The 243,793-nt window shown below is 40.4% G+C and overlaps 3 protein-coding genes and 2 long non-coding RNA genes across 7 annotated transcripts; 4 read left to right on the top strand and 1 right to left on the bottom strand.

Moving 5' to 3' along the window:
* Window positions 1-2,659: 2,659 nt before the first annotated feature.
* On the top strand, window positions 2,660-45,976 carry clmn (calmin). 3 transcript variants are annotated; one of them, XM_035994986.1, is made up of 14 exons: window positions 2,660-3,054; window positions 28,417-28,478; window positions 32,833-32,928; window positions 34,510-34,593; window positions 34,684-34,776; window positions 38,096-38,292; window positions 38,511-38,704; window positions 39,103-39,185; window positions 39,299-41,555; window positions 42,950-43,133; window positions 44,351-44,441; window positions 44,544-44,605; window positions 45,386-45,555; window positions 45,647-45,976. In XM_035994986.1, the coding sequence occupies exons 1-13, from the start codon at window positions 2,970-2,972 to the stop codon at window positions 45,507-45,509; spliced, it is 3,612 nt and encodes a 1,203-aa protein (XP_035850879.1). In that variant the 5' UTR covers window positions 2,660-2,969; the 3' UTR covers window positions 45,510-45,555; window positions 45,647-45,976. The 3 variants fall into 3 exon arrangements, with proteins under 3 accessions (XP_035850879.1, XP_031177305.1, XP_031177304.1); XM_031321445.2 differs by having other exon boundaries at window positions 39,299-41,552; window positions 42,947-43,133; window positions 45,386-45,976; XM_031321444.2 differs by having other exon boundaries at window positions 45,386-45,976.
* A 7,505-nt stretch (window positions 45,977-53,481) lies between these two features.
* On the top strand, window positions 53,482-103,870 carry dicer1 (dicer 1, ribonuclease type III). The gene is made up of 30 exons (XM_031321440.2): window positions 53,482-53,649; window positions 59,059-59,105; window positions 59,719-59,829; window positions 62,620-62,821; window positions 64,477-64,639; window positions 64,774-64,904; window positions 65,709-65,843; window positions 66,003-66,163; window positions 66,759-66,927; window positions 67,463-67,935; window positions 68,825-68,957; window positions 70,807-71,049; window positions 71,587-71,741; window positions 71,849-71,981; window positions 72,990-73,065; window positions 73,183-73,322; window positions 75,219-75,398; window positions 76,959-77,172; window positions 77,943-78,096; window positions 79,331-79,513; window positions 80,500-80,605; window positions 80,872-81,047; window positions 81,874-82,642; window positions 83,991-84,143; window positions 88,532-89,167; window positions 90,027-90,282; window positions 92,627-92,895; window positions 96,629-96,791; window positions 97,109-97,184; window positions 99,856-103,870. Exons 4-30 carry the CDS (start codon window positions 62,708-62,710, stop codon window positions 100,019-100,021), a joined length of 5,727 nt encoding a protein of 1,908 aa, XP_031177300.1. The 5' UTR covers window positions 53,482-53,649; window positions 59,059-59,105; window positions 59,719-59,829; window positions 62,620-62,707; the 3' UTR covers window positions 100,022-103,870.
* Window positions 103,871-105,797: 1,927 nt separating this feature from the next.
* Window positions 105,798-121,529, bottom strand: LOC116065824. The gene is made up of 3 exons (XR_004108826.2): window positions 121,519-121,529; window positions 110,331-110,335; window positions 105,798-106,016 (listed from the first exon to the last, which is right to left on the bottom strand). It is a non-coding gene; the product is annotated as an uncharacterized LOC116065824 (long non-coding RNA).
* Window positions 121,530-145,901: 24,372 nt separating this feature from the next.
* On the top strand, window positions 145,902-151,712 carry LOC118493791. The gene is made up of 3 exons (XR_004895801.1): window positions 145,902-145,913; window positions 146,613-146,620; window positions 151,662-151,712. It is a non-coding gene; the product is annotated as an uncharacterized LOC118493791 (long non-coding RNA).
* A 43,582-nt stretch (window positions 151,713-195,294) lies between these two features.
* gsc (goosecoid) lies at window positions 195,295-201,054 on the top strand. The gene is made up of 3 exons (XM_031321462.2): window positions 195,295-195,883; window positions 197,697-197,956; window positions 200,771-201,054. Exons 1-3 carry the CDS (start codon window positions 195,568-195,570, stop codon window positions 200,918-200,920), a joined length of 726 nt encoding a protein of 241 aa, XP_031177322.1. The 5' UTR covers window positions 195,295-195,567; the 3' UTR covers window positions 200,921-201,054.
* The last annotated feature ends 42,739 nt before the right edge of the window (window positions 201,055-243,793 follow it).

The following is a 243,793-nucleotide window of genomic DNA, read 5'->3' as shown; positions in this document are numbered from 1 at the left end:
TAAAAGGCTGACGGCTTTTATTTTGTGCTGGTGTTTTTACATTTTTATGTCAAAAGAAAATTTAGACTATGCTTACAAGTGTTAAGTGACATATATTATGACATTAAAGGTATAATATGTAGGATTTTCCTAAAAAAGAAAACAATGTATGGACCAGGTTTTTTTTTAAACACATCACTCAAAGGTCGGCATCTGATTTTTTTAGTCCAGGTCTATGGTCCGGAACAATTGGCAATAACAAAAAAACATTTGATTTGTTTTTGTCGATTTTTTCGTGTATAGTCAACATTACTAACAATGTATTGATCAATAAAAATGTATTTCAAAAACGTTACACTTCATAAGGCATTGAAGTCATAACACAAGGTACGGGCCAGGTCCGGATTGACGTGCCGTTTGGTCCGGATGCGGACCGTGGTCCGGACTTTGAGAAGCCCTGGTATACCCCTCCCACCCCGGCAACAAACTCTTTGAGCCACTCCCCTCTGACAGGAGGCTGAGGTCCATCAGGACCAAAACCTCGCGTCACAAGGACAGTTTTTTCCCCTCCGCCACTAGCCTTATCAACAAGGCCTGGAAACCACCCTGACTCTCTCCACACCCCACCTCTGGCTCTACATGCCACTGTACTTAATCTGCTCTTTTTATCTTAATTCTTAACATTCTGTGTATGTATATATATATATATACATACATATATATATATATATATATATTTATACTTATATTGTTTGTTCTGTTTAACCTATTTGTTTAACTTCTTTTAGAGAATGTGTGACATGCACCTACAACACCAAAACAAATTCCTTGTATGTGTAAAAAACGTACTTGGCAATAAAGCTTTTCTGATTCTGATACACTACTACAAAAGTAATCCCTCTCAATCATCACTTATGAGCCATTACACGTGTGTGGTGCTTTGTATAACCACCTATAAGAATGTGACCTGGACATGCTTCATAACAAAGCCCTCACCTACAGAGAGACGGTACACTGTAAAACATTTCACTGTAAATTTACAGTAATATACTGGCAGCAGCTTGGCCAGTAAACTACTGTTTATGTACTGTTTTAAAATTGTAATCTATTTTACTGTAAATAGACATAGTTTCTTACTGTATTATTTGAATTAGGTAATAAAGTAATATACTGTCGATAGGTTAACAAACCCTCCAGTACCAGTAGAATCTGAACTTTTATCCACCAAAGCCTGCAATGACTTCGCCATCTTCTTCAGTGAAAAAATTCAGAAAATTAGACAGTCAGTGCCTCCAAGTGTCCAAGCAAAACAAGTTCCCATATGACACAATTTCAAACGATTAACCAAGATAACCTGGAGAATATCATACATAATCTGAAAACCTCTTCCTGTTACCTTGATAGGCTATTTTACCAACTGGCTTTGGACCCCCCTGTATCTGCATGAAATGGTTTGGTCCTGCCTTAGTTGCAGTCAGTAGATGCGCCAGAACTACAGTGACCACAGTGTTGCCAAGTAACGTTAAATCAAAATCTGGTTTTCACAAAAGGAAAGAGAAAAGAGAAAGAGGAAAGACAAAGGAAAGGGTGTCAAACTGTAACCCAGTTTTTCACCAAGAAAGGTGGGTAGCCTATAGTCTGTGAGTGGTATTAACCTGTTGGCTTAATGTCCATAGTGAAATAAGCTAGCTAGTTACAGACTAGTGTTAGCCTACATTTAATCACCATTTAATCAGTGCAGGGAAACGTTTAGCAAGAAATTCATACTTGTATGGGTTACTATTGTGTATCCAGTTCATTCATGCTATGCCAACTCATTCATTCCCTCTGCTATAAGACTGTTAAATGAATAACATACAAGACTGTCAAATGAAAACACATAACTATAACAAAACTTGTTCTTGCACTCGTTACTCTGTTCCGTCACTGGCAGGTGTGTGTGTGTGTGTGTGTGTGGGTGAGTGTGTAATGATTGGGTCATGTGTAAACGTGAGGATGTTACGGGAGAGAGATATATATGGATTGCATGCTAAAGCATTTTTTAATGCACTTTTTAAGTGAGTTTAACCCTTAATGGATGGGTTGGCTGTAAAACTGAATTGCCCCTTGGGGACTAATAAAGTTATCTGAATCTGAATCTGAATCTGAATCCAGTTCATTCATTTAGTAATAACTGAATGGGTTTTAAGTGTCCCACTTTGCCAATAAAGGTGTCACAGTTTGACAGAAGTGCCTGGAAAAATGTGGTGATGGGTCAGTGTGTGTTTGAGGAAGAGTCATCCATCCTGTGTTTTATGTTTCTTTATTTTTCTCTTCTGTGAAGTAGCCTACAGTGAAGCTCTTAAGCTATTTAGAATAGTAGCCTATCATATGAGGGGCTACGACATTTGGATCATAATTAAAAATGACGCAGAAGGTACATTTTCAGAAAGTGTCCCACCTTACCATTATTCGCCCTACTGCATATAATTAGCTTAATGTAAATCCATCCTAATATTATGTTCATATAACTGTTTATTGCGTTCTGTCCGAATATTTGGACAAATTGTATGTTGATGCTTTGGCAACAGTGTTATTTAAACTTCAGAGAGAGAGAGAAAGAAAGAGATAGAGAGAGAGAAAGAGAGAGAGAGAGAGAGAGAGAGAGAGAGAGAGAGAGAGAGAGAGAGGCGGGCACACACTGGATCAGCTCCATCCCACCTCGGAAATACCAACCAGGTGCTGCAGCTCCTTCCTGCCCTGGCTGCCCGGAGCTCCAGCGGTCTCCCACCGTGTTGTGTTGTGATGTGACGGGGAAGAAACCCGCAGTAAACACCAGGCAGCCAGTGAGTGAAACCCTCCCCCCCTTCAGCCTGTGTGTACCCGGGCTTGCATGGCTCTCGGTCGGTCGGCCGGCCGGACAATAGACAGCCCTCCTGCCCGTTTGTAGTAGCAGCAGCAGCAGCAGCAGCAGCTTCTCCCGGTCCCTGCAGCACTCTCCGCGGCTCCAAATGGCTGGACACGAGTGGGAAGACTGGTTCGAGCGGGAGGAATTTATCGGACAGATCAGCGACATCCGAGTGCAGAATCTGCAAGGTAGGAATATCCCGACGGGCTCTCACTGTGGTATTATTGCGGTTTAATAACACACACACACACACACACACACACACACACACACACACACACACACACACACAGAGCTGTGGGAGCGCGGCCACGCATGCACAACCTCAGTGCAAAGTGTGTGTGTGTGTGTGTGTGTGTGTTTGCTGCGAGCGACTTTCAGGATCGCTTGCTTTCGGATTTGGGGAACTTGAGTGTTTCGGCTGCTTTTCAGCACGCGCAGCAGTCCCAAACTTTCCATATCGAGCTGTTGAACAGGTCCTCATTCTACCACCGAGCTCTACCGAATAACTGGTGCTAGGCTACAAAGAGACTTTACACACAATCAGCACACAAAGTGCCTGCAGTGTTGTGTGTTCTGTGCAGGTATTTCATTCATAAAGTGCACGTTGTGTGTAAAGAGCAAAGAATGTAAACAGTGTTTTGGGCCCTGGAAGGCCCTCTCTGACCCAGTGCCTTTTGAAAATAGTAGCTCAAAGTTAATTTAGAAGCATCATACAGGCATACAAACTTTGACTATGTAAAGGAGACATTAGTTTTACGGCTGAAAAAATTGACAGACAGACAGACAGACAGATAGATTTTTATTGATTCCAAAAAATGGGAAATAACGGTGTTGCAGCAGCAAAATATCAGACACACAGCACACATACAGAGTAAACATTAAATAATAGGAAACAATATACATGAAATAATAGAATACTACACAAGCAATAATTAGTGGTTTCATCGACTAGTTGACAGAAAAATAGCCCAATAGTTTTGATCATTTTTGACAATTTTGGTAATCGATTTATCATTTAAGTCCTCATGTCTATGGGTCAGTGGCAGTTGGTCGGACAGAAGGAGCAATTTGAACACCATATGCCTTGCTGTCCATCATACAGCTCCTCTGTTACATCCAAAGATTCTCATTACATGCATCACATATCAGCCTGTGTAAAGAAGCATGAATTGCCTCTTGTTTTTAGTCTTCATATTTGACAGATTATGGAATTTTTAACAATTAAAGATGGCTACACATTTTTTTCAAAGGGTGGCATGAAAAAAAATGTGACAGGATGTTTCACAAAATCTTCTGAGTTGTGCGGACTTCACTCACTTTCTTTGAGCATTCCTGTTTTGCCCTGCACAAGAAACTACATGGTTGTGCACAACATCGTCTTTTTATAACTAGATTATGGAATTGGCATTGTGTGTGTATGTTTTATGGGTAAATATCTGTGAATACAACTGTCAAATCAGCAGCAGAGTGAAAGTATCTTGGTCATTGCATTGCATTCATTTGGCAAACCATTTTGGTCAAAGCAACTTAAGGCGCCAGTGACTTAAGTAGGCTACTGGCGCCTTACGCCAGCAACACACCGCCCGCGAAGTCGGTCTCTCTCTCTCTGTGTGTGTGCCCGATCGCCTGTCTCGCTCTAGACACCGCTGAGAAGTCAAGACAGCCAATTCACCATAAACCTGGGTGTTTTATTTTGAAATTTTGTTTTATTTTGTAAAGTATCCTCCTTTCCTGGCCCCGGTAAGTTTGAAGAAGGAAACATGGAGGACCACACGTATTCAAAATCCAAGTTTATTATTTTAATTTGTAATGGTTTCTATCTTTGCATGAACTTCAAGGTTTTTTTTCCTGAATTTCCTATAGGAAAATTGGTCTGTTGGAAATTTGAAAGATTAATAATATTTTTTATTTTATTTAGAAATGCATTACTGCAAATGCACCATAGACGGATAGAGTCCAATGACGGCAGTATGCTGTAGTTAAAAACCTTTTGGTACAAAAGAATTGTACACATTGCAGAGCACACTGGAATACAGGCCAATGTTTAAATAATGAGCAACAAGTTTGAGACATGACTTGCCCTGCTGTTTGAACTGGCGTATACTGTAAGTGCTGCATGTTTGCCAAACAGGGCTTTACAGAGATTAGAGGAGCAGACTAACAACAATTGCTCTTTAAAGTGGAAGTAATTGATTTAATGAGTGGGATGAGAATGAAAGCTTTGTTCAGCTCTAACCCAGTTTATCCCAAAGCCTCTAACAGGCAAGAACTAGAAATCTCCCAATACAAAAACCATCACTTAATACAGTATTATATGCTAAAAGTAAGAATAGTGTAACAGCATGCGATGATGGAGTATTAAAGTGCTCATATTTTGCTTTTTGGCTTTTTCCCTTCCCTTTATTGTGCTATATATCTTTTTTGTGCATGTTATAGGTTTACAAAGTGAAAAAGCCCAAAGTCCACCCCAAAGGGACTTACCATCTCCAACAGAAAACACTGTTCACAAACTGCTCCAAACAGCTCTATTGTAGTCCAGCCTTTACTTCAGAGACAAATGTGGTCACTTTGGAACACACGTTATAATGCTCGCCTAGCTGCTAGCGTGGCGCGCCCTCATACTCTGCTTCTGACTGGCTAATAGTCCTTACCTAGGTACTGTCAGGGCACACCCTCATACTCTGCTTCTGACTGGCTAGTAGTCCTTACCTAGGTACTGTCAGGGCACGCCCTCATACTCTGTTTCTGACTGGCTAGTAGTCCTTACTTAGGTACTGTCAGGGCACGCCCTCATACTCTGTTTCTGACTGGCTAGTAGTCCTTACCTAGGTACTGTCAGGGCACGCCCTCATACTCTGCTTCTGACTGGCTAGTAGTCCTTACCTAGCTACTGAACATGTGTGACTCCCAACAAAGATGGAACAGAAGTGAGATGTCTCACTCTGTAGCTAAAACAGAGAGCTCAACACACAGGGTGAAAAGAGGAGCTGCAGAAATGTGCAGTACAACAAAAATATGGTGTTTTTTGAAAATGAAACTATGTAAACCTATTCTGGTACAACCTCTAAATACAATTATGAACCTGAAAATCAATCAAAGCATAACATGAGCACTTTAAATACAAATACAATATAATTTTTGAAACTATTTCAAATTGGAACCGATTCTCAATGCCCAATCCTAGTCATTGGTCCGGTTATATCGGAGGTTTAGGAACCGGTGCTATATTTATTTATAGATTTACAACACTGACTGTGAATATTCACATATCGTATGAGCCTCAAATCTCAGTCTCAATTAACCTGCTACGCAACAGCTTTTCAGCATTTTCCTGTTTCTCTCCTGATGTGTTGTGACAGGGCGTTTCTTTCCCCCAAAACGGAGCCTCGGCGATGCCGGTCTGGTCTATAGCCTGGAGCCAAAGCCCATCATGATTGTTTTTAGGACGTGGCAGGGGAACAAATCAGAGGTCAGGGTTTTTGGATGAATTGTTGGTGCAGCCAAATACACAGCAACCCTTTGGCATAGCGTTTTTTTTGTGCTAACATTGCTAAGAGACATATTTACCGTTATAAAATGTAGTTATCTGTAGTGCCAGATTTCGCAAGAATTTTGTTCTTGAGACACAAACAACGTCAATTTTCTCGCGATGTGTCCGTCTGAAAAATTACATTTTACTGTCAGAATGTTCTGGAGATATGTGGCTTGTGAAACATGGGTTCAATATTTACTTTGGTGACTATGGGGCAAAAATAATCTGTGTTTACGTTCACTTCTCCCATTGGAATCAATACACTCAGGACCGGCAGCTACTCAGGAAATTACTCTGAGTTGGGGCGTCTTGCTTCTAAAACATCTCTAATGACGCATTGCCAGTTTGATGAATTGCACCTGGTGAGCAACTGTTGCCCTGGAAACCCACAACTTTGCAACACAATCTTGGCTTATAAGTCAGGGACAACACAGAGAGAGAAGATAAAAATGTATTGGAATGTGTACAAACAACAAATAATATTAGTTATATTTCTTGTCATATATATGTGTAACAGTTCAGGTAAAATGTCAGGTTTGTTTTTTTCTGTTCGAGTCCAGTGTTTGATTAGGTAGGATTGATTGGTTTTAAAGTCAGAATCAATCCAAAAGACGGGGTAATTCTGGTTTATTACAACTTGGGTCTTATTTTGTAGTTTTTCCATTATTCCGAGTGGTACTTGGATTGGACAGAGGCAGTATGAGCCTATAAGGATGTCATACACTTACTACCGTAGATCCACAACATGTGGTCTCTCTGCTGTAAGATGTTTTAGTTAAGTTTAGTGCGTTTGTGTCCATAATCTCTGCAACACTGACGGATGAGCCTGAGCCATCTGATGATGAGTGGCTGCGATTCTCTGCATGAAAGCTGGAAGAGCAGCCAGTGCTTTAAAACAATGGCCTGGAGGCCGTTACATAACACATGATGAGACGAGGAGAGAGGGAGAGCAGTTCCCTTTCAGCATTACAGTGCTGGTCCCTGAGCTTAAACATTCACACACACACACACACACACACACACACACACACACTGCCTCCCACCTCATTGAGATCCAGGTTTCTCTCTCGGAGAACAGTAACATTACTGTGGAGAGCTCAAGCACTTGGCTGCCAATTTATATAGGCCTAGCGGTTATATCATAGTATAAAATTTGATTCTGAGTTCTGCCGGAGAATGTGCATTATTTTTAGATGACTGTTTGACTCCGATGATGTCATCAGGGTTCTCTTGGCCTGGGCTTCGACACGTCACAAATTTAATGGGTCAAATGCTGGGTGTGGCGTTTGAAAGACGTAGGCGAATGTCTCATGTGAGTCCAACAACTTTATGACAGCGCAATACCAACTCGCTCGTCTGCCACTTTAAAGCTTTAGCGCGCAACTATTTTATATTAATGAACGTCCGTTACATTCATGCCATTGCCAAAAGAGTTGCTACAAAGCTTAAGTAAGCCTATGAGCGACAACAACACTCTCAGGACGGCTATGTTCACAAAATGGTGTAGTCGGGCGACATTTGCGTGCAGCAGCTCGAGTGACGCGTTTTACGTCACCGCTGAGAACAGGTGGAGGCATGGCTGAAAACCCGAAGAAGCTACCACGAAATGTTTCAGTCAGTGATTGTACTGTGAAGAAAACACCTACACATTCAGCAGAAAGACTAAAATCCAAAAAAAGAAAGTGACAGACGGGCCGACCGCATTTCTGTTGCATAAAAATCTCAAGATAATGACCTCTTCTGAAGAGTCCATCATGTTCTTTTAATCCTCCGTGTCCTCTTTGGCTACTAGCAACGGAGGAGGTGGAGGAGCGATCACCGAAAGCTTGCGTCAAGTGGATGCGCCGACAGAAAACGAATTAAGAATTCTCATAAAAGTACATTTGATAGAAGAGGAACTGACCGAAGTAAAACAGGACAAACTTAAACCTTACAGGGCGTGATTCTGTTGGGAAAGGGTGAGAAAGACAGTGGCAGTTAAAGGACACCAGAAACTTTTCATCTCTGGAAAGTAGCGTGTTTGTTTTTGATAACAGCGTGGCTCGTGGTGTACTGTCCTGTACTTGACCCTTTGCTTCAAATGCCTCCAGTGAACATGGTGTACACATCATCGAAAGTGCACATTCAGGGGGTTTTCCTGCTCGCCATCTCTGCCCTCTGTCTCCCTCTCTGATCTGTCTTGTTTTCAGCCATTGTAAAATTGTAAAATAACCCATAAAGCAGAGGCATTATTTTTTTGTTAACCTGGTTACACAATGACCACTTGCTATCAATCAATGTAAAGTATTGCTTTTTTGTATTTTGGGGCAGTGAGCTTTCTAAATGTAAACTGTCTTGGCCCTATTTTTGTCAACCTTGGAATATAAGTGTCACTCCAGTACTTTAACAGCTGTACTGGGCGTGTGCCTATGTTCCCACAGCCCTATGTTCCCACATTTCTAAGATTTTTTTTTCAAAATTAGGCCCTATGTTCCCACATTTCCTTTTTCATAAATTTGTATCAGATTTTAATCCCCTTTCTTCCAATTTGGTAGCCAATTACACCCAACCTATTATCCAGTAGCAATGGACTACTGATGGAATGTAACCCTAACGCTATAGGGCCTAATTTTAAGAAAAATCTTAGAAATGTGGGAACATAGGACTGTGGGACCATAGGGCTGTGGGACCATTGGGCATTAATACATAAAACACTACAGGTCATACACAACAACAGTGAAGTCTGGCCAATTGATTGGGCTTTGGATACATTTTAACAGATACTGTATATTCAAACTAATTGCCATCGGGGACAAAATAAAGTTTAAAGATATTAATATAGTAGCATACATGTTGGCTGAGAACTGTGAAATGAAGCTACATAGTAACCACCAGAGAGCCCATAAGTATATTTAAACTTTAAATATCCTGTTCACTACACAGCTTGGTTATCACAGCTGGATTCTCGTAATATCACAAGATCATGCGAGAATCGCTGAATCACATATCACACGAAAATTCATCTTGTCAAGCTTCAGCTTGTGTTCGAACAGCAGCAGACCGAACCAATCAGCATCTGGTTCAGAGCTACATGACAGCTACTAGGTGTGTGTGACGCCCGCGATTGTTGGTTCAAAACAACAGTGGCGGACGTGATAGACTGATGGTTCATCCATTCACCTGCCAGGTACTGTATTTTTTTTTCGAAAGTACCTGCATGTAACAAACCATCTGGCGTGTCAGATTACAGTTACAACCGTCTTTTCTAGGAAGATGGGAAATTTAATTCCCTCTCTTTGTGGCGTAATATTTGAGTCTCAAATTCTGAGCATGTGATAGGAGATTTATATTTAATAGATATTTTGATCACAAAGAAATTATTGTATTTAAGCAAACAAAAATCTATCCTGTGCTCAATAAATACATTTTTGTGTTTGCTATTTGTAGCATAAGTGCTTGAGACGCTCTTCAAAACTGTGTGAAGGTGTGTTAAGCCATCTGCCAGTGTGTATGTACAACACATGTAAAAGGATTCCCCATAAACCAGCATGCTGAACAGCAAACTGCTGCGTGTCAGGGGGAGTTCAGACAAGCCAAACACAGAGGCTTCTCCCACTGTTCTCTGTTGACTCTCCACTGTCAGAGCGAGACTGTCTGCAAACAGCGGTGACAGCCCAGCCTCTGCTGCTCTCATTGGGCTGAATGTGGCGTTCCTGAATTTGTGCCCAGTCCCCCTACACCTAGAACTGGGTGTATGGCAAAGAGCCTCAGCCTTCACAAACTCTTCTGCTATGGTTTTCCTGGAGGTTAGAGGGGGAGGTGACAACAAAGATCCCTTCTCTTTAGTTCATCCCCCTTCATTCTTTTTGAATTTCTTCTTCCAGTCGTTCCTGCGGCAAAGCTTTTGTAAACTGTTTCAGGTGTCCACTTGATTCACAGCAAATAAGCTTTCTCTGCACAAACCTTCAGGCTAATATTTACTGAGTAACTGCAGAATTTGTGATGAGGCAGCACATGTTACACACACACACACACACACACACACACACACACACACACACCAAGACAGTAGACTGCACTCTAAAAGACTGCAGTGAAGCTACAAATGAAATAGCATTGTGCATGCTCCTAGATGGCTTTCAAATACAGCAACTCTAGTCCAGGGCTATATTCACAAAACAAGCTCCTAATTGGCCCAGTAAGGGGCGTGTCAGTCCCAGCTTGTATTAGTCTTAACTTAGTCCTCCTCCACAGCGCTGCGGAGGAAGGTCTGGCTAGTCCACACAGCATTCTGGGATGGGAGAGAAACGTGCTCTGGTTTATTGGCATTTCTTTAAACCAATCACAATCGTCGGATGGAGCAACGGTGCCTCTGCAAAATAGCCTCGGGAAGGAACTTGTTTTGGTGGAACGTGTACGTTCAAAAGTAGTTTTAGTCGTGCAACAGAAAACTCAGATTGGACAGATAGTCTAGCTAGCTGTCTGGATTTACCCTGCAGAGATCTGAGGAGCAGTTAACCATAGTCCTCAGAAATCCACCAGAGGTTAGAATGACGACACAAAGAAAGCGGAAGGTGACGGACATCCGGCGGAACCTCTGGCGGCACCGGAGCAATCCCGTAAATTAAACGTCGTCGATATAGACTAGACGTAGCTAAACAGTCCTAGCTCCTTAGTTTTCCTCTAAGAGTAATTGAAAAAGCATTTTAGTGCTCAAACTAGCTTAAAATGTAGCCTAAATTCTACCAGGAGTGTCTGTGCTCCGTTCCGGCGATGCCTCAGCCAGTCAAGACAATGCTTGTGATTCCATTGGTCGCGATCCAGCGCATCCCAGAAGCATCCCACAAGCACCCCAGAAGCCACAGGCCGGGCAGTAGGTGGAACGGCTAGAGCATCCAAGTCGATCAAACTAAAACACAGCAACAAATCTTTGATCCGTGTCGTTTATAACTGGACTGAACGGCAGAAAGCATTTAACTATGTAGACTACATATTTTATGGTAGAAGCACCTCCAAATGTGGTCTGAGCGGATCTCAATGTGTCCTCGATGCATCTTTGATGCATTCACGCGCAAGACGCATGTTAATGCCAGGTCTGAACAGGACCTCTGCTCCTCCTCCCTTTCAGGCTAATTAGCGAGGATTACCTCCAGAGAGCTCCATGGTCTAATTTCATAACAGGGTATCGTTAGGAAACTCTTAGTAATAGGTCAATGACAGTTTTTGATTCATTAGGCCTCTATGATTACAAATATCCCTCTTTGTGTTTCTTGTAATGCCTGAAAGTGTCAGGACAATCCTGTGAAGTTGTTTTTAAAATTTATGACTATGACTTTTGACAATGAGGCAGATCTATTGAATTCAGTTATTCATTGTCATTCATTCAAAAAATAGATAACAATTCAGTAAATTTATATCTGTGTATTTATTTGTTACATTTTGTTTTACAAAGTTAGGAAAGCAATGTTTAAGTCAAGCAAGTTTTTGCCTTACACATCAAATAATAATCCCAGTCTCTTCCACACAGTGAGGCATTCATCTTATTAAACACTGGCATCAGATCGGTATGGTCAGTATGGGCCAATACCCAAAACCAACATCGGTATCGGTAGGGCTGCACGATATTAGGAAAATATCTAATTGCGATTATTTTGACTGATATTGCGATTGCGATATGATTCACGATATTGGAGGGAATGATCATTTTTGTATCATTTTCATTTTCATTGACATGTGTGTGTATATATATATATATATATATATATATACACAAAAAAATTATTGTAGTGTGATTTCTGCGAGGATCTGTACCAAAGAAAGATTTTTTTCTTTAGTCTGTAGGATATGATTTGTAGGCCGGGATGTCTCTGCAGCACCACAATACTTTATTTTAGAATGGTTTGACACATATTTTGCCTTTAACAAATATTGCCCCCCCCCCCCCCCCCCTGCGATTTGGATATTGCACTAGTTCATGTTGCGATTTTGATAAAATTGCTATTAATTGTGCAGCCCTAGTATCGGGTCTGAATGTGCTCCAGCACAATCAAGCGTCGGAAACACAGGGTTAAATGAAGGGAAACCAATAGCTGCAATAGCAGCAAAACACTACACATTAAACGATCTGCAATTGTATGTTTTGGGAAACATAGACACTATATTCAGATTGTATAACATCCCTTTTTCTTACTGCAAGTGATAAACTGAAACTGAAGATAGAATCTCTGTGTGGGTGTGTTGAAGTGTGGGCTGACAGGCCACATGATGAGCAAGCAGATGATGAATAAACACCTGGTTTCTGCGGAGGAGGTGATGAAAGCACTGGAGGGGATATGCTACAGAGATTTTGTTGAAGGTATCCTTATAAAGCAGTTTCTTCACTTCGAGAAACATGTAGAAAAGGGAGCGAGAGGCCAATTCAGTATTCCAAAGGTATACTGGCTCTAAAGTATTGCTAAGCTAGGAGCAGATCTGTCCGTTTATAACTTTGATAAAACAACTGCAAGCTCTTACCTGCTTTCATCTAAGTTGATGTTCTATGTTTGTATTTGATTCACGTCTTAGTTGGATTCAAGGATTCAGGGATTGACATTTGATCATCTTTATTTTAGCTGATTCCGATTTGTTTTTAAACTTGCCAAGATCAGCTATGTTTCTGATCACTAGGATCGAACACCACATACAATAGTAAATTAAGTTAACTGTTTAAACAATACAGTAAAGAGAGATTTAAATTAGCTGCTACATGGTTAAACCTCATTTGCTCTTACCAGTGTATCGCCGTGTGTACTTCGTCCACAGTAATCCCACCAATCGGTCCCAAAACGTCCCAGTTAGAGAGGAAATGCCGTAAAACATATAGCCTGACAAGCCAGACCCACATCAAGCTGTTGGGTCTGGGAACTCACCATTGGCAGGGCTCAATCCGAGGGGCGGGATAAACAGTTGTCTTTCAAATTCCCTCTGCACACAATAGGATAGCACTACAACCAACCAGAGCAACGAAGAAGGTAGCAGAGATAGTTGATAGATTAAACTTTTGCCGTATCCGGTCAGCAAAACTCCGAACACATCTTCCTTTTTTAAGAATGACTTCAGTGCCGTTCTTTGTTCCTCCAAGTCTTCCAGAGTCGCGGCCAAAGCCAATTCCAAAGACCGCTGTTCGCCAGCAGCAGCAGCCATTTTCTTTGTTTTCAAGTAGCAGGGAATTCACGCACAACCGTTGCAACTCTGCTGTCATTATGTTAAGCCCGCCCACCGACTTTATACACGATGTGACTGGCCCGACCAGTTTGGTTTTTCCAGCTCGCAAGCCAAGGGAGAGTTGCTAGACCCCTTGGCTGCAAATTACATTTGCTGCCGCTAGGGTGCGTCTAGATTTCTAGGCTAGTAAACATATTCTATGTAAATCTTTACAATCATTCCCCGAAAGAACCAAGCAGGCCTGCCTTGTTGCATGATCCAAAATGTCTTTAAAACGTGACATTTTCAGCGTGTAGCTTGCTAGCTCGAAGCTCGTTGTTGTTTCCCGAAGCGAACGGAGTTTGAGGACGGCAACACACAGAGAGCCAACAGCGCAGAGACATGTCAGGCAGTTATCCTGGAAATGTACTTCCGTTGATCCAGACTATGATGTCACCAACTGTTCTTTTGATTGCCTTGTGATCTAATCAAGACAATTGCAAGGCACTCTGAAGGTACTTGGGAGAACACCATGTTTGGGTCTTCTCTCCATGAAGTAAAGAGATTTGAGTTGTAATATTTTGTAAGAATTTCTACATTTTTTTCCATTAATGTGGGAAAATAGTCAACTCATTTAAATAGAATGTATTTTTTTCTGTTGTTGCCCAACTGTTTAAGTGCATTCTGACATCAATTCCTCTTGCCTAAAGCAGCTTTAACTCACTCCCACTGTCTTTACTGTTCCATAGCAAGTACTCAGAAACAAGCCTGAAAAGTGCTCCTTTTAGAAAGCCATGCATTCCCCCCCCTTCTAAAAATACCTTGCCTCTTTTGAAAAAGGTCAGTGGTTATATTGTGAGATAAACCTCCACCGGTTGGTGATGTAAGATCACTCTTTGTCTCCAGTCTATGATTGGTCTGGAAGGCTGGTTTTTATGAGATGCAGGTGGTTCCGCAGCTGGGCCCTGGAGAAATGGCACAGCACACTACACTTAGAGCACAGCTGCCTTCAAAGGGTTAACAGCAATGATGACAGAGAGCTGTGTGCCTCACCACGCAGTGTTTCTAAGAGACAAAGCTCTCAGGTTGACCTGCGGCCGCCGGGGGTGTTCACTGAGGTATAAGCACTACACAAAAACATCCACCCACCATGGATTGCTTCTCAATTTTCCACCTGAGCTGCTGTTGCTCTTTCTCCTGATGTTTCACTTTGTTTTACCCTCCCAGTCAGAAAAGCTTTTATGCCATCATTGCGTTTGTTTTACTGTTATTGAAAGGAAATGGAGCAGTTTAAAAGTGCACAGGTAATGCCCAGTTTACCTTCAAGCTCCTGGTAAAAACTGTATTTGTTTTTCCTTATTCCTTATCCTCAGGTGCTTATCGGTTCAAGCGTACCCATGAACTTTTAGAAGCGGCTGGTTTGTGTAATCTGCTGGAATGTGGATAATATTAGATGCAGGATGACATCAGCTAATGTGTATTGTGTGAAGCTCTCAGTTCAGTCAGTTAAACAAATTCAGACAGGAGCTTTCTCAAAGGCGAAATCTCTCTGGATGGATCTGATGGATGGATCAAAACCCCATGATCACTTTGTGTTGTCTGTTAAGTATGCCGTGACTGCAGGCAGGAAGAAGAAGAAGCGCAGGAGGTCTTTTGTATTCTACCCTCACTTTGAACACACGCCGTCATCCTTCTGAGAATACAATCACACTTAGTTTATTTTCTTTGCCCTGAATCATAGGCTGTAGAAACGCATGCATGTAGAGTCGATGACATCATCCACGGGTACGATAAATCCATATTTTGGTAGGGGAGGGGTGGGCCTGGGTGCAGCTGAGGAGAGACAAACAAGATACCTTAACTGACTGTTGGCTGACTGCTGGCAAACGACACATTATTTCACCAAACTGACTGAGAGATCGCTCTGATGTAACAGAAGCTTTTACCTAATGTTGAACCCTTTGCTTATTAGTGCAAACCTCATTCATTATATAGTCTTCTTGTTTCTGCGGATCTTCTAAACAGTAGTGGTAATGTTTCTGTGTGCAAAGCAAGTTTAAAATCTTAAATGTAGGTATTTATCATCCTGCTCAAGGACTGTTGAACAGGGTTTATAGTAGGGATGTCCCGATCAGGTTTTTTTGCCTCCGAGTCCAAGTCATTTGATTTTGAGTATCTACCGATACCGAGTCCCGATCCAATACTTCTATAATAATTCAACTTTGTAATACCTCCAGACCGCAGACATACTCGCGCTTTCCGCTTCAAGCTGCTTCCGTGTTCTACTTTGCCGGCATTTAACCAATAGCGTCTCTGCAACAAAGTGATGTCATGCCGCACGCGTTGCTGTTTCTGTGTGGAGTCAAAAGGGTCTAACTCTGTGCCACCGCATAACTATAGATGTGTTAAAAAATAATGAGAATATATATACATATATATCCCAGTCCTGATCGGGAGGTAACGTCCGATTCCGATCGAGTCTGAAACCACGTGATCGGGCCCGATTTCCGATCACGTGATCAGATCTGGACATCCCTAGTTTATAGTGCTGCTGTCAGTAGACGCTCATACATTTAAATGCTTTTGAAATGGTGATTTCAGAAAACAAGGCACATTCAGTTTCAGTTGCTAACAGTGTGCTAACAGTGTGTGGTCCAGGGACAATGACACCAGGACAAGTACTTACCTCTGGCATTTGACTTGTGGTTATACAAACATGCTGACTGGATTATAGGGAATACCATGTTTCTGTTGTGCCACTATAAAGAGATGATTCAGAAGAAATAAGATTAGGATTACTCTGTATGTACAGCTGTGTTCTATCTTTGTTGTAGAACAATGTTTTAACTTCTTGTCCATCTCAGTCAAGCTTCCGAATTGTTCTTTCAGGACACTTACCGGGCGTTCCGACTAAATACAGCCCTGAATTAAAGAAACACAAGGGGCTGCGTTGATGTTGGCGTGTTGTTTTAGGTTCTGTACCAGTAGATGATGAAATAAGATCCATGAGTTGGAAGGTTTATCAGACACCAAAACACTGCAGAGTGGTGTAATACTAAGAGACAGGATAGTACAGGGAACAGCAGAAATACAGTGTTCACATTGCAACGTCATCTACCATGAATATGAGCTTGTATGTATTTAATTTGCAGCTCCCAAGCGTTGCTGAATTACATTGCTTTGCGTTACGGTGCTTTGCGTTACGGTGCTTTGCGTTACTCTGCTTTGCGTTAGGCTGCTTTGCTATACATTGCTTTGCGTTACTCTGCTTTGTGTTTCTTGGCTTTGCGCTAACCTGCTTTGCGTCACGTTACTTTGCGTCACGTTTAGGGTTGGGTACCGAAACGCGGTGCCAATAGGGCACCGGTTCCGACGTAAACGGTAGTAACGAGGCCGAATAAGAACACAAATTTTGGTTCCTCGTTTCGGTGCCTGACTTCTTCTTTTTTTCAGAAGCAATCCTGCACGGGACGCCACGTTATCGTTAGCTAGTAGCTGGATTAAACACAATGGTTTAAATGCTGACAGTTTACGTTAAGCCGTGTAAAGTGTGACTGTATTTCTCTGTAGAGGATTCCAACAGCGGGACGTAACCGTCCGCAGCTGCCATTGTCGGAAAAACAACACTTGAAACTCGCCTCACCAGCCTCGTGGTGCATTCAAAGTTATTGTAAAATACCATTTTTCCATCTGGTGGTTGTTTTTGTAGCAATTTACTGCTGAAATAAGTCATTGTTATAAGTTATTGTTATTACATTATTAATCAATCATTTCATTTTGACCAAATGGCACGTTACTTTGCGTCCCGTTACTTTGCGTCCCGTTACTTTGCGTCACGTTACTTTGTGTTTCCTTGCCTTGTCTGATCGGGTGAGAAACGTTTGGATAATCTAACAACAACGCAAATTTGGTTTGTTAATAACCTGTCAGAATTTGTGTAGCGAGCACACTCCATCACTGGGACAGTTTGGAAGATATATCTGCTCATTATCCAAGAACATTTAGAGCTGGTCCTTGAAATTTCTAAAACCTCATTCTGTGTTTAAAACGTAGCCTTTTGTTTAGTTTCCTCCTCTTATCTCATGACATATTAACCCTTTCCAACAGATAAGTTTGATGAGTAACATCAGCTGCACAGATGGTGATTGGCCATCCTCTTATCTTTCAGTTTTCATCCAATCAGTTGTAGACATTTAACACTAAAATGGTTTCTTTATAGCTTTATAGACATCTTTAACAGGTGATCGTGATGTTAGTCATGTGTCAACATCATTGACCACACACAAGAAATTACCCAAGGTGAACTATTTCTTTGTCTGAAGTCGAGGTTGTTTAAAGACAACAGTCAAGTTTAAAATTATAGTAATTTGTAGTAAAACACAATTTCCAATGGAGTTTAACATGTTATGTGATGGCAGGTTTAGTTAACAAACATCTTAGTTCAACATTAAGATAATGGGTTGATAATGGTAACTGCAAACATGCATTTGCATTTCCTTACATCCTTAGACACATTTGAAATAGTGATAAACCGGTAAGATGATGATTTAGCCCAAAAGGCAAGAGGAGAAAGAGCCTTTCTGTGATCTCTGCTGTTATGTAATACCTCTGGATGATGCAGCACTGCAGTCTGAAGGGAATATATCAATAAAAGAGCTCTCCTCTATTTTTCATATTCTGTTACTTTGGGCTACATTCAGGCAAATTTACAGTCATATTCCCAGTCTGATTATGATGTGCAGTGGCACAAAGGTCTAGTCAATCAAGAGAACATCTATCACTTGGTGTCTGTTCATCTCCTGAGTCTGTGTTCAAAGTGAGATTGGGATTTGCGTGGGTGGTTCCAGAATATCTGCAGGCGTTCCTTTTTACTGTTTTATCAGAGTGAAAGAAGTTGTCCTGGTTAGACAGAACCCAAAGCTAGGTTACTTTCAGATTATCACAACAGAAAGACTGTCCTCTTCTTCCTATGTAATTTCATTCAGACACGATTAAAGTAAAGAATCCAACTGTTATCGTGGATTTCAGGCAGTGGCTATGTTATGGATTTAAGAAACTGTTCTCATCATTTCTCAATATATTACATTGTATTGTAATAAAGCATTATTTCCCAAATAAAGTTGCAAGAAAATTGCTTGACCTGAAAATAAACTTTTTAATATGCAAGTATAGGTCCATTTACGTCAAGCTCATTTTTTAAGAAGTTAGAGAAGATAAAAATAGTTTGCTTAAAGCACACATGTTGTGCATGTCTTGTTATTAATGATTTTCTAGATGACCGTTGAAACCGTCGACTCACTCAATAAATACACTCTGGGTGAATTATTATATTACGGAATTGGTAAGGATTTGGATTTTAGTAGTAAGTAGATTTTATAGATTTTATACTGGATTAAAATGGTATCCAACCCATCGACACACTTAATACAGATTCGCACAAGGGAGTGCTTGCAACAGTTAACTATAAGTTTTGATCCATTCTTGCTTCAAACCGAAACTCCTTATCAGTGTCAACTTGTTGGGTTTTAGAACTCTACTGTAGACTAAAATGTCTCTCACAAAAACTCTTTATTAAAATCCCTGTCTGTTAGTTTCCAGTAGCAACGGAATGGCTACTATAAATAGCTGTGGTGGTGGAAATGGGATCCTGTGCCAAAAAAGTTTGGGCACCTCTGTCTTAAAGTCTGGCACAGTGGCTGGTAACTCTGGCAGACACCTGTTGTAGTTTTTATTTGGTGTGGAGTGGTTGCCATAGTTGCCATTGTGTTTGCCATGCATTTGCCTGGCTTTGCTTCACTCTGAATGTTTCTGATCCTGCTTCTTTATCAGGTGGAGAAGTGGCTCCTTTACCTGCTCGTTATCTGACCACAGATTTATAAGTCTAGACCTGCAGTCTTTTGGTCTAGATGATGTTGCAATCAACTAGTTTCATCCCTCTCTAACATGGAGAACTCAGACTATTGTGGTGCTGAGTTGAGCCCACTAACCATGAGTAATTGGGCGCCACAGCAACTATTATCGATCCATTATGAAGCGATGGTGACTGTATTTTACATTTGCTCAGAGAACTCTGATCTCTGGGGCAGGAACAGCCTGCAAAGGCTCAATGAGGACAGGACACTAATAGACAACTGGCCAATTTATGGTACCAACCCTTTTTAGGGCCAATTTCCCAAACATTTGAGGATGGGATGGCTAAAGTTTTGCGCTATTTGATGTCCGCCCTGCACCCCCTGGACAGTAGACCTCTTCTCTTCTTTCAGGTCCTACCACTTGAACGCTCCACTTTTCTCATCCTCTTCTTATCCTTGCTTTTGTTGCTCTTATTGCTCTTCCGCTGCCCAGATGAATTCTTGGCCCGTCCGGAACTAGGCTGGATTTCTGAGCCGCGGTGTGTCTCTGATATCCATTAATCTTCCTTCTGAGGGAATACAAGACATTAACATGTGTGCTTTGGTTGGAATTCACAAAGCAAAGAGACATTGACGCCACTAAACCACACAAGGGAGTCACACATTGCCTGTCTAGTGTTTTTTTTTGTTTTTTTATAGATGTGTGTTCATTTATAGCCTCCAGAGCTAATTGCCCCTTGATTATATTTGCTTGCTCCCTTTGTGCCCTTGCCTCCACCCAGACATGTAATAAAAGAGTTGTCATGCTGTCGATGTGGATTTGGTTGCCTCAGCTGAGCCTCCTTTGTTTGCATGGCAAGCAAATAAGACCAACCAAAGCACTCATCTTAGACCACGGTAACTCGGACATGAAGGACAAGTCAATTATTTGACGGCAGCGTTTTAGTGAGAGAACCCGACAGAACACCACTGTGAATTTCATTTCGTTTAAAGATATATAGTTAAACACGGAGGTCCGACCTATCTGACATTTCTGTTCTTCTGTTATCAAAATAGTTGGCGATTAATTTAATATCTGACAACTAATCGAGTAATCTTTGCAGCTGTAAACAGAATATACTGTATGTTTAGGTTTGGGTTAGTTGGGGAAAACAAGCAATGTGATGATGACGAGTGCATTTTTTTTTAACTTTGGACAGATCCAGGCTAGCTGTTTCCCCTTGGTTCTTGTCTCTCTCTTACTCTAACTCCAAGAAACCGAATGAACATATTTCCCAAAATGTGTGTTACGGTATTTACGTCCCTGCCTGCTGGGCCCCAGGCTGTGTATCAAGAGTCCATACAGGGTCAGGCCTGTGCATCAAGTTACAACCTGAAAAAAATGCTTTGGCATCACAGCCACCAGATCTGATCCAGTTAAACACATTTGGAAGATTTTTGAATGTAATGTTACACTGTGTTTACACAGGAGGCATAGCATGAGCAGCACTTTAGCAGAGCAGCACAGCTTCAGTGCTTCATCTGGGTCTACACAGGATGTGTTCAGGCACAGTATTGCGTGTAGGTCACCCTCATTTTGGCAGCACTCAGAGCCAAACACAATCACTGCAGTTACGCTTGGAAAACAGAGTAAAAATATGTTTGAGGTTTCGCGTATACAGTAGTGCGGGCTGAAAGGCCTCCTGTGTAGAGACGCCGTTGGATGTTATCACTCCCCACCACTAACATCATCTAACATCTCCCACTGTCCTGAACGTGAACATGATAACTCAGGAATGCCGGGAGGGAATTTCTTCAAATTTGGCACAAACGTCCACTTGGACTCAAGGATGAACTGATTAGAATAAGGTGGTCAGTGGTCACTGAGACCTCACATAACACATTTTTTACCACAGCTCACAAACTCGTAATTAATAATTAATTGAACATTCTGACATTTCACACAAATAGTAGGGTAAAATGATGAAGTGATGACATGTTATACCCAAAAGGTCAAAGGTCAATTTCACTGCAACATCATAATGTTCTGCAAAAACACTTTTCTGGTCGTTATTCAATGCCGACGTGGTGATTGTACATATATCCTATGCTGCCGGGTTGAAGATGTGTGTGAAGCATCCACTTCTCGCCAAACAAATACACTTAATACCTTTTTATTAAATTGCTTCAAAGACTTCACTACATATATTTTACGAGTCTGGACAGGCATGATGTAAACTGCAACGGTGTTTGGTGTTTTAAGCCCCCAACGTCGCCCTCCAGGCAGCGCTGCCTGGGAGGCACTAGGATTAGCAATGGTTATGGTTAGGTTTGGGTTAAGGTTAGGGTTAGGTACCTTGAAGTCAACGGTCGCAGCGCTGCCTTGAAGTCTACATTGGGGGCTTAAAACACCATCGAGAAACTGCAACTTGACCGGTTGGCAAGGCATTCAACTGCAGAGCAGTAATTCTACAGTACCGACACTACATTCAGTAGTTTAGTTAAACAGTTCCCAACCACAGGCTCGGGCCCCTCCAAAGGGTCTATGTGGACTGATGCTGTTTCCTTTCATATAAGAATGTGTAGAGTAATTATCCCTTAGCTGGACATTCGAACAGTAGGCTAATGCCTACCACACACTAGAAGACTTTGAACAGACTTTGCGAAGACTACAGTCTGACACCATCTCACATCTAAAGACAACCATCTCACATCTTACGTCAAAGACTGTCAATATGTAAAGACTGGGGATCTTGCAGTGTCACACATTGCAAGATGTGTGACCATACAGCTAGATTTGTTCAGAAATTTTAACTAAGCTAGCTAGCAACCACTAGCTTCAGCGGGTAACTTTAAGGAAAAGATTGCCGATTTTCTGCCATTTCTGATGAATGGTGGCAGTACCCGGAGGTCCCCGTTTATCCGTCGGTAAAACTCCAGTTGGATGACGCTTCAGAAGAGTTGAAAATCGGCAACTTTCCCTCTTTAGCGTTTAGCTTAACGCAGCGCCATAGAACCATAAACAACACTGGCTCTAGCCGTTTGCTGCCTACTGTTTGGTGCTCGAGGGAGCGCACCCATTGGTTGTTGACAATGTTCACATGATTTAACTTTACTACCAAGACTTAAAACTTACAATAATATCAAAATACGTTTGATTTTGTTGCAACGTCAAGAAGGGCAAATGACTGACTCGGACTGAGTTTTATGACCACCTTACTAGGGTTGCAAAGGGGCGGAAATTTTCCGGTAAATTTCCGGAAACTTTCCAAGGAAAGTTTAGCTGGGGAATTTTGGAACCGTTCCAATCTGGAAACTTTCATGGGAATTACCGGGAATTAATGGGAATAAACAGGAATTCATGGGAATTAATGGAAATTATGGGAATTTGGATGGGATGTAGTCCTTGGGCTCAAATGCTGTCTTCAATCAGCTTCAATCTGCTGTGGAATGTTGGATTCTAGAAATGATCTGTGCAGTGGGTGTGGCATCAATAGCCCTGCAGTAGGCTAAGTAGTAGCCCAAACCATTGACCTTTAGCGTAACATATGAAGGTAGCTAGCATGCTGCCTTTGATTTACTATGGTTATGGTTATGGCTATATGTGTGCTAAGCTAACCATCAGCGCTGTCTATTGTTTCCAGCCTATCAAGAACAAGTGGGCTATACAATTAACACACATAGGTTAATAGCAATGGGTTATGTATTAACTTTGCAATTTTGCAACCCTACACCTTACACCAAACGATTAAGACGACGGGAGCGCGCCCACCTCTAGCAAGACTCTAAGGATTTCATTCCCACATTGGAAATTTGTCTGCGACTGCGGAATCGCTTGAAAAGTCGTTCGGTTTTAAGGTCGGCATAATGTGTATAAAACTATAAAATCCAGGAAAAGTGATGAATGTTAGAATTTCACTTAGCATAAATAATACATCTCAGTTAGTATACAGTGGCACATACCGTAGGGCTGGGCAATATGGCGATATAAATTGTCAAAACGATATAGAAATGTCGATCGTATATATTTTTTGATATTGTTCTATCGCAATGTCGAAAAAAAACTGTGTTACAGCAATATTTACGTCACTTGGACGATGCTTTACCTTCTGATCCTTGCACGTGGGAGCAAAGCTGGAGCAAACCATGGAGGTGCTGTTTTGTTAACATGAGTTTTGAATATACAAATATAGGCTTTACCATGTGGTTGTATCATATAGACAATTTATTTATAGGATTAGCATAAAACATGCTACATCGTGATATATCATTATCGAGATATTCAATTACTTATATCAGGATCGAAGATTTTGGCCATGTGGCACATACATGCTTACACACACATTTGTACAAGGACCAAACTAAAAAGGCAGTACAAACAGAGGGATCATCATGTTGCTGGGCCTCAGAATAAATCATCAAACAGTAAAGCTAACACCCCCTTTTACAGGCTTTTTTTCTATATGTCTAGCTTAACAAATGAGGATCACAGATCCACTGCAGCACATTAAAAGTGCTTTATTTGATTTTTTGCAGAGCTGCCATTTTCCATATTACGTTAACAACGTAATATGGTTTTGTGAGTAATTGCGTAATTAGTCAGCGCGGGGAAACACACTTAGTCAGACTTGTAAAATAAAACTGTTCATAACTTTAAAAGAGGCCTATTATGTGCCTAGTAAAAGTAATGTCATTGATGCCAGCTGATGTCATTTTTCTAGGTATATTAACCAAAGCGGAGCTCTGGTTTCTGTTAGGGAAGGACTGCAGAGTCTTATGTGGCGTCAGAGTGTTTGACATTTTTATGAAAGATAAGGTCACCGTATCCGGACTCGCTCGGAAAAGCTCGAAGTGTATCCTTACGAATGAGCCATATTGTAAGCTCTGGTGATTTATTTTATGCAAGTGGCCAAGAGAATAGTCATTTCACGTAGTAACTTCACTGTTGGTTACCTATTCGGGTCTGATAGAGGGTATGCTGTTCTAGCCAGTCATACCTCAATTTCTACCAACCTATAGTATTGGCTTTTTGTTGAGTTAGAAAAAAAACAAGATACCTCCCCGCCCCAGAATGCAGCATACGGTATGTAAACTCAGGTGCGTTTGCATTAATACATTTCCAATGATACCTAATCGTACAGAGGATAGTCCCTGATGATTCTGATGACTCGTTGACCTTTCGTCGTGCACCACCATCAGCTCAAACTTTCCCATTGACCAATACTTTGGTTGATAAACATGTCTGAATTTCCTTTAAAATGGGCTGTGAACAGGGGCGGAGCGAGGCGGCGGCTTCTGGGGCTCCAGCCCAGAATGTTTTTTTTCAAAAGCCCCGAATCTTTGAGGGTTTTTAAAATAACTTCAACTCTGTGTCATTTCCCCTAAGTCTCTCTAAAAACCCTACCCTACCTACTGTACATTATTAACAGTGACAATTAATTTGTGCCTCTTTTTAAGTTGACAGGAATGAAAATAGGTCATCATCAACATGTGTTGTGTTCTAGTTTCAGAACGATGAAGACAGTTGGAGAACAATTAGATACAAAACAGGATGTAGTCTCTACAGGATGATTCCTTTCCTTGGCAACTATCATGTTTTTCCCAAATGATGTACAGATTGTTAGGCATTCTTTAATCAAGTGGCTTGAAAAATAGTGCATATAGCTACCGTAAATGGAGCATGCCCTGGACACCCCCTTAGATTTGGGCTGACGTCTGGCTGTGAACATTCATGATTCAAGGTGCTGCCACCCTGAGGCAAAGAGAGAAATCGCAACTTGAACTATGATTTATTAATTCTGTTTGAGACTGCTGGCGGACCATAAATACATTTTAAGGAGGAAGCTACTGCCGGACATTGGCCGTGTCTGTTCTAAAGCCTGTAGCAGGGCTGTAGAGGTATTTGTACCTCTTTTAACAGCTATTTATGTATCATAATGTGTGAATGGGAACAGTTTTTCTTTTATGAGAGACAGGAAAATGTCCTTGTATGTGAACATGCAATGACAATAAAGGCATTCTAATTCTAATTACACTTTTATGGTTTCTTTGTGATAGTGTGGTATTTTTAGTTTGTGTTGTGCACACTGACTTTCCATTTTAAATGGTGGTGAACTCGTTGCCATTAGTCAAAGATGGATTCATTTTCAGATACGTATGATTGAAAGTTCAAGGCTGCTCCATTATGGGGAAAAAAATCATAATATTAACATTAATTTTGGTAATTTTTTGGTCAATAAAAATCACAATTTTTTTAACACAATTACTCACTGACTTTTGGAAGGATGTTTCTTTTTTTTTTTTTATTCATTGAACTTAAAAAAGCAGTGAAACAGTGAAATCACCTTGAACTGTAAACAATTATCTTAACACTTTCCCCTTTTGAACTTTTTGAATTCCCCTTCAGAACACACAAGACTTTACTGTCAAAATGTAATGTGCAAAATAATAATAAAATAATTTCTCGATTATATTGTTTTTTTTGGTGATAGTTCGGAGCCGAAATCTAAATCACGATCAAAATTCCATTAATTGTGCAGCCCTACTTGAAAGCTTGATCAATTGGCATGGGTTAAACAATAACTGTGTATGATTGAAGCCATGCCATTTAATCATTTGGCTGTATCACACTCTGGACACTGGACGATTAGAGCTTGCATCAATGGATACCTAATGCCAACAATTGGTTATACTGTAGTTCCTTTAGTTTGTAGCGATGGTTGTTTGAATATTGTTGTTGAACATGCTCTTCATTTCATCTCTCATCTTGTTCAATCTGCCTTCAGGCTCTGTCTCGCACTTCTTCCCCGTCGTCTCCTCGTCTTGTCATCCTCTTTCTCTTCTGTCACCTCCCACCTTCCCTTCCTCCTCCACCCCCTCCCTGTGTCTTCTCTGAAAAAAAAGATCCCCGCATTAAAGACTCAGCTACGCCTCTTGAATACCAACCCAGCTCTAGCATTGTCTGTGAACAGTGGGGGGAATTCTCTGCATTTGAGGCGTTCCCCTGAGAGTAAGCACTACGCAGAACAGACTGCTCTTCCATTGATGGGGCACATTAACAAATAAGTGGCTGGGTCCTCCACATGCCACTGCTCTACAGCTAAAAGGCCAATATGGACTGCAGCCTGAACCCCAATAATGAAGAGCAGTGTTTTCTTCTCCACTATCTGTGTTTTCTGCTGTCTTCCCCTCCATCAGGCCTCAGTGAAGCAGTCATGATTCCTCTGGAGGGAGAAACAATCAATATCATTACAGCTGCCAAAGCTCTCGTTACCCTTGGTGTGCATAATGCAGAGTTAGCCCCACTGCCTCCAGTGAGCCATACTGGACATAAAGATAAATAATGGCTGACTTTGCTACCATGGTAACCTTTCCAGATTTCCTCCCACCCTCTCTAGTTGCCCTTCCCCCCCCCCATATGTCTGCTTTCTGTACTCTGGTGCTGCAGAGTCAGTGTGGACTGAGCAGACGAAAAACGTGTTTCATGCTTCTTGCGTTCAGCGAGGTCGCCACGTTGACGACGGCGATATGACGCAACGCGCCCCGGGCAGCTGTGCGCGGAGGGTCTAATCGCCGAGCACACGCACCTCCAAGATTTTGTAACAATGCAGTGCAATGATTGGCTACAGGAGAGAAAGACGGTTCGCAGCGACCATGCACGCCGTCCGCAGCGCCCCAACCACGCTGAATGCAAAAAGCATGAAACCGAAGCGCGAACACTCTGGCCGTTCATACTTATTTCAGTCAAAGCAGTCTGAGCAGCAGTCAGAGCAGCTCCAAGATCGGATTTCTATCCATAAAATGTCTTTCATGGTTCTTGCGGTCAGTAATGTCAAGGCACTGCAGACAGTGATATGACGCAAACATGGCCTGGGCGACTGTGTGCGAGGGTCTGAGCGCCGACCTGTGCACCTCCAAGATTTTGTAACAACATGGACGCAGTCGCATAGACTATGTTACAATGATTGGCAAAAGTCCGATATTTGAGCGCTCTGACCGCTGCTCAGACCGCTGCTCAGACCGCTTTGACCGCTGCTCAGACCGCTTTGACAGCAATCTATATGAACGACCAGACGGTTCACGGCGAACATGCGCGCCGTCCGCACCTCGCCGTCTGCAACCGCGCCGTCCGCAACCGCGCCGTCCGCAACCGCCCTGGCCACGCTAAACGCAAGAAGCATCAAACCGAACCGCGAACCGTCTGGTCGTTCATTCTGATTTCAGTCAAAGCAGTCTGAGCAGCAGTCAGTGCGGCTCCAAGATCGGACTTCTTCTCTTCTTCTTCTTCAAATTAACTTCTCTCACTCCTATCACGCTCACCGGTGGGTCCATCATCAATAATAAGGATGTCTTATGCTGGGGCGCCCTGGTGGCCCACCTGGTTGAGCCTGAGCCCCATGTACAGAGGCTTAGTCCTTACCGCAGCGGCCGCAGTTCAATTGCAGCCTTTTGCCAAATGTCCTAACCCTCTCTCTCTCTCCCCTTTCTCGTTTTCAGCTGTCCTGTAAATTAAAGGCCTAAAATGCTCAAAAAATAATCGTAATACGTGATGCTATCAAGCACTGACACTACACACCAAACCGACTTCAAAGAACAAAAGATCCATGATTGTGACAGCCCTAGTTGCATGTAGAGGTCCAACCAGCCAGAATAAGCGGAAACACTATTGTGGATGTACAGGGCCTTAAATGTTTAAAGTCAGATATGTCAAATACAGTGTTGAGTAGTCTCAATTCTTTAGTTGTCCTCCAAATCATCACTCATCATGTCTGAAACTGGAATTTTCTGTCAGGATATTTTAATCTGTGAGTGTGAAACATGGTGTTAGATAACAGAGTGAGTGTGTGTGTGTGTGTGTGTGTGTGTGTGTGTGTGTCTGTGTGTGTGTCTGTGTGTGTCTGTGTGTGTCTGTGTGTGTCTGTGTCTGATGATATGCCTTTGGCGAGCGGGGGCTTCTTCAGACTGTCTCTGTGTGTTTGGCTTCAGTTTCCTGATGACTGAAATCTTCTCTTTCTGTGTTGCAGTTGAAAGAGAGCTGGTTCAGAAGAGGACCTTCACCCGATGGATCAACCTACATTTAGAAAAGGTTTGTTGATAGCTTCATGAAATGGTGGCTGCAGAAAATACACAAAGCGGAGACACCGTAATCATGGATTCCACACTCAGTTATTACAGAGCTGCTCCCTGAGCTTTTGTTTACAACCTGGGTGGAACAAGCCTAGCCACTCCACCTCAAATCCCAGGCCAGCTCCATCTTCCCCACAGACTGTATCACGAAACTGAGATTGTATGGAGGTAAATATGGTGCAAAATGCAAGAGCTTGTAGAATACAGGGGCAGTGGTGGCCTAAAGGTTAGAGAAGCGAGCTTGTGACCGGGAGGTCGCAGTTCAATGTCCAGACCGACAGGATAAAATCTGGCTGGGGAAAGTGAAAGAGCAGCACTTAACCTCAACCGCTCCAGTGGAGCTGCTCAGACTGTGGTTGTACTGGGCAGCTTCCAGGTATGAATGTGATCAGGGTGTTGCTGCAAAAGAGAGGCTTCCTCTAAGTGAACCTAACCCTGAATAAATAAAGGTAAAAACAATACGAAGAATACTTCGCCCAAAACGAAACGCCCATTTTTGGAATAACAATACGACTTAAAATGTATTCTTTTTACATTTCAACTTAGGTTACAGTATTGGTGAACCCTCTTGCTTTATGAATTAGTGGTGTAAACATTATTGCATTTAAAATGGGAGAGAAATATCTTTTTAAACTCAAAACATGCTCTCTTTTAAATCAATTATATAACCAACAGCCTGACTTTGGTCGACGACCGACCGTCTGCCGGGTGTGTCTGGGCCTTTGTACTGGAAAATGAAGAAAAAACAAACAAAATGAGTAAATGTTGCATTACAAGTTTGCCTGGTATTTATGTGATTATCAATCTACACTCTATTTGTGAATATGTTTTCTGTGACTTCACATTCAGGTGTGTGAATATTTTATACAAGTAAAACCTGTCACATACAAGTTCAGATTTTTGTTGTCACATCGTATTCTACAAGTGCTCACATCAAGTCTACAAGCATTTATTTGCACCATATTTACCTTCATAAGACTGACCCCACCATGCCCACTGTATGTGTTTTACACTGTGGCTGAGACACTACATAAAACAACAGATGCAGTCTCTCCATCTCACTCTATGAATTATACATGTGGTTGTGTCGAACCGCCTGTGTGCTACATTAAAGTTTCATTAGACTGTACAGTGTTCATCTGCTAGAACAGTGGTGATGTTACAGGTCGCGCTTCCCCAAGGTGGTCGTTTTCCTCCCCAAACCACACAGCTGCTGTATGTAACTATTGCTGGGGTGGATGAGGGGCCCCTCCTCTGCTGCTGGGAGCTTTAGGCCAAATACAGGAGCAATGCTCCGAAGACACCAATGAGAATCCTGTCAATGAAGGGGGCAAGAAACTAGGGCGGTATGGAGGCCCAAAGGGGACAAAAAAGTAAATACACAAATGTGATTGATAACTTAGAAGTAAATAAATGACCATCATATGAACTAGAGGTGTGACGAGATCTCGCGAGATTAAAATGCGACCAGACTTCTCGTCGAGGTAAAAATTGTCTCGCGATATCGGTCACAAGTGCAGAGCAGCAGCCAGTAGACGGAGTCTGACCTGGTTGGTCTTATAATACATCTGGCTTTGAAGATGAGTCTGGCTTGGACCTCTAAAATTAGCAGAGAATATCCCCTGCCCGTTCGCCAAAGTTGACTCACTTTTGCAGAGCGGTAGTGGAGTTGCAATTGTAAAAAGCTCTCTGTAAAACCCAGTGTTAGAAATGAATGAAAATATTAAGCGTTTCTGTTTCTGGCTCCACCTTGTTGTGCCCTCTAAGGTCTAAAGGGCATTTTTACATATATGTAAAAATACATATATAAATGTCTAAAATTACATTTTGTAATATCACTTTTTGAGTAGACACAAATGTCTTTGCAAGTTTAAGGTCGACGAGGTTGTCAATTTCCCGTCCAGCGCCTGCGTCGTTTAAATAGCAAATGCACCTGCGCCCATGGGCGTGCTGGTCTTACAGGGAGGTGTGTTCAGGTGAATTCTTGGCCGTATTGCTATCTTGAGGCAGCGGGAAGTGATCGTGCCATTGACCAATAAAAACCTGGTCTAAAGTCAATAGCGCAGATTTTCATTGTTATTTTAACAGCGAATTAGTAAAATGTGCCTAGGCTCGTGCACAGCGCGTGCACACTATGCTTGTTACACACACACACACACACACACACACACACACACACACACACACACACAGGGGAGCGCAACAGCACACACACATGCAAAAGATTACAAATAAAAATATTACGGTGCTAATCTGCCATCATAACAGCAATGCTCCAAGGTCCAAACGCGCCTGGCTTTTAAAGGGAATGGGAGCTGACACTCTGATTGGTTTATTGCATGTTACGCCCAAAACACACCTATGAATTAATGAAGACACTAAGTACAAACCTTTTGAACCATGCGCCTGGCGCACGGACCGTTTTTTCCGCCGTCAAACTAGCAAAAGTGGATTTGGACACGCCCTAAACACACCTGCACCATGCGCTTAACGCCGTGCTCATAGATCGTTAAAATATGGCCCTTAATGTTAAACACACACCTGTACATCAATAGGCACTCATACCAAATGACTGCAATATGAAATGTAAGTAATGGTTTGCCTGCCTGCCATAGTTCCAGTACACCTGTACATTTAGACACAGCCAACTCCAGCAGAGGCTTACATCGCTGTGTTTACACTGGCACGCTGTTTTTCTATGGAAACTCTGTGCTTTCACTCCTGAGCCTGTCTTTCCCGTCTGTCCTCAGTCTGAGTGTCTGATCACATCTTTTGTTTTCTCTCACACAATGAGCCTCTCTTCTCTTACTCACTGTTTGGCCCCGCATCAATTCCCTGACCCACTAATTAACAATCATACATTTGTCTTCTGTCATCTTGGAAAGTTCCAGTCACTTCACCCCATCCCCCATCCTGCTAGTTCACCCATTCACTGTGTTCAGACAAGTTGACAAATGCCTCAGTTAGAAATGACTTGTTTGTTGTGGGAACAGGGATAAATGTTGGCTCAGGCAGTGTATGCTGTGGGTTACTGACTGATTTTAGATAGAAGATAATTCTGCATAGTTTAGTTCACTGTCAAGATTTCACCCACATTTCACAGTGTGTTGGAATTAAAGCTTTAGTGCTTAACTTTTTGATATTAATGAACTATCAGCTCCACACAACTCTATCTGTATTTCTCAGTATGACTATGTTCAGAAGATTGTGTCGTCCGGCGACTTTCGCGCGCAGAAACTCGAGTGAAGATAATGACCTCTTCTAAAGAGTCCATGTTTTTTTAATCCTCCGTGTCCTCCTTGGCTACTAGCAACTGCGTGGAGGAGGGGTGGGGATGCTGCGCGATCACGTAAGGCTTGTATCATGTGGACGCGCCGACAGTGTTGTTGTCATTACTTAGAATTCCTCATGGGGGCGACAGAAACTACGCTCTATAGCTTTAAAGCTCTGGTGTGTTTGCGAAATTTGAACACTGATTGTGCCTAGGGGTGTAAATCACACATTTTATCACAATATGATATTATATCGATTCTTTGAACAATGATACAATTACTGATATCAAGGCTGCCAAGATACATTTTGATTTGATTCAGTTTAGGGGCCTGCGATCGATACGAGATGATACATGAGCCCATTTAACACAACTTATATTTACAAAAAGCAACTAAAGGATATCATTTCATTACTAAGCTATTCCATTTCAATTTAAAAACAAACTACTCTTTTGAATAAAAACAACAAATATAAAGTGGGAATTTCAAAATAAAGGCGCATCTTAAAGATGCCGATCGATATTTTCACTCCGACTTTCGATAAATTGGATCATTGAGGATTGAATTGATATATCGATCAAGATAGATGTATCGTTACACCCCTAAGTGTGCCGTTTATCTTGAACACCTCTTGGTTGCATTCACAGTTTTTTGGGGGTTGCATCTTTTGATGTCGAAGACATAAAGTGTAAATGGGGTCAAAAACATTTTTTTTTAAATACACCCCTGACATGGTATCTTTTTCTCTGAAATACCTTATATTCTCACTAGGGCTGCAATCATTAATTCATCATTTATGCAGGAAAAAAAGCATCTCAAATCCTCACATTAAAGAAGCTAGAAATCGCCAATATTGGACATTTTTGCTTAAACAAATCAGTTAAACCATTATTCAATTATCAAAATAGTTGTTTTTGTTAATCATTAATAATTAATACTAATCGATTAATTGACAAATTGTTGCAGTTCTAATTCTCCTCTCTCTCTCTCTCTCTCTCTCTCTCTCTCTCTCTTCCATCTTCCCTTCCTTCTTATTTTCAGTGTGACCCGCCCATTGAGGTGCATGACCTCTTCCAGGACATACAGGATGGACACATCCTCATGGCCCTGCTGGAGGAGCTCTCCGGCTCCAAGCTGGTCAGACTCTCACACTTTGTTTTTAGTGCCGGTTAATTTCACACGTGTAACTGTACAGTGTTGTGTGTCGATGTTCAAAAAACATATTGTGTTTCTGATAATGCTCATTGCTGCAGCTCCTCTGTCTGAAACACTCTAGCTGTGTTCGAAACTGCTCCCTCATTCGCTCACTCACTATTCTCTATGTAGTGTTTATTAAATAGTGAACTATATAAGGAACGACCAAACGAGATTTCAGACACTACTAGGTTTGGGTACCGTTTGGATTTTTACGATTCAAATGCCGAACCGTTTTTTTTTTTTAAAAGATTCCGATTCTTGTAAGTGTAATATGTTTACTAGCGATCACGTGCAGTGAATGGTTAATATGCTTTTACGTCCGTTTTGGTGAGCCCAGAGGAAAAATATGGCATTTTAAAAGTAGCCTACATTTACGGTAGCTAGCTAACAGTAGACTACAGAGAAAGTGTGATATTTTTACATCCGTTTCGGAGCTACAGAGGGAAAATATTTCAGTCGATACATGGAAGTGGAAACAAAATGAGGAACCGTAATTTGCGTTCTAATTCGGTCTGATTCCTACCGATTGCGTACCCAACCCTAGACACTACACTGAAAACACATTGTGCGTGACTTGCGTCGGGAGATGTGCCCGTTGGTTGTGTGACGGAGGCGGGCGCACCCAGCATCATGTAAACAAACTGGAACAAAAATATTTCTAATATGTCCCTGAAACAAAGCGAGCACCCAGGAGGAGAGTAAAATGCTATATACCTGTATGTTGCATGTTAAATTTCCATTGTTTAGAAACGAAAGTCTGCTTCATTTTTTCTTTTCAGTTTTCGCGGTGACTTCTGTTTCTTCTTCTCCTCCGGGAAAATGCGGCCGTGTTGCATTGTGGTGTACGGGAGTAAAATGTAGGGTACATCGTATGTACACTCAAATTAGCATTGCATTGTGGGTATTTTATAGTGGACTGTATAGTGAATGAAATTAACCGCGGAGAATTCAAACACCACTACAAAATGGCAAACACACTATATAGTGCACTGTTTCCATGATAGGGAACGGTTTCGATCACAGCTTCTGTCTGAGCTCTTGGCCCGCCTTCCTGAAAAGCCCAGTCTGCTCTGATTGGTCAGCTGGCCCACCCTGCTGTGATTGGTCAACTAAATTCAAACAAGACCACTGGGCGACTGTGCTTTCTCAGGCAGCAGCACAGAGTAAAAAAAAATGGGCTGGCTTTCTCACTCAGTGACATCACTAATTGAAGAATTTCAAACAGGAATGTGGGCGAGACGTTTCAGGCAGTTGAGAAAAAGTGCTGTCTGTGGGAGAGAAAGCTCCATTTGGAGTAAAATGTTTGTGTACTTTATATATTGTCTATCTATTACATTCACAAAAAAACTATACATTTATAAATATACCCTTTTTGTTGCCGTTTTTGTAGCTTTTTTTATCACCTTTTTTGGCGCTTATCTATATCAATCAAGCACAATAGGGGCTCTTTAAGAGTAGTTGTGTCGTTGGCAGTTTGTATACTATTCAATAACACTTTTCTCATTCTGAATAATTATCCAGCTCCATCGTTTCAAGAAGTCCTCCCATCGTATTTTCAGACTCAACAACATCGCCAAGGTCCTGTCTTTCCTGGAGGAGAGAAACGTGAGTACCACAACAGGTAGCATGAAGACATGTCTACCTCCTGATTACTGTATTGATTGACTGGTAGCACATACGTACGTCTGTCCCCAGGTAAAGCTGGTCAGTATCGATGCAGCCGACGTCGCAGATGGAAATTCGTCCATCATCTTGGGACTCATCTGGAATATCATCCTCTTCTTCCAGGTAATCTCATTTTCTCTGCCTGTTATGGCGACTCCTTCACTCAGTTTCTTTTTCCGTTGACTCCTTTCAGAGGAGAGTTGTGACTCGTTTGTACGGGGAAAAAAGGCACTCGTAGAGATCACCACGTTTTGCTCAAATATACAAGATTTATTACGTCAAAAAATGAATTCTCCGTGGGTTGACATTGCACCGTGGGTCGGCGAGAAATGTATTTTCAATTGCTCTGTATGTTTCTGGCACATATTGCAGAATTGACAATAACGTTGACTTGATTTGACTTTCAACAGAACATAAAATAAATTTAGGATTTTCAACTAATAACTGCTCACAATGTCTCCAATCTGTTCCAGTCCTTACTCAAACGCCAAAAAGCACTAACCAACTCATTATACCTGAGAATGACCTAATTAGTAGGAGGAAGGGAGGTTACCATTTTCCAGGATTATTTTAACAGTTATTTTATACATTTCCAAATTTGAAGTCCAAAAATCAGTTATCATAATTTCAAAATTACATTTTTTTTTTTTATTATACAAATCATCTTGTTTTTACCATGAATTGATGAACTAATATTAATCAGTGTTTATGGCTACAACACTGCCAATATTTTTGTTCTATCCTTCCATTTAAAAACCGCTTCGTCCACTCTCATCTGTGCCTTGAGTTTCCATTTCCCAACCTTTCCTTTGCCTCTCTTTTCTCTCAAAATTAGGTCAAGCGTAAGAATAAAGTGTCTACTTCACTGTCTTTGGACTTTCCATTCACAAAAGTCCATCGAAGTGCGGCTTTCTGGGTAGTTTATGTAATCCAGACTGCGGTTCAATGCCTTGGACAGACACCATGAGGAAACAATTATCTCTACAGTTCACACAGACTGTCTGCTCATTCTGGTGGCATTCAACTCAATAAAGCTGTCTACACTGCCGGGTCCGAGCTGGGATGAATGGTATTAATGTACAAGATACACATCTTCTTTAATGGCCTTTTACAGAAGTTTGGTCTTTGGTCTGCACAGAAGAACTGTTGGTTACATTTAGAGTGTCCTGATAAAATCATCCCAGTTAGAACTAACACAAAAGTAAAATAGCTGTAAGCCTTGCCTTTATCACTTAAAGCTATAGTGTGTAGTTTCTGTCGGCCCCATGAGGAATTCTAAGTAATGACAACAACACTGTCGGCACATCCACATGATACAAGCCTTCCATGATCACGCACCACCCCCACCCCTCCTCCACGCAGTTGCTAGTAGCCAAGGAGGACACGGAGGATTAAAAAAACATGATGGACTCTTCAGAAGAGGTCATTATCTTCACTTGATTTTCTGAACGCAAAAATTGCCGGACGACACAGTCTTCTGAACATAGTCATACTGAGAAATCCAGAGAGAGTTGTGTGGAGCTGATAGTCTTAATTAGCTTTGTAGCAACTCATTTGGCGATGGCTTGAATGTAACGGATGTTCATTAACATCAAAAAGTTACGCACTAAAGCTTTAACCCCAACAATTCAGCAGTTCCCTAAGTTTAACTTCAGCTCCGCCATTTACTCTTTCACTTACAGTCAAGGCAGGATTCCCAGCTCATCGGCAACAACGTCTGCACTTTGTCAATTGTACGCCGAGGTTTTGTGGGATGCCATTTTTTTTAAAACCTTGGGCGGGTGAAAAAAAGAAATTGCAGTTGCTAATGACAGTAGCTTGGCTTTTTAAAAATGGCGGGTTTGTGCAAGATGTCCCGTGCTGCGCTAGTGACGGTTCTCTCTGACCAATTAGTTTTCTGCAGTGTTTTAACTCCACCTTCTGGCATCGGCTCAGGTTGCTTGGAACCTCGACCGAGGTTAAATAGAGCCGTGCAGTACCATGCAGTGGAAATGTGACATTATAAGACGCTGGCATCTGTTCAGGTTTCTGGTTACATGGAGGCATCTGTATAACTTTTTTATATTCATTTATTTTCATTGATTTTCAATTATCAATCACGGGAAAAGTGTTTGCTTCCAGTAAATGTGTAAATGTGCTTTTAGGTTTCAAGTTTTTTTGTCATTTCCACATAAGTATTTGGAAACAAAATGTTGTTTCCCACGGACCAAGGCAAAAATATAAATACACACCTACACAAAAATGCAACAAAGACACAAAAATACACGAAGGAGTAAAGCGGTGACATCATCTCCCAATGTGGGGGCTTTTGGCAGTCAACACTATGAGCATTGTAACAGTTGTGAATATATGGCAACATGGATATAAATATAAATAATGCTGTACAACTAAATTATAAAACTATGAGAATGTTGACAGTATAAATAATGCCTAACTATTTAGTGTTGGAGGATAAAAAAGTGCACTGGAACAACGAGCAGATATGAGCAGTGTAACTATTTTTAGACTTGATGTGCAAATATATATAAAGATCTTGCATGATAACACGCCCGAGAAACTACATAAGTTTGGCCAACTGGTTTGCCACACACGTTTGTTATGCAGGCTTTCAGTTATAAATTTGTAGTCTTCATCACGGTTATTTTTTCAGACTTTAGAAAGCTCCTCCAGAGCCACAGAAAACATCACAAGACTGTTTTCACAGGCTGAGTAGGACTAACCATGACCAGTAACTGATCTTTGAATTCCATAAGATCCAACAACAGATTCAGCATTGAACAGATCATCTGAGTGTTTTAAGGGCTTTGATTCTGACGTAACACTCTTGGTCATATGCAGAACATGGCAAACGTGTCATAGTTGTCATGGTAATCCTGTTACTGAATGGGCCTTTTACCTCTTTGTGGTCTTTCCACAGAATCTTAAACCAGAACAGACTCTACTTTATACCTGGGATAGTTTCATAAACACCTTACAATCCCACACGTTCAGTAGAAAGTTTCAGCATAAAACACTTAAGAAAATAACCTGCCGGAGAGACATGGATGAATTTTATACTCAACAGCTGTTTGGCCGATGAAACAGTTGACTAAAGGGGAATATCCAATCCAAATGTATTTCTAAAAACAGTTGACCAAAGAGCTGTACAATCAAAGGTAACAAACACATAGAAAGACACAGTAAAAACACAAAGACCAGTTTAAAGACAAAATGACAATTATGTAGAAAGGCAACTATCATAGTGTGTTAAAAGCCTGAGAATAAATGTGTGTTTTAAGACAGGATTTTAAAAAACATGCAGTTTAGGGGCCAGCCTAACATTTAGAGGCAACTCATTCCAGAATTTGGGGACCACAACTGTAAAAGTTGGCTCTTCCCAGTCCTTCAAGCCTGAGTAACCTCAGGGGGACGTAATATACTCCAACTCTCTGTCTCCTACCAGATTAAGGAGCTCACTGGGAACATCAGGAGCCAGTTCCCCTCCTCTTCCAGCCTATCGTCCATCCCCACCAGCTCTGACTCTGACACGTCCTACTGCAGCACACCATCAGACGAGAGACCATCAGCATCCACAGCCATGCGAGAACACAGCAAGGCCATCAAGAAACTGCTGCAGTGGGTTCAGAAGCGAACACGCAAGTGAGTGTGGTCTGCCACTATCAATAACGATTATTATTGTTAAATCTTAGATGTCCGAAAAAAATTAACAATTTCTTAGCAGCTGTGCCTAACCGAATCAGTAAGAAGGGACAAGCAATGATTTACTGGCTCCATTGGTGTTATCTTTCAGTCCGCCTCAGAGTTTGTTTGGTGGTCCTTCATGACTGACGCTGACCAATGGATATGTTCTGTCATAGGTATAGTGTGGCAGTGCAGGACTTTGGGAAGAGTTGGACAAGTGGTCTGGCCTTCCTGGCTGTCATTAAGTCCATTGACCCCAGCCTGGTCGACATGAGGAAGGCACTGCTGAGGACCGCCAAGGAGAATCTGGAGGACAGCTTCAGGATAGCCCACTTCAGCCTGGGTATCCCACGCCTACTGGAGCCCGAGGGTAACAAGTTAACACTGTATTTCCCATTATCAAGTAGGCTACTTGCTTGAGGGTAAAACCCAAAAGAGAAAGAGATTCCCATGCCACAGTGACCTATTTAACATAGCCATAAGCAACACCTCTTCAGCAGTTTTCTTATAATTAGAATATTAGCTTAACCAGGCATTCTAGCCCGGTTATAAGGTTTTCATTGGTGCAACAAAAACCATGTTACAGAGTAAGCAGCCAAGAATATTACAGAAGAGACACTTATGGTTTTAGTCAGACGTGTCCATATAAACATGCCAGCACTTTTATGCTATAAAGTATTAGTCTTAACTGTTAGAAAGCCTAATTAACATGCAAGACTTTATGTAAATTGCAACTGTGGTAATTGTTCTTTATCTGCCCATGCCCAGATGTGACTATCAATCCACCAGATGAGCAATCCATCATGACCTATGTGTCACAGTTCCTGGAGCACTTCCCTGGCATAGAGGAGGTAAGAATCCCTTCTTACAGAGAATGGGTGATATGTGTCAGATTTTGCCAAGACACTAATCTCTGAATGTGAGCAAGGATAGATTTTTGCCAACTTCTTTGTTTCTCTCTCAGCCGGAGGAACCCTGCCAGCTGATTGAACGAAGTGTCTCTATGGGCCGACTCAACTTCCGCAACAGTGACTCCAACCACCTAAGGAATAGCACTCAACAAAGCCGAGTGAAGGAGAGGTCCTACATGTTCCAGAGGGCATGTTCCCAACCCCCACCCAAAATCTTAATTTCCTCTGTGTCAGAGGACAGGAGCAGCATGTCACCCCCCTTCAGGCCGGCTGCACCTCGCTCGTGGTCCAGTGAAGACTTCTTAGCAGATTCCCCCCACATGGAAGACATCTCCAGCAGTGTGGTTGAAGAGCCCAAGGAATCCACCAGTGAGGTCTTAACCAACTTAACCTCTAACTCCCCACAACTGTCTGACACTCAGTCGCCCACAGGCTCATCACTGCTTGAGTCTGTAAACACTGAGTCAGTAATTGGCGACTCAGCAATCAGCTCGCCAGACTCCTGGGTGGAGAGCGAGTTTGGGGTGATATCAGAGAAGTTTTGTGAAAGCCGAAGTGACAGTTCTTTGTGTGACAGTGGAACAGCCTGGGATGTGTATCGTGCCACCCCCGTGGAGGTCACTACTCTTGATGAAGAATTTGTCCTATCCTTAGAGGATCAAGCACCCGATGAGTCATCGATTACTGAGTCGTATATTGATGAAGGGATTTATTCACTGAGCTCATTGGAGAGCACCCAGGAGAGAATTCAAAGGCATTCTGAGAAAAAGCAAGTGGAAGGAGTGAAAGAGACAAACCTTGAGAAGTACAACCAGGACATGGCACTAGGACAGGTTCCTGATCATAGCAAAGCTCACATTACGAAAGAAGTAGACTCTAAACAGATAGATACAAGTCAGAGCAGAGCGCAAGAACCTTCTTTTGGACTGTGTAATGCAGAAGAACTGACCAACTCTGGTGTTGGAAATCCATTTGAAACTGGTAAATCTAACCAGTCCCCACTCAAGCAAACCAGTGTTGAAGAGAGCACTTACAAAGAACCGGAATGTTTAAAGAAAGCTGTGGACTTTATTGGGGATGGACAAGACCATGAAGGACAAATTAATGGTCAAACTGAAAGTCAGAATGAGAGTAATAACTCTGAGGAGTTTGAAGTGGGAACTGAATGTCAGAAAAAAGACTCTTTGTCAGAGCAGACAAGAGGGGATTCAAGAGGGGAGTCAGGGGTTTTAAATGAAAGGGGTGAAGTGGTTGTAGAAACACAAGATGGTGCAAGTGAAGAAGTTCTAAGAGACTACCCAGATGCTCAAGAAAGATTTAGCTCAGAGACTTTAGCAAACATGCATCCAACCAACCAAGACACAGCTTCAAAGACAAGTCTGGACACAAGCATGGGCATAAATATTCCTCTGATCTCTATTTCCAGTGAGCCAGAAGAGCACGACGAAGAGGAGACATGTGACCCAGATGGACGAGATCATGCAAGGGATGATGAGGTACATCAGGCAGAGGGAACTGACACAGATGTCAACAGCCTTGAAAATCCACAAGAATTGGGCTGTGACTCCAATTACAATGTTGACAAAAACTCGGTTGAGATTGCTTCCTGCCTGGTTTCAGAAAATGTTAAACCAACAGCTTCAGAACAAATAAAGGACATAGAAAGTGGGCATTCGGTTGAACGTGACATCAGCAGATCATCAAATGCATATGACATAAGTGGGCCAGACACAGGAGATAACATGGCAATAAGTGAAGCCAAACAGGAATGTGAGTCGCCTCACCACGACTTTGAGACAGGTAACACTGAGAAGGACCTGATTTCCCAGACTTCTTCTACGGATGCTAAATCTCAACCTGTGAATACTGAACAGGAAATTGATTCAACCGATCAACCTGATGGACACAAGGACAAACTGGGGGACACCTTTTCTGACAATGAAACAGCTGCCACACAGCAGAACACATTAGAGTCAGTCAACTCGAAACCGAACGGTACGACAGGGATTTCGTGTTATGAACCAGGTAGTGTATCCAGAGTAATGGACTTGTTTTATACAGACTTTGATCAAAATTCTCCCACAGAGGACGTAGTTGGTGATGCTATCGAACCCATGGATCTGTTCTACCCTGACAAAGAGGAGCCCATGTTTACAGAGCCACCTGATACTGAAATGCAGAGCTGGCCTTCAGTTTTGAGTGTATCTGCTCTCCAGCCAGCACCAGCTTCAGAGACTCAACCTGACCAACCACTCGACCTGCTGGGTGAGGACGACTTCAGGAATGGAGTGGATTCGATACAAGAGAAGGTAAATTTAAGGTTATTCAGCAGGGCCTCTGTACCATCAGACCATTTCAGTTTCAAATGAGCTTGCCCTTTTAGACCTAAGTATTTTAGTCAGTTGGTCAGTCGGACCAGAGAGTAAAATTTCCTAACAAATATAGGATGGATTGCCATGGAATTTGATACAGATATTCTTGATCCTCAGAGGATGACTCTTTTTTTAGCGACACCATTAAACAAATAAAGAATTTTCAACAAATAAATGATCAGTCATTGAAGATGTCAGACTGTGATTGACTGGTAGAAATGTAACTTTTTGACATGTGAATTACAAAAAAACCAACCTAGAATGAGGATTTTGTCGCAATACGATTAAAGGCAAATATGATAAGTAAAAATATTGAATTCTCACCCAGCCATAATTGTGGGGTTTTGTAAATTAATTGTATTTATATAGCGCTTTTCTAGTCTTAACGACTACTCAAAGCGCTTTTACATAGTACAGGAACCAATCACCATTCACAAACATTCATACACTGGTAGCAGGGCTGTCGTACAAGGTGCCACCTGCTCATCAAATAAACATTCACACACATTCACACACCGATGGCGCAGCATTGGGAGCAATTTGGGGTTCAGTGTCTTGCCCAAGGACACTTCAACATGGGACTGCAGGGCCAGGGATCGAACCACCAACCTTCAGATTGGTACGCGACCGCTCTACCACCTGTGCCACAACCGCCTCCATTTTGTCTACAGAGCACTGGAAGAATAGATGAACAGGTGCCTCAGAGCAACTTAGCTACACTGTTATACATCACCTGTTTGCAGTTAACAAGACTATATCTTTGTTGATATGAACGTGTTGGACGCAATGATAATACACTGCTTATTTTGCTATTCTTAGACCTTTATCCATAGAAGGGATACAAATGTCACATTTGTCCCAAGGATGATGTCAGAGGAAATGTTAAGAGGTTGTTATAATGGTTCATCATTTGGGTAGCATGAATGCGGCCAGTAAAAATTCTATGGTAATCTATCGCACTGACATTTTAGCTTGAGGGTGCCACCACAAGAAAGCTCATAGAGTGCCCAAAATGGAAAAGGTTTATCCTCTTCAGAGCATGAATGTTCTCAGTAACTTTCATGGCAATCAAAATTGAAATGAAGTTTTTCCTTTTAAAAGACTTAGAAGTTTTGGCCTGAAGGTGGTGCTAGAGAAAAGGTCCACCAAAACCATAGGATTCATCCTCTGGAGACCATGAATACCATGAAATTTCATCAACATTACAAAATGTGTTTTAGAGATATATTGTTGTGGACTTCTGGCAATTTGGCCAGTAGATGTTGAAATGTCTTTCCCTCCTGTACGTTACTAAGCTGCTGAAAGATTTGTCTCCCTTTGTGTCTTGTTATTATAAGGTGATCATCAAGACCAACCAGGAGACTGACAAAGCATCTATATCACAGGAACACTGTTTGTCATCCGGGGAGAAGATAGGAGGATTCTGGGGTGCTGATGTTCCAGGAGACAGCAGTGATCTCAGTGAGGCTGAGCAGCATAGTTTAGGCTCTGCCAGGGAAAACACAGAGCTCGTGAGGTAGGCTTTCTATTCTTAGTCAGCTCCCTGGTACAGTGAGAAACACAGTGGACCCTGGGGGAAACCAGTGTTATGGCAATGGATGGGGCTGGTCTGACCTGGTCTCTCTCCCTTTGCTCAGATATTTCCTTAAATGTACTGAACAAAGTTATCTATGTAGGCTGGTGATGGGAATGGAGACAGGCCTTATGAGGGTTGAGAGACTGTGGTATGGAGAACGGGGATGAGGGTTACACACATTAATGTGGTAGAATGAATTAATACAAGAGAGCTTAATTATGTTCATGTTCAGCAGTATAATCCTTCAGACTTTCATATATCAAACCTCATTGCTGATAATATGCATGGTCATCATTTCTTTTCAGTAATAACGATTTACCTTCTGTAATTTCCTCTCTATATATACTATAGTAGTTTTCATCGCTAGTCCTTTTCCATATGGGAGTCAAATTGTGTACCTACAAACAAGGGATTCGGAATAAATGATGCATGCATGAGGATCAGGGTTGCCAGGTCTGTATGACTTAACAAGCCCAATGGCCAATCAAAACCAGCAAACTCAGATCACGGTTTACCTAGTCTCGCTTTGCCAGACCCTCCTCCAAAGCGCACTGAAGGAGGGTCTGGCTACTCCACATAGCATTCGTGGGATGGGAGGAAAACATGCTCTGGTTTATTGGCATTTCTTTCAACCAATCAGAATCTTCATAGTCGGCGCTAAGCTCCGCACAGAGCCCCTGCAAAATAGCCGTGCGAGAGAAAACTCAGATTGAACAGATAGTCTAGCTAGCTGTCTGGATTTACCCTGCAGAGATCTAAGGAGCAGTTAACCATAGTCCTCAGAAATCCACCGAATTTAAAATGGACGAAAAAATTCCTGCGGCAACACTTTAAAAGTAGCCCAAATGGACCTGGCAACCCTGATGCAGGCATTTCACGTAAAGAGAAAAAACTAAATTTGTGCGTTACTTCAGGATTGTTTTCCTACTTTAGTGTAATCAGTTTACTCATGTCATTGATGAGTTTAAAACACAGGACTCATCACATTTCTGTGGCCAGAAAAATGCAAAAGTAGCTTCTTAGTTTTGGTTTCATACTCATTATTATTTGGAAAAGGTCCAAAAATCTCAAAGTATTTTATAATGCCTTGTACCACTGTATTTCCTGGGCCTGCTCTCTCTTGTTGAGACCTAAACTGATGGATTTTGTCTTTTCAGGAGTGACAGTAAAAGTTTCAACAGACAGGATGAAAGCGAGATCCCGCCAGTTCTCCGTCAGAGAAAGGGGGCTCGCATCACTCAGTCCATGGTTGGTTTCCTTCTCTATGGAGACATTGCTATCCTTTGATAAATGTTCTCTCTGATGCTGTATACTGAGAGTGTTTGCCTTGTATTTGTTCACCACCCATAGGACAATCAGACGGCCGTGACTGCAGCGACCAGAGAAGCTGACAACGGCGACTCTGATTTTTGGTAAGAGCTTTGCCCTCCCTGCTTTAGTTTTGCATACTACATCAGACTTTGAATGGTGCCTGTAGTGTGTAAAGTGCTTTGAGTGGTCACTAAGACTAGTAAAAGCACTATGTAAATGCAGTCCATTTTAGGGCTTTGCAATTAATTAAAATTTAATCGTAGATTACAATTTCGGCTCCTACCGATTACAAAAACAATGCAATCTAGAAAAACTGTTATTTTGCACATTACAGTTTGCAAGTAAACTCTTAATTTATCTAAAAATAATAAAGTTCAAACGGGAAAAGTATTAAGTTAAAGGTGTTTTCACAGTTTATATATATATATATATATATATATATATATATATATATATATATAAAGGTGTTTACACTGTGGATTGGTTTAACTGTTGCACTGTTTTTTTAAGTTCAATAAATGCAACATCTTTCCAAAAGTCAATGAGTAATCATATTAAATCACCGATTTCAGTATTGATTGATTGATGATTTCTTTCCACGATCGAGCAGCCCTAGTCCATTTACATGAGAACGTGTGAATGTATCATGAATATTTAACTTTTATTGTAACGAACATGAGAATTGACTTCTGTCCTCTATGACTATTGACTAAAACCTGGTTGCTGCAGTGCTGCACGCTGTATTCTTTTGTCTCTGCTGACCTTATTCTGACCTCTCTTCTCTCCTTCTCCCTGTGTGTGTATGTGTGTGTGTGTGTGTGTGTGTGTGTGTGTGTGTGTGTGTGTGTGTCTGTGTGTGCGTGTGTTGTGTGTGCGTGTAGGCGGAGTGAGAGCTGGGAGCTCTATCTGCTGCTGCTGCTGTGGCTGCTCCTATATTGTTTCTTGCTGCTGCCACAGATGGACCTTAAGACACTGCCCAGCCTGCTTCTGAACCTTAACCACTGAACACACACACACACACACACACACACACACACACACACACACACACATATCTACATAGTTACAGGGAAAAATAATTTTATCAAATGTTATGTAACTTTAATGCACCATCACCAAAACAAACATATAGACAGACAAACACACACACACACACACACACACACACACACACACTTACAGCTCAACTGCCACTCCTCCTTTTCATTACAAGGACTGTACTCCAGATCAAGTGAAGGCATTTAAAAGATATGTGTTTCAAACTACTAGAGCTTTTTTTTAGGTTTTTGCTTTTTAGCTTTTGATGTGGCTTGAAGTAATTAATGTTTTAGGGCCACTGTGTGGGGAAAATGAAGTTGCAATATTTTGAGAAAAACTCATAATGTTATGAGGATAAAATTATAATTTAACAAGATAAAGAGTCATCATCTGTAAATGATAAGGTTGTAAGATTTGAGTTGAGTTTTACATTTTTTTAAAAGTCACATTAAAAAGAAAAACTCCAATAATTGCACATTTGATTGTAATTAGATGAGGAAAAGTTCTAAGATTTTAAGTCAGTGCTATGAAAATAAATGTGCAATTCTGCGTAACTGTCATAAGAAATAAGTCATAACTTCCTTGTAAAATCAAGACGGATTCTATTCTCACAATATGATTTATTACTTATTATTATTACAATGTATCTATTATTACTTATTATTACTACTATACTTATCTTATTTTCTTAATATTAAGACTTTTTTTTTTGTAAAGTTGTGACTTTATTCTAGCCTGGAAATCCAGATCCAAATCCGAAAGATTAAGGGTCTGGCATCGAGTAATGAAAATGGCCCAACTCGAGGGGTGGCACTAAGCATGCATTTGAAAATCTCACTGCACGCAATTGGATAACACTACGACCAATCACAACAATACAGGGTGACGTATCCAGGGCCCCATACGCTTAGCTACCAGCAGAGCTAACTGGTAGATTAAACTGATGTCATCTGTTTAGCTCGCCTCTGGCGCGCCTACATCAGATACACCGATGTGATTGGTGCAGCTCAGCTACAAGGGCATAGTTAATGAGCATCATTACTCGATGCCAGAGTGACTCACTGAGCAAATTCAAATTGTGCTCTCGTGAACTCTGGATTTCCAGGGCAAACTTTATTCTCCAAATATTGACAATTTACTCATCAAATTATGGCTTTATTTGTATAACATTATAACTTTTTCTCAAAATTACAACTTCCATCTCATAACATTGCCATGTTTCTCCTAACTGTGGCCCTGATATTGTGTTTTAAAGACACTACTGTATAGAAGTTAGTGGTTTATTGCTGTGCAAAGCCGACAGAGCTGACATGACTGTATAGCACGCTATGATTTGTAGATATACTATGTACTATGGATATATGGATGCAGAGCTGCCTCTCTGAATAGCCATTTAAGAAGATGTTGAAAGTAAAACTACTTTAAGCTGATCATATAAACTGGAGATAGTGGAGCTGAAGCAGGAAACTGAAGAAAAAAAAGAATAACGTGATACAGCCAAGATGTTTGAGCTTTTGTGCCTGTACCATTGTAACGATAACTAATGAAGGGGAATTTTGATCCGTTGCACTTTTGAAAAAGTAATACAAACTGCCAAAGATAGTGGTGAAAGTGCTCATACACAAAGTATAAAACTCACCAGTAATGGAAATCTTGTTTTTAACACGTAGTAAAGTCTAGTTTAACTCTTGTACTAAAGCATCTCCCCCAGCTCTATATTGTATAATAGTTGAGGCAGAATATGTATTTGTAATATTTTATGGCTCATATTGGATTTTTAAGAAGTTTTATGACAAAGAAATGTTTTATGTGATTGAGCTATGCTTGAGCTTGTCCAAGCCTGTCAATGGAAAGAGAATGCTTTACAATGAAATGTTATTTTTAAATATTATCTGGAATGAAGCACTATGACTAGGTGAAGATCCTTGTTTGTTCATCCACACCAGTCGACCTGTGAAGTCTCTGTTTACTCTGGATATTAATACAGCTCCTCCATCTAATGACTGATGGCCATTCATTCCAACAATCCTCCAACAATCATCCCACAGTGCATCCATAGACTGTTAATATTAATGGACAACGCATCCGGTTTGGCGAAGTGCTGCAAATGCGGAAGTACCTTAAACCTGCATTCTATCTGAATTCCAGCAGGGGGCGACACGTGCGGTTGCAAAAGGAGGTGGGTTTCTGTAGAAGTCTATGAGAAAGTGACCCACTTCTCACTTAGCATATGGTCTCAATCGCCAGTTTTAAGTCTTCTGCAACACAGAATGATGTTCATTTTTTGAATTATTACTTTGTTGATTTTAAAATCGACGATAAAGCAGGGGGTGTTTTAGGGCGTGGCTATGATGTGATTGACAGTCCGCGGCCTGTCTTATATGTAATATAACTATGGGACAAAGATATATTTAAAACCTAGCGAAGCTAAATCTTACCTTGAATTATGTAGGCTAGCTTTCAGCAGCAGTTGCATCCAGATTGCCAGTGAAAGTGTGTAACGTAACGTGTAAGCAGCGTTGCCAACTCTCAGCTAACGTCACAGTCAGATACCGCCCAACAGTCTGTGGCTCCTCCCTCACTCCTCCCTCTCGTCTAAAATCGTCACATCCGCAACCAGGATGGCTGCGCCCGTAACGGCAAACTCGACGACTCCTAGCAGATCTCCACAAACCAATGGGTGACGTCACATATGCTCTGTCCATTAATATTTACATTCAATGAGTGCATCACAGTCACATCTCAAGTGTGTGTGCGGATGTGTTTTTGTACTTCTATCCTTGTGAGAACTAGAGCTGTGTCCCAATTCCATACTATTTACTAAGTGCATAAAGCAGCACTTCTCAAAGCCTGGAGCCAAGGTCCACATCCATACCCAGCCCATAAACCTTGTGTTATGAATACAATTTCTATTGATCAATGCTCAGTGTGCAAGGTTTCTGTGCGTGACGAATGTTTAGGTTGACAGATACGAAGAAACGCATACGAAAATTTCAGACAAGGTGTGCAAGGACCTTTTATAGTAAAAATAAATGATTCCCCTTCTTGCTGGGGACCCCCTGGAAACCCCTCAAGGATCCCTGGGGGACCTCGAACCCCACTTTGGGAACCACCGGTATAAACTATATGCCAAATGTTTTACCAGCTACCTTACAGGAAATCTTTTTACGTTTGTACTGTAAGAAATGATGCAATATGTGCACCAACGGATGTCCATCAATCTTTGGAATACCAAGTAAAGTACCTCAAAATTGTACATAAGTACAGTACTTCAGTAAATGAATTTAGGAGTAAAACTAATTAAACACACTGATAGATTTGCTAATTTAGCAACTTTTCAGATCTGTTCATGAACAACAACAAAAAGGTAATTCATTTACAATTACATTTCAATTTGCTTTTGTATATTAGTGTAGAGGCTAAACATCAAGTGTGTTTAGTCTGCACATTGACTTATTTGAATATACTACATACTCAAAACCTTAGAATTACTGTTTAGTATGGAAATGGGACAGACATTTAGCCTTTAGTCTTCACTTCAACCAAGGGCTAGTTAGTTTTTGGGTTGTTCCTGCGGTTACCTGCTAATGTCTATTGTGAGTAAGGTTGGGCATTGTTTTAATTATTAACAATTCTGATTCCAATTTCAATTCTTCCTTTCAATTACGGTTCTATTCTGATTCTTTGAGGGGTGGAGTTGTAATGGGTCACATGCTTATTTCATAGATAAGAGGAAAGTTTTTATTGAATGGTGATTTACAGTTTTTATCGGGCTTTTTCAACGTAAAATGAAGCCACACTTAAGAGCGCCGCTTACTGTGCTCTGTGGCTGCAACACAACAAGCGCCCGGAAGTACGGCGGACGCTACGGAAACCAATACTTGCGTGTGTTAAATTTGGAAACTGGATAATCAGATTCAAAACACTTCCAAACTATTCCAATAAAGAAACGATTCCATTGGAATCTTAATTTTTGAAACAATTCCAAGTCGGAATCAGTTCTTGATGCCCAATCCTAATCCTAAATGGTGAATTAAAATCTCAGAATTATGTTTATGTTCAAATTCAAACACAACCATTTTGATGGTGACAAAACAAAGCTGGAGATCATAGAATATGTTACTCTATCCAACCTTATGTCGAGGTCAACACAATTATTTCATCATGATGACATAATCATCTTGTAATCCCAGCAAACAAAGCAGATAAATAAGGAAAGACATGGTTGTTACCACCTGATTTAGAGTTCAGATTAGAATTAGCATGCATTAGGTAAGCATCAAATGTGAAGATCCAGGACTTAGCCAAAAAATTGGAACATCGACAACTTCTCAGTCCCTCCCCCCTTTCCGCTAAAGCCCAAAATGGTCTCCTAAGCCCCTCCCCCCACAAGGGAGAATGAATGTGTGTGCATGAGCAGTAATTGACATGCAGTTAGACACCCCCCCCGGCCCTGATTGGTGCATCTGAACAGGGAGCGGTGGATTTTTGCAGATCGCACTACAGGCTGTAGGTGGTGCCAGAGGAGCTGGATTTTTTTTTAATGACCTGCTTCATGTAGTTCTACTGGAACATAGGGTCAGTTTCAGCAAATATGACAGAAAGTTAGTTTTATAAGTCTTACCTTCTGCACCTTTAACATTTCCTGTTACAGATTTCCCACCGTGGTCAGAAAGCACAGGGGAGGCACTTTGTTTCTCTCACTATGACTCTAGCCACACTTGCCGTCACTCTCTCACTCGCTCTACCACACACTCCCCACGCGCGCGCACACACATGCCTGCCCTGATATTCTCCTAAAGAGATCGACGCACACACCAATGCACAAGTACAAACTTCAGACTTCTTACGTGGGCTACGGCGGGAGCTCTGCGTGGAGCCTCCGCACAATCATAAATCAAGTTTTAAGTTTGGAACTGTTTTCACCTAATTGGATTACGACTCTCTGCGTGTTGGTGCCATTTTCATTTTTTAGGCCCCGGCCCCCTCAGACAGCCTGAGTGCTACTGCTGGGTAAAGTCCCCAAATACTGCGGTAGTCCCTCAGAGTCTGGAGTAGTACCTTAGGAAAGAGGGAAGGCAGTTAAAGGTCTTTACAAGGATACAGTATGTGTGACTGTGTGTGTTTGTGTCTGCAGTGACCATGGCCACAGGACCATACCACCCCCCCCCACCAAAACACTAAAGGAACTGACCTAGTAAAGAACCTCAATCGTTCTAATTGTTTCAACAGCACCAGTCAAGTGCAATAAATGACATGTTTTAAACCCTTTGTCTCTTGTGTGTGTTTTCTTTTCACTTCTTATTATTCATGTTAAATAAGCTCACTCAGTTTACATTATTAAATCTATATTGAAAACCCATCTCTACTCTACTATACTACAGCCCACCAGAAAACCCCATCCTTTCTGCGACCTTTTTCCACTTATTGTCTTATGTTGCTGGCTTATTATTACTGATTTAATTGCTGTTCAATTGTTTTGTTGCTGTATGTTATTTCTGTGTTCCTTTAAGGCTCTGACACACCAACCCGATAATCGGCCGTGGGACAGTCTGGCGAGGTCGGTGACTCGAGTCTGTTCGGTGTGTTCCATACCGTCGTCCGTCGGAGGGGCCCCCGGCCTTCATTTTGGCCGACCTGACTTGCTGGGTCGGAGGGCGGGCAGTCAGACTCAGTGACCAATCTGATTGGTGGAGTGCTAACCCGGAAATGTCGAGCGGGATAAGTGACGAACAGCCTCTCAAAATCTGACGAAAATCTTTTAAACTGACCTTTGTTGATCTGAAATGAAGACAGATTCAGCAACTGCACGGCCTATTTCTCGCTTAAAATGTTTTCAGACACACGTTTAAATGAACTATTTTCGTAAAATACAAGATTGTATTTCGAACAAGCCGCCATTATCGGTCAGCTGGAGAAGCCAGACCCACACGACGCGTTCATCATTTCCAGTTTTCATTTTTTGTATTACGTCTCGTGCAGAATGTACGCTCAAATCAGCGTCACTTCAGTGTGTTCCGAGGCACTTTTTGGACCTCGGAGAGCCAAGTGATCAGTCTGACTGCCTTTTCTGCACCAAGACCATGTTTAATGGTGATCTTACCCTTGAAATAAAATGTGATTGATTGATTGATTATTGGCAGATCCTGGAGATCTGCAGTGAATAGTTTAAAGACATGTAAATACCAGGCTAAAAATGAATGAATACATAACACATATTTACCATGTTATTCAGATTACTTTAAAAAAAGGTTTAAAGCATTATCACCCGACTCTGCTGTTCTCCTTAGCTCTACTGAGCTTTTTTATGCTCTTTCAGTTTACTGTTTTGGTTTCACAACCCAAAAGAAAAGTAACTTTTTGGCTAAGTCTCATAAACTCTCAACTGGTTTCCAACAGCAGCTGTTTTCAGTGGAAAGACTGTGATGGACCTGCACTACCTGCTCAGCAGCAAACAGCAGACAGACCCATTGTTGTTGTTCTTATATTTGCTTTATGAACAAAGATGGAGCTTATAAGATAAGACTTCTGTCCACATTTTCTGGCATAAACGTCTGTATGGTCACCCGACAAACATCTGACACACACACACACACACACACACACACACACACACACACACACACACACACACACACACACACACACACACGCGCACACACACATGTGGCTCCAAATCATTCTTTTCCAGACAATAATCTCAAGTTTGTCAATTCTTTGTTACTGTAATGTTAAATTGGCACTTAAATCCAGTTCCAGGTATTGTTAACTAGATCTGGGAGTATTGAGTTTGCCTCTCTGAAACCTGCAGGGCTTTGTAGGGAAGAAAACAATACATATTTCACACGTGTTCAAGGCACTTGGTAGGCCTACTAACAGAACAGCAATGTGGAGTAATGCTGCCACCTAGAGGACATCATGTAACACAGTCAACAACTTCAGGAGGGCTGAATAGATAGATAGATAGACAGACAGACAGACAGACAGACAGACAGACAGACAGACAGACAGACAGATAGATAGATAGATAGATAGACTTTATTAATCCCAAATTGGAAAATTTCTCTGTTACAGCAGCAAGTTACAAGGACATACACACATACTCACTCACTCACATACACAAAATACAAGAAATATACTATAAATAATGAATAAGATAAAAAAAAAAATTAAGATAGCAAAGATAAAAATGTCAGAACAACTACTGAAAAAAAACAGTTTACTTAAAATAAATATACTTAGAGTAATGAAAAGAATGTACATGTATATACAAGTGTAGAATACAATTTACAACCTATACACAGTATATATAACATATGTGTAGTATATATAAAATATGTGTAATATTAAATGTGAAGTAACCAGTCTGCAAGTATACAAACAAATATAGGATGAGAACTGGTTGGGTATGAAAATATAAGCACCTAAAACTATATAACTAAATATTAGACACCCCTCTGAAATAATGCAGTCCACAACACACAGACTACAACCTCATGCTAAAAGTTATCATTTAATCAACACCTCCATGACAGTGGCAAAAGCACTGAACTCTCGTCTATTATGTGTATAGATCTGCTGTCATGCGTGGTTTACCCTCTGGGAATAAATAAATATTTATAATGCAAAAAGTAATGTGTATAAGTTTGTATTCGCTCTGTTCTATTTATATTATTTATTTATGTACTTGGTGTGCACTTTAATGTTTTGTGATTGATGGGATTTTGTTTAATTAAAGAATAGGAATTTAGGTAATGTCAATACAATACAATACAATACAATGCAATGGGTTTCTTCATCTTCCCTGAAATGAGGCCAGTGACAGCAGAGGAACCATAGAGACCTCCACACTTTTAGCACATTACGAACATTCGAAGCGCAGGGATTCTCCTTCACTTTAGTAGAATAACGTACAAGATACGCGGCTGGCAGTTACGGAGTTTACGTTAACGTTTCGTCGTAGCAGAGGCCCGGGTGAAAGGAAGTGGTCCCACCGTGAACGAGTAGCCACCAAATCGGGACAGCAAGAGTGAATGGCAGTGGGGGTATCCAACGAACGATTTCAAGTCTTTATAGCCCATTATATAAATTGAAAAACATACATCAGGTGAGATTATGAACCGAATTATATGTTTTTTTCTTTCTGGAATAACGTTAACGTTACTCTTGTGCATGTGTTGGCCTTGCTAGCTAACAGCTAGCTAACTAGCAAACTGGCTGGCTGACATGGTGATGGTGCATGGTGGATGTAGTCACTGTCCGGACGTTGTGTTGCGTTACACGCTGTACATTTTGGGTGAAGCCATGTTTCAGTTTGGCTCGTTACACTGTTGGGGCCAGGCACACACATTCAGACATAACGCCACATGCCTTTGGCCATTAAAATAGTCAGGTCAATAACTGGTTGCCGACAGGATCGATCTGTTTGATGTAGCTAGCATTCGCTAGCCATGCTAGGTTAACGTTAAGTTAACCGTTAACTTACCCTGCTGAAAGCTGCTAAAAGGGTTTTCAATGCAGTTATGTGAGTCTTTGCCAACTGGTAACGCTATGCGAAAGGCTAATAGTCTATCTGAGACATTATTTGTACCGAACTATTCTTTACGACATGATATCAGCTAAGATAACGTAACGTAAATAAGCTAATACGTTAGCATCCAGTTGTTTATAAATGTAACGTTAAGCTAGCGTCCCCGGTTAATACTTTGCCACCAATAATGAGGCCAAGGATCTCGAGAGGCTTTGTTGCTCTTTGTAATCATGAAATCTCAGGGAAGCATCTCCAAAAATGTCATCAAATTGCTTTGACGTCATGGTTATGTTCATTAACTCGGCTAGTTATCTAACATTATAACGTTTATGCTTGGCAGAAAATGAGCTGCTTAGTTGCTAACTAGCTAGCTAATGTTACTCAGCATGGTCTCTGCCAGTAACTTAATGGTCAAGTGTCCAGCTAATGGCTTTTAATTGCCTTACATGGGTTCTTGCTTACGTTTTGAGAGAGGAAGCTGCTAACAACGTGTAAACATGATGGTTTAATACTTGCTACCGAGAACGGAGAATTGTAGAAATAAATGTCATACTGGCACTGGTTTATATATTTAATGACAGCCGCTGGATATGGTGCAGTGAAAATAAATGAATCTGGCTAATGTTTCCGACGTTGTGTTCTGCATGTATGTTTAGCTTGATATAGGCTAGCTGCCAGCTACACTTGTACAAAACTGTGGGGCTATGGCAGATATGTTGCGTGTTAATAGAAGACTACAGGTGTGAAAGAGTCAGTAATTTAAACTGACGTTTCTTAAGGCCCTTTCAGACCAATACCTTTTTATAAATGTCCTTGCAATTTGATATGTCGTTGTCATGTTTGTAAAAGATTTGGTAAGTCTTTTTTTTTTCCTTCATTTTGTTGCCCTGTCAGTCTGTCTGCGTTGCACCTAGCATTCCTGTTAATGTGACTGTAAGCAGTACAGTCACATTAACAGGTACAATATGCACATTGTTAAGGTACATTATGTGAACATAGAAAGTACGGCTTAAGCTTCTTAAAACGTACATACCGTACATTTCACACATAGGCATGGAGTGACACGGAGATCAGAAAGGTGCTGGTGGTGTTACACTCTTGTTCAAGTGGCATATGCTGAGTCCGAATGGTGTTGATTCTTTTTATGCTGCTGCACTGCTACTGTCTTATGGAGAGGAAGCATCATTTGTATAGCACATCTCAGCAACAAGGCAATTTAAAGTGCTTTACAGAAATAATAAAGAGCAGTTAAAAACATTCATAATGGCACTTATAAACAGTTTCACTCTCACTGGCATAAACTGATTCTTATTGACATATGCCATATACTGCATATATAATATACAATACAGCTTCTTAAATGTGAATGTTTAATAGTTTCCTCTCGTCTGTGACAGTAAACTGAATATCTTTGAGTTGTGGACAAAACAAGACATTTGAGGACGTCATCTTGGGCATTGGGCAACACTGATCCACGTTTCACCATTTTAGAGACCAAACGAGCAATCGAGAAAATAATCGGCAGTGAAAATAATGGTTAGTTGCGGCCCCGTAGTCGGGATGTGGCTATCTGGGGCAAATGTTAACACTTGGAAATAGGACCGTGGTGTATCTCGACGTGGTGCTGCACATCAAGCTGCGGTGACACCTGTCGATGCCGCCTGCTGTGGGGGGCTTACAGTGTTGCCACGGGCTACATACCAGTCGTCAGTGTTGCATCATTGGTCCAGACTTGATAGTCATGTATCTTTGACCAGGCGCCCTTTATTTCTAGAACAGTTTTTGGTGGCCGCAACAACAAAATCAATCTTTCTGGTGTCAAAGAAATGATGTAAAACACACCGATTCTTATGATGTCTACAACCAAATAAAACGGTCTCCACAGAGTAGTATGAAGCAGTATTGGTTAATATAAGTCTAGTTATTACTTTCTATATTACATTCATTTTGACAACTGACTTTCAAGTTTCCATACAAGGACCAACCACGATCCAGTCCTAAGTCTACATGTTCTGAGACTTGGGCCTGTAACAATATTACATTTTTATTTAACCTTTATTTATACAGGTACTCCCATTGAGACATGGGGTCTCATTCTCAAGAGAGACCTGTTAAGGACAACATCAGTTACAGACAGACAGACTATATACAATACATAATTGTCTAATCGCGACGGTTTTTTATAATTGCCGTGTCTTTGTTTAACCACAATTTAATTGCTAACATTAGCTAAGGTCCTGAGGGGTATGACTGTTGATGGTTTTGTCAGTTTTATGTCATTTAACCCTCCTGTTGTCCGCGGGTCAAATTCGACCCGTTTTCAAAGTTTCTATATCAAAAACATGGGTCTCTTTAACCAAATTGCCCAAACATAACATGGATGATTCCCTACATGAAACAGGCTGTGATTATCCATCAACATACGCTTCTCTGATCTAAACTATTAGTCAAAATAATTCATCATTTCCGTTTTTTTTTTTTAACTCAAAATAGGTGTATTTTCATATACAGTGGCACTCATGAGTTTATGAACCCATGCTAAAGTTGACTAAAAAGAGGAATAAAAAAAAAAATCATCTTTTGGAAATTAATCTTAATGCCTTAATTAAAAATCCGACCTTTAAGGACACCAATTTTCTTTGTGAATGAATAATGTATCATAAATAAATAAATGTTCTTCCTTAAAATACAGGGGGGATAAGTAGGTACTAGAGGTCGACCGATTCATCGGTTTTGCCGATTAATCGGCACCGATAGTTGATTGGTGGAACTATCGTTATCGGCAAAAATCCATACCGATGGTTGCGTCCGTTGCTGGAGCGGCTGAGAAGCGCGCGTTGTCATTCATTACACAGTACGCGAGAGCTAAACGTAGAGACTTACAACATTAACACACTGACAACATTGTATTCAGAATATAAAATATTTTTATAGCACTTTTTAATGTGCGATTGTGTAAAGGTGTTCACGAGATAGATACCTACCAACCTGAATTTCGCCAGCTGAGCGTGTTTTAAATAGCGTTTAAAAAAAATTAATAACTAAACGCAATGTGCGGCGGCTGGTGTTGATAGTGCGGCGCACCGTCACACATTAGTCTATGTGTGGGGAAACCCTGTTTTTGAACACACAACATACAGAACAAACTATTACAATCGAACAGGAACCAAAACCACCCCCCACCCTCTGCGGTCTCGAGGAAAACAGAACAAACCAAAACACAAGAAAACAGAAATCACACCGCGCCTAGTCTAGTCTTTCAGATATAGATTTGTTTTACCATTTCATTTTCCCTTTCAGCTGTATAATAGTCGTTTCAAGTTACTGCTGAGTTTAGTTACATTTGCTGATTTTGCTGCTTCATAATAAAAGCTTTTAAGTAACAAAATAATGGAGGATGTTGTGACAAATTTATACAAAATGAAAGGTTTTTATCAATCGTTTTTATTAGCAAAAGCACCGACACTTCACCGACAGACTGTGTCCGAAATTCACTTTTTGACTCACCGGCCAACTTGGCGGCTAGATGAAAAAATCCACCGGCCAAGCATATTTTTTACCGGCCAAAATAACAATTTCTTTGTAACTTAGGCCTACATAACAAAACGTTATGGTTGAGGTTGCAAGTCCTGCTGGTAGGGATGTTAATGATTAACCGTTAACTGACAATAGGATTTTTGACCGATTAGCCTAATATTATCAGTTAAACCAATATTAATAAAAAATAAATAAATATATATATATATATATATATATATATATATATATATATATATATATATATATACTATAAAGTTTTAACCCTCATGTTGTCCTCGGGTCAAATTTGACCTGTTTTTAAAGATCTATATCAGAAATGTGGGTTTCTTTCAACCAAATTGCCCAAAAATAACCTGGATGGTTCCATACAACACTCTTCACAAGTAAAATTACAGATCAGTTCACTACTTTTATTGAATTGTGGGTATTTAATATTGTAGCATATTTCTGCGTTTTAAACTCTCAAATGTGGTATGATTTTATTTAAATGAAGTTTATTGACCATGAATTCCAAGAATACGTGTAAAACTAGTCATTATAATTTGATTATTAATTGGTGTGTATATACTGGTGGTAGTGGGGGAAAAGCGTCAAACGTCAAAGTGACAAAAATGTCAAAAAAGCTACATGAATATCAAAAAAGCGGGAAAAGAACAAGAAAAACATCCGACAAAAAACGTCTACAAAAGTGCCTGAAGCCTGGGGGAAAAATGCAGAAAAAAAGTCAAAACAATTTTAGGCGGGAAGACAACACAAGGGTTAAAAAAAACGTCTTTTGTATGTTAAAAATGTATGTAGGTTATACAATCTATTTCTTAACCGCAAATGAACTTGTTAGTCCTGTCGGCTACAGTATGATTATAACATCCGAAATAGAAGACTCCCTCTTAGCCGTAGCCCCGAAAAGTCCCACCATACCTCTAAAGACACACCGTCAAACAGGTAGCCCTGTTCTAATGGAAATGCAAATCGCTGCTGTGCTGACGCAGAGGCAAACCGAGTTGAGCCAAGCCAGCACGTGTCGTGTATGGGCTTTGTCAGAGCACTCACTTCAGAGCGGTTGCACTCTGTTCTTGGCTCAGACCGACAAATCAAGAGGAGCGATTTGATTTAAACTGCTTGATTAAAGCTCCATAGATGAGCATCAGGTTGCGTTATGTTTTTAATCACCAACAAATGTGAGCCACTCCATTGAAGACCTGTTTTTGCTTCACAAAGCTGACTGCTGGGATTGGTTACAGCTGCGGGGCTTAGCAGTACTCAGAATCGGGTCGCGTGTGCCGTGGTGGCCTTTTTATTTATTTATTTTTTTGGGCTGTGTCGAAAAGCTCGTCCTAGTCTGCCGATGGATCCTTCCTCCCCCTTGCTCAGTGTACCTTCGTCAGCATCTGGCACCCTGCAGTACCATACCGTTCTCATTTTTGCTCTCTGCTTTTGTCTTTGCAGAGCGGAGGACCCAGCCACAATCCCTGACACTTACCATCTGTGTCGAGGTGAGATGTTTTACTTTTGAGTGTAACAGTGCTGTCACGGTATCAGCACACGAGTAACCGTAGCAGCACATGCGCAACACATGCATCTGTGTCGATATTGTTACATCTTGACTTTTGGTGCTTTCACGAAAAATGTACACAATGAGATTTTAGATACAAAAATCACCAATAATGTGGATATAATGACTAAGTGGGTAAAGGCAAATAACAGAACAGCTGAAACTGTCTGGTAAGTTCAGAAAATGACATCACTTTACTGCAATGCAGCCTGTAAAACCACGAAAAGACAACACTTGTTAAATATCACGATATTCCGATATCCAAAATTGAAGACGATATCTAGTCTCATATATCGATGTCGATATGATATCGATATTTTGCCCAGCTCTAACTTGGCTGCTTCCTCCACATTTCATATTTCTTGTGAATGAAGAGATTCTGGTGTAATTCAGAAGTCTACATGAATTTTTATTACTGCTTTCTACAGCCAAAATAACTTTTTGATTGTCATTCATTACACGGTTATATAGACGCCTTATCTTATCGCCTGTACGTCTGTGCCATGTCTGAAAGGAATGATTATTAGCAGTGTTCTCTGTTTTTGCTTTTCTAGGTCCGTTTCCCACTAAATGTGGGGGAGCATCAGGAGTTGATTAAGAGATATTTTATCATGAAGCCCAGATTAAGTGTTGTCTGCTCATCCAGAAAGTCTCAGTTATTGCCTGTAAGTATATTTCCTAAGACACTATTCCAGCACGCTACTCTCAAGTTCTAAACAAACTAGAGCTGCATAATATGTCGTTTTTTTTATCGTCATCGCGATATCAACTGGCGCGATATCGGTTTGGGAACCGGAGGGTTGCTGGATCAAGTCCCCGTCCGGACCAAAGTATGTTGGTGGACTGGTAGCTGGAGAGGTGCCAGTTCACCTTCTGGGCGAACCTTAGGGTGGCACGGGCAATCTGACAGGCGAATCGACCAGTAGGCGCAATCCCGCGAAAATGTCGCGGTTGTTTTTGTGATATGCTCGCCCGCTGCAAGCGTTAAATTGTGTCTAACATTTTCCAACGGGAGCGACGCATGGTGCAAAGTAATGAACAAGAGACTGATTCTTGCTGTTTGTGAGTTTCCCTAAAATATATAACAGTTATCAGGACATAAACAGTATGGCTTTTGCATGCAAAGCATTGGCACAAGACTGGACGTATTGGGTAGCGTTGTAGTTTGAACTTAAATTAGACTATAGAATTACGTCTGTGCTAATTAGACTAACTTTAGCTATTTGTTTACACTTATATGATTAGGGATACATGATACCTCAGTCTAGGGCTGGGCGATATGGAGAAAATCAAATATCACGATATTTTTGACCAAATACCTCAATATCGATACAGCAGCGATATTGTAGTGTTGACTATTGGTGCTTTCACTAAATATTTACACAATGAGATTTTTGATAAATAATCATCAGTAATGTGGATATAATGACTAAGTGGGTAAAGGCAAATAATAGAACAGCTAGAACAGTCTCTTAAGTTCAGAAAATGACATCACTTTACTGTAATGCAGCCTTTAAAACCAGGAAAAGACAATGTCATATTACGATATTACAATATCCAAAATCTAAGACGATATCTAGTCTCATATCACGATATCGATATAATATCGATATATTGCCCAGCTCTATCTCAGTCAACTAATGTCATTCAGTTGTACCAGCAGGGAAACGGTAGTGCACAGAAGCTCGCAAAGTGCTCGTCTGTCTGTCTATTCACATGAGGAGCGCAGTGAGACCCCGCGGATCCAAGCAAGTACACAGGCGAAGTGTCACTGACCGTCTGAAAAGACCTTTTCAGTGTGTCATAGACAGGCATAATAACGGCACATTAGTGATGTAGGAGTTAAGGGCACGAACGGTCTCTAGGTAAGTGCTGTTGCACAACCTGTCTGTCTTAGTTCTGATACATTTCTGTCTTTTAAAAGTAGGGATGAATTTAAAAAAGAGAGTTAGCAGGGAGACATGAGTCCAGAAGAATCTTTTTTTTTTTTTTTTCCGTAGTCTAATGGTGTAGATTTTAGCCAGGGACAGAAGACTCCCGGTCTGTGATTTGACGCAGTGCGTACCTTTTTGTCCAGAAGTTTCCTGTCTCTCCTCTACAAATCTAAAAGTTAAAATAGAGGCAATCCCATGTGCACAAGATTTCAGGGTCAGTTTCTACTGTTTGGCCTACGCAGGAGTAGCCTGACGTGGTCGAACGAAAATGCGTCTGCACTCAATTGGATAGAGCTCCAACCAATCAGAGCAACAGAGACAGACGTCACAGAAGCTGCCAGTCAAAGGCAGGCTTCGACAGAGCAAAGGCAGAGGCAGCAGTTTCCGTGTCGTGCGGACGGGTGTGGCAGTGTGTATACATACGTGATTGCGGTTCTCTGTTCCTCTTAAAATTACGCGATGGCGGAATCTACACATCTCAATTCTCCAGCGGCAGCCATCTTTGTTGTAAACGAATTCAACCCAAGCGCTCTTTGTTGACGTGGTTGATTACGTCACCGTTGATCATCTGTCCATCGTATAAAGCCCGCCCCCGACAGCTCTGGTTCGAGCGTAGTTGCTCCACAACGGATCAAGTCCAGACCGAACTTCCCGACCTCAAATGTTGTGGGCGGGGCTAAGTTTGGCTTAGGAGGTTACCGACCTAATGTTCACTAATTAAAAATGGAGGCACACAAGATCTGATGGGAAAGGAGAATGAGGCAGTGGGACAAAGCTGGTATCAAACCTGCAGTCCAATGTGTTTACTTAATCAGCCAGGTTAGGATTAGAAACTAGGATGACCGTGGTTTGATACTGCAGCTAATCTAGATGGAATACATGGAGCTTCAACACATTTCATATAAGAGATGACAACATGTATGTGTTTATAAGGACAGTGCACAATAATTAACAATTCTGTAAATGCGCCAGCTGGCTATTTTCAACTGTAGGTCCTAGTTACCTAGCATGCATGTCTTTATGGTGGGAGGAAACCGACTTTTACATCAGTAAAAGAGTCCAGATCTTCATGTGCCTCCTTAATTACCCCCCAGTTAGTTCACAGAAGACAATCATTAAACCTGTCTGTGTATTGAGGGGACCATTGCCTGGCTATAGTCTTCCTGGGTTTCACAGTGCATGGTAATGAGACTTGTTGTGGTCCGACTCGCCAAAGGAGCTCTCACCACCGCGTGAAAAGCCGATGGAATAACACAGAGACATTTGATTTGCGTTTTCACGCCTTGTGGCAGCAAAGATTTGCTCCTTGTAACTTGGAAGTACTTTTCTCAAGCTTACGTGGTTAAAATCACCCAAAAACCAAAACTACCAAGTCTGGGTTTGAGTTTTCTGCATCCATGATGTGGGTCGATAGCTGTCAAGTAGGTTTTTTCAGCTTTCTTAAGGAAGAGTAAGAAAAAGTGTCCACTGTATCTGCCGTATACAGTACATTAACACGGTATCCTCATCGCCCCCTGCCAGTGAACTTCTGAAAAGAAGAAGGACGATGAAATGAGATAAAGTGGACGACTGGAGGAGCCCAGCCCCCTCACCTCCACCTCTTTGAAGCATGGCAGGCCTACAGCTTGTCACCCCTGCCACTTCACCCATGGGGCCTTTCTTTGGTCTGCCATGGCAGCAGGAGGCTATCCATGATAACATCTACACACCTAGGAAATATCAGGTAAGAAGGCTGTGCTTACTAGCTGCTTGATGTACTGCATAAGCACGTACAGGCTAAGTCCTGATTTATAGTTCTGTGTTAAATCTACGCCGTGGGTACGTACGCAGGTACGCGTAGATACGGACACTTATGGGCACCTCTCCAGAAATGTACAGTGCTAAGCATAAGTGAATACACCCATGCTAAAGTTGACTAAGAAGAGGAATAAAAAATAATCTTTTGGAAATTGATCTTAATGCCTTAATTAAAAAAATGAGGAAAAATCCAACCTTTTAAGGACACCAATTTTCTTTGTGAATGAATAATGTATTGTAAATAAATGTTCTTCCTTAAAATACAGGGGGCATAAGTCAGTACACTCCTATGTTAAATTCCCATAGAGGCAGGCAGATTTTTATTTTTAAAGGCCAGTTATTTCATGGATCCAGGATACTATGCATCCTGATAAAGTTCCCTTGGCCTTTGGAATTAAAATAGCCCCACATCATCACATACCCTTCACCCTTCCTAGAGATTGGCATGGGGTACTTTCCATAAAATCATCTCTCAATGCAAATCAAACCAGCTATTAGGCTAACTGAAATAAAACCATGCCAATCTCTAGGTATGGTGAAGGGGATGTGATGATGGAAAACCAAAAAAGGCGAGTAGAGCGGAGGTGAGTCGAGCAGGTACCATGTAATGGAAAACCGTTATTTGTTTCTCCATCTCCACCACCGGAGTCGGGACTCGCTCCGAAACTCACCGTCACTCTCTCACTCGCTCTACCACATTCTCCCGCTCTGCTATTCTCTTAAAGTGCTCATATTATGCTCATTTTCAGGTTCATAGTTGTATTTAGAGTTTATATCGGAATAGGTTTATGTGGTTTAATTTTCCAAAAACACCATATTTTTGTCGTACTGCACATTGCTGCAGCTCCTCTTTTCACCCTGTGTGTTGAGCTCTCTGTTTTAGCTACAGAGTGAGACCTCTCACTTCTGTTCCATCTTTGTTGGGAGTCGCACATGCTCAGTAGCTAGGTAAGGACTACTAGCCAGTCAGAAGCAGAGTATGAGGGCGTGTCCTGACAGTACCTAGGTAAGGACTACTAGCCAGTCAGAAGCAGAGTATGAGGGCGTGCCCTGACAGCACCTAGGTAAGGACTACTAGCCAGTCAGAAGCGGAGTATGAGGGCGCGCCACGCTAGCAGCTAGGCGAGCATTATAACGTGTGTTCCAAAGTGACCACGTTTGTCTCTGAAGTAAAGGCTGGACTACAATAGAGCTGTTTGGAGCAGTTTGTGAACAGTCTCTTTGGGGTGGACTTTTGGCTTTTTCACTCCTATAACGTGCACAAAAAAGATATATAACACAATAAAGTAAAGGAAAAAAGCCAAAAAGCATAATATGAGCACTTTAAGAGATACGCTACAACGACATAGACTCCAGCACAAGTATAAAACCTCACAACGTCGTAGGCCACTTACGTAGGCTCTGCGTAGAGCCCCGCACAACCATAAATCCACCTTAGGGCATTAATGTCACTGAATTTTTTTCAAATTTAGAGCTATTCATGGCTGTTCTTTTATTTTTATTGAGTGGTATTGTATTTATTTTAGTTGACTATTTTCCTTCATCAGCTCACTGTCTGCGAATCTGTACCTCTGTCCACAGGTAGAACTTCTTGAAGCAGCTCTTGAACATAATACTATCGTCTGCTTGAATACTGGCTCAGGGAAGACCTTTATTGCAGTACTTCTAACGAAAGAGCTCTCCCACCAAATCCGTGGACATTACCAAGAAAATGCGAAGAGGACTGTTTTTCTGGTGAACACAGGTACCTGCACACTTCTGTCACGGAAGTGTCATCAGTGTTTTACTTTTGTAAAACATAAAATACATTTTGAAAAACGGCATTGTTCGTTCTCAAGAATCCCCCTCAAATGTAATTCTCTGGTCTGCGTTGTCCAGCAGTGTCTGTAGTTCAGCAAGCAGCTGCAGTCAGGACTCACTCGGACCTCCAAGTGGGAGAGTACACAGATCTGGAGGAGACCTCAGCGTGGACAGACCAGCGGTGGAGTCGAGAGATCATCGAGAATCAGGTGTGCTGATCATTCTCATTGGCTTCTACAATAACACTAGCATCATACTAGTTTCATGCTTATAGTTTCATGCTGTCTTCTCAGGTTTAAGAATAGGCCGAGGTGGTTGTTTTCTGTTTCAAATATTTTTACTTTGAAGCTTAATTTCAAAAATCAAGTTACAGAGTTGTGTAGGATAATCCTATGCAGGATTTTAAACTGTATATAACAATGACGTGTGTTTATGGAGCACTTGTGGATATATGCTAAACTCTCGTCCCATAGGTCATTTTGTATGTTCGTACCCAACTCCTTTTCCCAGTCCGCTTTAACAGTGGCAGTAGAATAGTAGTAAAAATAGTTTGTGTTGTAATCAGGGTTCAAAATGATCACCATATACCAGCCAAATGATGGTAAAATATGCAAGTGACTGGTAGATTAGCTTCACTCACCAGCCAAAATAACAATGGTCATCTATTGAGTGGCTGGTAACATTTGAACATTCACTAGCCGTTTGGAGTGTGGACGAAAAAGTTCATTTTAAACCCTGGTTCTAATCCTTGTTCACTAATAAAAATACCAGTGCACTGTATTTAAAAAAAAAAAAATAAAGATCATCTGGTCATGGGTCTGTCCTCCACACACGCGTCTCTGTCCTCCGCACACGCGTCTCGGAGCTGTATCGCACGTGTGCTACTGCGGTCATTTCATTCATCGGACAGATCGATTGTTTCGTAGCGTGTACAACATCTGACTGAATAACACCGTGCTCACTGTCGATAATGTTTTCTCTCTTCCTGTCATTCTTAACTTTCTCTTATGCAGGTGCTGGTCATGACTTGCCACATATTCCTGCACGTTCTGAGGAAGAAAATCTTACCGTTGTCTAAAATCAACTTGGTGGTTTTTGACGATTGTCACCTGGCCATCACAGACCACCCTTACTGTGAGATAATGAAGGTGAGATTGTGTTTTGCAAAGTAGAACTTGTGTGTGTTTTTTTTTTTTTGTCTTTGCAGGACTGGCAAACAGTCGTCCAAGAGAACTGTGAATGACCTGGCACTCTTCTCTCTCTCTCTCTCTCTCTCTCTCTCTCTCTCTCTCTCTCTCTCTGTGCAGCTGTTTGAGGGCTGCTCATGCAGTCCTCGTATCCTGGGTCTCACAGCCTCCATTCTGAATGGAAAGTGTGACCCGTCAGAACTGGAGCACAAGATCCAGAATCTGGAGAGCATCCTGAAGAGCAATGCTGAAACTGCCACCGACCTTGTGGTCCTGGACAGGTACGACAAGCACGTATATACAACCTAAACCAAGGGGGTGGACAACTAGGTCTATGGCTAAATGCGTCCAGATTCTGAATAGGACTTGGCACCCGTCAAGATCAACAAAAGCTGGGAGGGAGTGTCACTTAAATGGCTCGTTTGTGTGACGTCCTGTTGTGTTATTTAACCCCCCCCAATGCAGCACTAGTAAACTTTCTATTTGACAATTATAGTTTTCTGTCAGATCGTTCATAGACCTCGACATTTCCCACCACACTCGAAGGTAACTTCGTTCATTCTCCCCGGATGCTGCATGTTGAATCTGTCTCAAAGAAAGACAAAACCAAAAACGGAAGTCAAAGTCCAAAATTAAAAATAGAATACCTACCCAACAAACGGTTATCCGAAAAGTCGAATATTCAGATCCAGCCCTAGTTACCACTAAACATTGCAACAAATGATTTCACTGATTACAGTTCGTTCAAACAGAGAAGGAACACCTAGTTTGTCAAATCGCCTCGATGAATGATTCTCAACGACAGCAGTAGATGCCAGTAACGAGGACTCACGGGTGCATGCTGAAGTCTAACCCGTGCACTGTGTTATATTTCAGATACGCCTCTCAGCCAAGGGAAGTGGTGCTGGACTGCGGCCCCTACGTGGACAAGAGTGGCCTCTCTTCCTCTCTGCAGGTAGAGCTGGATGAAGCTCTCCACTTCCTGAATGACTGCAACGTGTCTTTTGCCAGAGAGGACCGTGATCCCACGTACATCTCCAAACAGGTCAGAGCTAGCAAGATAAAGATTTAGTGGATTTTATGTTTTTGTATTAGTTTCATTTAAGCACATGATGATCAAATAATGCGATGAAATCAACAGCTTATGCGGGTAATAATATGCCAATGTTGTGGTTACAACCTTTCTGAGGCTCCCAAGTGACGGAAAGATCTGCTAAGCCAGCTTAAACTTGATTTTGTTGGCCCACCCTTTCTCTAATTTTTATTTTTTTTTACTCGTCGTCCTAATCTTGATACTACTGGCAACCACTGCCTGCTTACAGTGTCGATAAACCCTGTAGAGGAGACCAGTCAGCAATGCCATGATTGTCCACTGGCCCTGGAGCACTCACCTTTTGGCGGAGAGGGACTATGGCTCATTTGCTAAATTTAGATCTAGTTTCCTCTGGGGGGATGGCTTACCGCACCTTCATAAGTTCATGAGTTCATACAAAGGTTGCCAGAAAGGTTCTTGAGGCTAAAAGTGAGGGGGAAAAAACCCCAAATCAAACTGCTCTTCACACGGTCTCTGTCCCATCCAGGTCCTGAGTGACTGCCGGGCCGTGCTGCAGGTCCTGGGACCCTGGTGTGCGGACAAGGCCGCCGGCATCATGGTGCGGGAACTCCAGAAGTACATCAAACACGAGCAGGAGGAGCTCAACCGCAAGTTTCTGCTCTTCACCGACACCATCCTGCGCAAAGTGCACGCCCTGTGCGAGGAGCACTTCTCGCCCGCCGCGCTGGACCTCAAGTTCGTCACCCCCAAGGTCCTGCGTCTGCTCGAGATCCTGCACGAGTACAAGCCCTTTGAGCGCCAGCAGTTTGAAAGCGTGGAGTGGTACAACAACCGCAACCAGGACAACTACGTGTCCTGGAGCGACTCCGAGGACGAGGACGAGGACGAGGAGGTGGAGGCCAAAGAGAGGCCCGAAGCCAACTTTCCCTCACCGTTCACCAACATCCTGTGTGGGATCATCTTTGTGGAGAGGCGTTACACAGCCGTCGTCCTCAATCGGTAGGGCTCCGACATCCTCGTGGTTGTTTGCCCTGTGGCGCGAGAGCTGTACTTCATACGGAGTTATGTAAACTACAGATAAACACATTTTGGTAACACTTTACTTGAAGGTATCTACATAAGAGTGTCATGACACTGTCACGAACACATGACACAGTCAGGACACAGTCATGACACATGAACCCTAACTCTAACCCTAACCCTAACTTGTCATGACAAAAACCGAATGACACTTAATCACAGAAGCGTTATGTCATAAACGTTTATGACTTGTTTATAATGTTTATGACACGTTCATGACAGTGTCATGTCACTCTTATGTAGATAGCTTCAAGTAAAGTGTAACCCATTTTTCATGTGTGGTTGTAGGGCTGCACGATATAAGTAAAATATCTTATTGCGATTATTTTGACAGATAGGAGGGAATGATCATTTTTTTTATCATTGTTCTCATTTTCATTGAAAAATATAATTTTTTTTGCGAGGATCTGTACCAAACAAAGATTTTTTTCTTTACTCTGTAGGATAGAATTTTTATGCCGGGACATCTCTGCAGCACCACAATACTTAATTCAGTATTAAGTATTAATACTTAATACGATTTGGATATGGCACTAGTTCAAATTGCGATTTCGATAAAATTGCGTTTAATTGTGCAGCCCTATGTGGTTGTTGGTGGCTTTTTAATGTGAAGTAAATGACTCTTGTCTTTTGACTTGAACCTTGGACCCTGTTGAATACACTTTATATCAAAGAACTCAGAGGTCCCCTGTAAAGCGTCATACATGCAGAATAATTCACTTATTGTTTTGAGAATAATGACGATCTCTACCAGATTGTGCCACTTGTGTTCTGTCAGTGACACTTGCTGTCCGTATTTCTTCCTCAGTCTGATCAAAGAGGCGGGGAAGCAGGACCCAGAGCTGGCTTACATCAGCAGCAACTTCATCACCGGCCACAGCATCGGCAAGAACCAGCCGCGGAACAAGCAGATGGAGGTGGAGTTCAGGAAACAAGAAGAGGTAAACCGCGGCAGACAGAAATCCCGTGGATATGTTCGACTTTGAACAGCTGGCCCCTCGTTTTTATAAATGAATGTACGCGTTAAAACTCGCCACTCGTAATGTTTTGATATAATATTGGGGGGACATCAGGGGAGATTGATTGAAGTGTCTGTACCACCAATACGATGCCAGTGCATTAAAGAAATTGCATACACTACCGGTCAAAAGGGGTCACTTAGAAATTTCCATTCCATTCCAGACAGAATACCAGCTGAGATCAGTTGCATTGTTTTTTTTAATCAGGGCAGCAGTTTTCAGATTACATTATGTGCTTACATAATTGCAAAAGGGTTCTCGACTGTTGTAGAAAGAAGTGGCAGATCTTTAATGCAATATCTACATTGCCCATTATCAGCAACCATTCATCCAATGTTCCAATGTTTACTAATCTGATATCATTTTAAAAGGCTAACTGAGGAAACATTGGAGAACCCTTTTGCAATGATGTAAGCACATAATGTAATCTGAAAACTGCTGCCCTGGTTAAAAAAACAATGCAACTGATCTCAGCTGGTATTCTGTCTGGAATGGAGTGGAATGGACTTTTCTAAGTGACCCCAAACTTTTGACCGGTAGTGTATATTGTTATTGTTTAGGAGCTGTACACTACCTACCCTGTATGGATGTGAAAATATTGCTATCATTGTTGAACTTCCTTTTATTATCTAGTTTGACGGTCAATCGTAACAGAAAAAGAACATGAATAAACTTCTTTAAAGTAGATTTTTTTTTTTTTCGATCGGATCGGTGCATAGACTCACATGCCTGTACCGACACCAGCGTTTTAGGCGGTATCAGAGACTTTTTTGATATCGGTATTGAACAACTCTAGTAACAGACACCTGGAGGAATTCCCTCGGGAGATAAAAAGGCCTAACCGTCAGTGACAAGAGCTCTATGTCTGACAAGCACAACTGCTCCCACACATTTAACACACGGAAAACATTTCTGTGTTACCTCACTGTCCCGATCCAGCCGGGAGCCCAGAAGCCGCTTACTAGCAAGGAAGCTAGTCATTCAACCACGTCTCTGTGAACGCCACGAGACAAGTATCCCTGTATTCACGTAGATGACTGATATTTCCGTGTAATTTGTTTATTAGAAGTTGTCCAGGATTATAAAAGGCAGGGGAATGTGGTTCAATCACGGCAAATAGTTAAAGTGCCCATATTATGAAAAATACAAACTTCGAAAAAAAACTCATCCGTGCTGTTTTGAGTGAGATTCGGTTTCTGAATGTGTCCTGTCTTCAGTCTCCGGGTGAGCTGTTCAAAATCTGCACGGCTTTCTACGTCACTAGCCTAGGGGGCTAACCGCTAGCATGCTAGCTCGTTCTCAATGGCAAAACACTGCTACAACGCAAACAAATTCACCCTAATCTACAAAATAAATTGTATAGAACTACTTCCATGTCCCTGTTCTGCAGGTGTTCCACGCAGAGTTGGAAGTGCGCCCTCGTTTAGAAGAAGTCTCCCAGCTAATCCTGCCTTGTACAGGCCGAAGTTGGAGAAACAGCTAGCTAGCTCATGTAATCCTTACCTAGCTACTGAGCATTAGCGACTGCCAACAAAGACGTTACAGAAGTTGAGAGGTCTCACTCTGTAGCTAAAACAGAGACCTGAACACAGGGTGAAAAGAGGAGCTGCAGCAATGTGCAGTACAACAAAAATATAGTGTTTTTTGAAAATTAAACCATGTAAACCTATTTTGATATAACCTCTAAATACAATAATGAACCTGAAAATGAGCTTAATATGACCACTTTAAGAAAAGCAAATATCAAAACTCGATTCTCTTTCTCTCACAGGTTCTCCGCAAATTCCGGGCTCATGAAACCAACCTGCTGATCGCCACCAGCATCGTGGAGGAAGGCGTGGATATCCCAAAGTGTAACCTGGTGGTGCGGTTTGACCTGCCCACGGAGTACAGGTCCTACGTCCAGTCCAAAGGCAGGGCGCGAGCTCCTGTCTCCAACTACATCATGCTAGCCGACAGCGAGAGGACCAAAACCTTCGAAGAAGATCTCACTACCTACAAGGCCATTGAGAAGGTAACCTTTTCTCTTTGTCTTGTTTGATTTAGTCAATAGTTGATTATTTAAATGATATAAGGAAAAATGTAACAAAAAGCCAATGTTAAATATGTTTCTGATCTGTCTGATCTAGGAGGTATGTTAGTAGAAATAGACAATATGTAACGGTCGCAAGTGACGTTTCTGATGTCATCAGGTTGTTTTGGTTGGTTGGATGTTGGTTGTTTTTAAATTTATTTTTTCTGTGCTTTTTCTGTTCTTGTCGCTTTTTTCAACGTTTTGTTGCTGTTTTTGTCGCCCTTTTCGGTGTTTTGTCTGGGTTTTTTTGACAGTTTTTTTTTTTTTTACGTTTTTGTAATTTTTTCCATAGTTTTTTTTGCTGTTTTTGTCACCCTTTTTTTTGGCGTTTTGGTGCTTCTTTCCAACGCTTTGATCACTTTTTTTTCCCGACCCTTTTGTCATTTTTTTGTTCTATTATTTTGTTTTCCCCAATGTTTTTGTCCAAAGTGAAGCAGAATGAGGTAGTGATGATGGTCCCAATGTACTTTTGAGCAGATCTTAAGGAACAAGTGCTCCAAGTCGGTGGAGGTGAGTGAGTTTGAAGTGGAGCAGGTCCTGGACGATGACAACGTCCTCCCACCCTACGTGCTTCGATCTGAGGACGGAGGTCCCCGGGTCACCATCAACACAGCCATCGGACACATTAACAGGTATGGTCATGTCTTTAAATCCTCAATTCTTTAAGAAAATAACACGTACGCACATGAATCCGCTTTAGAGTAGCGTTTCTTAATGTCTTATTTGCTCTGGTGCTCAGGTATTGTGCCCGGCTGCCCAGTGACCCGTTCACCCACCTAGCACCCAAGTGTAAAACTGCAGAGAGGCAGGATGACCGCTTCCAGTCAACGCTCTACTTGCCCATCAACTCCCCTCTGCGAGTTCCTATTAAGGTGAGAAGGAACATGTGCATTTTAAGAACTTTGGTAATGGTTACACCAAGGGCGGGGCGATATGGACCAAACATCATATCTCTGTATTTTTTCAGCTGAATGGCGACACACAATACACATCTAGGTATTTTCTACAAAGTAGGTTAAATGTTCAGTTGATAGTCAAAGCCACACGTGAGATGCCACGAGCACTTTTAATAAAACAGACTGTGATCAAAATAAATGCAAGGACAGGGAAGAACCCTGTTTTTGTCTTTTTAGGATTGCGCGTCATTTCATCTATGATGATATATGATGATATGATATATAAGTAAACAAGCCTGCCTGTGTCTGTCTTTGCGCTGTCAGAGGGAAGTCTCAGAGCAGACACACACCGCTTGCCTGCTCACTTTTTTTAGCACTGGCCCAATCAGGAACTGGCTGGTTGTATTTACTGGTGTGATTTAACTTTTTACAGGCTCCGGGGGGGTCCCGGCAATCCTTATTGTTGTTTTTCCAGCTTCCCTCCTAGGGATGTAACGGTATGAAAATTTAACGTCACGGTTATAGCGACCAAAATTATCACGGTTTCGGGATTATCGTGGTATTTTTAAAAGTGTGTTCAATATTTTCAGAAAGCATTGATAGGCCTACACAAGCTGAAATAGTTTCAAAAAAGTGTAACAGTGTTTATTATATTACAAAAATGTCCTGAGCGCTGTCATCTCCCCCCTCCTGCCATGATTCCAACTTCAAGAAACGCACGTTGTAGGCTACGCAGTGCGCCTGCGCGGTAACTTCAGGAGACTCGGATGAAGCTGGGAAGGATTAAACACACGGTTTCCACACCGTGGTAATCCACCTTAATGATAATGATATTTTAAATGAAAACGGTAACATTGTAATCGGGGTTTACCGTTACACCGGTAATCGTTACATCCCTACTCCCTCCTCTGATTTAGTAAGAACGAATCGTATTACAACTTCTCCAGGTTCATTCATTGTATTGATGTGTCACTGTCTTTACAGGGTCCTATGATGAACTGTGCCAGACTGGCAGAGAAAGCTGTTGCACTAGTATGCTGTGAGAAACTCCACAAGATAGGTAAAACCAGAACTGCGATTAAGCAGATGCATGATTTGGACAAATCTTCACTGCCAGCCTCTCTACAACTTGTTTGCATCTATTTGAGCTCGTTTATCTGGCTGTCTTGCCACCCAGGTGAGCTGGACGATCACCTGATGCCGGTGGGAAAGGAGACGGTGAAGTATGAGGAGGAGCTGGACCTTCACGATGAGGAGGAGACCAGCGTGCCAGGCCGGCCCGGCTCTACCAAACGGAGGCAATGCTACCCTAAAGCCGTAAGAAAGTCATTCTGCTTAAGCCTCGTCCATTACATCTAGAGTTAACTATCATCGGCAAAAGCAAAAGCAGTATTAATACAATTTATTTCTCTGGTTTCATGGGACGGATTGAATGCATGTTATGTGAAGAATGCTAACTTTTATTGATGATATACTCTCATTAAAACAACTTCAGAGATCATAATGTTTAGTAATAATACAGTGAATCCTGTCAGTTCTGTCATTCCTCTGTCAGCGGTCAAACAGTTAACCATTTTTATATAAAAATCTATTTCTATCTATCTATAACTGTCGCTAATTCCCTGAGCTGGCTACTATGCTACTAACTTAAGCTTGACAGCTCTAACTTGTATCTTTTTAGTAACTGCACTCCAGTCCAGTATTTATTAATGTTCAACCAAAGGGGGTTTCCTCAAGTAAAAAAACACCACTTGGTTTTTTTGTACATTGATACCGATGATCAGTGGGCCAAAAAGTTTTTTTTCTCAAATGTGTTCTTAAGAAAGGTCCTGAGAAAAGTCTACATCAGATTCCTGAAGATGTTCTTAAACCACAAATTACTTCTCTCTTTTGACATTTATTGAGCAGTAATGTCTAGTATGAACTAATGTATAGGCGTGTAACGGTTCACACAATTCACGATTCGGTTCGATACGAGACAGTGGCGTCATGGTTCGCTACGTTTTCGATACAGCAAAAAGAAAGAAATGCCAGAGAAATTTACTTGATTTTTAAAAAAAAAAAAAAATGTATTTATTAAAACTAACATCATAAAGTATGATCTTTTTTTTTTACTTTGAACAATGACAGAGCTATACTTAGCCCAGCATAAGTGAATACACCCATGCTAAAGTTGACTAAAAAGAGGAATAAAACAGTCATCTTTTGGAAATTGATCTTAATGCCTTAATTAAAAAATGAGGAGAAATCCAATCTTTAAGGACACCAATTTTCTTTGTGAATGAATAATGTTTTGTAAATAAATAAATGTTCTTCCTTAAATACAGAGGCAATGAGTAAGTACACCCCTATGTTAAATTCCCATAGAGGCAGGCAGACTTTTATTTTTAAAGGCCAGTTATTTCATGGATCCAGGATACTATGCATCCTGATAAAGTTCCCTTGGCCTTTGGAACTAAAATAGCCCCACATCATCACATCCCCTTCACCATACCTAGAGATTGGCATGGGGTACTTTCCATAAGATCATCTCTCAATGCAAATCAAACCAGCTATTAGGCTAACTGAAATAAAACCACTGGTGTATTCAGTTATGCTTAGCACTGTAAAACAAAAACAGCTCCTTATAAAAAAAATATACACGTTACAGTCGGGTAGCTTTGTGTAGCCCTTGACGTCCAGCCGTCTGCTGTCAGAGCAACAGCTGGTGCTTCGGACAATTGGTTCTCTATTTGGGCTTTTAGTTTTTTTGTACAAAGCCGGAATTACGGTCTGGCTGGAATAGGCTCATGAAGGAATAGTGTAATAGCTCAATTACTTTAACCATGTTCGTAAAAACCTGCGTTTTCCACTACAGAGTAGGGTCTCATATCCACGGCTATAAATGTACCAATCACCCAGTGATGTCTATTGCCCTGTTTGAATTAGTTGGAAATTGCTGCTTAAATGCTGCAGAGAGAGTTTGCAGCGTGCGTGTCGCTTCTTGTTTTCGTCTAGTTCCAGTTATTGACACACTGAGATTACATCCCTATTCCACTTTAAAATGATATAAATGTCAAATAGAAATAATCCAAAAGGTCAGTTTACAGTTATTTCTTCAAGGATGTCTGATTATCTATGTCTCGCTTTCCATTGTGTCAGGAACAGTGAGCTTTTGAAATGCTCCTGGATAATTTAGTAAATGGTCTCTCACTTGTCTTTTCTCCTCTCCAGATACCAGAGTGTCTGCGGGACAGTTACGCTGTGCCGGAGCAGACGTACTACCTATATGTGGTTGGGATGGTCCTCACCACCCCTCTCCCTGATGAACTCAACTTCCGCAGAAGGAAGCTCTACCCACCGGAGGACACCACCAGGTGCTTCGGCATCCTGACTGCCAAACCCATACCTCGAGTACGTCACCTGGTTAAAAACCTTCCTTTATTCTCTCAGATCGGATTGACATGTTTTCACTTCGAGGAATTATGAAAAGAAAAAGTTGCTCTCATTCATTGGTTATGACGGGTTATAACGTACGCGGAGCAGATGTTCCAACACTGCGCTTCCACTATAATCAATGAAACTGGCTTTGATCCGCTCTAGGACTTCTAGGTCTTCTATTTATATTTTTAACGTGAGGTGTGTGCCCTTTTACAAAGAGATGGATGACAAAGGGTCTATATTTCTTTTAAATTAAACTACCGACATACAGAAAACGCCTTAATGACCGTCAATTAGCGTATTATTTTTATTTCTTAATTCCCTCACCTGCGTCCTCTGATAACAGCTGACTGTAGATTGACGTTTTCACAGCGCTGTGCCATAGAGCCGTAATCAGGCCTTAAAAGCTAGGCCGTCAAGGCCCGAGCCCGACAGAATTTGTCCCGAGCCCAAAGTACATTTTGATTGACAGCTTTTTAAAAGCCCGAACCCGTTTACAGCCCGATGTTATTCAAATGTGCACACTCGCACAGCTCTTTTGCCTTTTGTCAAGAATGAGTCATTTATACATTTTTTAACCTCATTTATTCATGACTAACGGAGGCTATCGGCCACTTGGAAGTTGGAACAAAGAAAAAGAAAAGAAAAAGAAATAAAAAGTCCTCCAGATGCCAGCCTCCGTTTCACCTCCTCAGCATCCATTTTCGCGCTAATCGAAACACATCACCTGACCTGAAGCTCGAGCCTGGCTCGAATTTAAGTTCTGTCCTCCCGTCGGGTTCGGCAAAGATCTTCAGCTCTACTGTGCTGGCTCCAAAACACTGAAGAAACAACAACAATCCCAGAGGGAAAGCTCAGCGTGTCGTCTGTGACTCACACAATCCTACGCAGCATGCGCTGCAGGTGTAGCCGGTTAAAAGAAACACTCCACGGCACATCCGGTCCACGAACGCTCCGCATACGTTAAGCGTTCAGTGTAGCTAAAGCGTTAGGGCTGGATCTATATGCTTTTGTCCCCATTTGATTATTTTTACGATACATGGGTGCCGGTTCAATTTGTATTGCGATTCTAAGTATTGCGATTCGATGCTATTGAGTATTGTGATTTATTTCTTTTTTTCCCCTTCTTAAACAAAGTGTTTTCTGTTGGAAATGGTGACTCCCTTTGGGGTGGACTTTTCCGACGTCCATGTAACGCTACCTCTAATGCTCATTGAAATGTTTTTTATTAATTCTGTGGGGTTGTAGTTTCTTTCGCTAGTCCAAATATAATTTGCTGTATATGTACAGATCATTATTACCATGTGTCGCTTTTATTCAATTTAAATATATTTATTTACTTTGCAAGTACTTTTGTGACTCTGCATTTCGTTGTACTTTTATGTCGTGATATTGGTCTTAAATTCCATTCACAATGGTCTTAAGAAGGTCTTAAGTTTGACTTGTCGAAACCTGCAGAAACCCTCACGAGTGAATCGTTTTTCCCAACCCATATTGGTTATGGGCGGTGGCTGATGCTTTCCTTCTGTCCAGATTCCCCATTTCCCGGTGTACACTCGCTCGGGTGAGGTGACCATCTCCATCGAGCTGCAGAAGTCGGGCTTCGCGCTCACCACCGCCCAGCTGGACCTCATCACCCGCCTGCACCAGTACATCTTCTCCCACATCCTCCGCCTGGAGAAACCTGCACTGGAGTTCAAGCCCACGCTGGCTGACTCGGCTTACTGCGTTCTACCTCTGAATGTTGGTGAGTAGATTACTTTCCCAGGTGCGTGGAGATTAGGGCTGCACGATATGAGGAAAATATGCGATCACGTTGTTGAATATTGCGATAAAGATATTACTTGCGACAAATAAACAGATATTGAAGTGTACTGAGTTCTGCATTTCTGCTGCTTTTAGTATTCTGCTAAAAACAACACATTGCTTGTCGAATTTAGAACAAATGAAAGGAAATCCTTTCCAACATTCTTCTATCGCACCAATTGAACAGTGAATTTAATATAAAGGCACCACTAAAAAAAGAATGAGTTACATTTTAAAGCTTTAGTGCATAACTTTTTGATATTAATGAACGTCCGTTACATTCAAGCCATCGCCAAATGACAAAATAATTAAGACTATCAGCTCCACACAACTCTCTCTGGATTTCTCAGTATGACTATGTTCAGAAGATTGTGGCGTCCGGCGAGTGAAGATAAGACCTCTTCTGAAGAGTCCATCATGTTGGGCTGTGCGCAATCACGGAAAGGCTTGTATCATGTGGACGCGCCCACAGTGTTGTTGTCATTACTTAGAATTCCTCATGGGGGCGACAGAAACTATGCACTATACATTTGAAGTGCAGTTTTCTACTGATATTTACTTTCAAGTAACACACAAAATCGGAGTGTCTTTCACGATATGTCGCAGCCTTTCGCCATGTATAGAGAAATCTATATATTGTGCAGCCCTAGTGGAGTGGCTTATTAGATTTCCTTCCATTATCCCCTCTCTGGTGCTTCTTGGCTCAATCAGTTGGGGACTCCAGCACGCTAGATATGGACTTTGGGTTCATGGAGGACATTGAGAAGTCTGAGGCCCGCACTGGCATTCCTACCACTCAGTACACCAAGCAGAACCCCTTCACCTTCAAGCTGGAGGACTACCAGGACGCTGTCATCATTCCAAGGTACCACTGTACCACATATGTACTGTAGTTTTACTGCGTAGAAATTAGAGATGTTCCGATACCGGTATCGCCTCCGATTCTGCCTAAAATGCTGGCATCTGAATTCGGAAGTACTGGAGTTTATGCACTGATCTGATACCACGCAATTTAGACCTGAAGAAAATCTACTTTTAAATTAGTTTATTTATGTTCTTTCTCCGTTTTGACTCACTGTCAAACAGGATAATAAAATATAGAAATCAGATCACATCCATACAGGGATAGTAGTATGCAGCTGTTAAAACATAATAAAATATATGACACGCTGGTACAGTGCTAAGCTAACTTAAATATAAGTGAATACACCCATGCTAAAGTTGACTGAAAAGAGGAATAAAAAATCATCTTTTGGAAAAATGAGGAAAATCCAACCTTTAAGGACACCAATTTTCTTTGTGAATGAATAATGTATCATAAATAAAAAAAATAAAAATCTTCCTTAAAATACAGGGGACATAAGTAAGTACACCCCTATGTTAAATTCCCATAGAGGCAGGCAGATTTTTATTTTTAAAGGCCAGTTATTTCATGGATCCAGGATACTATGCATCCTGATAAAGTTCCCTTGGCCTTTGGAATTAAAATAGCCCCACATCATCACATACCCTTCACCCTTCCTAGAGATTGGCATGGGGTACTTTCCATAAAATCATCTCTCAATGCAAATCAAACCAGCTATTAGGCTAACTGAACTAAAACCATGTCAATCTCTAGGTATGGTGAAGGGGATGTGATGATGTGGGGCTATTTTAATTCCAAAGACCAAGGGAACTTTATCAGGATGCATAGTATCCTGGATCCATGAAATAACTGGCCTTTTAAAAATAAAAATCTGCCTGCCTCTATGTAGAGTTTTTCCTGCGTGTCTCTACGACGTGTAACGTTAGACAGCCAATCACAGACATTATCATCATTAGATCTTGGTCGAAGCATGCTGATTGGCTCACTGACGCAGATGACATTTACTCCTTAGGTATTGAAAATGGGTATTGAATGACGATGCATTTTTCGATACTCCATACAGTAGAGGTAATTTGGTCGGTGCCTAAAAAGTATTGAATTCGGTACCCAGCCCTAGTTGTCTATCTGTATCGAGGCAGACTTCAAACCATCTGCCATGGTAGGAAAGCACTTTGGGTCAACTTATGTTGTTTTAAATATGTAAATGTTGATCTACCCACTGCTCCTCTCCCAGGTATCGCAACTTTGACCAGCCTCATCGCTTCTACGTTGCCGATGTGTACACAGACCTGACCCCGCTTAGTAAGTTTCCTTCACCAGAGTACGAGACATTTGCCGAGTACTACAAAACCAAGTACAACCTGGACCTGTCCAACCTGAACCAACCGCTTCTGGACGTAGACCACACCTCCTCCAGGTCAGCAGCACGGGGATCATGACAAGTTAAATATAGCTCAGGCTTAACTCTTGTATTTTGTGTGATTTATTTTTATTTTTCCCTGAGTTTGTGCAACAGAACAGGTTTTACACAATGTTTTAGAGGGGAACTCCACCAATTTTACACATCAAAGTATGTCTCCACCTGTTGGGAGTTCAACACCATATGTGAAAGAAAGAAAAACTTAAGTGGCTCCATAGGAGCTGTGTGAAGTCTGATACATCTCCTCAAGTAATGTCACTTGAGTCAGCGTTGGTTGGGGATGAAGAATACAAGTTTGAAAATGGAAAACATCTGGGGGTGTGGAGTTAGAAAGAAGACTGTAGTCTCGTCTCTGCTGCAGACAGAATGCTCCAGGCTACATTAGCCGCTACTAGCATAACACACCTGAGTCTCCGACAGAACTGATCCATCCGCTTGCATTGTGGGTGATTAAGGCGCCGGGTTTTCACAAATGAAAAAAGACGATATCTCTGGTTCTGCGATGTTTATTTTTTGTTTTTTTTAAATGTCCATTGTGAGTCTGACAATGTTACAGGAGTGCAAAGCTAAATCAGATTCGGATTCAGAAAACGTTTGTCTGTCGTGACAGAAAATCGTCTTAGACATGGCTCAACATACAGTGGAAAAACAAACTGTACAGTAAACATACAAAAACTTAAAATAATGTACACAGGATAAAAATTACAATATATTTTTTTGCATAGGGTTAGTGTGGGTCATTACTTTTGATTTACGATGTTTATGGCAGGGGGAATGAAGGAGTGTTTGTAAGTGTTTTTCTTGGCCAGAGGGACTTTACGGGTGGAATACTCTGGAGACTGTGGTCTTGTCTTATAATGTGACGAGCAAAAGCCAAACTTTAAAGCACAGTGTCATAAAGTCACAGTGCAATGACTGCTCTTTGTACACGAATTTATGTGGACAGCTATAAAGTCGAGTCTCTTGTTTTCCTGTGCCCTCAGACTCAACCTGTTGACCCCGCGGCACCTGAACCAGAAGGGCAAAGCCCTGCCGCTCAGCAGCGCAGAGAAGAGGAAGGCCAAGTGGGAGAGTCTGCAGAACAAGCAGGTAATGGCTGCTTCTGTGGTCACACCGATGGCAGCACTGTCCTAAAAAACACAGCCCCCTCGTTAGGGCCACACAATTAATCGCAATTGCATCGAAATTTGTTAATGGCAAAATATGTGTCAAACCATTCTGAATGAAGTATTGTGGTGCTGCAGAGATGTCCCGGCCTACAAATCCAATCCTACAGACAAATTTGCCACTACATACACCTGTCATACATGCTGTACTGCGATAGTCCCAGTCTAAAATTGTGCTGTGTTTGTCAGATCCTGGTTCCAGAGCTGTGTGCCATCCACCCCATCCCTGCTTCCCTGTGGAGGAAAGCGGTGTGCCTGCCCAGCATCCTCTACCGCCTCCACTGCCTTCTGACCGCCGAGGAGCTCAGAGCCCAGACAGCCACTGAAGCTGGAGTGGGAGCCCAGACCCTTCCCCCTGACTTCAGGTCCCTGTTACATACACTACACATACTACATATGAGTTCAGTCTTTTATAAAAGTGAGTCCCTTTCAGTTATTCCATTTGCTGAATCAGAACTTTCCTTAAAGAATGGAACGATGGCCTCACGCCATTATACCCTACTGTAACACAACACTACAATTGCACACAGGTAATTCAGGCGTAATCTCCCACAGTGTGAGAATGAAACCTATGAAGTATGCTGGTATGAGAGCTGGCGTGCTATTGATTTTTTTCCTTACGGCACAAATTAGCCAAGCCATTCCAACCATCGGCTCCCACCGTGAGTTCAAAGCACGTCCGAACCCGACCCAGGCTCACGTAAATGCAGATGAAGGCGCCCTCCCTCCCTCCATGCTGCCAGTGTCTATTTTTTAATGAATTTTTTTTAGAGTGAGTGATTTGCGTGGAGCTGGGTGAAATCAGAGTTTAGCACGTAGCCAAATTGAGCAGAGCAGCGTTGAACAGGGTAGCGGGGGGAATAAACTATAACGGTAAATATGGTGCAAAACGTGAGAGCTTGTAGAATACGTTGTGAGAGCTTGCAGAACTAAAATCTGAACTTGTATGTTAAAATTTGCAATATTCACACACGTGATCTGAATTTGAAGTCACACAAAGAAAAAAAAATGTGAGAGCTTGTTAAAAAAAAATCTGAACTTGTAAGTTGCAATGTTCACACGCTGCATTCTGAATGTGAAGTCACAGAAAAAAATTGTTACAAAAAAACAGATTTTTGCCGTCCTTTAGATTTTCGTGATCGATGTGTAAACCTCCAGCATTTTAACGTATCGATGGTCTGTATGTTGCAGGTATCCGAACCTGGACTTTGGCTGGAAGAGATCCATCGACAGCAAAACGTTCATCTCCTGTCCCGACTCGTGCAGTGAGGACGGCGAGGGCGACTGCGAGCGCCAAGAGACTCTCACCCCTGACTCCGATTCCCTCACGCATCCCAGTAGTCACCACTCTTCCCTGCCCGAGCGGGGGGCCCTCGTGGCCCTCGAGCCCGGAGAAGCCACATGCACGGGGAACCTAACCAACGGCACTGCCCTCGTCACCGACTGTGACGACGACGGCCCCCAAGACGAGCACCTTCACCGACGTGACAATTGCCAACGCTCCCAGCCCAGCTCCCCTGGGCTGCCGAGTCCCGAATCAATACAAACCACTACCTCAGTTCCTGCGCAGCCCTCTCACAGCTCCAAGAAGCCCAGCTCCAGTCCTCCACAGCCTAGCGATGAATGTACACCAGGGAGGCCCTCAGACCATGCAAATAAAGCTACCTCAGTCTGCAGCCGGGCAGCCACGGCTCCCAATGCTCCCACAGCACCTTCTCCTCCCGATCTGGACGCTGTCCCCCAGCACAGAGCCCAGACGGGAGACTCCCCCAAAAGCCTAGGGCCCAACCCGGGCCTCATCCTGCAGGCCTTGACCCTATCCAACGCCAGCGACGGTTTCAACCTGGAGCGGCTGGAGATGCTCGGAGACTCTTTCCTTAAGCATGCCATCACCACATACCTGTTCTGTACCTACCCCGACGCTCACGAGGGACGACTTAGCTACATGCGCAGCAAGAAGGTGAGACAGTTCATGACTTATCATAAGGACGATGGGGCGTCATAGGTGAAATGACTGTGAATGAGTTGTGGTCACAGCAGATTTGATTGCTTCTATGAATGCTGAAAGTTGTAGAACTATCTCTTAAAATATTACGATGTTGGCTCTTTTAAAGTGTTGCAGCAGATGATTACAATAGGGGTAGAAAACATTCACACAGAGATGCAATATAAGACAGCGCTGTGCAATTAATCGAAACTTTAATCGCGATTACGATTTCGGCTCCTAATGATCACAAAAACAAAGTTATCGAGAAAAAAGATTATTTTTGCACACACTTATTTTGTCTTGTGTAATAAATGAAGAAAGTAAAGTATAAAGTGAAATTTCACAGTTCAAGATGTTTTCACTGTTGATTTATTTAACTGTTTCACTGTTTTTTTTTAAATTCAATAAATGCAACATCTTTCCAAAAAAAAACAACAATGCGTAACTGTGTTAAATAATCGTGATTTCAATATTGACCAAAATAATTGTGATTAGGATTTTTTCCTTAATCGAGCAGTCCTAATATAAGACACCATTAAATAAATGAAAATGTAAAAATATATTCCATTTCAGGTGGCTATTTTCAAGATCATTCTGTCATGGTTTTTCAGGAGCTTTCATCCTTATTTTGTGGCCTTCATCAGCGGATGGAGTTTGCTCATCTGTCATCGAGATTCCATACTTGGCTTACATGATAACACTGAAACTGCAGCAAACTCCTTCCGCTCATGAATGCTCCAGAAAAAAAAATATTTAAATCAATTAATGACTGAAAAACTGAGAGATTTTCAATTTACTATCTATCTACAATTGTTTTTTATCCACATGCTGAAGGACAAGCTTGACATTTGGTGCATGTTCAGCTGACCTGCTGTGCTCTGACTAGAAGACTCAGCTCACCTACACTTAAATTAGTTGAATTAGGAAAATACCAATTCAACGTTGTTGCCGTTATTAGTAACTAATGACATAATTCTTTCCAGGAGCCTTCTTAAGAAATTACAGATTGACGCATATCAGTTTCTTTCTAGGAATTCCTTGTAAACAAAATAAAATACTAGTAAAGACATTGCTGTGGTACTGAATGTTGCTGCACAGATCCACAAACACTCAGATGGTTATTCAGCAAGGTGTATGCTGTTGTAACCAGATATGTAGCCACAGATTGGTTGCCACTCAGTTTTCATTAGTCTCAGTTAGTATCCAAAAAACAATCGCACTTGACCGTTGAATTAAAGCGGACTTTTCTCATGTAACTGATGTGGGTGTTTGAAGGTTTCGTGTCTTTCGACTCATCCCTCTTTGGTCTGCCCGTGTCCAGGTGAGCAACTGTAACCTGTACCGGCTCGGGAAGAAGAAAGGACTCCCCAGCAGGATGGTGGTGTCCATCTTCGACCCCCCTGTTAACTGGCTGCCCCCTGGCTACGTGGTCAACCAGGACAAGAGCAGCACAGACAAACTGGATTCAGAGGAGGTCAGTGGGCTTCACTTAATGCAGAGCCGACACTTTAAACTCGCAGAGTGAGGACACGTTTCTTACTTCTTCAAAGGGCTGGATTAGGGTCTGGGGTTAAAATAAGAATTAGCAGAGGTGTGTGTAAGGGTCTGACCTAAATTGAGCTGCAAAGATTAATCGATTAGTTGTCAACTATTAAATCATTCGCCAACTATTTTTAAAATTGGTTTGAATCATTTTTTATGAAAGATGGCAATTCTGGAAAATTCTCTTTCCAGCTTTACATTTACATTTAAGAAAGTGAATGTGAATACTTACTTGTTTTGTTTTTTTCTCTCTTCTCTGTGACATTAAACTGAAAATCTTTGAGTTGTGGACAAAACAAGACATTTGAGGATGTCATCTTGGGCTTCTGGGAAACACCGATTGCCATTTTTCACCATTTTCTGACATTTTATAGACCAGACAGCTAATTGATTAATTGAGAAAATAATCGACAGAGTAATTGACAGTGAAAATAGTTGTTAATTGCAGCCCTATACCTTAGATTTCAAAATGCTTGCACTTAGTGATAGTATATAAGTAGACAATGTAGTAATTTATATTCTTGTTAGTTCATTCATGCCTTCATTTCTGTCATGGATGTTGTCAGTGTTATGATGTTGTCAGGCCACTAGAGGGCAGGCTTCCACCTTGTCTGGCAACACACCATTTACAGTAGCCTTTGACTCTAGACTCTACTCCTACATATAATATAACGAATGTATGTGAAAATAAAACGATATGGAATGCTACTACACTAAAATAATGATAATAGCTCTATGTAGCACTTAGGGCTGGACAATTCATCGTAATTTTATTGAAATCGCAATATGGTCTAGTGCAGTGTTTCTCAAATGGGGGTACGTGTACCCTAAGGGGTACGTTGGAGGACTGCAGTGGATACATGAACAAGTTTTTGTCGCTGTTTTTGAAGTTTGTCACTCTTTTTTTTAAGTTTTTGTCGCTTTTTGTCACTATTTTCGACCTGTTCTTGCCTTCCTTCCTCCTTTCCTTTTTTCTACTGTCTTCTTTTTTTCTCCAAGTTTGTCGAAGTTTTTGTAGCTTTTTTCAAAAAACAATTCCACCTTTTTCAAGGTTTTTGTCACTTTTTACGAAGTTTGTCTTCCTTCTTTCTACTATGTAAGTCTGTTGCTTTTTACCAAGTTTTTGTCAATGTTTTCTAAGTTTTTGATACTATTTCCACCTATTCTTGCCTTACTTCCTTCTTTCTACCGACTTTTTCCAAGTTTTTAAGTTTTTTTTTTTTTTTTTTAAGTTTTTGTTGCCTTTTTTCATCAGCATTTAAATGTTTGTCAGTGACATGGCTGTTGTTTGGTAAATCTATTGCTGGTCAGGGGGTACTTAGCTTAAAAACACAATTCAAATGGGGTACGTTATTGAAAAAAGTTTGAGAAACACTGGTCTAGTGCAATATCCAAATCGCAAACGGGTGCAATATTTGTTAAAGGCAAAATATGTATCAAACCATTCTGAATGAAGTATTGTGGTGCTGCAGAGACGTCCTGGCCTACAAATCCTATCCTACAGACTAAAGAAAAAAATCTTTGTGGGGTGACCTCTAGCTCACCCAGTAGAGCGTGCGCCCCATGTAGGCTGAGTCCTTTGCAGCAGACCAGGTTCGAATCCGACCTGCTGCCCTTTGCTGCGTGTCATCCCCTCTCTTTCTCTCTCCCCCCTTTCCTGTCTATCCACTGTCACTATCGAATAAAGGGTAAAGCCCCCAAAAAATGATCTTTAAAAAAAAAAAAAAGAAATCTTTGTTTGGTACAGATCCTCGCAAAAATCACACTGTAATCATTTTCATTTGAATGGTTTTCAATGAAAATGAGAATAATGAGACAAAAATAATCATTCTCTCCAATATCGTGAATCAAATTGCAATCGCAGTATCACTCAAAATAATCGCAATTAGATATTTTCCTCATATCGTGCAGCCCTAGTAGCACTTGGTACAAAAAAATAGAAGCTCGAGTGTATTAAGAAGAATGTAAAGCCCACTCTGACTCTGTATGTCTTCAAATGCCCCGGGTTACAAGCTCAATTAAGACAAAAGGTCAACAAATGTTTACAACAATCAGCGTAAGGGATTCAAACAACAACTGTTATCAATACTGTTTAATCCCTTTTTATGGCTTAATCCATTCTTCTTTTTCCCGAAAATGGTGAAAACGTTACAAAAGTCCAAGGTGATCAGATCGCAGAGGCTGGAACCAGATGGTGTTTGTAGCTCAACGCTTGTGTTGTCTTCCATTCGACCATGCATCGTCCTCCCTGAAAATCACTTTTTTAATGTTTTTTGGCTTTTTTTTTTAATGTTTTTGGCACTTTCATGACGTTTAACGCTTCTTTTCACTACCATGTATAAACACCACTAACACAAACTCATTACTAGATCTACACTTATTTTTGGAATTCGTGGTCAATAAACCTCATTTATAGGAAATTATACCTAATTCTCGAGTTAAAAAGCAGAAATTATGAATAGACTAATAATAAAGGAAGGATAATCACAGAATGGCATATGTCAACGTAAGTATGAAAGTATAGATTTTTGTTGTACTCGCGAAGCGCGTTGTATGGAATGAGCCATGTTATTTTTGGGTAATCAAAATGAGGTAGTTAAAAAGAAACCCATATTTCTGATATAGATATTTAGAAAACGGGTCAAATTTGACCCCAAGACAACACAAGGGTTAAAGGGTTGTTTCAGCTCTAGTTACTAGATGACTGTTTAAACACTTGCCTTGCTCATTAAATACGTGACCCGGCCCTGTGGGGATGTAGTGCTTTTTAGGGTTGCCCCGGATGACAACGGTTATAGTCATCGGTCAAGGAACCCCCGAGTTGAATCTCAATTTATCAGTCGAATCACTTTCTCTTTCCCTTTTTTGTCTGTCTGCTGTTTCACTGTGCACAGAGCAACACAGAATAACAGCACACAAACCAAGTCTAGTCTTCTTAGAGGCCCTGGACGCTGAAATGTGGCCGGTTGGACCTTTTCCAGGACTGTGTGGGTGTGGTTAGACTGAGTGATTGACATCTTCCTGAGTCCACTGTTACTGTTGTTGCACGTGTTAGGGCGGGACAAATTACGCCTTTATCATCCTTATTGCTATAGACCTTTTTCACGGCAGACATGTTGACATGTCATAGTAGGAAAAGCACAGGTGTATTCCAAACCATTAATGATGGCTGCATTCCACTTAGGAGAGGCCCTGGTATTGTGCATGCTGACTCACTGAAATAGCTCACTGGGACACTTGATGGAATTGAGCCATCGTTAAGGTTATCAATTTCAGCTGTGCTTTTCCTACTATGACAAGTCCAAATGTCTGCTGTGAAAAAGCTCCATGAAGAATTAGTGACCTAATAAGTTCCCACCAAAGCTCCGGGCCACCTTCAACCTGAACAGAGTCTAATCAGCCAGAATAACTATAGAACACCTGTGTGGGTGTTCAGAGGCTTTAAAATGACCTAACTACAAAACCAACTGTAACGGAGATAGGGAAGGGTGGTGGAAACGGAGGGGAGCCCCACTTGTTTCAACTACGTTTGAACCAGACGCTGACACATCCTCCTGATGCTCCTCTGATCGACTCTTGGGCTGACTGCGCCGTCAGCAGCCAATCAGGGCCTCCCTGTGGGCTGTTGCCCTGCTGGTGGCTGTACTGTGACTGGGCAGTAGAAAACGATAAACGTGTCTTGTGAACGCGATATCTCTAGAAGGACCGGAGGGTGTTTCTTTAAATTTGCCACAAATGCCCACTTGGGCTCAAAGATGAGTATTATAATTCGGTGATGAAAGGTCACTGTGAGCGCCCATTTTTGGCCATAACTCAAGAATGAATACACAAATTATAACACAATTTCACTAATAGGATAAAATGATGAAGTGATGACATTTTGGGTCAAAAAAGTCAGCTTCACTGCGACATCATGTTGTTCTGCAAAAAAAACTTTCCTGGCCGTTATTCAGTTCCTTTTGTAGTTTAGGAATAATTGGATTTCTGCGTTTCTATAAACAAGTATGTATTCACAACTTTTATATTATAACTTAATTATTATTAGGACCATTCTTAAACACAACCAAAGAGAGACTTGTCTTTAAGTCATGACAGTTTGAACCTCGCACACCGCAAAGTCCTGTTGAGACTCTGAGTTTTACTTGTCATTTTTACCACGTTAGGCAACTCATGTTGGAACTCCTACATCAGAAAGGTTAATTTAAACGGAGACGCCTAAATACCTAAAAATGACTCTTGAGCTCAGTACTTAATCATGACTACTTATTTTTAATTCCCTTTTTAACTCTGCTTTCCTTCATTTTTTCGTCCATCGTCCAGGCCAGAGAGGAGCTTTTGGCCAACGGGCAGTCTGGAAACGACTCTGATGAGGATGACGAGGAGGGTGAGGAGGTGGATGACGACAGTGAGCTAATGCTGAAGGAAGAGCCAAAGGATGAAGTCAACATGGAGGACGATCTGGAGTATTACAAGGAGCACATAAAGTTCATAGACAACATGTTGTTGGGATCCGGTGCGTTTGGTAAGAAGATCTCCCTGAGCGGCTTCCCTCCCTCTCTCACCCCGGCCGCGGCTTCCTCCCCCGCCATGGAGTCTCCATACGAGTGGAAGGCCCCCAAGAAGCCCCCCCATCCCACCGCCGCCCACTACCCCGCGGAGCCGGCGCCCAGCGGGCCCTCTGCCGAGGAGTTTGACTACAGCTCGTGGGACGCCATGTGCTACCTGGATCCCAGCAAGGCCGGTGAGGAGGACGACTTTGTGGTGGGCTTTTGGAATCCGTCTGAGGAAAACTGCGGCGCAGAGCTCGGCAAGCAGTCGATCTCCTACGACCTGCACACGGAGCAGTGCATCGCTGACAAGAGCATTGCCGACTGCGTGGAGGCCCTGCTGGGCTGCTACTTGACCAGCTGTGGAGAGAGAGCGGCCCAGATGTTTCTCTGCTCGCTGGGCCTCAAGGTGAGCACGGGCGTCCCCCACTGTTCAGTCTCAATATTGCACGATTCAGCAATGATACATTGGGTCTAGGGTTGGCTAGTGTTCTTCTTTAGATAAGATAAGATAGAAATTCCTGTGCTACAGCAGCTCAAAAAAAAAAAAATGTACACACATCAGAATAACACAAATGCACATTAAGTAGACATAGGAGAAAAAATATACATAAATGATAAGAAATAGAAAAACTAGAATTAGTAATAGTAATAAAACAAACATATTTACACACTAAGGTGCAGATGAATAGAAATGACATATTGCACAGTTGGAGGTAACACAGAGTAATAAATAAATAAATATGCATAGTGCAGAATATTGTCCAGTGATGGCTCATATTGCAGAAACAGCTAGCAGTGCTACATTGTGATGTTGCATTAAAGAGTCTGACTGCTGCTGGAATGAAGGAAACGTGATGGTTAAAATACTACCAACAATTTCTATTACCGTCAAAACCATGATTATTGCCGTTTTCAGAAAGCACTGTCAGCACAGCTTTTCCTGGCTTGTCTAGTCTAATTCCTTAGTCTAAACATTAGGTTGTCGACCCTCTAAAGTGGAGCTAGTTCATGGGTGCTGAGTCATGAAGTTCACTGAGAGAGAGAGAGAGAGAGCGGGCTTTTTAATATGACTGACAAAAAGCAAAGTGCCTGCTTGACATTGTTGGGAAGAAAGGTTCACAGCTGTGGCCTGGACAGCATGTCCCTGCATGACAAGACAAGATTTTGGCACCATTAGTAGGTTCCTACCAAGCAGCGATCAGGCTCATAGGGTATTACAGGTATGTCATTTTTTTTTTTTTTTTTTTTTTTTTGATGACAACAAGGTGTTACCGTTGGAGAGAGGGGCCCTGACAGGAGCAGTGGTGCAGAGCTGTCGGATCACCACCATCGACCTGTGCTACGGCTGGCTGAAGATCCCACCGCGCTGCCTGCTGGACCATCCGGACGCAGAGCGAACTCTCAACCACCTCATCTCTGGCTTCGAGAACTTTGAAAAAAAGATCAACTACACATTTCAGAACAAGGCTTACCTTCTGCAAGCCTTCACCCACGCTTCCTACCATTACAACACCATCACAGGTCAGACTTCACCTCATAGCATCCAGATACTTCTGGTATTGTTTACTCTACAGTTTCAGTAGTATTTACAGTAGGGTTTAGAATATTGTGTTTGGGAATTAGAAGTATCATCTGGGGGAAAATATATATTTTTTATTTTATTTTTGGATTGTTTAAAACTGTTGCTGGCAATTGATGTTGAGACATTGAGGCATGTATGTTTATATAGATTAAATGCGAATGAATGTAGAAGTGGCCAGAAACTGGGTAAACTGGTCTCTTTCCAGCCTTGAACGTTGCTCAGCTCTGCACAGGTGTCTCCATTAGAAGGGCTGAATGATATAATCAAATGTGTTGGACGTCAGAGTACGGACTTATCTGCTAATGTAAGCTACCGACCGTTACCTTGAAACCATCCAGAAAATAGATGGTACCATAGGGTGATTTAACGTCACCGCTCATTTTACACACAGTTTAACAACAAAACAAAACGCTGAGTGAACATTACTAGCTACATTTTTCATGTTGGTTTTGAGCGGTATGCACCCCCACTAACCTGGAAAACAGCTGTCATTTTTCACGGGTGTGAGTGCAGCTTTCATGTCCCATCTTTCGTCGCTGTTAATCACTTATTGACTGTAGTAGTACTCGCCCTGTTGTTTATTTGGTTGCCATAACTTCGTGAGTGATGACGTCCTGTCACTGTTCCCGTTGCTCTGCTCACCCTAGGGGGGGAGAGAGGATGACAGTTGCTTGAGTTCAGTAGAGCAGACGGCGCTACGAGTTTATGACTTTTCATAAACAGCTAAAGGAGCGGTGGTGCACGGTGTACATAGCGGAAACCCTGTTGTGCGTCTGCCCTATTTCTGATACCGTGGCGCTGGAAATTTTACCGTGGCGGTCCGCCACTATGCTATCAACATAGAGGAAACACTGTATCACAATGTAATCAAACACAATTATTAAATCGCCAAAGCAGCTGTTTGTTTTTTTATGCTATACAATCTAACCAACCAGAGGGTCGGAAACACCTGTCCATGAATATATGCTGCAGCTCATCAAAATCATAGAATGGGAATTCAGTTTATAGAAACCAAGGTGATGAGAGTGGAATATCATGGCAGAATAACACGCTCAGTAGTGCTGAGGGGAAACTGTCTGTGGGCTGATCTCTACAAGTGCCACCTTTTTAGATTGTGCTTGATCTCAGGGTTTCCGCGGGGTCTTAAAAAGTCTAAAGGTGTGGACACACAGAGCCGACGGCCGAACGTCGGCAGAAAAGGCAGTTGGGCTGATCAGTCTCCCCAAATTGGTCAAAAAAGTGCCTCGGAACACACCAAAGCGACGAGACGTAATATGTCTCCATAACAGCGGGCGGCGCTAATCTGTATTGTCGCCCAAAAATGAAAACCGGCAGCTGATTGGACGAACGCGTCACGTGGGTCTGGTTTCTCCGGAAATTCAAAGACAGACTGTCATGGCAGCTTGTTCAGAATACGATCTCATATTTTACTAAAATAGTTCACCGAAACGTGTTTCTGAAAACATTTTAAAGAGAAATAGGCCGTGCAGTTGCTGAATCTGTCTTCATTTCAGATCAACAAAGGTCAGTTTAAAAGATTTTCGTCAGATTTTGAGAGGCTTAGTCACGCTCATTCCGCTCCCCGTTGGTTAGCTCTCCACCAATCAGATGGGTCATTTGAGTTTGACTGCCGGCAGTGCCCGCCCCGCCGTTTATACATGTCAAATTGGCCAAAATGAAGGCCGACGGCCCCTCTGACAGACGACGGCACAGAACACACCGAACAGACTCGAGTCACGGACCTTGCCAGACTGTCCAACGGCCGATTATGGGCTCGGTGTGTCCACACCTTTTTAAGAAGTCTAAAATTCCAAAATCAAAATTTTAGGCCTTAAAACGTCTTTAATTCGATGAAGTATTGTGTTGTAGGTCTTAAATAATTTTAAACCGGTCTTAATATCCCTACCTCTAATGTTCATTGAAATGTTCCCGCAGCGCTTTACAATGTTCTTTATTAATTCTGTGGTGTTGTAGTTCTTTCTGTCGCTAGTCCACTTATAATTCGCTGTATTAAGACTACAAATGAGACCAACATGCAACTTATATTGCAGCCAATCTAGACACCACGTCCTATAATGCCAATAAGGAAATCAGGGAATTGTTTCAGCCACTGTTTGTTTGACATCTGACTTTTTATTTTTTTCATGTTGCGATATAGGTCTTAAATTTCATTCTTTATGGTCTTAAAAAATCTTAAATTTGACTTAGTGAAACCTGCAGAAACCCTGGATCCGTTGTTAGTGCTTGGATGTGCTCTGACTGTTTATTGTCCGTCCTCTTCAGATTGTTACCAGCGGCTGGAGTTCCTCGGCGATGCAATTCTAGACTACCTCATAACAAAGCACCTTTATGAAGACCCGCGGCAGCACTCTCCCGGCGTGCTGACCGACCTGCGCTCGGCCCTCGTCAACAACACCATCTTTGCCTCTCTGGCTGTCAAGTACGACTACCACAAGTACTTCAAGGCCATCTCGCCCGAGCTTTTCCACGTCATCGACGACTTTGTGCAGTTTCAGCTGGAGAAGAACGAGATGCAAGGCATGGACTCCGAAGTGAGTCCTGTTTCTACAACAACACACAGCGAGCATTTGTACCGAACAACAAAGCCCTATAGGAAGAAACCTAATCTTTGCTGTTGTAGGGCCCCCCCCCCCCCCCCCTAAAAAATAGTCAGTATTAAAAAAAAGATCTGCCTGAATAACAAGGCTGTCAGCTTCTATGAATCTGTTTCATATTGCAATGATTTCAGCGCTGAAGAGAAAATGCAGTTAGATTTAATTTGCCTGGAAATGGCTATCTTGGCACCAGATCCCCTCTCATTCTACTGGAGAGGTATACTTCTATGCCTTAGGGACAGCAGGCACATACACAAACCTACCGAAAATACAGCTGAAAGAAATAAAGACGTGCTGCAGTAATATGGCACTATTCTGCTCACTATTCATCAAGCAGACTAACAATAACACGATGAAGCTGCTAACGTAGCAACTCTTACAGGTAGTGTCAGTACATTAGCAGTCAGTGGAGAATGTCTAAAGGCTTATATTTAATACTAAAAAAAAAGGTCTAAAGAGCAACACGCTGGCACGTTGTCAATTTACTCACCAGTTAATGTTAATTAGCGACAGCTGACACGATCTGCCGCCGTTGACATTTGTCGTTTTAACTAGACAGAGTGACGTTAAGTCCCGGCTTAGACTGAGAAGCTAGCCTGGTTGACACCAGACCCTTCTCAGTTGTAACTGAGAGTGGGTCTGGGGAAGGTTTATTCACAGCCTATTTCGAAAGGGGCGTCACCAACGCACGCCACTCAAATGTCTCTGGGCGCAATTGGATAGACCTAAAACCAATCAGAGCGATGAAGGAGATGACGAAGCCTAACCCCAAATTTCCACCCGTTGCGGAACGGCTGCGGATCCGCTCCAGAACGGCAGCGGAGTCATTAAGTTTCCATTTAAAGTCTATGTGTGTATTTCCACTGACTGCAGAACGGCTGCGTTCCGACTCCGTCCCAGCTCCGGCGGTCCCAGCCCTCCGGAGCAGATACGCAGAGCTTCTATTGTTGCCGGACGCCGGAGAGCACAGAAGCAAAATAAAACATCCGGTTAATTTTCAAAATAAAATACACCGTGCTCACGGCGGATCATCTTTCCCTGCACTACACCTTGAAAACACAGCTCAGACTTGTTTCCCCTCTACTCCTCTGGATGGAAACAAACTGTTGTTGGTTTTGTGGTTCTATTCTACGTGAATTCGCGAGATCTCGTGGGTCCTCGTGACTACAGCTGTCAGTCATGGCCGCAGCCGTACCGCAACAAATCTGGACCTGGTGGGTATTGATGGACGGGGGAGCACGGAGCCGGTCCGCAGCCGTTCCGCATTCGGTGGAAATCCAGGGTCATATTCAACGTCGCTGCACTATCGTCATCGTGTAAAGCCCGCCTCAACGGTTGTGATTGGTGCCTCGATATGGAAAAATTGGAAATGGGCTTTGAATGGGCTCTTGGCCAGACGGACTCACAGAGCAAATCTCAAATTTGCCGGAAGTTCGTCAGGGTTTTCCCAGGCTACTGAGAAGCAGCTACCTGGATGTTTTGTACACTGAGCTTTGCTGTTTAAAGACAGGAGAGGGTTGCCTGGTTAGCTAGCCTGGTTGACCCCCCCATGCACAAAGGCTCAGTCCTTGCCGCAGCGGCCACGTGTCTCTCCGATATCCTATCTTAAAGCTGTCCTGTCCAATAAAGTCAACTAAAATGCCCCCCCAACAAAAAAAAGACAGAGGAGAGATACAAGGTACATTAACAACTCTGTTTCTTTTAGAGTGAGTCCTTGTATTTTGCCAATTCAGGTGTGAGACCCCAAATAGATTGTCACATTAGCATCACTCTTAATTTTGTTAATTTGCATATGCAGCGATAAAGGAAAGGAGAGCAGCTCTGCACCACTAGCAGCCTGAGCTGGAAAAAAGTATTTAGCCAGAACCTGATCACTTTCACCAGTCCTTCCAGAAAAATGCGCAGTATTTTTGTGATTGTTGCGGGAAAAAATCCTTGATTATGCGGCACGTTTTCTTAAAAAAATTTCAACTTTCTGCTAAGATATATGTGACTTTTTTGCAACGAAAATGCGGGGATTATGAAATCATGCAAGCCCGCATAAAAAAAAAAAAAGACTAAATATTGTTCAATGGTAATGTTTGTACTGGTCTTCACAAATCTAAAGGCGTTAATGAAGGCTCGTTACTCCAAATCTTTAGTTCAGATTAAAAAAAAAATCCTTTATGTAAAGCTTCTAATCATTAAAACTTCAGATGTATAAATGTTGTTTTAGCGTGTGCTACCACATACATTTAGATGATTTTTGTGTGTGTTAAAGTGCTCATATTATGCTTTTTGGCTTTTCCCCTTTCCTTTTTTTGTGTTATATATCTTTTTTGTGCATGTTATAGGTTTACAAAGTGAAAAAGCCCAAAGTCCACCCCAAAGGGACTTACCATCTCCAACAGAAAACACTGTTCACAAACTGCTCCAAACAGCTCTATTGTAGTCCAGCCTTTACTTCAGAGACAAACGTGGTCACTTTGGAACACACGTTATAATGCTCACCTAGCTGCTAGCATGGCACGCCCTCATACTCTGCTTCTGACTGGCTAGTAGTCCTTACCTAGGTACTGTCAGGGCACGCCCTCATACTCTGCTTCTGACTGGCTAGTAGTCCTTACCTAGCTACTGAGCATGTGTGACTCCCAACTAGGGTTGGGTACCGAAACCCGGTTCCACTATGGAACCGGTTCCTACGCAAACAGTAGTTGTAGTAGTATTGGACCGGATTAGAACGCAAATTTCGGTTCCTCATTTCGGTTCCGACTGAAATATTTTCCCTCTGTCGCTCCAGAGAGCGGCAAACTCTTTTTTCTTTCTCCCTTTTCTGCCGAGTGGCGCATGTGCCCGCTCGCAGTGTGAAGCGCGTGTCCGCGCTATTCTCGGACATGCACTCTACAATCACTGCTGATAGACGGCTTTTTGTAGACTTTTAAAGTGCCATATTTTCCCCTCTGGGCTCACCAAAACGGACGTAAGCGCATATTAACCATTACATATTACACTTGCTCTGCCGACCCTGTAGCCTGGTGGTGGGGGAGGCGGGACAGCCTCCCCAACTTGTCTGCCCTTTCAAACTCCTCCCTGCGTGTCCAGGCCTCTTGGACACCATCTGAGAGCGTTTTCTCCTGTGCAGGACATGCCAGAGAGAGAAGGCAAATATGGTCATTTTTCTGCAAAAGAACTGCTAAAGTTTGAAGCTGGTTGGCATACCAACTCAACAACATTTATTTTGTTGTTACTTGTTAATAGTGTAACTGTTATTTGTTAAATTATTGTAGTTATGTGTTAGGTGACTTAGGGTTACTTATTATATATTTAAAGTACTTTAAAACGTTAATATATGTTCAATTTAAATAATTTTCAATTTAAAAAAAAACTCCATAAAAAAAGCCTTTATGTCATTTTTCAGTTTTTCAAGAATCGGTTTAGGAATCGGAATCGTTTTAAAAGTACCGGTTCGGCATCGGAATTGTTAAAAATCCAAACGGTACCCAACCCTACTCCCAACAAAGATGGAACAGAAGTGAGAGGTCTCACTCTGTAGCTAAAACAGAGAGCTCAACACACCATGTAAACCTATTCTGGTATAACTTCTCAATACAACTATGAACCTGAAAATGAGCATAATATGAGCACTTTAATATGGCATTAGCTAAAGCTTTGTGCGTGTTTTTGCAACCAGCTGCGGCGCTCTGAAGAAGATGAGGAGAAGGAGGAGGACATCGAGGTCCCTAAGGCCATGGGGGACATCTTTGAGTCGCTAGCCGGAGCAATTTACATGGACAGCAGGATGTCACTGGAGACGGTGTGGCAAGTGTATTATCCCATGATGAGGCCACTTATAGGTGAGGAAGAGTGAAAGTTTTGAAAATGTATTTAAGATAAGATCAAACTTTATTGTCGGGTCAAAAACATCAGTATGGTCACCCAGCAAACATCTCACACAGCTTTCTGTCATACACACACACACACACACACACACACACACACACACACACACACACACACGTCCAAGTATACATTATGTATGTATTCCTTTATGATTGTTGGGTGATTGCAAACATTGAGGAGTTTTGCCAGTTCTGTTGACGTGTCGTAGAACTGAAAGTCTGATGTTTATGTTGTTTATGATGTTCCCCCTTCATCCCCTCACCTCTTCCAGAGAAATTCTCTGCCAATGTGCCACGCTCTCCTGTGAGGGAGCTGCTGGAGATGGAACCAGAAACTGCCAAGTTCAGGTAGGAGATCACACCATGCTGTATACGATGGCTGCTTGTGCCATTACATTTGTCATATAGAATAGTAATAGAAATGTGCAGGTGAAAGGACAGATCAATCATAATGGACTTTAGGGCTACGTGTCACCAATAACTTCCCAAATGGATTTGATTCCAGTTCTCAAGGTACCAATGTGATTAGATTTCTGATTTGATTCAACGTCAGTTAGGTTAGGGGAATTTCAGTTGAGCTTGGATATAAACGAGATTCTCAGAGAACTTCTGCTGTAAATTATAAAAGCAAGAAGCACGTATTTTTTATAATGCAACAGGTTCATGTTTACATAAAAAATTGACCCCCAAAAAGGTTTGTGGTGGGTTATACATCCATGGTGAAAAGGTGTGTGTATATATATATATATATATATATATTAACCATATCAGATCACTCAAACAAAGATTGATTTTATTGGATAATCGATTATTTTAACCCAGCCCTAAAGGACTTGGCTACAGGGTAATTACCATTGGTGTTAAGAAGTCATTTTTAGCAAACATTTCTAATGTTGTGCTTACATGAGGCTGCACGAGCATTAAGTCTTATTTTAATGTATTTATCCAGAAAAGATGCACATGTGAAGCCATGTGTTGATTAAAACAAATTAGAGTTGAAGTAAAACATGCTGAATTTCATTTATTAAGCACAGTTTGAATGTATAGACTGTTTTCTAAAGTTCAAACACAACACAACCTATTTTGTTCTCAAATATGTAAAAATAATCGTCATGAATAATCACGTCTTAATATTAATAAAAAATAATCAGGATTATCATTGTAGCAATAATAACCAATAATCAAAATGTATGTGTGTTTATAAACAGTATTCACATTTAAATTAGACAGAATGGAAAAAAAACGCAAAGCAAGGTACACATCTGACATAAAACTATTACTATTACTACTACTACTACTAACATAAAAATGAATTTTTATAAACTTAGTAAAAATAACAGGATGTGCCATTATTGGTCGTAAAATCAGCCAGTCACATTCAACGAAATCCAAATACTGTCAATTCTCAAAAAAAGAGTTTGTTACCAAAGAAATGAAGTGTGTCTGATAACACAGACTGGACCTGGCTCTGACTCTACACATGTACATGTACTACACATCTCAGAATAAAACAGAACAGAGTACACCCACTGATGGAATTAGTGCTGTGGAAATGCACTTTACACTGAATGTAGTCAGTGTAGAGTCTGAAGTAATTGGAGACCAGGAGAAATGAGAAATAAAGGTCTGTCTCTAATATCAGCCCGTTTCAAATGAAGGCCACCACCAGGGAATGTTTGGGATCTACACTTTAGGGCTCCTACACACTATCTGCGTGGCGTGAGCGTGGCGTTTCTGTTGCGTGTCAGCTGCGTGGATTTTTCTATGTCTTTGCACACCAGAAACGTGTCTGACGCGGCGCTGCTGCTGCTAGCCTTGTCTGTACACGTGTGTTTCCCATTGATAAAATGAAATAATAGCTTGTTCTTCAACTTTATTTATTATATACTGATTGGATTACAGCAAAGACAACGTCGGCAGTATTGACGGCAAAATAGGCTACAGAATATTTCGTTCTGTATTGACCAGTGCAATATTTGAAAATCGATCATTTATTATTTTTTTAAATTACATTTATATCTGCATTTATGTCAAAACCTCGAGACTTTCAAACATCAACATGTCATTTATGAATATGTGTTTGTGTCAAAATGACATATAAACATCTTTTCCTATTCTATTTTTGCCTGGAAACGCTTCCAGCACGCTTGCGTGTCGCCTGAAAAATAGGCGTCTGTCCTATTTCTAGCATGCGCGCGTTTTCGGCACGGCTCAAGCCGCGCCTGAGACGTGCGTCTCACGCAGGCAGTGTGTAAGCTCTAACCTGTTACCATGGGAGCCGAAATAAAAACCGGGTTCATACGTTTTGAAAAAACCTGGAAAAGTTATGGAATTTAAAAAATGCAAATTCCAGGCCTGGAAAGGTTTTGGAAACACAAAAAGACCCAGAAAGTTTGAAAAAGTCATTGAATTTTTTTTTTTAACACAGCATAATAATATGTGATTAATAAATGTATTTCACGTCGTCCTAACCTCAACGTTCTATTCGGGGCGCGATATTACGAATCCCTCTATGAACCACATACATTGTCATTCATTTTATTGTTAAACCTCTGAGGGTAAACTTTAACACAGATTTTTATTCTTATTATATAATGTCGACTGACATTTTCAGGAATACATAGTCATGGAAAATTGCCCGATAACGTCATGGAAAAATATTGGCTAAAATGCGTATGAACCCTGTAAAAACGGACACGCCACGCAGCTGACACGCTCACGCCACACAGGCCGTGTGCAGGAGCCCTTACTTAGTTTAAGTTAGTTAGTTTTATTTTATTTCTGTGTCATGCCAAATATTTTACATTTTACATTTTACATTACAAGACACCACCAACCTATTGACCAGACATCTTCCGGTCGCATATGCAAATCATGTAGAGAAATACATGAATAACAGAAAACAAAAACAAGAAACAAATTTTTTTTATATATATATATATATTATAGAGAACTGTCTCATTTCTGTTTTTCACAATTGTCCTATTGAAACCCTTGTTACCTTTTGGTGTGTGTGCAGCCCTGCAGAGAGAACGTACGACGGGAAGGTCCGGGTGACGGTGGAGGTCGTCGGTAAGGGCAAGTTCAAAGGAGTCGGCCGCAGCTACCGGATCGCCAAGTCGGCGGCTGCGCGGCGAGCTCTGCGCAGCCTCAAAGCCAATCAACCTCAGGTCCAAAACAACTGAGCTCCTTCCTCCGAGCTCTCAGCATTAGCACCTAAAGCTACTGACGCTAACGGAGGGGAAAAAAATGAAAAAAATAAAAATAGAGAAAGCGACATCGGGCTTCACAGCAGAGCGCGGCGCTCGCCTGCGACGGCACAACAAGGCAGCCAGGGAACACGGTGTGGAGACGCAACGAGAGAAGCAGACTGATCTCACAACAGATTTCACATCAGATCTTTTACCTGTTTTTATTTTTATTTTATTTTATTTTTTTTTTGCGCAAACACAATCTTTGCTTTCCCTCTCTGCTTTGTGTAATCACATGAGTGCTTTATTAACGTTTAGCAAAGTATAAAAAAAAAAAAAAAAAAAAAAAAAAAGGTCAGGTCGCAATGTCTATTCCTCACCGGTTTTTTTTTTCGGTTAACCTCTATGTCAGTGAGATGAGGCTTATGCTTATTGTGTAGTATTAGATTGTACATAGTTCAATCAAAGGTGTAAATCAAAGTATGTAGGAAGACAAAAAAAAAAGAAACTCCTCAGCCTGTGCACTAGTGCCAGTCAGTTTGAAAGCGTTTTTGAAAACGCTTCACGGCAGACATGGCTAACAGATACCACTGGAGCAAAAACCTGGTGGCACTTCTGTCTGAAATCTGTCTTGAAATGGTATTCTTAATCATTTTTGCACTTATTCCATTAGGGTCTGTTACCTTGAGAATTGTGTGGTCACATTGACACCAAAATCATATACGTAGCAAAGTATATAAAGATATATAAAAAAAAATAATAATAAGATACATGGATGATATTGTTGGCCTTAGATGCTAAGGCTCACCCTCATATCCTGCGAGACGGATAGGAATTTCAACATTCCCAGTTACTGTAATTTAAAACTAGTTTTTAACCGCACTTGAGGTTGCATGTTCTTGTAAGTTTATGTATAAACCATGACAACTGGATTGCTTCTATAAATGTTCTAAATCTATGGATATATCTAGCGTGCGAGAGCGAGATTCGATGTAAATGGCATTACCTTGACGATTTGGTTTACCGTGTTTTGATACCAGGAGTGGATGGAATTGAATTAAGTCATTCGTGCGCACTAAACGTCTTTCCACAGAGAAAATCATCCAGTTTTGATACAAGACGAGAGAGAGACATATCACGCGTTCAATATGCTGCAGACTTTTCTACATTGGATACTCGTGTCAAGGCTCCGAATCGTTATCGAACACAGCCTTTTGTGGGAAAAGGCCAATTCATTTCAACACACTAGTGTTCCTCACATCCCGTACCTACCAAAGCTATAACAAGATGTGACACTATGAGGTTGAAGTCAATTCCTACGGATAAAAGATACCAGCCTTTTTGTTTTGTTCTTGTGTTTTCTGTTTCCGACAAATTTCGCTTCTCGCTAAATGTCCTTCTCCCCCCCACTCCCTCTCCCCTCCTCGTCAACAAGCCCTTTTTTCACTTGAATACCTCAGTTAATTGCATGCATTTTCTTGTCTTTATATATTTGTTTTTCTTTTTTTTTTTTCTTTTTTTTTTGGTGCTATGTTTTTGTATTAAGCTTGAATTTCTCATCTTTTTTTGCACTGTAACTATAATACCTCTTTTATTTTATTTTTTTATTTTATTTTTTATTATTATTTTTGGAAATCTGTTTGATTTGGTTGTCCCGTTCGTCAGCCATCAAGCTGCAGAGGAGAGCTGCGTTGTCGTCTCTTCCCCCTCCCCCCCCTCCCATACTCGAGGTTGCAGAGGGGGGGGCGGGCAGGAAATGTATTCTCTGCACATAAGCCTAACTTTTTCCCCCGCCCCTCATTCACTAGCGAATAATTTCATCAGTTGAGAATCTGTTAAATTCTGGGTAAAAACAGAGACTTGATTTGATTGATCAGACGGGTAAATGCTTGTAGAGGTAATCAGATTGCACTCTTAAACTTTGGATTTCTCTGACATTAACCCCAAAAATGTGGGCAGAGGGGGAATATACTTGACTTATTTCTTCAAAACTATCTTCATAAACAAGGGTCGGAAGAGACGTGCGCCCGTGTGGTTTCTAAACTGTGTAAATATAGCTATCTGAAATGTATTTCACACCCACAGGTGCTTCTACCTCAAAAGACACTCAGTGTTCATTTCTGGACAAGACTGCAATTCAATTCAGTGACTCTGACGGCGCCGTCTACTGTAGTCTCCACTACACACGATATACTGTAACTCCGACGTCTACATCGCACGTTTCACCGAGTCGGCGTTCCCTCCCAGTCATTTGTGTCTCGCGTCTTTTACATCGAAACAAACCTAACTCAGTGCCTTCTCCGCGGGAGATCCGTGTCAGCGTTCACTGGATTTAAATTCCTTCGTCCATCCAAATTTGACTTTGGAATATTTGTGAGCAGAGATCGCAGGACGGGAGGTCTTCTCTGTTTGTAAATCCAAATAAAAATGAAAAAGACTTCAACTGAACTGACCCAACAGCAACTCAACTCCCAGAAAAGGGCCCAGAGCCCCAACAAGTAGCTGCAGTGAAAGTTTCTTGTGCTGTTCAAGGTTGGATTATCAACCGGGCAAAGCAAGCACATACCCGCCCAAATAGCGTCCCAGACCCTCTGGGGGTCCGAAGGCTCCTGGTTCACTATGTGGCACCAATAAAGCACGACTTGAAGTAAATTGACAGAGGTCTTAAATGGGACACCTGCGTTATTACCCAGGACCTCGTCTTGTACAGTTGACCTGATTTCAAATCACGTTTTAAGGCCGTGAACATCTCAGTTTATACTGTGCATATTCCTCTTTAAACTTTGGTTTAAAGAAGTTACCACGAACTGAATCCTAAGTGATGAACACATGAGGGCAACAGAGGTCAGTTGGGGCCAACAGTTCAGTTTTGCACAAAAGATTAATCTGGTTTTGGGATTAAATGACCGTTATCTGATACATCGGAGCGCCAGTTGACTTCAGCATTACGGCAGTGTTACCAGTGTTAATATGCTCATTAAAAAGCATTAAAGGCCTATTATGAATTTCTCAATGATGAATTAAAAGTCAAGTCGGTCATTTTTTTTCTACGATGTGACTGCTCTCAGGTCCGGTTTGTTCCACAGTAGAGCGCGGATCGGGCCGCATTTTTCTGTCCGAGCCCGGTCCGCGTCCGACAATCCGACAGAGGTATCCATCCTCTGTTCCACAGCAAAGCCAGAGACCTGTAGAAATTCTAGCTGAAACCATTATCAACGAGAAAGTTTAACCCGAGATACACTTTAGGTCAGGTAAAAAAAAAATTTAAATAAAATACTCTAGTCAAGAATGAAATGAGAACAAAACTTGAGCTAACCAGTGAAAACTACTTGTAGAAACGGCAGACTCACTTTTGGATTCAGCCTTTGTGATATCCAGATCCCTCAATGTGTCTCTGAAACTATATGTGAAGTTACAGCTCTTGCCGTCGGGTTTATGATAATTGTTTTGAATTTGTTGAATAGGTTCATGTATAAGAAGGGGGGGGGGCATGTAAATTCACTCCGTATTGGGACTGATGTTTCTCATTTCCCTCAGATCTTTCGTTGGGTGCCATACTTTTTGTATTCTGCATCCTTCAGTTCTGATGTTCAAAATCAATCTTTCTATCGGATTTAAAAAAAAAAAAAAAAAAAAAGAAGAGTGCAATCTGTCATTATTTCTCAAGTCTACACATTTCCAGTAAACCCTTAAATCTGGGATGTGCATTTGGGTTTCCCGTTGGAGAGATAATGTCAGACTCGAGGCCCTCGAGTCACACACCTTCCAACACCTCACGTCTGTAGCGCACACACCCACACACACTCACTAATTATATGTAAATCTCCGGGGGGGATTACTAAACAAAGAATGTGAAATCACTCATACGGTGCCATGCCCACTCTATTTTTATCAATCGATGAAAATAAGGATCACAATTAATCTTGTCAGCCATCAATATCAGCAGCCTCGTATGTTTTTTTTTTAGTTTTTTTTTTTTAATGGAGGGAGGTGTGTGTGTGTGTGTGTGTGTGTGTGTGTGCTGAAGTTAAGGACTACGTTTTCTCGTAAAGGCAGTTTGTTTCTTTTTCTTTTTTTTTTTGTACATGTAGCACAATTGAGCATTGCACTTGGGCGCCATACTTTACCTCATGTCAGCGTGTGAAAGGGAGTGAAAGATGGAGGGGGGAATAAAAAATATAAAAAAAATAAAAAGTGTATATATGATGCCGTAATGTTAAAAGAGGACTAACTCGTGGTTGAGGCTTTGCTGCTGTTTCAATTTGCTGGTATTACACAAACCTATTTGAAGAGAGACTAAAGGGGCTACAGGAGGGGAGACAAAATGTGCCTGCAGGTTAGTTATCATCTGACAAATACACTGTAAACAGAGTCTCTGCAATTTGGGGTTTGGCTAAAATGTCTGGGCGTCAGGTCAGATGCCGACGTTAAACGGCTGTTTTGGAAATTACTTGTAAGTCAAACCAGCACGTCCAATCATGACTTGAGTGACGAACTGACACACTTGGTTTAATTCTCTTCTGACTACTTTGATATGGACATGCGATAAGCAATTCTCCCAGCCTCTTTTCTCCTCCTGTGGTGTGTTAGTTTGGAGTACAAGACAAACCTCCCCCCTCCGGCCCGTTATCAGGAACATTTTAAGGCCCTGACACACCAACCCGACTCAGACCGTCGGCAGAAAAGGCAGTCGGACTGACCAGCTGGCTCCAGTCGCTCAAAAAAGTGCCTCAGAACACACCGAAACGACACCGACTTGAGCGTACATTCTGCGCGAGACGTAATACGTCTCCATAACAGGAGGCGGCGCTAATCAGTATTGTCGCCCAAAAAATGAAAACCAGAAATGACGGAACATCTCTCTAGACTCTACTAAACAGAGAGCACGCTGTCGTCAGTCATTGTTTTCATCAGAGAGTGTTGATAGTAGTCATGAAGGATCGTTGTTGTCATCACTCGCTGAACGGAAGAAAATACGATGGCTAGTAATAAGAAGATACTGGCGTTGTCAGCTCTCGGGCTCTCCAGTTTTCTCGTGCACTGATTCGCTAGTCAAGGGCTAGCACTCCACCAATCAGATTGGTCATTGAGTCCGACTCAACAAGTCAAATCGGCCAAAATGGACGCCGACGGCTCCTCCGACTGTCGACGGCACAAAACACACCGAACAGACTCGAGTCACCGACCTCGCCAGACTGTCCGACGGCCGATAATCGGGTTGGTGTGTCGGCGCCTTTTTAAAGGAAAAATCCACTCAAACTTGCCACTGTACTTTTGGGATGACTCATAGGCCATAATGATGTGTTCTAGCAGTGTCCACACTTAGTCTGTATACACCAGTTTGTGAAGTCTTGTGAACTAGGGCTGTTCATGTTTGTTGAGTCTGTGTTTCAATTCCGAGTTGTCAGTGTGTAAGTGCAACAGGGCGGTCCTGCAGGGAGCGTTTTGTAAAAACAAAAACCCAACACATTTATTTTAGTTTTTGGACTTCTCTCTAATCTGTAGTGTTTTGTGAAACATTGAGTTTAAGTTTGGAGGGAAATGTGTCTTTGGTGGAACTGGTAAAAACCCATCTGAAACATGACAAGGGGCCCGAATCAGACACTGTGTCACAAGCCAAAAAGGTTGGGAACATTTAACAAGTTTATTATGTATTTTTTCTGTAAAATCTTAATCTGAATAGTAACTACAGCTGTCAGGTAAATGCAGCGCAGTAGGAAGTATTTCCCATAATATTAGTCTAAAATGGAAATACCCAAGTACCTCAAACTTTTTTTATTGTAGTTGGTCACTTTCTACTGCGGCCGCATGACAGTCTTCTCAGCTGCTTATCAGATGGAATATAAGTAATAAATCAAATCCTGATTTACCCAGACCAAGACAGGGGCTTTTTAAAGTCAATACAAGTCACATGAAATCAAAGGCCGTGCAGGATTAGTTTTTGGCTCAGTGCTGCCACCGGTGGCCAGCTGTTAAATAAAGAAGACGCCTACTTTAAAGGTGCTCTAAGCGATGTCGCGCGTTTTTTTAGGCTACAACATTTTTTTGTCACATACAGCAAACATCTCCTCGCTATCCGCGAGCTGTCTGTCCCCTGAACACACTGTAAAATAACGCGGTCTCTGTAGACAGCCCAGGCTCCACAAACGGCAACAAAAACAAACTGCGCCAACCTGCACCACCAAACGTAACAAACAGTGTTCCAGCCAATAACCGACAAGAAGGATTTAGGGGTGGGGGTTGGGGAGGGGTTAGTGCACGGAAGGGAGGGGGAGAGGGTGGGATGGGGAGGAGAGAGGGGCGAGCTAGCCTCCGTTTTGTTTGACAATACTTCGAACGTCAACAAAGTGCCGTCACCCAACATCGCTTAAAGCACCTTTTAGCGGTAAATATATTATAACACTGTAATATATCTTCTAGTTTGACTCAACTGTAATTAAGAGACCTTTCTTTTTCATACACAATCGTGACACATTTTAAACATTTGTTAGATGGCCAGGGACTGAAATGTGCGAGTTTTAGACAAATTGTAAAACTTTGTATGACTTTCCTGGATCAAGGCTAGCAACTTTCACAAACGGTGGGCTGCAACTGTGATGATTTAGGTTTATGTATTATCATTTGTTCCTAATGTAAATCAATTTGACTGATTATTTTAAGTTTTCATTCAAGCACTGTCCTAAACCAAATTACACCCACTGAGATTCAGAAGTCCTAAGAGCGCTTTGACTTTCTGTAGGAACCGTATCTGGATGTGATGTCATGTCACCCAGGTACATTTGGCCAGGCATTAGAAAAATAAAAAATACATCACGAACAATAAAATAAAACCCCGATAGGCAGTGTGTTTTCCGACTGTAGTGGTGTTTAAGGTGGATTTTTCCTTTAAGCTCCACGGTCAAGCGTGATCAATGTTAACAATGAACTGAAATGCCTTTTTGATAAACAATGAAAGTGGGGAGTAAAGATATTTGTCTCATAAAGCCAGCGTAGTTGCCGATGGTGACTGTATCGGGGAGGGGCATGGTCACCGAGCAGCAGAACACCAGCAGAGTGGAGCTAAACGGATCGAGTGATGAACTGTTTTCAGCAAGGGGAATTATGGGCCATCACAACCTGCAGCAAATGTTTAAGGGACATTGGAATACAAATTGAACTCCTCACTCATACTGTACACCGTGCTGCAGTGGTTTGCGGTCTGCACCTTATGGATCATAAATACCTTTAATTTTGTTTGTTTGGATTTGTTTCTATTTTACAATTGTAGCCCAGTATATCTACAATAAAATTGATGGTATGGTCATTCACCTATGGTCCCGTGGGGTTAATTTAGCATTTTGCAAATATGTACAGTACATAAATTGAATTGTGCACAATGTCTTCGCAACTAACTGGCAATATTTCTATGACATTTGCTGAAATGTGAAAACTAGGGCTGGGTATTGTTAAAAAATGTTCGATGTAATTTATTTTTGTTTTTATAAAAATCACTGGTATTGAAGTCACTGCATTGTATCGGTACCGGTTCCTAGACAATTTTTATACCAATTTTATAAAACAAAAAGAAATTACAATACACAATCCTGTGTATTTTTCAGTTCCTATTACGTGAGCCGTCATGAGCGCGTAATGTAGAGTTTTTCCTGTGTATCTCTACGACGTGTAACGGTAGACAGCCAATCACAAACATTAGATCTTGGTAGAACCATGCTGCGTGCTTATTGGTACACTGACGCTGATGAGATTTACTCAATGTAAAACCGCTCTGCGCCGGCCGTTCCATTGTTTTCCCATGGGGTGCGCGGTGCCGCCCAACTAGGCGCTGCGCTTGGCGCCACGCGCTGCGCTCAAAGTTCAAATTATTCCAACTTTGACCTCGTTGCCACTGACCTTATAAGACGCAACCAATTCCAGAACGTTCCTGCGCTGCGCTTTGCCTCTCTCTTGACGCCCTACCTCACGATTTTGCCGCTTAGCATGTGTAGGCGTATTCTGGCTATCATCAGACCAGGCCCAATCTTTTAAGATTGAACATTAGTCTGGGGAGTCTGCTGTGTATTTTCTACTGCACAAGAGGCGTGATCAACGGGCATAGTTCAAATGACTCTGTACGCAATTGGATAGTCCTTCAACCAATCAGACCAACGATCCGTCGGTCACGTACTGCACAACAACGGGGTTTGAGCTGAGCTCCATTCTTTTGGCCACCAGCGAGGCTAGCTGGTAAATTAGGCTTTTACCAAAGCCGGTCGGTAGTCAGTCCCTCCAGGATTTCGCGATGTCGCAATCGCGCCAATTCACGTGAATTCAACTAATCAGCGCGAATTTGGTACGACTCGCAATTTTGACCAATCGCCACAACTTTTCCGTAAATTTGACCAATAACCTGACGTTTCCTGCTTCAACCAATCACAGCAGTCCCACGTGCACTCAAAGCCAATGACCAAGCGGGAGTGAGAACGGGTTGATCATTTCCTTGTTTGTGATATGAAGACGAGACGTGTGTGACTCGAACATCTCACATTTACCAACAAAACGTACAGCGAAAGACGGTGCAGAACATTTCAGACCGTCCTGCCAACCTGTATACATTTTAACATCAATGTAGACTGTACGATTTAAAAGTCGCTGCCGTTTCAATCCTGGCTGTCGGCTCTCTGCAGCGGGTGGGGCTGCTGCTCCGTTCCCCCTGCGGCTGACGATTGCACACACACACACACACACACACACACACAGAGACACATGGTGGATGCAGGAAAAAAAGGAGACGAGATGACACGATGACCTAAATTGAGGACAGCTACGCTCGTTATTGTAAGTGCAATGATAAGTTAAAGTCGGTACTTTATCAAACCGTATGAATGTGTGTCCCAGGCCAGGATAGGAAATTAACTAACAATGTAAAGATCAACAAGGCACTGACAAACAAATGTTATTCATTCAATAAATTATTTTTTATCTTAAATCCACCATTTTTATATTATACCAACATTAGCAGCATCCTGAGCCTTTTTGGAAAGGTTACTAGGAAATCTCAGCCCAGGGTAGTTTTATTCTCCCCAAAACAAGTTTCCTTTTTATTTTTAAAGAACTATACAAAAAAAAAAATCGCAACTTTTACGGTCTCCCGCAACTTCGTTGCAACAAACATACAAAAGACATCGCAACTTTTATCGCATTTTTTTACGAAAGCTCCCACGAAATCAGGCATTTTGGGCCGCAAACAATCTCAAAAAAAGGCCGCGAAATCCTGGAGGGACTGGGTAGTAAGGCAAACACATCCTTCTTTTGTAGGAATTGTTCCAGGACAAGTTTCTGTTCCGTTTTCAGAGAAAACTTGCCTTTGAAATCTTTTAAAACAGCAGCGACAGCAGCATCAACGGGTGGCTGCGCTTCGGTGGCCGTCATGTTGAATGTAAACAAAAAGCTGCTTGCCGTCGCTTCTCTATCGTCATCGTGTTAAACCCGGCAATAGCGCGCCAGGTGGATAAGCCAGTTTGTGATTGGTCCCCGCAGATTTGTAACTGAAGCAGGATAGATAAACGTACAGGTTTCCAGTCTGAGCTGCAGGGAGAAATCAAATCGCCGGGCAGATCGGGCTGGGTTTACCCAGTCTAGTGTAGGCAGCTATAGCTGTTGAAATTGGGTATTGAATGACGAGGCATTTTTTCAAGACTCAATACTTTAGAGGCAATTCGGTTGGTGCCTAAAAAGTATTGAATTCGGTACCCAGCCCTAGTGGCAACTGATGTTCCCCAGATTATAGTCTCGCATTGCCAGCTCTATCTCCACAGCGCTGTGGAGTAAGGTCTGGCTACACCACACATACATTCTGGGATAGGAGGGGAAAAAAGCTCTGGGTTGGTTGCATTCCTTTTACCCAATCACAATCGTCTTGGGCGGAACTTGTTTTGGTCCTCGTACAAGTGCGAGACGAGAATATTGATATGGATCTAAAGTCTGTGTTGAGTACACATCTGGGAGTCAGAACATGGTTAGCCTAGCTTAGCATAAAGACTGGAATCAAGGAGAAACGGCTAGCCTGGCTCTGTCCAAAGTTCAAAAATACACCTACCTCCAAAGCATGTTGGATACGCTAACCACATTTTCTTTCAAGCTATGAACTGACCCCACAGACTTGACATTGATCTTCTAATCCAACTCTTGAAAAGAGAAACAAGCTTATTTGCCAGAATAGGGAACTATTCCTTTAAAAGGCAGAATCCCAAACAAATTACTGAGCTCAAGGTCCACTTAACTAGTGCTGAGGCTTTTAACAATATCACCCGCCGTGACAGTGAACTATGACTACCACTTTGACTTAATCTGCTGACTGTCCCCGGTTGTCCCTCATTCTGGACTGATGTCCATCACCTCCTCTTCATTTTGCGTTGGCGTTCTAAACTGCGGTGGATTTCTGAGGACTATGGTTAACTGCTCCTCAGATCTCTGCAGGGTAAGTCCAGACAGCTAGCTAGACTATCTGTCCAATCTGAGTTTTCTGTTACACGACTAAAACAACTTTTGAACGTACACATGTTCCACCAAAACAAGTTCCTTCCCGAGGCTATTTTGCAGAGGCACCGTTGCTCCATCCGGCGCTTGGTGATTGGTTTAAAGAAATCCTAATAAACCAGAGCATGTTTTTTCTCCCATCCCAGAATGCTGTGTGGACTAGCCAGACCCTCCTCGGCAGCGCTGTGGAGGAAGGTCTGGCAATGCGAGACTATACTTAACCAGAATTATCCTTTAACATAAAACCTGGACAAATGTATATTCTCTGCAAATCCATGTCCTCCTGACCTGAGGTAGTTGGAGTACAGAGACCTGTTTTCACTCCTTCAGCTGTGTATGAGCCCAGCCTTCCATCGTCTGCCCAGTTTCCTCCAGTCGGCTGGCTCTGAGGCTCGTCAGCAGCACCCACTATATTAGCTCTGTCTGACTACACCACCCAGCAGCTTTAGCAAGACAGGTTTCAGTCTGGACTAAACCGGCTCACGATCAACTCATTTCTAATTTATCAAATTTTATTTGACAGGGACAGTGCATATTAATACACATTTCTGTAAATATGACAGAATTGGCCAAAAGGCTAGTTCTCATCTGTAGTCTCTGGCCAGATGATACAATAGGCTCCCTTAAAAAGCAATGATAGGCATCCTAGTCTATATCGATGCATTTCATTTGCGGGATTGCTCCGGTGCCGCCGGAAATTCTGCCGGCTGCCTTTCGTTTCGGCCGGCTGTCCGTTACCTTCTGCTTTCTTTGTGTTGGCATTTTGTCTACTGACTATTGTATGGTTAACTTCTCAGATCTCTGCAGGGTAAATCCAGACAGCTAGCTAGACTATCTGTCCAATCTAAGTTTTCTGTTGCACGACTAAAACAACTTTTGAATGTACACGTGTTCCACCAAAACAAGTTCCTTCCAGAGGCTATTTTGCAGAGACCCTGTCGCCGCCCAAGACAATTGTGATTGGTTTAAAGAAATGCAAACAACCCAGAGAGTTCTTTTTTGAGTCAAAGGTCCCGGGCCGACTTTTATTCCCAAACTGCCCTTTATACAAACTGCCACCTCTCACTGTCATTATGGGCTCCCATTGTTTCCTAATGCTGCTTTAATTCATCAAGATTGGTCAGGGGACTAGACGAGGAAAGTAAGGTACACCGAGCTAGTTTTACAATACGTTTCTGAGCCTGAAGACAGTTTTTGTTTCCAGCTTCAGTAACAACTGATCTCACAGCAGCTTCCTCCTCACAGGACGAAAAACCAGTGCACACCAAAAAAGTAAATGAGAATCAAACTGTTGATTGAAGCCTTAGAGAGTGTTAGCGAATAGGAAAATGAGCCGACGGCGCCCGCTTAGGCAGATCATCAACACAATGTCAACTTTGTGCGACGCTGCACCCGCTGCTGTTTTCTTTGTGCCGAGGTGGCTGTGCGGAAGACGTTCGCCAGCCTCTGCTCAAACATATCCTCCTGCACCCTTTGAAATGCTCTACCCCCGTCCCCTCTGTCTGATGAGACGCAAATATTGAAATGAGGTTTGGGCGTCAGAGGCTCGGTTAGCAGCATGGGAACGAACGGTGGGAGAGGTGCTCCATAATTAAAAAGAAATCATTTCAGTTCCTGCTCGGCCTATTTCCATTCGGCATTACCGCGTCTCCACAGGTAAATTGCTCCCTGTACTCCTGCGATGATGGTAATGAGCGGTGGTTAGGTCTGACACCACGTCTCTTTGATTTAACCTAAATGAGAAATATGCCATCAACAGGGGGGGACTCAATCATAGCGACTTTAAATATGATATGGGCCCAGCTGAACTAGAGGGGGTGAATCACTCTAAAAGTATGATATTAGGTTGGCTGATGGAAAGGGACACTCACGCCATCTGTGTGTGTGTGTGTGTGTGTGTGTGTGTGTGTGTGTGTGTGTGTGTGTTTTATCACTTGAGTCATGTCAACTCTCCTGGAAAGAAAACTTATTATACAGATAATAATATGTCCAAAACATATCAGCTTTGGCGTAGACCGCAAGCTGTCACTGCATTTCGCTCTCAGAACGTTTCAATTAATTATGCACTTGGTTCAAACGCAAGGAAAAATATGATTTGATCTCCTCCCTTAACAAAAAGTGTATTCATCTGAGAAGACATTTTATGGACTCAGACCTGAGACTCTCTGATGCCAAACCTCCATTAACCAGAAATTCAGCAATAACATCAAACTAATGTAAGCTTCTTCTTTTTTTTTTTTTACTTGCTTGCTTTTTTGTTAAGGGGATCAAAGCACCAATCCTTTAATAATAAATTGCTTTTTAAAGTTTGGGTCTGGAGAAGTCTAGTTCTGAGTGCTCTGGTTTGGAATGAGACCCTGTTGTCAAACTTCTCATCAGCAGTAGAGATCAGCAGGACTGGAAACGTTGGAGGCTTAAGTCAAGGCCACACTTTCATTCCCACACATAACCACCTTATCTATATTATACATTTTAATTATTTACAGGCCAGGGGTTAAAGCGGGATCTGGCAGGTGGGGGAACCCTAACATCCAGTTTCAATTTTTGTTCCACTATTGCCTACTATACGCTAGAACAGTGGTCTTCAACGTTTTTTAAGCCAAGGACCCCTTAACTGAAAGAGAGATGGAGCAGGGACCCCCTATTACATGTATTGTATGAAATTAAGTTGCATTTTAAATTGGGCCTACAATAACGTGTAGGGCAGCCTAAAGCCTTTGTAAATACCTTTTTTTGCATAGAATAATAAGCTATTCAAATTGCCTAGTAATTGTTGGCATGGTTTTATAAATCATGTTTAAATGTTAAACATACATGTGGTACAGTGAATCCTTAGGATGAACTGTATCTACCTTACCTATAGGTCAGTAAGCCTATTATCAGTGGGGATTTATATTTGCTAATAATATGTTGGATTCATTTTAGGACTTTTCATAATGTCAGTGAGTTTTTAGTCACACTCTTAGGATTTTGCAAAGATTTTGACCTATGCTTCCCAAAGAGCAAAATAGGTTAAATGAAGCTGCTTTTGAAATTAATTCAGTTTGAATCCCAATATTGGGATCTGCTCCATTCTTTTATTTATCCCCTAGAAAAATCAAGTTTAAGAGCAGTTTATTGAGCTGTTGGTATTCATCATGATGCTAGAACTGGCTTGAGTTGAGCTAGCAGTTGTATTTAGTCAGATTTCTTTTTGTTGCTCCATGACTGACTGTTTCTAGTCTCCCAAACACTAAAAGGCACTTAATGCACTTTGATATATTAACTAGCTTATGTCAAAATGGCATCCTGCCTCTGTAGGGGAGCCCAGCTGAGTGGAGCTGCGTTTAATATTTCCACTATGTTAGCCTATGATTATTAGTCTTTAGTAACTCGAGACGAAAATATTAGCTTGATTGTGCCCGGTACTCTGAAGGCATAGCACGCTAGCAGCAGACATGCATTATTAGAAGAGAAACTAAGTCGAATGATTGTTGTGTGCTTTGAGCGTTGGACCACAGCAATTGGCGTGTCGGTTTAAATTAGACACTGATCAAGTCAACCTCCTCTGTCTGAGTATCATGTTTACACTGCAAATCATGAAGCACTCACAGGAGAGAGGGATAGGCACAGACGTTTGGAGGGTGGGGGTGTGTGTGTGTGTGTGTGTGTGTGTGTGTGTGTGTGTGTGTGTACACACACACTGTTAGTGCACCTTTAACACAATGTAAGACTTGGAGGAAGTAAGCGCTAACAGAAATTTCTGGAGAGTTTTGGTACAGGAGCAGATCGATAACTTTTAGCTAGCATCACTTACACTTAGCTTACCTTTCTTTATACTTCCTTACTAAGGGCCGATAAAAAATGTAGGTGGTCCTAGCTGTGTCGGTTAGCGTTACATTACATTTCAGTGAATGATTGTAAAGATTTACAAAGCACGTTTATGGGATTTACTATCTAACTAGGACGTTTTGGGACGATACACTGGTGAGAGCAAATGAGGTTTAACCATGTATCCAGCTAATTTATATAGCTCACATTACTGTATTGTGTGAACAGTTAACTTCATTTAATATTGGTAGTTGGCTTTTTTTTTGGTCAACCAGTGTCGTTGCATTACACCAAGGACGACTACAACAGAGGACATGCAGTGGACTGTCATCACTCCTTCACTAACCCACTAGCCTTCTTGTCTAGCAGCCCCATGGAGCCACAATCTCTGCTTTCATAAAAAATAATCCAAAGAATCCACATGTAATGAGCAGATTGACATTCACTGAGCAGATTCATGTTGTCTAGAGGATGAACAATTTCCTTTAAGGACACATTAGCTTCCCTCCAGCCCCAGCCTGAGGCTGAAATTTGAACTTTGCACTTAAGATACCTCAGCCGAGTGTCCTTAGAAGTTATGTTCGTAGTGGATCTGCTATGCATAAGGTCAACCCAACGGTTAATGTTTGCTTTTTAAACCACAACCGTGATTTTTTTTTTTGTATCACATCTTTATTGTATTGTCACATATCACACAGAGTGCTGTTAGCCAGTGTTGTAGTCAAGACCACCTAAACCGAGACAAGACCATGACTAGAGTGTATCGAGACCGAGACGAGACCAAGACCTGACCAAACAACTGGACCTTACACAACTAGCTAATAATTAGAGCTAATATTCGCTAAATCCCTTTGGGTGAGGGGTGAAGAGATTTCTGGAGAGTTTTGGTACAGGGGCAGATTGATAACTTTAGCTAGCTAGCTTCGCTAGCATCACTTACACTTAGCTTACCTTTCTTTATACTTCCTTACTAAGTGCAGATAAAAAATGTAGGTAATAATAAATAAAATGTTATTACATTGGAACGGGGGTTAACTGTAACACATAGACAAGACCGAGTAAAAATGTGGTTGATTCCGAGACCTTCAAAAAGTGGTTGAGTACTACAACACGGAGGACTACAACACTGCTGTTATCATTAGCATCTGCTCCTGCTCTCAGCTGCAGCATTTTCGCTACTTCTGGCAATTCTGCCTGTTTGTCTGGATTTTTTTGCTGTCGCTGTCCTTCGGTTGGCCATTAATGTTGTCCTCTGTGTTGACTTTGACTCTGTAAGTGTCTGTGTAACTTAGTGTTTGGATAGTTAAATACAGGATTCCGGCTGTTTTTAGTGTGAGCACCTTTTAACGCATCCATCTACTTGCTTATATGCCGCCATGTTGGTTCTCCGTAACCCTGACCATCAATGAACCAATCATTGTTTGACTCCCATGACTAGAATCTTCCCTGAATCTTAATGTAAAGTTGCCATGTGCAGAGATAGTAAGAATTTAAAAACATTGGTGATGGATGTTCAAATTTGAACACCGTTCTGTCTGCTGATCGGGTTGATATCTCACATTCTAACTCTAATAAGTGTCATAAAATTTGCTCAGGACATTCATGCTCTCCCAAGGATCCCATAATCTGTGGTCTTACACCACATTTGCCCTAGGACAATTTCCTACTGTGGGATGTAATGAACACTGCAGTATCTGGGGGACAGCACGGCTCTAAAAAGACACTATTTTATACTCAACAGGCTTAACTATTGTTCATAAAACTGAATCACACGGGGGACCTCAGAAATCTGATTGGCTGTTAACAGCCGATGACTGCAAAACGTTAAGCTGTGGACATCTTTTCTTGGCCATTCACACATTGGCTGAGCTCCCATGGTCACTGAGCTCCATAGGATGTAACAGTGGCTTGTTGATCAAGCGTGACATGTCGCTTAAAGTGTGTGTGAGTCATGAAATGGACCGTGAAAAGAAAGGGATGGAGACTCACCAAAATTTCTACCACAAATATAAAAACTGAAGGTAAAGCCCCCAGGAATTTGGGTCATGCCTGTGGTGACTGCTGAGGCTGATGAAGATGAGACGGAGGTATCAGTCCAGATGGTTCTGCTGAGCGTCTCGGTGACATCGATACCGCCATAGATAAGCCACAGCATCTCCTCGTGCAGAAAAACCGCGGCAGTCTACGTCGAGCTGTTGTGATTGGTAATACGGCACAGCTGTGACCATGAAATCAGGACTTAGCGTAATTAGTCACTTTGAAGCAGAGATTTAATACCAAAATCTTCGACAAAATACCACGGGATCTGGTGCTACTTAATGATAATCTGATATCCAAGCCTCTCGTCTCATGTATTTTCCTTCTTAACAACCGTGCCATTTTGGAGCAGAGAGATGAGACCTGGGTTCCATTTGGACCGTCTGTTCCCGAGCCAGACAGAAAAGCCACGGTGCAATACTCTCAATTCCTATTTGTAGGAGGGAGCCCAATATGACACATGCACTTTTTGAAAGAAAAATAAGGAGCCTAAGTATAATATTACAGTGTTATTAGGGTGGCTTTTCCCCCTACTGTAAATACCTCTGTATTGGCCTCATACAGCTTTAGTATTGAGTTGACTTGCAGTGGTGTATTTGCATGAGGCCTTTTGACAGATGGCATGCAGGCAACAGAATCCAGGGTGGTAATATATTTCCTTTGGTGTTCCTTTGCTGCATATATTTCTGAATTGATTCAGTGTACCAGCAAAGTGTATATGGAAATTTGTAAATGTCATACATTAAAGCTGCGCTAATGAATATATTTGGATCAAATGACTGTGTGTAATGTGACAGCAGTTGCGGACTCGGGCTGTCTGAGGTGCAGGGCCGGAGCGAGGGACTGGCTTCTAAGGCTCCAGCACAGAATGTTTTCTCAAAAGCCCTGAATCCTTTAGGGTTTTAAAATAACTTTCAACTTTTTGTCATTTCCCCCTCAGTCTCTCTGACTGCACTGGCAAATGCTCCACCGCTGGTCTGAAGTGAAGGTGAGGGGGCGAAAGAAAAGAAAAAGGGCATCAGCTGCATGCACGCAGAACTTTTTCTAGCATGTATGGCACACTATATGGCACGGCATCATGTTTTGTCATTTTTATAGCTACTAGGGCACTTTTGCGGCGTTTCAAAACAAAAAGGATCTCCCTATGAACTCAGAACTAATCTCTGTCCATACATGCATGTAAACGCACATCACAGACCTTTCATGTAAACTGGGACTGTGCGTGCCGGTTACTCCGCTTGACACGGAATTGTCGCAATTTGCTCGCATAATAGCTTGCCTGCCGGCCCATGAAGGCAGTAGTAGCATTACAAAATGCAGAATTTAGCTGCTAGCATCACAAACAAGGTCAGAAACGTCTGTAATTCGTTATACATGTTAAATTAACCACTGGTAGTCAAGGCTGATATCGTTTGTTTTCGACAGGAAAAGGGTCATGTGATAGGGGCGTGACGAATCAGGGAAGGAACTATGGAACCGGTTCCTACGCAACCAGTAGGAACCGGACCGGATTAGAATGCAAATTTCAGTTCCTCATTTCGGTTCCACTTAATATTTTCCCTCTGTTGCTCCGAAAACGGACAAAAATATCACACTTTCTCTGTAGTCTACCGTTAGCTAGCTACCGTAAATGTAGGCTACTTTTAAAATGCCGTATTTTCCCTCTGGGCTCACCACAAAAAAATAACTCTATAAAAGAGCCTTTCTTTGATGTCATTTTTCAGTTTTCAAGAATCAGTTTTGGAATCGGAATCGTTTTAAAAGTACCGGTTGGGCATTGGAATCGTAAAAATCCAAACGATACCCAACCCTAGGAAGGACACTTCGTCACTGATAAGACCCAATCAATGAGCGAACGTGGGTGTCTACATCGTCATTTCCAAAGGTCTCTGTTTTAGGGGCTCGGAAATGTCGGAGCAGTGTGTATCAGACAGTTTGTGACTAAGTCGAGCCAAAGCCAAACACCGCCCACCGTCTGGAGTTAACTTTCTCATTTTAATAGCTAAACGGTACCTTTAAACCAGCGCTGCCTAGTTTGACAGTTTGATCGCAGTTGAAAATCGTATGAGAAATCGTAACAAGTATGACAAGCCAGACCCACATCAAGATGTTGGGTCTGGGAACTCACCATTGGCAGGGCTCAATCCGAGGGGCGGGATAAACGGATGTCTTTCAAATTCCCTCTGCACACAATAGGATAACGCTACAACCAACCAGAGCAACGAAGAAGGTAGCAGAGATAGTTGATAGATTAAACTTTTGCCGTATCCCGTCTGCAAAACTCCGAACACATCTTCCTTTTTTAAGAATGACTTCAGTGCCGTTCTTTGTTCCTCCAAGTCTTCCAGAGTCGCGGCCAAAGCCGATTCCAAAGACCGCTGTCCGCCAGCAGCAGCAGCCATCTTCTTTGTTTTCAAGTACCAGGGAATTCACGCGGAACCATCACATCTCTGCCGTCATTATGTTAAGCCCGCCCACCGACTCTATACACAATGTGATTGGCCTGACTAGAGTTTGGTTTTTCCAGCTCGCAAGCCAATGGAGAGTTGCTAGACGACCCTGGCTGCAAATTACATTTGCTGCCGCTAGGGCGCGTCTAGATTTCTAGGCTAGAGCAATCATTGACACTGTGTTAGAGACTCCTCGGCTCTGATTGGTTAGTAATCTTCGGGCACAGATGGAATCTTGGAAATGCCATTAGGTGCACTAGGGGGAGGCAGAGGAACAAGTTATTTTTCACAGATTATCTGTCACATGTGCTACTGTCAGGATAAAGGGACAGATTCAGCAAATATTAGTGATGGCCAAATTAAGCGTTGTGAATCATTTTCTTTATTTTCTGAGCCCACTAGATGGCGCTCTTGGTTTAAAGAAAAAGTCTCAAGGGATGGCAATTCAGTGTGCTTTCAATCATTTATTGAACAGAGAGCGCCATCTAGTGGGCTCAGAAAATAAAGAAAATGGTTCACAAAGCTTCATTCGGCCATCACTAGCAAATATGTCAAAAAGTATTTTTCTATAAATATTACCTACTGAACCTTTAAGGTGATAGATAATACGTCAGTTTTTATAAGGGCTGTCAAGCGATTCAAGCATTTCACTGACAGTGACTATGGATAAGTAACTCGTACAACCCCACTTCAAAAGATCCAAACTATCCCTATAAATCATCAAAGACATATACTGTTATTATTATTTGAAGAGTGTGAAGACATTAAGAACTAGTCTTCTTGGCAAAAGAAATCAAGTAGCCCAATGTAGATTTTTGTTTTTTGCTTTCATGTGAGAATAAACATGATTAAAGCAGCTCAAATGTATGCAAAACTTAAGAAGGTTTATGGACTAAATGTATTTTTTTTCACAATACACATTTTCTAAAACAGCCTGCTGGGCCTCTGCTTTTTTTGCAACTATCGTGCTGAATTGTTTCAGACAAAGTAATCCCTCTAAACTCGCAACTGGTTGTTTGTGCAATATCCCTAAACTGCATCAAAGCTAATTTGGCCGACTGCGACCCTCCACCAGCGATGTAAGCTGAGACCCCGCTGGGCCGATGATGAGGCATAAACGGACCAAATCAAGGCTCCACTTTGGGCTGAACTGGCTCAGGCCTCTCAGCTTTCACCCTCAGCTGCTTAATGCCTTCCCGGAGCAACCGGAGCAAAATCTGCAAGCACGGGGGGGAGGCCCTTAATGAAGTGCTTTCAGAAGGAAAGGCTTTTCAGGCCTCGCAACGCTCCTAACAACCCCCCCTTCAAGTCCAGAATAAGAGAATTAGCTAAACCCTGTCCAGGCCCCCCCCCGACCCTAAACACCACACTTACCGACCCCCTTGCGCAACCCCTTCTCAAATCCCCCGTCCTATTCACTTTCCCCCTCCTGTGCTGTCCATGTTTAATGAAGCTGTGATATATTTATGGCCAGCCAAATCCCGCTCTAATCCTACCCCTGATAATAACAGCCCGGTAACTGTTTTCCTTAAACATGCTTCACGAGCGCTGGCTGGAGACCCACAGGCCGCAGCTCTGTGGATATTACTCAGTAACCTAATTTGCACTTGCTGTGTGTAATGCACACCCATGTTCAGAGGGAGGGGAGGTAGCCGAGCAGGTCAGTGGCAGGCTGCTTTTTGGGGGTCCTGTTTACGTCACGAAATGGGCACCTCGAGAGGTTGAGGGGGCAAAGGCAACAGCCGGGCTACCTCAGCGAGTAACGAGGTGTTGCTGGACCTGCATTTTAGAGTCCAATTACATCAGAGCTCATGAGAGCCATTGTAAACATGTATAAACCGCACTGGGCTCCAGAACGATATTCGAGAGAAAACAGTAACACGCCTGTACAAGAATGACGTAAAGGCATTAATACTGCGTTCTGAAAAAACATTCTGTTCATTTCTGTTGGCAGAGATAGAGGTGATTTATAACGTTTTATTCTCCACTATAAACAAACATGTAACGGGCATAAACATGTCGCTGCTCAGCCAGTGCTCACGCCGCTGATATGACGCAGAGGAGATTTGGAGTCTTAGTTAAGTTTGAGTTTTTAGGGACACAAACTGGAAATGAAAGGGCATTAAGACAAAAACCTGAGTCTATCCTATAATTAATCCTGCCACATCTGGCATCATATAATCTTTACAATCAGAAGATCCCGAGGTTTTAGAAAAGGTGTATAAAATAATGCACAAGACTTACTTGACTGTTATATATCCATTTGATAAAATGTTGCAGCCATGAACAACATGATTTGGCCTTAAATATTACAATAAGACCTAACAGGCTCAACTCACATGAATACTTTGAAGACTGGGTGCTGGATCCTTAATGTCGGAAATGATATATAAAGGTAATTTGGACAGCACTCCAATTAATACTTTTTATTGCCACACTTTTTCGGGCAAGACGCCCTTCTTCAGCGTGTTTTTCAGGCAATCTTCTTGCAGTGAATATTTCGACAGCATCGTACAATGTAGCAGGTATTCCATACTGAAGTAAAATGTAAGAGTTTGAAGAGGTTTAATAAAGGCACCTGTTCTATTTCTTTCTCCCTGACCGCCAGAGACGGTATGTAATACCTACATTTTTTCATCATCCAGGAAGAATTCATTGAACCGAAGTTAATTGCTTTACTCTTGATTTAATGTACAGATTTGATCTAAGGTAAAAAAGACTGGTTTAACACCCTAATTCAAAGTAAAAACTCAGAATAATGTCTTAAGCCAAAAAACTAAAATGAGGGAAATGTAAAGCCCGATGTAAATGCTCGTTCGACAAGATTATAAAAAAATTAAAAAAATGTACCTCCAGTGGTATCTAGCCATGCGCATAGTTCATTTTGATACGGGTCATGTTAACAGCACATTCCGTTTGGATATTCAGAATGAGGCCTTTTTCTGAATTTAGCATTTTCTGATTAAGACCGGTGTGATATGCAGCTATTAGTCCTTGGAGATGTATACAGCGCATTCGGAATATGTGTGTCAATCAGAGTTTTTAACTCCAGTTTGTGACAGTTTACTCTTGAATGTTACGGCTTACTGTCAGCTCTGCAAGCATTGATAATCTTGTTGTACACAAACCAACCAGCAGTTGGCAAGGCTGCAGAACAGATGCATGTCCAAAAGAAAAGAAGGAGAAACACAGCTATTTTTGAACATTATAGAAGACTTATTCATTATGGAAGATATCAACAGGTTTTTGGATATGCGCAAACATCGATCCAACAAGTCAGCCACCGGTGGAAAACGTTGAAAAAAAAATCCCATTTTGCATGGCTGCATGCGAATGAGAAGATTAATTTTCATTAGCCGTGTGAACAGCTCAGTCGGAATATTGTCTTTTTCGGAATAAGGGCAAAAAAATGAAATATTAAGTGCATATAAACGTAATAGTTGACTTTAATAGGTGCGAGTTACAGTAAAGTGGGCTTGTTCTTACCTAGTCTCGCATTGCCAGACCTTCCTCCACAGCGCTGCCGAGGAGGGTCTGGCTAGTCCACACACAGCATTCTGGGATGGGAAAACGTGCTCTGGTTTATTGGCATTTCTTTAAACCAATCACAATTGTTATGGGCGGTGCTAAGTGCCGGATGGAGCAACGGTGCCTCTGCAAAATAGCCTCATGAAGGAACTTGTTTTGGTGGAACATGTATACGTATAAAAGTTGTTTTAGTCGTGCAACAGAAAACTCAGATTGGACAGAAAGTCATAGAAATGAGGGACATCCGGCGGACTTTCCGGCTTGTACTGTATATGGACTAGTTCTAACCTGTCTGGGTCCTCATGTTTGCGCTGCTGCAAGTTTTTATTGTAAGCAAAACCTGGCCAAATTAAAAAAAATGTGTGTAAAAAAAAACCTTGACTACAGTAAAAGCTAGACTTGTTTAGAGTAACAGATCTGATTTAAGGTAAAGGAAAGCAGGAGTGCTGGGGGGGGCTCTTTGATTCTCTGAAGGTGAAACTTTCACACCTGAGCTGTCAGTGAAGTGAGAGAGAGAGAGAGAGAGTGAGTGGGTGAGAGACCATCAGCTTCCCTGCGTTGTCGGCGCTGGTGGACCGGACGCCTGAGAACTCCCAGAGTCCCTCTCTGTGGACTGTTGGTGCCACTTCAGGCGTGCTGTTTATTTTCACCATCTCACACAAGAATTTTAATTCATTTCATCGTCCTTTCATTTTTTCCTCGGCGACGCTGACCGTTGTTTAAGGATACCTCTGCTCCCCCCCCGGGCAATTACTGTGTCAGGAAGAGTGAGCTTAAACATCTGCAGCCGCCGAGGGAGATTTAGCTGCATCCTGAAAGCGCCTCGTTCTGAGCCCGTGTTATGTATAGAGCGCTATACTAACCACTCATCTCTGTTATCACATCAGGGAGACATGGGCTGATTTAAAGGAGATTTAACCTAGTGACACATAAAATAAAGAAAACACTATGGTTGGTTTTTGAAAAAAAACAAAAAAAAACAATCCTTTTGCCTCAAAATAGTGCCATTTGGCTTTTGCAGAACAACAAGTGAAGTGAGATTATGGAAAAAAATCATGATCACGATTATTTTGGTCGAGATTGAAATCAGGATTATATAACACCATTGCTTATTGTCTTTTCGAAAGATGTTGCATTTATTGAACTTAACCCTTGTGTTGCCTTCCCGTCGACCATGCAACTTTTGGTTTTTCTGGGTCAAAATTTGAAATAAAAACTGTTTTGGTCATCTTTTTTTTTTTTTGTCACTTTTGTTGCTTTTCCCAATGTTTTTGTCCCTTTTTTATTTTTTGTACATTTTTGTCACTTTCCCCAATGTTTTTGTCCCTTTTTTTATTTTTTTTTTACATTTTTGTCACTTTTCCCAATGTTTTGGGACCCAAATTCAATGAAAGTGGTGAACTGATCATTTATTTTACCTGTGAGGAGCGTTGTATGGAACCATCCATGTTATTTTTTTTGTGACAATTTGGTTGAAAGAAACCTAAAGTTCTGATCTAGAATTTTTTTTTAAAATGGATCAAATTTGACTTAAGACTTTTGCCTTTTGACCTTTTTTTCCAATCAGAAAACAAGACAAAATATGAGTTTACTTGCAAAATGTAATGTGCAAAATAATCGTTTTTCTCCTCCCTGATTAATCTGCACAACCCTAACAACACCTCGAGTTAAAACTTTCTGCAGGCCTTTTATTTGCCAAGCCACGGCCGGAGACTGAGTGTGGATTAGCATTCTTAGCTGAGAAATACCTCCCTATTACCCTTTTACACTGTGACAATTTCTGGGGCGATGCTTTAGGAGTATTTCTTTGTTTAAGCTCTGTGCCTCCCCTATAAGAACGATTCAGCCAAAACGCACATGGGCAGTGTCAGCCGTAATTACCTTTGACAGGGGCATTTAGTGGTTGTAATTCAAATCTAATTCAGAACATCTTAACCCTGAAGTCTGTCAAGACGCTTGAAATGCACTGGAACACTCATGGTCCCAATCAGGTCTGCGTTTGTGTGGCAGCACGCTGATGTGTCAACAAGGCCAGTTAGAAAAAGAGGCACAGAAAACTCATTTACAGTACAGAACCGGATGGGTTCAGTGCAGCAGAATGTGCACAGTTTAAATCCTCCCCACGGAAAAAAAAAGGAACATACATACTGATAAATGCGCTTCAGATTTTGGCCCTGCCACAGTGATTACCTTTAATGCAGGGACCTTTTACCTTCATACTTTGTGCAACCTTTTTGACTTATCTACAATACAATGAACATCATCTTCGGTTGTGGAAAAGAAAACACACAGAGGTTGAAGAGGTCTGGTTGAAGGAGAGGAGCAAGGGGGGGGTAGTGGGAACACTGCTGGCCTTCAGCTAAAGGAGACTCCTGGACCTTGAACAGCTTGGTGCTTTGTAATCTGTTTGAACTGCACATACAGCACTTAGCCTCCTGCAAGGAACACTTTGCTGTACAGTCAAGGTTTGAATTTGCTAAATAATTCTACTTTTGTTTCATTTTCTGTAATCCTTGGCTTCTAGCGCACAGAAGTCACAGATATGCACCCACATATAAATAGGTGCAATCACTGTTTACTTTGTCTACTAACCTGGAAACTGTAAGGTCAAGCAAAGTGCACATTTTATTTGAACTTTAGAGAGATTAGTGTGGTCTAAGAATGGTTGAATGAACTTCAGAGAAACTGCACGACATTGGTATGGAAGCTAAGAGAGGCCAACATTGTGAATGAGCAGATTGTACATTTTTAAGGAGAGTCTTCTGATGATCAGTTTATAAAAATGACTTTCCCTCAAAACATTTAAACAATAATAGTCTTCAGAATCGGAAATTATTTATGGCCAAGCAAGTAACACTTAGAAGGAATTTACCTTGATGGTTGGTGCATACATAAACAAACACATTAAACATGAACATGAAATAAACAATAAATACCTTAACCAATACACATACAAAATAGTTGTTTAACAAATGTATACAAAAGAAGAAAAAAGAGGCTCAATGGACTAGTGCAGAATGTGCAAACATGTATAGTATGTGCAATCTGCAAGTGTATAGTCCAAGATGGAGGTTAATGCAAAGTGTAGTGACTGGGGTCATACATAATTACATAAAATATCTGAGCAAATGGGTATGAAATCCTAAAGTTTTGACATTCTGTGCTTATAGGCACTTCAACGCATTCTACTGAACGGGTTCGTGTATCGTACAAAATTTTCTGCACAACAATTCATATTCACTCAAAATTACGGTGAAGACCGGTCACATGACGTTTCATCATTCACCAGTAGTTTGTTACTGCAACAAAACATGGTAACCACAGCCAGCAATATATTGTACACATTAAGTACTCAGGTTAATTTATTTTCCAGTCAGCCACACCACAAACAATTCATGCTCACAAAAGTACACATTACACCGTTTATTTGATTCGTAACCTACATATTTATTTGCTTTTAGTCTTACACTGTTCAAATGGAGTGCACAGTTTTACATTGTAGGCTTGAGTCATTTTAAGTTATGTTAATCATTGTTTTGTATTGTGTGTGTATGTATATATATATATATGTATATATATATGTATGTATGTATATATATATGTATGTATATATATATATATGTATGTATATATGTATATATATGTATATATATATATGTGTGTATATATATATATATATATATATATATATGTATATATATATATATATATATATATATATATATATATATATATATATATATATATATATATATGTGTGTGTATATTTATTTATATATACGTGTATATTTTGTGTATCCCCTCTGTAACTTATATGGTAGACAGGTGAATAGCAGTTAATTGAAAAGCCATATTAAACTAAATTAAATTAAAACCGAAATCACGTTAGAGGGCAGGGAGTGACGGGTTAGCAAAGATGAGGCATCCTTGTCAGACCACACCCGCAGAGAATGGACAGATGGAGGTAGCCTAGATTAAAGGAAAAAATATTGTTTATAAACCTGCATGACTCACATAGATAGGCCTATCAGTCGGCCTATATAGCTAAGGTGCATGGCAATGTGGAACTTTGGAAAACACTGTTGATTAATCCACAATACTAAACGATGAATTAAACAATTCACACGTCGCCTTAATGTAACAGATAAACGTATTTATGTAGATAAATGAGACCCTTGTTACTATGTAAAAAACCCTGTTGAGTCCTCCACGTCGCTATTTGTTCCATTTAAGCGGTGAATTCGAAGTGCAGCAGTTAAACTCTGCTCTGAGTGCACGCGCGCTCCCGCGGTCAGGGAATACAAATCCTGACGGGGATAAGTGCCTTGGCACGGCCCAGCTATCGGTAGCCGCCTACCTGAGAAAACGTTTTGGAAAAGATGGGCTATGGACCCAACCAACTCTATTTGGGAGGAGAGGGGAGAACTCCCTCACATGGTACAACCCATGCAGAGGCTGCGTTGTCAGAATGCGGAACGTGTGTAGCCTACTTTAACCATGACTTTAACTAACGTGACAAATATCAAAAAAAAAAATCCTCGACTGGCCCAAAAGTGAAGCGGCCCACCGGAAATTCTCCCGATTACCCAACCCCGGCCTGATGATAGATGTTGACCTAGTTATGGCCAAAAGTTAGCAGCTAATAGAACAATGGACAATTTGATAGATGTTGAACTGTTGATGGCTAAAAGTTAGCAGCTAATATTAACCTTGCACATTTGGTTTACATTGACACAGAGGAAAAAGTGAAGATGGATATCAGCTTCTACCTATGGCTACTATTCTGAATACTTGGACAAGCAAGACCATCTCTGCGTCCATCTCGATCTCTACATCAGATGTGGCACCAAGGCAAGCATGGAGCAACGTCGACTGTGACCATTCTGCTGGGTGTCCTCCATGCCATCAGTTTCCAGCGGGATGTCAGTAGCTGTGGTGTCCTTTCTCTTAGATTTGCCTGGATCCTTGAGTGCCAGTGCCATTCCACCGGGTGGTTCTTCACTTCTGTGTGCCAATCTGGCAGCCACATTCTGCTTCATAATGAACCTCGTTGTGGCCAAAAGTTAGCAGCTAATATGAACCTTGGGCATTTCGATAGGTGTTGACCTAGTTGTGACCAAAAGTTAGCAGCTAATTTGAACGTACATTTTTATAGTACAACCAGTAATTGACCTGGTTGTGGCCAAATGTTAGCAGCTAATATGAACGTTGTACATTTTGATAGGCCTTCACCTGGTTGTGACCAAAAGTTAGCAGCTAATATGAACAAAGGACAATTTTATGGCCGTTGACCTGGTTATGGCCAAAAGTTAGCAGCTAATATGAACATTGAACATCTTGACGGGTTGACCTTGTTAGGACCAAAAGTTAGCAGCTAATATTACCTTTTCACATTTGGTTTACATTGACACAGAGGTAAAGTTGAAGATGGCTGTCAGCAACGACCTATGGCTACTATCCTGACTCTGTGGACAAGCAAGGCCATCGCTGCGTTGATCTCTATCAGAGGGGGCACCGAGGCAAGCATGGAGCAACACCGACTGCGAATTCTCTTCTGGGTGTCCTCCATGCCGCCAGTTTCCAGCGGGATGGTGGAAGCTGTGCTGTCCTTTCTCCTAGACTTGGCTGGATCCTTGAGTGCCAGTGCCATTCAACCGGGTGGTTCTTCTCCTCTTGTGTGGTGCCGATCTGGCAGCCACATTCTGCTTCTTAATAGATCTAGTTGTGGCCAAAAGTTAGCAGCTAATTTTAATAGTTTAATAATTTATACTTTTCATTGATCCCCAGTGAGGGAATAAAATTTTTTTAACCTTGTAAATTTTGATAGGCATTTACCTGGTTGTGGCCAAAAGTTACGCTAACATGAACATTGGACATTTTGATAGGTGTTGACCTGGTTTGGCTGACCTGGTTATGGCCAAAGGTTAGCAGTTATTATGAACAATAGACATTTCAATAGGCATTGACCTGGTTATAGCAAAAAGTTAGCAGCTAATATGAACATTGTACATTTTGATAGGCATTCACCTGGTTGTGACCAAAGGTTAGCAGCTAATATGAAAATTAGACGAGGTGTTGACCTCGTTTGGCTGACCTGGTTATGGCCCAAAGTTAGCAGCTAATCTGAACTTTCAACATTTTGATAGGCGTTGACCTCGTTTGGCTGACCTGGTTATGGCCCAAAGTTAGCAGCTAATATGAACTTTCGCCTTTTTGATAGGCGTTGACCTGGTTATGGCCAAAAGGTAGCAGCTAACATGAACAATGGACAATTTGAAAGGCGTTGACCTGGTTATGGCCCAAAGTTAGCAGCTAATATGAACTTTCGCCTTTTTGATAGGCGTTGACCTGGTTATGGCCAAAAGGTAGCAGCTAACATGAACAATGGACAATTTGAAAGGCGTTGACCTGGTAATGGCCAAAAGTTAGCTGCTAATATGAATGTAGGGTATTTTGTTAGGCGTTGACATGGTTAGGGCCAAAAGTTAACAGATAATATTAACCTTGCGCATTTGGTTTACAGTGACACAGAGGAAAATGTGAAGATGGATATCAGCTACAACCTATGGCTACTATCCTGATTACTTGGACAAGCAAGGCCATCTCTGTGTCCATCTTGATCTCTACATCAGAGGGGGCAGTGAAGCAAACATGGAGCAACACCGACCTCGACTTCTCTGTTGGTTGGCATCCATGCCGTTAGTTTCCAGTGGGATGTCGGGAGCTGTGGTGTCCTTTCTCCTGGACTTTTCTGGATCGTAAGTGCCAGTGGCATTCAACCGGTTGGTTCTTATTTTCTGTGTGTCCAAGTGCCAGCCACATTCTGCTTTATAATGAACCTGGTTGTGCCCAAAAGTTAGCAGCTAATATTAACGTTGTACATTTTGATAGGTGTTGATCTGGTTGTGGCCAAACATAAGCAGCTAATATGAATGAATGTTTTAACCTGGGAATGGCCAAATGTTAGCAGCTAATAACATGGGACATTTAGGCCCTTTCTGTTCCTACTTAAGGGCTGGAGTTGCAGTTCACACACACTGTCCAAAAAGTTGGTGCCTCAATGTTGTGTCTGGAAGTTAACATCTTGGTCATGCAGCTTTGGTATTAAGCACTACAGGTCAGGCTTGTTTGGTTTGGTTTTGCCTGAGCTTTGTTACTGTAGTTTGGTTTTCTCTTGTGCGTCTATGGTCATCTTGGTTGGCTTGTTAGCCTTTGTTTTATAGGAACCTTAGGTTCAGCTACAGTACAGGTAGTTTGGTTCCCTATGTGTGTCTTCCGATGACTTTGTGGCTTGTTAGCCTTTGTTTAGAGGAACCTTTGGTTTAGCTACCTGGTTTAGCTTTGTTAATTCCAGTTTTGGTTGCATTTGTAAGCTGGAATTTTGTGAAGGCAGAGCATCTTCAACCATACTTTGTAAAGCTGTAGACCACTTTTGTTGGACACATTTACATTGGACACTGATTGGTCAACATTTTGCTGTGTATGTTTCTGGAAATCTACCTGGAGTGCACACAGCACACATCATAAACCCCTTACAATTTTTCTGCGCCAATGAAAATCGATTAATGTTGTTTGTAGATGTGGCACCCACATTCTGCTTTAGAATGAACCTGGTTGTGGCCAAAAGTTTGCAGCTAATGTGAACGTTGGACATTTTGATAGTGTGTCTCTTGCCATTTTCCCTGTGAGCTGTTGAGGAGGCAGTGTGAGTGTCAGAGGTGTGGCAAGAAGATGAGCCACACCGCGGTCCACTTTTCCTGTGCTAGTTTGCATTGAGCTTTTCAGCAGAATGTGCACTGTTTAAATCCTCCCCACAGAAAAAAAAGGAACATAAATACTGATAAGTGTGCTTCAGATTTTGGCTCTGCCACAGTGATTACCTTTAATGCCGGAACCTTTTACCTTAATACTTCGCGCCACCTTTCAGACTCGTCTACAATACAATGAACATCATCTTCGGTAGTGGAAAAGAAAACACACAGAGGTTGAAGAGGTCTGGTTGAAGGAGAGGAGCAAGGGGGGGGTAGTGGGAACACTGCTGGCCTTCAGCTAAAGGAGACTCCTGGACCTTGAACAGCTTGGAGCTTTGTAATCTGTTTGAACTGCACATACAGCACTTAGCCTCCTGCAAGGAACACTTTCCTGTACAGTCAAGGTTTGAATTGGCTAAATCTACTTTTGTTTCATTTTCTGTAATCCTTGGCTTCTGTCCCACAGAAGTCACAGATATGCACCCACATATAAATAGGTGCAATCACTGTTTACTTTGTCTACTAACCTGGAAACTGTAAGGTCAAGCAAAGTGCACGTTTTATTTTAACTTCAGAAAGAGTAGTGTGGTCTAAGAACGTTTTGCTGCGGCTGAGGTTGAAGGAACCTACCAGAAACTGCATTACATTTGTATGGAAGCTAAGACTTTCCCTCCTGCAGGAAAACATTAGTTAAATAATATCAATAATGTCAGTCTCCTGCTCTATATCTTGAATTAATGCAACTGTATATATGAGTGAATATCCTGCAAAATTTTTATATAAAATATTTGAGCTAATATGACTAAAATCTTAAACATTTTTCATTGTATGCTTATGCACTTCAACGCATTTTAATAAACGGGTTCGTAAGATATCGTCGTAAAGACGTATGCACAACAACTCGTATGATATCCTTCGTCCCGTCACTCCTCCGTTTCATTTCCTGTCAGGATCTATAGGCTACCTAATAAATGTCTCTCTACCTGCGTGATGCATGAAAGCTTTTAACAAAATAAATTAGAGGGCCACAAATGTACAATTACTTTTCAACAGAAAGACACATTGTAAAAAAATACATCTAAAAAATATGACTTGCTTCCATATTTTAGAGATGCATTACAGTGTTGGGATCTGTTTTTACCATTTGGGGAATAACATTCAAACTGTATCAAATGTATTAAGCCAAATCCACAATATGAATATATTATATGTCTTCCCTGCTGTCTTCTTTAACATCAAAATCTCCACATCTCTCTTCACAGTGTCTGTCCGTTTTAATTACACCCTACCTGAAAGCAGCGCCATGCCCGCTGCCAATCCCATCCTTCATTCAGCGAGAACAAATCCTCTGCCAGATGACTCCTTGTAATTTTCTTTACAGTGAAAACAGTAAGCAGAGATTCAAAGAGCCGGGGAAAGCCAGCTGTCGGACAGCATGCATTTAAGCCTGGCATATTTGCATTTCTCCCATAATATAACACTTCTGTTAAGTGACACATGATTGATGACGGGGAGCGAGGTGGCTTTTCTAACCCCTGTAAGTGCTCTAAAAACAAATTAAAGCTTTCATCATTGTAACATGTCTATTACAAGATGTGGTAATAGCCCCTCGTTGTATCAAATTATTTGTGTGTCTAAATAATTTTGAAAAATTAAACTATTAATCATCCCCGAGAGCGTCTGACAAAAGATCAGGGCGAGGGACCCAGTGGAACGTGCTGGGCCTATTCACAATACACTTAGAGGTGTTTATGGCTTACTTTGTGAAATGGGTGTAATTGCTTAATTGCTCGTCTGTTGGTGGCTGCGGTGTTTCCAGGGTAAAAGTTACCGTCTGACTTGAGTTTCAGCGGAATTATCCAAAGTAAAACCAAATGTTCGCTTTGAGGTTTTCATTGCTAATTTAAAAATGAGAATGTGTTTTGTAGGATTTTTTTTTTTACAGCGCACATAGGGTATCGTTCAAGCTCAAGGTGGCCGTTGTCAAATGAATTGCCCAACCAAAAGGAACAATACATCAAAGAAAAACAAATTCACTAAACTAAATGTCTTGCTCCATGGCAACAGGGGCTGTAATACCTTTTTCATTTAGTAACGTAACTCGCGAGATCGATTTCCTGAACATTCTTTATCCCAGCAACAGTCTTGTTATGATACAGTCAGTAATATCTCCAATGCAGCTCAGCTTGGAGAGGAGAGAAAGTTCACACATGGAGGTAAGTGGAGGTGTCGCTCTTCATGCTCCAGCGGCTCTCTGAGACGTTCACGGGCAGAGCGATCTGCCGGCCCGGCCGTCCCATACTCTTTGTTATTAAGCAGGTCCAGGCAAAACACAAAGGGATACTGTGTTTTTTATATGAGTAATGCATTAACCTGCTCAGGAGAAGTTCATGTTAAACGTATGGGCTCGGACAGCACAAGATTTATGGCGATGGCTGCAGAAATTATGCTTTTCTTCCCCCCAAAGGCACTTTAATTATGTAATTATTGCCAGCTGCTTTTCATTTGCGGTCACTGTTAATTGGGGCCCGAGGTCCGCAGTTCAAGTGCTGGGTCTCTCTCTCTCTCTTTCTCTCTCTCTCTCTCTGTCTCTCTGATAAGTCCAGTTGTCCCGCGGCGGCCTGAGATGATTAGCCAAATCCTCAGCAAAACTCATTTGTTATTCAAGCTTTACCCGGCAGCCTCCCGCCAGGCCGAAGAAAGAACCCCGGAGCCCAATTTCCTCCACATCCTCCGCTCCTTTATCCCTCCAACTCATCAGCAACAATTGTCCTCAAATAAGAAGCAGCGATATCAGTGTTTGCTTTCCTTATTAGGCCCCTAAATGCAGGGAAAACATATCAGGAGTGGGGAGCTGGGAGGCCCCCCTGGCACCTGATAATCTGAATTAATCTCTCCCATCACATTTTCAGCAAACAGTAGAGGGAGGGGGATTTGATATTCAAGTCAAGCCTAAGCCTCAGGGTTTGACTGTCCTGCTGACACCTCCCCCCCCCCTCTCTTCTCTGTCACAACAATAGAGGATTTGGGAACTAGAGGGTTAAAGTCTCAGAATCAGTTACATGTTCTGTGACAAAAACCTTAAGAGTTTCCACATGTCCAGAGTCAGATTTCAAGGGAATCAGACCGTTTGTGACAGCAAATGTTTGTGCATTTTTCCTTAGGTTTTGTTTTGTAGTTTGGGTTGAAACAGACAAATGTAATGATGTGGAACAGAAGGCTGACAAAACCGTTTACAATTAGGTTGTATATTTTATAGGGAAATATGTATTATGTTGTGTACATATATATATATATATATATATTGAATATTTTCTAATTCAAGTAGTTTGTGGGTGTCTGGTAATCATGTGGGATTAAAAAAATGGACAAAAGTTTAGGAATCTGATTATAAATCATAAAATGAATGCCCTTTTTAGATTCCATATGTATTTTCTCTGAAAGAAAATAGGCTAAATAGCTGTGCTAGGGAAACTCAAATCCATGAAATTAGTGAATAATTTATTTACAAATGTACATACTGTAATTACACCTATACATAGCCAGATTCTACTGCTCTTCATACTATTCATCCTGCACATATACTTATTCTCACTACTCTTGTTACCACACTGCACATAGCTCTACTATACTGTACATATCTGTATATATGGTTCAAACAGAATATCCGTATTTACTCTATTTTTCTTATAATATATTCTACTAATACACTGCATATATCTATATTATTCATACTACTATTATAATGTCACTGCTACTACATTGCACATATCTGTACATGGTGTTCATACATTGTTCATATTACATAGCCATATTTATTCTGCTCTTATAACACTGCACTATGTTTCTTGTCCTGTCTATACTTGAATATCACATTGCACTTCTGGTTAGAAGCAAACTGCATTTCGTTGTCTTTGTCTAAGTCTAAGTTGAATCTAACAAAGTTGAATCTAATCAAAAAATACATGTGTAGGTGGGTGCATGTGCAAATGTATTTTAATTAGTTTTCCAATATTACATGAGATTAGGAATTTATGCAGCAACAAAATTAACTGCACACAACAAAGTAGAACACAATAAAAAATTGAACAAAAAAGAGGTTATACACATATAAATATAAACACAGCATTCTAGTTACACTTCAGCATACACAATAAAAGCCATAGCTAACACTGAGGACACTGATGTCATGGCAACCTGCAGTTAAAAACATATTTATATATTCTGTCAGGATGAGCTCTAGTATTTTTTTTAAACTAATTTGATTTAAAGTTTGACTATTTTTAGACTAAAATAAATCAAATGTTAAATAAAATAATATGTTTGCACTTTTTTAATTTATGGACACGTCATTTCCTAATCATTTTGTAGAAAGATTTCTGGAAAGAAATTCAGTGTCATTTGATACAAAGTATAGGTGAAATAAAGACAACACTCTAAAATAGTTATTTCAGCCATAGTAAAGCTGCGAAGATAAATGAGTCGTCAACTAATAATCAGCAACTATACTGATAATGGAATAATCGGTTTGAGTCGTTTTAAAGATTGCAGCTTGTTAAATGTTTCTTCACTCCTCTGTGACAGCAAACTGAATATCTTTTGAGTTGTGGACAAAACGACATTTGAGGACGTCATGTCGGGCTTTTTGGGAAACACTGATCCACATTTTTCACCATCTTCTGACATTTTAGATCCAAACAACTAATCGATTAATCGACTATGAAAATAATTGTAAGTTGAAGCCCTGAGCTTATAAGATTAGTTTGCTGTGTTAAGAGAAATTTTGGGATATGTGCAAATGTTCCATTTACATAACACTTGCAGAAACAACAACTGAACAGCTAACCATCCAAATAATAAAAAATTTAGTCAGAGTAGAGGGGATTTTGACTCAGTATTTAATGTCATGAAATATAAAAAAAAATGTGTAAAAGGTAAAAGTATATGACCCCCAGTGTGTACATTCACAGAATGCATAACCATGTGTTCACACGTACTGACAGCTGCTGCAGTATGTAGCGGACTGTGAATTGGGGCCATTATAATGCATATAAATTATAAGATGTGTTCTGCACCTCAAGGGTCCTATAAACTGCTTCAAATCTGAATAATCATATGCCATATGTCCATGAAAAAAAATAAACAACCCAAAACAAAAAGTCTGCGAGTCAACAAGAATGAAGGAAAACAAAACAGACGAGACTAATGGCTTTTTCGTCCACAAACCTCTTTAAACCACATAGTGTCTGTAACTGAAAACAAATGCCTTGTGCTGGGGCTAAGTGCTGCCATTTCTCTGCGTCTGCTCTGGAGCCCGGCCAGCCAAACAGTAAACCACCTGACACTGAGCAAAGACGAACTGCGTCCTGCCGGCTCCTCAAGTGTCACACATGTGAATACCAATGTTTTCTTTCTTCCCATGAGCTATTGCATCCATTTGACACTCAAACGGAAAAGTCAACAATGAAAAAAAATACATATCTTTTGAGTTTGTGTGATGGTGTGTGGAAGAGCTGACAGGTCTGACAGGGGCTTGATATTTTTACTCATGGAAATGATGCCCTCACCCAGCCATCAGTGTCACACAGTCTCCCTGGGTGTCCATCACAGGCTTTTGAGCAATAAAAAAAAAAAATCCAAAAGGAGGGAAAAAACATGTTGTAAAAAGGATGTTTTTCATGTTTGGAGTGGCCGGCCGATTGGCCTGTCAGGGGGGGAAGTGGAGAGAACTGACACACATGTGATTACCTATGCATTAGGGGAGATGATAAGGGCCTTACAGCTCAGGAAAGCGTCAAAAGAGCTGTGAAACATTAAGGCAATTTAGCATCGAATGCATTACAGTATAGGACTGTTTATCTGAAGCTTATGTATTACAGCTTTCATAATGCTGGATGGGATGTCTGTGGTTGCAATTCACCAGCACAAGCGGTGCATTGTGAGCCTTTCTACTCAGCCAAGGAAAGATTTTTAGACAGCCAGAGTAAGTTGTGGTTATTGCAACTCAAGAATTCAGCAGCTTTGATAAATTTAAAGCTGCACTAATGAATATATGGTTACCCTTTACTTGAAGGTATCTACATAAGAGTGACATGACGCTGTCATGAACGTGTCATAAACATTATAAACAAGTCATAAACGTTTATGACATAACGCTTCTGTCATTAAGTGTCATTTGGTTTTTGTTAGGGTTAGGGTTAGGTTTTTGGGTTAAAACTAACGCCTTAGGGTTAGAGTTAGGGTTAGGGTTCATGTGTCATCACAGTGTCATGTCACTCTTATGTAGATACCTTCAAGTAAAGTGGTACCAAATATATTTATATGAACAATTGATCGAAGGACGATGTGGGACATGAAAGGTGTTGCTCATATGGACAAATCCCCCTGTTCCCCTCAGTTCTGTGTTTTTTACAAAAAAGCTCACCGTTTTTTGGTTTATGACCCGTAACTTTACCGCTTCGTCCAGTCTCACTGCTTTCAACAACCTCGTTACCGGCAGCAAATAATGTACGCCATCCGCCGAGCAGCAGACAGACACAGTCAGAGACTAGCTGGTGAACACAGTGGAGCATTTACAGCTAAAGACACAGATTTTCTCAGGAGTTGGTGGAGACCAAAGCAAAGCTAAAAAGAGTTACTTTAATAAGGTGGACACAAACACGACTCCAAATGAATGATATTGTTGCTCAATACTGGATGTGTAAACAGGCCATTGCTTGCCACTGTTTTCAGCTGGTTTCTCTGTCCCCAAATGCCCCCCAAAATCAATTAATATAACTTTAAAGCCATTTGAATGCCATAACATTAAATATCCATGATTAAATAAGCAACAACCAAAGTTGATATTTAGAAAAAAACCATTGTTAATTATAATGTATTAATTGTTTAAAGCTCCCATATCATGCTTATTGTCAAGTTCATATTTGTATTTGGGGTTTCTATTAGAATACGTTAACATGTTTAATGTTAAAAAAAAACCATTGTTTTTCTCATACTGTCTGAAGATACCTGTATTCATCCTACGTCTGAAACACTCCGTTTTAGCACCTGTCTCTTTAAGACCCCATGTACGAAAAAGCCCAGTCTGCTCTGATTGGTCAGCGTTTCCACGTCCTCACGCATCTGCGCTCTCTTAGTCTCTGCACCGCACCGTCATTGCAGCCGGGGAACAGCTGGAACGGCACTGTAGTGACATGGAAATCTCGCTTTTCATAATGTGGAACCTTGTAGCATTTAAAAATGAAGCTAACCTAGTTCAGCAGAACTGCGTGGGTGTGGTTTGACCAGAATCCTTTTTTTGCTACCAACATAATCCTTGTGTTGTCTTCCCATCACCCATGCAATTTTATTTTTCTACGCTTTTCCTGACGTTTTTTGTCACTTTTCCCGACGTTTTTGTTGCTTTTTTCAATGTTTTTTTTCAAATGCTATAAAATTGAATAAAACACCCAAATCCAATGAGAACAGTGAACCGACCATTTATTTTACTTGTAAAGAGCGTTGTATGGAACCACCCACGTTATTTATTTGACAATTTGGTTGAAAGGAATCCAAATTTCTGATATATAGAAACTTTGAAAATGGGTCATATTTGACCCGAGGACAACAGTAGGGTTAAGCATAAAAGCCCACAGCTATCATAACACATGTTGGTAAACTCTGATTGGTTCACTGAACTGAATGACAAAAACTTTTTCTAACTGAGCCCCACCCACTTTGAAAAAAAGCAAGAATAAAAACAAAAGTACAGACATCTCATGTTAAACAAACATAACTGGTCTAACTTTGGCAGAAAACGGCATGGTCATGTAGCGCTTCATAGAAGCAGATCATGATACCAATTGACAATAAACTGTGCTAATGTTTAACAAAGAAAGGAAAAAAAAAGATTTGACTGATACAAAAGGAAGAAACTGATTTACGTGGTTACATAATAGTTTCAGTTAGATGAAAATGATCTTGAAAAGTTTATTCCAGGAAGTCAACTAAATGGCTACCAAGTTCATTGTTCTTCACATACACAAACCTCAAATTCAGCCTGTCAAGTAGGTATGCATTTCCAGGCTGTGTAGTGCTCTTAACAAGCTCCATAAATCACCGTTAGCTTCAGGTATTAGGTTACAGATGGTTCACTTTAGGTCGAAGGTTAGAAAATCTGTAGATCTGATTGGTAGTGATACACAGGCTGGCTCCGAGAAGATGACAAATTAAATTGTGAGCTGCAGAATCGTTTAATATGAAAGAAATTCCTAAGACACATTGGGCTGATTTGTCCACTTTGTCACAGTCACTGTTACATGCCGAAATGTATAATACTGGAGGACCACAATTGAAATAAAACCTTTGGACTTTATTGTGTTTTTATCCTTAGTGATCTTTAATGTCGGCCTATGGAATTACTGCTTTAAATCATCAAATAAATGTATGAAAGTGGCATTTGCAATCAACGTGCCTTCCACACGGCTCTGTGAGAGGATAGAACGGAGGAATTTAATGCTTGTACTATTTATTGTTCACAACATAAAATCAGGACTTGAGAGCTTTTTACACAAAGATTGTGTGTTGTTCTGGCATTAATATGGGCTAAATTAAAGCTTAATGGGAAAATAAGCCTTGTAAAAATGAGAATATACACCGTAAAACAAAAAGCTATTATTCATAAAACCCCTGATGCAGTTACAAATCACACAAATCACAAATCACAGACATTCTTATGGCAACATATTGCTGAAGAATTAAAAAAACAAAACAGTTATGTGTTCGTAATGGAAAAAAAAGGGATTAAGTGTTGTATGAAAAAAGTAAGGTCTGGTTTCCAACAGATATACGATAGCTCTCGCTGGGATTTTTCTATCCACTTAACCAAAGCTTTTCAACAAGCAGAGTTATCAGTAATAGTCCACCTATCATACTCATACACAGTTGGATTGTGAGCATGGTGGGAGAGGGTCATTTAAAGGGAGCATTCATCAAATGAAGGTTGACTTGCGCCTGATGGCCATTTCCAAATACCTCATTAAGATTCCTCTCCTGTCTTTAGGACATTTAGACCTGTGCACATGTTTTAAAAATTAGCTTCCATGCAACTTGTGAGGCTCACTTTCCCTTTTTCAAAAGCTGATTGTCTCAAAATGAGCAGCGAGTGTGCACTCTGTGAAAAAGCAAACAACGCTTTCAGGCTTAGTGCCCCGATGGAGCGGCTCGGGACTCAGTAAACCGAGTCCGGAATATTTTTTGACACTTACATAACCGAGTCAGGAGAGAAAGCTCCTCGGGCTGTAGTGTTTTGGTCAAAGATATTTCCCTACCAATGATCGTCCATTAGTCGGGTCATCTTTGGATCCCGCTCAGAAAAAATACTTAAGTTGGAGTCGCTCTCAATGGACCGGGCACTCACTCTTCACCATATGCTGAGAGAGTCTTGCCTTGCTCTGCTCTCACTCAAATGAAAAGTACCATTGTTGGGAATTAATGTTCAAAAAAGAGAGAGGGGGTGGAAAAAATGTATATGCAGAGAGGGAAGGGGGGATGGGGGGGGGTCTTGATTTTTACAAAGTCCAGGACTCCAGAGCTAAAAGTTGGGAGAAATACCCTTGATAGTTCATTTTATGAAGGGTTTGAAGTCCCTGTCTTGTAATAATATATAATGCCTGCCTGGGTCATCTGCAGTGAAGCGGCGGCCATGACCTGGGGCAATTACAGACAGGCATCAGCGAAGCCTCCCTTTAAGTCCCGTCGCGTCTGAATTCTCCTGACAGTGCATATTACTCTGCTGTCAGGGCACAGCCACTACTAAATGCGTTTCTTGGGGCCAAAAGCCTGCAACTTGCTAATGTTTGGCTCTCTCTGAAGCTGCAGAACATTATAAATCTAATAAGGAGAAACACCTCGGCTTAAAACAAGGGGCATATGTCACAAACCGCCCTCGCAGTACTTGACTTTTAGATTCAGGGCTACAATTGCAGGGAGATGGAATGGGTGGCAGTGTCTGCTGGAAATCTGACAAACATATCAGGTTGTTTTTACTTGCAGGCATGCTTCTCGTTTGCATTGCAATTTGTTAATTCAGCTAACACTCTCATAAAGCATGGCTTTTTCACTGTGAAGGTGTTTGCCAAGTAGATGTTGGGTATTTGGATTGGAACGCTCAAATAAGTGCTGGTTAGGTTTTTCTTTCTTTCTTGCCATTACACCTACTTATTTCTGGTGGGAGCACTTGCGAGCCTGCGATAAAGGTTAAAAGAGCTTTTCTGAAAATCCACATGCAGCTGCCTATATCTGTGTGGCCAACCTGTACAATTTACACCATCCCCGTCAAGCCACCCAGCAAGTATGACAGAAGACATGGTTGACTCATTCTGACAGTAAACGTATGATCCCTGTTTTCAATCCTAATCCTCTCAGATTTATTGGTGCCTTCCCCTGTGTTCATCCGGTTTTTTTACTCCACATTCTGCTGTTCACCCTCAGGCAGGAACCTATAAAGGTTTTACAGGGTTCAGCAGCCGTTTATTAGCTCCAGCTGCCTAACTCCATATACTTTTATGGGATAGTAAGGATCTTCATCTTCAGGTCGCCATGTTTCAGCAGCAATGGTGAGCCATTAGACCAGGTTATGTAACAAATGATACCTGTTTAGAATCACATTCAGGGAGGCATTTTTGAGCATTTTTAAAGCTTTAGTGCATAACTTTTTGATATTAATAAACGTCTGTTACATTCAAGCCATTGCCATAATGAGTTGCTACAAAGCTAATTAAGACTATCAGCTCCACACAACTCTCTCTGTATTTCTCAGTATGGCTATGTTCAGAAGATTGTGGCGTCCGCAGACGCTCGAGTGAAGATAATGACCTCTTCTGAAGAGTCCATCATGTTTTTTTAATCCTCCGTGTCCTCCTTGGCTACTAGCAACTGTTCGGAGGAGGGGCGGGGGGTGCGTGTGCGATCACGGAAGGCTTGTATCATGTGGACGCGCCGACAGTGTTGTTGTCATTACTTAAAATTCCTCATGGGGGAGACAGAAACTACGCACTATAGCTTTAACTCGGTGGAGGTGGACGTCAATTTTCAATTCATGTTAACACAGTATTTCCCATCTTTCTTTTGATTCCCAGCCGTAGCCTGTCAATCTCTCTCGAGATTCGCTCATTACCCAACACATTTATAAATAATAATACACATTAGAATAGTAATTTCAGCATTCTTTTGATTTCATTCTTTTTTTTTTTTGATTTGATTTATATTCGACTCTCGGAATTCGTTCCAACAGCGCTGATTTCTACCATAGATTTTTGCCATAACCACAATGTTTACCTGACCTTAACGATACTGCAATTCCAACACACAGATATTGTAGAAAGCGAAAATAAAATAAAAAGATGGCATTGGACAACTTTGCAGGGTTTTGAAGATTGGTCCAATATCAACATTCTTGACTGGCGATAGGGTTGATTTTCTTAATTACTCAGTGATGTCTGGTCATGCTGGTTGTGTTTTTTGGTTTTATGGACAGATGTTTTAAAAGATATCTAAATATATGTTTTTCAAATGTCATTTTTCAATGCTTTGAGCACATGTGTGTGTGTAGGTTAGGTACTTTGGTTGTGAATCGTTGGCTGAGAAAAAAAATGCCAAATCACCTGCTGATCAGTACTTTTACCTAGCAACAAAACAGTTCTGTACCCTAATCTTTGTAAAACACATAATGCATAGTGATGTTTGGGTTGCACAGAGGAAGAACACTGGGGCTCAATACCTGGCTGCTAGTGCTTTCAGCTAAACTCATTGAACGCTCACTAAACAGTTTTGCTGAGTCGGATGCCAGTGAGGGACCATGTGGGTGAAATTTGGAGAGTGGCTTCTAATAATTCAGTATTTATAGTTCTATAGTTGTTTTAGCAATTATGTTTTGCCTGGATTATCTTCACTGCCAACATTTTCTCCAATCCAGATGGCATTATGTTCTTGCTCTGCACTGGACTTGCAGAGAGTGGGTCGGGGTGAAGAATGGGTGTAAAAAGTGCTTCACCCCCACTAAATTTCAATATTTTTTTTTAAATCAATTTTGGTGCTTCAAGTTAGAGTTTGCGAACTTGTCTGTTAGTGACAGGGGACAAACAATTACTGGTTCAAAGCGCTTTAATATCCTGTGTCGCTGTCGCCGATCCTATGCACCTGTAACCCAGTTAAGAAAAGAGTTAACAGAAACATGGTGTTGGCCAATCGGAGGAGGTTTTGCCAGACTCCCGCCTTTGGCTGAGTCTCCATCTGATCTGTCAGAGGGAGAGCAGGAGTGCGGTTGTGAAGTTTAACGTTGGTAGTCCCCAGAGAAGAAGTTGGTCATTTCATGGCGCAGATTAGAACCCAAATTGAAACGTAGGGGGTTAAAAGGGGGTTAACCCTTTTGCAAGGCACTGTATAGAGATGCATGATATATCGACTTAATATCGTTATCGTGATATCACGTTGCGCAATATTATATTGAAAGTGTCACAATAAGTATGCAATATTTTGTTTATTTTGTGGAGCGCTGCGTCCCGTCCGTTAGCTGTGTGGCTTAGTTGCGTTTGATTTAGAGCCCTCTTGAAACGCTATAATGATCTTCATTTCGTTGGCCAGTTACCGTGCCACTCGCACATGTTAGTGCACGTCAGCGCACGGGGCCACTACGTGACAAACCCTATGTAGCGTGCCACGTGACGTGTGTGCATATTTCGACAGAGTGACAGTGTAAATGAAGAAATAGATAGAGATAACAAAACGGAACGAATCATGAGTGCATGATACTATCCCAAAAAAAACCTGTTGCAGTTAATACGCCAGAGCTAGCCAAACAAGCCTCGCTAGCAAGTGTTTTTGCTAGTGGCACAAAGTACGACAAGAACTCGAAGAGACATACCAAAATCACCAATGCTATAACGTATTATTTGGTCAAAGATATGATGCCCATCCACACAGTGGATAAAAAAAGGCTTCAAGAAGCTTCTGAATGAACTAGACAAACGGTACCAAATCCCATCCTGCACCTATTTGTCACAGGTAGCTATCCCGCAACTTTTTGACCGACCTGTGGTCCAGCCGCACTACGGAGCCGTATATAAGTCTCACTGTGCATTATATTGTAAGGGATCTATGAATATTGTTACGATGTGTTTTCCCATAACTTTTGTAATTTTAATGTTTGAAAATATCTAAAATGAATATCGATATTGTAATATTCATAATCGATATCGCAGTATCACTATTCTGTCAATATTGTGCAACCCTAGCACTGTATCCGTGTCACATTCTCATTAGGGGCTGAGCCCCCCTAAAGGTCTGATCCTAGCATCGCCCCTGGGTTAACCTAAGGTAAGCCTTGCATTGCCAGAACTATCTCCACAGCGGGTAGATGCTAGAATGTAATCACCAAATGAGTCAGGTGGGGTGAGGCCAGTTCCAGAATTTCTCAATGAGCAGGCAAGAGTAAATGTGCTTCCAGCCCCTTTCAGATTATAATTGACTTTTTGTGGGGAAACCACGTTAAACAAAAATAATCATAACAATGTATTTTTCACATACTCTGTATGTTTCTGGAGTGTGACTTTAATTAAGAGCCAATATAGTCGAGGGCTGAAAATATTTTAGTCGAGGATTGACAATTTTAAGAGGTGGACAAACATTGAGAACATGTAGCTATTATGATAAAAAAAAAAATATTTTTTATATTGGTACTTTGATTTGGTAATATATTTACATGAGTTTAAACATTGGTTTGTACAAGTAGCAAGTCACGGAAAAAACAAATATTTCAGCTGTAAACGGTGGTCATAGTGGTTCAGGTGGTCATGCATGTGAAATGGAGAACTTCTGAAGTTGAGATTTGGTTTAATCAGCAACAATAGTAACACAACAAGACCTTTTTATGAAACCGTTTGCCCATGGGTTCACCATGTTCATGATTATGTGTTTATCGGTTTGTCCCGGCCCTTGTTCTGTGATGATTGTTTATTTATGTGGGTAATCTGGCGGGGGATTACATCACACCCCTGTGGTTTTTCAATTACCCCAGTGACAGGCCAGGCAGTGGTAATGACCTGTGAGAGCTTGGTTCTGCTCTTTGGCTACGTAGGCCCTCCATAAACCAGTTTGACTTTGGGTGTCTGTCAGAGCTAGCCTGTATTTACGCATAACTCAAACAAGTGGGGTCTGCACCCTGTGTGAGGTATTCTGGCTCTCGCTGACAAGACCAAGGTTGCCTATTCACCGCTCCGAGCCTTCTCTCTCAGCCGAGACATGCTAATACCGGGAGGCTACGCTGATGGAAAAGGATAATAAAGCAATTTCTTTGTCAACAGCCAGGCGCGGATGATGTTGAGCTGTTGCATTTGGAAAGGAATGCAGATTTCATAAGAGCTATTGCTCTTTTTCCTCAGGCCTCATCAATGCTAATGCCCCAGCCCCTGTGCCCTAGAAAATAATTCAGATGAAGTGGTCCCATTTTGAGCCTATCCATCCCCTCCCATCCCCATCCTACTGATTTGTAGGTAAATCATGGCTGTCAGTATAGTAGCAACCCTGATTAAAGTTCAGGGGTTTAATAGATCATTTTAAATAACCCCCAAATTACTCCCCTCTCCTCAGCCGATCCACCTGGACCCCTGCCCTGGGTGCATGGCAGTTTTCAGCCGTCGCAGGGCGAGCCAAGTCCAGCCTCGTGGTTCCTGCCTATTCCCCCAGGATGGTGCGCTGCAGGCCTAGACCAACATTCTCAGCTGTGTTCAATCTGCTCTGAGACAAGCTGGCTATGAGAAAATGCAAAGGGAAAAGGCACTTGTGCGCACATGCACACACACACACACACACACACACACACACACACACACACACACACACACACACACACACACACATGCAGGAGGAGAGACATGGAAAATCCTGGACAGTTAGCGCACTTTGTTCACTTGGTTCAGCTGGAATCTGTCTAGAAACACCCTGAGACACACACGCACAAACACACACAGACACACACACACACACACACACACACACACACACACACACACACACACACACACACACACACACACACATATCCACATCCAAGCTCCCCGGGCGACTCGAGTCCGTTCCAATTAATTGTGTTTAACCATTCTAATCACACTTTAGCACATTAATCCTATTTTCAATCCAAAACACATCTGAGGCGACCGGCATGTGGCCTGCAGATTTTTTTTGATTTTTGATTTTTTTTTTTTTTTATTGCCACCGCAAATCAGATGAAACCCAGAGCTGGATGCAGGCCCCTGCTTCAGCCTGCACTCTCACTGAACTCGGACTTTCAATCTCTTTTTCCCCCTCCTCAACTCATAGGTAGAATTTATAGCATAACGCTGATGCCTTCACTCAAAATATGTCCCTGCAGAATTTAACAATTACCCCGGGTGAGGTCATAAGTAAAAGGCTCGGTATGAGGAAGTGCAGTTTTTCCCTTGATTAGATTGTATTATTGTGTATCGCGTGGACACAGTCCCAGTATCTTATCAGTTTGACATCCTAAGTCACCAGGACAGCCAGATAATTTGAGCCCAATCTATCTGCTATTGGAGCACCCCTGGAGGGCGGGCTGGTCATGATTCTGTATCTACACTCTCATTTAATGCTCTTGGAGTACATTTGAGCTATATAATTTCACTAAAGGATCATCTGGAGGCTAACAGTTATCAAGAAGAGGGAGGTTGTTGTTCTGTGAAATGACGTCTTTGGGGTTCTAAAAAGGAAATAAAAAAAAGTGGGATTTCTGCCTCTTTTTGTGTGTTCGGAGACTTTCACATTGGCAGCAGTGGAGGTGTTTAGCGCCCCCCGAGGTTCCTCCTGGAAAGCCCTAGAAAAATCACAGATCTCACCTCTCCTGGAGCTCTTAAAACCTTACAGCCAGGGGTCCTGTAAAAGGTGCTGGTGCATTGATAATTGAGCCCCGCAAAGCAAACAAAGCGTCAGAAATGGTGTTTTAATGGGCACTTTTTGGAGGGGCTCACAGCAGCCCCGGCAGAACGCAAGAGACATTAAGCTAATTGAGTTTTAGAGGCGATGTAAAACTGGCAAAGAGTGTTATTTAAAATTATGAAAATAAACAAAAGGGCTACTCATAGGAAAACAAATGGCGTGGAAGCTGAGTAAACTGAGTGACATCACTGAGTCCCAGCTCAGCATGTGGGTAGAATGATGTAATGGGAGCTGGAGCCGCTCGCCTGCCATTGACTTCGCTTCACCTTGCCACCCCCCACCACCACCTTATAACCCAGCCAAACACCCAGCCACAGCGGTGCTCCGAGAGACATGTTTTAATTAATCATGGGTTCATTAGTGCAGAGAGGCGAGCCTTTAACTATGACTATTAGGCACAGGAAAAAACACTTGTGATGGCGTGACAAGTTGTCCTCTTAATGTGGCTGCTTAACATAATGGTGAGAAAACAGACATTAATCCAGAAGGAAGTGGCAGGGCGGAGAGCTGCAGGCGTTCTGCATAATCTCTAGATGCAAACACACACAAGAGGGGAAGCCAGATTCAACAGCTTCTGTCCTCCGTCTGTCTGAGGTTACACTGGGCGCTCGACACAAACAGCTGGTTGGACTGTAAGCACAGTACAGTAATACAATTATTGTTCGGCTTTGTTCCCTGTGTAGTGAAAGGTACACTTTGATTCCAGTACATATGATTAAAGAGTATGATGTGAAGGTTTTTTGTTATTTATCTTTCATCAAAACAAACTGCGTGTTAAAACCAAAACCACCAGTCCTCGAAAAATAAACTACAAAATACATTGTTTGTAACTGCCTGCCAGAATGACACATCAAAAGCATTTTCTGATCTAATGTTTCTATCAGGACATTGTTTATTGGTTCCTTCCAAAACCAAAACAATAAATCAATTTTCTGATCTGACACCACTGTTATTAACGTTTGGTTAGGTTTAGATACAAAAAAAAACTTGGTTAGAGTTAAAAATAAATGCTTAATTAAAATTAGGGGACCTTCGAGGTCTTCGAGGTTTAACCCTCCTGTTGTCCTCGGGTCAAATTTGGCCCATTTTCAAAAAGTTTCTATATCAGAAATTTGGGTTTCTTTCAAGCAAATTGTCAAAGAAAATAACGTGGATGGTTCCATACAATTTTACTCTTCACAAGTCAAATAAATGATCAGTTCACTACTTTCATTGAATGTGGGTGTTTTATTCAGTTCTATAGCATTTAAATTTTTTTTTTTTTAAAAGAGCGTTGAAAAAAGTGACAAAAATGTTGGAAAAAGCTTCCAAAACGTAGGGAAAAAATCGACAAAAACATCGGAAAAAGTGACCAAAAACTTGACAACAACGTCGGGAAAAGTGAGAGTGTGTCGAAAAAAGAACAACAAAATGTTGAAAAGTTTGAATTTAAAATTTTGACCCAGAAAAACAAAAAGTTGCATGGGTGACGGGAAGACAACACAACAAATTATAACCATTTGGTTTTTGGCCATTTCCACCTTTAATGGATAGGACAGCTATGAAAGTAAAAAGGACATTTGTTGTGCAAGTTAGAATACTGTATGTGGCTGAGAGTAATCCTGACTTTGTTAAATAAAGGTTTAATATCAAACGCTTATAATAACGTGACAGACATAATGAATTGTCTATTGAAAACAGTTGTGTTCACTTATTCACCTTTATCTGAGGAAGAACAGGTCAGAGAAAAATAAAAACGTTTTTTTTTAATACATGATTTTCAATCAATAAAGACAAAGGTTCCAGAAATATTTTGTAATAACCACAATAAATCAGTTCTATAATCCTCAAGTGGGAAGTCACTTCCCTTCTAAACCAAAAACATTTCACATGATTCAGTTTTGCTTTGGTCATTTTTACAAAGTTTGGTTTAACTTAATTTTTACATCAGATTATCTAAAGTACAACAATGTTTTTCATGCTATTTTTAAGTCTTTACTCTAATCGCCCCGGTACAGTGAACATGCTCCATATTAACATATAAGCCAAATTTCACTTACCAATCACATAACTCTTTGCTCCCAGCAGGAAGGTTTTTTTTCATTTCGTTCAACATATTTACGCCAAACAAAACTCTGATGAATCCAAATGTTCCTTTACTTCTCTCCAGTAGCTGCAAATGAGAATTAATTACTTTTCCAAATGTGGGGGAGGTGATGAAGCTGCCACAAACCTCCCTTTTAAATGATTCAACACACAATACAATGGCAAGACAGTCAGTCAGCAGAGTTTGGTAACACTTTACTTGAAGGTATCTACATAAGAGTGACATGACATTGTCATGAACACATGACACATGAACCCTAACCATAACCCTAACCATAACCATAACTTGTCATGACAAAAACCGAATGACACTTACTAAAAGAAGCGTTATGTTATAAACGTTTATGACTTGTTTATAATGTTTATGACACGTTCATGACAGTGTCATGTCACTCTTATGTAGATACCTTCAAGTAAAGTGTAACCCAGAGTTCTGTTTTGGACATCATGTCATGATGGACCCTGTACTCAGTGCTTTTGAACTGTTGTGGCTGGGACTGGACATTTCCTTTCCTCTGTTGCTGCGTCGTTATTTTGGGAAGGTCCCAGGCAGTGTGGTCAGAGACTGCTGATGACCCCTTTTCTCCACTTGAGGTTGGACCCATGAGAGAATGCCCTCTGGACACACAGCGGCTCTGTGGTACTGGAACCGGGCCTCTTGAAACAGACTTCCTCTAAAATGTATTCTGCATCCCTCTGCTGCACTGCGGGACGTCCAAATAGAAACAGATCTGGTTCCCTTTGTTTGGTTTCTGACCGGTGAGCAAGAGTCACAGTGGGAAAGCAAAGCAAGTAGGCTACTCACTACTCGTGGTTTACTCGATGGAGACTATGAACTATGACTACTATGACTATGAACTAAGAACAACAGGATCGGGTCAGGCTCTTTTTGGAGCCCTAAGCAGTCAGCCCCAACCCTGCATCCCCGCCAGACCCATCTACGAGTTTAGTGTTCGGGGTGAAACATCAGGATTGACAGCTGTGGTTGACTCGCAATTGGTCGGGCAGGTGTATGGGCGGGACTTGGAGACCGTGGTTCCACCACCTGATCCTGATCACTACTGCGCAGACATTTTAACCCCCCTGTTGTCCTCGGGTCAAATTTGACCCATTTTCAAAGTGTCTATATTAGAAATGTGGTTGTTTTTTTTAAACCGAATTGTTAATAAAAAATAACATGTATGGTTCCATACAGCGCTCTTCACAAGTTAAATACATGATCAGTTCACTATTTTCATTGAATTTGGGTGTTTTATTCAATGTTATAGCATTTGAAAAAAGAAAATGGTAAAAGACCGTTGAAAAAATTGACAAATGTCTAAAAAAGCTTTAAAAACGTCAGGTAAAAAGAGCCTAGAAAAAAGCAACAAAAACATTGTGTCAAAAACGTCACATTAAAGTGTTGAAAAAGAGCGTTTTAATTTAAGATTTTTGACCCAGAACAACTAAAACGTGCATGGTCAACGGGAAGACAACAGAAGGGTTGAAAACATTTTAAAGAGTAACATTGCAACGATAGTTGCAGACCAACTATCAGATACAATTACAAACGTAGTATACATTAAATGTAATATTTTTGGCTGCTGTTTAAGCTACTAGCCAATCACATAACTGTCCGTGCCCTGTTGGTCTTGATTGATGGGCCAGGACTTTGTGATTTAAAAAAAAAAGTAGCATTATGAGATTATGAGACATATGGGATAGAATAAAATTACTTTTTAAAAAACACGTTGCTAAAAAGTAGGTTTAAATTTTTATCTCATGGTTATGTTATAAAGTTAGTCTCTTTATTCCTTTGCTTTTTTTAAATGATTTACTGAGTTATTTATTTAGTTTTGAACACCTTTGGCCTCCGTAGTCTTCAGTCAATTTATTCATTTTTTACGGCATACCATAGTATAGTGACAGTACTTCAAAAGAAAATCCCACTGATTGGGTTTTAGAGGAAATGTAGATCAATCTCACTCAGTCTTATAGGCTGAGAGAGATTCGTGCATTACTGACTGCTTAGATGTCACTTTGTCATTTAAATGGATGATGTAAATGCTCTGCAGTTTCTCAACTGGGACTCTGAAATATGTGCGAGCTGAAAAGGCCTTAAAGCATGCTAGATTTTCCCACTCGGCAGCGGAACAGCGTGAAAAAAAAGTTTCTATATTAACTTAACACATGGTCTGAGAATGACTCTTTGTTTCCTCCCTTTTCCACAGCCACCACTTAAAGCTGTGCAGAATAAATAAGCTGGCAACACAAGGAAACACTAGAGAGACAGAGTGTGTTCTCTGGAGTCGTGCCACTGCTTGGTTGTCAATGCGAATGTAAGTAGGCCGCAAGTGTGAGCAATCACTGGAAATTATCTGCGTTTAGAGGGATTTGATATAAAGGTATTAAGCCGGTCTGAGATGTTTGGCAGCCCAGATCGATGGGAATTATATTCATGGACATGATATGCGCCACAACTGCGGCTTCTTGTCAATTCCATCGTGTTGCACATTTTCCAACTGTTTGTGAGTGTATGAAGTAGATCCCAGCAGATTGGTGTAATAGGATAAATGTGGCTATGGAGTGGGCTCGGGTCCGGTGAGGGCAGCGCATGGTAGGTGGGATGGAAACTCTACTCTTCAGCCCGTCTCCCTTTCACAGTGCCTCAGCTCAGCTTGTAGCGTCATTGGAAACTTAAGAAAGCCTCTAACAGGCTGCTGAAGGGAGGATGGTTAGGATGAGCCAGGCCCGTAGGTTTTTCCCCCCTCGTTTTCACCAAGGCCCTCTACAATGGGGGTGAACGACGAGTTAAAAATGATGTCTTCTGCATTTAGCATACGGGACGCTATGGTTCAGTCTACCATCAACTTCCAGTGTGGCCAATTGCAGTCGGCACACAGCCACACAATCAGGTCCAAATTTCAAGCTCGGTTTAGTTCAACGTCCCAACGTGGTTTCTCTGAGCACGCAATATCAGGGTGTTATGACAGTCCACTCCTGGTTATCAGGTCGGGGGAATTGCTGAGATGTAACTGAGATCAAGCAGGGTGTCCGTGTGTGTGAGCTCACTGCACAGCTGGAGAGGTGATCCGTTCCCGCCGATTCAGGTTTGATTGTAAATGGTCCAACCTGAAAAAACTCAATAGGCCTTCATTCATGCCACAGTGTTTTTTTTTTCTCCAACTGCTGACAAACAAGCTTTGGAAATTCAAGTTCTCTGCAGTCTCTTTAGGTCAAAGTAAACCCCTCTCGCTTGTATGTATCTCCACTTTTGACTTATTCGAAAAATGAAAACTACAAATTAGATGGCCATTAACTCTGGATTGAACACAAACCAAAGCAATTTTGGTATCATGTCCTAAGAAAGTTTCCGATGAACAACCCCATCACAAAGACGGATAGACAGCAGCTCTTCTTTCTCCGCAAGCTGACATGGTTCAACATGGATTCCAGGATACATTGCGACTTCTACCGGTGCACCATCGAGAGCAGCGGTGTAGTCTACGCAATACGCAGGTATACACAGTATACCCACTGAGATTGTCGTCTGTGTTTTTCTTCTTCACTTAGGCTAAATAAAGGTATTTCCACTGTAAAGTGGTGCATAAAAGTGTATCCGAATACAGGAAATGAAGTCGTTGATGCTCAAAACTTCCCTGGGGGAGGACACCCAGACCCCCCACTATGATATGCCCCCCCACTCCGCCAAAGGCAGATTCTGGCTAATATATATATATATATATATATATATATATATATATATATACTGTATATACAGTACAGTATACCCACTACAATACATTAGACTACACCACTGATAGAGAGTAACCTGACCGGCTGCATCACCGCCCAAACATTGTCATTCTTGGTTTTATGTATACTTTTTCATGACAATTTCATAGAATCCCTGTCACATGAGTATATTTGAAGAAGAAACTGTTAAGGCTATTAAATGTGTGACCCTGTTATGAAAAGTAAAATAAATATTAAAAAACAGCTAAACTTCGTGCACATCCATTGCAAGGATCTAACTATTAAAAAAATTATAAAGATATTAATTTAGGAAGATCAACATCAATAAAATGCAAGTGCTAAAGGGGAAAAATACTCCTTTCTTTTTACATAAGTCAAAGAAGTACTCAAAAGCAATACAACTACCCACTGTATTATAGTCTCTGCATCTGCAGAAGATGAAAATCAATTATTGAAATCTACAATATCTACATGCCATGATCACATTTCCTCTCTCTTAACAGGGAAGATCTCATTTAAAAAAAAACATCTAAATAAAAGTCCGCCGTGGGGAAAAATAACAGCAAATGGAGTAACTCTGACCACATGTAATGAATAGGAAACAAATTAAGCATTGTAGCGATGTAATAATTCTCTATCTCCAATACATCTCCCCTATCAATACAATCTAATCCAGCCGAGGCGGAGGCCCAGAGCAATATTCACTAAATGGAGAGGTGCATGTTTGTGCTGATGGTGTATTCATTAGGTATAGTGGACAAATGAATAGATTTTTTGTATTCATCACTGACATCATCGCTGACATGCTGTTATCAAATTCTTTTTTGCTACGTGAAGCCGACATGATGCGAAAGCTAAAATGCATTTGTGGAATTACAGCCGACGGCCTGAGCCATTACTCTGTTTAACAGATAGCCTGTGCCTGACATGCGCCTCCAACTTTCATTTCTCGCTCAGAGACTTGAGATCTCCCGAGCCTCATGTAGGGATAAGAAACTTTTATATTGCTTGTTTTGACATATGAGTGTGTTAAAATTGCCTGCCGATGCAAAAGCCATTTGCCTTGTCAGAGGTTTTGTAGCTGCACGAAAATGTATTTACTGTCATGGATCCAGTGTGACTTCTCATCTCCGAGGGATATCACTGAGAAGGAGAACAGAACTATTCCAGCTGCTTTGGTAGTCTTTTACCATCAGTTTTAACATTTTCTTTTTTTTTGTTCGAAAGATGTTATGCATTTAAAACAGATGTATGTTCCACTGTTTCTCTACATGATATCTTTTTTATTGCAAGACAGAAGACAGAACATTAACAGAGCAACAAAAACAGAACAAGGCAAAGGCAAAAGTGACTACAGAACAAGATGTTAGTTGTCGTGTGTGAGTGTGAGTGTGTGTGTGTGTGTGTGTGTGTGTGTGTGTGTGTGTGTGTGTGTGTGTTGTAGAGGAAACCTTCTGAAATATTAATGTATAATATAGCCCTTTAACTGTCTTTTTGTACACCAAGTCTTCCAAACCATTCAACGATAGGGAATTTATTCCTACTCTCTAATATGACCCATAGGAACGTTTTCTGTCCTCATATCTAAACCGGAGAACGTAGTGGTTTCAAAAACTATGTTAATTCTTGTGTTGTCTTCCATTGGACCATGCACCTCCCGGGTCAAAACTGACGTTTTTGTCTCTTTTTTCGACCCTTTTGCTGCTTTTTTCAATGTTTTTGGCCCCTTTTTCCCTCCGTTTTACACTTTTTTTCACTACCATGTATGAACACCACTAACACCAACTTATTACTAGTTTTACACTTATTTTTGGAATTCATGGTCAATAAACCTTATTTATAGGAAATTATACCTAATCCTGGAGATAAAAAAGCAGAAATTATGAATTATTCAGACTAATAATAAAGGTAGGATATATATATAGAAGGGTATATGTCAACGTTCAGTGAGGACACTGTTTCAAAACATCTTGATTTTTTTTTTTCAAATGCAAAAACATTTAACAAAATTCACTGAAAGTAGAGATCTGATCCTTTGTCGTACTTGCGATGCGCATTGTATGGAATCATCCATGTTATTTTGGGGTAATTACAATTAGGTAGTTAAAAAGAAACCCATATTTCTGAAATAGATATTTAGAAAACGGGTCAAATTTGACCCAAAGACAACACAAGGGTTGACATTGTGAAATGGTCGCAATTTGGTTATGTTTAGCCACCCAAACTACTAAGTTAAGTCTTGAAAACTATCTGTAAGATAAAATTGTGCTCAACCAAAGGGTTGAGGAAGCAATTGGTGTAGTAAAGGAGGTGTTCTAGAATCTTATATGTATAATACAAAGAAATGTCACTATACAAGATGAATTTTCCCCCATTTATGTGCGGCAAAAGACAATCTGTGAAAAGTGAGGATTCCATTAAAATTCCATTACATTAAATTAACAGTGAAGAACAAAAACAAACTTCAACTCTATGAATGTTAATGTTTGTATTGATTATGTATTAGCACTCCTCGGGCTTCCTCCTCCTCCTCATCAAAGCCAGTCATCTCACGCTCTATAATTATTTTCATATGGACTCTGAAGAGGCAGGTTTCATCGGCCGCTCTCATCTGTCACCTAAAGCAAGACAAATGAGCTAGTTGTTCATATGCATGTACATTTTCTGCACAGACTACACAAAGCCCTTACATTAAGCCAGCTAGGTTCACTGCAAAGGCTAGCGCTGGTTTCCTGCAGCCTGAGATCAGATTCAACTCGCAGAGCTTTTCATGTGTAACGCACCCTGCCAGCTGCTGAAGCCGGTGTCAGAACGGCTTAATTCTCCTGCAGGGGAGCAATGATGAATTTAGTGGAACACTCTAAGTTACAGCTGAGTTAATGTGAAAGCTTTACAGGACATGATGAAATGCCATATGTTTTTATTTAGATGGAAGTTACACAGAGCGTCTCTGACACTATTTGACCTCGGATAAACGGTAAGATGTAGATATTGACATCGCTTTTAGACATGTTAGCTCAGATTAATGAATTAGATTTAATATAGATGTAGAGAGGTCAGGAGACAAACAAATTGAGATATGCATGCACCTGTCAGCTTAAATAGACAGACAGTAGATGATATCTTTAATAAGACACGCAAAACAGAGACCGCGTAAGACCACAAATAGATTCATGTTTATAATCATTAATATATAGATGTACACATGATACTGTGTATCTATCGTTCTCTCAGTTCAGCTCACTGCAATTCAGATGAGCCTTTACAGGAAAAATATAAATTACTGTCGTGTTTTCAGGGCCGTAGCTAAGGTTTTAGAAACAGTGGGGTTATACGTTTAAATGGCAGATCATTTAGAAAAGCGACCAAAACGTTCTGTAACCCTTTTGTATTCATTGGATGCCTTTCATTCTATTTTACTTTTGTACATTTGTTAATAAAATAAGAATAAAATACTTTCACCTTTTTTATTTGAATACCTGTTATCACGTGATTAAAGTTCCATTATTTGGTCATGACTGTGTGATGTTCGAGCTCTGGGAAAAGGTAAAGCTAATAAATGGAAGTGTATTGCTCAAAAATGTTATGCATTTGAAAACTTTGTACCTTGTATGTGTTTCTATGTATGACATCTGAAAACTGTTTTTCTACTTCACCTGGAATACATTCTGGGGGATTAATTATGTTATTTACAGATTGATTGATTTATGTTTGTTTGTTTGTTTTTGTTGGCCTAATAATAGACAGATTTAGGAACTCTGAGTGTATAATGTCCTATGTGTAACTTTAAATTGTAAAATTGAAATGCACTTCAGGTTCTCATAACTGTGATCTGAGAAAAGAATACAAATTACGTTTTTTGTTTTCTTTCTTTGTCTTTGTAATTGACTCAATGTCATTGTGAATGATTGTTGCCCCTCAATGATCTCTTGAGTATAAATAAAGGTTGGTTAAATGAATGAATGAATGAATGACTTGAACATCAGTGTGGTCAGTGTGCACATACTACATGCTGCCATTCTTAAAATGTGAACGCATAAAAACGGGCCAGTGACAGAAGGTGAAAGTCATTTTATTGTATTTGTCTGAGTCTTTCTGTTGATCCCTTTCTTTCTCTTTCTCTTTAACTTTCTCTTTCTCTTTCTCTTTCTCTTTCTCTTTCTCTTTCATCAGGCTGACAAAAAGAAAGAGATTAATAGGTTACAGTGGTGAAGGGAAATACTAAAGATGTGTAAAAATGTATGCTAATCTTTGTCACACTTACTGTTGTACATACTATACTATGACTTTTTTAGACATACTATACTATGACTTTTTATCACTTTTTCACTTTTTACATACTATACTAAGAATTTTTTGATATACCTATGACCTTTTCAACGTACTATGCTAGGACTTTTTTATCCATTTTTTTCAACATACTATACTATGACTTTTTTCAACAAACAATACTATGACTTTTTTCAACATATTATACTAGGACTTTTTCAACATACTACGACTTTTTTCGACATACTATACTATGACCTTTTTCAACATGCTATACTATGACTTTTTTAACACTTTTTTTACATACTATACTAAGACTTTTTTCACTTTTTTTTACATACTATACTATGACTTTTTTTCGATATACTATACTATGACTTTTTTTCGACATACTATACTATGACGTTTTTTGACATACTATAACATGACTTTTTTTCAAAACTTTTGACAAACTACACTATGAATTTTTTTCAAAATTTTATGAGATACTATACTACGACTCTTGTTCAGAAATATCGATGTACTATACTATGACTTTTTTCAAAATTATCAACATACTATACTATGACATTAAATCACATTTTTTGACATACTATACTATGACTTTTTGCGACATACTATACTATGACGTTTTTTCAAAGTTATCGACATACTATACTATTACTTTTTCAAAATCTTTGACAGTATGTACTATGACTTTTTTCAGAATTATCGACATACTATACTATGACTTTTTTCGACATACTATACTATGACTTTTTTCGACATACTATACAATGACTTTTTTCAACTTCCTATACTATGACTTTTTAATCACTTTTTTTAACATACTATACTATGACTTTTTTCGACATACTATACAATGACTTTTTGCGACATACTATACTATGACATTTTTTCAAAGTTATCGACATACTATACTATTACTTTTTCAAAATCTTTGACAGTATGTACTAAGACTTTTTTCAGAATTATCGACATACTATACTATGACTTTTTCAAAATGATCTACATGCTATATTAAGACTTTTTTCCACATACTATACTATGACTTTTTTTTTACTTACTATACTAAGACTTTTTTTGAAAATTATCCACATCCTATATATAAGTAAATAAGTTTCAATGTTCAATATACTCAGTGTAAGAGACAAATATGCCAAAAACATAGAGTTTTCTGTCAGGTCAGATAGTTAACAGTGATAAAAGATTGATTGGAAGACAGAAGGCTGTGTGTTCAAATCTTGTGTATCTCATAAAGTTTTGAGTTCCAATGTACTAACTGAAAGAGACAAATATTCCTAAAACATAACTTTTCATTCAGGTCAGATAGGTCAGGGTGATAAGACAATCTTTGAAAGACAGGAGGTTATGCGATCTGATCCTGTATGTTTCAGTAACTTTTGAGGTCCAATATACTAAGTGGAAGAGACAAATGTGCCAAAAACATAACTTGAGTGTGAGGTCAGATAGCTTAGGGGTGATAAGAAAATGACTAGAAGACTGAAGGTTGAGTGTTCAAATCTTGCAGGTTGCAATAAGTCTTAAGAGCTACTTTACAGAAATGACTACTATGTTATGACACTTTTTCAGAATTATTGACATATTATACTATGACTTTTTTCAAAATGTTCGACATACTTTACTATGACATTTTTTCAGAATTATAAACATACTATACTATGACTTTTTTTCAACATACTATACTATGACTATGAATGACAGACGGTTGTGTGATCTGATCTTGTATGTTTCAGTAACTTTTGTGGTCCAATATACTAGGTGAAAGAGACAAATAGGCCAAAAACATATCTTAGGCATCAAGTCAGATAGCTTAGGGTGATAAGAGAATAGCTTGAAGACTGAAGGTTGTGTGTTCAAACCTTGTAGGTTGCAATTAGTTTCAAGCTCTACTTTATGGTAATGATATACAAAGACTCGTTTTCAGAATTATAGTCATACTATACTATGACTTTTTTTCAGAATTATCAACATACTATACTATAACTTTTTTTCAACATTTTCAACATGTTACACTGACTTTTTCGACATACTATACTATGACTTTTTTTCCACATACTATACTATGACTTGTTTTCCACTTACTATACTATGAATTTTTTTCAAAATTATCCACATCCTATATGTAAGTAAATACGTTTTGTTGGCCAATATACTCAGTGAAAGAGACAAATATGCCAAAAACATAATCTTTCTGTTAAGTCAGATAGCTAATGGTGGTAAGAGACTGACTGCAAGATAAAAGGTTGTGTGTTCAAATCTTGTATTTCTCATAAAGTTTTGAGTTCCAATGTACTAAGTGAGAGACAAATATGCCTAAAACATAACTTTTCTTTCGGGTCAGATAGGTTAGGGTGATAAAACAATCATTGAAAGACAGACGGTTGTGTGATCTGATCTTGTATGTTTCAGTAACTTCTGAGGTCTAATATACTAAGTGAAAGCGAGAAATGTGCCAAAAACATAATTTATGTGTCAGGTCAGGTAGCTTAGGGTGATAAGAGAATGACTAGAAGACTGAATGTTGAGTGTTCAAATGTTGAAGGGTGCAATTAATTTCAAGGGATCCTTTACTATATTATGACCTTTTTCAGAATTATCAACATACTATACTATGACTTTTTCCAAATTTACAACATACTATCATATTACATTTTTTCAGAATTATCGACATACTATACTATGAATTTTTTCAAAATTTTTGACATACTATACTATGCCTTTTTTCGACATACTATACTATGACTTTTTTTTCGACATACTATACTATGACTTTTTTTGGACTTACTATACTGTGACTTTTTTTCAACATATTATACTGTCTATTTTCAGAATTATCGACATACTATACCATGACTTTTTCCGACATACTATACTATGACTTTTTCGACATACAATACTATGACTATTTTCAGAATTATCGACATGCTATACTATGACTTTTTTCGACATGCTATATACTATGACTTTTTTTTTTACATACTATACTATGACTTTTTTTGGACTTACTATACTATGACTTTTTTCGACATGCTATACTATGACTTTTTTCAACATACTATACTATGACTTTTTTTTTTACATGCTATACTATGACTTTTTTTGGACATGTTATATATGACTTTTTTCAACATACTATACTATGACTATTTTCAGAATTATCAACATTCTGTACTATGACATTTCTCAAAATTTTCAACATGCTATACTATCACTTTTTTTCGACATAACTATAGTATGACTTTTTTTTGACATGCTATACTATGACTTTTTTTCAACATACTATACTATGACTATTTTCAGAATTATAGACATACTGTACTATGACATTTCTCAAAATTTTCAACATGCTATACTATCACTTTTTTTCGACATAACTATAGTATGACTTTTTTTTGACATGCTATACTATGACTATTTTCAGAATTTTCGACATACTATACTATGACTTTTTTTAAACTTACTATACTATCTTTTTTCGACATGCTAAACTATGACTTTTTTCAACATACTATACTATGACTTTTTTTTACATACTATAGTATGACTTTTTTTCGACATGGTATACTATGACTGTTTTCAGAATTATTGACATACTATACTATGAATTTTTTCAAAATTTTCGACAGAGTATACTATGACTTTTTTTTTTGACATACTATACTATGACTTTTTTTGGACTTACTATACTATGAATTTTTTCAGAATTTTTGACATACTATACTAGGACTTTTAAAAAAAATTATCGACATACTATACTATGACTTTTCTCAAAGTTTTGGACAAGCTATATATGACTTTTTTCGACATACTATACTATGATTTATTTTGACACACTATACTATGACTTTTTTTTGACATACTATACTATGCCTTTTTTTGACATACTATACTATGACTTTTTTTGGACTTACTATACTATGACTTTTTTCAACATACTATACTATGACTTTTTTCCGACTTACTATACTATGACTTTTCTCAAAATTTTCGACATGCTATACTATGACTTCTTTCGACATACTACACTATGACTTTTTTTGGACATACTATACTTTGACTATTTTCAGAATTATCAACATACTATGTTTTTCAACATACTATACTATGACTTTTTTTTCGACATAGTATACTATGACTATTTTCAGAATTATGGACATACTATACTATGACATTTTTCAAAATTTTCAACATGCAATACTGAAACTTTTTTCGACATACTATACTATGACTTTTTTTCGACTTACTATGACTTTTTTTCGACTTACTATACTATGACTTTTTTCAGAATTTTCGACATATACTATGACTTTTTTCTACATACTATACTATGACTTTTTTCAACATACTATACTATGACTATTTTTAGAATTATCGACATACTATACTATAACTTTTCTCAAAATATTCGACATGCTATACTATGAATGTTTTTGACATACTATACTATGACTTTTTTTCAGAATTATCGACATACTATACTATGACTTTTTTCAGAAGTATCAGCATACTATACTATGACTTTTTCAAAATTTTCGACATACTATCATATGACTTTATTTTCAGAATTATCGACATACCATACCATGAATTTTGTCAGAATTTTCAACATACTATACTATGTCTTTTTTCAACATACTATACTATGACTTTTTTCCGACTTACTATACTATGACTTTTCTCAAAATTTTCGACATGCTATACTATGACTTCTTTCGACATACTACACTATGACTTTTTTTGGACATACTATACTTTGACTATTTTCGAATATCACATACTATGTTTTTCACATACTATACTATGACTTTTTTTTCGACATAGTATACTATGACTATTTTCAGAATTATGGACATACTATACTATGACATTTTTCAAAATTTTCAACATGCAATACTGAAACTTTTTTCGACATACTATACTATGACTTTTTTTCAACATACTATACTATGACTTTTTTTTGACTTACTATACTATGACTTTTTTCAGAATTTTCGACATATACTATGATTTTTTTCTACATACTATACTATGACTTTTTTCAACATACTATACTATGACTATTTTTAGAATTATCGACATACTATACTATAACTTTTCTCAAAATATTCGACATGCTATACTATGAATGTTTTTGACATACTATACTATGACTTTTTTTCAGAATTATCGACATACTATACTATGACTTTTTTCAGAAGTATCAGCATACTATACTATGACTTTTTCAAAATTTTCGACATACTATCATATGACTTTATTTTCAGAATTATCGACATACCATACCATGAATTTTGTCAGAATTTTCAACATACTATACTATGTCTTTTTTCGACATACTATACTATGACTTTTTTTCGACATACTATACTATGACTATTTTCAGAATTATCGACATACTATACTATGACTTTTTTTTTTTACATACTATACTATGACTTTTTTGGACTTACTATACTATCTTTTTTCGACATGCTAAACTATGACTTTTTTCAACATACTATACTATGACTTTTTTGGACTTACTATACTATCTTTTTTCGACATGCTAAACTATGACTTTTTTCAACATACTATACTATGACTTTTTTTTTACATACTATACTATGACTTTTTTTCAACATACTATACTATGAATTTTTTCAAAATTTTCGACAGAGTATACTATGACTTTTTTTGGACTTACTATACTATGAATTTTTTCAGAATTTTTGACATACTATACTATGACTTTTAAAAAAGATTATCGACATACTATACTATGACTTTTCTCAAAGTTTTGGACATGCTATATATGACTTTTTTGGACATACTATACTATGACTATTTTCAGAATTATCAACATTCTGTACTATGACATTTCTCAAAATTTTCGACATGCTATACTATCACGTTTTTTCAACATACTATACTATGACTATTTTCAGAATTATAGACATACTATACTATGACTTTTTTCAGAATTTTCGACATACTATACTGTGACTTTTTTAAAGAATTATCGACATACTATACTATGACTTTTCTCAAAATTTTCGACATACTATACTATGCCTTTTTTCCGACTTACTATACTATGACTTTTTGTTAAACATATTATACTATGACTATTTTCAGAATTATCGCCATACTATACTATGACTTTTTCAAAATTTTCGAGATACTATACTATGCCTTTTTTCGATATACTATAATATGACTTTTTTCAACATACTATACTATGACTTTTTTCGTCATACTATACTATGACTTTTTCCAAAATTATCGACACACTATACTATGACTTTTCTCAAAATTTTCGACATGCTATACTGTGACTTTTTTCGACATACTACACTATGACTTTTCTTGGACATACTATACTTTGACTATTTTCAGAATTATCAGCATACTATGTTTTTCGACATACTATACTATGACTTTTTTTTTCGACATAGTATACTATGACTATTTTCAGAATTATGGACATACTATACAATGACTTTTTCAAAATGTTCGACATATTATCATATAACTTTTTTTCGACATACTATACTATGAATTTTTTTCAGAATTATCAACATACTGTACTATGACTTTTTTCAGAAGTATCGACATACTATACTATGACTTTTTCAAAATTTTCGACATACTATCATATGACTTTTTTTTTCAGAATTCACAAAATACTATACTATGAATTTATTCAACATTTTCAACATGCTACACTATGACTTTTTTCAACATACTATACTATGTCTTTTTTCAAAATTTTCTGAATACTATACCATGACTTTTTTTCAGAATTATCGACATATTATACTATGACTGTTTTCAAAATTTTTGATATACTACACTATGACTTTCTCAAAATTTTCGACATAGTATCATATGACTTTTTTTTCAGAATTATCGACATACTATACTATGAATTTTTTCAAATTTTTTGATATACTATACTATGACTTTTTTTTTTTAAATTTTCGACATGCTATACTATGACTTTTTTCGACATACTATAGTATGACTTTTTTTGACATACTATACTATGACTTTTTTTCAACATACTATACTATGACTATTTTCAGAATTATAGACATACTATACTATGACTTTTTTTCAGATTTTTCGACATGCTATACTATGACATTTTTCAACATACTATACTTTGACTATTTTCAGAATTATCAACATACTATGTTTTTCGACATACTGTACTATGAAATTATGACTATTTTCAGAATTATCGACATACTATACTATGACTTTTCTCAAAATGTTCGACATGCTATACTATGACATTTTTCAACATACTATACAATGACTTTTTCAAAATGTTCGACATATTATCATATGACTTTTTTTTGACATACTATACAATGACTTTTTCAAAATGTTCGACATATTATCATATAACTTTTTTTCGACATACTATACTTTGAATTTTTTTTCAGAATTATCGACATACTATACTATGACTTTTTTCAGAAGTATCGACATACTATACTATGACTTTTTCAAAATTTTTGAGATACTATCATATGACTTTTTTTTCAGAATTCACGACATACTATACTATGAATTTTTTTCGACATACTATACTATGACTTTTTTCAAAATCTTCGGAATACTATACCATGACTTTTTTCGGAATTATCGACATATTATACTGTGAATTTTTTCAAATTTTTCGATATACTATACTTTGACTTATTTTCAAAATTTTTGACATGCTATAATATGACTTTTTTCGACATATTATAGTATGACTTTTTTTCGACTTACTATGCTATGACTTTTTTTTCGATTTACTATACTATGACTTTTTAAAAATGTTCGACATACTATACTATGACTTTTTTCGACATACTATACTATGACTTTTTAAAAATGTTCGACATACTATCATATGACTTTTTTTCGACATAATATACTATGAATCTTTTTCAGAATTATCAACATATTATACTATGACTTTTTTCAGAAGTATCGACATCCTATACTATGCCTTTTTTCGACATATTATACTATGACTTTTTTTTTGACATACTATACTATGACTTTTTTTGGACTTACTATACTATGACTTTTTTCGACATACTATACAATTACTTTTTTCGACATACTATACTGTGACTTTTTTTCTACATACTATACTATGACTTTTTTTCGACTTACTATACTAAGACTATTTTCAGAATTATCTACATACTATGTTTTTTGACATACTATACTATGACTTTTTTTCAACATACTATACTATGACTTTTTTTCGATTTACTATACTATGACTTTTTAAAATCTTCGGAATACTATACCATGACTTTTTTCAGAATTATTGACTTATTATATTATGACTGTTTTAAAATTTTTTGATATACTACACTATGACTTTTTCAAAATTTTCGACATACTATAATATGACTTTTTTTCAGAATTTTCGACATGCTATACTATGAATGTTTTTGACATACTATACTATGACTTTTTTTCAGAATTATCGACATACTATACTATGACTTTTTTCAGAAGTATCAGCATACTATACTATGACTTTTTCAAAATTTTCGACATACTATCATATGACTTTATTTTCAGAATTATCGACATACCATACCATGAATTTTGTCAGAATTTTCAACATACTATACTATGTCTTTTTTCGACATACTATACTATGACTTTTTTTCGACATACTATACTATGACTATTTTCAGAATTATCGACATACTATACTATGACTTTTTTTTTTTACATACTATACTATGACTTTTTTGGACTTACTATACTATCTTTTTTCGACATGCTAAACTATGACTTTTTTCAACATACTATACTATGACTTTTTTGGACTTACTATACTATCTTTTTTCGACATGCTAAACTATGACTTTTTTCAACATACTATACTATGACTTTTTTTTTACATACTATACTATGACTTTTTTTCAACATGCTATACTATGACTGTTTTCAGAATTATTGACATACTATACTATGAATTTTTTCAAAATTTTCGACAGAGTATACTATGACTTTTTTTTTGACATACTATACTATGACTTTTTTTGGACTTACTATACTATGAATTTTTTCAGAATTTTTGACATACTATACTATGACTTTTAAAAAAGATTATCGACATACTATACTATGACTTTTCTCAAAGTTTTGGACATGCTATATATGACTTTTTTGGACATACTATACTATGACTATTTTCAGAATTATCAACATTCTGTACTATGACATTTCTCAAAATTTTCGACATGCTATACTATCACGTTTTTTCAACATACTATACTATGACTATTTTCAGAATTATAGACATACTATACTATGACTTTTTTCAGAATTTTCGACATACTATACTGTGACTTTTTTAAAGAATTATCGACATACTATACTATGACTTTTCTCAAAATTTTCGACATACTATACTATGCCTTTTTTCCGACTTACTATACTATGACTTTTTGTTAAACATATTATACTATGACTATTTTCAGAATTATCGCCATACTATACTATGACTTTTTCAAAATTTTCGAGATACTATACTATGCCTTTTTTCGATATACTATAATATGACTTTTTTCAACATACTATACTATGACTTTTTTCGTCATACTATACTATGACTTTTTCCAAAATTATCGACACACTATACTATGACTTTTCTCAAAATTTTCGACATGCTATACTGTGACTTTTTTCGACATACTACACTATGACTTTTTTTGGACATACTATACTTTGACTATTTTCAGAATTATCAGCATACTATGTTTTTCGACATACTATACTATGACTTTTTTTTTCGACATAGTATACTATGACTATTTTCAGAATTATGGACATACTATACAATGACTTTTTCAAAATGTTCGACATATTATCATATAACTTTTTTTCGACATACTATACTATGAATTTTTTTCAGAATTATCAACATACTGTACTATGACTTTTTTCAGAAGTATCGACATACTATACTATGACTTTTTCAAAATTTTCGACATACTATCATATGACTTTTTTTTTCAGAATTCACAAAATACTATACTATGAATTTATTCAACATTTTCAACATGCTACACTATGACTTTTTTCAACATACTATACTATGTCTTTTTTCAAAATTTTCTGAATAATATACCATGACTTTTTTTCAGAATTATCGACATATTATACTATGACTGTTTTCAAAATTTTTGATATACTACACTATGACTTTCTCAAAATTTTCGACATAGTATCATATGACTTTTTTTTCAGAATTATCGACATACTATACTATGAATTTTTTCAAATTTTTTGATATACTATACTATGACTTTTTTTTTTTAAATTTTCGACATGCTATACTATGACTTTTTTCGACATACTATAGTATGACTTTTTTTGACATACTATACTATGACTTTTTTTCAACATACTATACTATGACTATTTTCAGAATTATAGACATACTATACTATGACTTTTTTTCAGATTTTTCGACATGCTATACTATGACATTTTTCAACATACTATACTTTGACTATTTTCAGAATTATCAACATACTATGTTTTTCGACATACTGTACTATGAAATTATGACTATTTTCAGAATTATCGACATACTATACTATGACTTTTCTCAAAATGTTCGACATGCTATACTATGACATTTTTCAACATACTATACAATGACTTTTTCAAAATGTTCGACATATAATCATATGACTTTTTTTCGACATACTATACAATGACTTTTTCAAAATGTTCGACATATTATCATATAACTTTTTTTCGACATACTATACTTTGAATTTTTTTTCAGAATTATCGACATACTATACTATGACTTTTTTCAGAAGTATCGACATACTATACTATGACTTTTTCAAAATTTTTGAGATACTATCATATGACTTTTTTTTCAGAATTCACGACATACTATACTATGAATTTTTTTCGACATACTATACTATGACTTTTTTCAAAATCTTCGGAATACTATACCATGACTTTTTTCGGAATTATCGACATATTATACTGTGAATTTTTTCAAATTTTTCGATATACTATACTTTGACTTATTTTCAAAATTTTTGACATGCTATAATATGACTTTTTTCGACATACTATACTATGACTTTTTTTCAACATACTATACTATGACTTTTTTTCGATTTACTATACTATGACTTTTTAAAAATGTTCGACATACTATACTATGACTTTTTTCGACATACTATACTATGACTTTTTAAAAATGTTCGACATACTATCATATGACTTTTTTTCGACATAATATACTATGAATCTTTTTCAGAATTATCAACATATTATACTATGACTTTTTTCAGAAGTATCGACATCCTATACTATGCCTTTTTTCGACATATTATACTATGACTTTTTTTTTGACATACTATACTATGACTTTTTTTGGACTTACTATACTATGACTTTTTTCGACATACTATACAATTACTTTTTTCGACATACTATACTGTGACTTTTTTTCTACATACTATACTATGACTTTTTTTCGACTTACTATACTAAGACTATTTTCAGAATTATCTACATACTATGTTTTTTGACATACTATACTATGACTTTTTTTCAACATACTATACTATGACTTTTTTTCGATTTACTATACTATGACTTTTTAAAATCTTCGGAATACTATACCATGACTTTTTTCAGAATTATTGACTTATTATATTATGACTGTTTTAAAATTTTTTGATATACTACACTATGACTTTTTCAAAATTTTCGACATACTATAATATGACTTTTTTTCAGAATTTTCGACATACTATACTATGAATTTTTTTAAATTTTTCGACATACTATACTGTGACTTTTTCAAAATTTTCAACATACTATACTATGACTTTTTTCGACTTACATTACTATGACTTTTTTTCAACATACTATACTATGAATTTTTTCAAAATTTTCGACATGCTATGACTTTTTTTCATGATCATCGACATACTATACTATGACTTTTTTCAAAATTATCGACATACTACACTATGACTTTTTTTTCGACATTATATACTATAACTTTTTTCAAAATTTTCGACTTACTATACTATGACTTTTTTTTATATACTATACTACGACTTTTTTCAGAATTATTGACAAAATATGACTTTTTTATCACTTTTTTCGAAATACTCTACTATGAATTTTTCGACATACTATATTATGACTTTTATTCAACATACTACACAATGACTTTTTTTCAAAATTTTCAACATACTATACGATGACTTTTTTTCAGCTTTTTCGACATACTATACCATTACTTTTTTTTAATTTTCGACATACTATACTATGACTTTTTTCAAAATTTATATATATATTAAAGCTGGCAATTCAGTTTAGCATCAGCTTTTACAAAAACTTTAACACAATATTGGTATTATTCAACTTTTCAAACCCATTCATATTAATTGGAACCATTTCTCCTTTTCCACATCTTAACCTTACTACATATTTTAACCAGCAATTCAGTGTAGCGACAGCTTTTCAGAAAACCTTAAAATATTCCGCTATTTTTTTCATGCATTATTGGTGTTGTTTAATGTTTCAATGAAATGTATACTCATTAACACTTTTCCAACTATTCTCACTACTTCACCTTCTTCTTACGCATTTAAGCCAGCAATCCAGTTTTTTCAGCATTCACAGGCATTCTCTGCAGTAAATGCATTTTCTAGTGTGAACCATTGTTAGGACACTTGATGTGCAGCTTCTTTCCTTTTCTTGCTGCAAGTCTTCTTTTTTGGGCCTTTTTCACCTTTAATTGACAGGATAGCTAGATGAGAAAGGGGGGGATTACATGCAGAAAATCATCTCAGGTCGGACTCAAACGCTGGACCTCTGCATCGAGGCATAAGCCTCTCAGTATATGTGCGCCTGCTCTACCAACTGAGCCAACCCGGCCACGCTGTAAGTCTTTTTCACAGCAGCACATTGTTGTTATAGTAGGAAAAGCACAACTGTTACTAATAACATTAATAACAGCTCTGTTCCGTTCACGTGTCTCGGGAAGTCATGACAGTGTGACAGTGAGCCAGCATGCACAATACCGGGACCCTGAAACCGAAGCAGCTACATGGAATTCAGCCATCACTCATTCCACTATTTACACCTGCTGTCACGTGTCAAAATGTCTGCTTGAAAAGGCCTACTGCTGACAAAACATGTCTTTCTCCACTTTGTGCCATGATGAACGTGTCAACAGCGTGAGGTAGAAAGGGCTCCCCTCTGTGTTTGTCAGTGGTAACTGCAATATGAATTATTTGAATGAAAACTAAAGTTGTGGATCATTGTTTTTAGTTAAAATATATCTTAGAATCTATTGATAATTTTACCTATTAAGGATTTTGAATTAAGGAATCAGGAAATGTATTGTTAGAAATTTTAAAAAATAAAGGTGGGTTTGCATTGCAAATGGTAAACTCTAACTATTACATACTCTAACAAAGAGTTATCGCGCCTGCATAGCTGTCTCTTTACTTTCTATAATGAAAGCACTTCAGTTTACTGTAAACTGTGCAGAAGTTGAGGACACACAAGTCCTGTCTTCATATTGTGTCTGAAAAAAATAAAATTTGGTGTTTTAGTGACCCAGAGAAGAAGTTCTATATTCTGTAATTGCACACAAATTACAAATGCTGGGTTGTGAAGACTGATTCAGACTTTAAACTCCCTCTTTGTAAAAACATATTGAATAAAAAAAACAAAATTGAAAAGATGGATTCAGTACTTCTCTATATCCTGGCAGGGTAAAAGCATTTGAAACACAATTTATGGAGGTACAAAATAGTTAAAATATAATGCTAAATTAAAAAAAAAAACTGTAATATATAAAGTATAATTAGAAAAATGAATTAATAATCTGATGTTTTCATAGGCTTATATTACTCCAGTTTTAGCAAGTCCCAGTTTATAGACCATGGGTCTTATCTTCTTCCTAATCTTCAGCCTCTCTAGTATAATTTAGAAGCCATATTGAATTTTGATGTCAGTTCTTTAAAGTTATTTTTTTTTATCCATATTGGATCTATATTTTCCCAAATGTTGGTATGCTTCAAGATTTCCAAAAAACTTATCTACAACTGTCTGTCTGCTTTTGCTTTTGTTTTTAGCTTCTGGTTAAGTGTGGTAGGTGTACCTTGTTTTCATTTGTGGTGCGGGATTTTTCTGTATTTTGTTGCTGTTGTCAATATTTTGTTTGTCGTGTAAATTGATGTGATTTGATGCCTGCTGCAGATCAAATTTCCTTCGGGATAATAAAGTTAAAGTTGAAGCCCTGACTTCAGGTTCCATTGCCAGAGGAAAAGCTCCTGACATGTTGTGTTTTGTGTTATCTTTTAGAAAAAAAATACATTCATTCTGCAAATCAGGCAAATAGAAAACAGCATTATTTAAAAAAAAAAAAAAAGCAGAGACACATAAGCCCCCAGTCCACAACCACATATATTCCCCTTCCCTCCCTTCTCGGTCATTCCGATCGTTCCTCCAGGCTCGGTAGAAATCCACACGGCGAGAGCGACGGAGCACAGAAGACATCTAGATCTGTGAGGTTTAGTAACATGGCGGCGCTGCTCGGACCACCCGTAAGGATCAGATAAGTGTATGTGGCAAGCCTGGCCCGGATCAGCATGGCACTTGGAATTACACTGATGTTGAAGTGCCCCCCCCCCCCCCCCCCCTCCACATCCTCAGAACCACACTGTTCCCTTGTAATAGATTTCAGCAGGTTCGAAGCTCTCCTCTGCGCTTGTTTATTATTGTTCCAAATGACAGAGTGCAGAGTTAAGGGTGGAGGAGTAGGGCTGATGGTGGTGGTGGTGGTGTGTTTGAGTGTGGGCCAGTTCTGGGTTTTCTATACTTATGAGAACCAAATGTCATGTCAGGGATCAGAAAGAGAGGGATATCATCCAAGGTGAGGATGTGCTAGCCGTGGCCTTCAGGAGTACTGTCTCTGTGTTTGTGAGTGTGTGTGTGTGTGTGTGTGTGTGTGTGTGTGTGTGTGTGTGTGTGTTTGTGTGTGTGTGTGTGTGTGTGTGGTCAAGGTAGTCTTTATTATCCCCAAGGGGCAATTTGTGATACAGCCAGCAACCAACACATACAATCATTACAAAACAACAAGAACAACAACCATACAGTAAGGATTAACCATCAAGTGCACGTACAACAGGTCGGCTAAGGTGTTGATCTTTTTATGGTTCAGTAAAACTTACAAAGGTAAAAGTAAGAAGTACGAAGAACAACGATAACACATTCTCATTAGAGTCACATCAGCATTAAAATTTAGAGGTTACTTTGGTTGGCTTTCTTACACACTGTGTCGACATGAGACCCATAGGTCAATTTTACGTGTGTGTGTGTGTGTGTGTGTGTGTGTGTGTGTGTGTGTGTGTAAACCAATCATCTCTAAACTGGAATACTCCAGCTGTCAGTCCACACTCAGAGAGCCCAGTTTTAGCCCAACAGCTCAGGAGGTTTATGGGGTTTTAAAAGCCACATATCCTGAAGGTGCCATCCGTCCGCTCATCTAACCGTCCTCAGTCTGATGGGCAATTTGCTACTGATGACAGCTGACCCCCTCCCCACCCCTCTCCCCACCCCCCAAAACAGTGTGTATACACACACACACTTGAGTGATGAGAGTGGGTGGAAAGGGGGTCAACAGTCGTTCTCCTTGTGTATTGCTCTATGCCTCCTCACAATGGCTAACCAGAGCTGCACAGCAACCAGGAACAGTTTGGTAACTCGGCTTATATTCCACATGACTTCTTGTGTTTTTGTATCTCTCTTATTTTTCTTTATATGCTGTGCAGTCATGCTCATTTACATTTCACATGGGAAGGAGTTCTTCTCATTTGTTCAGTTCCATCTAACCAAAAAAACAAGTGAGGGACGGTTAAAAATAATAATAATTAAAAGAAGATATGGCTACATTTACAGTGAGTACTTTTATTTTAAACCTTGTGTTGTCCTCGGGTCGAATTTGACCGGTTTTCAAAGGTTTTAAATCAGAAATATGGGTTTCTTTCAACACAATTGCCCAAAATGAATATTGATGCATGGAAAGCAGGTGAAATATATGATTTCTCTAATTGAATTTTGGGTGTTTTATTCCATTTTAAAGCATTTGAAAAAAATGTTTAAATGGTTTTCACAACAGTATATCCTGACTAAACTTTGACATAAACCAGTCTGTGATATCCACTCAACATCCTCTGATCTTAACTACTATTTTTTTTTAAATAAAAAAAAACTTTGAAAAAAGTGACAAAAACATTGGGAAACATTTTCAATTTTGACGAACGTTAATGGTCGACGGGAAGACAACACAAGGTTTAAGGTTATTGTACTTCAGTATTTCCATTTGATGCTACTTTATACTTCCAGCTTCGGAAGTCAACGGCTGCCTATACTGAAATCAAATCATCAATAACACTAGAATTTCATTTTCCATGTCTCTGTGCATTTACAATAGAAAGACATTAATTCAATTTTCATTTGAAAATGTGAATATGCATAATTGCTGCCAATAAGGAGAGTTCTGTTTTTAAGCTCATTTCAAATAAAAATGCTCAGGATTGTGAAATCTGTCAAAGTCAACCATTTTTAGGAAATAGGAGTTGCAATCATTACAAATCAAATGATAAAGACAAGTTTTCCAATATCATTTTTTTTAAATGAAAATGTACGTAAAAAAATACATTTCAAAACTTTTATTGTAATGTTGTCATAGCCTACACAACACACACACACACACACACACACACACACACAAATGGGAAATTCAATTTCAAATTGATTGAATCATTTAATTTGAATCTTTGCAGCATGGACCTCTATACACCTTTGTTAAACATAAGTGGGGAATATTGCACCTCAGACATTTATTTGTTTATTTGTACTCAGTTATATTGCAAACTGATGATGACTTCTAGCGAAAAAACGCGTTCGGTTTTGGCCACATAAAATAATAGGATATCATCTGTGAGTGCCGGCGTTTTCTTTCTTTGATCCTTGCCACTACCGTGCACCTGATACACTGTTCAAGATTTGGAGCTGTGAGTGCTACTTTCAATTATGATTCACAATAGCGACCATATGTTTCGAAATAAAATATGACACGTTGTCATATCTTATCATCCCAACAGTATGTCAAAATGAAGAATTCAGCAGTGATAAAACAACGACACTTTGGCTGTTCTGTGTTCCACTTTATTCTTCCACTGCATTATGGTCCGAGGCTGTGGCTTTAACCAGGAGATTGTGATCATCTTCTTGGCTCTTTAGAGTGAAACAAGTATACTGTATTCTTCTCAATTCCAAAATGTTTTGAAGGATAATGCCTAACAGGCTGAAAGACATGAAGTCCGAGGGTGAATCTGTTCTTGGGAGGTTTTATTTCTTCTTGTATGTTCCTCAAATATAACTCCAGCGTCAGCAAGTCCCAGTTTATAGGCCATGGGTCTGATCTCCACCGTCACTAATCTTCAGCCTCTCCAGCTTCATTTAGAAGCCATACTGAATTTTAATGTCAGTTCTTTCAGTTATTTTTATCCACATTTGATCTATATTTTCCAAAAATGTTGGTATGCTCTTTTACTTAAAAACAAGACTGGGGGGAAGGACAAAGAAAATAAAAAATGGCCACCGTCCTAGTCATCAGCATCAGATCATCATCGACTTTATCAACACTAACAGTCAGTGACAACGTTCATTATAAAACTTCACCGCAGCAGTGGGAAAGGACTTCCTGAATCTCTAAAGAACACCGACATAACAGGCCTATCAAATATCACATTCAATTCATATTCAATCCTAACCTGCCGTTGTATGCCCATCCTGTCAACCTTGTGCAGGATGGGCCAATGCATTATAGTAGGTGGGTAAAGTTTATTTATAGCGCACATTTAAACCAGGCTGTTCTCATGAACCATACGTACATATAGCTATGAAAAGTAAAGCATTGTAATACATATGTATTCCAAGTATTCTTTGCTGTATGCACCACATACACACATACATACTTATCATTCCAATATGCATCTTGCACACTACTTTGCACTATTACTTTACATCCCACTCCATGTGTACTTGTCTTGATATTATGTCTTATTTTGTATATTATGTTGATATGTGCCTATATGTAAATTGTTGTCTATATTGTACAGTATGTGTCTATATTACTATTTGTCTACTGAATGTTTACTACTACATGTCTATTTGTTGAATGTATAGAGAGTTAACACCTAAGTCAAATTCCTTGTGTATGTAAGTATACTTGGCCAATAAAATTGATTCTGACATTGACAGCTGCTGTATAAGAATGCATGTGCGGGTCATAAAACAGCGCTTTCAAGCAGGGGAGCAGAGTTCGCATCCTGGGGAAAACAAACAACATTCACCCTGGAAACGTGTGGCCGTTCCCCGGCAGTGTTTTAATCCAAACCACAATCTTTTTTTTCAATCTTAACTAGTCGTTTTGGTGCCTCAGCTTAACTGTTGTCGGCCCCTTTTTGCCTGCTAAACGTAACTGTAACGGCCGCTAAAAAGACAGACAGCTCAGGGTGCTCTGTACCCGACTCACAGCGACCTTTTGTCTGCTAAATTTAACTGTAAAGACAGCTAAACTTAAGTGTCATTGTCACCCGTCGTCATGTGACCAGCCAGCGCTCACCTAATTTCGTAGGATATCATACAAATTGGTTTGCATATGTTTTCGTACGATATCATACAAAATGGAAATGCGTTGCAGGACAGCTTAAAGGTGCTCTAAGCGATGTTGGGTGACGTTACTTCTTGTTGACGTTCAAAGTATTGTCAAACAAAACGGAGGCTAGCTCGCCCCTCCCTCCTCCCCATCCCGTCCCTTCTCCCTTCCTTCCGTGCTTCCTGAAACAGTCATGAACGCGCATTGTGGAAGTAGCCTACATGCTAACGCTGCTGCGGTGATGGCTCAACCAACTCCTTCTTGTCAGTTATTGGCTGGAACACTGCTTGTTATGTTTGGTGGTGCAGGTTGGCGCAGTTTGTTTTTGTTGCCGTTTGTGGAGCCTGTTCTGTCTACAGTGACCGCGTTTTATTACAGTGTGTTCAGAAGACAGGCAGCTAGAGGATAGTGAGGAGATGTTTTTTTACAGTGTGTTCAGGAGACAGGCAGCTAGCGGATAGTGAGGAGACGTTTGCTGAATGTTACAAAAAATGTTGTAGAATAAAAAACGCATGACATCACTTAGAGCACCTTTAAGCTGACCAAAGTGCTGTACAAAAATGCACTAAGGTGCTGTATAGAAGAACATTGAAATATTCTGTCTTGTCTCACCTGTTATGTGTCTTGTGTTTTTTTTTTGGCTGAAAACAGCTGCTGCAGCTGGAAACTTAGCCTGGGACTGAGAACCAAAAAACAGGACATTTGCTTGGATTTCAACACAAACAATGAGCTAAAAGCTAAAAGAAACTAAAACGTTAAAGCTGGTAATTATTCGCGGGCTCGCTCACATTACACATAATCATTTGATCCACTGTTTATAAAAAATAACAATTATTGGTGTAACTTTAAACTTCCCCTCGTATTGTATAATCTACCAGCCCCCCCCCCCAGGGCTAGAGCTTCCAACACCCCCAAACACACACACACACACACACACACACACACACACACACACACACACACACAGTGGCAGGTCTAATGGCTTTAGCGCTTTAAGACGTTTGTTCCCCAGCCTCCTCTATTGTCAGATTAATTACAGGGCTCATTATTAGTCCATTCTAATTGAGATGGGATTAGGCAACTCCACGGGCTCCAATCGGCTCGTCTCACTGTTTGTCAATGGACTCCACTGAGGAGGCTGCCGTTTGCATTTGTATTGACACTACACCTACTTAGTGCAGATACGTTTGGGGAAAAAAACAGCTCATACTGTCGGGATACTCAGACAGAAAATGTAAAGGATGTTGTAGTGAGTGTAACAGCTGCTATTGTTCATTGATCCAACCGGGGGAATTATGAAAGAGTTGTGTTTTTCTGCAACCGCCGGTCACAGTAAAAGAGAAAGATGGCTGGTTCATGGAACATGTCTTATTTATCCCAAACATTGTATGAAGCCCAGCCTAATTAAATAACTTTGAGTCCGAGGGGGAATCAAAGTGCAACTTGATATACAGACTTCAGCAACAATTGAATTTTCAAAAAATCATCGGTCACCAACAGAAAGCGGCCTGCGTCGCTTAAGGAACACAGGGGGAAACTTTATCTCAGAGCTCCCCCCCCACCCTCACCTGGGCAGGGTGCTTGAATTTCACTGCTGATTTAATAGAAATGAAACAGGATGGATTTGAGGATATTTCATTAATCTTTCTTCTCTTTCATTGCAGAGGAAATTAAGGCGAATAGAGTTCGAAACAGACTTTTTTTCCCCCTCTCCCTCCTTAAAACGTCTGCCAGGGACTATTCTCTCTCTCTCTCTCTCTCTCTCTCTCTCTCTCTCTCTCTCTCTCGCTCTCTCTCTCTCTCTGGAAAGTTAAGACCCAATTAGCCGGCCAAATTCCTGGCTGATCCCTCTGACTGAGTGGATGTGTATTCTGCTGCAGGTGTAAATATAAGCAGAGGAGTTAAACTACCAGGGACTTTACATCCAACCCTTCTCTTTATAATACTGAAAAGAAGGCATCTGTCAAGGCAACATTGTAATATTCAGCATGTGATATATAAGATAGATAGGTCAAAGGTCATGATAAGCGCATGGACAAGTAGCAATACCACACTGTAGAAATACTCTAAGTAAAAGTAATTTTCTATCAGCAATATGTACTTTTATCAAAAGTGTAAGTATACTCTTGTTTTGGTAGAACATTTGCACCCCCGCAAAAGAAAACGCTACATACAATATTAACTGTTCACACAATACAGCAGGGGTCTCCAACCTTTCTTCATCTAAGGGTTACTTTAAAATAACGAAAGTGGCCAAGAGCTACTTGCGTCACATCGCTTACATTTATTTACATAACACACATACGCTGAATGAAGCTACCGTTTCCTGAAATTGCAATACCCAAAGCTTATGAAAAATCTTAACTTCACGTCAAGGTTCATGTCTATTTTACACTTCTTTTAGCCCACATAGTTAGCTATATTACTGAAAATATTCCCATCACGATCCAAGAAACAATTACCACTTTACATGTCTATGGCCCACAAAGTTAGCTACCTCACTTTTAATATTGGGGTAATTTTGTGCGTCAGTTTGTCAACCTAGCCGCGAGCTACTGGACACCTGCTCGCGAGCTACCGGTAGCTCGAGAGCTACTTGTTGGAGACCCCTGCAATACAGTAACGTAAGCTATTTAAATTAGCCGGAAACATGGTTAAACCTAATTTGCTTTCACCAGTGTATCGCCGTGTACTTCGTCCACAGCAAGAGAGTAAGTGCCGTAAACACATTCTTTGTAGATCTTTACAATCCTTCCCCAAAAGAAACAAGCAGGCCTGCCTTGTTGCACGATCCAAAATTTCTTTAAAACTTTACATTTTCAGTGTGTAGCTCGCAAGCTCAAAGCTCGTTGTTGTTGTTTCCAGAAGCCGGACGGGACGGCAACACACAGAGAGCGGAAGGTGAGGGACATCCAGCGTCATATGTCAGGCAATTATCCTGGAATCAGGATCCTGGAAATCTGGAAAGGTAAAGGTAATTTAGGATAAATTTAGGATAAATTTAGGATTAGAAAGTATAAGTAATTTAGAGGACAAATCCGGCGCAAAATGAACCTAGGGGTTAATTATATATGTGTACCGAGTCGACCGTTCTCTGGGATTTGTTTTCATGCTAATCGAATGGGTCTCTAGCTTGAAACAAGATAGATGAAACCGCTGATTAGCTTATAACACTAGTCGTCTGGGCAAGGGTCAAATAAAAACAAATCACTATTTCTATACCACTAACAAGGCTCAAAATATCACCACACTTCAACGGTAGCATAATGAGGGTCCCTACATGTGAACCGAAGCATTGAGAACTTTGTAAGTGTACAGACAGTTTATTAAAAAGATAGTTTAGAAAGACAGTACCGTTCATGTATACAGGCGGGCGCCATCTTGGGAAAGCAGTCACGACCAGTTGAACGACGCCGTGCTTGAGCCACGTTACTGGTTACTGGTTACACGGCGTTCGTCGTTCGACTGGTCGTACATGTAGGGACCCTCATTATGCTACCGTGGAAGTGTGGTGCTATTTTGAGCCTTGTTAGTCGTATAGAAATAGCGATTTCTTTTTACTTTACCTGTGCCCCGACGACTAGCGTTATAAGCTAATTAGCGGTTTTCAATGAAACTGGTCACATTCGATTAGCATGAAAACATATCCCAGAGAACGGTCGACTCGGTACACATATGTAATTAACCCCTGGGTTAATTTTGCGCCAGATTTGTCCTTTAAGTAGAGTACAGAGCAGATGTTACATTCCACCACTGGGCATCAAAACAGTGCTGTATTAACGCCTCCCTCATGAGTGATCTTTTTATTACTGCTTGCTACTGCTTTGCATGGTTGAACGGTGCAAGAAGATGGCCCCGGTCTGTGTTGCTTGGCTGTGTTCTGATGCTTGCATGGCTTCTTATACTGAATGGGGATACTGTTGATGTGTAACTGTGCTGTCTTGCTGCTTCCTGTAGCTCTGCATGGCTTACTGAGAAAGCTTACATATTTTTTGCTCTAGACACCATACAGACAGTATGGTGTCTTGTTGACTTCTGTCTGTATAGTGTAACATGTACTAATGTCTTGCTGTTTCCTGTTGCTCTGGTCTAAAATCATCTGGCCAAAGGATTACAGTTGAAAATTAGCCAGCTGGCTAACACTGGCACATTTACAGAAATGTTAATTAATGTGTGTTGTCCTTTAAAAAATAAAGAATAATAATAATAATAATAATAATAATAATAATAATAATAATAATAATAATAATAATATTTTATATACATTTTGAGTGGGCTAGCTATATTGCCAGTGTAAGTCCACTATCTGTACTTGTTGTTCAAGTGTTTTTTAGGACACTGTTGTAATTTAGATGTTGCAGAGTAGTTTTTCCAGCCCTGGGTAGTCTCTGCACATCTTCCTTTCTTACTGAAATGAATGAGGCTGCATTTTTTTCATGCACTGCTTAAGCTGGTTTGAACATGACCTTATTGCTGTGATCATACAGTAACAACTGAAAGGGACATAAATGAGCTTATGAACTCTCAGACTTAGTCTTATCATATTTTGAAAGCTGGACTGTCAGAGGACAGAGACCTTAGTAAAGTAAATCAAACAGAAACTAGAAACATAAGATTTTAATTTAGAGCAGGATTTTCTTCGTGAAGGCCCAGTGAAAACTACACCCTGACAGATCCCCGGAGTCCTGAAAGATTTCCATTTTTTTATTTATGTTTGAAATCTTATGCGAACAAGATAATAAAAACAAACATAAAAAAAATTAAGTGTCTTGTAGTGGAGTATAGTATGTAAGTAAGTAACCCTCAAATGTACATACTTGAGTAAAGTATAAGTAACTTAAGTACAGTACAGAGCAGATGTTACATTCCACCACTGGGCATCAAAACAGTTTCTTTTCCTCTGTTTCACAAACTCAGTTACAGCTGCTTGGCTTCGTATAGGTTTACATGTATTCCAGGCATAGATGTTTATTGTCTCCCAGTATGCATGGACCTTTGTGTTTGCATTTGCTTATGCTGTTTTGCATTAAAGCATTTGATTGTGAGGGATGAGAAAATCATTGTCTGTGCAGTCTGTGGTTTACAGACGCTGCACATCTCGCTCGTTTCCTTTGTGCCTTCACAGAAAGAAACAAACAGCTTGTGCTCGGAACTTTTTGCTGTTTAGTCCGAGTTGTACTATCTGCATATCTCCCAGGTTTTTCCAATAAATGCATATTGAATCAGTATTACATTAACCATAACATAACCCAGCGAATTGGTCCGGGGCTATCGCTTGAATGCCCTCATGCTTATTGAATTACCCGGGTTGCGATAGGAATCTGCAGCAGTTACGTGCCAATAACAACATACTGAGAGGGGTCTAATTTGAGAGGGTGCACTTTAAGGTTGAGTAAAGGTTTTAAAGCATTATCAGGCATTGTTTATTGCAAGAGATATGCTCGCTGTAATGAAATGTTCTGTCGATTTCAGGCATGAAGTCTTTCAAATGGGGAGACGTAGCTGTGATATCATCCATCAGACACAGACAGCACGGCTCGTTAATAGGATCTGCTAAATGCCCACATCCCAAAAAAGCAGTCAATAAACAACTTTTTTCCTCTTCTTAAACACAAAGATCTGTCCGTGGGATTAAAATACACTGCAGTGATTATTTGAATTACCCCAAAACCAACTCAGTAATTGAATTTTACACAGATTCTTGCAGTAAAAGCCTCTCACTTCCTCTCTGAGAGTTGTGCTTGGAAAGGAAAACGGGGGGGGGGGGAATATGGAAGTTGACCTCGTAAACTCGTGGGAGAGAGAGCACGGATCCAGAGAGCTGCAGGGCTCAGCTCTGACACGTTTCAGCTGTAGGGGAATGTAGATATGTATCTCCAAGTTTATTAAATGATGTATATGACAATGTCTCAAGCAACATGCAGCATTATGGCTGCAGAGCCTGGGTCCTCGCCATGCTCCAGTTACCCCTAATGATGGTAATTATTACATGGCTTAACTGTAATACTGGATTGATTCTCAGGCTCCTGAATAACCCCTCATGCTGCCACGCTGTGCCCCCCCCAACAAAGGCCACGTTGAGGCTGGTGAACAAACGCACCTCGCCTCGCAAAGGGGTCCCTGGAGCGGGCTGGCAACCCGTGTGAGTGTTTTTGACGGGGGTTAATATTCAAACTATATAAAGATGGGATTAGGGCCCCGGCTTACACAGCCAGGAAGAAAATGAAAAGTTTGGAGGGAACTATGCGGCTAATTCCTTTCTGTCATCAGTGGATATTAAAGATTTTTTAGCCGCTCTGTCAAATTATTTGTAAATCACAATGGTGGCACTGTTAAAATGGGCTTTCATTTCCAGGGGCAAGAAGTGACCAGGGAGTTTAAGTGGGGTATTGTCTCGTATCAATCCCTCATAAGACCTCAGGGTTTTTAAAGGATTTACATCCTTCTTTTGAAAAGAATTTACGCATTTCCTCTTGCCTGATTCCCCTTATTTTGGGAGTGGTTGCCGTATTTTCTTCACTTCTCATTTGACTTGTATTTAGACAGCAAGTGCACAGAGCTGGAAAGAGTACAAAAATATTCTACTTAAAGTGCTCATATTGTGCTCATTTTCAGGTTCATAATTGTATTTAAAGGTTGTACCAGAATAGATTTATGTGGTTTAATTTTCAGAAAACACCATATTTTTATTGTACTGCACATTGCTGCAGCTCCTCTTTTCACCCTGTGTGTTGAGCTCTCTGTTTTAGCTACAGAGTGAGACCTCTCACTTCTGTTCAATCTTTGTTGGGAGTCGCACATGCTCAGTAAGTACTGCTAGCTTGAGGGCGTGCTGCGTTAGCAGCTAGGCGAGCATTATAACGTGTGTTCCAAAGTGACCACGTTTGTCTCTGAAGTAAAGGCTGGACTACAATAGAGCTGTTTGGAGCAGTTTGTGAACAGTGTTTTCTGTTGGAGATGGTAAGTCCCTTTGGGGGGGACTTTGGACTTTTTCACTTTGTAAACCTATAATGTGCAAACAAAAGGAAAATAAAGGAAAAGGGGAAAAGCCAAAAAGCACAATATGAGCACTTTAAGTAAAAGTACTATTACTTTGATGAACTTTTCCTTAAGTAGGCCTACAAGTAAAAATAAAATACCGGTGTAAAAATCTACTCAAATAAAAGTAAAAAGTAGCTCATTTAAAATGTACTCAGAGTAAAAGTTAGTCACTAACAGCGGAGAGAGATATACCTTTTTATATTTATTCTTATTCAATATCTTATATATACTTATTATACGTATTTAATGAAATTGCAGTCTTTTGCGATTTGATAAGGGAACAAACCTGCTTTTTCTATTTGAGTTTGTAGACACTTTGCTAAAGCAACGCTCGAGGTCTTCTTTATTTACTTATTTTTTTACTCATTAACGATGTGATGTAGCAAAGTACAACAGTTCAAACTAAACATACTTAAGGAAAAGTAAGAGTACAGCTTTTAAAAACTACTTTAAAAAGTAAAAGTACAGAAAAAAACTACTCAATAACACCAACGCGAGTAATTGTGATTCGTTATTTTGCACCTCTGCACATGCAAACAATAATAAATAGTTATAGAAAGAAATATAAATATATCACTGCAAATTTACCCAAACAGGTATTGAAGCGTCTCTTCCCCCCCCGCAGTGGGTAAAATGGGCTGTTTGCCACCTGTACCGGATTAATGGGGGACCTCTGCCAGTAGCTCGACAGAGTTAAGCTTTTAGATTAAGTTACACAGAGGGGTGGGACCCATTATGGCCAGGTGCTGGCTAGGTAATACCTCCCAGATCTCAACAATCTGGTTCTGTTTCAGTGCTGCACTGAGCTCCCCTTCCCCTGCTGCCCTGGGTCTTGGTGATGTGCCATCACACTTGGTATTTATCCGGCCTCTCAAGGCAGACGAGGCAGGCTAAGAATCGCTGCGCCCCCCCCCCCCCCCACGCTTTATAGTGCAAGGAAAAGTTAACAGAGTGGAGAGACTCCAGCGGCCTGTTGCACCAGCTAGACGAAAGCTCAAACGTAGCCAGTGTTGTAATGTAACAAAGCACAAATACTTTGTTGCTGTGCTTACGTATGATTTTCACATATCTGTACTTTACTTTGTTATTTATATTTATGGAAACTTTTACTTTTACTCCACAACATTTCCTAAATAAAATGTACATAATATTATAAAAGGTGACTTTAACCAGGGCTGTAGTCAAGTCCACCTTTGTCGAGTCCAAGACAAGTCAGAGACCAGTACTAGTGGAGACGAGTCCAAAGAGGTTCAAGTTCCAGTCAATACGGAGTCCACAGTATTCATGTTTTATCGAATCTGTTCTTACCATCTCTTTTATTTGCTGGCACAGGTCACTTTCTGTCAAACAGAAAAGTCGCCTGCAAGGCATTGTCCAGGTGTGCGGCAAAATTGCTGGAACACCGTTGAACAACCTGCATGACCTGGATCAGGAAAAGGTCCTTAAAGAAAGCCAAGTCGATCTTGGCCGATCCGAGCCATCCCCTGGGGTGCGAATTTATGTTGCTACCATCAGGGTGCAGATACATTCTTCTGCGATGCAGAACGAATAGGTTCAAAAAGTAATTTATTCCTGCTGCCATTTAGTCTGGCTATCACCAGACCAAGCTCAATCTTTTAAGATTGAACATTAGTCTGGGGAGTCTGCTCTGTATTTTCTACTGCACAAGAGGCATGATCAACGGGCATAGTTCAAATGACTGTACGCAATTGGATAGTCCTTCAACCAATCAGACCAATGATCTGGGTGATGTAGCAGCGACAGTGGCATCAACAGGTTGCTGCGCTTCGGTGGCCGAATGCAAACAAGAAGCTGCTTGGTCGCTTCTCTATCGTCATCGTGTTAAACCCGCCAATAGCGCGCCAGGTGGATAAGCCAGTTTGTGATTGGTCCCCGCAAAATTGTAACAAAAGCAGGATAGATAAACGTACAGGTTTCCAGAATGAGCTGCAGGGCGAAATCATATCGCCGGCAGATCGGGCTGGGTTTATCCAGTCTAGCTGCCATTAGCATTGTGAATGACTTTCTTAAAGGACAATTCCGGCGCAAAACGAACCTAGGGGTTAATAACAGATGTGTACTCACTCGATCGCTCTCTGGGACATGTTTTCATGCTAATCAAATGTGTTTGTAGCTTGAAACAAGCTAGCGCGGACTGCTGATTAGCTTACAACACTAGTATTCGGGGCACAGGGAAAGTAAAAACAAATTGGTATTCATACCACTAAAAAGGCTCAAAATATCACCACACTTCAACGGTAGCATAATGAGGGTCCCTAAATGTTAACCGAAGCATTGAGAACTTTGTAAGTGTACAGACAGTTTATTAAAAAGATAGATTAGAAAGACAGTAGTTCCCAAGACGGCTGGTGATGGTGGAACTAGCAAAAGGCTTGTCCAGAAAATTACTTTCCACAAGTTTAGCATTGTTGTAAAACCAAAAACAATATGGAGTAAGAGTAGGCACAGGAAACTACAGGGGTTTATGGGAAATGTGGTTCATGTTGTGCAAAAAATGTTACTCATATTTTGTACTCAGGTCAGGCAGGCCACAGCTTGCAGTTTTGACACTGCAATGAGAACAGATCCTAGATCAGCATTGTGTGATAGAAGTGATTGCCACCAGCTCTGGATATTGTCCACGTCTGGGCCATGTACCAGAGCTACTGGAAGCAGAAACACATGGTGAAACGCAGCTGCCTCGAAAGCTGCTTTATGTCATCATGTCACCTCTCTCCTTCATTTGCTCTCTGGATCTGTGATGGCCAGCCCTCCATAAAATACTGCTTTTTAAAAAAGACCAGAGCTCAACATTGAGAGTGTGCTCATGTTTTATTTTTCTACATTGTTGTAAATCACTTGCCAAAATGGAGCCCACTGGAAACAAGAATGGAGTCTATTTGAAGTTAGACAAAGAAAAGGCACGCTCACACTATGGCGTTGCAACACGTACTCACTCCCATCGCATTAAAAAACACTTGGTCAGGTGCCTTTGCCGTTTGTTACTGACGCAAAAAGTCTCCTTTAGCGTCCAGCCCATCTAACTAATTACTTTTCCCGTCGTTACAACGCCGTTAACGTTACTGGACGTTAAATGCGGTGCGTTACTATGCATTGATTGAATAAACTGTGTAATCCGAACGCACCCCTGGCTCACAGCTAGTGAGGAGGTGGGTTAATAACGAGGTAAGCGATTATGATTGGCTAAGGCAGAGTCATGTTTCATGGTAGCCAATCAGAGCCAGTGTTTTTACACACATGCCAGCACACGCCACACACACACACAACAGCTAAACAGAGATTCGATGAGGCAGCAGAGATGGCGAGTCAGGAGCAATCCAATGAAAAGTTGGCATTTTCAAGGTGGAGATATAAGCACTACTTCAAATTCATTGTGGTCAAACGCAAGAACGTGCATGTAATGTGTACATTATGTCCAGGAGAGAAGACTTTGTCGACATCCGTTGTAAACAACTCTAATTTAATGAAGCATCTCACAACGACACACGCATCTACAAAGCTAGTGGCCAAAAACACTGATACCTCCACCACAGATGATAGCTCGCCATCCACTACCGAAGAAGGACTCGGAGCAAAGTCCTCCAAGCAGCAAAAGCTAGATCTTTCTGCCTCACAACAAAAAAACTAGTAAAAAAAATCCAAATTCTTTGACATATAGCAACTTTTTTTTTAACAGTAACGCAAATAGTTACTTTCCCTGGTAACGAGTTACTTTTATCATAGAGTAATTCAGTTACTAACTCAGTTACTTTTTGGAACAAGTAGTGAGTAACTATAACTAATTACTTTTTTAAAGTAACGTTCCCAACACTGTATTATAGGGGGTCAGCCCTATGTTCCCACAGCCCTATGTTCCCACAGTCCTATGTTCCCACATTTCTAGGACATTTTCAAAATTAGGTCTTGTGTTCCTACATTTCCCTTCAATTTAAGCCCTATCCTCCCACAACATTTTTTAGGGTTAGGGGTTAGGGTTAGGGGGATAATCTGATACAAATTTATGAAAAAGGAAATGTGGAACATAGGGCCTAATTTTGGAAAAAAAATCTTAGAAATGTGGGAACTGTGGGAACATAGGGCCTAATTTTGAAAAAAATGAGCTGTGGGAACATAGGACTGTGGGAACATAGGCATGCCTGGTTGGGACTCTTGGTTTCACTTTTTGACACTCTGGGTCTGGACGTACGTTTAACTGACATGCGGCACAAGAACGGGACGGTAAGGTTTAGGAAAAGATAGTGGGTAGGGTTACAAAATGTACGTTTCAGTGACACGCGGGACAAGAACGGGACACGAACCCCCGGTCTCCTGGGTCCTGTATTGTTTGACCCATCCACCACCCCAACCAACCTCCAAATGCCGATTTTCAGTCTTTCAAACTAATCGCTACCGTTGTCGGTCTTAATACTACGTCATCTTACAGCGGCGCGGTCGAGCTGCTGCTCTGTCCGATACGTCCCATACAGACACTGAAGGGTGATTTCTGTGTCGGTATCTGACGCTAAGAGCCACTGACCAGGCATCAGTATTTGACGAGTTGGGAGTGAGAACGGGTTGGGCATTATCACAGATACAGTATAGAAACATCTAACCAACAGAGATCTGATATCTCATACATGATCACGGAAGGCTTGTATCATGTGGATGCGCCAACAGTGTTGTTTTCATTACTTAGAATTCCTCATGGGGGCGACAGAAACTATGCACTATACCTTTAATGTGAGTCATAATTGCTACTTTAACAAACAACTTTTGGGAGCGTTTATAGGGGGACAACATTTGAGTGATGTTGTCTTTTTACCCTATCACCCGTTAATTCCATTTTATTTATTCAATGTCGTTTTTCTGTCCTTTAAAGCTGCCCCATCTTCTATTTATATTATTACAATAATGTGTATATATGTGTGTATGTGTATTGATTTGTTTGTGCTTCCATCAAAGCACTTTGTAAAGTATTGTTTTTTAAAGGTGCTATATAAATAAAAATGTATTATAACGGAGTGAATGTGTACAATCGTGTTAGAAGTGATGGGAGTCTGATGAAATGACATACTGAACACACTGCCATGACAATCCTATGGGGATATGTAAAATACATTTTAAAGTGCAGTGCAGTTTTGTGTTAAGACAGGGCTGAGGTTTAAATTCTAATGTGTTCAATCCATCCTGCTAGCGTCTGTGTCGGCTTGTTTTGATAGAATAATTCTAGGTTTCATTATGTTCCTGCCACAGCCTGCAGAGCTGATTTGAATTTCTTATAATTCCAACGTGTGTTAAGTAGCACCTCTGTGAAAAGAGGGGCAAGTCAGAGTGCATGTTTCAGACCTTCTAATGTGTAAATGTGTTTCTGATTCCTGACATGACACACGGTCAGCGCGCATATGTGTGTGTATGTGTGTGTGTGTGTGTGTGTGTGTGTGTGTGTGTTTCCTTGATCCTGCCACATCACTGCCTGCCTGTAATCAGTAATTACCAGGATTGGCTGATGGATTCGGGGTTATAATGAATGATTGATGACCTCTGAAAGAAAGCGGCCGGGGCATTTTTGCCTCTGACAACATGACGTTAGCACTGAATTGAAACCATTTAAGTAGAAAATGACTGGACACAGGCATGGCTCAATAGCAGGTACCACACTGCCATTTTGAAAATGGATACATTTGCATTTGTGCCCCCCTCCCCCCTCTTTGTATGGTCTTTATATTCATCTGAAATCTTAACTCTTGCTTCTGCCAACAGCTCAAGGCTGGGTTCTTAGGAAAATCAACCCAAATGCTATGCTGGCTTGAATGCTTTTTAAAAATAATTTGGTTGACAAAAACCCACAGGAAATAATAACACACTCCCAACGTTTGTTTGGAGTGTTTTCATCTGTGCAACCCACTCTCACGAACGTAACTAAAAACAAGTTTAAACTTTGAAATCTATATAATGTGGCAACATTTATTTTAACAAGTTTTTTACACCCTAGTTCCTGTTTTTTTACTTGACAACATTTGATACACGACAGTTTCTTTTTTTTCAATTTTGTCTTATTTGATGATGATAAAGTGAAAAACTCCTTAAGTTATATTGTACATATGATGATAGTGTATCTTTTCATATTTTTATTGTAATTGTCTCTCTCTTTTCTTACTTTTTTTTAACCCTTGTTGTCCTCGGGTCAAATTTGACCCATTTTTATATCAGAATTATGGGTTTCTTTGAACCAAATTGCCCCAGAATAACATGAATGCGTGGATGTACGTTGTATGGAAGCCATGTAACATTCTTGGCAGTTAAAATGAATGATTACTTTCATTGAATTGCGGGTGTTTGTTTTTTTCTTTCAATTTTATAGCATTTGAAATAAACTGTGATCCACTCAACATCCTCTGATTTTAACTATCAGTCAAAATAATGCACAATTTCTGTTTTTTTTTTTTTTTTTAAGAAAAAAAATAGGTATTATGTCATTTAAATTATGTTTATTGACCATGTATTTAAAAAAAAGCATCGAAAAAAGTGACAAAAACGTTTTAAAAAGCATCAACAAACGTTGGAAAAAGAGCCAAAAAAAGTTAATTTGCAATTTTGACCCAGAAAGACAACAAGGTCACGGTCTACGGGTAGACAGCACAAGGGTTAAATACTTTTCACTGCTTTTAAACATAAACGGTACAAAACACAATAACAGCCGTCTGTTTCTTTCAGTGTCATCTGTGATACTACCACTAGGCGCCTCCAAAGCCCGACACCACCTTCCTAATTCCACCATTGTTAACTATTAGTATTATTTGCAGTAATTGACAAGTTTGCTTTTCATGTGCAATAACTGTTTACGCTTACTTTAGGGATTCAGATTGATAAGATGGCGTTCATGATTTGGCCTAACGTGGCTGTAATCTCTCTCTGTGTCTCACGGAGGAACGCAGCGTTCGTCACTGCCACTTGTTTTCCAGCGAGCAGAGGCCTGCGAGGATTGTTACATTTACAACTTACGTGAACCTCATGTGTGAAGTACATGACTGCTGACCAAAAACTACGTTTTGTGATTCGTGGCCTTTTGATTGTGCGAGGCGGATATTAAACGTGTGGTCAGGTTACAGGCACTTTGTGGTTTTGTTAGAGAACCAGACGCTTTCATGGGGTAGTGGTGGGGATGATGAGGACAAGAGGGGTGTGTGTGTGTGTGTGTGTGTGTGTGTGTGTGAGGGGGGGGGGAGCCTCCTTGAACTCTTGGGAACAGTTCTGAGCAACACATGGGTTTCATCGTAGACATTGAACGCAGCTCCAGCCCAATCCAGCCAAAGGATCTGACATGTACAATACATATCTGTAGTGTGTGTGTGTGTGTGTGTGTGTGTGTGTGTGGTTGGGAGGGGAGCGTTAGGGGGACCTTCTTTAGGGGGACCAATTTCCGTTTTAAACCATCTCGCAGTGAGGACATTTTAAGACTTAGATTTAGGTTTAGGGTTATGCATTTAGTTGTGATGGTCAGGGTGACATAATGCATTCCATATGAGGGTCCTCACAAGTTTAAAAAGGTGTGTGTGTGTGTGTGTGTGTGTGTGTGTGTGTGTGTGTGTAACATGGGCTTGAAAGAGGTCTATTAAAAGTATTCTCTGTGTCTCCTTTCAAATACACAGGAAGTAAATTCACACACACACAAACAAACACAAAGGCCTGTCTGGCACCGCACCAACCTGCATATAACTGTGTATGTGTCTATCACTCACATTCATTCACAAACACACACACATTAACAAACTGGACACCAAGGGTAGCGCATGGCTAATTGAAAATGTTTACACTTTAGTTTTATACCAATAAGTTAACTGAAATCATTAAGATAATTTATAGCCTATTTGTATTTAACCCTCGTGTTGTCCTTGTTGACCCGTTTTCAAAGTTTTTGATATCAGAAATATGGGTTTCTTTGAACCAAAATGCCCAAAAAATAACATGGATGCATGGATGTATGTTGTATAGAAGCCATACAAGGATCTTTGCAGGTAAAATGAATTATTACTTTTATTGAATTTTGGGTGTTTTATTCAATTTTATAAACCTGTTTAAATGGTTTTAAAACAGTATCGTGATAAACTTTGACATGAACCAGTTTGTGATCCACTCAACATCCTCTGATATTAATCTTATTAGTCAAAATAATTCATAATATTGCTTTTTTAACTAAATTATTATTTATAATGTCATATAAATTAGACCATGAATTTAAAAATCAAACGTTGAAAAAAGTGACAAAAACGTTTTTAAAAAAGTATCAAAAGCATAAAAAAAAGAAGAGCCAAAAACACTCCAAAAATTCAAATTCACTTTGGACCTGGATGGACAACGAGTTCATGGTCGACGGGAAGACAACACAAGGGTTAAACAGATATTCTGATGGAATGTTAGCCAAAAAGTGTCTGAGCATGGACACCGCTCTGTTACTTCTGTCAGCCTCCATGTGTACAACAGAGTGCAACACCAAGAAGGCTTCGGAGGAGAGACTGTCTGACAGCGATAGCCCCGTTGGTCGAGACTACAGAGACACACAAACTTGGGGGGGGGGGGGGGGGGTATTTCAGACATTGTTGGGCAGTCGGAGGAACTGACGCTTTAATGCAGTAATAAGGTGCTGAGTGACGCCACTCAAACGTGTTCCTGAATGGAGGAAGTTGTAGTGTTACAACTAAACCCACTCTCCCCGATCTCGGACGTGCATGACTCCAGTTGTCTGCCCTGTGATGGGTTACAAAAGGTCATAGAAATAAGAATAAATTCAACATGAATTATGGAAACAAAATATCTATCTATCTACCTATCTATCTATCTATCTATTAGGGCGCACAATATTATATATACATCTATATATATATAGATATATATATATATATATACATATGTATTGAAAAATATTTAATTTTAAAAGATGTAAATGATTATAGTTTGATTTTTGCGAGGATCTGTACCAAACAAAGTACAAGTTGTAGGCTGGAACGTCTCTGCAGCACCACAATACTTACAATACACAACACATACATACACAATACATTCAGAGTGGTTTGACACATATTTTGCTTTTAACAAATATTGCGCTTATATTGGATATTGCATTAGTCCATATTGCGGTTTCGATAAAATTGCGATTAATTGTGCAGCCCTACTATCTACAGTATCTATCTATCTATCTATCTATCTATCTATCTATCTATCGATCTATCTATCTATCTGGTATTTTCTGATGTTGTTATTATGTAAATTATGCTGATGCTACTTTCTGCTGCAGTCAAATGTAAAAGGCCATCAGAATGAAAGCCTGGACAGCCCTCCCATGTATTTATCCCCTCTTGGAAGGATGCATTACCAAGTCTTGCTGTTTTTAGTTGCCGTATTTAACCAGGTTTTTACAGATCAGGGCTCTGATATATAAAGATGCATCAGCTATTGTAGCTCTGTGAGTCTTCAGCCTCCATCAGCAGCCTGATTGACGCTTCTATTCACCTATAAGTGCTGCTTTTGCGCCCGCCTTTCCACAGCTTTTATTTCCAAATGGACGTTTCGTTTTATAGCAATCCCTTTTGACTCGGTCACTTGCAACTTGGAGGTAGAAATGTAGAAATAAATGTGGAAATAATAACAACGTATGGCCCTGTTTTCTCTCTCTCTCTCTCTCTCTCTCTCTCTCTCTCTCTCTCTTTCTATCTCTCTCTCTCCCACTCTCCGCTGGGCTGGAATCACAGTGTGACTGTATTACAGAAAAGGCTTTTCAACCTGAAGAACATAACAGGTTTCCATATCAAAAAGGCAACAACAAGCAGGGCTTTCTATCAGATGCATGCAAGCAGGACAGGACAAAACTCATCCATGTGTGCTTTTACACACAAAATAAAAAAATGTGTCACATTTTATCCAGCTGTAAATTGTTTGAGCTGGAATGTAGAAAGGGTGTACAATTGAAATTTAATTTTAAACCTAAAAATCCTGTCTTGCTTTTCATATTGCTAGAAAGTGTGTGTGTATGGAATAACCATCACCTGCAACTGAGTTTAATGCCGCTGCCTTGAGGCAACACAAAGTCTTTTTGACCCTTTATCCATGGTGGATTTATAAATATTTAAATTTGTACACGTAATATCTCATGACATGTTTCTCATCAGTAGCTATATTTAGTATGTGTACCACTTAGCACGCATATATTGTAATTTTTTCCCTCTGTGTAAATAGTTTGTATACGTTATTTCAGTTTTTTAGGAACACATATTGTACGTTTACTGTCTGAGTTTGTTTTGCACTGTATGTTGAGCCACGTCTAAGACGATTTTCTGCCGGGACAGCCAGTGAACTTTTTCCGAATCTGAATTTGAACCTATAATGTTACATTTTGGATTGGGAACAACATTTCAGGAAGTTTAGCCCCATACAAAACCACAAGCATGTGCATGACTATCTAAAGAAGTCTAATTGGTGTTTAAAGATACATTGTATTTTAATCTGAACTTCTAAATTGTTTTTGTTTTCTTCAATCTGCTGCATTAAGACGTGCAGCATCGTGCGGTCAGGACAAACCATTCTCAGTGATGGATATGTACATATGATGACCCTGGACACGTGTCTTTGTTATAACACTTGTCAGATAGGGGTGAAAGGATCCTGATTGAGTGATTCAAGTCTTTTTATGCTGACAGTGAGGGAGAACGGATCCACCAATCAGGTTTTAAGAGGCAGTTCTGTAGCTTTCACCACGGAGAGCAAACACACAATCTTGGTCCTTATAATTAGAGATTTTTAAAAGCAAGAATGATCCATATTTGTTATCTTTTGCAGTAAAAACAACTGCATTTTGTGGAGCGCAATAGCATGGAAGTAAGGAATAGAAGAAAATGACACATACAAATATGGGTATCATTTGCAACAAAGAGAGAGTGCAGTGCAGAAAATGTGATGCCCAACTCTGGGACCAAAAGCAACGGCTGCCTGAGCTTCCACAGAATGACTAACCCGAAAATAAATGAGTAAAACATACAGATGTATTAAGATAAGAAGGAAGGGCGCATATGGGTGTTCTAATACACATTTTCTAATATGCTTGTTTTCATCTTTTTATATGTCCATATGATATGGCATATTATTGCACTGAGGTGATTGATTTTTGGATTGTCAGAAGTCCCCAATCTTCCCAAAAAGGATTTTTGGTCTATGTCAAAAACCTGGCTCTGAGAAATAACTTCAATAGAAAAATACTGAGTAACAAACATTTTAAATGCCTTCTATTTTTCTTTCCTTCTTTCTTTCTCTCTTTCTTTCAGTTTTTCTGTCTGTCTGTCTGTCTTTCCATCTGTCTGTCTGTCTGTATTTCTTTCTGTCTTTCTGTCTGTCTGTCTGTCTTTCCATCTGTCTCTCTTACTTTGCATCTCTCTTTCTGTCTTTATTATTTTCTTTCTTTCTTTCTGTATTACTGTCTTTTGCAAAAATATTCTGCATTATTGGTTGTTTTTTTTTTCCCAGCAGTAACATTTAGGCCTATATAAGCCATATATATGCTCGTGCCGGAAAACAAGTACGTAGAATTCTGCAGATCTGATTGAAATCAGTTGCTTTAACGCATTAGTGGAGGACAATACGCTTCAGACAGAGCGCTAATCACCTCCCATAACTAAACGGCACATTTTCAAATCACAAACCTCATCTGTCAGCCTGACGTGAGCATGTGTTAACACCACAGCGAGTGTTAAATGCAATCAGCGAGTCCCATTAAGGTCTGAACCGGGAATCCACGTTCCTGCACAGCAGCCGCAAGACACACACACACACACACACACACACACACACACACACACACACACACACACACACACACACACACACACACACACACACACACACCCCACTCAGCACATGTTGATTAGCGGTGTAAATATGCAATAAGTACTCTGTTTCCAGGCTGAATGGAGCGATAATGGGCCGTTATCTTATCCCGGTCAGGGGGGGAATGTTGTGCGCTGTTGCCCCGCAGAGGGGGAGCTGCTAACGGGGAGGAAACGCGCTGATCTGCTCCCCCGCCGAGAAGCGAGCGAAGTGCTAGATAATGAGATGAATCCCCAGATAGAACACTCAGTGGCTTCAACCCGACATGGAAATATGCTTCATATTTATTTACTCATGTAGAGAAGGGGAGAGAAAAAAAACAAACAAATGAAAAGCAGTGATTACAGTTCCACTGCACCTTTACGCACACGTGCTGTCCGTTTCTACAGGTCCACGCGTTGTTTCTTTTAACTTCTACTAGTAATCCCATATGCCTTGGGAGTGTTTCTGCTGATATTACATTACTATAAATAATCATTTCAAAAATAAAGATGACTGAAAAGACACACATATTTCTGTTATTTGTGAAATGCTGCTGGTTGTTGTCGTTGGATGTTCTTTGTGTTTCACAAATTTCAATTTTCTTTAATAATGCTTTTTGTACAGCCCTTCGCTCAGCTTAAGCTGTGTTTAACTGTGCTCTAGAAATCAACTTGACTTTCCTCTGTCTTTCTTTCTTTCTTTGTTTCTTTCTTTCCTTTTGGTCTCTTTATTTCTTCCTTTCTTTGTCCGTCTTTTAATTTCTGTCTTTTTTCTGCCTGTCCGTCTTTCGTTCCATCTTTCTTTCTTTCCGTCTCTTCCTTTCTTATGTCTGTCTTTCTTACTATAAATCGCCGTATAGCATGTCATCCCTTTCAACCAATTAGCAAAAAAATGGAATAAAACTAAACGTATTGAGTGTGTGTGTGGGCTTATTGACAGGCCTGAAATTCTTTTGAAATCGGTAAATGAATGATATTTATCGAACTGTTTTCTCCACTTTTACGCGCACCTTAGGTTGCCTGCGGGCTGTGGTTTGCCGTAAAATTGTTTGATATCATTTCAAGCAACAAAAAACAGTTCAATATCATTTGAGTTTGATTGATAAATTCCTTTATTTGCGGGTGTCGTTGTTAAGATTGTACTCTCTGACTTCACGAGTCGGTGTGAAAGGCCTTATCTGCTCCCTTATTATAAACACTAATGTAAATGTGTTCCACAGATTATGATGCCTTCGCTGACAGGGAAATAATCGGATTACTCTGCAGAGCCTCTGTTGTGACCCAGCACCGGAGTTTTCCACACACACACAAAAAAAAGAAGTCTGCAAACAGTGCGGATTATCTTAATTGAATTAATTCTCAATACACACAGACAGATATCTGTGGCCGTTCACGGGGTCCGCGGGTCGCAGCAGCAGCAGCAGCTGATCCCAGAGCAGCCGCTCCGCCGTGACGTCATCAGGGTATAAAAACCAGCCCTGCTCTCCGCAGGTCCAGCATTCAAAAGCCCAAGCAGTCAGTCGGCATCCTCGAGACGAGCTCGCGGAGCCGCGCATGGAAGAAAAGTACCCTCCAGCTCCAGCAGAGTCATCATGGCGCAGTTTTAGGAGAACTTTTTTTTTTGTGGGAATCGTTTCAGTCCAGGACACTCACTTTTACAGAGACATTTTTTCACTTTTAAAGAGTTTTAGCCGTTTTTCCCGAGCCGCCGCGCACCGGTGTGATGCCCGCCGGGATGTTCAGCATAGACAGCATCCTGTCCGGCCGGCCGAGCTGCAAGGAGCCGCTGCTGCTGCACCGGAGCGGCCCGGTGGTTCTCTCCGCCGGCCTCACGGACTCCATCTACACCGACTACAACGGACTGTACTCCGCCGCGTGCGGGCCTTCTCCCCCCGGTGTTCCGTCTGTTAACGGGACCAGGATAGGATATAACGGCTACTACTACGGACAGCTGCACGTCCAGGGCGCCGGAGGAGCGCCGCCGTGCTGCGGCTCTGTGGCCGGCCTCAGCCCGCAGCAGTGCCCCTGCATCCCGGCAGGTAGGACAACCCAGCTCTGGCTGAGTTTAGATTATATTAGACAGATTTTACTGATCTCAAATTGGGAAATTTCAGTGCTACAGCAGCAAAACATAAGACACACAGCACACATACCTACAGAATACACAGTAAATAATAAATAGGATATAATAGAAGAACAACTATCCAAAAATGAAGATAAAAAATACAAAGGAAAAGAATGTACAAACGAATACAGGCCTACAAGTGGCGAATACAAATGGACTACCTACTTTTAGATCAACACAGAATTCAACCTAACTTCTTATTTTTAGGTTTTAAATGCAACATTGGTTTGTTTGTCACGTTAACATTAACAAGAATAAACAGTGCCATCCTATTGTAAAAAAACACAAACACCGGTTTGTTCGTTGCACCAGGTCTCATTTTGACCCCAAAAATTCGAAGACAAAATATTATTCAAAGGGCTGATTGTGATTAAACACAAATATGAATGATTAACCTGTAATGCTTTGTTATTTTACGATGTTCTTAAATCCGTGTTTCCATGACAAATCCCCATGCGAAGACAGAAAGACAAGAAAACTTACTTTTAATCTTGTGCGTAAAACAACGAATTGCGACGTTAGTTTACGCATGAACTAAAACCTTTCGCATTTACACATAGAAACCGATTCCAAACACTTCTGGGAGTATTCCAATCTGATGTCAAATGCATGTGTGATGTCTTTATCTTGCCCCTGCGAAGACTCCAGCGCTGCTGCGGGTTTAGTGTCAGGGATAAATGTCACTGACCCGTTTCCAAACTGTTGCTTTACGCATGAACTCAACATACTTGTGTGTACAAAAGATGAAGAAGAAGAACAAGGCTGTTTCAAGACAGGGGCTATGTCTGCCAACGGTTACATAAATAAAGTTTGTTAGTTTGAATGCTTGAACGAAAATGTTCACGTGCCAAAAAAACAGACAAAGCTCAAGTTTCAGATTGCAGTTATTTTTACGCGCCAGCTGTAATCTGCATGTACACAACCGAAGCAAGAGTTTCCAATTAGCCACATTACTTATGCGCACTGTTTATTTGTATATATGTATATATATTTATATACACGCCGCTGTGGCATTTTGATTGTTCCAACCATTTCAACTCACCCAAGGGCGTAGGTTGAGGGTGGGGGGGGGGGAGACACATTATAACCGGTCATCCCCAAAAGAGACTTTATTTACAGCCTTCTGGTGAAATTTTATGCAACAGTGCATGCCTTTTCTGCATCAATTTATGGTGCAATGTCTTCATTATTATTATTATTATTATTATTATTATTATTATTATTATTATTATTATTATTACTGTTATTATTATTAATTATTCTTTTGCATGTTTCGGTATTGTTTTTTTTAGGGAGGGGGGTAGGAAGGGGGTAGGAAGGGTAGGCTATAATCATGTTTTGAAGTAATTTTTTTAATCTTTCATATTGTTTTTAAGGGGCGCAAATCTACTTTGTCTAAATATTGGGGCGGGGGGGGGGGGGGGGGGCATATCAGAATCAGTATTGCATTTATTGTCATTGTAAGTAGGCCTATAGAAAACGAAATTACAAGTGCTACTCTATGGTGCAGACACACGCGCGCACACACGCACACACACACACACACACACACACACACACACACACACACACACTAGACTAACAGAACATAGAACATAGAGCAGATAATGTGAAGATGGTAAAAGGATTACAACTAGAGAAAATAGTAAACTAGTGAAATATCCCCTGCATACCCCGCCGAAATACTCACCCGTGTGTGTGTGTGTGTGTGTGTGATGTTTCCGCAGGCTACGACAGCCCGGGCTCGGTGCTGATCTCCCCGGTGCCGCACCAGATGATGTCCTACATGAACATGGGCAGCCTGTCGCGCACCGAGCTGCAGCTCCTCAACCAGCTGCACTGCCGCCGCAAGCGGAGGCACCGCACCATCTTCACCGACGAGCAGCTCGAGGCTCTGGAGGGCCTCTTCCAGGAGACCAAGTACCCGGATGTCGGCACCCGGGAGCAGCTGGCCCGCAAGGTCCACCTCCGGGAGGAGAAGGTCGAGGTCAGAGGCGCTTCGGCTTTTTCATTCACTTCAGATATACGGGTTTCTTTTGTTTCTCCTTTTAAACCGGTCAGTGCACCGATTCTGATTGATCGATACAAAACAAACAAATATTCAACATCCACTCGCTCTGATGAATGAACGATAGGCTATAGGCTTTATAGTTCCAACATGTACATATAAAGCTATAAAAGCTAAAAGAACAAAAACAATAGTAACTTAACATATCATACAGTTGAGCCTCATACTGACTTGTTGTCTTTTAAACCAGTCACTGCACTGATTATGGTTGTTCGATTCAAACCGCCATTCACTAGCTCTCATATAGACTTGAGTTGAGTTGAGTTGATTGTAAAACCAGCAGGAGCATCACAGACATCAGGCCTGAATGGATTCATGAGTTGATGAATGAATTACGAACGATAATAAAAACAATAAAAGCTAAAAAAACAAAATCAAGATGTTAAACAGTGTGATACATGGATCTTACTTGGACCCTAAGGCATATTTTGTCTATAATTCACGGCTTTCAATAGAAATTAGTGGAATTTTGCCATAAAAATCTTTTAAAGGCCGTTTTCTCAAAATTAGTTTTTTTTTCTCACACTCCGAGCGAAGATGTTCCACTTCTGTATGACCTACATACACCAAACTTTACAGTCGTATTCCTAACTATATTTCGAAGGTTTTTACAGAGGGATTTGTTGATATGTCATTCTTGGCCTGATTTATATGACATTTTATGCCTAAAAATAGGGCGGAAATCCATTTTGGCAGTATTTTCTGATTCACTGGTTAACAAAAGGAGATATTCATAATCCCCTCTGTAAATGTCTTTTCATTGAATATATCAACAAAATGCAAAAATAATTTTGAACCTTGGTTTTTTCCCCCAATGGTCAGATTCTTCGCTTCAAAATATGCAAATGAGCGCATATTTAATTAGATATAGCCTAATTAAAACAGGAAAATTACAGAACATTTGCAATACATTTTTTTCTCCTATTCAGAATCAGAATCAGAATCAGAATCAGAATCAGAAAGGGCTTTATTGCCAAGTACGTTGCACATACGAGGAATTTGTTCTGGTGTTGTTGGAGCATGTCACACATACAAATATAAGAAGGATAAAAAGATATAAACAATATAAGTATAAACATATACACACAGTACGTATTAATAACTTTTCACGTGAGGAATCAACTGGTAAAGTCTCATGGTGATATCTGTAATTTAAAAATGTTGTCCTATTCACCTGTAGTGTCTGGCCTTTGAATAGGAATAGGAAGATTAGATTAGATTAGATTAGATTAGATTAGATTCAACTTTATTGTCATTGTGCAGTGTACAAGCACAAAAACAGCGAAATGCAGTTTGCATCCAAGAAGCATAGCTACGTTTATTTAATCCTACACCTTCTCCAAGAATCATCAGGACATTTTAATATATTATTATGTTGTGCCTTATTGTCAGGCCTAATTTAACAATTCAAGTTCATGTAAAAACAATTAAAAAAGGAGAAGGAGGTGACATCATTTGGCTGACTTGAACTAAATAAGTGAGTCAGCTAATCACGAGCGGGTGAGATGTTGCACATTGTCTTCCTGTGACAGGGCTTTTTTTTTAATAAATCATAACAGAGATGAATTCATGGAGACTATAGCTTTGCTGTCGATGTGAATTAAAAAACAAAGTCAGAGGAAACCAGCCCATACATGAACCAACCAATCGACTAAATAATAATAATAATAATAATATAATAATCCCCATAATTGTTATGTTTAGCATTATTAGCCTATTATTAAGCGAAGGAACACAACTCCGCAGAATGTGAAGGTTGTCCGCTTGACATTTGGAATTTATTTTAGCGCGAGAATAAAAGATCACCCGACGTCAGGATGGTCGCAGGGGAGATGATGTCATCAATTTTTTTTTTATATATTAGTTTGTAAATTAACCCTCATGTTGTCCTCGGGTCAAATTTGAGCCGTTTTCAAAGTTTTTTTTTTTTTTTTTTAGATCAGAAATATGGCATGTCGAAATAAGCGCCTAAAACTTTTTGGGGAAAAGCGTCAAAAACGTCAAAAAAAAAAAAGGGATACAAACATCAGAAACAGCTATAAAAATTACAAAAAGTCGCAACAAAAAGGTTTTTTTTCATGTTTGACAGGAAGACATCACAAGGGTTTAAAAAAAAGAATAATAATCGAAATAAGACAATAAAGCTGTGTAACGTCCTGTTCTGTAAATACACGGCATGACGCTGCGGGACGGAATGAACCATTACAGACCGAGCAGGGGGACTAACACACATCAACACACTAGATTTGTCACAATGTTGCGATGTTTTAACACCGGGGGTGAAACATACTGTAGGCTCCAGGCAGGGTTGGAAATGATCACCATATAGCAGCTAAATGCTGCTCAAATATGGGAGCGACTGGTAGAGTCGCTTCACTCACCAGCCAAAAATAACAATGGTCATCTAATAACCATATTTGTTTTGTGTATGTATATATGTATATAGCGTCTCAAAACTGCGCACCTTACCCCACACACACACACACACACACACTTTTTTTTTTTTTTTTGCACTACTTCATTTTAGTTATATTTATTTTACATACATGTTGGCACTGGACAAAAATGTTTAGTATTAACCTCAGGCTACTGGTGTCCAATCAGGTGAGGGGATCTCTGACTGGAACACAGAGAGACAGCGAGCTGTCCGCCTCTGGTCGCTCCCACCGGGACAGAAGAAAAACACGCCAGGGTTAGATATTAAAACTGTGCTTTTTTTTTTTTATTCGGTAGGTTTGGTTCAAAAACAGACGCGCGAAGTGGAGGAGGCAGAAAAGGTCTTCATCAGAGGAATCAGAGAACTCTCAGAAATGGAACAAAACGGCCAAAACTTCCACGGAGAAAACCGAGGAGGCGAAAAGCGAAGTGGACTCTGACAGCTGATAGTAAAAACGACCTGACGCCGCGGCCGCGTGTGCGTGTGCGTGTGTGTGCGTGCGTGCGTGTATGTGTATGCATGTGTGTGTGTGTGTGTGTGTGTGTGAAAGCGACCGGACGCCGCGGCCAACTGTGTGTGTGTGTGTGTGTGTGTGTGTGTGTGTGTGTGTGTGTGTGTGTGTGTGTGTGTGTGTGTGTGTGTGTGTGTGTATACGTCTGGGTGCGTGTGTGTATGTGAAAGCGACCGAACGCCGCGGTCACGTGTGTGTGTGTGTGTGTGTGTGTGTGTGTGTGTGTGTGTGTGTGTGTGTGTGCGCGCGCGTGTCATGAAACGTGTTGCCATATTGCACAGTTGTACATATCTTACATTTTATTATTGATCCTGTGTGTCCGCTATTTATATTTAATTTAAAAGTTGTTTTGTTAATGTTACGCACGCCAGGTGACGTGATGACGCTCGGAGGGGATTGACTGCCATGTCGGAATATATCGTAGCCCTAATGTTATATAATTTGTGTGACACTTCTGTGGATGTTAAATGTTGTAATTCTGGTATTGACTGTAACACATCCAGAGGCTGCAGAGCCACAGCTGTTGGGGAACATATGCCGACGTTTATGTAATTATATTTTGCAAACCTACGTAAAAGGACAACGAGTATTCATTAAAATATAAGTGGAACATCATCAACTTGTCTGACTTTTTCTTCGAGGCGGAGAGGAGGCGATTTCAAATAGTTATTTTGAAATTGGGGAGGACAGATTCCAAAATTAATTTCCCGATTTTTTTTCTTTTTCTGACATCGACCTGTCAGCTGATTGGTGTTTAAACTGCAAAAAAAAAATGAAGCAAGTCGATCAATCCAATCCAACTTTATTTATAAAGCACATTTAATAAAAAACGACATAATGGCATAATCTCACGCACACGTTTGGTCGCACGTTCACATACACACGACGTTCAGTCAAGAGCGTGCATGGTGCGCATGCCCGAGCAGTGCGCAGACAAAATATACAGCACAGGAGAAAGTTTGCGTTGTCTTCGGGTCAAATTTGACCCGTTTTCAAAATTCCTATATGAGAAATATGGCTTTCATTTTTGACTACCCAATTTGAATTACCCAAAAATAACATGGAGGATACTTGCTTCGCAAGTACAACAAATAATCGGATCCCTACTTTCATTGAATTTTGGGTGTTTTATTCAATTTTTTAGCATTTGAATAAAAAAAACAGTATTCCAAACAGTATCCTAAATTATTATGGATTATACTTGTTATACTTTCCTATAAATGAGGTTTATTGACCATGAATTCCAAAAATAAGTCTAGTGGTAATGAGTTGGTGTTAGTGGTGTTTATAGATGGTGGTGAAAAGCGCCAAACACATTGAAAAAAGGCGCCAAAAGTGTCGTCACGGCTCACAAAAACGTCAGAAAAAGTGTTGATTTAGCAGATGGTTAGTGTTTAAAAAACAAAAACAAATATGCCAGAGCCGGTGCGTCCTCAGTACGTCATAATATAACTACCAGGGCCGATTTAAGCCCTTTTTTAAGGGTGCTGAAGCAAAAAAGAATCGCTGTGTTAGTGTGTGTTAATCTATTGTGAGCTAAAAGGAGTTGTGAGGAGTGAGCCCAGCATCGAGATGCCTAGATCATTCAGAAAACAAATTCAGAGCCATTTTCAGAAAATAGTGCTTGTCAGCCATTAGTCAAAACCGCATGAATCTCAAAAACTACAGACCTTTCTCACAGCAGACATGTTGACATGTCATAGTAGGAAAAGCACAGGTGTATTCCAAACCATTAATGATTGCTGCATTCCACTAAGGAGAGGTCCTGGTATTGTGCATGCTGACTCATTGAAATAGCTTACTGGGACACTTGATGGAACTGAGCCATTGTTAAGGTTATCAATTTCAGCTGTGCTTTTCCTGCTATGACAAGTCAAATTGTCTGCTGTGAAAAAGTTCCACTGATAGCCTACTGCATTTTGGAAATGTCTGCTTTTCCATATAGATAAACAGCCTATCCGATACCACCTCGCCGCCTTGGTAGGAATGGCCCTGTGGCATTAACCCTCCCATTGTCCTCAGGTCAAATTTGACCCATTTTCAAAGTTTTTACATCAGAAATATGGGTTTCTTAACATACCAAATTTCCCCAAAATAACTTGGATGCATGCATGTACATTGTATGGAACCCATACAACATATACATCTGTGCATCCATGCTCTTCGCAGGTCAAATTATTGATTACTTCCATTGAATTTTGGTTGTTTTATTTAATGTCAAGACTTTTTAAAAAAAAATGTTTAAATGGTTTCAAACTTTGACATAAACCAGTCAGTCACTCAACATCCTCTGATCCAACCTGATCTCACAGAATTCCGTGAAATGCAAAATAATTCATATCTGCTTTTTGTCAAACACATCATTTTATTAGGTTTATTGACCATGAATTTTTAAAAAAAGCGCTGAAAAGAGGAACAAAAAGGTTTTAAAAAAGCGCCAAAAGCATAAAAAAGCATCAAAAAAAGTCGGAAAACGTTCCAAACAAAGCTGCATTTTTCAATTTTGACCCGGAATGACAAGTTCACGGACGACGGTGGAGATGACACAAGGGTTAATGGAAGTTTTCTCAGAAATGTTGGTGTCTTTCTAGTTACATAATTCAGTGTTTCCCCTTCCATGATGGTCCAAAATGATGTCAAAATGCACACAGTTAGCACAGTAGAACAACGTTTAAAGAAAAATGAAAAACTAGGTTAAAATGGTGCCAGGCACCCCTAAAGCTCTGATCTTAGAAGTGAGTGACCCTTCCAGAGAAGATGTTTTTAAAAAAAGTAATTAACGGCATCAACACTTAATCCTGCACTGTAGGAAAGCAGCAGATGTGTCATCTCAAAGAAAAACAGAAAAAGGTGAAGCTGAGAGAATGAGACAAGAACTGGAGGAAAGTGAGGCGAAATGCTGCAAAATTACAGATTTGTTCATAACATGTTATGATGACATGTTTGTGTTTAGCAGGGCTGCCCTCAGCAACTACCCTTCCTGAGTTAATTCTAGGTTTTTTCTTTTCTTTTAACCCTTGTGTTGTCCTCAGGTCAAATTTGACCTGTTTTCAAAGTTTTTATATCAGAAATATGGGTTTCTTTGAACCAAAATGCCCCAAAAATAACATGGATGCATGTTGTATGGGTTCCATACAACGATCATCGCAGGTAAAATTAATCATTACTTCCATTGAATTTTGGTTGTTTTATTCATTTTCATTGCATTTGATAAATAAAAAAAAATGGTTTTACAACAGTATCCTGACTAAACTTTGACATAAACCAGTCTGTGATTCACTCAACATTATTTTGGATAAAAAGTAATTTAAAGGTCCTATGACATGCTGCTTTTTGGATGCTTTTATATAGGCCTTAGTGGTCCCCTAATACTGTATCTGAAGTCTCTTTTATATAGACCTTAGTGGTCCCTTAATACTGTATCTGAAGTCTCTTTTATATAGACCTTAGTGGTCCCCTAATACTGTATCTGAAGTCTCTTTTATATAGACCTTAGTGGTCCCCTAATACTGTATCTGAAGTCTCTTTTATATAGGCCTTAGTGGTCCCCTAATACTGTATCTGAAGTCTCTTTTATATAGACCTTAGTGGTCCCCTAATACTGTATCTGAAGTCTCTTTTATATAGGCCTTAGTGGTCCCCTAATACTGTATCTGAAGTCTCTTTTATATAGGCCTTAGTGGTCCCCTAATACTGTATCTGAAGTCTCTTTTATATAGACCTTAATGGTCCCCTAATACTGTATCTGAAGTCTCTTTCCCAAAATTCAGCCTTGGTGCAGAATTACAGCCACTAGAGCCAGTCCCACAATGATCTTTCCTTAGGATGTGCCATTTCTGTGTCTGTAGCTTTAAATGCTATTGAGGAGGAGGGGGGGGGGGGTGGGGGGTTGGCCTTGACCAACTGCCACTTTGCTCGTTTGAAAGCCATGATGTCTCTCTCTTTCTCTGGGCGGGCAAAGCAGAGAAAGGGGAGGTAACCTTTCCCCTTATGACGTCATAAAGGGAAGATTCCAGATCGGCCCATCTGAGCTTTCATTTCCTCAAAGGCAGAGTAGGATACCCAGGGCTCGGTTTACACCTATCACCATTTCTAGCCACTGGGGGACCATAGGCAGGCTGGGGGAACTCATATTAATGTTAAAAAACCTCATAAAGTGACATTTTCATGCCATGGGTCCTTTAAATTAGGTTTATTGACCATGAATAAAAACATTTTTTTTAAAAATGCCAAAAACATCTGAAAGCCGCTAAAAAAAGTTAATTTTCAATTTTGTCCCTGGAAGGACATGGTCGACAGGAAGACAACGTGAAGGTTAAGTAATAAACGGAATCCTGCTCTGTAGGAAAGCAGCATGAAAAGCGCTCTACAAATTCAATTTATTATTATTATTATTATTATTATTATTATTATTATTATTATTATCTCAAAGAAAAACAGAAAAGGTGAAGCTGAGCGCATTAAAAATGAGAAAAGAACTGGAGGAAAGTGAGGCAAAATGCTGCAAAAATTACACGTATGTTCATAACATGTTATGATGACATGTTTGTGTTTAGCAGGGCTGCCCTCAGCAACTACCCTTCCTGAGTTGATTCTAGTTTGTTTTTGTTTTTTTTAAAAGAAATAAACGGCATCAAAACTTACAGGTGCAGTAGTTAAGACTTATAAAACTAACTTTCTGTCATATTTGCTGAAACTGACCCTATGTTCCAGTAGAACTACATGAAGTATGTAATTAAAAAAATAAATCCAGCTCCTCTGGCACCACCTACAGCCTGTAGTGTGATTTGCAAAAATCCACCGCTCCCTGTTCAGATGCACCAATCAGGGCCAGGGGGGGGTGTCTAACTGCGTGTCAATCACAGCTCACGCACACACATTCATTCTCCGTTGTGGGGGGAGGGGCTTAGGAGACCGCTTTGGGCTTTAGCGTAAAGGGGGGAGGGACTGAGAAGTTGTCGATGTTCACATTTTTTGGCTAAGTTACCTACGGTACCTTTAATCGTGCTCTGTAGGAAAGCATGAAATAATCTAGAAAATGAAGAGCTATGTACTGTTTTCTGCCAGGTGAAGTAGCTCCAGTTACTCAAGAGCTCTGCTCCATGATGATCTGATCTCTGAGGAAACACCAGCTGCCAAACAAACACTCCAAAAGTACACACAAATATAGATATGAATGAATATTCATGCCTGTATATAGCCTTAATAATGGAATCGCAATGGACTAACTCCTGAAACTGAAGACACCCGTTGCTGTGTTGTGAATTATTTTGGATTCTTTTCTGAAGCTGTTTTTGTGTATAACAATACAACTAAAAGATACACCCAGTGGTCACTTTATTAGGGACATGCACAGCCTAACGTAGCAAAACCAATGTCTGCCATGAAATGGACTTCCATGATGCTATAATGTTCAAAAGAGTTGTTCATTCAATTGTATAATATAATGCCGTTGTGGCCACACTGATGTGTTGTACTGCATCATATTGAGAGGGGTTTCTAATATTCTGTCCCCCTCATGATGTTAACGAGGAGGACAAGACATTTGGAACACCCCTTAATAATATAATGGAGTTTGAACAACACCTCTAACTGTGACTTCAATAATAATTATAATGCATGTAATGTCATTGAATTTTCACATATCCAACATGTCAACCCAATCTGAAGATAACAACTTTGTAAAGGTAGAAAAAGATAACATAGGAATAGCTTAACCCTTGTGTTGTCCTCCCGGGTCTTTTAGACACTGTTTTTACGTTTATGTTGCTTTTTCCCCACATTATGCTTGCTTTTTAATTTTTTTTGTTTTTGTTGCTTATTTCAACATTTTTGGCACTTTTTTCCATTAACACCAGTATATTCACCACTAGACCTATTTATTTGCATTAGTTTTACACTTACTTTTTGGAATTCATGGTCAATAAATCTCATTTAAATGACATTTTCTAATTGTTGTGTAAGAAAAAAGCAGAAATTAATGATTTTGACTAATGGTTAAGGTCAGAGGAATGAAGGTAATGGATAATCACAGATCTGTCAAAGTTTAGTCAGGATAACACTATAAAATTGAATACAACACCCCAAATTCTATGAAAATAGAGATCTGATCCTTAATTTCCTTTGTGAAGAGCGTCTTATGGAACCATCCATGTTATTTTGGGGGCAATTTGGTTAAAAGAAACCCAAATTTATGATATAGAAACTTTGAAAACAGGACAACATGAGGGTTAAATGACATAAAATACATACTGTATAAGAAACAGAAAAGATGAATAGAAACAGTGACAACAGTGCAAAAAGAAGGTTGAATGGAGTGGGATATGTTGTCTGTGTGTGACTGTTCACTGGGTACGAAGTTTTTTATTGTATATGTTTTTTTTCGTATCAACGGGACTCTGTTGCATCGGCCTGATGGCAGTAAATGAAAGGATTGGCGGAGGGGGTCGGAAGAATGTATGGCAGAGCCGTTGTATTGATTTGCAATAGATTGAACAAGTGTCCCTAATAAAGTGGACGCTGAGTGTATGTAACTGGCACAAAGCGTAAACAGAAAATTATAACCACAAAATGGTAGGCTCGTTATATTTTCACATGCTAATTAATATAAAAAAGACAACTTTACATCAGAGTAGAATAAAATCTGGACTTTTCAAAATAAGACTCACTTGTTCAGCTGCAGTTAAGAGAAGTTCCACAGCCTCTGAACTCATGTCTTCCGCTGTTTGTCATGCTGTTTGGTTTTTTTTTGTTTAGGCGGGGGTGGTTACAGTCTACAATTTTAAATAACTAACACATGTTGGGTATTTAGTAGGCTGTTTTCAGTTTTTTAAGACCCAAAATATCTATATAAAAGGCAAAAAAAGAAAGTCTTTTTCTCGACCGGCAGTGTGGAGAAGACTTTGAAATAGCATTCAGACCTGCACATTGATAAATACAATTTGCAGTTAACTGGATGAATAAAATAAAAAAAATGTTTGGTAGCACTTTATAATAACTACACACAATGTATTATTTATTTAATAATAACCACAAAAAAAAAAAACACAATAGAGAGATTTTCTTTTTGGTGTCTGGTCAGAGTGTTGTGCTTGGTGACGCTTGTGTTTGGGGGACGACGTCAGTTTTGCTGAAACTCTTGCTACGGCCCTGCAACTAATGATTATTGCCATTAGACCAGGGGTCTTCAACGTGTTTTAGGCCAAGGACCCCTTAGCTGAAAAAGAGACGGAGCAGGGACCCGTTACTACGTATATTGTATAAAATTGTGTTGCATATTTAAAGCGTAACTCTCGCCAAAATGCAACCTAGGGACTTTTTGTGAATGTACCTGAGTCAAACTTTCATTGAAAAGCATAATTAGGACGGAATCGCCACTTTTAAGATTGACCGTATTTTCATTTTGGGTCAAATGGCCTTTTGAATGGGAGAGCTAGGGGTACCACTATGATCGCATCAAAATCAACATTTTTAAAACACTAAGAAGGCTCGACACAACATGAGACTTTGCTCCAAGTATCACCAGGGGCTCTACACCTGAACTCAGCATTGAGAACATTGTTTGTGTTCACAGAGTTTACTAAAAAAGGTTTTGAACAACTCACTTAAGCAGTTGGTTTTTCCGCTCGCCGCCATCTTGCCAGTCAAAAAGGGTGGTGATGGCACAGAGGATATGACACATGCCTTTGGTGTGGGAGATCATCGTCAGCTAAATGACATGTAACGTAAATTTAAAAAAGTGTGTGTGTGTGTGTGTGTGTGTGTGTGTGTGTGTGTGTGGTTATAATTAAATCACATTTGTAACCCTCAGAAATAGCATTACAAAACCAAAAGAGAGTTGCACATTTTTTTAATTTATATTGGCATTGTTAATTTTACCCCAACAATAGATATGCATCTCCTTTTGACCTTTTTGTTTGCTTTTTTTGAGAAGTAAACTTAAAAGTACCTCTCAAATCATATTCATTTCATGTATTGAAAACTAAGTTTTGGACACAGTATGGAAGCGATTTTAAATTAGCCCTGAACATTATCCGCATTATCTTACAATAAAACAAATCCTCTAATTTTATAAACATTGGATTTGCGTGATCATAGTTATTAGAAGTGTTGCCCTAACAGCTGGCTCAGCTGTTTGGGTCGGGGACATACAGCGATACATTACCGATTTATTTGGACCGTAACGGAGCTATAAAGGAATAAACTCAACCTCATCCTGATATGTAGCTGCAGGGAGAGGAATGAACGCTCATTTCAGCAAAAAGTGGAAAAACAGTCCAGTGCTGACTTTTGGCTCCAGATTCTTGTTCTTGTCAATGTGATCTGTAGTCAGACATTTCCTGATTTAAATCATAACTCGATACATTATTTTATTCCGCCATGATGTTGTCCAACAGTTTGTGTTAACCCTTTCAGACCTGACTTTCACTCATTTGACTTTTTCCAGCTTTTTCTTACCCTTCACCCGTGAAGGGTAAATGACTGACACAGTCAGGCAAATATCATCAACACTATACTGGATTTACCTTTAATGGCCGTTTGAGGCAGTGGTGTAGTCTACGTGATACAAAGGTATACGCCCATATACCCACTGAGATAGCTTCAGGATTTCCTTATACCCAGTTTAACCCTCACGTTGTATTCCCGTCAACCACGCAGCTTATTGTCATTCTGGGTCAAAATGAAAACCTTTTTTTATTTTAATTTTTTTATCAAGTTTTTGAAGCTTTTTCTGACTTTTTTTGTCACTTTATTTCAAGTTTGTCACTTTTTCTGACGTCTCTGTCGATTTTTTTGAAGCTTTTTCTAGTTTTTTTCCCCCACGTTTTTGAAGCATTTTTGTAACTTTTTCAACCTATCAATGTTTTTTCAAATGCTATGAAATATATATAAAGTATTGAACTGATCATTTATTTTACACTAAAGAACGTTGTATAGAACCATCCACGTTATTTTCTTTTGGACAATTTGTTGAAAGAAACCCAAATTTTTGATAAAGAGACTTTACAAAGCTACGTGCCAACATAGTTTTGTGACAGAACTTTCAGTTCAGCTATTTCTTTTTGCAAATACTGGGTTTAGTAATGTGCCATCAGCAGGGCTGTAGTCAAGTCCACCTTTGTCGAGTCCAAGACAAGTCCAAGACCAGGACTAGTCAATACGGAGTCCAAATGAAAGACTGATCTAAGGCCCTGTTTACACGACAACGCTTGCAGGTGAAAACGACAAAATATTTGATCAGATGTGCCTTTCGTTTAGACGGTGACGCCGTTTTTGGGCTTAAAAACGCAAAAAAGTGAAACCATCCTCCAGTTTCAGTGTATGCATATGTGTGTGTGTGTGTGTGTGTGCCGTGTGTGTGTCGTGTGTGTGCCGTGTGTGTGTGTGTGTGTGTGTGTGTGTGTGTATGTATGTATGTGTGTGTGTGTGTGTGTGTGTGTGTGTGTGTATGTATATGTGTGTGTGTGTGTGTGTGTGTGTGTGCCGTGTGTGCGCCCCGCATGTGTGTGTGTGTGTGTGTGTATGTATGTATGTCTGTGTGTGTGTGTGTGTGTGTGTGTGTGTGTGTGTGCCGTGTGTGTGTGTGTGTGTGTGTGTGTGCCGTGTGTGCGCCCCGCATGTGTCTGTGTGTGTGTGTGTGTGTGTGCGCGCGGCGTGCGTGCGTGTCTGTGTGTGCATTGTTTGGAGCAATAACTTCACCTCGTCTGTCCAGACAAAATTGTCAGCTTTTGTTGTTCGCTTCGACATATTTTGGTAGCCAATTACACCCAACCTATTATCCAGTAGCAATGGACTAAAGATGGAATGTAACCCTAACCTTAACTCTAACATAGGGCCTAATTTTAAGAAAAATCTTAGAAATAGGGCTGTGGGACCATTGGGCTGTGGGAACATAGGGCTGACCCCAGTGATGGAAAATGCAACAAATTACAACAACACAGGCGTCACAAAAAAAAGTATAAAGTATATGTTACAAATTTTTGAACTCATTACTCATCTTAAGGAATCCATAGTACAAAGTGCTCGCTGACATTGTGTCTGTGGCCAAGATGAAAAGGATTGATGCCTGATGATTGAGGCATATGACCCAGCCAGGCATATACCAGGCGACCAGGTGGGGGGGGACTACGCAATGCAGTAAGCATGATTGGTTTGCATACAATTTTCTGCCAAAAATTCCTCTATATGCAGAAAAAATAACCTGCATAAAACTCATTTAGGCTCAAAGATCGAGTGATTTAATCTGGAGGCATCTCAAACGCATTTTAACTAAATCAATCTAAGTTCAAGGGCCACTTACTAAATATACACTGACTCCATTACAAAAGTTGATGAATTCCATTCTGCAAGTTCTGCTTTAAAGTGACTCAGAGGGTGGCGATGGTGGCAGAGTGAGCAGCAGGTCGTGGTTATGATTATGGCTGATGTTTCAGTATCAGAGCGAGCGAGCAGCCATGCAGCCTGACAGCTCCACTGTGATCTCTGCTCCCTTCTAATCACAGCGGACTGCACTGCACACCCTGCAGCCCGCACTGCTAACCAGAACTTGGACTCAGCAAACACACTGCCACACATCATCTGCGCCACAGTTTTTACATTTCAAATGACAGCCGCATGCATAATCTGAAAATATGTTATTGGAAGATTTCCTTTAAAACAAAAATGTTTTATATCTCTCCAGTGCTTTGGAGTAAGGTCTGGCTACACCACAGATACATTCTGGGATAGGAGAAAGAAAAATACTCTGGGTTGTTTGCATTTCCAATAGACCAATCACAATCATCTTGGGCGACGCTAAGCTCTGGACAACGGTGCCTCTGCAAAATTGTCTCGGAAAGGAACTTGTTTTTGTGGAACATTTGCACCCCGCAAAAGAAAACGTCACATACATTATTAAATGAAGTTAACTGTTGAGACAATACAGTAACGTGATCTATTTAAATTAGCTGATACATAGTTAAACGAAATTTGCTCTTACCAGTGTATCGCCGTGTGTACTTCATCCACAGCAAACCCACCAATTGGTCCCAAAACGTCCCAGTTAGAGAGGAAATGCTGTAAATATATTCTTTGTAAATCTTTACAATCATTCTCGGAAAGAACCAAGCAGGACTGCCTTGTTGCACGATCAAAATTGTCTTCAAAACTTGACACTTTCAGCGTGTAGATCACTAGCTTGAAGTTTGTTGTTTCCCGAAGCGAACTGAGTTTGAGAACGGCAACACACAGACAGGGGAAGGTGATCCACGCGCCTGATGTCAGGCAATTATCCTAGAAATGTACTTCCGTTGCTCCAGACTAATTCTGAGGAGACTTGAGAATGAATCATGTTGCCTGTATTACACAGGGACTGCTCATTTCTCTGACGCTCCATTGTTCCGACCTCTCAATAACCCGAAAAATTCCCATTGGTCCTACAGCCCACTAGTCCGACATCCCTTTGGTGGCGAAATTACGAATCCCGCCATGGCCACGCCAAGACCCGCCCTACGAAGCAGCTCGATTGGTTGGGGTTATGCATTTGACCTTGAGTGGTTAAGGTTAGGATAGCTGATTGGTCAGGGGATAGGACCTGAACAAATAGGGTTACGTTACCTTGTGTAAGCATGGATGCCTGGCCAATAAATGCTATTAAAGGGCGGGTCTTGGCGTGGCCATAGTGGGATTCGTAATATCGCTGGTGGACGTCAGACTAGTGGGTTATAGGACCAAAGGGAATTTTTTGGGTTATTGAGAGGTCAGAACAATGGAGTGTCGGAGAAATGACATGGCACCGTATTACAATGTACGTCTTACGTATTATGTTACTATGTAACACTGAAGCTCCACTGCTGTTGTACACTGCAGTAAGAAGAAGGCTCCTGTATTTGCACCTGATATTGAGGCCCTGTCTTGTTAGATAAGACATAATCTATATCGCCGACGTTTCATTTCCGGGATTGTTCAGGTGCCGCCATGTTTTAAGGAACAACCTTTTCACTCCAACGTACAAAAACATTTCTTGCAGTAAAGAGTAACGAAGATGCTAGTACGTAGGAGGGCGGAGCCAGGCTACAGTTTCGTTTCAGCAAACATGACAGTTAAGTTTAGCTGACAAAAAATGAGCGTCATTGCGGCACTGACAGTTAAGTTTAGGCACCAAAAGGACTAGTTACGTTTAGGAAAAAGATTGTGGTTTGGATTAAAACACTCCCGAGGAATGAACACACGTTTCCTGGGTAAAAGTCTTTTGTTTTCCCAAGGAAGCAAACTCCGCTCCCCGCGTGGAAAGCCCTGTGTTTTATGACCCACCCATCCACTCCGACCTCCTCACAACGCGGCCCCGAGTACTCTTTTACAGAAGCAGTCAATGTGCTGCATACAGTAACAAATATATGGAATACATCCAAATTACAGTGCATTACTTTTCTTAGCTAGATGTAGATGTGGTTCATGAGAACAGTCTGGTTAGTTGGAGTTGGAGTGTTAATACCTTTATCAGTTTATAAGCGTACAATATCAATAATCCTAAATAAATTGGAATGTAATCAAAATATCTCAAACTAACCTAGGAAGTGGAGTAGGGGCCCACGCCTCCTTTTTGCCCCGGTGCTCCAAAGCGGGTTATTTCCATCTCGTCCGTCCTGCTCTCAGTCCAGATAGCAGCAAACTAATGTACAAAATAAAATGAGAAAGAATACAGTTATTATCATACTTCAGAAGAAATCTAATTTTGTGTAATGTTTTCTTTATTTACTGTGAGGACATTTTGGGATTTGGAGGCACTATTACACATAGCATATGGGGCACATAATGGTCTAAGCTAGTATACAGCCAGACATGCACGGTACTGGAGCCGTCTGTCCAACAAGTCCTTCTAATCTAAACCATACAATAATATGGGTCGTTTGTTTGTGTTTACCCCGGCACGCACATGCCCAGTATCCAAGAATGTTGATGAGATATGAGGTTTGGCCGTGTTGGTTTAAATGGAGATTAGTTATTCTACTGGAGCCTTAAAACCGGGTGGCACTTAAATCATGGTTGCAGCTGTCGCCGTGGTCCTGATCCGCACCCTGCTACACCCTGCTACACCTTGCTACACCCTGCTACGCCCTGCTAGGTCCTGCTATTCCCTGACAGTGCCCTGCTACGTCCTGTAACGCCCTGCTACGCCATGAACTACTACAACTACTATTTCTAGTCATAGTTCCATTATCTTTATTGTGACTATTATTGCCACTGTTCATCACACCCCCAACCGGCACCGTCAGACACCTCCCACCAAGAGCCTGGGTCTGTCCCAGGTTTCTCCCTAAAAGAGAGTTTTTCTTCGCCACTGTCGCACTAAATGCTCGCTCTTGGGGGAATTACTGGAATTGTTGGGTCTTTGTAAATTATAGAGTGTGGTCTAGACCTACTCTACCTGTAAAGTGTCTTGAGATAACTCTTGAATTAAAACAACGGTGTGCACAGAGATCGCTTTTGGCTCAAAATTCTGCTTAAAAACCAAAACGTAGCAAATTAAATGTATCCTTAGAAACACCCCAGGAGAGAACAGGTACAAGTTAAATGCAGGTCAGGGTTCAACAGTAAGGGTTGCCCGATGGCCCGGGGCAAGTAAAAGACCATGTCGGGCAAGTAAATATAACTACTTGTGGTTAAAAAAAAAAGTTTCATCGATCATCACCTTATCATAAATCACATTATCGTTCTCTTGCCCCTGTCGGAGAATGATTGTTGAATGATTTGATTTGAATGTGGCGTTGGCGCATTGAGTTGGCGCTAGTGACGCGTGACTGGCGGCTGTCTTGTTAGAAGAAGAAGAAGAAGAAGAAGAAGAATCCTGGAAGAAGGAGTTTTCTTGGGGTGGCAGTAGAGGATGTCAATGAAACAACTTCAATGTTTTTGCAAAGTTTGCTGCAAGTTTGAGTCCAAGGCAAATAAAAGTAGATCATTTTTCAGAGGTACGTCTTGATTCAGGCTACATTAACATTGCTACATTTTGGTTTTTAAGTGCAGTTTTTAGCTCCAGTAGAAGAACTAATCTCCGTTTAAACTAACACGGCCAAACCGTATATATCTCATCAACATTCTCGTATGGGCATAAACAGGAGGCAGCATGTATACTCCGCCCATTGCTGGTAGTTGCCTTGGTAACGTTAGTAGCTTAGTCAGGGGCGTCGGACTGGGGGGAAAAAGGGGACTGAGTACCCAGGGCCCTCATATGAGGAGGGCCCAAAAAGATGCTAGAATGAATAGCTGTGGATGCGGGGAGAGGCCCATAGAAAATGCCTTTCTACAGGGCTCAGAATTTTGTGCTACGCCCCTGAGCTTAGTCTCAGAGAACGAGACGTCATGACCGATGAAACCCAATCAGGCGGCGAAACTTTGGAGTCAGTGCCGGTGTTGCCAAAGGTCTCCGTTTGGGGCCGTTGAGACTGCAACACAACCCCGCTGATTCCAATCCAAAACGGGGCCAGAAGTGTTTTCAAATGTCTCCGGTTTAGGGGCTCAGAAACGCCAGGGCAGTGTGAATGAGAGAGGGAAACGCCAGAGATGGGGAAATGCAAGGTGTAAATGTAGCAAAAGATATTTGGTTTTAAACCAAAACGTAGCAATGTAAATGTAGTCTCAGAAAACAAATGCTGCAGTGCTATGTTAAAAGCAAGAAGAACCACACTTGCATGGAAGCTAAGAGAGCTGCTTTGTTGTTATTTGAAAACCACTAATAAAAAAAATAATTGTATAGGGGCCAGTAAAAATTGACTTCGGGCAAATAGAATTATTTTTCACTTGCCAAAAAAACTTAACATTGAACCCTGCAGATATTAATCAATTTGGCGCCATGTGTTAATTAATCCTAAACAGACTACTTATGCTTAGATCAGGAGGAGAGCGAGGTACTGTAACAGCAGGCTTCTAAGGTGACTTTTGAAAAACAGATTAGAGCCGGGGCCAGAACAGGCTCTCTGAGATTTGGCCCCAACACAAACCATGAAAACACACCATCCCTATTAATTCCTTGTATGTAGAGCAGTGATTTATTAAGTGCTTCCCTGCAACAGCACCAGTGAGATCCACAAAGCCCGCAGCCAGAGTCATTAATCTTTTTTTCAGCAGCAGTAATTTTCTATTTCACAAATTTAATGCAACTCAGTTTTTCGTTTTTTTTTAAAACCATTATTTCTTTGACCTTTTTATGCACAGTTCCCAGCACTTGGAAAAACAAAGGTGGAGTCCAAGAAAAATTAGGTATTGAGTTAACTTTCAGAGTAGATAAATCTTTGCTCCTTTTGCAAGCATTTTGAGAGAAAAAAAGCCGTTTTTAATTTTTTCTTCTTTCTGTGCCGCCTTTACGTAAGCCTCAGCCGATGATGCAGAGGCCTAATTTATTTATCCTTGTCTAGCAAACACCTCCACTCCGTACAGTATCAGAGCCTGTGTGTGTGTGTTTGTGTGCGTGGTGGGCGGGTGGATGTCTCGATGCAGTTAGTGTTTGGGGGTCTGGAGAGTTTTAGCAGTCATGGATTTGGCGGCTCGACTGACAGCTCTTGGGTGGATTCCCTGCTCTAAAGATAGACAGGGGTGTTGGCTGCTCTGTGGTCCACATCCAGAAACATTTTAGAAAATGGCCCCCCTCATCACGGCCGACTCGCAGTCATAAACGAAAGCTAAGACAAATAACACATATTTTTACAAATGTAAACTTCCTCCTATATTATTACCATATTTCACTGGGATGACGCATTGGTTTTTGTTTTTGTCTTTTTGGCCTGTGGATGTTTCCAGAGAGCCCGAGCCTTGAGGCCACATTAGGGCTGGATGAATACACCGATACGCATAAAAGGCATGTACAAATACACGCTGCTACCACAGACATTTAAATACCCAACATGTGGCTGCAGGATATGGAGCTGCCTGTTAACTCCCTCGCCACCTCTGGCATCACTTCCACGGAGATTTATTGAGTTAAAAGTGCTTTTTGATTTGGTGACTATTTTACACAAGACTTTCCAACTTGATCTAAAACTTAATCTAAACCTTAACCTTCGTTTTGAACTGTGATCGTCATCTACACAACATTATTTCATCAGTATATCACTCAAAACCTCATTAGAAAATATCTCCATCTTTTCTCTTAACAGGACCAAAAAAAAAGGCTCCTGTTTGTCAATATATTGGTATATCATTGATGATTATCTAAAATGCATATATTGTGAAGAACAATAAAAGTTAGACTATGTAACATTTCACAATCTGCTTCTCACCAATGAAAAGTTGAGTCATAAGCAATAAAACACACTTTAATGCACTTTCCGGAGTTTTGCTGCTACAGTCTTACTTGGTCTGGTATAACCAGCATTCTAAGGTGGCTAATGTTAGCCAATATTAGCTAACTTTAAATAAAAATTACAATGTAACTGATACATTATATTTGCTTACTTTATAACACTTCTGCTATTTTTACACTGCATTTTAGCATATCAACCCTTAAACCTATCAACCTTAGCAATCTTGTCATGGTTACTTGTGGCCATAATGGCAACAGTTCTGCAAAAGTTACATAGTTTAGTTTTATTCTGGTTTATGACAATGTGTGTCTTACTTTCATAGCTGTGGCCATCTTTTCCTCGGTTTGCTAACACTAACATAGCGGTAAATGGAAGCCTCTCTGCTCAATGGAGCCTTTTAGCATATTTCAGCTCATTGTTTTGGTTTTCTGGCCAATGACTTTATTGCTTTAGTTCACTCGCATAGCACTCGCAATATCAACCTCGTATCCAGCAGCAGCAGCAGTTTTCAGTAAAAGACTTCTGATAAAGCCGCCGTACACTACAGCAGCAAAGAGCAGACTGACAAGTCATTCAGCACCTAAAGAGACAGATAATTTTCTCAGGAGTTGGTGGAGACCAAAAACAGAGCTAAAAAGGAGAGTGAATATGGGACTTACATTCATCAGGTGGACACAAAAACAACTCCAAGTTAATTCTAATGTTGCCCTAATGTTGTCTACTGGATGTGTAAATAGGCAACTATTAGCTAACACGCTCACCATACCAAGTTTATAAGGTGGGGTCAATGTGTTTACAGCTTGTTCTGCTTCCCCCTAGTGAACAAGATTTGCTTCTCTTTCTTTCCTTTTTAATCTTGTTTAACCCACATTTTTTCTGGCTTTACATTTCTCTATGTGAGTTTAACTTAACTGATGAACAAGCTGTTTATCATTTTTGCATTGAGTTGATTTCTCTACCCTGATACGGTCTTGCTAGCTTGTGCTAATCTCCCCCTTTTCCTCTGTGTTTACTCTGTTTACACTAGCTGGCTAGCTAGCGCAGACTAGCAGAGTCGTCATTGATTTTTCAACTTTTCTTTACCAAGTCAGATGTAAGCCCTTTGTAATATCCAACATTTTGATTAGTAACTGTAATTGAATTACATATTTTTCTTACTAATACAATTACATTTATTTTGTAATTTAATTACGTAATGCTGTTACATGTAACTAGTTACTCCCCAACACTGTTTATATGAAATCTATAAACTGTATTTTATGTATTTTAATCATTCTATCCTGACATCTTCCAGAGATTTCCTGGTCAGTTTCCTGATAAAGAAATTTACTGGCATTGCATATGCAATCTCCCCCCCTCCCCCCCCCTCGCAAACTCTTTCTATATTCAGCAGCACTGCTTTACAAATACTCAAGTGTAAGGATCCTTTTATTGGCCGAGTTAGCGCCCGCGAAAGCTCTTAACTACTGTAATGTTCATTCTGACCAGCCGTGTAATTACACTGCCTGTCACCACACAAATCACAGCACACCAGTCATCTGCTGACTTCAATTAGCAGGCCCCCCCAGCACCCCCACTCGGCTGCCTTGAAACCACAGAGGAGCCTTAAATCTGAGGAGCTATAGTCCGGGTCAAAGCCGAGCGCTGCCAGTGTTCAGTGATCTCCGAGGTGGAAGAGGTGATCGTAAAGCCCCTGACAACCCTGAGCTCAGCCGCCCTCCAGGGGACAAGACCTGCACTGTAAAAATGATCACGGTACTGCTAACCTCTTGAATATCCCTTAAACTATGGAGAACCTGTCTGTCTTTTTGTTCCCTAATATATTATAATTCACTAAAATGTATCTATTAATTGAATCAACCCTAAATCTGAATACCAGTTCCTTAAATATAATTTCCATTTGCTCCTGAAAATATTTCAAACCCTTAATGTCAATCAAAATACCAACTTTAAATGATGTTTGGCCACTACAGCAAACACTTTGATTAAGGTCAAGGTGTTAGCGGAGTTTCCAGCTGTGAACAAAGGCTTCACTCTAGATACTGTAATAAATCTATAGGTTTAATGCAGGGGTCTGCAACCTGCGGCTCCTTATAGCCCCTCTCCAGTGGCTCCCTGTGGCTTTGGCGAAAAGTTATATGGAAATAAATATGCTCATTTAGACCTGTAAGCAATTTTGATTGGCTAATTTAGAGGTACATAGACTGCGTTAACCTAATTATTATTATTTTTAAATTATTTGTTTTACAGCTCCAGACAGATTTCTTAAAATTTTTGGGGGGATAGCAAAGGTTTTGGGGGATTGTAAAGATTGCTGAATTGTGTATTTTCAGTCTGGGGGCGTGAATCACAGCTGTAGCAAATCTAAACATTCAGCTTATCATTGGGGGACAAAACATTGCACTGTGGTAGGTGATTGAATCAAACTGCTGAATGTTTTATCAGGTTTCTACAAAGTGTAAATGTTCCACTCACCGTTAACGATGCAGATAAGAGGGCATCCTCCTTGGGAATTATAACTTGTTTCTCTCCTCAACTTTTTATACACAGGCTTTGGCTTGAAGTGTCAAATTAATTCAGTTTATCTAAGAAAGGGACAGTGCAAATTAATAAAACGTATGATTATGTGTGGGTTAAAAATGCCAGAATTAGCCAAAAGGCTATTTTTACATCTGTAGTTCCCCTGGCCTCGATATTAAATAAAAGCCATTTTAAAATACAAATAACCAAGAAAGAAAGACAACAAAAGCAGAGCAGAACGTAGCACAAAACAAGACACAGCACAGAAGCAAAAAGATTAGCAACAAATCAAAGAACTTGATGTTTTTGAATGTTTAATTCAGAGTTAAGGCAGAGTTTAAGCCACACAAACCTCGAAGTGCTCCAACTGACAGGTGCATAAAATTGTCTAAAATATAAACAATATCTAGCCCTCAACTACAGAAGAGGATTATGGCCACATGTGTGTCTGAATTCTGACTTCTTTTTTTTTACTTAACCCCCCCCCCCTTCAGAATTCAGATTTATTTTTCATTTAACTCAGAATTCTAAGTTTAAACTCAGAACTCAAATACATGTTTCACATTTGGCCCTAATGGTCTTCCGTACTCAACTATCACACACTTTGCAACTCTGATGTCTGCTGGGGGGGATAGTAAAAGGCATTCTGGGAATTGTAGGAAAGTATTAACAGAGCAGATGCAGATGAAGCAGATGGAAGAAAACAGTGTTACAGTAAAATTCCTGGACTGCAGCAGTTAAAATGACAAACTGATGGTTTGTGACAGCGGCAGTGAATAAGGAGGTGACTTGGATCCACCATGCTACTTTGTGGTTTTAAAGAACGACTTCTATTCTGGAGGTCTGTAAGCCTTGTCTCGCCCTGCTAGGGGGGTATAATGTTTGCTGTGGTGGGCTCATGCCAAGGCAAACACACATAAATAATGTAGATGAAGTATACCTATCAAAAGCCATGTCCGCCTCACCCACCCTGCACGGTGTGCACCGCAGACTGCGGCAATTGTGGTTTTTCAATTGGTTGGTGATGGAGAGCGGGGTGAGCGTATACTGGGATGAAGTTCCTGACCACTTATTACTGCCTCAGGGTGAAGCTGAGGCTGCAGGCCCAGGGGACAGGGTGTGGTTTTGGGCCTGCAGGGTTATAGGGGGAGTACGGAATAAGAAGAGAGTGAACGACAGCGAAGGGAAAGTAAGATACTTGTTAGTCTCGCATTGCCAGAACTTCCACAGCGCTGCGAAGGAGGGTCTGGCTAGTCCACCCAGCATTCCGGGATGGGAGAAAAACGTGCTCTGGTTTATTGGCATTTCTTTAAACCAATCACAATCGTCATGGGCATCTCTAAGCGCCAGGCAGAGCAACGGTGCCTCTGCAAAATAGCCTCGGGAAGGAACTTGTTGTGGTGGAACATGTGAACATTCAAAAGTAGTTTTAGTCGTGCAACAGAAAACTCAGATTGGACAGATAGTCTAGCTAGCTGTCTGGATTTACCCTGCAGAGATCTGAGGAGCAGTTAACCATAGTCCTCAGGAATCAGCCGGAGGTTAGAACGCCAACACAAAGAAAGAGGAAGGTAACGGACATCCGGCCGAAAATAAGGGACATCTGGCGGAATTTCCAGCGGGCATCTGAACAATCCTGGAAATGAAACGTAGTCAATATAGACACATTTTGAACCAATCAGCTGTTAGATCAGCTGGGTGTTGCAGTCAGTGGAGAGCAACTGTGGCGAATGGCTCTAAAAGAACGCCTTCATTTCGTGAGGTTATCGTTGCCCATGCGTGCATGACATCAGAGCAAATCGGGATCAAGTCATGCATCAGGCGGCGATCGCTGGTGATCGATTATGCGCAGTGCCGGCTTATCTTGAACCAGCCTATTGGCTTCAAAGCCCAGCACACTTCCTGGGGGCCTGCTTTTAACCCCACTGACCATAAGGACATGTCAATGATAAACTGTAGTGTTCCTTTAATGTGCCAGCACAAAATATCTAACTAAATGAAGAGAATCAGTTGGTACCACTATCTACCTTTATAACTGTATCAATAATCTAACAAATTAATAGAAACAAGGCTTTACAAAATGTAAATGCGCAATCACGTGATTTGCAGGATCATCTGATTAATGTTGTGATGGTGAATAGAGGAATCTAGCTACATTACTGGTAAAGGGTGGAATCTACCCCATAATCAATATTTTTTTTACCAGTGATTCATCTAAATATGTTATGTTTATACGTTCACGTCGACGGCAACTACATCATATCCGTTTCTCTGACCAAAAGCAGAAAATGCAGGAAATCCGTGTTATGTTCTACAGTACAAATGAAATAAATGTCAGACTGACTGACATTCTTCTTAGAAAACAATTAGTTTGCAGAAATGTCTCACGATATATTGTCTCTAGAAGTGTATTATTCAACTTTTGTTTTGCTAAAGAAAGAAAAGCATTTTGCAGTACTCAGTACTATAAAATGGCCATCTATCATGAAAGAATCAAATCGGGACAAAAGCATATGGTCCCAGCCCTAATGGCTAGGCTCTCAACTTTATGTTTGGGTGTTTTGGGGGGAGGGTGGATGGTGGATGGGGGAGTTGTAGGTGTACATGCCCTGCTGACCTGCACTGGAATGTTTGCCCCCAAGTTCAATCCCACCCGCAGGGGATTTCTGGGTTTTTTAGCTGCTGCTCACCTCTGTCGCCGACACTATCCAGAAAACCTTCACCACAGCACCACCTGAAACTTCCAGCAGGCAGCCAGCATATTTATATCACCCTACAATGTCAACCCATCCTCCCCCACTTGCCTCTCCACCCAATAGGCATGGGCTCACAGTAGATCGCTTGTTTTTGACCCCGGAGTGCCCCTCCTTGTCCTCCTCCACTCTGTCTCCTAGTTGCTGAGAGCGAGAGGTAAATAAAACAATGTGTGGATTAATGATCAAGTGATTTGAAGGGCTGTGTTCTTCCAAGAGCCAGAGCAAACCACTCTTTATTTACCCAAAGGATAAATCAAAATTATGAGCCGTATCAACAATAGAAGTGCACTCCCCAGAGGACAAAATAAATAATAGATCATCAGTGGGAAAGAGTATGCTATGAATTACACAAAGTCCCTTCTGTCTAGTTATCTGATAATAGCCTCTCCTTTACACGCAACAATATGACAAACTGATTAATCCTGCTTTTCTGTTAAACACTCCGAAATGAGGAAATCCGCTGTGGATTATGTCACATGGGAAGAGAGGTTGGGAGAAATAAAAATCACACCGTAGTTTCTCTAACTTGATGATATGATCTTGGCCAGTAAACAGCAAATCTACTTTGATCAGGTTTGACAGAGAAAAATCTTAACTCAACGTCGATTTACTAACTTTTCATTTTGTGGCTTTTAATCACGTCTAATGGCTTCCCTGAGCCCAGACATTGCAATAACGATTTATCAAAGGACATTGGCCCCAAGTATGTTACAAGTATTACATTTTAAGTCACCCCGCAAGTCCAACAAGTCTCCAAGTGAAGTCCTACTCCTCAAATGTGTCATTTGTTTGTCTTAGTTGTATATTCCTAGCCTGACAAGCCAGACCCACATCAAGATGTTTGGTCTGGGAACTCACCATTGGCAGGGCTCAATCCGAGGGGCGGGATAAACAGTTGTCTTTCAAATTCCCTCTGCACGCAATAGGATAGCGCTACAACCAACCAGAGCAACGAAGAAGGTAGTGGAGATAGTTGATAGATTCAACTTTTGCCGTATCCGGTCAGCAAAACCCATCTTCCTTTTTTAAGAATGACTTCAGTGCCGTTCTTTGTTCTTTTCTCAAAGAAAAGCTTAACTCCAAGTCTTCCAGAGTTGCGGCCAAAGCCGATTTGAAAGACCGCTGTTCCCAGCAGCAGCAGCCATAAGCCCACCCACTGACTCCATACACGATGTGATTGGTCCGGCCAGAGTTTGGTTTTTCCAGCTCACAAGCCAACGGAGAGTTGCTAGACCTCCTGGCTGCAAATTACATTTGCTGCTGCTAGGGTGCGTCTAGATTCCTAGGCTAGTATATTCCAAGTCTGTTGTCAGGAAGATAAATAGTTAATACGCCTGAATTGGACCAAAAATGATGCCAGTACCCTAGTATACATCCATGACGTTTCACTTCCGGGATTGTTCAGGTGCCGCCAGAAATTCCGCCGGATGTCTTTCATTTCGGCCGGATGTTTGTTACCTTCCGCTTTCTTTGTGTTTGAATTCTAAACTCCGGTGAGTTAACAATTCACAATTGTCAGATTGACAGCACTCTAGACACATATGCACAACCCCTCCCTCCCTCCTTCCCCCAGCATGGACTGAGGTCTAACTTAATAATTGAACAATGGCTGTAACCCTATTACTTCAAAACTCTAACATTGACTGTTGACTTGTGTCTATCCTACTGTCTACTTCATTCCCTTATAATGCCCATATTTAAGGCTTAATGCTTATAATGCCCATATTTAATGCTGTCTTTTTTAAACTTTATCCTTGCACTGCTATAGTTTTTATATTACCATGTTTACATTATTCTCTTATATTGTCCATATTTTATTTAATTTAATGCTGGTGTCTACACTTTATCCTTGCATTATTGGACCTATTTGCACTACCACCATGACATACACCCTCATACTGAATCACAGGGTCAGTTTCTGCCCTGTCACTGTAAGCGTCTCATGCTTATACATCTCTTAGTACATTCATGTGGATTTTTTATTTTATAATCCTGTTTATGATGTATGTGTATGTTGTGTGTGATGTCTGTAAGCTACTGGGACCTTGAATTTCCCCTTGGGGATCAATAAAGTATCTATCTATCTATCTATCTATCTATCTATCTATCTATCTATCTATCTAGACCAATTGATTGGAGTGGGGGGGCACCAGGGGGCCAATCATATTTCAACTGGGGTAGTTACATGGACAAAGTGCTTTTTTTATCTGCTGAAACCAATAAATATTCTATGCAGACAAGGGATCTAAAGGCATTCGTTTAGCACTCACCCATTTGAAAAGTGTGGCGTTTTTTAGGTTTATGCTCAGCCATGTATTGAAAAAAAGTAGAATTATAATCAGTTCCTAAAAACACAAAAAGGTGTCTCTTCCGCTTCTCTAATAAAGGAAAAATAACTTAAAATATATTAAAATGAAATATCTATAGGTAGGAAATAAAACAAAAGAAAGTGTGTGTGTGTGTGTGTGTGTGTGTGTGTGTGTCCGTGTGTGTGTGTGTGTGTCCATCCATCCCCTGGTCAAACATAAAAACAGCTATAGTCCTTTGCAGCGGCCTGGGTTTGAAACCGACCCGAGACCCTTTGCTGGATGTCATTCCCCCCCCAATTTCCTGTCTCTCTCCAGTTGCTCTAATGAAAGAAAAATACTTAAAAATAACTTTTAAAAAACCACTATCGCTTAAAATAAATATCATAATGAATCAATGATGTGATCGATGAGAAATGTGTGTAGTTGTCGGGGTCCTAGAAGGACTTGGGAAAGCCCTGCTGTGGCTTTTTTCTCTCTTTATTTTGATGCCACAGCTGTTGCTTTGGTGTCCTTATTTCCTGGAAAGTAGTTATTGCATTTCTTTTCTTTCTTCTCTGTAAGAGTTGCTCTCTACGGCAACAAAGGGGAAAAATGCATTCCCCTGCATGACTCTCCCAGAGAAATAATCATTGTATCTGTCTGGGACACTCCTGTCAAAACTCCCATATATATATATATAAAACATCTGATGAGTATAGGACTTCCATGACTATATGCCTGTGTCAAAGAGAAAGGCTTGTACTTGTGGATTCCCTATATTTAGTGTTGAGGGCAGTGCTCCGTGTTCCCTATCTTTCAACATGTATGTCCCGTACAGCTTCCCCTGGAGCTGCTGCTTCACCCAGGAACAGCTGCATCTGCTTACGCCTGACATACAGGGAGTCGATCCTAATTGACTGTTGCATTAGATTTGCTTGTCAGGCTGCCAACTCCTGCTTTAAAACAGCTAGCGGGGCTGTTGTTTGCCACGGAGGAGGAGAGGCCACTGTGAACGCAGACGGAGACATGCAAGCCAAGTCATGGGTGGAAGTGTGGAAGCTTTTGCAGAAATGTGTGCGTCTACTCAGGCTGCTTCTGCCCTCTTGTGGACTTAAGATGCAATACAGAACAGGAATTTATCTGAGTTTAGTTTTGGTTGAGTTTATTGGTTTACACATATTCAAATACAACAGATTGATATACACACAATCAATAAAAGATGTAATGGAGAGATGCTAAAAAACAAAAAACTCAGAGGGGCTTAATCTGGGCACTCTTCAATGCATAATCCAATTAACATAGAAAAAATCTAAAATACTAAAAAGAGAAAAAAAACTAAAATTACACACAATATCAAATCAACAGAATAAATACAAAAGGTAAAATATTAAGAGTTACATGGGTTGTTTACAAAGACATTCCATTGGGATAACATTGCACAGAAATTTGACCTGTTTTCAAAATGTCTATATCAGAAATATGGGTCTCTTTTTAACTACCCAATTTTAATTACCCAAAAATAACATGGATGATTCTATACAACGCACTTCGCAAGTACAACAAATGATCGGATCTCTATTTTCATTGAATTTTGGGTGTTTTATTCAAATTTTTTTGCATTTGAAAAAAAAAAAAAATAAATGTTACCAAACAGTGTCCCTACTGAACGTTGACATATACCCTTTTGGGATTATCCTTCCTTTACTATTAGTCTAAATAATTCATTAATTCTGCTTTTATAACTCAATAATAAGGTATAATTTCCTATAAAGGATATTGACCATGAATTCCAAAAATAAGTGTAAAACTAGTGATAACTGGGTGGGTGGGTTAGTGGTGTTTACACCAATGCGTTAAACGTCAAAAAAGGCACCAAAAACATTGAAAAAAAAGCACAAAAGTGTCGAAAAAAAACAGACAAATTTGTTGATTTTCAGTTTTGACCTGGGAGGACGACAAGTGCATGGTCCAATGGAAATGGATAGTCTATATCCTCGACGTTCCGCTTCTGGGATTGCTCCGTTGCCGCCAGAAAATCCGCTGGGTTTCACTAATTTGGGCCGGATATCCGTTACCTTCCGCTTCCTTTGTGTTGGCATTTTAAACTCTGGTGGATTTGTGAGGACTATGGTTAACTGCTCCTCAGATCTCTGCAGGGTAAATCCAGACAGCTAGTTAGACTATCTGTCCAATCTGAGTTTTCTGTTGGACGACTAAAACTACTTCCAAAACAAGATCCTTCCCGAGGCAGAGGCACCGTTGCTCCGTCCGGATTAGCGCCGCCCAAGACGATTGTGATTGGTTTAAAGAAATGGCAATAAACCAGAGCACGTTTTTCTCCCATCCCGGAAGCTGTGTGGACTAACCAGACCCTCCTCCAGCACGCTTTGGAGAAGGGTCTGGCAAAGTGAGACTAAATGGAAACAACACATGGTTTAGAGTTCAGAGTTTATTATAGAATGAAGGAAGTATCTTGTTTAGAGATCTGTAGGCTATACAAATAAAGCAATCTGTAGTTGACTGACTTGGTAAATAGTGAGGATGCCTGATCTTAAAAAACAGAAGTTGAGAAGAATGCAGTTTGTGGATAGTACTAACCAGTCCCGTTTTCTCTTCTAGCTATGTTAATTTTTGCATATTTGTGATTCTAAGAAGATACATCAAGGGAAGTTATTTAAACATCTCTTTCCTGAAACATTTTTAATATTTACACAAGCCTATTCACATCACCTATATGGGTTAGAAGCAGAATGTTTGTTATTTGGGTGAACTGACCCTTTAAGGTACTTTTCAGAACACCCACAAAGAGACACAAAATGTATGGGGAAATTGCATTTTGTTTTTTTTTTTTTTATTGAAAAACGTCACATTTTCTTGAGGGAGGACCCCCAACTAATTGTTGAAACTTTCTGAAACAACAGCCTGTCACTCAGGTGCCCTTTTTTCATTCTTACAACTTTCATCACCTGTCTTGTGTGTGCTGCTATTCCCATTTAAATGATTATTGCATTTCACCCATTTCTTTTCAACCCTACCTTCAAGTGGGGCCAATCAGAACAGGAATAAACATTTTTCGCCTTCAGACGTGGCTTCGTACAATCTAGTTGTTTCAACCAGTGGGGCTAAAAGAAGTTTGTTGCAGTGCTACGCCCCTAAACGTCAATGATTCGATTCATCAGTCAAGAAGCCCCGCTTCGAATCTCATTTTGTCAGTGAAATAATAACACTTTTTTTTGTCTACACTGAGCAAGCGAGATAACAGCATGGCAGTCTATAAACTTCGAGAAAAACACTTCTTATTTCTCTGACTGTGTGGGAATCGGGATGTTGTCAGAGATGATGAACAAAGGCATTACAACGTTTTTAGGCCTCACATCCAGCGAGGCAAAAAGCCCACAACAAATAAATAAGAGTTATCATTCTCCAACCTCTGATGAGTAAAAGACTGTTTCTGAAATAAAGGATGCGACACTGTGGGGATACGACAGGCTGTCCAAAAAGCAAGCCCCATTCTCTTCATTAGGGTGCAATTTGTGAAAAAAGCAGAGGGGGAGAACAAAACATGCAAGAATTACATCCACCTTCCAACACCATGGATATAGAGCCACTCGGCCAGCCATGCCAAAACACTTATTTTTGAACTTCAATAGCCGATGGAAAATAATCTTGAAATGAAATAGCACAATGTGGTGTCAACATAAAACACAGCGCTTTCAAGCCAGGAGTTTACTATGGGGCGAAAACAAAATACTTTTACCCAAGAAACGCTCATTCGTTCCTCGGGAGTGTTTTAACTACAATCTTTTGTGTTTAGTCATCGCCGCATGACGCTTACTTTTTCTGGCTTAACTCATCTACCATGTTATCCTGTAAGGACCATCATCTGGCGGTGCCTGTAGCCGGCTCACAGTCACCTATTGTCTGTGAGCCGTTGGTTAAAAGTTCTCTGGGCGAGACACATCTGCATTCCCGAACAAAGGAAACTCTGACGCACAGAAGGTTTAGCTTAAGCCATAACTATAGAGTAGTTAAAGGTCATGAGTCTCGAACAAAGTACATTGAGTAATAATAAAAAATGAAACAGGAACAGAATGTGCCGCTTCACGTGAGAGCAAATGAGGACGAGACATAATACAGTGGTGTGTGTTGTGAGAAGATAACAGTCCATGTGCTGGAGAAGAGGGGGCCCAAGAATAAAAGATATGGGGAAGAATAGATCGGGGCTCACAAGGTCTAACAGTCTAGAGATACATGGACCGGCTCCGGCTTTTTGTCTGTTGCTAGGGAACCTTAGTCTCTGCGTGCTTTGTGATCCCACAGATCTGTGTATTGTAACACCGATGCTTGACTGATTAAACAAATGTATTTGACTTCATCTTATCGTCTTATTTGGCTCTTGCTTAGGATCAATGTAATACTAATTTAACAAATGCGCGAGGATATATAGGTTGGTTATTGGATTCAGACACAATGTCACGAAAAGAGGGGACACAGAGGAGGAAATCCCCCACAGCAGCTAAACAACTGCCGCTAGTAGCCGGCGTCTCGGAGCTCTGTAGCGGCCAATAGTGCGTTCCATTTACCTCAGAACTTGGAACCTGAAGCTGGGAATGACGTCACACCCGAGTTATTACATTTTGTAATCCCTGTGTACCGGGGATACAAATAATTCAGCAGAGGCAGGGATATGTAGACCAGGAAGGTGGAAATCCCATGCACCGCACCCTGCTCTTATAGCCTATATGATAATCACACAGTCTTTTCCCAATAACTATGTGCATGACTCGAGTTTCAGGTTGCTTTGTTGGTTTTCCAGGCAGATGACATGATATCTACAAAGTCTGGTGTTGCTTCACCCGTTCTCCCCCCCGCTCTTAGCCTACATGTATACAGACTGTGAACAGCTATCAGAGCTGTGGCTCCCTGAGGCCTCCCGGCTCCACATCCTCTCCTTCACCCCATCTAAGTCAGTCTTGACAGACAGCAGGTTTACAGGGCTAGTCAGGCATTAAAAGATTTGATCCTTACTGGAAGAAGAAGGGATTTTGGGGGGGACGAGGAGGCTGCAGGTCCGCGGAGGGCGTGCACGTACCAAGCCAAGAATCCTCGCTAACTTTGCAGTCATGGTCAAGGAAAGGTTTATGCTCTTATGTGTGATTTAGGGCTGTGGGAGTGTGTTGTCCTGTGCTTTTATACATTTCAGCACTGCATATCTTTACCGCTTTAACATGAAAACATGAAGAAAATTAGACCAGGGACAGTTGAAGTATTTATAGCAATGTCTTCATTACTATAATTCCCTATACGTTTGCAATAGCTACAGTAAACAGGGCACACTCATTACGGGGAAAACATTACATTGATTATAAAAAGTTTTTTGACACACAAAATTACAAAACATCCTTTCTCGAAATATTATATTGACCTGAGAGTTAAAGCTGCACTATTAGGACTTTCCTCCCTGAAAACACCAATAAGTTGTTTGTTCAAGCAGCAATTACCACTCATAGTTACGTTTACAGTGGTGGTGCCATCTAGTGGCCGTAGTAGTTATGACAGGAGCAAAGCAGGAAGTAAGGTGACGAAGTATAAGAGCAGTAAATTCGTATTACGTAAAGAGGCAGGTTGGGGTGGTGTATGGCTAGTGATGGCCAAATGAAGCCTCATGAAGCTTCGTGAACAATTTTCTTTATTTTCTGAGCTCACTAGATGGCGCTCTTGGTTTAAAGAAAGGAATGGCAATTCAGTGTGCTTTTAGTATCGCATTGCCAGACCTTCCTCCACAGCCCTGCGGAGGAGGGTCTGGCTAGTCCGTGCAGTCCACATCATGCACGACTAAAACAACTTTTGAACGTACACATGTTCCAACAAAACAAGTTCCTTCCCGAGGCTTTTTTGCAGAGACACCATGGCTCTGTCCCGTGCTTAGTGCCGCCCAAGACGATTGTGATTGGTTTAAAGAAATGCCAATAAACCAGTTTTTCTCCCATCCCGGAATGCTGTGTGGACTAGCCAAAGCCTCCTCCGCAGCGCTGTGGAGGAAGGTCTAGCAATGCCAGACTAGGAAGCTGAGAACCAGAGTGTGCCATATTGTCTCCAGCATGTGAACTGAGGCAACATTCATCCAAACACTTCTTTGATGTTTCCTAAACTATGAAATTCACGTGAAAAGGCCGCTAACACACAAGTATAAATATTTGACTTTGCTTTTCAGGTGAGTCGGGTAAAGCAGCGGCGGGCTGGATGTAAAGATGGATGACAGGATAAAAGGGTAGCTGAGTGAGGCGGGAGAGGTTCACAGAAACCGATATAACCTGTGATTACAATCCTCTGCAGTGACCCCAGAAAGACTGCGGTGTTGGCAGCAGCTCCACTGTCTAATCTCCAGCTGCTAAGTGAGTAATTGGAAGTGAGGGCTTATGTATTTTTGTAATGAGCTGACAGCATATTTCCACTCCTTGCCCGAAAGGTTCGCCTAATCAACATGGTCACGCTGTTTCTCTGTTAGTGACAGCTCTAGCCACAATGGCCGTGACAAAACAAAACGTCAAGCAGTGGACGTGTGTGTGTGTGTGTGTGTGTGTTTTGGGTGGGCTTCAACTGCTCCCCCAGCGCTGCATCAACGTCACTCCTTCAGTCTGCAACCTTCAACAAGGAGCCAAGTTTGCTTGCTTTTTGCTGAAAAGCCTTCTTGTCCCCGCTTTGATCGATGATTTACACGGATGTGGCATGCGTGTGAATGCAACCTTTATGTGTCACACCATGCAAGTCCCGAGCCACACGCACACACGCATGCACGCACACACATTGACCTTTCATTCACTTGTGGTGACAGTAACAGCAGTTACAGATGTGTTTTCAGAATGCCTACCGTGATTGTTTAACAGAAGCAAGTAACCACATGTGCACGGTGCATGATGGGAATAATGGTAGTGTAGACAGGGGTCTGTCACTCCATTAATCATCTCCTCAGCTGGATTGGGACCTCTTAAACTCTGCTGCCCTGCTCTCCAAGTTAAAGACGCTTAGGTTGAGACATTACATTTTTAAATCTGGTTGCAGAGAATGCATTGATAAAGACAGCTGGCTACCAAATATAACAGAAGTGCTGTCAACAACAAGTCATTTACCATTATATACACAAATTCAGAAATGAAACGCTGTATTTTATACAGCGTCAAACCAACAAAAACACACTGACGCTGTTAAAAATCTAAGAAAACGTTAAAGTTTCTTTTTGATGTTAAATCAATTTGAGAAATTTGTTTCTCATCAGATGGGAAACTTTTCTCGTGAGCACATGAAATTATGTTGTCTTCACGAGAAACCAGTCTATGGCTAGCAAAATGATGCTAACAAAGTACTGCTAACATTATGTGGCTAAAGTTAATATTTCACATTCACATCATGAACTCGGTTAACAGTTACCTAGTCTCACATAGCCAGACCTTCCTCCACAGCGCTGCGGAGGAGGGTTGGGCTAGCTCACACAGCATTCAGGGATGGGAGTAAAACATGCTGTGGCTTATTGGCATTTCTTTAAACCAATCACAATCGTCTTGGGCGGTGCTAAGCGCCGAACTCAATGGTCGGTGCCTCTGCAAACGAGCCTCGTGAAGGAACTTGTTTTGGTGGAACATGTGTACGTTCAAAGGTTGTTTTAGTCGTGTAACAGAAAACTCAGATTGGACAGATAGTCTAGCTAGCTGTCTGGATTTACCCTGCAGAGATCTGAGGAGCAGTTAACCATAGTCCTCATAAATCCACAGGAGGTTAGAACGCCAACACAAAGAAAGAGGAAGGTAACGGACATCCAGCTGAAAATGAGGGACATCCAGCGGAATTTCCGGCAGCAACTGAGCAATCCTGGAAGTGGAACGTCGTCTATATAGACTAACAGTTACCTTATAATCTTTACGTTTGTTGAAGACACTATCAGGTACATTTCGTTCGTTTCCAGGAAGATAAATAACTCCTCCTCGGCAGCCATTCTGACTGGTACTCAGATTGATTTCTCGTGAGCACAAGATACTTTTCTCGTGCTCACGAGAAAGATACTCGGGCGCACCAGAAAAATAAACTACCCCGTGTCCATGGCTCAATAGTACAGATACATGATAATTAATAAACTAAAAAAAGTCAGACTCCAGAATCAAGAAAATCTGTTCCTGTTTAAAAGTGCCTTGTCATATTGGGAGTCATCAATTGAATCTAGTCTCTAACACATTTTACAATGAGATGACTCTAAATCCATCTCTTTTTTAAAAGATGTGAAAAGAAGCCAAAGCGTGAGCTAATTGTTCTTGTTTCCAATTCAAATAAACATGAATCATTTAAATAAATATAATTTAAATAGAAGTGAAATGATGTCCTTGTTGTTCAAGACGCAACATGTTGCAAGAACATTCCTGACCCAAATCATTCTGTAACTGTAAAGAGATGCACTATGTAGGCAAAATGCCAATCATTCACCTCCTAATATGAATCAAATCAAATACAGTTGTTTTCACAGCTGTTGGTTTTGACTCATTGAGTGTGTGTGTGTGTGTGTGTGTGTGTGTCAACTCCACTGATCATCATCACACATGCATGTTGTGAGAACAAGTTTTGTTCCAACACAAAAGACTCATGACAGTTCAGTTAGGCCCAATCCCAAAGTCCGGACTCACAGACTCACGGACTTTGGTGCGCGTTCTCACGAAATTCGTAAGGGCTTAGGGTTGTTCCAAATGTCGAATTTCAAAGGGCGTGATGGTTTGAGTACACACTTACCGAGCCCTTTCCATGAGTCTGCATCGATGCAGACTTCACCAAAGGGAATTACCCACAGTTCAAAGTGTTGTGACGTTTACCGCGGAGACCATAGGGAAATCCAGAAATTACAACGGCCAACAACAGCACGACACACGACCACTGAACGGAACATTTAGACAAACGCCAGCAGCAACCAACAACACGTTTTAACATGGATCAAACCAATCCAAATGACAACAGTGTGAATCCTCCAAAGAAAAGTAAATATTAATGTGCCTTGGCAATGTGGAAAGCAACAAACTTAAAATGAAAATTCCCAAACCGGCAAGTGTCAGCAACATTTTTGTTATTAAACGTCGCCAAGGTAACATGTGATCTCGTGAAGTGCTGTCCCAATCCCATTTCTACCTATCTGAGCCCATGTGGCCTCACACATTCACTCACTTAGCACCTGAGATCAATTAAGTCTGTGAGTCTTTAGTCCTTAGTCCTCAGGACTCACTTTGGGATTGGGCCTTAGTGTGTCCATTTTAGCTTTGGCATCACACGTGTTTTACTTGCACTTGCACATTGTGCCTGCACACAATCTGTCTTTTTATATTCTTCTGCATCCTTCTGAACCGTTTCATCAGCATCTGTGTCTCTGTACTACGTATTCTACGTTTGTATCCTGGTGATGTCATCAGGGTTAGTTGAGAGGTAGTCTATATCCTTGATGTTCCACTTCCGGGATTGCTCCGGTGCTGGAGGAAATTCCGCCGGATGCATGTATTTTCCGTTTCCTTCCGCTTTCTTTGTGTTGGAATTTTAAATTCGGTGGATTTGTGAGGACTATGGTTAACTGCTCCTCAGATCTCTGCAGGGTAAATCCAGACAGCTAGCTAGACTATCTGTCCAATCTGAGTTTTCTCTCGCACGACTATTTTGCAGCGGCTCTGGAGACGATTGTGATTGGTTTAAAGAAATGCCAATAAACCAGAGCGCTTTGGAGGAGGGTCTGGCAAAGCGAGACTAGTTGAGAGTTAAGGCTTTTACTCACCGGGGGTGTGACAAACAAACCACACGAAAATGCAAAATAATCGCCTGCAAAATATTTCGCATCAAAACAATTCATACCAGCAGCGATACCAATTTCCAAGGCAAGGAGATTTTTATTTAAATAGACTCCTGCCCCATCTCCACCTGCGCTGTCTGACCACGGTCGGGAACACTAAGCTACTGTAAGCTATTTGAGTGAATTTAATTCCCTCTGGTAAACAGTTACACAGTGTAGCCATAGACTGTAGCATATGTCTGAGGCTCTTATTGTGAAAAGGTAAAAACAGAGAATGAGGCCTTTGTCAAGTTTGAATGCGAGTAGTAATAAAGGTTTTTTTTGATACAGCCCAGCCTCTCCTGCACAGATTTTGACCATTCATATGTCTGTTTCTTCAAAGTTGCTCGACTTTATTTTAGAATACCACATCGCTGTTGCCTGGGAACCAGACAAATCTGTTAGCTCATGTGAGCTCAACGCCCCTTGGAAATCGATAATGAACTGAGAGGTTCCAGACTAACTCGCTTTTGCGATTTGGTCTGGCGATGTCAGGCTAACAGACGTCACTGTACCCCTTAATTCCATTCTATTTCTTGAGAAATAAGTTGTTCCAATGAAAACTGTTCACATCGAGATCTGTCAGTTATCAAGGAATAACTGGGTCCGGGTCCATTAAAGTGACAACTTTGAATTGCCCAGAAAAAAAAATAAATTTGGACATTTTACAACTGTCCACATTTTTTCTTCTTTTTTCTGGGCATCAAAAGCTCTAGATCATGTGTCAAACTCAAGGCCCGAGGGCCAAATCCGGCCCCTCGCAGATTTTGATCCGGCCCGCAGATCAATTTAGGTTCACAATACATTTTGGCCCACTTTCAAACTTTCAACTTGTCAAATACAAAAGCATGTCAATACAATATACATGTCTGGTCCTTGATGTGATTTTGTTTTTCCAGTGTAGCCCTTAGTGAAGTTGAGTTTGACACCGCTGCTCTAGATAAACTACTAAATGGACCTTGTGGTCTGATTGTTTAGTTAACTTGTTTCCAAAGTCAAGAATTAACTTTGAACAGGGACACTGATGCTGCTGATATTTCTAAAGACAAATCTGGAGAAATAAAACCAAAACTATCTGTATGGATACAGTATATGGCCTACCACTAGAGGAAGTGAGAAAATATGCTATTGTATTATTGTTTTATGTGAGCCGACCTTTAAATCCTGTGCAACAAACAGTGAATTTGCTGCGGTGCTTTCCACCAAAACAACGAATCACTCTCAAGACAACTTTTTAAAAAAAAGTCCCACAAGTGCTTGTGCTCCGTCTGGGCGAGCTGTAAGCTGAGATGTCTGTGATTTCTTGTTGGATAGAGAACGCTAAAAACCAGGAAATAACAGAGCCGAAAGAGGTGAAAAGGCAAGTGATACAAGAAGGGTGCTGTCTTTTAAATCTGTAACTCAAGCTGATGGGGCTATGTGGGAAATCAGCTTTGGCCGAGGGCTTCACGGATTAGACCCTATCTGCTGCGCTCCCTCTAGGCCGATGCACCACCCCCCCCACCCAAACGCAAAAAAAAAACCCGAGCACTGTATCTTCAACGAGGGGATAGGCCGGCACATGAGAGGTCAGCGTGGATTGCTTAAGGAGGTGTTCCATTTAGAAACGCCAAAACAATTTCCCTCTGAACCTGCTGAAAGCCTGTTTTGGAAGCTCTCCTGTGCCACAATGCAGTTCCTGACATGTGACACCGGTGAACCCGCGGTAACCTGCGATGGGAGTAACGTTTTGGTCAGGACCTGCTCTGGGCTCTGGGCGAGCAAGAAGGGACAAAATACACTCCATTGCCACGTGTAGGCGTAGATGGTGCTTTGCAGCAACAGTTTGAGTTTTCTCAGACTTTAAAGAGGTGCACCCGAATGCACTATTAGTTTAACGAGGCGCACGTGAACGCGCCATGGAGTCCCGTCAGGGCCCGCATGATTTACCTTCGTTGTTTGTTTCCATTACTCTCTCACGGGGAATGCAAAATGTGCAAAAAGCAGAAGGATTTTAAAGTTCTGTTTCTCCGTCATCTCCGGCTCCGGCAGTGGCTACCGCTAAGCTAACATTACCCTGTTGAAAGACAACCCACTCATGTTTGTAAAAAACAAGAACTGCGTCTACTTGTGCAACACTGAGGCGTTAAAGAACACAACAGGAGTGTGAGAATTAAAGAAAATGTATGTAGAGTTAAACTTTGGAGCTTAAGGCTTTAAAAAGGTTGCATTCTCTAACACAGAGATCTTCAACAGGGGGTCCGTGACCCCTAGGGGGTCCTCAGAGTTGCTGTAGGGGGGCCAAAATCCAAATCCAAAAAAACCTGGCCTATAGCTAAGGTAGCCATCCACAGATACAGTTAAGCTTAAGAATTAACTGTTCCACATTATAACATTAAAACATGATGTATAAATATATGAATATGTCAACAATTATTATTTCAATAGCTTAGTATTGTATGCAACATAAAAAGGTATGTGTTAAGGCTTTAGGCCGCCCTACATGTTATTGTAAGCCCAATTTAATATGCAATATATATTTTATACTCATATTTTATACAATATATGTAGTAGGGGGTCCCTGCTCCATCTCTTTTTTTTTTCCAACCCCCTCTCTAACAGATTTGTTGTTGAGATGTTTCCTAAAAAAAAAAACCATCCTTAAACACGCGTGATGTTTTAAATATGCAGCAAGTTTTGAACAATGCAGGAGAATAATGGAGAATGCAGGAAATAAAGCGTTTGACAGAGAGGAAGACCCTGAGACCCTGCTGTTATGTGCCCCCCCCCCTCAATATTGAAACCAAACCTACGCCCTTGGTGTCATGAACACCAGAGACCATCCCAGTGCGTGTAACATATTTCCTGGAGTCATTACAATCACAGCCGCTCACTCCGTCTCCCCTCTGTGTGTCCTTGCAGTAATCTGGAGTTTTTCTGCAGCATGGGGCACCAATCCATGCGTGACCATATGTAATATAATCAAAAAGTCAGCGCTGTGTTTTATACAAGCAATCAGAGCCAATCAGTGTGAGCCCAGTGTGTGATGGGAAGGTGGAAAAGGGGGGCTAAGGGGTTGCTGGGGCCCTTGGCCCGAGTGTGTTACTCATCAGTCTCCCAAGCCCGGCGCTCTGTTTGGATTGCTGTGTTTGGATAAAGCAGATTGGTTTGCACTTAACCCTGTAATATATGCAAAACTATTCTCCTGATAATACTCTTTAAGCCTGGCCAGTCACCGCTGTGGCAGATGCCGTAAACGTGGCATGGCTTGAAGAAAAATGGCACATAATAAATTGTGACATGGTCGCCGAGGGGAGCACATATGTCCCAGTAGACACCACCCCCAACTCCCCCACACACACACACCTCAACTCTATGACGTTAACAAGCAGAATATGAAATATGGCATTACAATTTACAGATGCAGGTCAATGGGTCAATTTGAAAGTGTGCATGTACACACAGCAGTACAGCACACTGTGTGTGTGTGTGTGTGTTGTATTTGTTTAAGCTCTTAAAACTATTTAACTTAAAGGAAATGTAATCATTTGCTTTGCTTCTGAGATTGAGATATGAATGTCTGTGTACTAAGTACAGAGCGAGTGCTGGAAGGATATTAGCCAAGTTTAGCATTAGACTGGAAGCAAGGGGAAACGTGCCTGGCTCTTCCCAAAATAAAAAAATAAATAAAAAACGCTCTCCAACCAAAGCCAGAGGGGGGCAAAACGTGTATCTTATCACAACTCTTCTCGCTGTGTTCAGGCACAAACACACAGAGCTCTGAAGCAGACCCGTCGTGTCCACTTGTCTCTTTAAAAAAAAAGATGAGCAGCGCGGCTGCCATGTATTTTTGCCGTAGTTTCAGTTTTCCACCTCCGATCAGCTTCCCTAAATTTGGTCTCATCCAGAGACCAGAGTCCCAGACGGGATTCTTCTGCGTCTGCCTGACAGTCTGAATGAGATACTACCATGACAGCAGAGCTATAACCTAATGCATGGGAGACTGTAGGGTAGGGGGAATTGTTTTTTTAAGTGCTCATATTATGCTTTTTGGCTTTTTCCCTTTCCTTTATTGTGTTGTATATCTTTTTTGTGCATGTTATAGGTTTACAAAGTGAAAAAGCCCAAAGGGACTTACCATCTCCAACAGAAAACACTGTTCACAAACTGCTCCAAACAGCTCTATTGTAGTCCAGCCTTTACTTCAGAGACAAACGTGGTCACTTTGGAACACACGTTATAATGCTCACCTAGCTGCTAGCATGGCACGCCCTCATACTCTGCTTCTGACTGGCTAGTAGTCCTTACCTAGGTACTGCGTATGTGTGACTAACAACAAAGATGGAACAGAAGTGAGATGCAGAAGTGAGAGCTCAACACACAGGGTGAAAAGAGGAGCTGCAGAAATGTGCAGTACGACAAAAATATGGTGTTTTTTGAAAATTAAACCATGTAAACCTATTCTGATATAACCTCTAAATACAATTATGAACCTGGAAATGAGCATAATATGAGCACTTTAACCCTCCTGTTGTCCTTGGGTCAAATTTGACCCATTTTCAAAAAGTTTCTATATCAGAACTTTGGGTTTCTTTCAACCATCCATCCATCCATCTTCGTCTGCTTATCCGGTGTTGGGTCGCGGGGGGAGCAGCACCAGCAGGGGACCCCACACTTCCCTTTCCCGAGCCACATTAACCAGCTCAGACTGGGGGATCCCGAGGCGTTCCCAGGCCAGGTTGGAGATATAATCCCTCCACCTAGTCCTGGGTCTTCCCCAAGGCCTCCTCCCAGCTGGACGTGCCTGGGACACCTCCCTAGGGAGGCGCCCAGGGGGCATCCTTACCAGATGCCCCAACCACCTCAACTGGCTCCTTTCGACGTGAAGGAGCAGCGGCTCTACTCCGAGCTCCTCACGGATGACTGAGCTTCTCACCCTATCTCTAAGGGAGACACCAGCCACCCTCCTGAGGAAACCCATTTCGGCCACTTGTACCCTGGATGTATGGATGATTCCATACAACGCTCTTCACAAGTAAAATAAATGATCAGTTCACTACTAAATAATCAGTTCACTACTCAGTTCAATGAAAAATGTGACAAAAATGTCAGAAAAAGCACAGAAAAAGGGAAAAAAAAATTAATAAAAATCGACAAAAACATAGGATAATGTGACAAAAACTTCGAAAAAAGTGACAAAAACATCGAGGGAAAGCGACAAAAGTGTCGAAAAAGACGACCAGAAAATTTTGACCCAGAAAAACCAAAAGTCGCATGGTTGACGGGAAGATAACACAAGGGTTAAAATATTGTGACTTCATTCTCATTAAATTACAACTTTATTCCAGACACTGATGAAGAATCTGTGTCTAAACAGCAGACTAACGTGAGCTAACTGCTGCTAAGATAGTTAAGAAATAGCTAAGGAGACCGTGTGGGCTACAGGGAAAGATTGCCAGCCATCTCGCTGTGTGTTTGATTTGCAGTATCATTAAACTATCTGCCAAATGAAAGACTGTGTGCGGACCGCTGCTCCAGCTCTCCTTCCATGTAACGAGTAGACGTGTGGTTTTCATAGTCCACTGCTCTGCTGAAAATGCAATTATGACATGATCAAATATGTCGGTTTTCCCAGAGTTTAACTGCACCCTGAAGGTATCACCATGACCTGAGTAACTTGAACTCAACAGGTTTCAGCTAAGGTCTCCGCGGTTAACTTTATTCTGTTTCATTCAACAGTAGTAGAAGTAGTATTCAGATCCTTTACTTAAGTAAAAGTACTAAAACTACACTGTAAAAATCCTGCATTGAAAATGTTAAATGTAAGTATCAGCAGGAAAATGTACTCATAGTATTAAAAGTAAAAGTACTCAATGCAGAAAAATCCTCCCATTTCAGAAACTGGAAACAAGTTCTGTCAAAGTGTTTCATCGACTAATCATCTCAGCTGGACTTGTAGCCGTTATATCATTGGGTAGTTTAATTTATAATAAAACATTGTATTTTGTAAACTACATGTGTTTTGTGTGCAGAAATCTTTATGTGTAAAGTAACTAGTAACTAAAGCTGTCAGATGAATGTAGTGGAGTAAAAAGTACAATATTTCTCTCTGAAATGTAGCGGAGTAGAAGTAGAAAGTGGCATGAAAAGAAAAGACTCAAGTAAAGAACAAGTACCTCAACATTTGGACTTTAGTACAGTACTGGAGTAAATGTACTTAGTTACATTCTGACATTATCCTTCAATCTTTGTATTTTTATATTTATGTGTCATTGTATTTCCTATGAACTATGCCACAGCAACATAGGACAGAGGCTCTTTTTGTACAGTGTTAACCTGGGAAAACCCTGACGAACTTCTGGCAAATTTGAGATTTGCCCTGCAAGTCAGTCTGGCCAAGAGCCCATTCGAGCCCATTACCAATTTTTCCAAATCGAGGCACCAATCACAACCGTTGAGGCGGGCTTTCCACAATTACGATACCGCAGCGACGGTAAGCAGCTTTTTGTTTACAGTGGGTCAAAAAAGTATTTAGTCAGCCACCAATTGTTCAAGTTCTCCTACTTAAAAAGATGAGAGGCCTGTAATTTTCATCATAGGTACACGTCAACTATGAGAGACAAAATGAGAAAAAAAAAAAAAGAATCCAGAAAAATCACATTGTAGGATTTTTAATGAATTTATTTGCAAATTATGGTGGAAAATAAGTATTTGGTCAATAACAAAAGTTCATCTCAATACTTTGTTATATACCCTTTGTTGGCAATGACAGAGGTCAAATGTTTTCTGTAAGTCTTCACAAGGTTTTCACACACTGTTGCTGGTATTTTGGCCCATTCCTCCATGCAGATCTCCTCTAGCGCAGAGATGTTTTGGGGCTGTCGCTGGGCAACACAGACTTTCAACTCCCTCCAAAGATTTTCTATGGGGTTGAGATCTGGAGACTGGCTAGGCCACTCCAGGACATTGAAATGCTTCTTACGAAGCCACTCCTTCGTTGCCCGGGCGGTGTGTTTGGGATCATTGTCATGCTGAAAGACCCAGCCACGTTTCATCTTCAATGCCCTTGCTGACGGAAGGAGGTTTTCACTCAAAATCTCACTATAGATGGCCCCATTCATTCTTTCCTTTACACGGATCAATCGTCCTGGTCCCTTTGCAGAAAAACTGCCCCAAAGCATGATGTTTCCACCCCCATGCTTCACAGTAGGTATGGTGTTCTTTGGATGCAACTCAGCATTCTTTCTCCTCCAAACACGACGAGTTGAGTTTTTACCAAAAAGTTCTATTTTGGTTTCATCTGACCATATGACATTCTCCCAATCCTCTTCTGGATCATCCAAATGCTCTCTAGCAAACCTCAGACGGGCCTGGACATGTACTGGCTTAAGCAGGGGGACACGTCTGGCACTGCAGGATTTGAGTCCCTGGCGGCGTAGTGTGTTACTGAACCTTTGTTACTTTGGTCCCAGTTCTCTGCAGGTCATTCACGAGGTCCCCCCGTGTGGTTCTGGGATTTTTGCTCACCGTTCTTGTGATCATTTTGACCCCACGGGGTGAGATCTTGCGTGGAGCCCCGGATCGAGGGAGATTATCAGTGGTCTTGTATGTCTTCCACAGTTGATTTCTTCACACCAAGCTGCTTACCTATGGCAGATTCAGTCTTCCCAGCCTGGTGCAGGTCTACAATTTTGTCTTTGACAGCTCTTTGGTCTTGGCCATAGTGGAGTTTGGAGTGTGACTGTTTGAGGTTGTGGACAGGTGTCTTTTATACTGATAACAAGTTCAAACAGGTGCCATTAATACAGGTAACGAGTGGAGGACAGAGGAGCCTCTTAAAGAAGAAGTTACAGGTCTGTGAGAGCCAGAAATCTTGCTTGTTTGTAGGTGACCAAATACTTATTTTACCAAGGAATTTACCAATAAATTCTTTAAAAAAAACCTACAACGTGATTTTCTGGATTTTCTTTTCTCATTTTGTCTCTCATAGTTGAAGTGTACCTATGATGAAAATTACAGGCCTCTCTCATCTTTGTAAGTGGGAGAACCTGCACAATTGGTGGCTGACTAAATACTTTTTTGCCCCACTGTACATTCAACATGGCGGCTGAAGCGCAGCAACCCGTTGGAGCCGCTGTCGCTGCTACGTCACCCGAATCGTTGGTCTGATTGGTTGAAGGACTATCCAATTGCGCCCAGAGACATTTGAGCGGCGTCCATTGGTGACTGCGAATTAAGCTTGCCCAGACCCACTCTCAGTTACAACTGAGAGTGGGTCTGGTGTCAACCAGGCTAGTACAGTGTGGCATGTCTGCTAACTTTTGTACCACATGGTCCAGCCTGTTGCGCCCCGGCGAGTCCAAGCGATGTTGGACAACACCCCTACTCAAAAAGTGATATTACTAAATTTCATTTTACACATTTAATTATTATTTTATTCATATATTACGCTTCTTTTGTGAACTTCGAGACTTTTGTAAACTCATTCTAAAAACACCAAAACAATTGAGTTTAGGTTTATTTTCACAAGAGATTTGAGAAATTTCAAAAAGGGAACATCAACTTTTCAGCTTTAGGGCCAAACTATCTCTTTACACATTGCTCTGGAGCAAACATTTGACTGTGAGCAACTGCAACTTAATTTCCCTGAGGGGATCAATAAAGTATTCTGATTCAGAAAAATGTGCAACATGTATTGTCAATGGAATTTGATAGGAACCTTTGATTTGTTAACATAGTTGCAAAAAGGAACTCATTTTAATCCGGACCACTCCCCTCAAGTCCCCCTTTGTGGATTTTCCCTTAAAGCTTTAGTGCGTAACTTTTTGATGTTAATGAACGTCCGTTACATTAAAGCCATCGCCAAATGAGTTGCTACAAAGCTGATCAAGACTATCAGCTCCACACAACTCTCTCTGGATTTCTCAGTATGACTATGTTCAGAAGATTGTGGCGTCCGGTGACTTTCCCGCGCAGAAACTCGATCCAAGATAATGACCTCTTCTGAAGAGTCCATCATGTTTTTTTAATCCTCCGTGTCCTCCTTGGCTACTAGCAACTGCATGGAGGAGGGGTGGGGGCGCGTGCACGATCACAGAAGGCTTGTATCATGTGGACACGCTGACAGTTTTGTTGTCATTACTC

Source organism: Sander lucioperca, chromosome 18, assembly GCF_008315115.2.
Source record: "Sander lucioperca isolate FBNREF2018 chromosome 18, SLUC_FBN_1.2, whole genome shotgun sequence".
Lineage (NCBI taxonomy): Eukaryota > Metazoa > Chordata > Actinopteri > Perciformes > Percidae > Sander > Sander lucioperca.
This window is presented reverse-complemented; position numbering and strand designations above follow the sequence as displayed.

Bases quoted from the DNA above. Each gene is read 5' to 3' on its own strand.
- clmn (XM_031321445.2), top strand. From the start codon at position 2,970: ATGGCTGGACACGAGTGGGAAGACTGGTTCGAGCGGGAGGAATTTATC. The intron at 41,553-42,946 runs AGGTAAATTTAA...TTGTGTCTTGTT, and splicing joins AGTGGATTCGATACAAGAGA to ATTATAAGGTGATCATCAAG. The intron at 44,442-44,543 runs GTTGGTTTCCTT...CACCACCCATAG, and splicing joins CTCGCATCACTCAGTCCATG to GACAATCAGACGGCCGTGAC.
- gsc (XM_031321462.2), top strand. From the start codon at position 195,568: ATGCCCGCCGGGATGTTCAGCATAGACAGCATCCTGTCCGGCCGGCCG. The intron at 195,884-197,696 runs GTAGGACAACCC...ATGTTTCCGCAG, and splicing joins GTGCCCCTGCATCCCGGCAG to GCTACGACAGCCCGGGCTCG. The intron at 197,957-200,770 runs GTCAGAGGCGCT...TTTATTCGGTAG, and splicing joins TCCGGGAGGAGAAGGTCGAG to GTTTGGTTCAAAAACAGACG.
- dicer1 (XM_031321440.2), top strand. From the start codon at position 62,708: ATGGCAGGCCTACAGCTTGTCACCCCTGCCACTTCACCCATGGGGCCT. The intron at 62,822-64,476 runs GTAAGAAGGCTG...CTCTGTCCACAG, and splicing joins ACACACCTAGGAAATATCAG to GTAGAACTTCTTGAAGCAGC. The intron at 82,643-83,990 runs GTGAGACAGTTC...GCCCGTGTCCAG, and splicing joins GCTACATGCGCAGCAAGAAG to GTGAGCAACTGTAACCTGTA.